At 37.2% G+C, this 288,358-nt stretch overlaps 2 protein-coding genes across 3 annotated transcripts; both read left to right on the plus strand.

Annotated features, from left to right (window-relative positions):
- Nucleotides 1-49,897: 49,897 nt before the first annotated feature.
- COBLL1 (cordon-bleu WH2 repeat protein like 1) lies at nt 49,898-87,254 on the plus strand. Of its 2 annotated transcripts, XM_032189958.1 has the most exons (13): nt 49,898-50,070; nt 54,414-54,615; nt 55,336-55,564; nt 57,193-57,231; nt 58,116-58,213; nt 58,337-58,576; nt 70,219-70,360; nt 70,884-70,952; nt 76,370-76,628; nt 79,175-79,260; nt 79,977-81,589; nt 83,168-83,350; nt 86,331-87,254. In XM_032189958.1, the coding sequence occupies exons 1-13, from the start codon at nt 49,979-49,981 to the stop codon at nt 86,415-86,417; spliced, it is 3,339 nt and encodes a 1,112-aa protein (XP_032045849.1). In that variant the 5' UTR covers nt 49,898-49,978; the 3' UTR covers nt 86,418-87,254. The 2 variants fall into 2 exon arrangements, with proteins under 2 accessions (XP_032045849.1, XP_032045850.1); XM_032189959.1 differs by lacking the exon at nt 57,193-57,231 and having other exon boundaries at nt 76,361-76,628.
- A 19,170-nt stretch (nt 87,255-106,424) lies between these two features.
- On the plus strand, nt 106,425-170,582 carry GRB14 (growth factor receptor bound protein 14). Its single transcript, XM_032190023.1, has 14 exons — nt 106,425-106,516; nt 108,277-108,409; nt 143,349-143,505; nt 149,118-149,239; nt 151,042-151,116; nt 157,254-157,391; nt 158,466-158,576; nt 158,768-158,863; nt 159,433-159,513; nt 161,923-162,039; nt 162,125-162,182; nt 162,273-162,360; nt 166,162-166,255; nt 170,256-170,582. The coding sequence occupies exons 1-14, from the start codon at nt 106,425-106,427 to the stop codon at nt 170,400-170,402; spliced, it is 1,509 nt and encodes a 502-aa protein (XP_032045914.1). The 3' UTR covers nt 170,403-170,582.
- The last annotated feature ends 117,776 nt before the right edge of the window (nt 170,583-288,358 follow it).

The raw sequence follows: 288,358 nt of genomic DNA on the forward strand, positions 1-288,358 counted from the left end.
TAATCTCTGGGCACCAAGGTTGCTTAATATAAGAATTAGATATAATGGTTTTAACTTCTTTATGGGGGTAGCATAATATTTAGAAATGCTTTCAGAGCTCCTTACAAAAAAGACATTACCAAAATGCTTACTATACTCTTGTATATTTATAGGTTAGATGTGTGTAGTGTTCCTTAATTAAGCACACAGTTTTGATGGGCACAAAAACCTGTCCCTGTGCCTACAGCAATACTTTCAGTGTCTGTATGCATGTGTGTGCATGCTTCCCCAAACCGCGCCCACATGCTGGAATGCAAACACAGAAAAGGCAACTGTTCAACAGGATGCGATGCTAGCTGATTGCCTGCTCTGTAGGAAAAAAAAAAAAATACAGACTCCGTTTCATTTAAACAAAAGCAAGAGTCATATAACAATTCCTTGCTTTATCACTATACTGTAATGGAAAAAAAAAAAAAAAAAAAGATTTTTATCATATCTGGTTAGCAGCAGAATAAAACAGCTCAGCTCTCTAACTTATTTTAATGATGCATCATAAAATTAGTTTAACAAGGAAAACACCCTTCAATTCCATATTCTATTCCACACCTTTGTTGCACAATATTATGCAAAATGACTGTATGATACAGCATGATTTTCTATATACGCAACTACAACAAGCAGGCATTCAGGTTTTATCCTTAAACCACAAAATGCCACTAATATTCTGATATATGTGAATAAATTGAATCAGAAAGACCTTGTAAGCAGAGCTTTACAACAGAGAAAATTTTGTAGGACTCCTGTGGTCTGTTTAATGCCTCTAATACCTTTCACTACACGCAATAAAGGGCATACCTGTTTGAGAAATTACATGGTCTATTACATTTCTGTTGCACCTTTCATCCCAAAATGTTTGCACTCCACATTTCTGGCAACCTCTTGAACAGAGGAGAGCAACCACCAGTACTATCCTGCTGTGTGGGTGGAGGCGTGGAGATTTTCCCGGAGACATCTAGGACAACCACTGCCTGTTACAAAAAATGCCATGGGATATTACTGCTTTTTCAGAACAGACAGGACTTTGTTTTTAGTAATTTAACTTGTATGAAAAACATGTACTTAGTAAGCTGCCTGGAACTCACATCCTTACCAAAGGCAGAGGTTCTCCTTCAAATAGCCATTGGAATTAACAGTTCTCTCTAGCTGAAGGTTATGCTAACAGTAATCAGAAATGGGTATTAATCTGCAAACATTTATGCTCAAGTATACAATGGCACCAAGTACATTTACTGCGTACGGTAGGTGGCAACTTGTCACGTGGATTAATGCTTCTAGCTAAACGATTGTTTTACCTCAATCCATAAACAAAGGATGACATTATAGCAACTGTACAATTAATAACCTGCCTCTTTGTTAACTTCTACAATGTTATCTCCTCAGATTAGCTTGAAAAAGCTACAGATTTTTTCTTCAAATGCTCTTTATTTTTTTTCCCCCCCTCTAAGTTATTCAACAGAGGACATGGAGAGCGTATTAATAGCTCCATTATATAGCTCCCTGTTTTAGTCTTCTGTTTATAGTGTATGAAAGTTACATTTGCTTTATATGAGCCATGTTTTAAGTTCAGGACAAAGCTGTAAACTTTACAAAAACAGGAAAATAAAAATAGTTTGACTCTATCAATGACTTTTGAAACACAAACACAGAACTGATTTTCTGTTGGTAAAAAACAGAAGTGCCATTGGAGTGCAGATTTTGTTTTTAAAATCTCAGATCCCTAGGAAATATGGTATCTCCAGTATCTCAGAAAACCAACTATTTAAAGTTTAGTCGTCATAAAATTGTCACTGCAGAACATGGCCTGCAGGCGCTCAAGTTTAGAGCCTGCAGCGTTTCTAGTGATCAGCATTTCATGCGTGCTCAGTTGACAACTGAGGTTTGATTAAGAAAAGTGGTAGAATAAAAAGATAAGCATAACCTCTCCCTTCTTAAGTGAGATTAGCATCACTGACTGAACTGCTCTTTTAGATAATTCATTCCTCCATTGGAAATTGCCATTGCTGTCTGTCTGTCTCTCTCTCTCTTTAGATATTTTCCCTTGTGTTGATTATCACGTTCCTTCCTGGCATTGCTGAATTTCTGCTGTTAGCCCATGTGAGCTACTCAATAGTTTGCAATCTTCATTCTGGATTAGTGCTTGCCCAAAGAATTAGACTATAGCATATAGTGGTTTTCAAATGAGATTTTAAAGGGAATGTTACAACAGTTTCCTACCTGTCCAGTAAAGTGTATTAGAACAACATCACACAAATCTATGTGATCATTTTTAACTAAAGCATGATCAGCTGTGATGGTCTTCAGTTCAAACAGTGCTGCAGCGTTGAATCATCTCACCTTTGCAACATGGCAGTTTGGTTAGCATTTAGAAGATGGAGTCACCTAATGATTTTGCCTGAAAAGTAGCAGGTTACAAACGTGAAGTTCTTTTATACTTACAGGAAGGCTATGCTCTGAATACAGTTACCCTGCCCTTGCTGCAGGAACAGACAAAGGAAATATTTCTCAGCCTTCATGGTAACCTAGACAGGGCCCAAACAATTTGAGGAGCATCAGAAAAGAAAGGATGGACGATCAGAGGAGAAAAAAGATCAGACTTACATTAAGGTCGTCCCTGGGATTGCTCTTGAGATTCTTCTGCCAGATCAGTTTGTTGAACTCTTTGAAAATTGAGCCATGGAAAGTCCACCTGACTCATCGGGGCTTTTTTGGGTTTTGAAATTTACCCAGATTAATGGGGCGTGCCTGATAATGGCATGTGGTTATTCAGGCTGCGAACAACCTCGATAATCTGTCAAAACAGGCAGTTTCAGGTCATTTAATCTTTATTGAAGAAGCAGAAAACAAGCAGAATAAAAGCTTTATTGAAGAAGCACGGTACAAGTGAGAACGGCACACGGCGAGAAGCAAAACATTATTAAAGTACAATATAGTATACTATATACTGTATTGTACTGGATACAGTGTATCTACTAGATGAGCTATATACTAGATAGCTCGTGTATTAGCATAGAATGGCCAGTTATAATACTTTTCCTAGATATTTAATCCTAGAACTAGTGAGAAAAAGGGAAATTGTACTTCAATGCCACGTTCTGGTTTTTCCTCACGGGAAAGAAAAAAATAATAATAATAATTAAAAAAAAAAAAGATTGCTTTGTTGTTGTGCCAAAGCACTTCCCGACTGCGGAGCTGTGTTTTGCTGTGCATCCCCCGGCCACACGGTGTGACAGCGGCACGGCGGGGAGGTGACCCGGCGGAGCTGCACGTCCTGCCCCGCGCTCACTGCCCGGCCGCAGCGGAGCCGCCCGTCCCGCAGGAAAGCCGGCTCTGCACAGGGCGAGCTGCCGCTCCGGCCCAAAGCGCTCCTAGCGCCAGCTGATGGCCGCGACGGGGGCAGGCGGCGCCGTGCTCCTGCCCCAGCCTGGCAGCGCCAGAGCCCGGCGGGGGGAGCGGGGGCAGCCGCAGGGAAACCTCCGCGGGACGAGCCCGAGGGCCGGGCCCGGGGAGAGGAAAATTCCAGCCCGGGACAGCGGCCGCTGTCAGCCCGCCGGGGCCGGGTGGGTGCGGGCAGGCGGAGGGAGGAGCCGGGCCGGGAACAGGGAGTCTCTGTTTCCCCGCCGGCTGCCAGAGCGGGAAAGGTTCCGCGTTTCAAGTTGCTCACCGAGAAGTTTTTTTTAAAAGGTTTTATTACACCCCCCCCTCCCGCCCCGTTCTCCGCCCAAGGTGTGGTTCGGCGAGCGGCCGCCCCGGCGGAGCCGGAGCCGCGTGTGCGTGGCCGCCGCCGCCCCACGGGCGCGCTGTGGAAGCAGCCGGGGAATGCCTGGGCTCGGGGGCGAGGCGGCGCCGCGGGCGGCAGAGCGGGGCCGCCTTCCCCGGCCCTCCCCGAGCAGGTGAGGCGGGGCCCGGCGGCCGCTCACCCCGCCGCAGGCATGGCCGCCCCGCCGCCCTCAGGGTAAGCGCCGCTCCCGCCGGGGCCGGAGCCGGCTGCGGGCGCCCCGCGGAAGGAGAGGAGGGGACGGGACGGGACGGGACGGGACGGGACGGTCGCGGGTTCTGCCCCTGGACCGGGCGACGGCAGCGCCGTGCTCGTGGCCGCCCAGCGACCGTTAAACGGCCGCCGGCGCGGCGGGAAGGGGAGGGCGGAGAGCGCGGCCCTGCCTTCCTCGACGGCACCCGACCGCTCGCCGCCGCCACCGAAAGCGGGCTCCCGGCGGGGCCAGCGCTCGCCCCTCGGTGAGGTGAAGTGAGGTGAGGTGAGGTGAGCTGCCGGCCGGCGGCGCTTCGCGGCGGGGCTCGGCGCGTTCCCCTCCCGGACGGCGCCCGCGGGCTGGCTTCGAGTTTTGGGAGCGGTGGCTTGGGGGCGCCTCGGGAGCCGGCTGAGGTGAGCGGGCAGGTGAAGCTCGGCGTGTCTGCGCCTCAGCGCTAGTCCTGCCCGAGGGGCGGCGAGCCGCCCGTAGCCCGTCAGGAGATGGAACTTGTAGGACGTGGCTCGGGGTCCCGGCTGCAGGCAGGCGGGGGCTGCCGCAGGTACCGCGGTGTGCCTGCGGGTGGTGGGTGCCCTCCGCAGCTGTGTGCTCAACCCCGCAGGTCCCCGGCGAGGTTGCTAGCCCGACCTTTAAATAGTGGGGACAAAATAATTGGTGAGTGTGTATTTTAACACCAGGATGTTCCCGAAGCTTGTGTATTATCTGCAAAAGCTGAGTAATTGCATTTCTGACCAAGTGAATACGTGGTAAGCAGGTGGAGTTGGTGATTTGCTGTAGCAGCCGCAGTAATCAGATCAGTTTGAAGCGATGGATGAAGCGAATACGGGGACTGGTAGAGAAGGGGCACTTGTTTGCCTAGGGCCTTGTGGCGGCTCCACGCTTATGCACAGCCACAGAGAAGTGAAGTTTATCTTGTTAGCCACTGTAGAAGGTACAATTACAGTATAGATAATTAGTACATTTCTGCAACGTAGGGAATGTATGCTCAGCTGAAAGGACCAAGCGTATGATAATGGAGCATGATTGGAGGTTAGGAAGCGGCTGCAGTGGTATGTCTGGAAAGCCCTCAGTTGTACTTGCAGGCTGGAGTGTGAAAACAAGCAAAAAGTCACAACTACAACGTTGGGTTGAGTGTGCTAACAGCTTCCCTAGGTCTGCAGCCTGCCATAAAGCTGTCGATTGTACGCAATTTTGTCTGCAGCCTGGCTCCTTTAAGGTAGGAGGAGTAGCGTGTTCCCTTAATGTGACTTCAAGCATCTGTCAGCATTCACATCTCATTTCTGAAAAAACATGTAGCTAGCAACAAGGCTTATTTTCATTAGCCCTGCAGATATATTTTCAGGCCTTTTATCAGCTGTTCCCATATAATTTAGTTCTTTGAAAAATCAGCTTACTCTTCCTCTCTTGTTACAAGAGTTTCTTATTGGCAGTCTGAAATATTTCCTGAAGGTGATTTGTTCATACTAGATTTGAGGGAAAAAAAAACAAAACAAAACACAAAACTGGATATACCAGCAAACCCAGCAACTCCCTCCCACTTTACTGAATAGGATCCACAGATTCTTTTTTGAATGGTTAGCAGTGCTGTGGTTCTCTTCACCAAATGAGATTATGGGACAAATTGTGTTAGAAATAGTAATGTTCTTTGGTTTGCATTATATCTTCTAATCTGCCTGGCCAGGTGGGAAATGTTGTTGAAACACAGATGAAAACTGTTTAGCAGCAAGTGTGTTCTTAAATCACTGTTTAAAGTTACATGGTGTAATTATGGATAATTCTTCACAGTTTAAAAACTCAAATTATGCTAACTGCCAAGAAAGGTAGATGTGTTAAAGTTTTTTTTTGTGGGTTTTCAAGTGTCAGTGTTTATTTAGCCTTGGAACTTCTGTATAGCTTAATCCTCTGTGATACGTCGTGGCTTTTCTCTATGGAATTTTCTTATCTTGTTCTACTGGGACAAGATTTGGAAAGTATCTCATAACTATATCCTGGAGGACTTTTTTTTTTTTTTTTTTTTTGGGTATACAGGATTATACTTTCCTGTTTAAAAAAAATGTTCTTTAAAAAAAGTTTGTGGATTGGGAGAAAAAGATGCAGGGGTACACGACTATGTTATTCTCGAAGTACAACCAAGGTAAATTCATAAAGGTCTGTTTTGTTTTAAATACTCAGCTGGATTTTTTTTTTAATATGGTGAATAGAAGGCATGCCCAGTAACTGGCTGGACGTGCCACATAGTTTCCTCTGGTAGGAGATGAAACTTGGCTGGACCTACCCTTAATAATTTTATAGCTCATCCATCTTGACTCAAGTCTGAGGAGCACTCCTGGAAGTATGTTCCTGCCAGGCCAGCTGACACAGTGTGTTCCTGTTCAGCACAGAGGTGAATCGGCTTTGTGTATTGACTGTGTTACAGGATGATAGGAAGATGCGTGTTTTTTTAAATACTTTTTTTTTTAAAAAAAAAAAAAAAAAAAAAAAAACACAAAACAAAACCTGGCTGGTATCCAGCATCTTGACCTCATTTTTTCCTGCTGTTGCAAGCTAGCTGTATCCCTGGTGAAAATCAATTTTTACATAGACAAGTAGATTTTGCTAGTTGACACAGACTTTTACTGTGAAGTGGTGCCAGCAAATATGCTGTTAAACTATTGGAGCAAAATTGTTTCTTGATAAACTACAGATTTATTTCCTTTGAAATATTATAATGACCATTTAGGTGTGCCTTTTAATTCAGATCTAATCAATTTACGATAACTTCATGTGATCTCATTTGTATTCAGAGCTATATATTTACTTAAAGAAAGTGACAAAATATTTTTATTTTTTTTTTGATTGCCTAAAGAAAACATGCTTAGGAGCTACAGCTGCTCTCCAGGGGCTGAAGACAGAGATGGCTGTAGCAGGGGGTAGGGGCAGGCCTAAGCTGAGCTGTGCTTAGGGTACTGCCAGGAACTCTCCTCAGGTGTGTCTTCATGCTCCCTTTCCCTGGCTGTTTAGCCCCGTGAAGGTACTGAGGTTTTTAATAAGAACAGGAGAGAAATCTTTTTATGTGGTTAGGGCTGCCTTTGAAGGAGAGAGATCTGAATGTTTTCAGAAAAAAAAACTCTCTGTTGTGTGCCTTTGCTTGAGTACAACTGTTGAGTTCTTTTAGCAAATAATTTCAATCGGTTTATGGATCTCTAGGCATGTCAGCTGTGGTGCAGTGTTGAAAAGTGTCTGGTATCAAGCTTAAAATACTGGTTTGAGCTCTCCTCATCTGTTCTTTGTCAGCTGAGCTAGTTCACAACATGGCCATAGGTTTGTTGGGGCATAAATGAAGGTCCTCTGTGGTGTGGAGCGTGGGATGAATGGGGCAGGAGGTGCAGCAATTACTTCAAGCGTTCTGTTGTCAAGCCACAGCAACAGGTTGGAGGGTGGTGGTGGAGTGCCTGAAGCTTGTACAGTTTGGTGGAGTTCAGGTCCAGCCTGAAACTACTACATTTTCAATGAATTAGCGGTTGCTATTGCCTGTATAGTACTTCACTGTATATAGATGTTCATGGATAAAAGCAAGACCTTTGTGCTTGTGGTACTAAACGGTAGTACTATCAAGACTCGGAATTTAGGCTGGCATGGGTCTAACAGGCAAGGCAGTTCAATCTTAGGTGTGCTCTATCTTTTATACTGAGGAGTTCAAGATAAAGATTTTTTTCTCACTTCCATGACCCTGGTGAAGATCTAATTGAGATACAACAAAATGGAAAGAAGTTTGAGATCTTGTGACCACAGTTTGCTGGGTGTTTGAAACAGGGAGTTAACCACTTTGTGGGTGGATCCCCATCAGGAGCCACTTAAATGTTCTTCATTCCAGGGTGTAGTTTACTATCTGAATTCTGAATATATACGTAATACCTCTTGAGGTGATTATGTTGTTCTTTTTAACAAATCTGCCTTAATCAAGGCAGCATCAAATAGTTACATGACATAGTGGTGCCATGAATCAAATGTTGTTGCATTTAATGGCTGGTTTGGTTACTCAAACCTTGTCAAGTCTGAAATCATAGCTGAGTACTCAGTGGTAATATTCCCCGTTGGAGTGTGTTGCTGTGGGAATGAGATCAAGGAAGCATTAGGGGGCTAAGGAATGTGGATACTAGAGTGAAAAAATGTGTGGGAGGGTAATGCACAAATAGAGAAATGAGCAGTTATTTCAAGCCTTTGTCCAAGTGTGATGGTATCCTGTGAAAAGGAAAAGTGAGAGCTAGTCATTAGTGAGATTTAAACAGCATGTGAGAAAAAAAAGTGCTTTGGACTGGAAGGTGGGTTTCAGTGTCATCTTACGCTTCGTTCTTTTTTTTTGGTATTGTTACTGGATGTTTTTGTTAACTTTAAGAGAGGCTACAGTGTTTACGTAAACCTGAAGATCACTATTTATGTTGGGTAGTAGTATCTGTGTTGGGTGAAAGAAGAAAAGAGCCCATTGTAGGGACCAGAAGCTTAGATCCCAGAGGAAACCACAGAGCTTCACATGATTACTATGATCTGATAGGTAAAATAATTCAGTAGGAATATTTTTAGTTCAGAAACCAATGGTTTCTGCTGTAATCTAGCATCTTTGTAGACCTTCCTTCGTGAAGTCCAGTACTACTTCTGGCTTCCTTGACTGTAGCTTGGAAGAAAGTTTTTAAGTGTGCAAATTTCTCTAGCTTGGCTGCTGCTGTTTCTGGCTGCCACTGCTGTAATTTTGTGCTGCTGGGGAGCTGAGGATCCCAAATTACCCCTACTGCTATTAGAGTTGTAACAATGTTAGCACCTGCTCAACTAAATATTTTTTCAAGAAATTAACAAGTTGGTATGATGAGTTGCTCTGTTAAATAACTGAATATGAGGAAAGCTGTTTTTTTTTTGTTTTTTTTTTTTTTTTTTTTTTTTATGACTGCTTGCAAGTTAAAACAAATCTGACGGTGCTCTTCCCTTCCTTTTCACCTGGCTCTCACCAGCTTCCCCAGGGGCTGACCTGCTGCTCTCACTTAAGCTCACTCAGCTGCCTGCTGTTTGAGAAAGGGCTGTTCTTTACTGTGAGTATTTGCTGTCACTGTATGCTGCTCTAAAATTCAACAAGATGACGTCAAGGCAGTAGAGGATGACAGGAGGCCAAGATGTTGACTCCTAGACTCCTGTAGAGTTCTGTGGCCATGCCCAGCATTAGCACAATGAAGAGGAAACTCTGGCTGTGCAGCATGCGACAATGGGAAGCTCAAGAGGGGAAAAAAAAAAAAACAAAACAACACAACAACCCTGTTTTGAGCTGTAACAGGCAATTAAAAACTTGAGGTTTCACCTGAATTCTCTCCTGAAGTGAGGTCTCACAATTGGAAATGTAACTCTTTGTATCAAAGTAAACTTTTTACTAACTAGGATTCAAATAGATGCCTTCTGACTTAAAATCTGCATGTTGATGGACAAATAGAGAAATACGCATTTTTTCATGTTTTTTTTTTTTTTTAGAAACTTTTTTTTTTGCAATACCATGGGAATATTTACTAACCTAGGAGTTCCTGGATTTGTTTTTTATTTGCTTGGAGTTTATCTAGTTCAAAAGGGGCACATACATTTGTGTATATCTTTTGGTGGTTGTAAATGATCAAAGACATGTGGGTGGTTGAAGGATGGATCCCTAATCTGTCTGTGAAACGTCTCCCTGGGGAGTTTGTGTGTATGTCGACTGTTCTGCAAGACTAGGATTGTCAGGATTGCTATTTTCAGTTAAAGAAAATAGAGCACATGAATATTTTTGGCTAGGCATGAGCTTTCTTCTGTGAGAAAGCATTGGTTTTGTTGCTGGGAGCATTAATTCAGCAAAGGCTTCAATTGAAGAAATAGGTTGCTAGTCGTACTTTTTTAGCTGTACTTTAAAAATACTTTCTGCAAATTTTGTCTTTTATTGTTCATTTCTGTTCTAGATATATACCTATATGGTTTGGAAAATGTTACTCCTATTTAAATACCATATATAAAAAAAATCAACCTCTCCTCCTCTCTGAACAGTGTAATCAATTACTCTATGCCGAGTAGGTAAGTATTGTGAGCTAGAATTTTTCTCAAGTACCAGTGATCATACAGTTTCTGTTACTTGCCCTGCATCTCTCTTATAAAGTAATGCTGTTTTAATTCCAAAACCCACTCTATCTCAAAAGAACAGGATTATAAACTTGTGTATTTGTCTTTAGAATCAAGTCTATTTTCACTTCGGTTTCTGACAAGAAACCGACCCAAATGAAAAAAATGGGATTTTTAAAACTAAAACGAAGAAATTCTGTCCAGAAAATTGACTTCCTTCTGATGTTTTACCTGGCTTTCATTTCAGACTTAATGATACATTTTCTTCCAAAGACTAGGGCTCTGTATGTGCAAGTATAGCAGCTTTTACACATTTTGCTATGGGGAGGCTGAAGTACCTCTTTCAGCTGTCCCTTCAACACAAGCAGTTTATTGACAAAGCCATTAAAAATAGGGTCTTTGTATTGGTGGATGATGTAATTTCGCGTCTTTTCCCCACTCAGTTTTAACTGCGAACTGTGTAAGCAGTTTGGCAGATTCCTTAGGTATTAAGGTACAGTACAAAAACCTTTACATGATGTGAAGTACTGTGTCTTGCTCTGAAGTTAAATACCTATACTTCAAAGTACAATGTCACTGGGTTCTTACTGGCTTTGTGGTGTCCTTTCTGCAGACCTCTCTAAGCATGGCACCGTGCTGTTCTTCACTGTCCTAGGGTGATATGCAGCTTCCCGAGTGTTTGAGCCATGCTCAGATGTTGTACAGTCTCCACCGCTAATACCTGCTCTCTCTCATTGAGCATCAGAGGACTTGTACCCGAAGAGTTGCACATGCTTGTATCTTATTACTGCCCAGACACTTTTAATGTGCAGGTAACAAGGTTGTTAGAAGGGTAGTAGGGAAAAATACAGTGTGGCGAGTTTGGTTCTGGTCATTTGGTATTTTACCAAGTGTTTATGTATCATTGCATTGCTGTTGACCTTTGTGGAACCCAGTACAGTTCTTGTTTAGTGCCAAACATGACTGAGAAGACAGCTGGACATTGCAGTGCAGGTAGAAGGTAATCTACTGAGATATCTATTTTTAAAAATTCTTCAGACTACGATGTTGAAAGCATTTTTTACTTGGGAGGAACAATATTTTTGTCTCTGTTTTTGTTAAAAATAGGCGCCAAAGTGTCTGTTAGAAAGGTAGTTTGGAAAAATGTTTACAACGTGTCATTCTGGGATGTAACCCCTTCAAGCAAAAATAAATACATCACCGCTACTAATGCAGAAACTCTTGTTCTTTTCATTAAAAAAAAAAAAAAAAAAGGCATCCTGTTCACAATTAATTGTGAAATTGTTCTGGCTTTGGACCCGACGATCTCTTGAGGTCCCTTCCAACCCCTACAATTCTGTGATTCTGTGATTTGCAATGATGATGCGTAGAAATTATTTGCAATGATAAGTGTTTTCATGGCTCTTCAGCTTGTAAGATGGACAAGAGGTTATCTAGGTGATGACCACAGAGTAGTAGGCAGGTTTCCAGGGGTGAAATGTCTGATGATTTTCAGAAGTTTGTGTCAATTCAGAAATCCACACTATGGCAGAAATCTGGGCTTTGGCTCTTTTATTTTTAATAAAATAAAATTCTCCAAAATCAAGAAAAACTGTGTGTTGAAAGTTGTCCCTTGGTTCCCATGCTTTCATTCTTTAGCAGTCATTGCTTTCTTCATCTACTTTATGAAATCTCCAGACAAACTTTTCTGTATCCCCTGCTGATCTCTGACTCATGGTATCTCACTTCCCCTTGCCTGCAATTTTAATCCTCTCCTTCCACCCACATTACGAAGTAGCCTCACTAATTCCATCCTTGGTGACATCCCTCAGCTATTTTTACCTCATTAAGTTTTTAAAGTACTCGCTTCACAGGGAAAGTCCCATTTTGTTGGATCTTATATGTGCTGCTTCTCTTCTGAATGCTTTTATTGCTGGTTATGCATAGGAATTTAGAAGAATTGTAACACTTAATTCCAAAACCACAACTGTTTAGGTGCCTTTAGATGTTTGAAAGATAAATGGTGTTTTCCCATCTGACAGAATTTGGAACTGAGATCTTAAGGCAGCACTGATAGCCAGAGACATGGGATTTATTCTATATATTTTTTTTCCATTCAAGGAAATCAGAGTTTATACTTTGCTGAGCCAATACCAGGACAACTTAGGACATTGCTGAGCCAATACCAGTGATTTTCTTAATGTATTATGTTTTGTCATTCCTCAAAATCAGATATATGTAATTTGATGTTTACATGGCAGGTTCTCAGGACACTTGTTTTAGAAATGAACTGATGGAACTGGACCTGATTAATCTTTTTTCCTTCAACTCCTTAACGTTTCTGTATCTTTGTTTAGTGGCTGTTCTTCTGTGGTGGGGGGCGGGGGTGTTTTTCTCCCAGGTGATATGTACAGTGTTCAGAGGATTCTGAAATTAAACTAACTCAGTTTTTTTCTTTTTTTTTATTGTTCTCCTGCAGTGTAGGGCACATTTCCCCCCTGCCCTCAACTATAGTGGCAGTAGGTAATGCTTGTTCAATGCTTTAGAAAAGCAAGGTGAAAATGCACATGTGGGAAACTACAGCAGTTTATGAGTGCTCCTTCAGAGCTTATTGTTAATAGTGAGTGGGATAGGAGAAAATCTGAAGCAGCTTATTTTGGAAAACTAATAAGGATCTGACATCACTGTCTGAACTGTTGGAATCTCTGTCTTGTTTCTAAGCATCTTTCTTTGACTGTTTTCATATTTCCACTGCCCAAACACTTACAAACTTTCCAGTCTTTCTCCCAAAATACACCACTGCAATGCTTTTTCATCCATAAATCTAAAATTAATACAGGGAGAGGAGGGAAATGTTATGAATTGTAAATGCTATATGAAAGCTTCAAAGTATAAAATGACTTAATCTAGAGGAGAAAAAAAAAGGCAGGTGAGACTTGGTATCATGATAGTTATAGAAGTATTCAAACTAATCTTTTTTTTTTTTCTTTTTTCTTTCCCCCCCCGCCTGGTGGTGTTCTTTAAGACACTGCTTATAGTTCTTTCCTTTTTTTTTTTTTTTTTTTTTTTTTTTCTTTTTTCTTCCCCCTGCTTTTACTCACCAAAAGTTTCCTGGATTCTGTAGCTTCAGTATGTAAAACTTGCCAGCCAGTGGGTTTATGAGATCTTATTATTATTATTTTTTTTTTTTTAAGACTGCCTGCCAGGACTTCAATCCAGAATAAGTTTTTATGGTAGAATTGAGAATGTTTGGAAATAATGACACACGATGTAAATGCTGAAATTTCAACCTATGCAGTGCCAACCAGTATTTTATACATATATTGACTGTAGATAGAGATTGAAAAAACTGCTTTGTACCATGAATGGCCTCATGGAAAGATCCATGTGGTGTCAGTGAAAACTCTGCCCCTCTTCAGAAGAGACAGATATTGTAATATGACATTTTTGTGACCTTCAACAGGTCATCTCTTAGGTCTCAGCTTTATTTGAGAGAATTAGGGCACAAGTATAATTCTGGCCCCAGTTGATGGTGATCATAAACTGTCTGTAATTTCTGGATGAATAAAGGGAAGAGTTAGGGCAAGAAAAATAAACAATATTTGCTTTCACTGGAAAAATATGTTAATGTTGATTGCATATAGGGTTTAGATTTGCGTGATTAATTTAACACGTTTAGGGCTCAAGCTTGAAATCACATATGAGTGGTCTCTTTGAGAGAAAGTACAGCATGCTGTGTACACATGGCTGCTGCTGTGTTGTGAGTTCAGCTGTACCGTGCCCTTGCAGGTTATTGACTATTAACTACTGGGCCGTACCCGACGGACACATGCAGGCTGGCCTAGTGGGCCTCAAATCACAGGTACAGAGCCCTTTTCCTGCTATATGGGGATTTTCCTTCACTCTCCCTGAGTGTGATCTGTCTGCTCTCTTACCAGCTGATGTGGCCTCTGCCTGCTCATGGTGCACAGATCTGTGGTAGGAAATGAAGTGCCCAGTGAATTGTTTTAAACGAAAGATTGTCAGAGCTTCTTGGAAGACCTTCAGATGGAAATAGCCTTGAAAAATCCTACCCTAATTAACTGAGAATTGTACAGTTAGGTGCCAACAGCATGTTCTCGGAAAGGAAAACTGGTCGAATATCTAAAGAATTCTCTTACATGTAAACAGGAGGTCCAAGATTAGAAACGATTATGAGTTTTTAACATTCACTTGAAGATTCAATAAAACCCAGTGAGATCATGACAGCTCTACAGTTTCTGGCTTTTCCCACATCCTGTCAGATCAAGCTTCGCATCTCAGTCATACGCTGAGAAGTGTTTCCTTCAGTTACTTTGTGGGGTCATGTGAGTAAATGCCCAATGTGGTAGAAAGATCTCCAGTGTGCTTGCAAAAGAGCGTATGATACTTTATCAAAGATAGGAAGGGAGAGCTGAAACATGTCAAAACTTTAGCTGAAATTGTAAAACTTAAGTCCTTAAGCTCCACCCTTTTAAAAACTCAGCTTCTGACAGTACCATCAGATCTGTCAGCAGATGCGAATCACATCCTTAAACTGTTGGGGTTACACCAATTAGTCTTCCCTGTGGTTGTCTGTGGCTTGATTAACAGTTTCAGTTAAATGGCCAGCAGGCAAGAAATGGTTTGGTGGCTATTTATGGGGAGGACTGATTTGCAGATGTGACACAGGCTATGGAGTTTCATTCTTCTTGCTTTTCGTTTTGATAGTTGGATAACTGCCAGGGGTGGCATACTTGGCTCTCTCATACGGATGGTCTAAGTGGAGGGAAGATTTCTGTGTCTTGTTCTGAGCAGAATAGATTTACTCCTGCTCTTCAGCTGCTGGAGTAGGTTAGTTGTAGTTTCTTTTTGTCCTTTTCTTCAGCTAGAAGTCAGTGAAGGTTTTTGTTGCCTTTGGACCTTTTCCCTTGCCTGTATTTACCTGAAGATACTCTTTTAATTTGGTGATATTTTTGAAATAATAGTTTGAAAGTTCTGTCTCCAAAGAGAGGCTTTCTTCTTTATACTAGCTGCAGTATGGCAGTGACTTCATGTCCTTGTAATAAAAATGCCAAAAATTGTGGTCATTTTTGTTTTAGGTGTGTCAAAAGAACAAAGGGTCATTAGCCACAGCTTGAATCTCTTCCCTGATAGGAAGGTGGAGTTCTTTCCACAGATGCCTTTGGGCAGTGTGTGAAACCCAAAATGTTCTACTGGAAGAGAACAAGTGTGGCAGAGAGGTTGTTGGGTTTTAGGCTGCTGGCCCATAGCTGTTTACTTGGTAGTGTGAGGGTGAATGGTGTTTTCAGTTGAATTTTAGCTGTCTTTTGTTTGTGTCTTTCTGCTTTTATAAACTGTGTAGCTAGCTGCCCGACAACATTTTTTTTTTTTTCCAGATAGCATGCTGAAAAACTACAGTATCAAACTTTAGTCTTAAAATAATATTCATGCTGCTTTTGATCAGATTCTGTGAAGCACTGATCTACTATGGGTAGCCTGGGGGAACTGGGACAAGTCTTAGAGATTTTGGCAAAGGAAATACCTGCAGCTGGTCTCTGACCTAGCTCCTACCACTACGGGCAAGAGTAGAGGCTCTGGTGTAGGTGATGTTCTGATCTCCCCACCTTCTTGTCACTGAAGCTTCTATTGCTGTAGCTGTGTTGGGGGTAATTTTGCCTATCCCTCTGCTTTCACCCCCACCTCAAGTCTTTTTTTTTTTTTTTATTTTTTTTTTTTTGCCAGTGTAGACAAACTCAAAGTTCTCTAGTGTTCTTGAATCAGGGTCTTTAGTTTCTAATTCACAAGCTTGCCCTATGTTGGTATTGGTAATTACATTTCTGCTTCCACTGTCATTCTGCTGGCATGCTGTTTATCCCTTGCTTGACTGTAAATTAGTATTGAAGAAAAAAAGTAGATATTTTGGAGCTATAACTAGCAATACATTCTCATTGTATTAGTTTTTAATGAATTACATTTAACAAGCAAAAGCTTCTAAAACTGTTTTGAACAAGTGTGGTTAACAGCTAAGCATGTGTGGTACTTCTGTCTCTGCAGGGTGACAGCATGCAAGTGGAATGTTCATGAGTTATTGCATGGGCACAGAGCAAGAGTGTGTAAATCATATGCAAAATGCTACTTGGCTAGTTCCTTCATGGGTAGGAATGTGAAAATGACTGCAATTCTGACAGGATTTTAACTGTTGTGGTAATGCAGACTACAAAACTGATAGATGTTTAAAGTAATTGGAAAGGTATCTAATAAAAATGTTATTTTCTTTTAGGTGTATTTTACTGAGATTTTGTTATTTTGAGAAAAATTCTAAATTGAGGGAGAATTCAGAAGTGCTTTCAAGTCACAAGAACTTGTGTTTTAAGGGCTTTATGAGGCCTTACAGCTTAGATCATTCAATCAGTATGTCTGTTCTTTCCTCTGAAAGCAAGGAAGTCCTTTTCCTCTGAATTTTCTTGGGTGTTTTTACATGACTTCCAAGGTTGGAGTAGTGTTTCACTGTTTTTAGATAATATTTATAAACTTGAGTCACATTGTTTCGATGCGTTCAGCATACATCTGAACACAGTATAGATTAGATGTTAGAATTTTCAGAACTAAAGAGGTCAGGAAGATGAAATGCTTGCTAATTGAGTGTGCTGTTTCTCATAATGAGAAAGGACTTAGTTATAGGAGCTCTGATAAATAAAGCCTGTAGGCAAACTACCCAGCTGTAGTTTAAGATGAAAACAGGATGTTGGTTGTATTGCTGGAGGACTACTGTATAAATCAAAGGATATGCTGTTATTGCTGTGTAAGGAAACTCTACTCCCTTGGAGTGGTTCTGTATATAAAAGAATGGTAATTGCCATGCTTATCAAGGCCTGGCAGTTCTCCTTTTCCAATTGTGACCTGGTGAATCTACCTCTGGTGCATGACTTAAAACGTTGCCAGTTATTTTAATCCTCTATTCAATGAGGCAAACAAAGTGTTTATTTTTATCTCTTTATAGTTCCTTAGATTATACAAATAGAACCCCCCTTCCCTATATTCAGGCCAAGGGTGGCTTATTAAGGGGATCTGTGGATTGTGTCCCTGGTGCCTGTTAAAGCCTGCCAGCTCCAGTTGTGTCACTCAGCTGTGTCATCTGGAAATGGCCAGGTGACTTTCTCCCCTTGCAGATGTCTGAGCTTGCCACCTCGTGATGTTTTTCCCCCTCTATTCTCTTTGTTCAGTAGCCTGAACTGTGCTTTGTTTTTCTCTTAACTTTATAAAAGTGTTTCCCTTCCCCGTTTCAGTGAACGTTCTGTTCTAGTGTTCCTCAACGCTGACTAGAATGGCGTTGCCTTTAACTTTGATTTTTAAAAGTAACACTTTTTAGGCTTCCAAGCACTATATTCAAACGCACTTCTTCTCTTCAGGAAGAAAGTATGTCAAATTACTGTTCTGGTTTGTTTCCCACAGGTTTATTTTTCTCTTCATGTACACAGTAGGATAACTTAGATGGTTATTTAAGACATGTAAGTTTCTCTTAAATGGAAGTAGCTGAATCTGGGACAACAGCAAGTATATGAATAAAAGTTGATGTTTCCATAACATTACAGGCATTTTTATAGAGGGAGAAAAAAAAAAAAGGGGCACGTCGTTAAGAAGAGAACTGTTTTGGTAGCGTGATTGTAGTGTAGCGGTTTGCGCTGGCTAACAGAGTTGTTGACCTCTAGGTATTTGTACTCAAGTGCAGAGCTGGCCCTGCAGTGAGGTTCATGCCTGGGCGTCAGGTTTGAAAGCACTGCTCATGCCTGTGTGGCAGGGGAACAGCATTTGGTAAGGAAGTGTAAAGAGCGGAGTTGTGAGCCAACTGTGCAGGACTGTCTTGGAAAACAGATAGGCCTTGCTCTTGAAAGCATCTTGAGGGCTTTATTGCATGAAAACAACACGAAAAGAATATTACATTTGCTTTATAATGAATTATAAATGTATCTGTCAAGTATGTGGTTTCCATGAAGTTTAACGTTCAGAATGACTTTTCTGTTATTTACCAAAGCATATCTACATTTACCTGGAGTTTGGTGAGAGAAGGATATAGTGGGAGCTGTTTAGGCTTGTGTAACAAGCCTTCATAAATACCTAAGAAAAAATGTATTTATAATAATAATGTTCCAAGAGACATTACAATTTCATTGTTTAGACTGTAGCACAATTGAAATAACTTCTTTAAAGGTCTAAGTAGGACTGTTCCTTTGGAACATTATTCATTACTCATCTAAATTTTCACAGTTGAGAGAACTTGTATTGGGTGAAACAATCTATCCTCCTGGTTTTGAATTATTTTCTAAATCACACTTATATTGCCACGTTATTTGTGTATACTAGAACACTGTCCGAAATTACTGGAGATGAGATGTTCTCAGGGGTAACCTCTTGGAGCACTGATAAAATGGTCATATTAAAACTGAGATATGACCATATGCCAGTATCCAGTAACAAATGTATTTCTGAAGAAGTATGGCCTCACTAATCTGTTTCTTTCTGCTTTTTCATAGGAGTAGGATTGGAGGAAGGAGCTTTCAAATATTGAATTTGTTTCTTGTATGTACTAAACAATTGTAGGAGTTGATCAGGAATTAAGTCTTTTTGATGAAACGGCATAAAGTTCCAAGGTGGAGATCAAGTTATATTGGATGTACTTGGGAGAAGACTATGTTTCCCGTAGAGACTTTTCTGTACAGTTACTTGTGACTAATTTATGGAGGGGCAACCTTTTCTAGGCCTAAAACCTAATTTATTAGTTTTTTAGAAACTAAATGATTTGTTTCAGTCAGTTGGTTATCAGATGTCATAGTGTCTTTAGCAGGGGTTCATCAAATAAGGGTAGGTAATGATTTAGGTTGGACCAGTGATTTTTGGAAAATGCATACAACTTCTTAGTAGTCACACCTTGTGGTCATTAAAGGTAACTTTCAAATTCCAGCTGTTAATATAAATGCATGCTGTTCTTTAACAGGCCAGGAGACGTGCTGTGGAATTCTGTTGATGTGACCTTGTAACTGGTGGATTTGAAAAGCATTAGGCATTATTTGAACTGCTCCAGTACTCTGAAGGCCTCTTAATTATACTGCTAGTATTATTTTTATTAAACTATCTAAGGAATGAGGGATATTTTCTGGAGTTGTTGTCTCAGGTATGCACTCACACAGACATATCTTGCTGTGCAGGTTGTTTTGTACTTTTTGTTGTGTGTTTTTTTTTTTTTTTTTTTCTTTTCCCTAAAATTTCAAGCAAGTATCACAACTCTTCTTCCACAAAGCAAACAGCTGTTGCTTTTGATTAGTAACTTAAACCTTGGTAAGAATGTAAATTCCTCAGAATTGTCGTGTTTTGTGGAGCTACTTATGTTCCAAAACAAATCTGTTGAAAAAATTTCTCACTGGAACATAAGGCTTTGTATTAAAAACAAAAACAAACAAACAAACAAAAAAAAAACCACACACACACAAAAAACTTTTTCTCTTTTTCTGCTTCTGTACTACATTATCTGTACTGATTTACTCCTTTCCTCCAGGAAACACATTTGCATTAAAGATCCGGTGTTCTGTTTGGTTAGTTCCTGCTGCTTATTGCTTACACGGGATTCTCTTTGACCTTACAATTAACAGAAAAATGACTGATATCCTGTGAATTAAATCAAGCAGGAATTAAGTACTGGGAGCTGATAAATTCTGATGAGTTCTTTCTAATCAGGCTTCCATTTTCACTTGCAAAGAGTCTCGGTAACAACGATAAAAATAAATAAGATTTAAAAAAAAACAACACAAGAAATACGTTTTTTCATAGCATCTCTGGTGCTTTGTGGAGGGTTTTCAATTACAGTGGTCAGTGATACCACCAGTTCCTCCTTCTAAGTGTTGGGTTTGTCCTAAGAAAAAGTACAAGTTTATTTATTGGTAGGTATGCTAATCTAGCCTGAGCCATTTTTACCTGATCTGTTTTGGCTAATTGCCTTTCAGGTGCAATATTTGCATTGTATGTTTGCAGTTCATAGTCCCAACTGATATACCGCAACTTCCATTTCCAATTGGTCTGTTGGTGTAAGGATGCTTGCTGCAATTTGTGCAATACTGAAACAGTAGGAAGTGCAAGAGACAGACTGCTCAACTTACTTTTAGGCTTTTGCTTCATAAACAGTGTATTTGACCTTGCTAGACTGAGTGAAGAGTGGCAGTAAGTATTATAAATTCTGGGTAGCTCTTTTGGTAACTTTGAAAGTTGTTTGCTTTTGACTAAAAACCAAGCTTCTGGTTATTAATTCGAGTTTAGTTGCACAGTGAAAGCCTTCCACTATTTAGGCAAAAACCTGTATGTATGAAAGGTGGAAGTCTAGGCTTGTGAGCATGGATCTCAGGCAATAAACAAAGGACCAGAATTCATAAAACTGGCCCAACCCCATCATAAGCAGACATTGCTGTGTTTCTAAAGAGGCTGAAAATAAAATGAGTGGTTTTGTTATCAGCTCCTTTACTGTGCCATAAGGATATGTCACCAGTTTCTAAAAGAGCATGTGGCCCGTGTACACTGGGTTTCTACAAAACAGCTAGAGAACAAGCCTATTCCAACTGGCTTGTGTTGGCTGTAAAGCAGGCATTTGCACTGCTAACTGAAAAACCTTTTTAGGAATCTGAAAATTGGAGGAGAAAAAAAAGCTACAACCACTGATCTAGATTAGTGGACTTGCTCAGGATTCAAGAATTTAGTTGCAATGTCTTTTTCTACACAGAGCAAGTGCAAGTCGTTTTCTCCTTTATTTGGAACAAATTAATTGGCAGATAGCTGATCTGTGGATAGCAGAAGGCCCGTGTTACAGTCTGTCTCTGTGGATTTCTTTGAGGGTAGGGTTATGGAATCACTGCGATTTAGGTTAGGGGGAACTGTGGGAGGTCACCTTGTGTCAGCTGTGGCTCAAAGAAGAGCTAATGTCACAGAATAAATGTTCAGGACCTTATTCAGCCAGGTTTTGAAAGTCTCCTAGGTTAGGAATTTCACAGACTATGGGCATCATGTGCTAGGCAGTGAAGATTGGACAAACTTGCAAAAGTTATGTCATGGTCCCGCAGGGTTGCTAAACTTGGTAAACTCTGCATGAACATTTCATTTGGTATCTAATTATGAATCACAGTTGGTCTTGCATGCACCCATGTACTGATGCTGAGATGTGCTTGTGGTGTTACAGGCTGTTTAGTAAAAGAAGTGAGCTGTGAATTGTTCTGTGAGAGGTCTTGGTTGCTGGTGGGATAAAGGAGCTTTTGTATTTTAATTTCTGGTCTCTAGCACCTGTTCTCTTTGATTTACCTTGTTTGGTACATCTCAAATTTCTATCCTGACTCTTAGTTCATAATATTTTATTTTGTTGATGCCTTTTAGCTTTGAATATGGCAGCCATTACTGCACTATTTCAACAGCATGTTATCCCAAAATGTTTCTCTTTTGGAGTATAGCATTAAAGGAGTCTAGATTTTTCTTTTTCTCAATCAATTTCTTAATTCATTTCTGCAAACTGTTTTGTCTGATGGTATGCTCTGGCATTAAATAATAGTTTGTGGCTTCTGCAGTGCAAATCCCCATTCCGAAAGCATGCAGTAGCAGCAGGATAATGGATGCTGGACAGGTGTTTGCTCCTTATGTATGACTGATCTTAAACTTTTATCTTGTACTCTACTGGCACAGCCACCAAGTAATCTCTTAATGGCGTAGAGTGAAATGAGTAACAATTGAGATCTATATTATCTGTTCATCTAGTATTATATTTTTGTAATTTTGTTGGAAATAAAAAAGACTGGTTAGAGATGAAACTGCCATGTCAAAAATTGATGGGGTTGAATGTAATGTTGGCTGTTTAACATCACTGTAAATATCCAGGCTTGGTAATGTGGTCTGATTCATACATAAGCGTTCTGTTTGAAAGTGCAGGAAGCCAAAAAAGGAAGATGATTGTCCTGGTTTCAGTTAGAAACATCCTTCAGGCTTCCAAAAGTGTGAGTTTTGGATTGGACTTTAGCTACAAAATACTGAGATTCTTCAGAGAGAGCTACATTGTGAAACACGATGAGATACAAAGGCCTGTAGCTGGATACTTTGTCAACAGAGCCTGCATGTACTTTTCTAGAGTATAGAAAAAGGACTTGGCAAGCAGCCAGCCTCTTTCAGTTTCTACTGTCTCAAGTATTACATCTTAAATGCTTTAAAAATAGGAGAGAGAACTAGACATAACAATAACAAGCCTTATGTGAATATGTGAAACTGTATTGCATTGTGCGGATAAAATTAATCTATCCGTTAATCCATTCTATTTGTTTGTGGCATGCATACATGTGAGCATAAGTTTTGCAGATAAAAGGATCCAATTCTAAATACTACTGGAGTTGATATTTGCTCATTTAAATTGTTCTGTTGATTTACATATACCTATGCATGCTCTTATACATATTCTCACTGAAAATTTAAGTTCAAGCTTTCTCAGAACTTAATCCTTCAAGTTCTGTATATTTTCAGGTAGCAATGTTGTATGCATTGTCACTGATGGTAGTTGCCAACAGTAGAAATAATCCTCCAGTGTTACATTAAACCTGAATATGTACTTAACATAGCTATGTGTTTTGAATTGAAATCCAAAAACCCAAACACAGCTCAATTGACATACTTTTCCTCAGGAATTTCTTTGCTGGCCATAGTGTGGCATTTCACATAAGCTGAAAACAAGCAGAAAGATTATTCTTTCTAGTGTCAGTTTGTGTTCTTGGTCACATCCAGCTCCCATGCGTAACAAGTGTGCAAGGTTGGGACTTTGATCCGGTGTTATACAGCAGGGTGTTGCAATTTTGCCCACTGTGAGCGTGTATGGACAATTTTCTTTCTTCTTTTTGTTATTTTAAAATAAATAAAAGAATGTGACCTGGAGCAGGTTACCTGAAGAAGAAACTTCATCCCTCTGGTAAAGAAAGTAAGGGCATCTTTTCCTTAACCAGCCATTTAGTTGCATCGCTTAGCATCAGTAGTGCTAATAATATTCTGCCTTTTAGTTTGGGCTTGAAAAAGAACAATGTAAAGACAGAGAAATTATAGGTAGGCCCAGCTGTAAAGCTTGTCTTGTAATTTTCTCAGAACCTTATGTCATTGTTATGATCCTTTGACAGCTACCTGGTAGCCTCGTTAGCTACGCATGACCACAGAAAGATAATGGTGTATTTTTAAAGGCTGTTAGATTGTACTTAAACTTATGATCTAAAAAAATTTTGACATAATCTGCTGTGTCATTGTGACAGATGTGGAACAACAGAATTGAACAAAGATATATCCCCAAACATGCAGAAAATAGAATTATGAGCTTAAATGTGATGATGAGCTTGAGAAACTATGTGAGTGTACACAGAAATAGAGCACTGGTGCAGTGTGTTATGAACTGCCATTAGTTACCCACGTTAATTTGTGAAAGTTGTTTGGAAAACAGTTTTAGCCAGGCTGTTGGTGTGCATTGAGTAGTTAGGAGGCATAGTAGGCATTAGTTCATACCATGATTAACAGTTGGATCCAGTGAGGTTTTGTAGACAATTGCTGATCCTTAGATACAGGTGGTGGTGAAAGGTTGGTAGAGGAGGTTGGCAGAAGAGGAATCCAGAATCACAGTCCGTTTCCTCTGTTTTTATCATAATGCCTAATTTCACAGGTGAATTTTGGTATCTCCGAGCAGTCAGTCACAACTTGTTTTGTCCTCTGTACATATCTGAAGTGACAAAACAAAACAAAAAAGTATTTTTCTGATCCCTATCAGTATGTCTGAATCAATAGTAGACCATCTTTGTCTAACAAACAAAAATTGTGGCTGTCCCTGCACTTTCAGCACAAAACCATTTTCCTTTTATGGTAGGTGTAGTTACGTGATTACAGTGGTTATCCATGCATGTTCCATCCCTAGTTCTACTGAAGTTGATGAAGAAATTTTCATGCATGGAGGCTACATTTTAAAACTGGCAAGGGTAAAAATCCAGGAGTGGAAATAACTTCTTGATCCATTAGATAATCTTGATAGCGGCTATTCATCTCTCTTGTGATTAGATGATAGAATAAATTTATTTCCCCTGGAAAAAAGGAAAGTTTTCACAAATTTAAATCATTCATCAGCAAGAGACAGAGACAAAATTATCATGATGTGATGGGGCTTCTGCAGCATAGCTTTTGGACTCTTCCTGAGAGTGATCTGATGATAGTAGTCAACCGTCTAAACTATTAAAGTTTTTAATTTTGCAGAATTTGTACTTTTGCACTGTTCAGTGAAATAGTGGCTTTACATATGTTTTTCAGCTTATGCTGTCAGACATACCATACATAGCAATACAGATATTTTTGTCTTTTTTTTTAATATTGCAGTAATCTGTTGTTCTTCTAAAGGAAGACATTTCTGTTCTAAAAACAAATGACACACACACAGCTGTGTAGCCAAGTGACCAAGAGAAAATAAGTTCCCATGATCTATGTGTCTGTACAAGTGATGGGGGACCAGAACTTGTCCTTTGTCCAGTGGCTCAGTAACGCGTGGCCTCAAGAGAATATGTGGCTATGCCTCTTTCACTGTTATTTTCCATAGAAATGCAAGAATGTGCTTCAGTGCTGGATAGGAACAGTTGCATGGGGGTTTTTGTTTTGCTTAGTAAGATGTGTTTTCTTGTATCTAAATTCCTGAGGGTTGTATACAAATTTGGGCTACATACTGATTGTGTTTTGAGGAATAGAGTGTAAAGTTGTGTGTGATACTGTGGTTCTTTGTTAGGGGGTGGACATAAATGTTTTGTGTTGCAGTGTCAAAAGCTATGCAGCCGTTTAATTTTTGTTCTTTTCATTCTTGAACAAATGCTAGAATATTTGAAAACAAAAGGAACTTCTTAGGTATCTACATAAATAAGTAGAAATCTGAAATACAAAAAACATAGACTTTTTTCTAGTGCTGGTGAGACAAAACTAGGACTGGCAGAATCCAGTCTTTGATATTTGATTTTTGTGAGATAAAATTTGCCTTTTTTTTTTTCTTTTCTTGGTGTGTGTGTGTGTTTAATCTCTCATCTAGAATCGAGAAGTTCTGTAAAGTCACATCACAGCCCAAGTGCTGTTCAAGTCACTAGTGACCAACTATGGAAGTGTAAAGCACTGGCTAGCTTTGAAATTATAGTTAGTAATTTGATGGCATAGGCTTTTTAGTGCCATCCTGAGGCATTATTCCAAACCTCAAAATGCAGAATATGTACAAATTACCTGTCAACGTTTCCCTGTAAGAACGTTAAAAAGCAGAGAGAGAGAGAAACAACAAAACAAGCAAACAAACCAAAAAAAAACCAATCACAACTCCAACAGGTGCATGCTAATTACTTTCTCCATGCACCTCACTATACACAGCTTTCTCAGAGGCTGTACTTTTGAGGGTGAGCCTGTTCCTTGTTAAGCAAAGTACCTGCTCCCCAATTTTGTACCATTCCATTTAGCTGTCTGTCCATGACAGTGTAGGTGTCCACAGAAGTGGACAGAAAAAAATCTAATAGCTCTTTAGATAGGCTAACTTAAATAGCTTATTTTATTTAGAATTAATGGACTTAATTACCATTTGTTGCACCTGACCTTACTGTGTTATGGGTAAACTGTGTTGTTGTGTATGTAACCAGGGAACTGGAATGTCACTGTGTGTAAGTACAGTGTCACAATGCTGTAAGCACAGTTGTCCTGTGTCTACAGGAAGACACTTGAACAGAAGCGTTCTAAATCCAAGCAGACAAAATAATAATAGCTGTCTGTTCAGGAAGAAGTATTTTCCTTTGAGTGTGTATTTTGTCTTCAATGCTTTTCTGTTAAACACATGATTTTAATAAGTGCCGACAGCACTGAGTTTTTGATACTAAAATGAATGTATTTTTGCTGTGGTCACTATCGCTAACTTGTTAATATAGTTACTATTTGTCAGACATGTCTTCAAATCGTTAATATATGTATATTTTATAATGTAGAGTGCTATAGAGTAACAGTAAAATAGGTAAACAATATGCTCAAATGAAATTTGTATAGCTGTGGAAATCAATACTACTACGTAATCACTTACCTTATCCAACTCACTGTTTTGATTTGGGGCCCACTAAAGTCACTGCTATGTTAACATTTCTTTGTCCATATATTCATGCCGTGCTGTCTAATGGCAATAGAATCTCCATATACAAACAGTTTAAGAAATAAGAGGAACGATCTCATGGCAGAAAGAATGGCTTATAGCTATTTGGCAGTTGAAACAATTACCTCTTGAATTTCCGTCAGGCCTCCAGGGAATAAAATATTCTTTTTTTTTTTTTTTTTATTTCAGAGTTTTGCCCTCAGGGATAAGAAAAAATGACAGCAGAGGAATTGTCATTCTAGTTCATGAAATGATTCAAGTGATCTAAAATATTGCTTTTTGTTCTCATTTGTTACTATAAGCATTGACAAGGAAAGCGAATTGTTGCTGATCATACTTCAAAACTGAACATTTAAAATTATCTGGGACTTCAAGCGATTAATATGTGCATGGTCTTATGTTATCTGTTAGCTTAGAAACTACAGAAATACCAGATTTATATCTTGAAGAAACCTTTAGTTTGAAAGTGGAAAGTAGCTGTTGCAATCCTGGCTGACCTCCAAATCTCCTTTCAGTATCAGTTTATTCACTAAATGAACAGGAATAGCTTTTCTTGTAACCCTCTTTGGCTTTTAACTGAAACACCAGGAGTTTGGGCAATAAAGCAGAAAATAGACTTTTAAGTCCAGCTTTGAAGTATTGTTCTCTTAGGTCTTCTATTTTGCATCAAATGGTGAATGATTCTTTTATACCTGAGAAGTGTTTTAAAAGGGTGTGGTAGTACTGAATGCAGTATGAAGACCATTTTCACAGATGTTTATTCACTTTCTCAGAAGTTAATATTGTCCTACCTAATGTTTCAGAGAGAACACTTTAGAGATTTCTCCAATCTTAGTATTGATAAAAAGACACAATATGAAGAAAGTGATGTAACTTCTGTTTGAAAATGTACATGCACTGTGAAAATTTGTTAAATTATTTCAAAACAAAACAGTGAATCAAAAATACATGTCAATTCGTAGAGTATCTTTAGAATTTCATTATTTTTGCTTTATGCTCTTAAAAACCACATAATGCATTAATGAAATATCCTGATGTCTTTGCACTAACGTATCTCTCAAGATGTGGTTTATATTCTAGGGATATTTTTTGCTGAACAATATGAAGAAAAAACTGATGAGCCAATTTCCTGTCTTGTACTGGTGGGATTAGATATGATCAGATTTAATCAGAACAAGAAACTATAAACAGTTTCAAAATACAGCCTACCTGCAGTGCCACCCTGTGGCTTTTTTTTTTTGTTTTCCTTGGCTTCTTTTAAAATAGCCAGTTTCTGCTAGTCCTCCACGAGGAAGATGATATGAACTGCTAAAACTGTGTTACTGGCTGCAGACCTGTTTAGCAAGGAACACACAGTAGATTTTCTTGCCTCGCTTGGAGGAGGCAGCACATTGTGGCCTTTCAGAAACCTGTTCAGAGGGAGGAATAGAAAGAGGATTTCTGAGCCTTTCAGTCATCTTCTGCATCAGATCTCTAAGCAATGGCTATTTTGGTCACTGAAATGGAAAGATCACATCAGAGCAAGAGAGCAAAGAATGTACCCTTTGACAGCAATAACTTGGAGGAGCGTGTTAACTGGTCCAGCTGGTCCAGCTCGTGCTGTGTATGAGTATGCCTTAGGTATCGTAGTCAGTTGTATAGGAGGACAATTTTTTAAATATTAGATTCTCTAGGTACATTTCTTATGGAGATAGTTGATGCTCTTTTTCATTGAAGACATCTGCATTTTTGTTGACTTTAACTGAAAGATGTCAGAGGACATTCTTAAAATCGGTTGTGCTTTGAGCAATATGTTATGCTTTGCCTTACAGCATTTTAAAGGGTCTAAATCTTAGCAGGAGAAGTACCTGCAGGTTTAAGACTGATTTTTCACATAGAAGGTAAATAATACAAGGTTGAGGACATTTCATACCAGTCAAGCATTTAAGGAGGAACTTCTCAGCACTTTGCCTGCCTTAGAGAGCAGAACCAGTTTTCTTCCTTGTAGCCAGCTTTGTCTTGCCAAAATCCCTGGTTGAAAGGCAATGTTTTTCCCTCTCTGTATCTTCACTCAGCCTCTCAGGCAGGGAAGAGAGCAGACCGGTTTGTCTCTCTTCTCTAGGTGGTAGTGCCAACATCACCATCCCAGGCAGACGCTGCAGCAGCACTTCTCTAGGGACGCTATCACATCCCACCACCTGCTTCCAGAATTTATTATTGGAAGCTGCCCTTCCACTCGGTTGTCCAAACAGACCTGTTTGCCTAAAGTTTTGAGTATTAAAATTATTGCCCTTGATATTGTAAGAGTTGCTATTTGCAGTGCATTGAATGCACTTTCAGTATTTTCTTGCTACAGAAGTAGTTATTTTAATAGAATGAGCTATCATAACATATGCTGGGATACTTTTTGCAGCTTGTATTTTCCTGCCCTTTAATTCTTCAGAGCCTTTGACGCTTGCATCACCTGGCTGTCAGCTTGAGCTGCCTGCCTCAGTTTCCTCATCTTTAAAGAGCAATTGCTGCCTGCGTCTGGCTGGGGCACATGAGCAGTGCACAAAGTGAGCGTGGGCTGGTACAACCTTGCTGTCTCCAGCTGCAACCAGGTCCTCTTCCTTAACCAAAATCTAAATAGCAGAGCACAGAATGTACCAGGCTGCATGTTTAATGTGTATGTGCTTTCTGTGGTACACAGGTACTTGTGTTGAGATGCATCTCAGTTATGAAAGCTGGTCTCTTCTTGAAAGCTAACGTTTATTCCAAATTACCGTATCTTCCTTGTTCATGGGGGACATGAGTTGTAGTCTGAAAGCCAGCAGTGGAAAGGGCTGGTACTGCAGCAAGTTGCACTGCTTGCTGTGTGGCACTGTGGAGTCATAAAGAGGCAGAACTAAATATTCAAAGTTTTTTTTTCCAGCATTGGCAGGACTTCCCTTGTGTGACAGGAACCTTTTTTTAAAAAAATAAATAGAAATGCACTGTGTATATAAGCAAAATGCTGAATTCCTCACTATTTGCTGTTAATTCAGTGAAACAAAAGGTTTAAAAAGCAGTTAGTACTTTATTTTCCTACTATTGTCCTACTTTATTTTCTTAGAACTACTTCCAATTAAATACATCTCTTTGGAAGCCTGGCTTTCTGGGTAGCAACAGCCAAAGTTAGAAGAGGATGTGAGGGAGAGTAATTGGGACGTTTTTGATTACTTATCTTTATTTAGGAAGCTTGTTAGTTCTTTCTACCAGTCTTAATGCATCCCCACTACTGCAGCACTGTAAACTAGAGTCCATGCTTTAAAGCAGTTATTGCAGAACTCGTTCAGGCCACAGTAAGATACAAGAACAACTTCATTGTACATTGAATCTTGTTCTTTGTTCAGTGGATGTTTTTTGAATGGCTCAAGTATAAGTCATGGACAATTCTGATTACTCTTTCTTAAAATGTAACCCAGAAAACTGAAATGTACACATGCATGCACCTTCTTGTTTATCACATGTCTCAACTTGAGTCCCTTCTGTATTAGAAGTTTTGGCTAGCAAAATGTCTCACTTCATTCTGTGGATCAGAAAAAGGTTGCCGTTTTAATTTACGAAAATACATATAAAAACTTTTATACAGTGTGATTCAAGTTGTGGTAAGACTTCAGCCATGTGAAGAAAAGCCTGTTTGTGTCTTTGATGGCACTTTATTTCATTGAGAAGGAAGATCTGTGCTAGCTGTTGTGAAGTTGGCATTTATGACTACGCTAAATGCCCTTTCATATATTTTTAATAGGTACTTTTGTTTATGTCTTTCTTTAAAATATAAAGAGTTGTCATGAGCTCACCTCTAAAACTTTATCAACTTTTATGAAAAAAACAACTTTTTAGTTTTAGAAACAATCCAAAAAATTCCATATAAAACATTGTTTGTGCATCCTGTTCCTTCAGTTCTGTGATATGCCATGCCTAATTCAGATTTTGATAGAAAATTGCCAGAAATAGTCACCTACCGTAACTGTTTGCCTTTCTGCTGAAGGGTTGCAGAGTTTACAGGGCTAAAGTAAAACACTGAATCATAAGCACTCGATGAGTGTTATGCCTATGTCTAATATGTCTAAGAGTGGAAAATACCAGGTGAGCAGACCTGGTTCAGTGGCTGGTATGTCACTACCATAATGTGATTTTTTTTTTTCCATATGAAAACAAGACACCTAAAAAGATTTGTGATCTTGCCATAGCATGAGATACTACTGGACAAGTAAATATATTCACTTATCTCTGCTCCCCGCCCTCCGCTTTTGGTCCAGCAGAACTCAGCTTCATTAAACTGCTCTGTTCACTTTTCTTCTTTATTTCTGCTTTCGCTCAGTGTTGTTCTTCGTAAGCTTTTTCATTTGATAGCATTTCAGTATTTGTACTCCACACAAAGGGAAGTGTTTGAATACTTATATTGCCTCTGAGTAGGTAGAAAATTGAGCTGACAGCCCTGCCCTGTAAAGAGCTTATAGAGAACCTGGTATGTTTTAACATACAGAATTATAAGTGTCTGTTTCGTACAGTTGCACAGATGAGATGGGCTGCACAAGTCGTACAGCACTGTGATGAGCTGCATGCCCATGCAATGCAGCGTGTTGTACCTGTTTTCTAGAATATCTGGTTTATCTAGTCGCAGTCTCACTGACCTACTGTTGAGGTAGCACAAAGAGTTTTGATAAGTGGATGTTCCAGTAACTTGCTAGAATGGGGGGCAGTGAAACATGAGCTTTGCCAATTTTTGCCTTCGTCTATTTAGCTTGCAGAATACATTGCTCTTTGTGTTTTTGTTTTGTTTTTTATTTTTGCTTTTCCACATGGTCACGCTTGGCAGGTCTCTAGGATATATATATATTTTTTAAACTGTAATTGTGCAAATAGCGCTTTAAGGATCCTACCCTGTTACCTTCAATTTTCAACTACTTTGTTGAGGCTACCATATTATCTCTATGTCTAGAATTAGCTCTGTATTTTGGAAGTATTTTTTCAACTCTTTGTTGATTTTGAACTTTCTTCTTTTAAATACTGGAGTGAATCCCCTGACATGATATGCCCATTACAGAAATTGGTATGATACACTGCCAGTTTAGTTGACAATGATACTGATACTGAAGATGTGTTGTTATCTGGATTAAATAGTTGATGTGCATGCATATTAAGTAAGAGTGTTTTTCTTCCTCATTCCTGTCCTTCAAGTAGCAGCGAACCTGGGGCATGGTCCTTCCCATGTGCCGTCTGCACATCTGTGGTCTTTCGCTCCCCAGGCATCCCTTCAGAATGGGCGTCCTCCTGTAAACCAGTTTAAGCTCCTGTAAAACAAAGTCTTATCTGAATTACATGCTGACATCATTACATGGGGAGGGCTTTTCAGTACAAAATTTATTTTGATCCCAGTGCAGTTACGTATTATTTTTGCATCGTCTTGTGCTTACTTCTCTTTAAGGAAGTACCTGGAACTTGCATGACTACATACATATCTACAGTTATAAACCTTGTCTTTCATCATCTGATAAGCACACAAACTCAAAAGATTGAGAGAACACCACAAGATAAGCTGCTCTGAATGTTCTGAGGAACTGAGGGAGTTATTGCTGGGTGTTTGTTTTTTTTTTTTTCCCTTAAAGCAGCAGTGTATCATATGTAAACATTCAGAACAAGAAATTTGTTAAACCTCCTATTAAAGCTACATCTAAATTCCCTATAGCAATGGTGCCATAAAAATATCTGGCAAAGTGCAGACTATTCTGTCAAGAGATAGATGTGATTATGAAAACTTGTATGGGGAACTTCAATCTGAAAATTTCTGAATTAAAGGAGGGGATTTTCCAAAACAAAAATCACTGTGGGAGCTTTATTCCGTCTTGTCAGTTTTTCAACTTTCTAGACCCCTGGCAGTGATTTAAGGAAGCACAGTGACTCTGTTTGGAGCTGTATTTCTCAGATCTCCAAAACCATTGAGGTCTCTCTCTCTTTTTTTTTGTTAGTTGTTTGGGTGCATTTGACTGGTGAATCCCATAGTGACGTTTAGTGTGCCAAAAAGTCTTTGCTATGTGTGGCTCCTGCTTCTGCTGCTTGAGGAAAATAATATTGCTTCAGTTCTCCTTGGTGTTGTCTAAGTAAATTGTGAAGAGATGCGAGGTCTCCAGAATCTGACAAAATGTCTTGTACTGACCTTTAAATAATAAGGTGTCTGTTAGAAAATCCAAATTCTTTTTCCCTGCAGTTCTCTGCCATAAGTGAGTAGGGTTGGTCCACTTGGTTGGTCCTTTTTTATTTTTATTTTTCATTAAGAGTTTTAAATTGTTGGATAGAGACTTCCTTTAATTATGCAGCTCCAGGCACAAGTCACGTTTTTCCCTTTGTGTCCTCTGACAATGGCTCAGTAGCAGCTAACCTCTTCTGGATCTTAAGCACTTTAAAAGGTAGAACAGTTTCCATTGCTCTCTGCCTGGCTACTCAGTATGGGTTATTCGGTTGGTACAAGACTGACACATTTTTTCAGTGCGGATTTTTGGGTGATTATTCTTTTTCTTTCATTTTTAAATTGCATCATTCAGCAATGTTTTGGGAGCTAGTTCTGCCAAGGGACTGGTTTCTCTATGCCACAGCCCCAGCGCAGTATCGGTTACCTTCTGGGGCTACGCCTGTGCCACCAAGAGGAGGAGTGGCTGGGGTGTGGGGCTGGCTGTCCCTCCAGCTTTCATCTTGTAACATGAGTGAGGATCATGATGATGAAGGCACACTGGCCTATGGATTACTAAATTCTGGTTGGCTTTCAGCTGTGAATAGTCCACTGCTGTTTTAACCATAGCGTTGGAGCAGTAGTGAGTGTTACACCTGTGTGTGCCACAGCAACAGCTTCATTTATGGAAATAACCAGAGTACCAGACTTGTGGTTATTTGTTTCATTCCCTTTTCTAGCTCTCAGGTGTAGTGAGATTTAGGTGTACTGCTATGAATAGGCTGAGCTCCAAGCTTTTGTGGAGGATTATAAACTGGGATTAAAATAAAAAGGCATTACTTGATCATTAATCGGTGATCTTATTGCAACATTGTCACAACAGACCAAGAAATGTTGATCCTGGCTTTTCCTGGTGTTTAGTTTAATATGTATGCAAGCAATTCTTTAAGTGCATGTTGGCATCTCTAAAATAAAAACATGTCTTGCTGAAACTTCCCAGAGGCAGCTGAATTTGGCCTGTTTGTGGCTTTCCTGCCTACATGCAGTGCTAAATGAAATAATACAGTTGTTGCACAAACAGGGAGGGTTATAAAGGTAGCTTCACTGTGACATTGCATCTGTCGTGAGAGCTTTCCCAGATAAAAAGAATATAGTAATTATATGATTAAACAATAAGGAAACTTTTTGGGTTGTGCACTTCCTCAGGCTATTAACCTAACCACTAATTAACCAACAGGAAATTCCAGACCTGAAAATTTCATTATTGCTATACTAAACTGTGAATATATGTGTGTTAATGAGAATTACATTATAGCCATCTGTATCATGTTTTTGAATTGTGTCAAAGCAGGAGAAGCAGAATATACCATCTGTTACCTAGCCATAGTAACATGCTGCATAAATCAAGTTGCCACAAAAAAAAAAAAAAAAAAAAAAAGAAGTTCCCCTTATTTACAACCCTAGTTATCACTTTATTTATTGTATTTTATTTGTAACAACCGCTAGTGCCGTGGCACTACCACCACTATAGTAATCATGGTAATGACACTATTCTGTTTGCTTTGTTTTGTTTACAACTTCTATGGTATAACTTCAGTATTCCAGGAGGAAGAGCTTCTTGAAGTGATAATTTCTGGGCAGTTAATGACTCCTCAACTTCAGTTCTGTATTCTCTCAAATATGTTTGAATCCCCCAAACCAAGAAGCTAAGCATTGCCTTGCAATTTGCAGTTCTATTTTGTTCTTAGGTAAATAAATTTTTCTAGATAATGTCTACTGGTGAACTCCCTTTCTCTGAACAGTGAGCACGAATTGAAGCATTTCACTGTCATCTGCGGGTTTTTGCTGTGCCTTTTAAGCTTTGTTTACTCTTTTTTGTGGGTTCTTTTTGCCAGTATTTTATTTTTTTAAAATAAAAATCTTATTTGGGAAGAAAACTGGCACAGAAGAAGACAGCTGTGGGATAGTGAGGCAGATCCTTAGCAATAGAGATGAAATGTGACTCAGCAAGGTTTAAAATGCAGCTAATGATTGCATGTTACCTTTTGTGCTGAGTAGGGAGAAGAGTGATCTTTGATGTGAAAAGTTAGGATAAAAGGTTGTAATTGAGATAGAGAGGTGGAAGAGTCACACAGCAGTTTAAGGGAAGTCACCCTGTGGACAGGTAGCCTAAATACGGATTTATCTTGTTGTCCCCAGTAGGTTTTTTTTTGAGTAGGCACTCTCATTTTGTCCTTGACTTGCACAGCTTTGGTGAGAGCTCTTAAGTACTAACTTTGTATTCAAGTTAAATGAACAAAATTCTGTTTCTCTGCAGACTGTAATGCAACAAGTGTGGTTTGAATATAATGAGGAATTCTTCAAATGTAGCAGTATATCTACAATGTAAATGTCTTATTTAATGCTACAGGAACATAGAAAGAACTTATGTTCTGTGGTAACCAAAAGGATGAAGGGAAACTAGCTGATAGTCTTTAGGTTATAGACTAGCAAAAATCTTCTGTGTGTCCGGAAGGACTTTCAAGAAAACTAAAGAAGTGTAGCATGTTATGCTAGACTTTGCTTAGCTAAATTTATGTAAAAATAAGTACAAAGTATGAGGAATCTCTGAAAGGAGGCCACCTTGGAGTTCCACAGTTCCTGCTGGAACTTTTGGTTCACCATAATAATAACCTGGAAAAATGTGAGGTGACAATCAAAAGTTGTCATTCATGGTCACTAGAGGAGACATGGCTTTGTAAAATCCTTCTGTAAGTTTTCATAGCAAAGTGACTGGATAATGAAATGAGGTGAAATTCACGTTAGATAAATTCAATAGGAATTGGTTTATTTGTATTAGTAAAGGAATAGAGAAGAAAAGAAATGACATGATTGTGCCGCTGTATAACGACAATCTAGTGCACAGTTCTGGCTTCTCCAAAAGGTTATAATGGAACTGGAGGAGTAGGTTCTGGGACAATGAATAGGGATGGTCAAAGGTGTAATATGGTTTTCATATGAGACATCATGACGTGGTCTCTCTGGTCTCATGTCAGTATATTTACTCTTTTACGTACATGCAGTGATGTGTTGTAAGTATTCCAAGTAAGTGAAAAGAGAACATGCAATAGAATCATCTAATGATACTGCATAAAATCCTTAAACCAAATGTTAAATAATGGAAAAATAATTAAGTTCCCCTTCATGTTGAATGACTATACAAATTGTATTCAGCTTTCCTTGTTGATGTGTGACTTGCCTAAGAAAAACAAATTCTTGGTCTGCTTCCAAGCCATTTGGAATCCTCTGTCTATGCTCTCTTCTCCAGTTCTTTTTGATAGAACAAAACTATTTGCCTTTCCCTGGAGACTTGGCTGCGCTGATCTGTCACAGATGAGATGTCATCTCAGTAGGTACAAAGCAACTGAAGAAACAGTATTTAATAAAGCAGGAATTTAATCTGGAAGATTGCCTATTCTTAGCTAGTAATCCAGGTTTCCTGCTATTCTTGCTACTTTCAGGCTTCAGTTTCTCATGGATATTATTTAAAAAATAATAATCAACTATTTCAGGGTTAGATGGAATATCAGATAGTTTATAAATAAAAAGTTTTTTGTTTGTAACGATAGAGACAATAGGTTCAAAGAGCTTCCAACTGCACAGATCTGTCCCCATTGATTTAAAAAAAAAAAAAAATCTGACCAACTTTTCCATATGTAGATAACTGGTACACATCCATTATGTTTAACAGCCTATTAGGCTTTGAGGTGGGAGGGTTGTTTGAATTTTCTCTTTTTACTTATTATAGAAATTCTCAATACTCTGGTTAATCACAGACAACTGAATCTGAAGATATCTAGAGATCTAAAAATGAATATTGGGAAGTTGTGGCTGTTTTTTCTGTTCTTGCTTGATATGCAAATCTCCATATCCTTTTGCTCTCAGAAACAACTCTGTGGATTAGTACAGATGTTTGACGTACTCTAAAGAAGCGACCTATACAGGGATCTCCTTAGAAAGTATTTTGTGTCTAGCACTGTAGTGTCATATTTAGCAAAATTAGATCATTTATTTCTCTTAAAGCATGCATGCACAAGAAATAAAATTCTATGTTTATGAACTGTTCGCATACATTCCCTTTTGCTGCTGAGGGTAGTCAGTTGATTTTTCCTTTTTAGGGAATGCTTGCCAATACAGCAATGCCAAGATGAGTAGTAGTATGTTTTATGGGAAAAATGAGAAGCATTTAAAAACGAATTCTGAAGAAATTATAAGAAAACATCTTAATTCCTCTCCCATAGATCTTATTTTCTAATACGCTGTCTAAACTCCTTTCACCAGGTCTTTTAAGGAGCATTTTTATATCAGTTTGTCATATAAAAGTTTTGTGCAAATCAACAAAAAATCAACAGCAATAAATATACAGCTTTATATGTGAAATCCCTGAGAAGGAAATTGCTAAGTAAATAAACAGTATATAAGACTTAGTACCACAAGATACCAAAGAACAAAGAAAAACAGACATTATGAACATTAACTGAATATGTCTAGCTACAGCCCTTAGACTAGGTAATCTTTCTGAGTGGGATTTCCAAATGTTTTATACTGTGTAGGACAAGTTTGCTACAGGGAATATGTTGGTATCTTAGATTACATTGATACCCTGTTTGCCCTGAAACTTTTACTATTGGTGATCCAAGTCCTGCAAGTCCGGCTGGGTTTGTATTGCTGCTGACCCCAGCTTTTCAAGCAATTAAAATAGTTGCGAGGTTTTCAGTTCTAAACATTATTATCTCTTGAAGTTTAGCTCTGGATTGCCCTTTACTTGGAATGCCACCGAGCTTTGATCTGATGGTTTGTTTCATTTAACCTTACATGTGCTGGGTAAAACTGATTTTGTCTGATACAGGGGTGAGTGGATGCTTTTGACAGGACTTCTTGGGTAACAAAGGCCAGCTAAGGAGTTGTCAGTGATGTTAGTCACCACGCACAGATGTTATCCTCTCCCAAAGTGGTACACAAACAGCTTCAAAACACTCTGTGGCCTGATACAGATCTAGAAGCAGTATTTGCTAATGATAGGAACCTGCAGGATGCACTTGCCCAAAAGAGTTTGACTGCATTCCTTCCCATTACCTGAGAAGATTTAATTGTAAGCAGTTTTTATCTTGCTGCATATGTGAGGTTTGACTTTGACAACAGGTTGAGAATTGTTTTTCAAGCAGCTTGTGTTTTTCTTGATAATGGTGTGAAGCTTCTGTTATTACCCTACTTCAGAGACTGCAAAGTCATTTTCTTCCCAGGTAGTGTAAATGTTGATCTTTTGTGATGCTGATTACTCAAGGTCTTAAGCTTCAATAATTTTGTAGGCAGTACTGATGATCAAATCAACTGGATTTGCAGTTATGTGCCTCTGCTACCAAAGTATTCCACCAACCACTAACATTTGCTCACCTGAACTGCTTAGTTGGGTGTCTTACAGATGGAGAAATGGGGAAGGATAAAAAGCACAGAGAAAGGAAGAGTTCTAAAACTTCCCACTGAAGTTGTCTTGCAGAAAGAAAAGGAGTATGGGTGATGGGATTGGATTCTTTTTATGGTATGAAGCCACGGAAGATACAACAAAGCTACTTAATACTCTTTTGAATTGGCTGAAGTAGACGTGTCAGGATTAATGACTATACAAATCTCTAGATGTACTATATAGGCTGTTTGGTCAGGTGGTGGGATTATAAATAGGTAGGCTTACTGATGTCACCAGTAAAAGAAAGAAATGACAGAGTGCTTGCCATGCACACACTTCTTCCACACACACTTCCAGACCTTCTACCTACATATGCTGTTGAAAGAAATTCACTTGATTTTAATGAAGAGAGACCTGTGTTATCTCAGAGGTAAGCAGAAAAGTAGTTTAACCATTGTTAGCTGTACTTCCTCCCTCTCCTTGTTTAGGTGATCAGCAGGCTTCCAGGTAATACTTACATTATCTTACTGGCCAGCATCCTACTAGCAGTTCTTTTGTTTGATATGCACAGGTGAAACTTTGACCTGCAGAGCTGTTTTGGTTGGTGTGAATGGGAATTCTGGAAATGTTTGATGTAAGGTGACAAATATTTTGCAAGACTAAGGATGAAAGTGTTGGTATTTACACAGCATTTCCTTGATTGTTTGGTTGAACTCATCTGAACTCCTGTTGTGAGGAAAAATATTTACCATAATTACGTCCCTGTAGCAGCGTCGAAGTCTTTGCTCTTGTAAGAAAGGCAGATTCAAGTATAGGGCAGTACATAAGTAGTCAGAATCCAAACATAGACCAGTAAAAGGAAAGAATTGAAGTCTGTAGTGCTGTTTTCAGAGAAAGTATGTAATTCTTCCAGTCCAAGGTACAAAAGCCTTTTTATCCCCTTACTGGCTCAAAGACCAGGGTGAATAAAGACTTGTAAGTTTATCCATGTAGATGGATTGCTAGAATTTCAGTGGTGTGCTTCTGGGTACAGAAGCTGTTCCATCTGTTATTTTAAGTTACGGATTGCTGTCTGAAAGTTCAAATAAAATTATTTTAATTGAGGAATGTTGTATTTCATGGAGACAGTAAGGCTTTTCTGACTTTGCTCATCTTTCATCTAATTTTTATCTAAAACTTTGGAAGAAAAGTTCTTTTTAATAAACTTGTCGAAGTCAGTGCCTTTGGTGTTTAATACAGTGGAGTCCATGCTGTGTGCTCATTCAGGAGGTGAATACAGTGTTGTAGCACAGTAGTTAGAGCAAGTCACTTACTCATCAGCTTAATTTATAGCAAAGTTCCCTACTTTCCACAGAGCAGGCTACTACTGCTGCTAATAGTTGTAAAGGTTAGTAAGATACAGGTTTCTCCCCTTCCTAAAGACATTTTTTTTTCCTACAGTAAAGTTAAGGCTGAAGCCCTGTAGCCTTTTTCAGAAAGTGCAGAGACTTTCTAATGGAGTAACAGGGCATCCAAAATAGCTTTGGTGTTACCAAACATGGTGCAAGGAGACAGTTTTCTTTGAAGAAACATCGTCTTTCAGGCCTGTTGCAGGAATGCAGTAAGAAACAGATCTGGGGCATTTTGAGTGTTCAGAAGAAAGTGGAGGAGGGAGCTAACAACAGCTCTTGTATGAAGGTGGGGATGAGTCTGGGGGAGGATGTTGTAGCATTTCTGTGGGCCCAGAATTGCCAACCAATGAGGGAGTTGAAGTTAAAGGGGGACAAAGGGGAGGGAGGCTCCTGCTGCCAGTGGCAGCAAAAGTGGGTATGAAAACTGCTGGTCAGGCAGATGCTACAAAGAGCTGGGCTAGGACTTTGGGCTGTGCTTCCTATCACCCATCACCCCACAGAATGCACAAGAGATCGGGCTTGAGCTCCAGCAGCAGCACTGACTTTTGAGGAGGTGGTAAGTGCCACCCTGCTCCTGAAGGGCTTTGCCACTGCTTTCTGAGGGTGTGGGTGCTACAGGGGATGCTGTGAGAGATGAGCAGGAGAATCTGGTGGTAGATGGACACTTACTGTGTTTGTTTGAGGTTTTGCATGGAGCATTTGCCTCAGATGTTTGTGGAAATAAAGCTACATGTGGGGGATAGGGAAACCTCTTTATTACATCTTAGCTCTCAGGTTAGCAACTAAGTTGAAAAATGAAAGTGCTGAGATGCTTCTCTTGCAATTTAGTGAAGGTAATGCTTGCTTTGGTACAATTTCCTAGCCTGAGCTTTTTCTTCTTGCTTTTTCTTTCTTGTAATTAACTCATTTTCTGACATGATTCTGTGTAGTAACTCCCTCTTGCTCCTCTTTTGTCAGTTTTTCACGTGTCACATACCATCTGTTTAATTTCGGCAACTTCAAAATCTTTTTCCTCAGGATAAAAAACTTTCTCTGCTTTCCAGTCCGTTCCAGCGCTTCATGTAGCGTCTGTTATCCAATTTACTAAACCCTCCTATTTCTTGTTTATGCGAATGTACAAAATATTTTGAAGTTTTACCAAACTATAGGGAGCTAAAGGACCCAGCTGCCAGAAGGCGGCTGCTGGTGGCTGTAGAGCTTTCAGCCAGGGATAAAGGTTGGTCTGTTCCAAATACCTGCTGGAAAACACAGAATGAGCTGCAGTTCTTCTCAGAGCCAAACTCAGTGATTCTTCACCTGGGAGACTGGAGCATTGCAGCTGCACCCAACCTTTTGTAGCAGCTAAAGAGAAGATGGGTAAAGTTTGTTTTCCATGTTGCTGCTGCAGTGCTTCCCAGGTACTGGCCTGCATTGTTTTACCTGTGTTGCCCACCTGCACCTATGCCATGTTACCTGTATTTGAGGGATGTGGAAAAAGGGAAGGGTTTTTGCTACTCTTTCCTGGCTGCTGTGCTACTGAGTGGTTCTGCTTTTCTTTTCCTTGCCTCTTCACAGCCTCTAAATCCATCCAGTGCCTGCCTCCAGTGTTACTTTTAAAATGTGATTCTGAATGGCAGAGAAAAAGGAACAGAAGAAAAGCTCAGATAAATTGGCAATTCTTTACTCTATTGATGTTCGGAATAGTGGCAGAAAAACCCACGAGCACAGCTAGGTGTTTCATCTCCAGGCTTTGAAAAGACTGGCGCTATACCTGCTTTCATGACTAGAAGATAACGGCCAGAAGGGCAAATTTAGGTTTTGCAAGCCCTTAATTGAACTTTTCTTGCTGGTCATAGGAGAAGAACATCTTCGTGAGTCTGCTTTTATAGAAATACTTGAAAAAAGATCTGAGAGTTTGTTCCTGGTGGAGGTAACATATGTTTGCTCAAGTTTTAAATATTTGTTAGATTTATTACTGTATCAAAGGTTAAGCTCCCCATTTGAGCTCAAGCTGCTCTTCGTTTCTTTTCCTGTTTATTCAGCCAGTTATATATTACTCAATAGCTGTTACAGATTTACTGTTTTCTCTTCCCTGCTCTCCTTCTTTTCTGTCAGGCTGTTTGCATAACAGTAAATATAATAAAGGCTAAATGAGTCATATGTAGTTTTAATAGTTCTGAATATCATTCAAGTTTTTTGATTTTTCTTTTGGTAGCAAACCTGTTTTTCTAATTTGATACTTTTATCTAATAGCAACCTTTCCACAAAGTATCTGCTTATTACAGAGGCATGTTGCACTTGACATGCCAAATTTGAATTTAGTGTTAACACTATTTATTTCACAAATCCAAGTTCTTAACCTCCTTAGAAGTAATGCTGTTGGAAGTGATTTTCCTCCACTTCCTTCCCCCACCGCTTCCCGTTTTTAATAAGATATAGTACTTTTGGCACAGCATAATGTGGTATAAAAGATCACTTGTGTAAGAATACATTTTGATAATTCCTTAATAATAATAACCTTTTATGCAAATTTATGGCATAATGTATTTTTTATCCTCTGTTGTCTGCTAGGATTCTGAGCTCTAGGCTGTTTTGCTAGCAGCAGGGCAAATCTTATGCCTCGAGAGGAGCTAACTGTTTTTGCTGGATGGCATAAAGTGACATGGAGTCAGTGGTGATCTGTGCTCAAGAGTTAGTATTTCATGTGTTTTAAGTGACCTTGAAAAGGTCATTGTAATGGTAGTTATGGTTTGGCTTTTAAGGGCAATGAACAAATTTTTGCTTTTTTAGAAAATTAATTATAAATTTGAAACTCATGCTACAGAAATCTATCCTGAAGTTGGTGCCCCTTTTAATATAGGGAGGGCCACAATTAAAAACATGCCTGTGCCATACAGACTTGTGTTTGTTGCCTCTGAATCCCCCCTTTTTCCTCCTAAAAGGAGAAAACATTGCGTGAATTATGGCTTGAATACAGTCTCTTCTGTTTTCAAGACTGCCACTGCCATGGGGACAGACAATCAGACGGGCAAGTGTCTGTTCCAAATGGTCTGCAGGGAACTGAAGGATTCATTTGCTGCTTTCACTGTGTACCAGACGTCCGAAGATTCCATTTAGCTTTCACCTTACTGTCATGGTTACAGTCCTAGTCCTGTGATTTATTTCTCTCTAGGATAAGACTCTTTTTAAAAATTCTTTTCTTTAGAACTCTGAGGCTAGTTAGGGAGGGATTCAACACGTCCCATTGATTAGGAAAAACTTTTTTTCTAGCAAGAGCTTTGAAAACATACCTTGATTCCTGGGATGCCTCGTATTTGTGGTCCAATTCCCTTATGGAAGGGGATGGAAAAACAGGTATTCTATGTTTGTTTTTTTTTTTTTTTTTTTTCTTTCACTGTAGCAATCATCTAAATGTGGGCACAAATAAGAGAATATCTGCAGAGAATTTGTTGCTTGTTGGATCGTCACTGAGTGAAGTCATAGAGATGATCTTCAAAATTCAGTTTATTAATCATATCACCTGTAGCATCACTACTGGCGTATCAGTCGGTATATCAGTTGTACAAGGTCTTTTTGTTTTTACGAGAACCCTTTTCTCAATTCTTCATTTCTAGTACCATCTCTTATGTAACATTTTTTAAAAAACAGAAATAATTTGCAGTGTTGATCTCCTTTCAGGCTTGAGAATTTGTATAGGAAGTGCACAGTGAAATATCTCATTATCACAAAAGATTTCAAAGATTTTCTTGGTTGTTCCTCCACCTGGAAATTGGAGTTGAAATGTACTTCTGTACATTTATTCTTTTGTAACTATTGAACTTGCTGCTAGATATATCTGTACAATATAAACGCTGAAGCTTCCCCGGATAGCTAAGTGGATGAGTGTGAAACCTGAAAGCTCACATCTATCTGCAGAGCAGATGCAGCAAATATTTTTTCCTTCATTTTGTCCTACAGGTATCATAAGCCTGGCTTGAAGGGATAACCTTCCAAGAATGGATAGTGCTTGCCTCTCATTGATCCATACCTTGATCTTAATATCCAGCTGGTGCTTTTATAGTAGAAATAATGATAGAGACTGTGTATCAAACAGTGATATTGATCTAGAGATGAAAGCCTAGTATCAAGGCTGATAGGCACATTGTATAGATGTCATGAGGCTGGTATAGCAAGTACTTGAGCTGCTTAATTTTAAGGATAAATATCCTTAAAATATTTTAAGGGTAGATAAGAAGAATACTAGAGTACATCAAAAGTAACCTCTTCAGCAGCACTACTTCTAACACAAATTTTGTGTAGACATCTGAATCACAAGAACAAAGCAGTGCAGAGGGTGTTCTGTCACATGAGTAGTGTAACTTTAAATTTTCTTGAACTGGAACTTTAAGTGATTGGAAAAAAAACTATATATTTGTAAAGTAACTGGTTAGAAATGTGTATATAGAGAGCTGGGATGCAGCAACCAGCAATTAAAGGTGATTAAGAAGCAATGTAGATAGTTACAGGTGATGATTTCACTTCTGTTTGCAGAGTGCAGTAGTGTTTGGGGGGGGGGGAAACTCTAGAAGCTTATAAATCAATTAGGTTTTTCTGCTTTTGAGATTTTTTTTTTTTCCCACTTTGGGAAGAGCTCCAATTCATTGGGCAGTCTGAAGCAAAGGACTTTCAGTCCTTTCTTTTCTGTCAACTTCAGAGTTGAAGACAGGATGAGAATGAGTGAATCCAAGATGAGAAAGATAAGTCTCTCTGAAAATTAGAAAAATAGATGACTGTGTTGTGGTATGAAATAAATATAATTTTAAAGATATGTTGGCAGGTTGGACTTACCATGAAGTACTGCAAAATACTAAGATGTTTGCTTCCAGTAAGCCATGTACATATGCTGTTGTGTGTGTGTAAGTATCATTTGACTGACTGTAATGGATATCATGCGATGTTTCCTCATAATGATGAACAGATAACTTAAAAACACAGGAGTTCTGTCCTTTGTTAATAACACCCAGGACATCAGGACTCACATACAGTAGGATGTCTGGAAGAACTTCTTTTTTTATTGTGAGTGAACAGATGCCAAATAGCAGATTGTAGACAGAATAAAGCTTTGTGCTTCATATGCACAAAATGTAAATCCTGAGCTCACCAGCACAGCAGAGCTGGTGGTAGTATGTGTGGGAAGAGCACTCCTGCTTGAGCATTTTCATTTTGGTCTATCCCAAGGTTAAGCAGAGTTATGCAGGCTTGACAGCAGCTTTGTAACTACTATAATGCAAGAAGCCATGTATTCCAGAGTTCCCAGGCTAAGGGAAAAATATGCCACATGGGTATGTCAATGCTATCGTTAGTATTCAGATTAAGAACAATATAAATGAAAATTGAGCTACTTCTAAGTAAAGGAAAGAGAAATATCATCCATAAAATGCAGATGAAAGTGACACTACTGTAAATTACTCCATTTTTCATGTCTTTGTGTAACTATCAAATCCCAAATTGGGAGCTCCATCTTGCAAACTTATTTAAAATGTGGATTACTGAATACCTATGTCTTACGAAATACTTTTTTTTTTTTTTTTTTTTTTTTAAGGGGAGTGTGTATGCATATGCCCTGAAATATATAGCTGTGATTTTTATAAAAGGTAAAACCTTTCTTTTTAGTGACTTACCTTGATAACTTACATCATTTCATGGACTACAGCAAGAATCAGACAATGATGCTGCAGTTGTCATCGAGCGTTTTCCTAGCAAGTAGTGCTTGATGTTGAGGATATGCAGTAGTGATGCTTTGAAACTATAACCCCAAAGACAGAAGTGAATAAACAGCAGGAAAGATGGTGTTTTTCTCTGCTTTTTGTACAAGACAAATTTATTCTGTGAGTATTAAAGATGAATAGTACTGAGTTGGGAAGCTTGCAGAAGAAATTAGTGGCTTAAATATGTTGTCTGTGTTGCTGATATATCATTCTGAACGGAACATATTAACATAGACCTGAACTCTTGTTTGCCTGTTCCTTCACAGAGCAGATGATGTGCAAGGTGTTGCAGCTGTCTGCTACTGCTGCATTGCAATGGCGCAACATTATTGTAATAATCAAGAAAGTGTTATAACAACTGCTTTGAGTGCAAAATCAAAAGCAAGAAAAGATCTAGAAGAAGCTTTATTGAAGTGGCCTTTTTCCTCTCATAAGGTGATCTCAACAGAGCTAGTTGCTTTACTGACTTTGAGTGAAAAATTTAAAAAGTGCTACTTGTGGTTTTGGCATATCATTTTGTGAAGTTTGGTATCAAAAAAAAATATCTCTGCCCTTCATAGAAACACGCATTCTTAGTGATGCCAGAACAAACTTAAAGTTTGCTTAACAAACTTAAATCTATCTGTTGTGCAGTAGAAAGTTTTTATTCTGCTACATTGAATGAAATTTTTCAGTACCTGAGAGCTGAGCAGTTGCAGGTGAGTCCCCTTCTGGCCTTTCCCATCTTATGTGATTGCCATGGAAAACTTGAGAGATGGTCCTGATGAGGTTAGAGCCAAAATAATGTCACTGAAAGGACTATCAAGCTGTCTTTGTGTACTGTCTCATGTAATTGTGTTGAAGGATGGAAGTTAAGTACTGTAAACATTAATACTCTTTGAAAACAGGACTTGAAGAGGTGGTTGTTTGTACTGTAGCCTTTGGTTATGTAGCAGATAATTTCCTCTCTTTCTCCAGTTTTTGGGGAAAGTGTTCATTATTGAGAGGACGTGCTGGCAATAACTGGAATATCCAGGTCACTGTAAGTTCAAGTATTTCTCATTATTATAATGTGCCCTTTTCTAGTTGCTCATAGTTAAAAATACACTGCTTGTAGTTTTCTGACAGGCCTTTTTTTTTTTTTTTTTTTTTTTAAAAAAAAAAAAAAACTGGCTTTCATTATTATTTTTAAATATAACATCAAATAGACGTGCTTTATTTATTTACTGTACCCAGATCTTTATTTTAAAATGGGCTTCCACACATTCAGATCATTGACGCTATTGTTTTTTTGCAAGCAGGAAATATGTTGAGATACAGCAACGAAACTTTGGTATGTAGAAGTGGGTTGTGAAGCACATAAAATGTTGATTTTATGGCCTTGCTTTTGATTTAAAAGGACACAATGCTTTTTCTTAACAAAATGATGAAATCTTATGTCTGCATTTTTGCTGAAAGAGCTTGAACATCCCTCTGGCTGCCTTTTTCCAGGGCTAGGAAGAATCAGCAGACAAAGGTTTATTATTTTTTTTCTACTTTGTTTTGAGCAGTTGATTAGACAGATCTGACATTCAAGCTGTTGGAGATTAGCAGGTAGCTGGTGAGTTTAGCTGGTGAGAAACGGGGGGGAGCATGGCCCGTCAGGGGGGTCAGCAGGTTTGCAGTGGCCGGTGCAGAGAGAAGTCTGTCAGCTGGTGGGGCTGAGACCTGGGGAAACAGGGGAAGCAGCGAGTACCTGCCCTGTATGGGATGCTGCCACACAGTTTCCAGAGGAGTTTAATTGACCTGTGTCCTTATTTGGAGTCAATTTCTATTTTAACTTCCTTTCTGGATGTTGTAGCTAAATAAGCTGTATGCTGATTCTTCCTGCAGCTTTCCTTTACTTCTGTAGTAGCCAAGAAAATAAAGAGTATGTTTTGGTTGTTCTAACTCCTTCTGATGTTTACTTTGAAAATTAGATTAGAATAAGTCTGCTTAGCTCCTAGCACATCTGGAAGCCATATGAAAATGAAAGACACTGAATGAGGCCATTTACTGAGCACCTTTTTTCTGACCTCTGAACTGTTAGTTTTATTTGATTAGAATTTATTCTCTTCATTATGGTTGCATTTTGTCTTTCTTAATTTTAAGAGTTCTCTTCTTCTCAGGAGGAAAAACTAGCTTAACAACTCACTCTCTTTTTATTAACAAAATCATTAAAAGAAAGCCTAATTGCTTTCCCAGTACCTGGTAGAGGTGAAGAGGCAAGAGAGAACTGGGCTGCTGTTTGTTGATGGATCTTTATGATGGAAAAGAATTTGAAATGATGCCATAGAGTTGGAGTTACTTGGATAATGCTGGTTTTATGATTCTTGGCATTTGAATAAAACTGTGTGTGGAGGATGCCTCTGAGAGGAAGCAGCTGCGGTAGCTTCTTGCAGGCTGCAGAGTGCAAAAGAGGAGGGGAGGGATTGCAGGTTGTAAGTGCTGTTGCAAGTGGACTTCCTCCAGCCTGTCGCTTGCTGCTTTTGATTTACACCTACATATATAATAACATTCATGTTAATTCCTCTAACTGCTCCGTACCAGCTCTGGGACCATGGGGGTGCAGGACTTCATCCACCACCAGTCAGGCAGCCTTTCTTCTGAGAAGGCAGAGACACCGGACGCCAGAGAAGAAAAAAAAAATTATCTGTGAGGCCAAATGTGACTTGCTTGGGGTGAGAATGAGAGAGAGAGATGAGAGAATGGGTGAAAAATAAAGAAACAGAAAACTTGAGAATGGGAATACCTCTCACTTAATAAGAGATTGTCCACAGACATTACACTGACTTTTTGGAGGTTTTTCCTCCTCTGAGCGGGGCAAGAAATGCAAGCATAACTCACCATAAAGAAACTTAAGGTCTCTTAGGGATGGGTAGGGTACATATGCCACCTTTCGTTGGTGTAAGGGGAGAGTCAGCCTCGCCAGGCTGCCTAAACCCACGTGTGTGCACACACTGCTATGTGTAATGTCATCTGCCCAGCTATCGCACCCAAATTCTGTCTACTATTTTTCCAGCTCTAGCTCTCTGCAGTGTGAACTGGACACTGTAAATAAGGCTACGTTTTACTGATGCAGACCACGCATTTACTGATGTGCTCATTTTGGATTAAGCACTCTCTGTAGTGATAGTGGAGTTTCAGCAATGAAATAGCATTTGTCTGCTTAATGGAAAACAGAGTCCACTAGCATTTGCAGATAAATCTTACTGTATTGTGTAGTCTTCAGGGATTAAATTCTGAGTTCAGTTGTAGTAAATATCTGAAGTCACCTAAAGATGTAAGGATGAATATGTAGGGTGAGAAGCAGTACTGCTTTGCTTTGGGTATGGATTTTTACTTTATTTCTTACTACTAATGTGTTAGTGGTTTTTATATTTATATAGCTTTTTATAGTTGTATTGGTATTGATGTTCTTTTTGGTAATTATATGGAAGCTAAACTCATACAACAAAACAAAAAAACCTAAGTGGGGGAGGAGTAAAAAGCAGTTTGATTCATACTTTTTGCAACACTCACATAACCCAGAAACAATGCAGGCATGTTGCTGTAGAGACCAACGTTAAGTGTGCAGCTCACACCCTGTGTCTCGAATTGTGTGCAGAGGGAGGTGTACACCAAAACTAATTTGGAACATAAGCAGAGAGGAGGCGTAGAAGTTGATGATGAATCTTCATTCTGTGTGTTTGGACGTTTGGGAGTACTCCTGAGGAGCCTGGAGAGGCTGTGAATAGTTAATTATTCAGCTCGGAGTTCTGAAGTTCAAAACTCCAAGTTCTTTCAGAAACAGCTCAGTCATGTGAAGTTTCATTACACAGTCGTCTGTTGCAATGCTGTTCTGGACCTTGTTTGTTCTTTGTTGTAAGTGACTTTAAGCTTCATTTTGTCAAGGAAGATGTATGTTTCTAACTGTCGTATTCTCAATCTTTTGGGTTAATTCTGTAGGATAACTCCAGAAGTTAATGTATTTGGTTGTTTTTAAAGTAAACAAACTTTGGTACAACTCCAAGGATCTAAATTGCAAGCATATTTTTGGAAACTTGCTATATTATGTTTTTAAATATCCATATACAGTACATATATACAATATACATGTGTATTTTAGCTTTTAGTGTGTGACTTCATTCTAGTCTTTAAAATAAAAAATGTTTATAAGAAATGAAAAAGTTTTCATGAGGTAATGCATGTCCACAGTATTGGATGTTTTCTCATCTAATGATGCAAGTCTTGATTGTAGTATCTTTTCCTTGTAATTATATACATGAAGTGTAAAAATTGATTTGAATAGAAAGGCATGTTGTAGAAATAAGTCCTGTATTCAGAATTTGCTGTAACATAAACAGATTAAGAGGTGCAGAACGTGTTGCTTTTGGACCATTAGGTGTGTTTTTGGTGGTCTTTTATTTTTTTTCAGGTTTGCAAAGGTTTGTGTGTGTGTGTGAAATAAGACAAGAAAGAATAGTAAGAAAATAAAGATAGAAAATCTATCTTCCTCTTTTGGTGAGAGGAAAATGTGAAAGCATATTGTGACTGAAATGTCAAGAAGTATTACAACACGGTAGGATTGGTATTTTATTACTGTATAGAAATAAATAGACCTAGAGCTAGTAGGATTTGTTTAAAGGATTTTAATAATCAAAAGAGAAAATTGGGGAAGAAAAGTGTGATTATTCCTCTGTCTGTCCTATAGATTAGACATATAGCCAGTGCAATTTGGCTGCATACTGTGTAGTACAGTGTTTTTATTTAGACTAATCCAGTAAATCTGTTTGGAGAATGCTCAAGAAAAGTCTTGCCTTTGTGTACTACAAAGGAGAGGAAAAAGTCATTCAATTAACTTGACTCTTAATTTTTGTATATCTGTTTCAGAAGAAAAGCTAAAGCACCTCCTCCTCCATCTGAACCCAAACCCATTGCTGTTTCTCCATTTGATGACACAGAATCAGTCAACCTCATCATGGAACAGAAAGAGAATGTAATCGATAAAGACATTGAACTGTCAGTGGTCCTGCCAGGAGATGTGATCAAATATACTACAGTTAACGGGAGGTATGATACACAGTATGATACTTTGGTTTAATTTTTCTTTCCTACTCAAGTTTACTTTGACCTTCATCCACTTTTAAACCACTCAGTAAAATACACAAGTTGTGAATTCTTTCTAGTCACTGCAGATCTCTAGGAAGAATACTGGTTTGTGTGATACATGGAGTTTTCAGATACTGTGAAAGTGTCTGTGTTAGACCTTAAAGATGAGTTCTGCTTCCTATTTAGTTACAAAGTCAAGCATTTGCTCAGTACTACTACCTATAGACTACCGTAAGTCTTAAAAAAAGGTATTATCATTTCAGAAAAAATCTATAATTCTTTTAAGAAAGCTTTTAGCTACAGCTTTGCATTTTTTTAATCAAATATGTTTTGCTGAAGCTAGTTTTAATTTGAAATGCATACTTCAGTCTGGTAATTGGCAATATAGATTGTGAGTGTAACTCCCAAGTGTCCTTTAGTTCAGAAAGACTTAGAAATTGACTGAAATCATAAATCCTAGGACTTAAAATAGTGTATTAATTATCACAGTGGGTTTACTAAGGAAATACTATTCAAACACAGCAATGGATCAGAACAGTTAGGATGCCAGTTTGTACAGACTTTTTTTTTTTGCACTGGGTAAAGTAAACGTAGCTACATCCGCCTCACATCTTAATGAGAGATAATGGGTTTTGTAGCTCAAGTCCATTTGCATGCTTTGTCATTTGCTAGAGTTGATGAGGTCACTTTCTAGATATCGAATACTGGCTTGTGGTGGAGGTTGCATTATTATTATTATTATTAGTATTTTTCTTCCAGACTACATCTCATTTTTCAGGATAAATTAAATCTGAGGTCATATTTCTTAAAACAAATGTTCTGAAATAATTGGTTACTACTATGATGCTTCATAGTGTTCTTGCTAGCATGTTTACAGCAAGGAGTATTTCTGGCTGTCAGAATTATGTATTCCGACAGGTTCCTCCTTTTTTTTTCAGTCCTTTTGTCCATGCTTGTGAGTACCATGTACTCTGTATCTTGCTTTGCTCAGAACAAAGTGCAACAAAGCAATGTTGCATATATCCTCACTCAGACAAATTATCTTGTGTGTAATTATATTTTCTATATGAGATTTTTGAATCTTCTCCTTGGTTTTAAATACAACACAGGACTTACGATTTTTCTGCAGCCAAAGAGAATCAAAAATAACTTGACAAACTTTTTTATCTAGCAGCTTGATTGTTTTAAGTTTGTTTTCCCACAAGAAAGAAATGCAGTTCGAGAAAGATTTCTCTGAATGCAGTAAATAGTTTCAATTATACGTGTCAGTAGATTAATTTAGTTTTCAACAGCCAGTATAATAATGACATGTATTTTATTTGGAAACGGTACATCAACTAATTTTTGCAGGGTAGCATGGCTTTACAGTTTCAGACACGTTTCAGACAGACCTTAGCTTTGCTGAATTTCCTTAGAACCCTTTGAGTTTCCATTTGATCCGTTCTCGAGTATTTTCAGTCATTAGGGTATTCTTAGCAAACTGTTGGTTTACTCTGTGTAGCCAGTGAATAGCCAGCTTTGTAGTGTTGCCCTACTTTTCAAAATCTATTGTACTTATATTTGTTGGTAACAAATTCAGGGGTTTTCCTGGTAGCTTTTTTTGTTTATTTGTTCTTAATTAAAACAAGTGTCTTTTTTAGAGAACAGCTTTAATAAACGCTTTTGCAAGGAAGGCCAAGGATCTATAGATTTAAGTAATCAGAGATTTATAGAAAACCAAACTGCCTGTGAGTAATTTTTTCTTATTATCTTTCTCCTGTGGCTGCTAACAGGATTTTGTCTGTTCAGTTGTGTTTACCATCAGTCTCATGATGGTAAGGCCTCATCTCTAACATTTGATCATGTAAGAATGACAACTTTCTTAATGTAGCTAAATTTTGTCCCTCGTTTTTGGAGCAGCATGTAGAAACTTGTTGCATTTTTTCCTTTAAACGCTTGATCCAGTATTTTTTATAATTTTCTTAATAAAGACATTTTACATGTTCTGGAGAACGTGATCTAGCATCTTCCAGTTGAACAGGACATTTTTGGAAGTACCAATAGAAAGCAAATTTGCAGAGAATAGCTGTTTTTGTGTACTAATTTGCATTTGCTGTTTATGAACAGCTGCATTTCTCATTTACCTGTCTGTTGCTTTTTGTGACTGGTTAAGGTGAGGGCTTGCGCTTGTCACTGGGCTGCATTTCCACAGGACAGCTTTCTGTGATCTTTGCTTGTGAATTCTTGTCCTGATCATCCTCAGCATTTGTACCTTTCTCCTACAACCAAAGGCCAGAGGAAGGGCATCTTTTAAGGCTATTTGGGTTATTTAAAAAAAATCAAAACCAACAAAAAGCACCTGAAAAGTGGTAATGGATAACTTCTAGTAGCAACCTCTCTGGCTAATAGCCTATTCAAGAAGTACTGGCTGCTGTCTTCTCTGGCTCCCTCTTCCCATGCTGTCCTGCCTCCAGTGAAATGCAGAAACAGGATAATTCGCATTTACAGCTCCCTTTCCTTTCTTATTAGGGTGAGATGGATGCAGTTGCTTTATTATGGCTTAGGAGGAAGGGAAACAGAGTAGTTCTTCGTTCTAATCGGAGCAGGCTGTGATATATGAGAGATCTGAAATAAATTCCGTCCTTTAGCAGTGTGTAGATGAAAGAACACATGTTCTTTTGTTTTGTTTTTTCCAGTGCTTAGTGTATTTCTCATGGTATTCCTCAGGGTGATGTATATCTCCTAGATGAGGGCATGGGAGTTCATTACATTCTTCTATAATTCTTCAGACTATTTGGTACCTGTTTTTTGACACCTTCTAGAGCATCATTTCTGCATGGTTTTCGGTTTTATTTTTCCTCCTGCTTTAGTCTCCTGAGGCAAGTGTTCTCTTCTGCCGTTTAACCAAGCAGAAACTTTCCCCAGGGGAAGGAAAAAAAAAAAAAAAGTAACTGGAAGGTCAGCATGTGCACCAGGGAGTCCAGCCCAGCTGCCACAAATTAGGAGACAGTTTGCTTATGGGATGCATGGCCTGTTCTTTAAGTACAAGTGTAAATGGATTATGTTCTAGGGTTAATTAAAGGGCCCACAATAATTTCCAAGCTTCAGTCATTCTTAATTCTTTTTACAGATCTGTATCATGTGAAAAGTCTGTTTTAACTTCCTACTTAATGTATAAATGTATTCACAATCTCTATATCATCTAGGATTCTGCTTAGCTTGATGCTTTGTAGATGCTATCTCCACATTTTGTTATGCTACCAGAATACTTCCATCTGTTACGTGATTACATCTAGAATTTAAGATTTCTGATAAAGCCATACTAGCCAAACCCTGTATTAATTTTCACTTAAACACTTCAGTATTCTTTTCATTTTTTTGACTGCTTCACAGACTTTTAAATTATTTTTGTAATATCCTTGTGAAGCACAGTAGATGATAGATTTCCATATTTGTAGCTGTAACCACAAGATGCGGAGGATGTCAAAATGAAATGGTCCTTACAGATTATTGTCCTGTTCTTAGAATAAATAAATAGGAATGACCAGTTCCACTGATGTGATAATCTTGTAACCTGTTTAATTGCTGTAATATACAAAGTTACTGTATTCTCCTTACCTCCAGTCTGTGTAACACTTCTATGATACTTCTGTTTAAATGCAGGTTTAGGCTGAATATTCCCAGTTGCTTCTGGAATTTATTTACTGTCTTAATATGCTGTTTTGCATATTTTTCATTGCATTGTGAGACAAAAGGACATACAGTTAGTGATCATAAAGGAAAAATTCAGTTTGACTTGCTTCATTGTGAAAAGGACATCTGTTGCATTACATAGAGCTTCTCAAGAAATGGCATTCAGCTACTGCACTGTGATTTAGTTTCTTCCCCTTCATCTGTGCTAAACACCTGGCTCTTGTTTGGTGATCCCTAAATCTGTAAAAGGTGACTTCCTCAAAATTCATTTCATCTGCTTCCTCGAAATTGCTTATACTTACTCAGAATTTCTGAGAATAAAGTTTCTTGTAACCTCAAAGTAGATACCAAAATCTTTGGAAAGAGACTGTTCTTAATGAATAGCAGGGCATTTGTCACCACTGATATAGTTTCCATTAAATATCCAATGAGTTGGCTAGTCTGCACCTCCCTAGTGGCCTCAGGAAACACATCACCCAAGCGAAAACGTCCTGCTCTATTCTCGCGTTTGGTATACTTCTGTGCAAGCTGGTTCATTTTCTTTAGTGGTGGTGGTTGTTTTTTAATGTTAAATGTTTAGTATCATGCTTTGTTTTACAGCTTATTTAGTTGCTACTATGGCTGTTTTACAGGAAGCCGATGATGGACTTGCTGATCTTTCTCTGTGCACAGTATCATTTAAATCCCTCAAGTTATACCATAGAGTTGGTATCGGCAGAAAATAGCCAGATAAAATTCAAACCTAATACACCAGTGGGGATGCTTGAAGTGGAAAAGGTGATTGTAAAGCCAAAACAAATGGATAAGAAGAAACCTGTTCCTGTTATACCTGAGGTAAGAACTAAAATAACAAGTTGAGTTGGCAGCTCAGCCTCATTTCAGCTTTCCCTGTTGTATCTCATCCTCTTAGCATGCACCCCCTGTGAAAAGCTTGGCTCTGTGTTCCAGATAGCCTCTTCTCAACTCATAATATGTGTCTTGCTGTGTGTGGTTTGTGCATATGCATACTGTACTTTTTTGTTACTCTGCTCTTTTTCTTTTTAATACATACCCTTAAGAAGGTAAGGGCTTTTAGAAATACTAAAGCCATTTCTGGGAGTTGCCTAAATCTTTCCTTCTTTTTTTGTAAACCTGCAGTATAAAAGAATGCTGTGTTTTGTTGTTTTTTAATTTATCTAAAGCACTTAAACAAGGCCAGGGGAGCCCTTCAGCTGCCCTTTTACCTTTGTCCTACGCCCACACATAGACATTTATGGCTCATTTGTTGTCTTCTCTAGCTACCTAATGTAACCTAGTAGGGCATCCTAGTCCAAGTGTGTACCCTGCTGGACAGACAACTGACAGATGCTAAGGGTGGAGCAGGCTATTTCATGGGTCCTTTCCTTAGGTAGAAGTGAATTGCAAATGAATTCTTAGTTTCTCTTGTAATCTTGCTAAATGTGTAACATTAAAGCTGACACTAATGGGAATTCCTGTGATTACTGTAAGACTGTTACGAAAATGCCAGTTTCAGAATTTGTGCAGGATATTTATTTGAAATTCTCTTCTCTTTAGCAAACAGTAAGGGTAGTGATAAACTACAAGAAGACACAGAAGACAGTAGTAAGAGTTAGTCCGCATTCACCCCTTCAAGAACTCATACCAATTATCTGTAGTAAATGTGAGTTTGATCCTTCGCAAACTGTGTTGCTGAAGAATTACCAGTCTCAAGAAGCTCTTGATGTGACAAAATCTCTTAATGACCTTGGACTAAGAGAATTATATGCCATGGATATCAGTCGAGGTAAGATAACTTTTGTAAATTGATCTCAAAAAAGATAGCTACTCAGTATTTCAGTAAAGTATACTTTTTGCTTTGGTGTGAGTAGTTTTTTGGTAGTGGTGTTTTTGTTTTTAATGTAAAGAAATTAATTTCAAGCAATTTGGTATGTATTTCACTGATCTTCCACAAAATTCAAACTTAAAGTGTAGCTGTAACTCTATTAAGAAATGTTATATGAAGGTTTTATTTTTTAACAAAGTGTTGGGTAACAGCAAAGGTGGCTCAGTACAAAGCAACATTTAAAAACAATCACTTCCCTACTCCTGCCCCTTCTCAAAAAGACCAATAATTCTGTACTTCCCGTAGCTCATAGAAGCCGCATAAGATCATGATGAGCTGAGAAGTATAGAAACACCATAGATACATGGTTTTGCTTTAAAATTCTGAAATATTAGACTATTGTGATAATGCTTTCCTGTGTAATATTTGTATTTGTTAATTTCATACGTAGATTGAGAAGGAGTAATAATTATCTTTGTAACTATGGTCAAGCAGGGGTACTGTTAGCTAACTTGCCTATATTTGTGCAGACATCCTATCATGGTTTTAACTTTAGCTGTAAGCCTATCTCTATAATGAAAAGCTTAATACACTGTGATTAAAAATTCTATACAATGTGTTTTGTTTAATTTCAGGCATTTTTCACAGGAAATTTTTGCCCCAGTATTGAATGTACTAATAACAGACTCATTCCTATTCTGGACCACTGTTCTATTTTTGTCCTTTGTTTTCTTTTCTTCTCTAACTGTGCCCCCTTAGATATGATAACCTTATCCTTTGGTTTCAAAAGTTCTCTCAACTGCTTCACAAAGGGCAATTATCTTGAACAAAGAATGTCAGGTTTGGAAAATATGCTCTTTTCCCATGGAGAAAACAAAAATGAAATACTTTTTATCGCTTATTTTTCTTCTTGCCTAAACATGTTATTTGGACTGCATGCAACCATAGTGAATTGTTATTTATTATCTGGCTACTGCTGTCCTCCACAGACTGGCAGAGCTGCCTTTTGCACAGAGTGAACCATTTGTCATTTGAATCAAGTAACAGCCAAAAATCTATAGGAGAGAATACAAGGGAATACACACTTTCTGCAAGGCTATGCCCAACTAGGAACTCTAGATGTGCTACAGTTCATTCAATGCAAACTAGTTCACAGTTTCCATTTTGTAGACAACTTCTAAGCTCTGAATTTTCAGCTTTCTTCATGAAAGTAAATAGTGAGATGTGCCATGTAACAGACTATAAATTTAAATTGTATTTTACTCAGATTATATTTTCATTATACATTTTTTTTCCATTTTCCAAGTTATGGACAATCCAAAATTTACAGAGCAAACTATTTTATATTCTAGTCTCTTCCTCTTTAGAAGTGTCAATGGAACCTCTATCTGAGATTCCAGTCTGTGATTGCATGTCTTCAGGCTCACTCTTATATGGTATTTTAGCATTGGGTGGTAAAGGTACATATTCTTTTTCTTCAGTTGTTTTTCCTAACGTTGAAGTTTCAGCTTGGCTTTCTGTGTTTATAACTTCTAACTACATCCTTGATTCAGACTGAGACTTTGTCTTTCTTTTTTGTCTTTCTGTAGCCACATCACCAGTCAATTTAAACTTACCATCTTTGCAAGGTAGGCTTTACTGAAATCTGCAGTGAAACTGTAGCACTTACATGATACTACCATCCTCTTCTATTATAACATCTGCTTAACTGTAACAGGAGCAATTATCTCTGTACTATTATAAATGCATATTAAGAAAAGTTAATACACAAATTGATATACTAAGCTGTATATAAAGTATTTCTGTATAGTTTTACTTTGATTAATTAAATTTATAGTCATGCTTATATTGATCCTAGTCCCACAGTGGTCTTGCTGCTGCTTTCTGTTGGTTATTGCATTTGCATTCAATGAGATTTCTTTAAGAAAATTAAATCTAGTGAAAATCAGAGACACAACATCTATATTTACAAATTGTCTGCATGAGTTAAGACCATGTAGGGAGAATAACTTCTGCAAGATATAGTTATCTTTACCATGACTGTGTGCAAGTTGTGCGTGCAGCACCTATTAGGTCTTTCAGTGATGTTTCTCCATAGTCATACCATGTGCATGCTTGTACCTGACCTGCCCCACTTCACACTTTGCTATGTATTTAAGCTGTTGTGAATTGTGAACTGAAGAAGTCTCTTCAGACTGATGCTCTTTTCTCTCCTATGGCCTTTGTCATATGAACCATAACACATGACAAGTGGGATGGGTTGGGTTAAGTGCTGGGGGTATTAATAGCAGCTGAAACTCAGCTATTCTGAGCTCAGAGAAAGAGTGGTGAACGCTGATGGTAGGAAACCTGTTCATTTTACAGCTTTTAGAAAAACTATTAATGTAAGCGATTTATGGTGTGCTTTGTATATCCTTCCAGAAGGCTTATGACAGACAGTGGAAAAAGCAAGAATACGGGAGAAATAATCTGTGCAATAAATAACATCTAGAACTATTATTTCCTATTTTAGATGCCTACCAAATGTCTGAAAACTCAGAAGCTCTAAAAGAGAAAGAAAACAAAGGTTTTTTCAGCTTTTTTCAGCGAAGCAAGAAAAAAAGAGAACAAGTAAGATGTAACTTGATATAAGCAAAACTTCTATAAACTTATTTACATTGAGCTGTCATTACTGTTGATTGTTTTCTGGAAAGTATAAGTAACTTATTTTTTGTCTTCCCCATGAATCCCAAGGCTGCCAGTGCCCCAGCAACTCCATTAATGAGCAAGCCAAGGCCAACATTTATCACAAGATCCAACACTGTTAGCAAGCAGTATGACTCAAACACTATGCCGTCTGAAATGCCAAAGAAGCGGAGAGCTCCTTTACCACCTATGCCAAATTCTCAGAGTGCCCCCCAGGAACTTGCACAAGCCCAAGCCAGACCAGCATCTGATACTGTGAAATCTAACAGCCTTGACAGGAATGAACAGGTTAGTTACATTTACTTCACTTCTTTTAAAGCGAGAAGTTTTGAGAGAGTAACCTTGATAGCCTTGTTACTTTAGGCCTCAGCTGATATATGAATGGTAAATAAAAGTGAAGCGCTTGCTTTTAAAAAATTGAGTTTGAAAATAACTTGGAAGATGCATTTCTTCTAGTCTTTGTCATGTATGCGAAGTAGTTGCTGTATTTTGGAAATGGAAAACCAACTTCTTACGTAAGTTGTGAGGATCTTTTTGGTCTTTTGGATGAATAGCCTTTACATATTTAAATGTTGGAACATTGCCTTACTTTGCTGTGTCTTGTAATTGATGTTTTAGTTTAATGTGTCACTTTTAATGTTTCAGTTATATATGATAAAGAGTAGTTTATTACATTACTAGAAAAAGAGGAAATCCTGGAAACGATTCTTGTGCTTCCAGCAAGTTAAAGCAAAGTTTTATTTTAATGAAACAGAGATGTACTTGATTGAAGCTTTGAGGTGCTGGATATATATTTAAGTTACCCATATACACAGAACTGCACATATACACAGCACTGCAGAGATTCTGCCAACAGAAGTTGGGAAAACAGTTGATGCATTGTGCAAGGTATTTACAATATTGTCAGTTGTGAATTCCAAATAAAGATCAAGGTTAAAATTGTCATTACAAATTGAAACTTCTTAAAAATTTCATATTTTGATTTGAATCCAGAATCTGAAGGTGGTCTTTAATAAATGAGGTTATTGGCGTGCTAAAAACATAAAATGCAGAACTAAATGAAATTCCAGGCTGAGGGATTAATTCTGTGTTAGATTTAGACGAGAAGTTTCAAACTGTGACTGCCTATATCTTTATATGTTGATTTGCTCTTTCATTGATGCACAGAACCACAAGAGAGCACTGTTTAACAGAAGTTCTGAATTTGTATATTGTGTCCTGCTGAAATGCTTTAATGTTAGGAGACAAAGATTTCTTTCTGTATTTTAATAAAAGGAACTTTGGAGAAAAAAAAAAAAGAATCATGATTTTTTTTTTTTTTTTTTACTTCATCATGTTTGTCTTTTAATTGAATTCAAACTTTTTGAAAATAAGCTATTAATGTCAACATACTTTAAATGATTAATATCCTATTATGTCTAACAGTAATCTATGACTGCTGGGCCAGGATCTGTCACTCAACAAAATTGCTTAGTTTTATTATTTTATACTGACATTTCTTATTCATCTAAAGTGATTTGACTGAAGCTGAATAACTCCTTTTTAAAAAAAAAAAAAAAAAAAGGACAGAAGTCCATATAGAAAATATACACAAAAATTTAACTTTAATCAATGTTATACTATTTTTTCTATAACTTTGAAGCTTTTGGCTTGTTTGTTTGTTTTTTTGTTTTTTTTTTTCCTTTTGAGATTATTCCTGTTTAATTCTGATTTGATTGCACAGTAGTTTATCAGATAATAAAGAGCTTGGGACCTAAATGTGAGTTAGTATTTGCTGCACAATTTGAATTGGATTAATTTGTGTAAAATATTTTGTCCTTTTTAATATCTGTTTTCCATTAAATATCATCTAGTGAATTAATTTGGACTGCAATAGTACATATTGCTTAACTTGATGAGGGACCACTTAGGAAGTACCTAATGGGAGACTTCCTTGGGAGGACAAAGCTGCTCTGGAGCAGTGCTGAGAGATTTTCAGAGACAGCCTCCCTGCAGCACAAAAGTGGACCATTCTCCTATGTGGGAAAAGGAGAACACATAAAAATAAACCATCTTGGTTAAACAGAGAGCTGCTGGTAGAACTCAAGTGCAAAAATGTGAGGGATGGAAAGGGGACAGAACAATTCCTAAAGAGCTTAGGCCAGAAAGGCTTATTGGACGTACCTAGATGTAGACAGGAGTGTAAAGGCAAGCCTGGAGCTTGGAATGACAAGAGGTTTCAAGAATAATATGAAGGCTTGTATGTTAGTAGAAAGCACAAGTACAAGGCCGAGGGACAGGATCACTTATCTCCACTTTGACACAGTTGTCAGCAATGCTGATGTTTCTTTTTATTTATTTATTTATTTTTAACAAATTGGTAAGGTATGGATTAGACAGAAGAAACTCAAGATAGGATGAAAACCTACTAAACACTTCAAATGGTTAATGGTTCAGCCAGATTGGTGTGGTGCAGCTCCTGAGGAGCTCATAGTATGTCTAATACTGTTAAATATCATAATAAACAACCCAGATGATGCAGTTGAATGCACTCTCAACAAACTTGTAGTTGACACCAAACTGGGAGGAGAAAGATAGGTATGCCAGAAGAACCACCATTCAGGGAGATCACAACCATCTGGAATTAAGGCTCAGATAGGATCTAATCACACTGTTCTGATGCTCAGAAGGTATTATAAGGAATGTAGAGGTGTTCTGTTGCTTAGGTGGCAGGATGAGGGTCTACAGGCATTAGTTGCTTCAGAGAAAGTTTCATTCAGGTATAAGAAGAAAATTCTCCATTGTGAAAACAATTTAATGTTGGAAAAGGTTTTTCAGAGAAGTGATAGAAGGTCCCTTACTGGAAATAATGAAGATGTGCCTTGGCAGGTTCCTGCAATAATCTAATCTAAGACCCTTCTTTCAACAGAGGGTTGGACTGAATGATGTCCAGAAGTCCTATCCCACCTAGACTTTTCTGTTTCACATGGGTGAATGAGAGTCTTGATTTTCAAAACCATGCGTCCATAATTGGGAGGACAGAAAAAATCTGATAGGCCTACCTGACTAACATAAACCCACCAAAAGATACTTGTTTGGCTGTGAGATTGGGCGCTACCTGAGTAATGTTGGCCAGGGGAAGGTTTGGAAGCTTGTTTTTCTTAGAGCTTCCACTGAAGTTTCTAAAACAAACAAAAAAGAACCTCTGGCTTCTGGTTTCATTTAACTGTAAAATAAAGGACAGTTCCCTTAAAAATATAAAGTGTTAGGTGAGAGACAATGTAAAATTGTTTTATCTAAATAAAATGTCATCTGTAGGATTTGCAGCTTTATAAATGAGATTGGGCACTATTTAACTGCACGGTAAGAATTAGTCTGTAGTCCATGAATTTATATCCTAAATACAGAATTTGAAATGAGACGTAAGCTTTAGAGAATAAAGTTAGTTTTGATAGTTGCACAGCATTTTTCAGCCGTAGCATGTGCATCAATAGTTTCTTAAGCCTAAGTGGCCAAATAATACCATTTTAGTCCAATTCATTTGTCAGTAATGCAGCAAGTACAATGGTCACACTAGACTACGATTATTTCATTGTAAATAATATAGAAACTTGCTCTTGTATTCCCCATTGTTGAAAATGTGCATCCTGCTGCTGTAATTTAAAGTGATTGCTCTTTTGACTGACTGGTGTGTTTGCTAGGCTCTTTAGACTGACTGAGGGTTTTATTGTTACTTTTCATGGGAGTTTTACAGCGTCCCGTTATATGAATTTACAAAACTTAAAATGTAATTTTTTTAAGGGGTTACTTTTTATCTGCTTCTGTATTATTCAAAGCATTTAATTGCAAATCGTATTGCATTTCAGAATGCCTTAGTTCTGAAGCCTTCAGTTTATTTGGCAAACTGGATACATACCTCAGTTCTTTTCTGGACCAGGATGACCTTCCACATGTGCCTTATTATGGACAAAACTCCTTTGTAACGTCCACAAGGAAGACAAAGTGAAATGTCAATTTTGCCTGGATAAACTGTTTGGCTGTTTTTGACAGAAACATGCCAAAGTAGTAACATCAGACAACAGTGAAACGAGCCAACTTGAAGGGAACAGTGTTCTCACTGTTGTCTTTCTTCAAACTCACAGTGTATTGTAGTCCAATTTCTCACAATATGAAAAAGGGTTTAACATTTACCTCCTACAGCTTCATCCCTTCCCTTAAGAAAGAAACTGCTTTCTCTTTGTATGAGCAGTTACATTCTGGTTGGATTGTTTTTTGTCTTAATTTCAGAATGATTATGGAATTAGGTTTTGAAGATAGATAGTTCCTATTATTAGGTGAGAAATTAGTATGATGGCTGTGAGGGTGTGGCTTTTACAAGTTTATTTTTAGCATGATTTGTTTATTCTTTGGAAGATGCAGAAGATGACTTGTACAGTTTAAATATCGTGTTTGTCCAGTAAATTTCTACATTAAATCAGATGGAAAATTCCTCACTTATTTGTTAGTTCTAATTTTGGGCAAGATGGCTCTTGCCAGAAGTGCATTTAGAGCTAGCAAGTTTAAAAACACTTGAAAGTGGAGAGGACTGTCAAGGGTTTTCGGAAAGTGGTAATGTATAATGCCATTTACATACATATACATTCATACATATATAGAATCATAGAATCATAGAATATCCTGAGTTGGAAGGGACCCTTAAGGATCATCAAGTCCAACTCTTGACACCGCACAGGTCTACCCAAAAGTTCAGACCATGTGCCTAAGTTCATAGTCCAATCTCTTCTTAAATTCAGACAGGCTCGGTGCAGTGACCACTTCCCTGGGGAGCCTGTTCCAGTGTGCAACCACCCTCTCTGTGAAGAACCCCCTCCTGACGTCCAGCCTAAATTTCCCCTGCCTCAGCTTAACCCCATTCCCGCGGGTCCTGTCACTAGTGTTAATGGAGAAAAGGTCTCCTGCCTCTTGACAACCCCTTACGAGGAAGTTGTAGACTGTGATGAGGTCTCCCCTCAGCCTCCTCTTCTCCAGGCTGAACAGGCCCAGTGACCTCAGCCGTTCCTCGTACGTCTTCCCCTCAAGGCCTTTCACCATCTTCGTAGCCCTCCTCTGGACACTTTCCAACAGTTTCATGTCCTTTTTATACTGTGGTGCCCAGAACTGCACACAGTACTCGAGGTGAGGCTGCACCAGCGCAGAGTAGAGCGGGACAATCACCTCCCTTGACCTACTAGCGATGCCGTGCTTGATGCACCCCAGGACACGATTGGCCCTCCTGGCTGCCAGGGCACATTGCTGGCTCATATTCAACTTGCTGTCTACCACGACCCCCAGATCCCTCTCTTCTAGGCTGCTCTCCAGCGTCTCATCGCCCAGTCTGTACATGCAGCCAGGGTTTCCCCGTCCCAGGTGCAGGACCCGGCACTTGCTCTTATTGAACTTCATGCAGTTGGTGATCACCCAGCTCTCCAACCTGTCCAGATCCCTCTGAGGCCTTTACGCCCTCATTTGAGTCCACAACTCCTCCAAGTTTGGTGTCATCAGCAAACTTGCTCAAAATACCCTCTATTCCTACATCCAGATCGTTTATAAAAATATTGAAAAGTACCGGCCCTAAAATGGAGCCTTGAGGGACCCCACTGGTGACCGCCCGCCAGCCTGACGCAGCCCCATTTACCATAACCCTTTGGGCCCTGCCCGTTAGCCAATTGCTCACCCATTGTATGATGTTTTTATTTAGCTGTATGGTGGACATTTTGTCCAGTAGGATCCTATGGGAAACCGTGTCAAAAGCCTTGCTGAAGTCCAGAAAAATCACATCAGCTGGTTTCCCTTGGTCCACCATACGGGTGATCTTATCATAAAAGGAAATCAGGTTAGTTAGGCAGGACCTACCCTTCACAAACCCATGCTGGCTGGGACCAATGACTGCTTTGTCCCCCAGGTGCGCCTCAATAAGTCCGAGAACCAACTTCTCCATGATTTTACCAGGCACTGACGTGAGACTGACAGGCCTGTAATTGCTAGGGTCTTCTTTCTGACCCTTCTTGAAAATTGGCACAACATTTGCCAGCTTCCAGTCTACCGGGACCTCTCCAAATTCCCAGGATCGTTGAAAAATAATTGAAAGAGGTTCCGCGATGACATCCGCCAACTCTTTCAGCACCCGGGGATGAATCCCATCCGGACCCATGGACTTGTAGGGATCCAGGTGGAGTAGCAAATCCCGCACACGTTCAGGGTCAGTTGGGAGTTTGTCATCCCCACTGTCCCGGTCCTCCAGCTCAGGGCACCCTGGGTCCCGAAGCCCATCATCGGCATTGAAGACAGAGGCAAAGAAGGCGTTAAGCATCTCTGCTTTGCCTACGTCATCGTCTGTGAGGAGACCTTCCCTATCAAGGAGTGGCCCTATGTATTCTTTAGTTCTCCTTTTTCCATTTACATATCTAAAAAAACCCTTTTTATTTTCTCTCACAGACACAGCCAGCTTCAACTCTAGCTGTGCTTTGGCCACTCGAACTTTCTCCCTACAAACACGAACAGCATCCCTGTATTCTTTCCATGACGCCTGGCCCTCCTTCCAGTAGCGAAACACTCTCTGTTTCCGCCTAATCTCCATTAGAACATTCCTGGTCAGACACGCCGGCCTCCTGCCCCGCCTGCCTGACTTGCGATATTTTGGAATTGCCTTATCTTGTGCTTCTAGGAGGCATCGCTTAAAGAGTGACCAGCACTGGTGGACATCGAGGCCTTCAAGAGCAGTTTCCCAGGGGACCTTACTGACTAGTTCCCTGAGCAGCCTGAAGTCCGCTTTCCCCATATCTAGGGATGAGGTTTTGGTGGCACTTTTCCTTCTGTCACCATAAATTTTGAACTCAACCACTTCATGGTCGCTATGACCGAGGCGGCCACCAATCACCACATCTCCCACCAGACCCTCTCTGTTTTCTAGCAACAGGTCTAGGAGGGCACCTTTCCTAGTTGGCTCCGTTAGCACCTGTACCAAGAAGTTATCATCTAGGTGCTTCATGAACCTCCTGGACTTGCTCGTGTCAGCCGTGTGGCACTCCCAGTTAACGTCCGGCAAGTTGAAGTCCCCCATAAGGACAAGGGGAGTTAATCTCGAGGCCTCTCTTAGTTCTGTAAAGAATAATTTATCGGCGCTATCGTCCTGGCCAGGCGGTCTGTAATAGACTCCCACAACGACATCCCCTTTATTCGTTCGTCCCTTGATCCTTACCCAGAGGCTCTCAACTTTGCCATCGCCGACCTGAAGTTCCACACAGTCCAGCCCCTGCTTCACATACATCGCCACCCCACCACCTCGCCTACCCTGCCTGTCCCTCCTGAAGAGCCTGTAACCATCTATCGCAACACCCCAGTCACAGGACTCATCCCACCAGGTTTCGCTTATGCCGATGATGTCGTAGTTGCGGGACTGGGCCAGGACTTCTAGCTCATCTATTTTATTCCTCATACTGCGTGCGTTTGTGTAAAAGCATTTCAAGTGCATCTCCTTACACTCAGCACCTTGTGGATCTGACCAAAGGACCTCACTGGCACACAGCCCCTCTGATTCTAGCGTACCATCCCTTAGGTCTTCACCGGCGCGCCTGGTTTTAGCCCTTTCCCCCTTCGACTCTAGTTTAAAGCCCTATCTATCAGCCCTGCCAACTCCTGACCAAAGATCCTTACCCCTCTCACATATATATATGTGTGTGTGTGTGTGTGTGTATGTATATGTATATATCCTTATGTATATATCCTCAGTTTTTGTAGAAGTAGATGCAGTTTTCCAGTTCTGATGTTTCTTTAAAAGAAAAGCATTTGATTATATCCAAAATGCCATTGCCACTGTTCTTCTGAATGCTTTATTTATAAAAACTAGACTATGATACCTTCATATCTTTTCTTCATGAATGTTTGTCTCCATACGTTGTTTTCAGTTTTTGTAAAGAAGTGTACATAAACTGTGCTTTGGTCAGAACAATTAAATAGAGATTTTTAGTCAAAACACCTACAGTTTAAAATGATGGATTGAACTTCTCAAGTGTAGAAATACAGCTTGCTTTTATTTACTCAACCGTAACTTCGAAAGAAATTGAAATTTCTGGTCTACCCCTTAGAAAAGCAAGAGAAGATGGAGGAAAAGAGAGGGGTTAGGAAGCAACTAAACCATAAAGTGTTTCTGAAAAAGATGTATTAGTCACTGTCATGGATCAACTTGGAAGATTGCTGAGAAGGATGAGTTCCATACTTCAGAAGTTATACCAGAGGCTCAGTTGCCTGTGCTCTTTGGAGGAGAAGTTGGGCAATGGTACAGTGAGCACCATGGTGAACCTGGGGGGCTCTTGAATAGAGCCTGCATTACCTGTGAGATGAAATGTTCAGCACTGCCTGTTGGCTCTCACTGAAGTTTGCGTGAAGATTATTTGATACCATTCTGATATAATTCAGAATTGATGGTGGACGCTACATGCATCGTATTTTCCAATATACCAGGTGTATAACCTTCTTCACTTTTTTTTTTTTTTTCCATTTTTGTACTAGCAAGGAAACAATTTAGAGAAGTTGTACACGATTTAGAAAAAGTTGTAGAAAAAGGTTGTAGAAGAGAATAGTAGTATTGTGTTCGGAGACAGAATACTATCAGCTGATTTTTTCTCAATATTTTGTGTCCTTTCTTTCCAAATGGCCAGAGGTACATTGGTTTCTCCATAGTACTTCAGCTAAATTGAGGTATTTTCGGGAGCTTAAGTCACGTAACAGAAATTGAGTGGATTAGGCGTTGTAAGAGCAAATACAATGTTTTTCTGGGTGTGTGGGTTTGTTTGTTTTCCCCTATTAAAATTGTATGCTTGCATAAAGGGAAAAAAAGAAATACTAACAGCATGGTTAGCAACGTGCTTTGCTATCCTGTTCCACTGCAGAGCCTCTGTTACACTTAGTTATCTGTGGACTAAAAGAGTTACCGGTGATATGAAAATACGTATATAGTGACCCTCTTTGTGAAGTACGCACACTGAAATGCTCCACTACATTCTCTCCCAAATACCAGTGTTTTTTCTTCCATTCCAGCTGTAAAATTGCTGTGGCTTAATTAACAACCTTTTTGCTGTTTTGAAATGCTTAGAAGGGTCCAGCACCACATCTGCTATAGCTTACAGAGGCTGGAACTTGGGAATCACTAGTCCCTGTAACTGTCAGCTTGGGCTGGTGTGGGATTTGGTGCTGTACATATCTGTCTGTGTGCATCTGAGGCTAAAAAGCTTTGTGTTCCCACTTGTTTGTTCCAGGATGGGGAAGGATTACAGTGTGAAAAGTGGAACTTCTGCATATGTTGTGGAAGTTACAGCAAAAGTGTTTGCTCTTGTTTCTGAACAACCACAGTTAATTATTTCAGGGATTCTAACATGAATTTTAATTTAAGTGCAACTGGTAAAGCACTGGTTATTATTGGCAGTTGGTATGACACATGAACACCCAGATGTATATTCCAAAACTTTGTCAGATATGTCTTAATAACATTATTTTTTTTCCATCTGTTTGAAGTACTATTTTCACATTACAGCCTTTGTTAGGATTTGAAAGCTCTTAATATTCATATGTTGAATAATTCCTGAGAAAATCTGTTCAACACTTGAACCTTAACTGGAACATTTAGTACTTTCTCAAAATCTCTTTGCAAATCGTTTGTTTCTTTGGATGCAAAGGGTGGTAGAAAGGCTTATAAAAATCTTCTAGTAGCATTTGTGCTCTTACGCTGAGAACATTATTCCCCCCCCTACACACACTCTCTTTCTGTGCAGGGGGGAACTCTGGTGACATCTGTTTAGCTGAGCAAGTATGCGCAGAACTCTGTGCCAGCCAAGTCAGCTGAGGGAGTCTGTGCAAAGCAGATGAGGGTGCAGACCTTTGAACAGAGAAGCAGTGTCTCTGTGCAGAATGGAAAGGAGAAAAATGGAACTGCCCAGCAGCGACAAGGAAGACGATTTAACGATTTAAAAAAAAAAAATAAAAAATCAACCTCATCTGTGGAAGTAATATTTTATTTGACATTCCATCCTGCAAAAATTCAGATGCTGAATACTATTAATTCACTTTCTTTTAAAACTGTTTGGGAACTGTGAATGAGAAACTATTAATGTGTAAAGTGATTTTGTTGTGTTAAGTTTTAATCCAGGATCTGAGTTGTCAAAAAAGTATTCAAGCATGCAAGTATTTTTAATTAGGAGTGGAGTGGTATGTCCATATCTTCTACTGTTTGTAAGAACATTTCACCTTGTGCTTTGTTTTTCTCCTTAAAACACGGAACCTCCCTTTCCTCTAAAAGGTGTTAGTTACTTGCTTTGGCATTAAAATCACTGGTAGAAGAATTGTGTGAACATTTTGGACATTGCTGCTCCTTGCAGTGCAAGAAGAGTATCTAAGGGATCTGTCACACCTGACACTGAGGTGGGACGCAACATTACAGATGACCAAGTATCCCCAGGGTAGCTCGGAATGCTTTTCACTATCCCCCATCATTCATTCAGGTATTCTGCTGAGAACTAACAGGTGCTGCCAAGCACTGCTTCACAGACAACTTGTGCTAATATCTTTTCTCTTGTAATTTTCTTGATAGTTTTAATTATGTAGAACCAAATACTCTAGCTTTTTGTCTTTAATATCCTTCTTGCTGTAAGATGTATATTTCTTTTTCAGTGGTAGCCTGACAGAGAAGTATTTTATTCCCTGGATATTAGCACGGTCAACAGTTCTGTTGTCAGTGATGTTTTTGAAAGGATCATCAGTGAAACAGAGAATTGTAGGTGTATTTATGTCACCTCTGTTACCTGATGGTCTGCTTTGTGAAGTGGTCTAGTTAATTAAAGCACAAAAATTCTCTGAAGATGATCCCCACATCTATTTCCTGTGTGGATCCTTCTAGCAAACAATGAACATTGTCGCTGGATTCTATTATATTGTTGAGTAGACTAGATCATAATTACTACAGAAATAGGTAGCTGTGTCCAGAGCCAAAATACGCTTTACTGCTAGGGTGCTGAATGTCATCATTCAAATAGATTTTGAAATTCAGGGTTTCTTCAGCATAAGGCAAACTGCAGTTCAGAGCGGCAGGCAATTTTACAGCTGCCATCTTTTGGAGTTGGAATATATATATGTGTGTGTATATATATACACACATATATATACATATATATATGTATGTACGAATACATATTAATTTAAAATGCAATTGGGCTGTTATATCATATGAACTGTATTCATCTAGTATTCTATAAGGTAACCTGTGTCCATTTTTTTAAATGCTTTTGATTATTTGTGAATTAAGCTCTTGTTTTCTGCTACAATAATATGAGAGCGTTATTGCAATTTAGCATCAGTGGGCATTAGAATTATTGTTGTTACACTTTATTACAATTAAATATGAATAGCTATTGTAAGACAGTCATCCTTTCCAATATAAATTTTGAAGGATGGCATTAGAAGAATTTCTATAAAAATCCAAGTATTTCAAGTAGAGAAGCAAAGTCCTAATCATTATATATGCAATCCAATTAGGAATGTTGTTGAAGGAAACGTTTCATGTCATTTCAGTTGCCTGTAGCTGAAGCTTTTTTCCACAGTGATTTTAGCTACTTTTAGAGAAGATTTATTTGGGTTTTGTAGAATGGCCTTAGGGCATAAAGAATACGAATTCTCTGTTACTACATATAACAACCAATTTACTGCTGTGTCTTGGACCTCTGTGAATATATTCAATTACTCTAGAAACTCTATATAGTTTTTAATTGTAAGAATTAAGATGAGAAACATAATATATCTGGTAATAGGTAGACACTCTCTCCTGCATGAATATATATTATAAATACTTTTGGAGAGTAATTACTAGAGCTATTTTGTTGGCTTTAATTGCTAATAATTTTTTTCTGCCCTGTCTCCCTTCTTAGGCCCCTCCAGGATTAGTAAGAAAAGGTTCTCTGCCACTCAGTGACACTGCTTCTGTGAACTCTTTACGGAGGATGAAGCGCAAAGCACCCTCACCACCCTCTAGAACACCAGAAGATCAAAGTGAAAGCAGTAATGAGACTGGTAATCTTTTTATACTCTTTAATTGGGAGGCAACAGAAAATATGGCAATTTGGCTAAACATGAAAGAAATACCACCCTATGAGATAAGGACTTAAAGTAAAGGTTCTGTATGCCAAACATCTTCATATTATAGGGATTGGTAATGCTACTTTGAGATTGGCCCCTCAAAGAAAGGCAAGTTTTAGGGCATGAAGATCAGGAAATAAGAAATAATATAAAGCTAGTTATAGTTAGAGGGAGATTAATAGACTACGTAATGAGAAAAAGAATTTAGAGGAAGGGTTTTATATAATTATAATTCCTCTGATCAAAAACTAAGTTCTCTCAGGTTGAAAAATACCTAACAGTTGATATTAAAAATATCTGAGAAATGTGTCAAGCAGTGGTTGCTTAAGAGAAGGTATATTTCTTGAGGAACTCACCAGTAAGGCAGATCACAACATTTTATCTGGATCTTCCACTGGTGTAGAAATTGAGAGATAATACTTCTCACAAAAAAAGCTTATTACTTGACTTTTTGCAGTAACAGAGTCAAGAGAATCAACCCCCACCAAAGCGGAAGAAAGAACCACTGAAATGCTGTCTGAAACAGGTTGGTTTTTTTTCCAAATACATTGGTAAAATCTGCTTCATAGTAAACTGCCATAAATTCATAGTAATAAATTATTTTACTGTGGATACGTCTTGAGTATAGGACTGATTTTAGTGACTCAAATCAATTACCTTTTCCATTGAAGTACGAATAATGCTTTCTAAAATACAGGTGTTTTATCTTCACTGTCTACAGAAACATGTACAATACGTTTTCTATTGGTTTCTGTGCTCCACATTTTAAGAAACTAAACAATATCCTTATTTTCCCTCTTAACCCCCAATGAGACAAGGCAAGAACAAGCTAGAACTTCAGTGATTTTTGTATGTCTTATAACAGACCTTTCAAAATCCAAAGCCCAGTCTTGTTTTCAGAACCCACTGCTGTGCTGCCCTTGACCTGCGTAACCTAGGGGTAGCAGCAAATCTGTGCCTGGTTGCATCTGAACAACCTTTAAAACATAAGTTATAAACATAAACGTAAATTGTACGCATGGATATTGATTATAATTTAAGTGATTTATTGGGTGTTGTGGAAAAAATATGATACAGAAATGTGTAGTTGTTTACAGTAAAATACAGTTCTATACCTGCAGAACACTACTTATTAATTTAAAGTCTTAACAGTGCAAACAGGAGAACTTTAAGTACTGCTTTTGGTAAGTGTCTGACTGTAGGGTTCAAATACAATATACAACACCTAGGAGTCTTAAAATTTGCAAAAGTTTTTAGAATAATCAATACCAGTGTAGTATGGAAAAATCACTCGTCAGTGTATTTTACTAAGAATGAGAAACATAAACACTAAGCATATGGAATGTCACGAGCAGTGTATGAAGCTAAACGCACAGTTACTCTGCTAGTTGACAGAAACTCTAAAGCATTAGTTTTCCAGGTAGTTAATTGGAGGTGCCAGTAAAATTGGTTGGAATGGTAAAAGCAAACAAGCAAATGCACCACAAGAATAGAAAATGTCATCTGCTACCTTAGATCTCTGGCAAAGGGGGAAAAAAAAACACAAATGGTAAGATCTGTAATAAGTAGATTTGGTCTCAATTAGTGTGTAGGGCAACTTATGTAAATTGCCAGAAAAGACATTTAATAGAAAAAATAGTGAGAAAAGTCTTTGGAAGAATAAAATATTCTTAATAAATAGGAAGTATTAACCTACATTGTGTAGCCTGATGTTCAAGATACAATGAAGTTGTTAACTCTTTCTAGTTACTGTAGTAGATGAAGACGGATAGTCACTTCTAATTCTAAGTGATAATGATATTTATTAGTGCTTAATTTCCTGTGTTGAAAACTGTGTTCTTTTCCACATGATGCTTCTAAGATAAAAAGCAAAGTTACCATGCTATGATTTAATATCAAGTTTTTTGTTTTCTTGAGCTTGTTTCTATCTTAAGAATGTAGATTGAATTTCTGCATTTCCCATCACTGTACTGTCTTAAGTATTGCATAGATAGCAGCTCTGAGCTTCATGGAAATACCTCATTCACTTTTCTGTAGATTTAGTAACCTCTGCTTGAGGTATTTAATTTTTGTAATTAAATAATTTGTAATGGAAAGAAATAGAAAAAAAAAAAAAAATCATTCTCACTGGGTTTAGAACGGTCTGTGTTGAGCCCTGGGATTTACCTCCATGGTTAGTAACAGCTTTCATTCTGTAGTTCTGCTTGTGATGTTGTCTTGCATTCTTGCAATGTCCTTTGTTGACCATGTCATGCAGTGTGTTTTTTTCAATGTCACATAACACAGACTCATCATCCTGTCCAGTTCTGCCTCCCCCACCCCCGGGATGCTGCTGCTCTCTGGTGGCATCTCTGAAACCGTCCAGAGGCCTGTTTATAAAGAGTCCTCTTAGCGAAGTCTATCATGCTTTGAGAGCCGGTATTCACCAGCAGCAAAATCAATTTCACTGTACTTGTCTTATTCCTAGTCTGAAAATTATGCATCAAACTTGGGCACAGTTTTATATAGATAAGGTAAAATATTTCAGTATGTATGTAATTGTTAAATTGGACATAATTTTAACATTACATGTTAATGTAGTTCCTTCCATTTGGATTAATACTGCTTTGAGTGTCAGGCTTCTAGAAGCATGGAGTTTTTGATCAGCTGTGATTGGCATTCCCAAAGCAGTTCTGTTATGTGTTGCTCCTTTAGCAAATAAGTAAATAATTTTTTAAGCTGTGAATATAGTGCTACCTTCTGCCCTATAATGAACCATTACAAGCATTCAATAAATATTTGTTGTCTTAGTAGTTCGTAGCTAGTAGAGCCATGTACGTTAATTGGAACTATGCTATAAGCTTTTGAATAGGCAACATTTCTATTGTGAAAACAGACTGTACCTTGACAAAAGTGATTTGAAGGCATACATCAACTAGAATAAACATTGAGAGAATTAATTTGAACATTTGGGATTATAAACAACAATTTACCCTCATTTATGATTTTTGTTCCCCTTCCCAAAGCTTAATTAATGATCAGTCCTTTTTTTTTTTTCCTAGGGGAAAGGGTGAAATGGATTAAAAATCTGTAGCTTTTTTCTTTTCAATAACTTCCATTAAATGAATCCCTTGATATCATCATCTTGGTTACAGAATCTCTTAAAACTTTCTTAAGGAGTATAGGGCTGAGTAAAATTACTGACAGATTTACATGATGTAGTCAGGCTTTTTGGCTTTGGTATTTACAAGCATACAGGCTCAGAAAGCAGCATCAGCCTGTTGTCCGTTGTTCAGAGAGTATTCTTACTGACTCAAAGGACACTTGCAGTTGGTTTATCAGTCGTAAGGTATTTCTTCACAGTGTAGCCCTGTAGGTTTTAATAACATTCTTTTAGGACTATTTGAAACTCAGTGACTAATGTTCATGGAGGATAAATTACTCGCAGACAAAAATGTTTATATTCTATATGTATTTACATATAGAGTATATAGGCAATGAGGGTGCAATATGTAGCTGGTGTTGCCCTAAGTAATTCCTAGTGACATGTTGCATATAAAAACTCTACATGGAGGGTTTAGAAACAAGTCAAAAGATCTGAACTGTTCCTCTGGGTAATGTAAATGAAGAATGGCTGTTACACGTTGTTTATGTATCAAAGTCATTCATACTGTTTTTCTGTAGTAGCACTGGTGGCCCAGGTCTCGTAGTAACAGTCACAGATTAAAAACCACTAGTTGAAACTAACCTTAAGCAAGTTTGGTGTTCTGCTGATAATACAGTAGAGCACTGATTATGAAGTGTGAGAATTGTTTGTTTGGAATTATACATTTGTAGTTCAGGTTAGTCCAGTCCAAGCTTGGAAGTGTTTCTAGCACAGAAAGGATGAACTTCTGTGTAGGAGGAAAGCCCGCAATGTCTCCTGCCAACCCAAGCTAACTTTCCATCCCATCAGTACAGTAATGGAAACTTAGTGTACAACTTAGCCATTATATTTCTCCAGAGGAAAAGTGACAGAGATGACTGCAGTGACTGGGCACAAAGCCATAGCAATGTTTCCGTTTGTCTTGTCAGAAGGCCTGGCTGTGCTTTGTTGTATAATTCAGGTTTCCACAGAGTATTAGACTGAAGGTCTTAGTCTTTGTTCCTCTGGCTGTTGGTGACTCAGGTTCATGGCATTTGTGGGATGGAGATACTACAAGGCCACTTGTTAACTGTGATAGTGTTCACTCATTTTCAAGAAAGTTCTCATCTGTGTAAATGATGTGATCTTGAGAGTTCGTTACAGATCGTGCAATAGTCTCAGCAGATTTGATGTCTGCCAGCATTTGATCACTAAAATCCTTTCCAAAGTATTAGGCACCTTGTATGATTTTGCCCCAAATGGAGACGGGGCGGGGGGGGGGCGGGAGGAAGAGGAGGAGCTTACTCTTACTTGTAAAGTCTTGAGGAATCTCTTTGATAAAAGCATGGCATATTTGTCTTCACGTGTTTAAGTGACATGGAAAGAGTTCATCTGCACCATTTTGCAGTCTTGCTCCTTTTTCTGTGGGCATCTAGATCACCTCTGCATTCAGCAATGTGACACGTGTTGATCATGTTGCTGAATCTGCAGCTGCCAAGCATTAGTACTAGAGAGCAATATAAAAAACTAACTAGAATTCAATAGTAAAATGTTTAGCTTTTGTATTTGTTCTGCAACTGTAGTACTGAACTCTGTACCAATGACCCTACTGGAAAAAGCAAAATTTCTATTCTGAATAGAGAATTTCTCCAGGTCTCAGAGTTCTCTGTTATGTTTCTATAATAGTACATCTGTAGACTTCTGTTTACTTCAAGGTGGTATTTTGTTTCAATTCTTTGCCTTTGTGTAGGGTTGTTTTACACTTTGAAATTTACTGATACAACTTTTACTGAAGTCTAAAAGGCCAATTGCAAGGCCTGTGCCTAATAGGTATTGGCACATGCAAAGCTAACGGGAATACCTTCTTCGGGTCAGGCAGAGTCCACTGCTTATATGGCTCTGTTTCCAGTAACTTGCCATGGCACCATATTTTACTATATAGATGGAATTATTATTTTCTTGGTGTTGTAGAATGCAAGTTGCAAAGCCAAGAGGTAAATTGTATGGTGCACTTACTAATATTTGTCAATCAACATCTTGTTATAGGAAGATTCCTGACATGAAAGTAAAGCCAGATACAGTTAGTCCCTCTGGAAAAATAAGTGGGTTTATTAGTCTGACTGTAGGTATGCTGGCTTATACGTGTCCTAAACCAGTAACTAAACCTTTTTAACTATGCTTTGGCTGGAAATTTTATTTTAATAGATCAACATGTATTTTTTTAATATTATTGTTCATGTACTTCTACTGTAACATAGGGCAGTGCACAAGACACATCTAGCTATGTTTTAATACCCTTGGGATGATTGTGGGAAAATTTTGATAGTGGTGAGCAATCTTGTTCAAAACGTGGAATAAGCTGAGATTTGGTCTCTAACATACTTACTCTGATCTAATGGAATCATTTATTCTAAGCCTCATTGGAGAGGTAATGGAAATGGTAAGAACTCTGGGAAAAATAAACTCTCTACCTCCATGAAATTTGGGCTTATGACATTGTTAAATATATTTTGATCTATACTACTTCAATGCTTGGCTTAAACAAAAGACAACATTATGCAGTAGTTACAGATGCAGAAACAGATGAACAGTAGCATGGTGGTAAGTATATTTTCATGTAAAAAGAGAATTGGAAAGAACTAGAAAATACTGTGAAATTAAATCTGAATGAGTCCTTACCACCCCACCCCCTGAATTAAGAGAAGTCTCAATTTTCCTTCTTCAAACTACTTAGGCTGACTTCACGGTCTCTTTTGTATCTGCACCCTGAACTGATATTTGTGGGTTGGTATTTTTTTTTTTTTTTTTTTTTTTTTTTTTCTTTCTTTCTGTGAGTGTAGGTGTAAGGACCACAGAATACAGCCTGGAAGAAATTGATGAAAAGGAAGAGATGAGCGTGCAACAGGGAGAGGAAAGTGAAAGTACGGATACCTCTCTCAGGACAGGAGAGATTACTGCAGCCTTCAGCTTTACTGAGGTACAACTGGAAACTGAAAAAAATGATCCTGCTTCATCAGCTCTTGTTCCTGGCACTGTTTCTGTAGACAACTCACAAAGCTTCAAGGAAGAAAAACAAGAAAATATGAGCACAGATGGCAAGTAAGTACGCTTTGTGACAAAGAAAGGAGCACTGGGGAGGGAATGGGGGAGGCAAATAAAATGTAGAGTGCTGTTTCATTGTGGAGCACAGAATAATGAATTGTGAGAGAGGAATGAGCTTAATATGCTTAGCTTTCATTGTAGCACTCTTCTGGACACAGTAATTCATGAAGCCTTTCAACAAAAATGACTGTTGTGCTGGGTGTTCTGTTTAAGCCTTCCTTTCCTTACTACTAAAACATCCAGATCCCAGAAAAGCTGAACCCATCTTTTAAACATAAAAGTTTTAAACATAATTACTAGAGCAGTGCAGTGTGCTGGGGGGAAGGAGGTGAGAAGCGGGGCAGGAAATGTGATTTGATTCATTTAAAGAGAATTTGCAAGATCATTCTTAGAGTTGGGGGGAAAACAGGTATATTGGCCATTTCGGTTCTAGGCATGCTTCTATTGTTTATCTGTTACCTATTGCTCTACAATTTGTTTTGTTTTCTTAATATATTAGCCAGTTGTCTTGACCTGTCTTGATCTGTCTTCTCTCAGGACAAACAAGAATTAACATATTACTTTCCTTAACCACTCATTTTCCCTTCTGGTGATGTTGTAACTTTGCACTTTAGCATGTTTGTTAAACTACCTGACTCAGCAGGTTCCCAACATGAGTTAGTGCCTGCTTGAAATGAATGTTGATTGTCCAGAGAAGTCCCATTGCATTAATGTAATTCACTATTTCTGTTGTTCCCTGGGGCAACTCAGCTGGCTACTGTTCCCAATTTAAACTGAAAGAACTGTTTCAATTACTGTACCGAGGCCAAAATGTGTGAATGCTATAGTAGCCAAGAACTTTGAAGGTAATGCAGAGAGCTTTGACTTGTATTTCTAGGGTCTTTTTGTCAGTTCAGTGCCAGGTGGGGCTTTGCAAAAATCTTTGATGTTCTGTCCTGAGAAATACTGCACAAATTGCTTGGGTGTGTCTGCTCTTTGAGGAACTGAGCTGGTGGATCCACCAAATGTTATTTTTAAATTCTTGCAGATTATCGAGACCTGAATTATTGTGCCTATTTGGCCAGTTGTCCAGGGGATATTTCATCACTCCCACCCCACAACTAACTTGTATAGGCCTTTTGTGGTCTATAATACTGTTGAACATCACCTAGTTATGCACTGTGCTGTAACTTCAGAGTTTGGAAATCCTTTTCTTCATGAAATACTACAGTGTTGAAAATGAGGAGTAGGGTTTCTCTGACATTGTTTCTGGAAATCTGGTAATTCAAACTTAACATTGGATCTAGTGACTTTGAAGATGTTTTTTAATCAAACCTGGGGTATGTATAGTATTTCAGTCAAAAGGTCTGATTCCTGTAATGCTCTATGACATTTGGCAATTTTCTTTGTTTTTAAACAGTTCAGCCTGTTGCAAGTACTTGTCATTCTGTCCCTCAGCTATGTTCAAGGGAATGGAGATAAGCAAGAGTACAGAGGGCAGGACTGAGCTTTAATGTACTTCCAACAAAAATTTTGAGCGTGTATGCTTCTGTTTAGTGGTTATTGAACGCTTAGAGCATGTTTTGGACTGTACAGGCAACATGAGGATGGATGCTTATTGAGGAATTTATTTTTTTTAAATACTCAAAACAGATGTTTCAGCTCACAGCAGTAGTTCCTGATAACTAATGCATTTGATGTGGCAAATGAAATGGAATCTTCATAATGCCAGTGTTAGTACTACAGAAAATAAAAGTATCTCAAACATACAGAAGTTTGAAGTTCTAATATTTTTAAAAGAGAAAATGAAGTATTCTAAAAGAGAAATTTACACTATTTTGGCGTTTTTCATTTGCCTTTTGAAGTCAGATATTTAATATTTCCTGAAAACAAAGTTTTTTTTTTTGTTTTTTTTTTTGTTTTTTTTCAGCATTTGTGGAGTTCTTTTGTCCCCTCTGATCAGAGGCAGACATTGTATGCATTGGCAAAATGTTTAGTATGCAAGTAACATGTTTTATGCATATTTATTTGTTGTTCTCAAGACATTTCTTGCAAGGAACAGAAAGTTTTTCGTTACTATCTTGAAGTTTATACTGCACAGTTCATATGCAGTCAGCATCTCATGTGACTTCATATTCTGTCGGAAACAAAACTAAAGACAGATTCTAAATGTTGGGGGTGTCATAAGACTTCGTGCTAGGAACATCATTAAATGAAAGATAAAGCATTACCTTAGTGGCTCCACTAAACTTGAGTTGTTAGTGGAAAGAGCCTTGTTAAAAGTGAATGAGTAAACAAAAGGAGAGGAAGAAGGGAAAGGAAAACTGATCATGTTACACAGAAGAGAGTGAAGCTGCATGTCATTTCGGTGAAATATCATAGCAGCATTTCCTCTCATTTAAAATAAATAAATAAACGATTCTGTTGGGTACTCCAATGTTTGGCAGAGTGATTCTATTTTGTCCATCTGTGTTTGGAGAATATTGCCAGTTCTCTTGCATCTTTTCTTCTGTTTACTGAAATGAATGATACCAGCATATTTAATATACTGTTGTGCTTTGCAGAGAACTACAGACTAAGATAAGCATTGAGCAAGCTGCGTTCGAGAAAGATAGGAAGCTTAAAATTTTGGATCAAAATAAAAATCATGGTGAGTAGTTCCCACTCATTTTTAATACTCAAAACAAGTTTGAAGAAAACTCTTTGTTTCCTTTGAAAACGCTCGTAATACCATCACATTTGAATTGCTATCATTGGATTATTTTCTTTATACTTCCTCTAGCTCTGGCATATCCTCTTTGAGATGAGGTTATGAAAATTGGCTGCGGGTTGTTTTTTTTGTTTTGTTTTTTATTCCTCCAGCAGTAGTCAAAGCTGTACTGTTGTAGGGCAGTGTGGGTGGAGCATTGCTTAGGAGAGGGAAGGAGGTTTTAGTGTTTTCCAATTGTCCCCTTTTACAAATACACAAGGTAGAGTTAACAAGTAACATTTTTAATGTTAAAACCATAGAACAGACACTACAAAGATGGAACTAAATAAAAATTGGATCTAACTTAATACTGCGTAGACTTTGAGCTCAGGTCACTGATACCTGTATAGTCAACTGAAAGTTGTTAGCATGTCTAAAGTGACTCTAGAATATATTTTTAAAGGTCATGCATGACAGTATGAACAGAAGCCTGTTAACTTCCTTACTTAGTTACATGTTAAGTAAAGAAGAATACCTGAGTACGAATATAATTATTTGGCAATATCAGTCAAGTATAAGTATTTCTTTAACCAGCTTTTAAAAGCATTAAGGAAAATATTAATATTAGTCTGTATAACTGCATCTATATTAATTTACGGAATCTCTCTAACTTAAAGATTACAGTGACACAAAACTCCTTCCAACAAACGAAGATGGGAGAGAACATCAGACAGCAGAAATTAAAGCAGTAGATTTTAGAGAAAATAGCAAGCTTGAAGTTGACAGACTATCAAACTGCCAAGCATCTAAAAATGACATCTCTGTAAGTCAGAGGAATTATACTCAACTGATTCCAGAAAAACAAGATCAGAAAACAAATCAAACCAGCCTGGACACAGTAAAAACTCAGGATGTTGCAATTCAGACAGGTCCAACAGTTTGCGATTTGGGAAGGACTACACAAAAAGAAATGAAAGATTGTGAATCGTTCTCATTCAGAGGACCGGTCCCTCAACAAAATACAGGTATAAACAGCCCCCTTCTTCGAGTGATGCAAGGAATGCAAACAGATGAAGAAATTATAACAGAACAAAATCTTCAGAGACAAGAAGTTACACATGAAAAAGTAATTCCCATAAAAGATGAAATTCACATTTGTACAAATGGCAGTAACATTGCTTCACCAGAAACAGTTGCAAAAACTCCAGATGGCTCTCCTATAAAAGGTTACCCTCTTTATAGACAGGACATGAAACCTAAACCTAAGCCTGCTAATGAAATTACAAGAGATTACATACCAAAAATTGGAATGACTACTTATAAAATAGTGCCTCCAAAATCCTTAGAAATAATGAGGAGCTGGGAGTCAGAAGTTGCATCAGACTGTAAAGATCAAGATGTATCTACTTCTGACAACTCTCCAAAGCATGAAGACCCCAAAGAATTCACAATGCAAGCTGAAATTTCTCATTTTTCAAAAAGTGTGGGTCATTTACAGGCTTGTTCACAAAATAAACCTGCAGCAGCAAACGATCTGCTGCACAGAGTGAACAGCATGTCTGAACATGGGGGGACATCTGGAGCCGAGATTGCTACTGAGAGCAATCAAACAGAAACAGAGCCTTCCAAGCAGTGTATCCCACTGATGCTCAACACGGATAATACAAATGCTTCTTCTGGGACTCAGGACAAGTCAAATGCATTAAGTCCTACAGCAAAGCCTAATTCTTTTTTTCTTCAGATGCAACGGAGAGTTTCAAGTCATTATGTGACATCGGCAATTGCCAGAAGTACTGTTAGTGCTCCTAATTCCACTCCAAATGAAGTTAAAAATACAGAGATTGAAAAAAGAATATCATCACCTGATGAAACCTCTTTTTCTTTACATAAAACAAGTAGTTCCTCTCCTCCAGCAGATGAAGAAAAAGATGATGGGAAAAAAATTGAATCCTCCACTTCTCCTGTTAAAAGCAATAAACCGTCAAGTTTTCCCCCCTGCCAACCAGCACCGTTGAACCTAAGAACTCTAAGAACTTTTGCAGTTCCGAAGCCATATTCCAGTTCAAGGCCATCCCCTTTTGCTCTTGCTGTCTCATCAGCAGTCAAAAGGTCACAGTCATTCAACAAGACACGTACAATCACTAGCCAGGCACCTAGAGAGGAATTTCCTGTTGAACTCTCATCTGCCACTTCTGCAGCTGAATTCTCCTCAGCTACCTCCCTCCCTCAAGTGAAAAACCCTTCCTTACACAGCATAACTGGAGGGTCACAAAATAATCTAATGGATAAGGTAAACTTTATTTCTAATATTTCTTGACTGGTGAATTTCTGCGATGTCATTTACAGCAGAGCAGAGACTTATTCTGCCTAATCACTGAACTACTGGCTTATCAAAAAGTTCTGCATTGAAACAGTGTAAACATCTTGTGGTACATAGGAGTAGCACAGCATTATAATGAATTATAAGGAAAAAGGAATGCTAAAGTGAAAGCAGTCTCATTCAGAATAGTGGAAATAATTATTTCTTGCCATAATTATCACCCCTTGTACTTTGAAGAAAAACAGTAAATTAAACAGAATTACTTATTCTGTGTATACCTATTTTTATGTTCAGAGCACTTAGGATGTGTTCCTTATGGTTCTGCATGTTGGTTTCTTTAATTTTGGGTATCATGAGTTTTGCTTCAAGTGATCATGTCAGAAACATACTTGAACCAAGGGTGTAAAATTTTGCTGACATAACTACTTACCTTAAGTAAGAAACTAACAAAAATAAAAATCAGCTAATGTATTAATCAGCAATATATTAATGTTGTGAGTGCATAGATGTCATAATGATGTGAGTGCATAGATAAGGCATCATTCAGAGAACTGTTTTAAGCTGCTCTGGCAAAGGTACTTTCTGTCTCCTATAAGTTCCATCTGCACAATGGCAGCTTGATGTATCCACAAATCCTGAGATGTGTACGTGCGCCTAAAGACTGCTGGCTGCCTTGCATGTTCTGTACAAATCTGCAGTATTATAGGATTCTGGGCTTAGCAGGCAAGAGGCTGTACTGTTCCAGCCTTCCTGTTTTTATAAGCGTTCTTTGGGTATGGAAGTTCAATGCTAATCTCTGCTCAGTAGCTTCAAAATACAGCAGTGCTTGCCACCACCTATGCTTTTGGTTCAAAATGCATTGTTGAACTTCTCAGGATAGCTTCTGGATAAGAATTATATGTTAAATTTAGATTCTCAGAGGAAAACATGAGTAAAAGAAATGCTCATTCTAGCATATGTGATGGTGATGAATGGTTTTATATGGAAATACTTCGGAACTGATCTTTGTTAGATACTTCAATGCTTAAAGAATATTTAAATATGCTACAATGTGTTGTCTAATGTGCCTACATTTGAGGTGGTGACATTTTGGAGTAATAGCTTGTCAAGTCATCAGGGAAATAAAGCAAAACAAAAACAGGTCTCAACGAGTTGTAATGCTCAAATTTCATCTAGTTTAGTTAACATTTAGTAGAAATTCAGATGATAAAATTGTAGTATTTTTCCTTCTTTTCCTTTTGGAATATATTATTTCCATATCTTATCACTTTGTGGAGTCTCAAACTCTCTGATCTTGGAGGAATTTCTTCAACATTTTAATAAGTCAAAAAAATGTATGAATCTTAGAACTTTTTGGTTGCTGATAAATTGAAGATTAGTTTCCAAAAGCTATAGTGGAAACATGGCTGCTCTCTGAAATCTTGAACAAAGCAAATGCTGCAGTGGAGGCCCAGGTTGAGATGCAGCCTCTTGTGAGTTGACTTAGTTGTGACTTACTAACATTAAAGGTCTTTGTTATGTTTTTCCTCTTGCTTCCTCTCTTTACAGAGAAGCAGCAGTGTGAATAGTGAGCAAAAAAGTCAGGCACAGTCAGGTGCTTCAGCTGACCAACCACCCCCTGTCACTACGAGACAAACTGCGATGACAGTCCAGCGCTCTGACCCAGAACAGATCCACCAGAGCTTGCTGGCTGCAATCCGCTCTGGAGAAGCTGCTGCCAAACTGAAAAGGGTGAGTTTTCATCACTGCATCCGTAACAATGAACTCATAGCGTTTCCTTCAAAATTGCCATATTAATGTCTGACACTGAAAGTAGTAAGCTTTGGCATGAAGTGCTGTGAGATCTCTTACATGTAACAATGGAAATGGAGGTGGGGAGGAGAGTTCGGCTTTGCAGAATAAATTGGTGCATGCACATAGAAAGCTTTATATGCCCTTCTTTCAAAGAGTGCAAATGCAATCGGAAATCTTCCTGAAATGAGTTAGATATCTTTAAGTTGCCAATTACTGTCTCTTTCAAAACCGCAGGAACCTATTAAATTATTTGTGTTTATATGTTTTGAAGTACTGTGGTTTTGGATGCATGCTAAGCAGCTTCATCCTAGACCTGAATTAGCTGCAATCCTTTGCAGGCAGATAAATAGAAGTTGTGAAGATTTGATTTTTCCAGGTATTAAACTCTGTTAGGTCCTTAATTCTTAAGGCCTCCTGCTGCTGTTTGGTATTATTAGTAAGATATTTCTCAATGTCTTGTTAACAGTCCTAATAAGTCTGTCTTCCCCCACTCCCTCAGGTAAAAAGTGCTGCTTAATTTTTCTTTTCTGTCTCCTAAAATGCACCTGTACTTCCTTCACTGGGTATCGCAGGCTTTAAAAATCTATTGTTTTAAATTTGTAACCAGACAATTTAATGATAGTCTCATAAAAAGATTTCTTGATGTAAAAGCTTTCTTGATGTAGCATTAGTATTTTGTATTCTGTACTTCAGAATAATTTCTCATTGCAGAAAGTTAAGGAACTCATGAGGTTTTTTTTGTCTTCCTTTTTGCACTTTAAACTTGAATAAAAGCAAATGATGTGTGGTGGGTGGCTGTGAGGGTTTTTTTGTTTTTTAATGAAAATTTTTGATTGTATAGGATCAAAATCTCTCAGTTGCTGGTCAAATATTAGAATACTCTGTTTCAAATATGTGAGGTTTTATTTCAGTTTAGCACTGCAACAGCCTGTCTGAGGCCTGTAGGCCTCCCATTATTTCTACTGTGGATAGGAAGATTCATTTTCCCAGAAAGGGTATAACTATGCTTAACTAGTTGTTGCCTTCAGACAGTAAGAGCAGTACATAAGGCACTGAGTATTGCTTCTATTTGTCACTAACTACAAGCCATTTTAAAAACAAGTTAAGATTAAGCAAGTATCATATTTTTCAGTCACTTTGATGTTAACTTGATCTATTCTACCTGAGTTTGTCTTGTTTGTTTCTTGCTTGTTTGCTTGCATATATATGCATGTATTTTTACTAAGGTGTTTTTTCCAATGCACAATTGTGAATAATATTGAATTTCATTTATTTTGCATAGCGTGTGAAATTTGTTTTACGATTCTGTGGGAAATACCTATAGGCATTGGCTACTGACACAGTAGCTTGCAAGTGTTTTTAAAAAATATAATTCATAAAGTTCTTTTCAGAATTCAAGAAGTCTATAGCTACTTGAAAAACCACAGACAAAACTTATGTGGCTATTTATCATTTTCTAATAAAGATGATGACCCGTATAGTCTTAGCAGTCAAGGTACAGGAATGGTACTGTGAAGAAAAGAGAGGTGATGACTCAGATCCTTTTTTTTCCTCTTTCCCTTGCCAACTCTGCTGTGGGCAGGAGTTGTCCTTCCTCAGTATAGTATCTGTAGAGGCTGTGGGTGATGAGGGGCTTTTTTTTAAGGAAAAATGATTAGAAGATTCCATAAGCGTGAGGAAAAGCATTCTGCAACATTGAAACCTGAAACAGGCTTCAACATCCATTCCACACCCCTCCTAAAATTGCGATGAAGAACCAGCTGAAATTCTGCCAAACAATTGTACACACAATGCTCTTTTAACCAGAGTGCATGTACTGTAGTACAGGTGTGTCTGACTGCAGAAAGAGGATTTTTTTTGGCCTATGGCAAATTTAATAACATTCCCGTTTTAACATGGAGAACTTGGCTGTACTAGGACAAATAGAGATGTGAAACATTTTGCATCAGTAAGTTTGCACCCAAAAGTGATTTCCAGTATTGAAAGGACTTTTTGCTTGCATTCACCTCAGCTTCCAGCTTCCACTATTGTGCTGCTCTCAATAAAAGGGGTAATAATGCAAACCATTGGAATTGTGAAAGAGGGTTGTCAGGTGCCTGCTTCTCATTTACCTCTCACCGTACTCTCCATTTCTTAGGGTCTCTGAGGGAATTGTTCAAAAAATAAAATGCTGGCACCACTAGCCCAATCCTTTATTTTTACCCTGTTTTATTTAATAAGTTGTCAGTATGCAATGCCAAGATCTGTGGTCTTTTGTGTTGCTGGCCTTTTCTGTTGAATTTTGTTGGTCCTCAGTAATTACTAACCTAAAATGGGTCAAATGAGGTTTCTTTTTAACTATTTTCTTTTAATAATATTTTCATTTTGTTTAGTAAGCTATGTGCTGTGGTATGCAGCTCCCGTGGCTCCCTTTAACTCCAACTAGAGTAACTGGTTTATGTAGCTCTCCTGAAAATTAGGTCTTTGCTATCTATCCTAAAAATTATAGTTTGCTCCTGATACAAGAGCATGGCATAAATGAATGTCAGATTTTATTAGGAATCAATTCCATTCAATATTTAATTTTAAAATGTTAATTTTGAGTGATAGTTTTTCATGTATTCCTTTTCAGCCAGGTCCAGAGATGGACTAAAAATTCTGTATGTTTTGAATAGATATTCACTGAATTTATTGATAGAAATGTATGCAATTACTTAAAAACATTTTATCCTACTTCTGTAGCATATATGTGCTTTGTTCAGAAATTATGTAGGAGATCTTTCATTGGAATAAGAAAAACATAGAAAAGACTGAAGACAAGAAAAACTGAATAACAATATATATATATTTTAATGATGCTGTGAAACATACTACAGCCAAATGTATTTAAAAAACTTAGCTTAATATTCTTTTTCCCTTTTTTTCCCCCTGCCTCCAGGTTGGTCCTCCATCAAACACTATAGCGGTCAACGGAAGAGCCAAGCTTACTTATTTGTATTCCACAGAAGCAAAAGCTAATCACTAGTTATTATAACAAATATTTTGCACTTCACTACTGCTTCATAGGCCGGCTTAATACTAACTATAAATTTTTGAAAGTGTAAATGCAAGTATATGTTAATATATTTTTGTCAATTGGTATAGGAATTTCACACTGGGTCCTTTGATGCCTTGGAAACGATTATTAGAATATGTAAATTACGGTAATAATTTTCTCTTTATAAAGCTGATTATGCTGCTAAAAACTTTTAAGAGAAGGTGCAGATGAGCTTTGCTTCTTTTGGAGTGAGTGTCAAAAATTGTTGACTTCAGCCTTCAAGACTGAACAATATGTAGCAGTATGCTGAAATTACAGATTTAAAGAAATCTAAGACTTTTAGATAATTAATTTTGAATTGTGTATTACTTTAACAGATTGTAAGAATTTAAATCTACCACATGCTGCCTCCATATTAGTTCATTAAATTAATTTTGTAATTAGTAGAAAATTATATGCAATACTTTTGTTTCTCTTAAAAAAAAAAGTTTTTGTTCCTTGAGCTGATGTAGTTGGGATAAGTATTTTAATTTTAAATCTCCTTCAATTTTTTCCTGGTAGTATTTAAAAAAAAAAGACATAAATTACTGGAAATTTTTATACTAAAAGTTTTCTTAAGAGTAACACTACATGATGTTTCTCATCTACTCTTTGAGCAACTGTATATAGTATTTACCTAGCACTCAGATGAACAAAACATTTTGTGAACTAGATATACTTTTAAATAGACATCAGCATATAGTCACTTAGGGATAAAATGCAAATTCCAGTTTTGATAATTAATTAAGTTTAAAAAAAAAAATCACTGGAAGTATGGCTAAAGAATGAACTGCTTTAGACTTGTTTGTGTAAAATATTTTAATCTTAGAACAGCACAATAATACACTTATAAACCATTCTTGTATCTCAGAGCCTCTATTTATAGACTACATATTAAATACCAAAATGGGAATGAATATATATATATATAAAGAAAATGCTTCATGTTATATTTTATCTATTTTGCATTTCTTGTGAAGATGATACATTTTGGGGAGAGGGCAGAAATGTGATCACACATGATGAAATAGCTAGATTATGGATGTATGCAGCAAGTGCTGGGGTATTTGCCATATTAAAATATTTTCTTGCTGGACTTGATTTAAATAAAAATAATTATATTTAGTTTCTATTCTTTAACAATATATTTATTTTGTACTTTAAAGTCATTGTTAACTCATTTTCTGAAACTGATCTAAATGTGCATTTCAAAGGTTTATTAATGGTTTGCTGCCAGTTTTTTGTGCAATAATCTCAGAGAGGTCTCATTACTTTTCTAGTACAGGCTCAATTATTTGTTGCTAATAAAACTGTTAACTTAATGCTGAAACCCTTCAGAGAACATTTTAGTAAATAAAATTCATAAAGAGAACTGAGGAGCACTTATTTGCTGCTGTTCTCTCATGTTTTCTCTCTTATAACTTAGTCCCTTGTCAAGGTGTGCTGCCACTGCCTTCTAGTTCTTGCCTCCAGTCAAGGGCTGATTATAAGGTGGAAGCGGGAACCCACATGGTAGTTCAAAATATGTGTTTCAGGGTCTGATTGCAAAAGAACGCTTCATTCTTCACTTGAAAATGGTGAGATAGTGGAGATAATGGAGAGGTTGTTTTTTTGTTTTGTTTTTCCTAACTGGGGCTTGCTTTCTAGATTTTATTGTGTCTTGAGGGACAGCCTGGAAAATTGTAACTCTCTCCAAGGAATCTACTAAGTGTCTGTGTTCATTGTGCTATTTGAATTTGTTTTTTCAAGCAAAAACATGCTGATTTGTAACTGGCACAGAGGTTGCACTGCAAAGGAGTCTCCTTGTTTATACTTAGGGTGAGAGGGTTACATTGGCTTTCAAACTTTTGCTTTCAAACTTTTGTGTTCTCAGCTGGAGGTGACTAAAAGTTATTTCATACAACTGTAATTTCATCTGCAGACTATATAATTTCATTATTTCAATCAAATGCGTGGAGTCCAATTATTCTGGTTTGGGAAAAGATCAAATAACCTTGCTTTGTTGTTGTTTTCTTTGGTTTTGATTACAACACTATACTGTATATTCCTTAGTCTCATGTTAAAAGTATATTGGCCTTTGATGTGAACTCCTGAAGGCAAATATAATCTCATGTACTAGAGATTAAAACTAAAAACAACTTTCTTGAATTTTAAGGCTTCTTGTCTGTACAACTGAACTTGCTTGATAATTAACTTAAATGACTACACACAACAGGACTGTGAAATTGTTCAATGAGATTTTCTGTTACTAGTTGGCAGTATTGTTTAGCAAAACTTCTCCTTCTTCCAACATATATGTAAAACATTTTAAAATCTTGCTATTATATATCTAGAGACTCATTTCTTCTGTAATATTCTTGTATTAAATTCTACCAGAAAAACTCTTGATGACAAACTTGTGTTTATTAAATATTCAAACAAGAAAACATCTGCTGAAGCAATAAGGATTTTTTTTTCTAGCAGCTGCAAGTCCCAGTTAGGTAGCAGTAGATCTTTGTTGTGGATGCCTTGGAAAATACCTCTGTTTTTTTATTTTGATCCAAACATATTTAGTTTGGGGAACCTGTACTAGAGATGCCTTCCAACAGAAGACAACTATTTATGTCACAGTACTTAAAATCCTCCTGCTGCTTTTGAATGGCAGGCAAAATGTCTGGGGAAGAAACCTCAAGAGTCTGCAGTAGCAGAAATGTCAGTGCAATTGTGTAAACCAAATAACAGACCCCACTAAAAGTGTGCTATGACTTACCATCATGAAGCAGCAGATTGTAGTGTAGCATGGTGGGACCTTGCTCTAATTCTGACTCCAAGGCTTTGTAAGTAAAGGATCTTTCTCAAAGACACAAAAGATTGTATTCTCTACAAAAGATTGTATTCTAATTGAATAACTACAGAACTCTAGTTATTAAAGAAGATATTTTTATTTGTTCTGCAGAAGAATAAAACTAAGAATACAGATATACCTGGAAAAGGGAAACAGTTGTGCTGGGAGAGCTTAATTCGTCACCAGATAACATTTGGTAATCATCAGTTGTGACTAGAGGTTTTTGTGACCAAGGCAAGAGCTCTCATACTTGCAGCTGAAAGATGCTAAACCACTGGGTGTCACCATTTTAGGAAGTATATTTAGTGATCAGTGCCCTAGTTTTTGCCAGCTACTTGTGATTTGTGCCCTACCATATTGTAGCACACAACATGAAGATATATAAGAGGAAGGAGGACCATCATTCCTCTCCCCTTTCATTTTTTGTTTTCTGTTTTGGCTTCATGGTTCTACAAATATTGTACCACTTCTGAATGTCTGGGTACAAGCCAGAAACAAAAAGCCTAACTGAAAGCCTGATAAGTTTGTGTATCCCTATTTGTGTAACCAAATTTGTACACAAATCCCTATTTGTGTAACCACCACAGTAATGAATGTAATCCTGTGCAGGACAGCCATTGCTCCACATTTGGTAATATTATAACAATGAAAGAAAATCTCTTACTACAGGGTGAGAGATGAAACTCAATCTAAAAAAGAAACCAAAACTATCAGGAAACTTTAACTGCATCTGTTGGTAATTATTTCAGATCAACTGTGCATTTGTAATGTAAGGCCTGGAAATAAGAGCTATGCTATCTCTACCACAAATATATACAACTCCAAAGCTGAAAAGAGCCATCCTTTCTTGTTATCAGAGTTGGATTTGGACATAAGTTGCTAATTCCTTTTGTGAACTTATATTCTGAGGATGGTCCTGTGGTAATAGCATAGGACTATGGCTAGTGTGATTATACACATATGCCAGTGACAGTAACTAGCTCTTAGCTTGATTGCATAATGAATGTGTTTTTAGTAGGTCTTTGATATCAGCTGCTGCATGTGAAGAACCACTGTCTTCTATTTAAACAAATTACCCGTTTGGTGCTTTCCATCAGTACATGGACATTTCCAAACAATGCTTAAAACAGGAATTTGGGGCTATGATAGGAAGCTAATTCTTAGTTTCCTCCTTAGTCATATGAATATTTCTCAATGCAACTGATAAAAGAAATGAAAAGATTGATATAAACCTATTTGAGTAAGAGTGAAAAGCTACGTGTTTCTGAAGAATGCACTCTAAATTTATCTTAACAAAGCTGTCTCTTACATTTGCCAGTAATATTGACTCAACTGTATCTCAGTAAAAGGTGTCCATCAAGGGGTGGGGGAGAATTTGGTGAGAGAGCAGAAGCTTTAAGATTAGTTTGAAATCATCCAGAAGAACACAACTTGCTGAGGGAACCGTTCCCTTGTCCCTTCCTTTGAAGAGAATAAACTAAAATACTTAAAATTCAAAGCACTAATCTTTATTTTAATTTTTTGCATTGGCATGTTACTTCATAACATACCTAACCATGTGTGTATATGAATTAAATATTATATGCCCTTAGTTATTTAATCAAAAAAAAAAGATCACCAGCTGGAATATTCAAATGCCTTTATATAGCTATCAAATGCTCACTGATTTAACCTTATGATTTATCTGCATTTTTATGCAGCTGTGGTATGTAGTTGCATAAGGTTATATATACTGTAAATCTAGAAGTCTCCTAAAACTCAGTTTATTGTGAAGACGAAAATTTGTAGTGTGTCAAGAAATGCTCGTTAAATATTCTCTTAGTCTTCAAAGACAAGAAGTTTCAAGGTAAACTTTAAAAATAGAGCAATTGTCAGTGTAGGGGTTCTGCTTCTACTGTTGCCATGTTCAGAAAATGTCAAAGCACTGGTGTGCTGCTTTTTTACAGTTCTTAAATCTCTGTGGATTTTTATTTTTAAATCTGAATTCCATTTTGAACTTAAATGTTGAACAAATGTTCAATTGTTGTTTGAACATTAAGTGTGAAGGATCCCCAGATGTTTAATAGTATGTAATTAGGTGGACCTAACCAGTTTATTCATTAATGAAATCCCTTCACTTAAGGTATACTGTGGCTTTGATTAGATGCATTCCTTTGCTAAATGGACTAGGTCAGCGCCTAAGGGTATCTATACTGTGCTAGTGATTCTTGAAATATTAAGCTGTTTCTCTTTTACTAGTGTCATTGCTCCTTTACATCTGTCTATGGTCATTTATAAGATGTAAATTTAAGCCTGTTCTGATTTATGAACATAGTGTGCTGCTGACACCAGTGGGAGTCAGTGGCACTCTGTAACTTCTGTAACGAAGTCAGTGTTACTAATACGAAAGAGAAATTTAACCATTTAAAGCAGCTTCCTACAGAAACTTCAGATGAGTTATTATTTGCATTTGATACCTAAAATGAAATTCAACTTCATCACAAATCATAGGCTTGATGCAGAGATTACAGTATGAGGTTATATTATTATCACTGCATAGGGTTGGATGTTCACAGTGGTATCTTACTTTCACAGTGATATCTTACTTTCATGTAGTATTCAGGTACCTAAATTCTTACAGGTAATAATGGATAAAAAGTGTGTACTCTCCACATCAATGTACACATCAGAAAATGTTATTTGTGAAGTAAGTTGAAACAGAAGCCCAAATGAGAAAACACAAAACAGAGGGATGCATTATAAATGGTAAGGTTTAATTAAAAATGCTAAAGTAGTCCACTGGTTGATAAACTTTCCTTTGGATAAGGATTCTACTGGCTTAAAATACTGAAACTGAAATGTGCTTATGGACAGTTGTTTTGTAGATATCACTCAGGTGTAGACTGTATTGCTAAAGTGGTGTAGAATTAGTCTTTTGCAAATATCAAAGGAAAGTTGGCTATAGAGAATATAATTAAAATATAATATGGCTGGAGAGTTGAGGCTTTCACCTCCTTAGAACTAACTTCTCACATCTGGTGAATGATGTCCTTTTTAGTCCAGTTTCTTTTTTTTTTCTTTTTTTTTTTTTTCAAGACAAATTTTAATGAAGCAATATTTTCTTGTATTGTTTACCAGTCTCTAATGCATCAAGTCAAAAAGTAAAATGCCAGCTACAAATAGTGCAGTGGCCTCTCTTGTACCACACAGTGTAAAGACACTTGTGTAAAGTCTTTTCTCCAAGTTAATACTAAGCAGGACTGACCTTGCTTAGCCTGTAATATTTGGTATCATCATAGCCAGAGCAACAAGAATACAATAAAGTACAGTATGTAGAAATAAATTTTCACAAGTGACAAAATAATTAAAAGAATGGCAGTGTTGAATAGTGGGCCTGCATATGTGATCCTGAACATCCACAGGGGTAAGAGTTTATATGTATGATAATCTCAGGACAGGGGGAGAACTATGCCCACAGAAGCTGCAGTTGTAGAAATTGTTGAAGAAAAATCTGTCTAGCAGCGGCTATTTCCAAGTGCTAGTGTACCTCATGTACTAGTGCCAGTATGCATTAACCATTAGCATACTTACCAATGGTTAATATATTTCTACTTGCAAAAATAATGAATAAGCTACTGTTGGATGCAATTTAATCATTTCTCTCCAGCTACTGAAGGGCAGCCCCGCAGAGAGGGATCTGGGGGTTGTGGTTGACAGCAAGTTGAACATGAGCCAGCAGTGTGCCCTGGCAGCCAGGAGGGCCAACTGTATTCTGGGGTGCATCAAGCACGGCATTGCCAGTTGGTCAAGGGAAGTGGTTGTCCCACTCTACTTTGCACTGGTGCGGCCTTACCTCGAGTACTGTGTGCAGTTCTGGGCACCACAGCACAAAAAGGATGTTAAACTGTTGGAGAGTGTCCAGGGGAGGGCGATGAAAATGGTGAAGGGCCTAGAGGGGAAGACGTATGAGGAGCGGCTGAAGTCACTAGGCCTGTTCAGCCTGAAGAAGAGGAGGCTGAGGGAGGACTTCATCGCGGTCTACAACTTCCTCATGAGGGGAGAGCAGCGAGGCAGGTGACCTATTCTCTGTAATCATCACTGATAGGACCCGTGGGAACAGTGTTAAGCTAAGGCAGGGGAAGTTTAGGCTGGACATCAGGAAGAGGTTCTTCACTGAGAGGGTGGTTGCACACTGGAACAGACTCCCCAGGGGTCACTGCACCAAGCCTGTCTGAATTTAAAAAGCGATTGGACTGTGCACTTAGTCACGTGTTCTAAACTTTTGGGCAGACCCGTGAGGTGCCAGGAGTTGGACTTGATAATCCTTATGGGTCCCTTCCAACTCGGGATATTCTATGATTCTATGAAAACTAACAGCAGAAATCAAGCTGGAATGTAGCTGGAACAACACTGTCTCAGAAGATATTTTTTTTTTAAAGAAGCAGGTATTTTAGATTAATAACCTAAAGGTGGAAGGCAGTTTGGGTGAGTAAGAGAATAAGATGAGTTATAAGACCTTTAGAAAAGATTTCAAGGAAGACTAAAGGAATGGAGTTGGTTTAATTAAAAAAAAAAAGAAAGTATGATTAGGATGACATAACTTACACACTTTATTCACTTACTTTATCTAAGATGTAATTAATGTTTGGCCAAAACACAGGTCTGAGCATGCCCTATGTTTGTTTCTTTCAATGTTGTGGGCAGATGGTATTCTCTCATTGCATTTCTTTTTCAAATTTGCCTCCTTTTGCTTGCAGCCTTTCCCATACCTTCCCTTAAGGAAGTCACCAGTGTGATTTCTCCAGAGTTTTGGCATGTCCTTTCATGGTTTCTGCTTTGGAACGGGCATGCAGCACAGCTTTTACATGAGGCTTTTCTTTCTTTGATGTGGTCTAACAGCTGTAGTTTTCCATGGCAAATAATGAAAGAAGGCTATTTTCTGTAGTGAATCACCTGCAGTATACACCTATCTTCTATACAAGATCAGCAGTTTATGAGATGATTGTGTGTCATGGTTCTACACATCCAACTGAACAGGACCTTGCTAAGTTGTATTTAATCACAGATGCAGTCATCTGATCCACAGATGATCTTTTCAACTAGCCAGTGAACAAGAATTTTAAAAACTTGATATGATGTATTCATAGCTCAGCTTGTAGTAATAGTTGTTCATTAGTTTCAATTTACAATAATATTTCTTTAGCACCTAAAGTTTACCACCTTTATATATGAAATTTCAATCCATTTTTCTGATGGGAATTTCTATTGGCTTTATTTCATGCACTAACAGCAATTATTCACCTTTTGAAATCAACTACCACCATACTATTTTTGATTAGGATTCTCTCCCACTATCTCTCAGGGGGGGAGCAGGGCAGGCCTGGAGACTGTAGCCAGGTTCAGCTAAGAGTCCAGATTACCAGACAGGTCTGTGGTGAGGGAGAAAAGTCTATGGTTCTAGGTCTGGATCACCAGGACCAGACAAAGGCATAGCTGTTAAACAGCAAGACCTATGCATTGCTCAAGTGGAGACAAAGTACTAGAGCCTCAGCTTAAAATCAGCTCCCCAGGAAGGAGAAGCCCTTACCACAGCCTCCCCACCAAGCTCTCTGAAGAGCTCATTCGAAGGTCACTAGCTGCAACAGGAGGACAGGGACAGGGAGGATGTGCTCAGGGCCTCTATACCTGGCCCTGATGAAAATGCAACTGAGTGGAAGGAGAACTAGCCAGATCAATGTGGTACTTGAGATATGTTAGAGTTCATTCCTGTAAAAAAAAAAAAAAAAAAAAAAAAAAAATGCTAGCAGATGCACACCATGCCTAGTAAGAAAAAAAAAAAAAAAAAAAAAAGAGGGAGCTGTGGGCATGTTACTAACATTGCTGTGGTTTTCTCATCCCCCTTCACTCCCATCCACCAAATGAATGTGAAAGGCAATCTGGCCATAATTTGTACTCCCTCTTCCCTTTTCTAAAATAATATTCTCACTATACCAAATCACTTTACTGAAGGTTTCGGTAAAGCATCAGGTGAGTGAAGACCATGTAGTTGCACAAGCACTTTTGCCTAGAAATACAGCCAGCTCTCCAGAAATCTGGAACAGGGAGAATGACTTTTGTTCAAATATTCTTTCCAGTCTGGTTTGCAATTAAACATTTTTTTTTTCCCTGAAATATTTTTGCTGATTCATTATTAACTTACTTTCTATTTCAATGTTAAAGTAAAATATGTTTCTTTAACTCTCTTTAAATGAACTACCTTTGTGGTGGTATTTTAAATGAGTCTTTTGATGCCTTCTTAATGGTACATTAAAACTTAATGAATGCTGAGTAACAGTAGAATCCCTATGGAAGCACATATGGTATCTACATTAATACTGAATGAATGCATAATGATCAGTAAAATTTCTGTGATTTCCACATGAATCAACAGTGATGAGCCACTTAGTGTTGCACTCAATTACATCATGTTTAATTTATGTAGCATTGTTTGGACGTTATGTTTAAAATGTCTTTAGTAAATCACTGAGATTCTAATTGAGCCTCCATTACAGTGACAAATTGCATCGTAAACATTAAATTCATTTTTTTACACAACAATTAATTTATGTTGAAGCCTGCCTGGAAAGGGTCAACAATTTGATATATTCTCACTATTACTCTCTGAAAAATTGAATCCTAATATGAAAACAAGTTACAGTACCTGTTAAATTATTTCTGTTCCCTTAGTTATGCAGCAGACGGACACTGGAAAAGCATTAATTCCCTGAACTCTGGAAAGCATGGCAATACCTCAGCTGCTCTATATGACTGCTGCCAAGCAGTTCTGAAGGCCTTCCAGGTCAGAATGCCTCGTCTGCATCCCTGCAGCAGACTCAGAAGGGTTGTGTATGCCTGTCTCACCAGGGTGCCATACCACCTCTTGTGTATAGGGGAGGCCCTTCTAGCACATCCATGACTCACTTGTAGCACATGTAGAGCACAACAAGGTGGACCAAAAGCTTGTGAAGTGTCTTTCACAGTAACTGTTGCCACAACAGATTTTGCAGTGATAGGGCAGAGACTTACTTACCGGATACTATGTGAGACTCCATCTTTCCAGACTGTTTCCACATTAAGACTAGGGATAAGCATGTATCTGACAACAGAAAAACAAAACAAGTAAATCTACTTTGTCAGGTGAAACTGTAAATAAAATACTCATACTTCAAGTCTCCCTAGGTACAGTAAACCTCTGTTTGGCTTTCACTTTTTTCTGTCAAGTGCTTATAGCAAATATGCTTCTGAGACACCATTTCAGAAGGTCTACGCATGAGCTGGCTTTGGATATGGTCCAAGGCAGGTCTGTATGGAATCATTCACAGAGAAAGGTGGCCTGCTTTACTCAATCAGCTCAGTTAAATGGTGATCTGAAGGTGACTGATTTTTGGCAGAGAAGATAGCCTCTCCTACTACTCCAGAAAGAATCTGAGCTCTATTCCCTCTCACTGGCAGGTCAGGCTAGTAAGGTCTTATCAAGAGCCTTTGTGTCTTTAACATTCTCCCTCAACTAGCTCTTCAAGGTACAATAAGCTTCAGAGGTCTTGGCTTAGGGGACTTTTTAGTACTAAGAGGTTGCCTAGCCTTCTTGTCTCAACAAGAACAAGATTTGGAGACATAGTCCTATCAGCTATCAACAAATAAATCCATCACTGTATTTTTAGCTTCTGCAAATTTCCTGCGCTAGCTGCTAGCAGTAGGCACTGCATCCAGTTGCTTTAGTTTATAGAGGATTTACCATCTGTGCGTATACAAAGCTATCATTTTAATCTGCTGTTCTTTTTGATCTACTATGAGATTATCTGATAACTGGAAGGGCATCTAACAAACAGCTGACCAACAACTTTGTTAGAAGATGTATTGACAAAGAACTTTATAATGATAATGATCATAACAATAACTGCTCTAATTTCTCTGGATTGCTAAAAAATGCAAATTCAGACCTTTAATAATTGCAGCTCAGGCTTTCATTTCTGACAGCAAAGTGAGAGAGAGAAAAAAAAAATCTTTCCATCCTAAGAAGCTGTAAAAGAGGCTATCAGCTTCTTTAATATATATATATGTATAATTCACTTCATTCTTGTTAGAAGAATTTAATAAATGAAGTATAAGAGAGGAAAAAACTTACGGAGAACGTTTTCATTTTGCTTTAAAAAGTCATTTTTTCATTTATGTTGATCATTCTAATGATTCTGTTCTCATGATTCAGGATTTCTATGCTGTGTTAATTTAATTCAGCTTTAATTTGAATTGAATATAATACTGGCTAGTTGGTTAGCTACAATGATAAAATATGTCTACTGCTTAAACAGAAAGTGTTTGAAATATATAAACCAATCTGAAATACACTTCAATGTGTATGTCTAATAGATTTTAGTGATGTAATATTTTCTAATTTGTTATGTAGCTATGTATTTTTAGAGCCTGCTGTGTAAGAATATTTTTTAAAACTAGATGTGATGAGATTATAATACCACTCTAGCCTCTGGAATAACATTAATATATGAAACAGTACAAGAAAATAATCTGATGTATGCCTTGAGCTACACAATGACTACACAAACATACTTCATGGCAAATTAGATTTCCTTGACTGGTGGTGTGGTTACAGTGATATAATTCATGTTTCATAACTCTGAAGAAATAATGAAGAGACTGTAACCAGAAATGTGTCAATTTGAATAAATTTATTATGAATTGCTTTGGTTTTAAAAGCTCCCAATATGTTATAATAGAAGCCTACGTTCTTGCAAGAGCCAGACAAACTATCTGTAGAAAATGGGTTTTAAATGTCTTAACAAATCACTTAAATGTAGATTTTCCTTTCAAATAAACAAAAAGAGAAATGTTCTGAAGAGACTGTGCTAATAAAAGAGATGGGAATACACCTTTCAAAGCTGCTTTAAAAGTAGAATGCTTGGGAGCCTCATGTATAGGTGATGGCTTTTTACTCCACATGGAAAATCAAAATATTGTGAAAACTGTACATCCATTTTTGCCTCAATCTAAGCTGCAATGAAGCAACTCAGCCCATGCAAAAAATATATATATATAAATAAATAAATCAACAACTGCTGAACTGCAATTACATTTGTGCTGAATGCAGTATGCAATGGACTACTTCCAGCTACAGTGCAAAATTTCTCCCACTAAAACCAAGCAGGTTTGCAGAATGTAAATTGGAATTCAGTTAAGGCACCATCTAACATGCACAAAGTATGCTTTAACAGTCAGGAAATTTCATGTGTCATCTTCAGTGACACAATCTGGCTTTAGTCTGATTTCTTGGTCAGAGGCTTAGTATTGGCTCTGACATGGCTTGACAACAGGCTAAAATTGACTCAAGGCCTTGATCAGAGCTGCCACAGCCATGGGACTCAAACATCCACAAATGCACTTTGTTGGTTCAAATTCATTAAGAGTTTTGGTGGGTAGAATTTTTACCAGTAGGCTTTATGCCAGATCAGATACTGTCTGTCCTCCCACAGTTTGCATAAAGTCAACATAGAAACATAAAACCACTACAGATTCTTTATCATGCACTGTGGCTAATTTGACAGAAATGTGACTGTGTGCTTGTTCCTTACGAGGAATGGGTAGGTAATCTTGAGTGATCCAGTAGCACAGAAATCCAGCAGTAAGACAGAATACCAACTTATGTGTCTAACATGGCTTTTTAAAGCCATGACTTATGAAAAGGGAACACATCAGTTCAATAGTTCTTCTTGGATGATACAATGAAAGTTCAAGAGGCTTAGAAGTCTGAAAACTACGTTTCTATTGTTTTATAAAGTAAGTCCAAAGAACATTATAAACAAACAAACAAAAACATGATTTGGCTTATCATCTTTGAATTCTCAAACAATGGACTGAGCTAAGTTCATGAAACTGACTGAAGACACTGAAGGTTGAATTTAAAAATGTTGAGTGGCTCTAATAATTTTCCTAATTTCAGATGTGATCTCAGTTTGTACACCTGTTGCCCAAATGCTTCAGATACACCAGAAGTTAATTTTCTTTGAAGTCAGGTGCAAATTATTTATGAACACGTTCAGTAGCCAGTTTTCTCATTTCCCTTTCCACTCCAAGGGAAAATTCTGTAAGATTCTTTGACTTACCAGAATTTAGAGGACCACTGAGTAAAACACTATTCTCTGGGATTATTTGGTATGATATTATTCATGTCTTGTGTAATGTTTCCTTCATAAATACAAAAAAGTGGACTAGTGGGATGCCTATACTCAGTGTTTTGAAATTGTGCTATTAGCAATAGTAAAATTAGGACTATTAGGAAAAAAATGCTTTTAAAATGAAAAAAGGGTGGCTACTGAATAGCTACAGAGCACAGCTTCAATAAACTTGAAAGCAAAGAAAAATGTACTTTTTTCCACAGCCCAATGGAGGATCACCTTTTAGACCAGATTTAAAGCTTATTGTCAGGAGTACTGAAGTATTAATATATTTTACCTTTTATTTTTAGAAACAAGAAAGCTTCATTATAGTTACACAGAAGGATGGCCTGATTGCTAGAAAACTAATTTTGGACTCAGAGTTTGCATTCCTTGCTCAGCCACAAATTTCATTAGATCATGAGAAAGTCACGGAGCAAATTAATTGCATTGTCTAATTTTTAACAGCTACCTGAGATACTTAGGTCAGAAGACAGTTCACCCTAAGTTTCCAGTGTAGCCACAGGAAACCAAAAGGTCTTCTGGGATGGCTGTCAGCACTTAGGTGCCTTAGGTGCTTTCAGTTGATCTCTGGAGTCTTCTGTCTCTCTCCATGGAAGTTCTATGCCTCTGTGTTAAATGGCCAAGCTGCCCTGCTACAGTGTCTAAAGTCAGATGCTCTAAACACCCACTTAGGGTTAATTTTTAAAGACATTCAGGCGCATAAAAATGCAAACATTTACTCATCCGCATGAAGGGAATAAATACATTAAAATGTTAGGTGTACTGATGTTGTGATAATTAGGTTCATAATAAGTGCTGAGATTGTCATTGTTAGATAGGATTCCTGAATTATAGACATTTGCATTAATAACCTATTAATATAATAACTTCCAAGTAGTCAGCACAATGCTTTTAAAACATGAACAGTAGGTTGATTTTTTCAAAGGTTTATTGAATACTGCATTCCTTGAATATAGATTTCTTGGAAAAAAACTCTTGAAATACTTGAGAAAGTACACAAATACTTTTTGTGTAAACCCTGTGGGATTAATTTATTCCAAAGAGTACTAAATGCCCTACCAGGTGATGTATTAAAATAGTGGCAGATATGTTATCCTACAGATGCAGTACCATAGGAATTCCAGCTGGCCAGATAAGCGTTTGTTTGTTTTACTTTCTGTCATTTGGGAACAATGTAATTACTCCATCATTAAGATTCAGCAAAGCTTTCCATTTCAGAGCCCATTTTCAAGACATTTTAAATTGCACAAGCACAGGTAGGTTGATTTAGAAATTGCTTTGCTGCATCAGGGCTGGCACAAATTTGAAGGTGCAAATTTAGGCTAAGTTATTCAGTGATTTTGGAAGAGATTCCTCCCCACATCACAAGATATGTACACAATCACATTTAATTTTCTTACTATTCCCTGAATGAGAGAAAAACCTCCTTAGATCTAATGAAAGCTACCAAAATCCAATTTTATAATGCAGCATGTCTGAAGTTACTAGACTTTCATTTAGTTTCATAAAGTCATGCATGGTCTATTGTGAGCTGCATGTTACAGAAGCAGAGAAGAAACAATGTGAGTAAAATTCAGGCACTTAAATACAAATATCTGGTGCAATATTTAACGTCCAAGAATTTCTAAAACATACACACTGGGCTGTCATATATGACAGGGGATGAACAGGAAACCCATGTCTTCCTAGGGCAAGGTAGAATAGATACCTAAATTGGTACTAGATCCCTGCATTTAGGTAAGTGAATCACTGTACGTATTTTTTTTTTCAAAATACAGGATTAAGTTTGTCTTTAAATTTCTTATATCAACTTTGTGATTATGAGAACAAAAATGAAATGCTATCTTACATGAGTCTGACTAGATAGGTTGTTCCTTCTTGCCCCAAATAACTCCACATCTCCTCTCCTCTTTGTGCATATCAGGAGATATGCTTTGTCTGGTACTAATGCTTCAGTGTCCTTGGCAGCAGCTCAGAAATGGCTGCGATTTAGGAGTAGTGTGGCTGTTTGTAAAAAGTCTCATTTTAGCTCTACATTCCTTTTTTTTTTTTTTTTTTTTTTTTTTTTATGCTTGCATTTTATTTCTCCTACAAAATGACTACTGTTAAAAGACCTTGAATCTGATTTCCAACAACTGACATTACAGACACTGAATTTCTACATTCTGGATAAACACACAAAGTATAAGATAGCTAAGCCACATGCACCCTTCACTTCATAGTAATTATATGGTTGTGTAAAATATTCTGAAGGTATGTAAGGTCAGAAATTATGTTTTCTGTATAAGGCAAAATTCTAGAAAAAGGACTGTAAAAAGTATCAGTAATACTCTGCTGTTGTGAAATATCACTTTTTAAATTTTACTAAATATTCTGTTTATGATGTTTAAAATTGTCCACTCTTCACAGTAGTTATTCCAGAGGTGCTAATGAAACATTAATTATCAAATGTTTACTATGGATAATTAAGAACAGAGAAATGTATTCAAAGTAAAATGTTTCTTCCATTACAAAGCTATCAACACAAACATTTGGCACGGCTACATTGGTTTCCTGAGACTTGACTATTCACTTCCAGAAATAACTGTAGCAGTATATTATGTGGTTCATCCATCCACAACTACCCAGACTACATCTAGTCTGGTAGTTAGACCCTTTAGATGAAAACCTAGCCAATGTAATCCATATATATGTAATGTTCACCCTGTACTATTACAGTTCTCTCTATTTAGAAAGGAACTTTTTGCCCGAAAAAAATTCAAGGTTGGCCAGTGCAGATCACATCACCTAATACCCATTTTATTGTAGATGCTGCTGAATGATCAATATCATACAACCTCAGGCTGAGGGAGCAGAAGCCAGTATGTCATGTTGTCTGACCTGCATCTCACAGGACCTACATGACACCCAGTCAACCCTATACTGAACCTAATTATTTGGTTTTAGCTACAAAGACCTCTTTCAGAAATCATAAGCTCTTGTTTTGGTTTGATTGACTTGAAGGGTATCACTCTCAAAACCCTGCACTGAATTTAATTCTGTTCTTGTGTTACAGTTCAAGGGAAAATTCCAGCAGGGAGATGTTCTGGTCTGAGGACAAAGCTGTCACAAGGAATCACAGAACTTGCTATTGAAATAGCAAACACTCCTGTCAAAGATAGCAATAAAATCCATCCCTGTACTCATGTTCCTTATGAAAGTACACTTAAGTGTTCCTGCTTTTCAGTGGGGAAAAAATCCCAAGCCCAAAGCAAACAACAAAACAGAGCACAAATCTGCTTCTCAACAGTAAGTGCAGAAGAAGAAAATTAAGTTGGGGGAAGCACCACAGCATTACTGTGCTGTGGTTTGTGTAAGTACACGCAGAGGGAGTTTCAGATTAGGGTGAAGAGCAGCTTCTGGAGCCTACTGAGACTGGTGGTACTGATTTAATCCCTTGGAATCTTTCCCCTATCTGCAGTTGAAGATACACATTTCAACAATAATGCTAAACTTAACATTCAATGCACACTGTAATAATAGGCAAAACTCCTACAAAGTGTTCAACCACAGATAACTTTCAAGGAGTTATGCACTACTGCCAAGAAGTTAGATACTGATATCTCTGAGTGTTCATAGGATAAATTTGGCTCTCTTGAAGTACTGCCCAAACAGATGGGCCAGTTTTCAAAGTTAAAAATGAGCTTTCAAAATGTTCAGGAATGAGGAATGATGCACAGTTCATAGTGTCAGGACCACAAAGAAGAAAAGTTAGTTTGTGTTCAGCATATTCTATGTGCATCAATATAACAGACACATAAATTACAAATTCAGATGTACATCTTGGGGAATGCCATTTTTTACTGGACAAGGTATTATTATTATTATTAAGATGACCCTCTATATTACATTTGATGCAAGTCACATTAGGGTACTTGTAGAGGAAACTTTACATTGGGAAACAAGACTTGGGCCTGGTTATAGCCTTGCACTGGAAGAATTAACTACCTCTGTGGCTTCAACCTAGCAGTTCAGTAGAGAGAATCCTTTTCTCTGCTACTGTTACTATGACAGAAGACGGTGTAAAAGTATGGTATTATTTCTCTTAGTGTAACCATCTTTAAGAAATTATAGTGAAACTTTTTAGGATCAGGCCACAAAAACAAATTCAAAATACCTTGATTAAAACAAGGGGGAATGTGTGGAATGGTGAAATAAAAAATCCATGTTTTTTTAGAGATAATCACAGATAATTTGGATTTTTTAAAATTTCACTTTGTTAGTAATAACCGTGAAAGTTTATTCTAATTAAAGGCATAATTTTATCACATTAATCAAGTGCTGTAGTTCTAAATAGCACACAGGCTTTTAAGAAATGGAGAACCTGATTTTCTGAAAGTGGGGTGCATACTGAATAGCTTGAATCTGTTGTGCTTTTTTTTTTTTCTTTTTGATATGTAGATTTAATTTTACTTGATAGACACCTGGATATGACTAAGGCTAACAAAAGATTTTTTTTTTTTTAAGAGAAAACAAATCTATTGAGTTGAAGACTGAAGAATGCCCAGAAATTTAGTTTTATGGAAAGTTGTCTTAGAATGAGGACTATTGCACTGCAGAAGCAAAGTATGAAAGAGTAGGCAGCTTAGGTGCATTTATGATAAAAATGAAGCCAAGACACACAGTTCAACTGTATTATAAACAAGTATTTTGGTGTTGGGGCATAGCAAAAATCTGTGAGCCTTTTAATACCAGCATTATTAATTGTCATCAAAGGTGACTGGGTTTGAATTTGTTCAAAGTAGAAGTTAAAAAAAGGTTACTCTTGAACAGAGTTTAGGTCAAATGCTCTCAGAAAACTCGTCAAGTTCAGGCACTGTTTCTTATTCTTACAATTGTTTGAAAGGAGAGAAACAGTAAGTCAGAAGAAACTTTCACATTCTCACCTATGCAATGTTTGCTGTTCTATGCTGGAGCAATCAGATCTTTCTGTGCCTCAGTGTTTTGATGACTGTATTTTCTTGTGCTGCACTACTCAGAAAGCACTGGAAGCAGCAAGCATCAGGACAGACTATGAGTAGAAAAATTAAAAATTTTAGTCTTTTTTTTTTAATTACTACATTCAAGTGAAATTATAATAGCATTACATCTTTGTTGATCTTTCCTTTTCTGCTGTCATGACTCATTGGAATCATAGCAAAGTTATTTGGAAATGCAGAAGTATTTAATTTATTTGTTAATATTCTAATTGTGATTTTTTTTTTTTATTTGCCTGCCATTCTAAACCAATTACATGACTAAGCCAAAGACACAAAAACCTACCATGTATGTCAGGTTGCAGCTATGAAACAAGTTGCACAGACTGGGTGAAAAGTCAACACATATTTTCTTTTTGTGGCCAAACTTTTAAAATGCTGATTAGTATCAGAATGGAATTGCCACCCAAAGGTTTTTATCTCTTCCTGAGCCCAGTTTTCTACCTATAACACACACACCAGTTGTTCTTTCTTCTATTCTTTTGAAGAAAGTGAAGTTTAACATGCCATGTATATATACACCAGTGAATCAGTTAGACAAAATTAGTCTGGCCTGTATAAAAAGATAGCTGTTCGCAAGGAACAAACAAATCAAATCAATCATCTGACAGTGTAAAATTCCAGATATGTTCGCCAGTCCCTGTATATAAGAATTCTTAATCAACTCGCACACACACTTTGACTGTCAGCATAACAGAGAATAAACTGTTTAGAAGACAAGGAATCCTTAGTTTCATTGAAAACAAATGTCCTGCAAAATCATTTGCAACTCAGCAAAAATGAAAATTCTGAGTATTGCTTCTATTTTGGAAAAAAAAAAAATTAAATCTTTCTCTGACTGAAAATTTTGGTGTGTGTGTGAGGATTTCTTCAGTGGGCTCAGGAAAACAGAAAAGCACGTTTATCCCCAGACATTCTGTATTCTCAGTTACTGCCTCTGAGGAAGCCGAATAAAATCAGGTTTCTACATACAGCAGTTTCTGCCTGGCATTGGGCTAGACTCAAGTCATTCACCTCTCAACCAGGTCCAGTGACTTCCACACTTCTACCCGTTCTGCTTGGTGCCGTGTGACTGCTCTTCAGACAGCGAGGGGGGATTTTTATTTGGTAACGGGACGACATTGGTACTAACAGCCGTGGAAGTACCACAGAGGGCTGTGTGAACACAAACCAGGGCAGGAGCCGTGTTCCTCAGCAGCACAGGCTGCAGCAGAGCAGGCCGAGGCCCAAGCTGCCCACGCTTTGCTCGCAGGAGCTGCGGCTCAACGCACGTCCTTGGCCGAGCCGGGCACCCAGCTTTCCCATTTTCCCAGCTGCTTGCTTGGCACGAAGGTAACGCCTTCACTTCCCAGCTCTGTGCACCCCTTATTTCTGCAAGCCTCAGTCACCAACTCCCCACCTCGCAGAGGCGCCGGGCGGCTCAGTTCGTGATTCGTGTGGCGCTGACAAGACGGCCCGGGCCCGTCGGGCGGCGGTCACCGCGCGGGCAGCGGGGCAGGGAAGCCTCGGGCCGAGCCCCGCGGCGCTCTGGGGGCCGTTACGGCCGTTGGGGGCCGTTATGGCCGTTGGGGGCTGCCCGCCGGGGCAGGAGCGGGGTCTCCCCATCCCCGCAGCCTCCCCGCCCCGCTGTCAGACCCGTCCCGCCGCCCCGAGCCGGGGCAGGTGTCGAGGCGAGGCAGGCGGGACGCCGTGGGTCGGTCCCCCCCCCGCTCCCCGCCGCCCGCCCCCGCCGCCGCCCGCAGGCGTGTGCCGGGGAAGGCGCTCGGTGCCGCTCGCCGCCCGGGCGGCGCTTCCACCCCCCCTCCCCGCCGCGTCCCCCCTCCTCCGCAGCCGAGAGCAGCCTCCGCCCGGCAGCGCCGGGGCCGCTCGCCGACGTGCCTGCCGCGCTGCCGGGACGGCGCCGCCGCCGATGGCCGCCCCGTTGCCCGCCGTGCCGCCCGGCCCCCGCGGCGAGGTGCGCTCCCCCGGCCGGCACCCGCCGCCGCCGCCGCCCCCCGACAGGTAAGGCCGGGGTCCCGAGGGCGCCGCCAGCCCGGCCCCGGCCCCTGCCCGCTGCCGTCCGGGGGCTGGGGGTGCCTGCACCGGGCGGGGCGGGGAAGGGGGCGAAGCGGCGGCGGGGCGACCCCGGCCCGGCCTTGCCCGGGGTGTGGGGAGTTGCTGGGCGGCGCTGAGCGGGGCTGCACGAGGGGCCGGCGCTGGGACACGCGGCGAGGGGAAAGTTAACGGCGGGGCGGAGGGGCTCTGCGCCGGGCTGCCGGCCCGAAACGTGCTCTGAAAAGTTGCTGGGTGGGCTGGTGGTGCCCCGGGAGGGGTTCGTGCGGCGCGTCTGCTGCCGTGGGTGCGTCCTCCCCCGTCTCTTCCCCTTTTTTTATTTCTAAGAGGTTTCCCAGTTTGAGGCGAAGAGGGACGCCGCTGCCGATCCCGCCTCGCCAAGCCCACCCGAGCCGCTACTTCGCTGTCAGAGCGGCTTCCCCTGGCGCTTGGCAGAGCTGCCTCACCGCAGCGATGCTGCTGCTGTCACTGCTGCTGCTGGGGATGTGCGCGCTGTGTCTGGTACCCCTGAGGCTAGTCTGAAAGGCATTGATCTTTATTTTTAGTCCAGGAAACTGCGAGCTTTTTTTTTTTTTTTTTTTTTTTTTTTATTTTTTTTATTTTAATTGAGCATCCGATCAAGTTTAGGAAATATTGAAATGCTGCATATGCTATTTTTCACTCCTCCTTAATGCTGAGTGTCACGTTAAAGGAATGTGCTCTGTTGGTTTCCAGAAAAAACCGTCGTCAGTCCGCGTTGTTACCTTACCTTGATGGCTTTCCACACTTTTATACCAATTAGTATGTGAAATCTCAAACGACAATAATGAATGTAATAAAGTTAAACATTAAGCTTGGAGTCATCAACTCACACATGTAGAGAAATCTCATTATGCACTGGCAGAGTCAAATACCTGGGGTGCTTTGGGTGCTGCTCCCCAAATGAAATCAAGTAGAAAAAGTGCTCTTTGATATTTGCCGTGTGAGAAAACCATGCAGGGTAATGTGCCCAGCATTTTAGCCAACCGTGTTATTAATGCGGCACTTTAAGGCAGTGTATAACGGAGCTCTTCAGCAAGTACAGCAGCGATTAGCTTCCAAACTCTTGCAAGTGCTGCTTGGTGATATTTACAACACAGATATATTTAAGTCACCAGAAACTACTGAGACATTTATTTTGTGATGGAGCTATGGAGATTCAGATACAAAAGTAATTGAAGATGGAAATGATTGTATGCTCATTTGCTTTGCACTATTTTGTCTTGTCAATCACTTCGACTCCTGATTCTGGGGAAAAAAAGAGTTTCCATTTGTTCAATATATAGTTGTGATGTACTTGGGAAGTATTGCTGAGATGTTACATGTATCTGCTGTTGTAATATTTGTACATAGGGAATGGCATGAACACAGGGACAACAAAATATTTACTAATGTCCTGAGGAGCCAATATAAATATATCCATGCTCTTAGTCTGCAAAGACTTACACATATTAAAACAACTTTATATTCAGAGCTGAGTGCTTGGATTGCTTTCAAGTAGAGTTAAGCACTATATGTTAATAGATTCAGCCTACTGATTAAAAAATAACTGCACAAAAAAGCTAATTACTGCAACCAGAAAATATCGTGGTATTAGTGCCTTAGTATGGCATGCACTGTAGTTGGTTACTGCAATTTTAACAACATTTTTTTGTAATTATCTCTTTTTATTATGTATTCTGTTGAAATAGGAGAACAAAGAAAGACGACAGTGTTTTGGAGATCCCATCAATTCCAAATCCTTTTCCTGAGCTGTGTTGCTCTCCGTTCGCATCCGTTTTGTCAGCCAGTCTGTTGCCCAAGGCAACTTCAAGAAAAAAACAGGTAAGATTTTTAAATTATTATTTGACAAATACTAAATTAGTTTCATGAAGGCTTGAAGAAAACCCAAGTTACCTATTAAAATATTTTTCTAATAAGGGTGTTCCATATTTCTGTAATTTGGTGAAATTTTCCCTGTAGATCATCAGTGCTTGTAGGCAATGAGGTTTCAGAATCTGTGACTTAAGACATGACTATTCTTACATAGGGTCTAAATTGGACTGTACGGATTTTTTGGATGAAGCCGAACCATGGGCAGGCAATACTTTATGTCCTTAAATATGAAGTTAATTTCTTTCCTCCTCTGTACCTCCAAGTATTGTCATCAGTTCTATGGCATGGAGGGCTTTAACAATCACTGATCAGCTCCTTTTTTTTCTGGATGTCTAATTTTTCAAGGATAATGGAATACAAAAGAAACTGAAGGGAAAGGAACAAATGCTGTGTACGTGGCTATATTTTGTATCTATGTGCATAGTTGCTGTTATATGTGTGTCTCTCTATATGTCTGTGTATATTGTGTGTGTGTGTGTAGTTGATGTTATACATCTGTATATATATGTCTTGATGATGTTACTATATTTCTATAAATACCTTAAAGTGTCAGCCAAGGGAAGTTCTGAGTGGGCAGACACATCTGGTGGTGCTCTTGGTTCTGTTCACAAGCAGTGTATTTGTTTTCCTGAGCAGAGATAGAGGATAGAGTTTCCAATTAATGGAGATTACTGGTGTTGAAGATCCTTAGAAGCTTACCTGTTCCTTTTTTTCCTTTTTTTGAGACTCTAGAGAAGTCTGACAAGGAACACTTGTGAGATTAAGGGTGCTACTTCCTTCACATTCTCTTTTTTTCTGGTGGTCTGAAAGATCTCTGTCTTAACAGCTTTAGGAGCGATATTGGAGGTGTAAGAACTTTTACTGATGTTGCTAATTCAGTTTTTAAATTTGCATAAAGAAATGGTCTGAAAGTTGAAGCTTTGTGTAATTGTATTAACCTTCCTGAAGCTGACCAGCCATGTCTGTTTCTGTGCACCTGCTGGAAAGAATAGATGCCAGAGACTTTACTAGGAGATTTCTGGGTGGACACCTTAATGGGAAACATTTTCTTATTTTTCCCTCCCATCTCTTGTGAAAATCATGTGTGTCTGGGAAACTCTACTGATTCAATCTTGTCATATATTGTATGTTCTCTAAAAATAGCTGTGGTGTCTTTCTGACTATTTGTATCACTTTTAATTCTTTCCTACGATAGCAATGCTAATTTGGAGTATTCCTGGTCAGTTTATATGTAAGCACTGCAAATACAATGGGGTAAAATCATGTTAGTTTCATGCCTGTGCACTGACAGTCGTTCTGCAGAGGCAGGAAAACCACCAAACTGGTAACATTATCTTTCAGAACATAAGGATTGGGAGTCACATTTTAAAAATTAATTCAAATAACTCTTGTTGCCGGCTTAAATTGCACTCATTGTGGTAGTCTTCATGCTTGCAACTGGAAAGTAGATTTCCCAAGCATGATTTAACACAGAAAGGTCAACTGTCTGCATTTGGGGCCTGTCATGTTTAAAATTACTGACTGTCATGATCAGTTAAGCCAGTTAAATGTAAGCTTCAATCTCTGAGAAACTGAAGTTCATGGCTTCACTGATTTCACTTATGTTTTTTTAGACGGGCTCTTGTTACACCTTTTGTGACAGTTTCTTCTTGCAGTCCTTTCATTTCCCCCATTTTACCATTGAAGAATGTAGTACCCTCTGGTAAAAGCAGGATCAAGAAACATTGGTTTACTGACCAAAGAAAGTTAAAATAATAGTAGTGTCTACAGAGGGCCTAATCCATTTTCCAGAGTGCAGAAAAATAGAGAGGAGTCTTTGTATTTGCTGGAGGCATTTTAACAAGACCACAGTTTTCATCACAAAGCCTTTTACTTAGGTATCTGTGTATGGCCACTACTGGAGAAATGGTACTGGGCTACGCAGACCTTTTGTCAGACATGGCACAACTATTCTTTTGTTATTAATCTGAAGCTATCAAAGGTTACGACCAAATGGGAAGTATTGAGTTAAACTTGTAAATCTGAAATTCAGGTTGAAGTCTTCTAATATCTTTGTGAAATTACTTAGATATGAAAAGGAGAGGGAGTGAATGCTAAGCAGGTGTGCAAAAAGGAGGAGCAAGCTGTGGCTTTGACTTCCCATAGTTAGCTGTGGGGGCTGTGCTTGGAAATGTGGTATTTCCACACCATGTTCTGGGTTTGCCTACACAGCTCCTTCTGCATATACCTAATCACTATACAAACCCGTAATTGAATATAGCCCTGAAGAGCATGGATATTACTATTGCAGTGTGATAATTTCCTAACTCTTAAGAGAAACAAGAGGAACCAGGTACACTTAAGCACTCTTTTTTTTCTTCTTCTCCTTTTTTTTTTTTTTTTTTGTATACAGTGTTGACAGCTGCCAGAATAATTTCTGCTCACTCTGTGATGATCTACATATGTTTTCAATGATTCTTTTAGATTGCTTTATTTCTGATTTAGTTTCTTCGTCTTCTGTGTTTTTAATTTCAGGTATAATAAATAAAAATTACAGAGTGAGTTTCTACTTATGTCTAATAGGTAACTATTATCAAAATATGTGTTTCAAAAAGAAAAAAATAATTCATGCCTCTTTTGTCTTATTTTTATCTCCAGAAAAGATTTTCTATTTCCAGGGAAAAAAGAAGTTGTCAGAAATATCTATCTGTGACATTACCACTCTCGTATTCATAACACCCGTGACATCTGAAAGGTTGAAGTTCTTAAATATCTTTCTTTTTCTGAGTAGATTATTAACATTATTTAGAACTCTTGTTTTTCTAAACTGATGTTCTTACTGTCTTTTCATGATCTTTTATCATAAATACTCTTAAAGCATTGAACATGCTGCTTGAACAACATATCTGTTTGTGGAGCAAACAGCAAATTGGTAAAAAAGCACATAGCGGAATGGTGAATTATCTTTGTGCTTGGGAAGTAGGAAATCTTTGTGTCTGAACATTACTTGGTCTGCCTCAAAAACACAGCTGTTGATCTAATTCTTCTTCCTGCTGTTTGGAATAATTGTGTGTTATATTCTCACAGACTCATAATCCTAACATGTTAGCAGTAGTTAGAAAAAGCTTATTTCAAGAGGCAACCTTAATTTTTTACTTATATATATTTTTTTAATTTAAAAAAGAATGGAGAGGGGAATGACAGGGTTCAAAAACAAGCAGTAATAGTACAGAGTCAGTATAGTGACAAATTTTATTCTCCTAGAGAGAGAAATGGGAGCCAGGAGGATGGAAAGAAAGTCTGCATTGACCATGCTGAGACAGGCAGACTTGTTCCGCAGCTGACCTGTTCCCAGTGGAGCATTTCATGGAGGTGGTCCCATGGAGCTGATCACACCCGTGTTTGGGAAGGGGAACTTTGAGATGTAGCGTGAATGGGAGTGGGATTGTGTGATTAATATCTTCATCCTTAAGGGAGTAATCTGGAGATGAAATCAACAGCTGAATTGGCAAGGTTAGCAAGACCACTCTGTGGATTTTGAAATCTACTCTGTATGAAACCATCAAGTTTGGTGTCCCTGCAAGAAATGTAGGAGGGGATTGGGTGCTTTTGATATGAATAGTGTCAGAGATGTCCACATAAACTAAATTTTATGTTCAGGGTGAAAGACTTTTATTTGAAAAGGCAAAAAAAACAAACACCTGGCTTTCTCCTCATGCCCAATGCAACACAGTCAACTCAGTACATGGTGGCAAATGTTGCCTTTCATGACACTGGTTTAGGTGTTTGCTGTTATTAAGTGGAGTATGTGAGCGCACATATGGAAATCTAGTAGTGTCTGGGAGTCTGTTCTTTAAGAACTGGCAAGGAGCTGAACATGTAAAATACGTACATTAGCTTCTTAATTTTCAAAATAAATAGCTCATACTTTTGTCTCTAATTAAGATCAAAATGGATATTACTAGGGAAAAATGTTACTTGTAAAAAAAATAAAATTTTCTGTTCATTAGTGTACTTTCAGCTTTCTTCTGTCAAATGACCAAAAACCATGTTACTATAGTTATGAAAGCTTTCTTTTTAAGTCTTTCCGAAACAAAGCCTGAATCATTTGCACTGGAGTGATAGTTCTTGCCCTGCTCAAGGATAAGCCAAAAAGTGTTTCATCAAAAAAGTAGTTCAAGGTAATTAGTGCCTTGTTTCTTTAAATTCAATTAGGAGTGCAAAAATAAAACTCAAGTGAACCTCAAGGTGAAGAACACTCAATTCTTTGGTATAATATCTTGCCTCTTTTGTCTTTCTTGATGTTCTAAACAAGTAGATATTTTAATCATTTAGAATCTAAATATACTCCCACAATGTTCCTTCTTGGAAAATAGTTGTATAAAGAAACTCAAATACATATTTGATTGTAGTGAAACGTCGCTTCCCTTTTTGCATTACAAAGATTTTCATGTGAGGCTCTTTGGAAAAGAAGAACTGAGGGGAACTTTATGGCAAGGAAAATATGTTTCTTTAAATGTGTGCTATTCTAAGTTTATGATTTATATTGAGCTTTGACTGTTGCAATCAGAGTACCGTTTTTTTTATAGTTGTAATTTAGGGTCTTTTAATGTACCCTCTTGAAACCTTATCCTTGAAAATGTTACAGATAATTCTGTTAACAGACGTAAATTGCTAAGTATCTTGTACTTAAAATTTTTAATGACAGGGTTTTTTTTGGCTAAATTCCTGTTTCCTCTTGACTTTTGAACAATATAGACACAAAAACAATTTCATTCATATGTGTTAATTCATGAATGTACAAGCACGTACTTGCTGGTAAGTTAATCTGGAGTATATCATTTATAATATTGGCTAACTTTGGTGTTCATTTAATGCTTTTAGAACTTATTTTGGAAATCAGAATAAATTTTAATTTTCTGTTTTTTTTTTTTTTTAATTAATTATTTTTTTTTTATACTATGGTAAGATTTATTCTGGTAAATAAATGAGTGCTTACTAGTATAATTATGTTGGTATGTACAAACTGTGTGGGCAAGGTTTAATTTGTGCCTGTGTTTCCTCACAGTAGTCATTTTTTACTTCCATATTCAAATTTTGAAGGACAGGAGGTTTCTCATGTTAGTTTTCCATACTCTTAGAGCTGTCAAGTCAATAATTCTTTTGTTTGTTCTTACAATGCAAAGTATGCCTTAACATCTAATGTGTGTTTTGGGCAGTTGAAGGAAAAAAAATCCTGTTAGGATGGGGAGACAAAGTGGTGAGCCATTTGCATCTCTTCTTAGTCAATTCCACTTACCTTCTCTGTGCATGGTACTGTATCTGAACACCCTATATTTTTTAGTTCTAGAAAATCACGCCTTAGGTACCCATCATTACTTTTATATATTTGGTTTCAAATGCTTGCATTAGATGTAAGGAGGTCTGGAAACCTTGGTTTGAATAGCATTACTCCAGGATTTGCACTATTTTTAAATGCTTTAGAGATGAAATATCTTTTCCCACCAAAGATTAATTAGTTAAATTTATTCTATAATTCTAGTCTCTCTGTTTCTTGCCGGACTTCTTTCCAGGCTGGAGATCATTGCACATATCCACTGTTACCAGTTCTTAATCTTTTTTCCTTCCAGCTCCTAAACATATATCTGTTCCTGCTATGTCTTCCCCTTAAATTACACAAAAGACTTTCAGTTTGAGAGGCACAAGGGAACAAGAAAAGTCTTTCTAGCAATTTACAGATTAACAGAAAAAACATCCTACACAGAACCAACATAAAGAGCTCAAGGTTTTTATTTGAAGTCTCTAATAGGAGACTTGATTCAGTTGGACTTTTTTTTTTTTTTTTTTTTTTGCAGTGACTCAGCTGGAGGTTTTTGCTCTAGTTTCCATACTCTGTTCTTTGTTTAAATGGCTGTGCCCTCTCACCAAAGAAGGATTTATTGCTATTACACTGGGTTAAAATTTCTTAGAGCCTTATTACAACTTGCTGTTTTAATGCACACACCTATATGCTTTGACCAGTCATCGCAAAACGGTGGCAGAAAGTCACAGGTTTATATAAGCAAGAATCAGGAGGCAGAGTTGAAAAATTTCTTATTTTAGCAATAAAGAATGTTGCCTGGTTTATATTCAGGTGGCATAGCATAAGCTGTCTGAAACATAACCTTGGCAAAACTTCAGAATAATCTCATGTTTAAGTCTTGTCTTTTTCTTTTTGTATTTTATTTTATCTTTCTGTTGGTTCATTCATTATTGTATCTTTCTTATGGAGAAAAGAAATTGCTTTCTGTCAGACTTCATATCAACCCTCAATGTTATTACAAATTAACCTTGTACTTTGTTACTGTCCAAAAACAACCCAAGCAAAGACTCCAAACATTCTAACTTTACAAAAATAGCATGTCTTCGCCTTCCCCCCCCCCCCAATGAACAAGCAAACAAGGTCACTCTAACTTTGCTGGTTACTAGGATATTGCTCCTACCCCTTTAATTCACTTATGTCAGGCTTAAATTTTCCCTAATTTGTAGCTTGATAAAACAAAAAAATCATCAGCACTGTCAGAGGTTTTGGTTTTCTTCCAGTGTTTGTCAGATTGGAATGATTTTGATCATTCTTTTGATTTTGATTATTTTGGGTTTCATCTGCCTGAAAGTCAAAACTGAACTTTCTTATCTTTTCTGGTAGGACTGTTTTCTCAGTACAAGAAGCTGCCTCTTCTGTCCCATTCAGGAAGTTGTATTTGGAATAAGAAACTTCTGGTAGATTGCAATAGATCTAATTTGTTATGTAGAAAACCTCTGCAAATTTGTAAATGCTGTTTCTCCAAAAATCTATGCTTTGGTATTCATCTCCTGAATTCTGAGTTCACTACCTGGTATTGTGGTCCCATGATCTCTCTAAAGAACCATGTAATCACAAGGTCACTGAAGCAGGCAATGTTAAAAACAGTCTCTATTTCTTTGAATATATAAGAGAATTGCCAGTTAAGGCCCGCTGAAACTGCAGGGAACTTCTGCTTTAACATTGCTGAATTACTCCTGATAATTCAGTTTTATTGACTTTGACTTTAAAAGACTGACTGTTCAGCAGCCTGAACCCTCATAATTTTCAGGAGGGAAGGAGATGTGGTAGATGCTAGGACTGTTCTTTCTCATAAGCATTCCAGGAATGGGTACATTTATGAGAAGTTAGACTGGAGAACTGAGATGGTTAGGTCATTCTGTATCAGCTCCATACCTTTCATGGATACAGATACATGATGAAATACGTATTTTCTAGGCAGGTGTTTTTTCCAGTGGCTTCTCGTTGGTGGCATTGTCAGTGAGTGATACCATTGGGGGGGGATGCAAGACTTCAGTTATAACAACAGAAAGCTAATGACCTCTTCCCTTTATGGAGCACTGTCTGAGCTGTCTTTTAATCCAAACAGAAAAACATTCCCATCCGACTTCAAGACACACAGTTTGGGTTAATTAGAGCAGTGTTAAATAACATTTGTAACTTTGTATTATCTATTCTAGATTATGATTAAGATGAACATAGAAAAATTGTGTGGTTTTCTGTTTAAAGGACTGACTTCTGTTGCTTTTTGAATCAATGCTATTCCCAAAGTATTGAGAATTTTTCTATTCCCCAAAAGATTGTTTTTAAAATCTTAAAAGACTTAAACACCAATGTTTTTAAACTGAAATTCTAAACATGCATGCTTATGTCTGCATTTGTGTGAGAGCTTCATAGATCATTTTCTCTTTTTATTGCCACAGCAGTTTCCATATTCAATCAGATACAAATAAGACTGTCTCATGTGCTTTTGTATTTCTTTTATTTTTCCTTCATTTTTTTTCCCTTTTTTTTTTTTCCCTTCGGTTTTGTCATCTTGCCTTATAAAACCTCTGTGGTCCTGTTCTGATCTGCATTCGTCATCTCATTGACTAGTATCATAAACACCTGCTGGATTTTGTGTCCAAATGAAGGCTAGTGAAGGGTCTAGAGAACAAATCTTACAGGGAGCAGCTGAGGGAACAGGGATTGTTTAGCCTAGAAAAGAGGAGGCTTGGGGAGACCCTATCATAAAACTACCTGAAAGGAGGCTGTATCTAGATGGGTATCCATCTCTTCTCTCAAGCAACAAGCAATAGAACAAGAGGAAATGGCCTCACATAGAGTAGGCTTAGGTTGGACATTGGAAGAAAATTCTTCATTGAAAGAGTTGTGCAGCATTGGAACAAGCTGCCCAGGGAACTGAGTTGAGTCACCATCCCTGAAGGTATTCAAAAGATGTAGATGTGGTGCTTAGGGACATGGTTTAGTGGTAGATTTGACAGTGGTAGTTTAATGGTGGACTTGATGATTTTGGAGGTCTTCTCCAACCTAAATGATTCTGTGATTTCATATTTTCCTAATTTTATAATGAAAACAGTTTAACAGTTATATAGTATTGAATGAGATGAGAGTAGTCAGTGATGAATGGTTAAATTACCTGAAATGCAAGAGGTTTGGTGAAGCTGGCAACTCAGATGTTTCTTATTGAGTAATCATGTGATTACTGTCAGGTTTATGCCTTTCACCTCCTTTGAATTAGAAGCTTTGCAACAGATGGAGAAAGCACTAAGTAGTTTACCATAAATTTTACTCTACAGAAACTAATGTAAGATGATAAAAAGTACTTGTATTTAAACATACTAAAACCTTGTCATCCCCTAGTGCTGGGATATTACCTGAAGAGTAGAGCTCAAACTCAGATTAATTTCTGTTAGGAGTTTTAGTGTGGTTCTTAACATAACTTTGGATTGTTGCAGTTAAGATGTTCTGAGAGTTATTTGTTCAAATTAGAACTTGATAGCTATGGAGGACAAAGTGAGGAATATCACCATTTCACAATTCTGTGTGTAAATGTTGCTACACTACAAATAGTTTAAATTTTGTGTACACAAAATGTACCTTCACATAAACATCAATGTTAAACCTGGTTAGTTTTCACCAGGTAGAATTAACTAAGTAATGCATATTAAATAGTCTTAAATATTTGTGGTCAGTAAAATGATTTTCTATTCATTATATATGTGTATCTTCCTGTAAATTATTTTCAACAGATTGCTGAAGCCTTGCTTGTTCTGTGACATGATAACTCTAGAGCCACTAATACAGTATTTTGTGTTGTTTTTCCAAATTTTTGCTTTATGATTTTCTTACTCTTTGCAGTAGTAATTTTTATGTATGCTATGTCACAAAAAAAAAAATCAGGTAAAATCCTGTAATGATAAGTGGGAGATGACAGTTGACCACTGGCCATATTCTCCTTGTTTGTCTTGAACTTGTTTAAAGCTGTTACTTCTGAGGGAATTAATTCCTTTATGACTGCCTTCAGTTTGGGAATGAAGATAAAGGGAAATCTTCAAGACAGCATACTTAAGTATGCCTCTCATGTTAGAGTCCTGATGGGAGTCACCTCAAATGGGAAGATTAAAAAAAATGCTAATCAGGCCAAAGAAAATTTTTCAAGAAGGGTAGTTGCAGGAGGAGGAATTAAAAGGGAGAAGAAATTAGACCTCTGCTCCAATAACAGCATGAACTTTCTTTTCTCCTGGTTCAGTTGCAGAACATTCATTTGCAGCTAATCAGCTCATATTTTAGCCCAATAGCATTCATGGTGTTTAATACTTAAATCTCAAGAGAGAAATGTATATCGGTTATCTTAGAGGTGTGCCTGTGCTTCTAATTAGCGTACTGATGGATCGTTCCTGCCTATTCTGGTAGGTATGCATATGCTGCACACTGTTATGTCTCTCTGTTTGCTTCTTAACTTAATATATCCACAGAAAAACAAGATATGGTAGATTGCCTTGTGATCAGAAATGGATTTTTCAACAAGTGCATTCTTGGGCTATAAATAGCGTTTTTATTACTTCTGTTATGATAACTCCTGTTACTGATTACATTAAGGCCTCGAGTTTGTGAGCAGCTGCAGGCACTTGATAATGACACAGAAATGGTATCAAATGTTGAGAAAACAGGCTGGAAGTTTGTTCACTAGAATTCACTGCTATATAGTGAAGGGAAGCTTGTACAGTGTGTGGGTTTTCTTATGACTTAGTTGACAGAACTTCGTTATCAGTATGTGTTTCAATTTGTTTTGAACCTATTGATTGCAGAAATAGGTAGCTGAAAAGCTTTGCAAGAACTGTTTGTGTAACAAGGATTTCACAAGTTTGTAAGAATTTATGAGGATGGAAAATTGCATTATGCTCTTTGATGCTGTGAAATTTAGCTGCATTAATGAATAGTGTTCAGCTTTTTGCCATTGTTCTTAAAATGTGAACATTTCCATAATCACAAACTATGAAGCTAAATAATGCAGTAAGAGGAGATTTTTATTTTTTTCCAAGCTGGTATGATCATTATTATTAGGCTTTCTCCAAGATAATTGAGCCCCACTCTGAGTAGGGTGCCGTAGCATTATGATACGGGAATATGCTGCTCCATTTTGGTAGGCAAACAGGATGGATACTCAGGTCATTTGTCTCTAGTACAATTATTACTTGTTAGGTCTAAAGGAAAACTGTATGTATTCTGATTTTTGAACTTTAACTTTGTTTCCATATCTTTAATTTTTGACTGTTTGCACGTAATATTTATGTCTGATTGTTCTCATTAAGCTATATTTCTGAAGTTTTTTTTTTTTTTTTTAATTTGGAATTTTTTCAAAGTATGGGGTTTTTGTGTTTGTATGTGTGTGACAGGAAGTAACTGTTGTCTAGTTTCAGGTTATGCTGGTAAGCTGTTTTACTTCTTCTTTAGGGATATGTTAAGATTTGTGAGATGTTCATTTTCTAGGTAGAAACTGAATCCATCAGTTAGGGTCAACCTGGGAGAAAGCAAGGTAATTTGGACTTCTCAGACAGGGAAAAAGCTCTTTATAGAGCTGAAGATTAAGGGTCTTGCTTGTGATGCTGAAGGTTTAAATCCTTTCATCAGTTTGAAGTGATCTGGATAGGAAGGCCTTGCTCTAAGTAGAGCAAATCTGTCTTCTCTTCTTCTCTGGTGTTTTGATAACCAATACTTTTGAAAAAAAAAAAAAAAAAAAAAAAAAAGATTTCACAGTTTTAAAAAAATAATTTGTAATATTCTGAAAGGTGGTAGTATATGATTAGTCACTTTTGTAATGATAAATCTGTTTGAGCTTATTGTATTCAGGTAACTAGAGAACATGGAACTTTCAAAGGAAGTTTGTGTGTTGTCACCTCTGGGCAACTCACTGGGTGATGAGATTCACTTTTACCCAAGTGTCCACAAAACTACTCATTGGTATGATCTTCAGATAGGATACTTCTCATTCATTGAAATTAGGAGCAACCAAGAAAAAGGTACGTTCTGTGTGTGTGTTTTTTTTTTTTTTTTTTTTTTTTTTTTTTTTAAATAAGATCAAAAAGGAGTTGAAAGGATTTTGGAAAAGTGCTGCTTTTCAGTTACTTCTTATAAAAATTTGTACTTTATCCTTTGTACTTCTGTCCATGAGACAATGACCTTATTAAATAACATTGAAGATTAAACATTAATACAAGTCAAGTATCATAACTTTGTTCTTTTTTACCAGGCATTTGGCAAAGAGATAGAAGATCTATAGGTATGAAAGATAATGCCAGTTTTGTAACATTCCTGTTATGCTTGGGCAGTAACTGGCAAAAGTGGATGGCAGGAAGAGAATTTATGGAAAACTGGAATTTATAACTACTTACTGGGTCAATCAAGCTGTATAGAAGATGTAAGATACTCTGAAGCAATAGGTCAGCAGAACTGCTGAAGGATGAACTAATAATAGTTGGGTGTTCCTTTTCCCAAATCCGGAATGAATTTATAAACAGCAATTACTCAGCTTTTCAGGCCCAAGGAAGGGTGATTTGTAGGATAACTGCAAATAAACAATACGTAAGTTGCTGGAGAGGAAAGGAATGAATAAATCTAGGCTTTTTCTAGAGAGCTACTGTGGAGAAGTGATGGAAAAATTACTCCCAGTCTTTGCATTTGGGGCTTATGCATTGGTACAAACCTTATATGATTGTTACCCACTTTTAAAACTCTTCCAGGAGCATTACAGTATTGAATTAGGAATTGTATTTACCTAAGTATAAAAATCGCCATGTGGGAAGTTACTCATATTGACTCCTCTAAATAAGATTTAAGAGAGTATTTACAGTTGTGACTCTGAGATAAAACACATTTCCAATTCAGTCTAAGCAGTCTGAACATACAGTGAAGAAAATACTTTGTTTGAGGAGCTTCCTCACTTGCATGACTGACTGCTGTCATTGGTTGATTTCTGTGTAGCAGATACTAACAAGGCATCTGCTTTTCAAATGAAACTAACTCCTTCAGAACAGGAACATATGGAGAGAGTAAAACTGAAGCCAGTGATTCAGTTGTAGCACAAGAAGCTGCCTTACGTATCTTTGTCCGCTCACTTTCTTCCTGCAACATGTTCTGGTTGCTAAATGCAATTTCCTTTGTAAAACTAAGACTTGATAAGAAAACTGTTTTCTAATACAACCAGCTTGTAATCTTGAGTGTCAATAGTCTCTGAGAATTTTTATCCGAGAATCTGGTTTTGTGTATGTGTAAGGCTCAATTTGACCCATAACTATAACCAGGAGGAAGAAGGAAGCTGATGAATGGGTTAGTAATTCAGGGACAGCATTAAAAAGGAGTTCAGAGTTTGTGCAGTACATACTGCTTTGCCAGCAAAAGAACAGCAATCTACTGAGAACTATGAAATAACAAATTTGGAGATGGCTTTTCAGTGCAGGGTTTAGGATCTGCAGTTATCTTGCTTTGCCATTAAACTGCTCCATCGTCATGTGTTCTTTGTAATGCCTACCTCATACATGGAAAGGCTGAAAGAGGAAGAACTGAATCTATGAATTGTGCTATTTCTGTTTTTTTTTTTTTTTTTTAATTATTATTTTTATTTTAAAGCGCATTATTCTCAAAATAGAAGTATAAAATAGATGGATAATTGTATGAAGAGACAGGAAAAAAAGAGATGATGGTGCAAACTTGACTGTGAAATCCCTAGATAAGTTATACGTATGTTGCTTTACAGGCAATATATTCTGTGTTAATGCAATCGTTTCTGCATAGAATCAGTTATTACCAACCCTCTAGGAGGGTGCGCTGTATATTCTGTTTTGAGGAATAAGACCTTGTTAAGTTTCTTTGTTTAAGGGACTACAGGAATAGAAAGGCTCACATCACTTTGAAGCCTTTTTTTTTTTTTTTTTCTTCCCTGTGGGATAATCCTATTTCAGTTGTAAAAAAAAAAAAAAAAAAACCAACAAAACAACAAAACAAAAAAAAAACCAGCTATTTGACAAACCTATGCAAGAAATGCTCTATATATGTTTCCATGGTCATATTGATGGTATAACTGATTCTTGCTTTAGTAGAGAGACACAAGTCACCATTTGTGCCAAGCAGACATGAACACAAATGAAGACTGTATGAACTGTATGAAAAATAACCTACCTGGCTTCACATTGGTCTTGTGTAATAACCTTCTGATTTAGCTTAAAGGTAAAATGAGTATAAAAAAAGCAGTGTCAAAGTTTTTTGTTTGGTTGGTTTTTTAAACCTTAATGAATTTATGTTGTCTGGATTTTATTTTTTCATCTACAGAGGCAAAACCTGGCTCTGCTTTGCTTGTTGCTTATAAATGCCCACATTCCTGTTATGTCTGCCAGAGCCAGGAATAAAATCAGCTGTTGTGACTCCCTATCCAGTGCCTGAAGTACAACACTGACCTTCCTCTACTAGCAGGATATCTGTGTTACATATGTTGATATAAAGCATGTATTTGGAGCTGCTAACTAAGAGCTGTTCAGTTCTTATCCGCTCAATTTAGTCATGCTTTCTTTAGTGGCAAGAAGTAGACATTGCTTGTATTTTGAAGTATCTAAAAAGTATCTGAAGAGTGTTTTTAGAACTGTATCTGGTAACTGAGTGACAAAAATAGGAGTGAAAAGCTGCATAAAAAAATTCTTTTTTACAGAGCTCTCAAGCAAGTGAGCTGGATCTGGTGGACAAGAAGGAAATCAAAATTGTTTGCATACCTGGCATGGACAAGCCAAATCTTTTACCTGTAGAAAAGAAAGTGATTATGTATGTTTGCCTGAAGGCATAATTTGCTTTCAGAGCTGTCTTGTATCTCACGTTTATCAACAGAATTCATCTTGGCTTTCATATGGTGAACTGACTCTGCAAGGCTTGCCCTCAGAAGTTGAAATGTCATTTAAAAAAAACACAAAACATTTATTAACTCAGTGTTTGTGTTTGGAAATTTAAGAGTTGAAAGTATTTCTTTATGTTCCTTTCGTGCATCTTTGGTGCATCTTTGGTATCTTTGGTGCATCTGATGTGTACTGTCACTAGTAAATGACTGTAGAATTTTGTTGTTGTTGTTTAAAATAAAATCAGATCTCAATATTGGCTTTTTGAAACAAAAGTCAGACAACACTTAGGTGTTTGCTTACTTTCCAAATAGGTCTGACTTGTATATCTGGCTGGAGAAGATAAAATATAGATAGTCTCACTGAGGAAAATAATTCCCTGCTTCACCTTGCAGACAAATAGGTCAGTATTATTCATAGAACATAAAGCTGCATGTGCTTTTGAAGAGACAAGGACCTTCAATACTCAGGGGTAAGAAAAAAAGGCTTGGGCTAGTTTTGCTTCTTTCCCAATGAAGCCGCTAATGCAGTGCACCAAGGTTTACAATTATTGTTTCCCAAACTTTTTTTTTTTTTCCTCCCGTAAAATCCAAGGAAAAAAGGTTGTAAGGGTAGGTTTTTTTAGTCTGGTGCTGCAAATATGTATATGTATAATGTTCCTGGGAGTAGAATTCCTACAGGAACAGGCTCTGGTACTGCAAGTTGTTTTCTGAATCTTACAGCAAAATTTTGAAGTCATTTTATAAAATCTTGGGAATATGTGCTCATAGGAAACAAAAGCTGTGTGCCTGAAAGGTAAAAACCTAATTACAAACATTTATCATAGCTATCTCTAGTGGAAAAGAATGTTACAGACTTAACAAACAATTATGCTGGAGATCATGTTTATTCTTCAAATTTCTCAAAACAATCTTAAGAGTTTTGGACTTCAGAGAGAAAAATAGAAGTAAGTGTGTAGTATGTAATATGTAGAAGATCAATTACTATGAATTTGCTGCTGCCATAGACTCAATGTAAAATGAGTCAAATTTAAAACTGAATGCTTATAGTTGAAACATGAAAATGGCGAATACCTCCTGTATTTTTCACTGTTTTGATGGCTTTATTAAAAGCTCTTCACATAAAGCTAACTGAACAAGGATTAAATGTTTGTCTCCAAACAAAACCTCTTTATTATTGGCATGAGTTTCTTGTCCTTTTTTTTTTTTTTTTTCCACCCTGTATGTCACAGTCAAGGACAACAGGTTTGAAAATTTAGGAAAATATTTGTCTTTACTTCCTATTCTTTGTTAGTGATTTATTATTATTTGAACTGCAGGTAAAAATAGTTGTGTTTTTGGGGAGGGAGTGTTTTGTTGTTGTTGCTCTTGTTTTTTCTTGTGTTTACAGAGTTTGTTTATCTTGTCCATCAACAAAATATACCAGAAATCTACTGATTTTTGGATTCAGGAGGGTAATTGAGCACAAGAATAAATGTTTTGAATCTGTGAAATCTAAAGTATCTGACTGGTATCAGTAATTTGTTATGTAGTTTTGCCACTTACAAAGCTCTCACAACAGCAAATTACATTAAATCACATTGTTAATCTTTAAATTGCTGGTATGTAATTTCTTACATCTGGGAGCCAAGACACATTTTGAGACAAACACTAAAGGGTGTGTTTGTCTCCAATTAGGGAAAAACACTATCAATGTGTTAAGGTGAGTTGTGGTATGGGTTGTTTTCAATATTTTCCAGGACAGTTCTCAACACGTCTAGGATGTCTAATTAATGAGATGTGTACTAAATAGTTTCTCTGGAGTAACTTTGTATGAAACTATAGTAGTCTGCATAACTGGTATCATTTTTTTTTGAAATGCTACAAATACTTGATATGAATCATTTTGCAGAACGACTGCAGCCTTCACCTGTGGTGAGCAAAGTTTTCAATATGAACTGCTTGATCAAGAATTGTAAGACAAGTATATGATATCACAGTAATAAATTTTTTTTTTACAACAGAATTTTGCTTACTCATGCTGCATAACAACAGAATAGAAAACATTTCTGCTATTAAGTATGACCCTTAGAAAAGATTATAGATTACCTCACGTAAGCAATGAAGTAATTTTTTTTGACATAAAAGAAAAAACTCAGACTTTATTGGTTAAGATTAAGCAGATTAATGAAACCAGGCTTTTTATTGAGATATTTAATGCATAAAGTAAATATGTGAGTGGGGGTGATCAACAACTTGAATTGATAAAATATTCAGTCCTGTAACATTTTCCCTACCACTTTTCTAAGCCTTCATGTTGCAAAGGTAGAAATTGCATTACTTTAAGTAAAAGGGGATTTTTGCCTCTGCTTTGAATAAAGGTGGTTCTTTGATAAAGAAACATGGAATGGATTTAGTGCACCTATTCTTATGCTCAGTTACCCTCCTGAAACTATCAGGAGCTCCTATCAGGAGCACTGATAAAGAAGCTTATTTTATTTGGTGAAAGAGACCAGGAAAAAAACATTACTGCTGTAACCATTAGCGGTGGTTATAAAATTGCTAGAATACAATCTTCAACAATTTTTTTTTTTTTTTTTTTTGATAATGAAAACAGGATTCTGAGTGATAGAAATGCATGCTGTTGTGCTTGTTTTTATAGACAGAGATATCAGTGTGGGCCTTCCCAAGGACAGAAGACAAGTTTTTAAGCTCTTTGGTTGGTTGATTCCTGGTTAGTCCTACCCCAGGGCCTTATGTAATTGCCTTTGAGTAGGACTGGATTCAGATAAACAGAGTGACATTAACTGCGTTCTTGCTCTTTTCTTTGCACTGACTCTACAGGATTTGGGTTATGAGAAGTTAGGCTTCAAGGAATATTGCAAAGTACTTAGTTCTGTTTCATGTTACCACCTGAGTGAAGGTTGTCAAGTTCTAAGAAAAGCAGACATGAGTTTGTCTTCAAGAAGAGTGACATTGCCTGCAGTTATGCCAATAACTCTGCAGAAACGGGTATGGCATTTAAATCGATCTTGTAACTAACTTTATTTTGAGTTGATAATGCGTTTGCTTAGTGTAAATAAACTGTTTTAAATAAACATAGCTATATTTACATTCTATTTTTCTTGTGTAATAATTTTTATTGTCTGATATATATGTGAACATAATACTCATTTATATTTATATATATATTTTGTTATTGTGGTTTTTTCTCTGTCACAATTCTGTAATTTATGGAAGAAATTTGATTATAGATTAATGTAGTACTTAAATACAGAGTATCATGATTGCATTTCAGAATATTGAAATAGACCTCTGCAAAAGGATAAGGGACTGATCTTAATGAAAGATAACTGGAGTCCACTGACACAAATTTTTGACCAGCTTTAAACAGAACATACTTCTTCCTCACACTCTCTGGCTAGCATCTTAGTAGTGGATGGTTCATCATGTACTTTGGGAATCAGGGTAACACTGTACAGTGCTTTGCTTTAGCCACTGTAGCAGGCTACAGTGCCAATGTAGTAGTTTTCTTTCTTTTTTTTTTTTCTTTTTTTTTCTTTTTCCCTTTAATCTCACTAAAGTGTGGAAGTAATACAAAATCATTATGCCTATGTAAATTAGGGTTGCTTAGTGTAACTCTGTGGATTGGGGATATATGTAAAGTTAAAATACACGTGATGTATGGCAATATAAATCTCTATTATGCTATTAAATGGTTCTCACCATTACTTTACATAGAACACAGCATATACTTATGGTGTAGGTGCAGTGAGTCTAAAATAGTATATGAATGCATAGCTGTTATTGATTTAGTATTTTTAGTTCTTTCAGATTAATTTATCACTTGAGTTGCAGAGGAAGCCTGTGAACATGCAGTTTTAGTGTTATCTCAATTACATGGTCATATATAACTTTTCTGGTATAGTAACTTCCCTTTCAGATTCAGATATGTGCAAGATGTTTGAGAGAGATACTGTGTAAGAGCACTCTACAGAAATGATCTTTAAAAAAAAAAATTTGAAGTTTAGCTTCTCAGCTCTCATTCTTCCAATCCTGTGGTTCCCTGCCCTTCCTTTCTCCCTGCCTCCCAGTCCTCAAATCTTCAGTTGTCATAGTTGTTTTATTTTCAGCTGTTATTTGGTTATCTCTATGTTAGGAAGATGAAGGTCTTTGTTCTTGAAGTGTGTAGTTGTATTGGACTCCTCTGGTATGCGCAGAGCAGTGCATGGTGCTATGTGGGAGGAGAGAGATGCATAACTTCACTCAATCTAACATTCTGAAGGCTAGGAAACTCAGTTTTAACTGTACTGTATATTTTAATGGATTGTGTTTCATTTTTTGCTGTTGAGAGATGAGCATCATTCTCTGAGCAAACTTAAAGTCTTGCTGTTCTCTCCTAAGGCATGGTGAGTGAGATAGATTTCTGTGCATTCTCTCCTATTTTAAAACACAAATATTTTCACACTACTATCAAATGACCTATTGGCTTTACTTCTTGTGCGCTTTGCAAGCCCAAAATAAAAATATGGGACGTGGGAGGAGGAAGCAGCACAGGATATTGAATTAGGTAGGTAGGTATCAGATTGCACACAGTTGCAAAAGTTCTCAGAGGTGTGTATCCTCCCTGAGGGCTCACTGTATGCCAAATTTGTGTCCTGTTTTTGCTCATGATGGTTATATTTATGCCAGTAGAATTCCCTGCAAATATACCTCCTCTCTCCATTCACAAGGCTTTTTTTTTTTTTTTTTTTTGTTACTTCTATAGCACTACCCTAATTCCTGGAACTGGAATACTACAGGGAAGGAAGGCAGGCAGGAAGCAGACAAGAAAGAGGCTAGCTTGTAAGGGATAATATGTGTGCGTGCATGCATGCATGCACATGTGTGAATTTGTTTTTTGTGGACATTAGAAACATAGAAATGCAATTCAGTCATAATCTATTATTCTGGTATGTAGTGCCTTCAAATCAATTGCTTGGGATACTGCTTTTAAGTAGTATTTCTGTTAGACATTGAAATTGCAGTGCTCTAAGTAAAAGGTGATCTTCAATTTTATTTTCTATAATGTAAGAAGAACCTGGACATTGGCAATATAAATATGTTAGCATTGCATTGTCAAGAGAAAATTGAGCAATAATTCATAAGGTAATATTTTATGCTATTGATCATCCCCAATAATTATTTCTTTAATGTAAGCATCAGTGTTTATGTAAGAAGTTTAGTTTAGTTATGGTACTGAAAGAATCTTTTTTTCCTCCCTCACAAAAAGTGACGTTTTTTATTGTTATAGCCTGGCTGTTTTACCAGTTTCTTGAATGTTTTTTTTAATTTTCATTCCAAGTAACTATTATGTTTTGTCCATTTTTTTCATACTTTTTTATTTTAAAATCAGAAAAGAAGTATGTATCATAGTTGATCTGTTTTATTCTTAAGTAATATATTTTTAACTAAAGCTACAGGGCCTCATTTAGATTCCAAGGGGTCTTTTCGCACAGGCAGAAAAATGAGTTGCTTAATAAGCATGGGGAATTATGCATATCGAGTATTATTAAAACCAGATTTATAGTGTGTATATAGACTAGACATATAATTAATCCACCACAGTTAGAGTAAATGTCCTTTTTTAATCTTTTGTGTGAATAACTCCGTACTCTTACAAAAATGTTTTTAAGAAATTAGATTTAAAAGGTTATAATGCATTCAAAACAATGTTTTACAGTCAGTTACAAACCAGTCATTTATTCAAGACAAAAATCTGCAGGTCTGCTAGACTTTTTGTGTGATAAGTAGAAGAGTACTTAAGCAGCTGATGTTGGATGAAAGGTTTATAAACAGAATTGCTTTTTTTTTTTTTTTTTTTTTTTTTTTACAGCAGTTGGGAACTTCCTAGTACACTAGGTCACACAATGTTGGAAGGCCTTGTGTACACAGGTAGTATGTATTGCAGCTGAACAATTTCTAGTGATTCTTGAAGAGATTGCATAGTTTCTTTTTAATGGAAGAAATATTATATTGAATAGTTAGAAGAATAAATTGAGTATGAGAAGAATGATTAGAAAATGAGCATGTAGTTTAGATTGCATGCTTATGACAATCCTGGATTTTAGCAGTTTTCAAGATTCTCTTGGATCTTTCTTCCATCCATTTTTTCTGGCCTGAGATCACACACTGCTTTAATGAACACCCACCCCTCCTGCCAAGCAGAAACGGTCACTTAGGCCAAATTGTATTGAGAATTATCAATGTCTGTCTGCAAGGCTAGGAGTGTGAAAGTAATTTCTCAGTTTTGCGTTTGGGTTTCCTGAGATGAAAGGCCAATGTGTTAATCCAGGAATTTTACATAAATGCACTTTAAGTGATATGGTAATGGTGCCATTAAATAGAAATATCTGGAGACAGACAAAGCATTCATGTATGCAGCATCTCCTCATAAGGACAGTTTGAAAAAAATAGTCCTTCAAAGATGCATAAATACCACTCATACCCTCTTTCTCTTTTGTACAGTGTAATAAAAGAGACACATCATACAAAGATTTGAAAACACATGAGAAAAGTAAGAGATGGGTTTGACTGTGCTTTAAAGACTTTGGGAACAGTGGTCAGATGGTTGAGGTGAAGCATTTTGAATCGCTCTTACATCTTATTTTTAGTGGAATGTTTTTCTTCATGACTTGCTGGGGGGTGTGAGAGAAAATATTGGGAATAACCGCTAGGTAAAGTAATACAATGGGCCTGACTGGAAATTCAGTATAGATTTAATGATCTTATTTAAAGTACTGGGTGTAATCCGGATGTACTGATACTGGATGTGCAGAGTTTGATACAAATAGTAAACTTTTAAGCCTGAAGAAGGGTTAGGAGCAGAAATGCGCGTGTGTCTGTATGTGTGTGTATATATATATGTATATATATATATATATATGTATACCTATATATATATTCCTATACATGTATATGTATAGGAATGGGCAGAGACACAAACTCAATACAGGAGATAGATAGTTTGCTTTTGAAATAAGTTTGTTTAAAATTGCCTTAAGGGGAAGCCAGTACGTAGTCTCAAGGGAAGGTCTTGCCACCTTTGTGGCAAGTAATATGTACTAAGATATCTGCACTCATTTCCTCTTGATAATACATAAAAACTGCATGGAACTATTTCTATAGGTGCTTACCTGTTACCTCAGATGTTTGTCTGAGGGAACATACAAATTTCATTTAAGCTATGAAAGGATGATCTGCCTCAGATTCAGTCATCTGTCATACTGTAGTTGCAGATATTAAGTTACCTGTTCATGACAGAGACTGACGTGATTTTGGAAGTTCAGATTGTGGATGATAAAGAAGGAGGAGGGAGGCACAGTAGCATTTTCTCTTTGTGGAAGAGGTCTGGTTACGCCTCGTTAAGCCCAGGAACTGTTAAGGAGAGACCTACTGACAGGGCCTCCTTAGGGGAAGTATCGCAGCACTTTCTCTGAGGAAGGTTTTGGCCAAGCAAATATAGATCTGGTACTATACTTTAGGAAGGTTCTGGGACCAATTTTTGCTTTGAGAATGCATTCTTTATTCTCAAACAGTCACACACCACTTGATCAGTTATACTTAGTGGTTTTAAGTTTTTAGAAGCAGTAAAGTTTTTGTTCTGTGTCAAATTGATCCCAAAATTTATAAATGAAACCAAAATGGGACTAACTTTACCGAGGGGGGTGGAGTAGGAAGGGGTGAGGAGGGATAGGGGAACACTACCCTGTGATATTTCAGTCCCTATGAGAAATCAAATTTTATATAATATTTTTTTATACAAAACCATCAATGATCTTGGAAATTAAAATGTATACCACTATATTGCATATTGCCATGAAAGGTAGGTGGGGATGTATGTGTGTGTATGTATAAGAGAGTGAATAATGAGTGTGCAGAGCTTTTAGGAAGTCTCTTAGAAACCTTAGTGGTTTAATACACTTGGTCATTATTTGTCCCTTGTATAGTATGACAAGTTTAGAGGCACAATTAACATTGCACTCTGTCTTCAGTTCTTGAACAGACCTTTGATACATTTTTCAGTTTCTTCTTGCCTTCTTTGAACATCTAACATCCTTCATACAGTAACCAAAGAAATTGGCTGTGTTTAGTGCCCTACTCTGCTCATAATCCTTTTCTGTTGGCAGAAAATCCTTTGGAGGAAGAAAACAAAACAAAAAAAAAACCATAACAAAACAGCTTTTTCATCAATTGAAGAAAGCACTTGGCCATTTTCTAGCTCTAGAACTTCAGTCTCCTCTTGAATAAATTAGGCTTTAAGAAGTCAGAACTTGACCTTCAGACTGTATTACTCAGCCCTGAAATGTATCAAGAGCCATTGCCAAAGTCATCTCTACTGGTAGTAAATCCCTTATTTATTATGTTGCATTGTTGTATGTGAAGGGAAAAACATAACAAACAGCACACTAGGTAGTAGTGACAGTCCTATGCTAAAAATCAAATTTTCCGTACTGATGTTACATGTCTTTTGTGTGTGACTTTCAGCATACTATGATACATAAGCAAAACCCTGAAAAAATAGAAGATTTTATTTACTTTTGATAAAATAAAGAAATACTAATATGTACAAAGAAAATGTGTCACCTTGCACCAAGGAATTACTCAGATCCAAGCTCTCTTGCTTCCTTATTTCCATGCTATTGCTATGGGTACTGCCCAACTCCTTGTTTTTCTGCCTTTGAGTCAGGAACAGAGGCAGGACCCATCCCAACAAAATGCCAGCTGCCTTAAGGACTTAAAGAAGAAGTTATGACTGTCTGATCAAAACTTTTGAATCAACATAAATCTATTCTAACACTGAAGATTTTACCTTGCTTTCAGTCCATCTTAGTCTCTTACAATTGTCATTGTCTTCCTGAACCTTCTTTTTCAAAGTTGCACATATTCAGTTGCTTTCAATCCTTTATTTATGATTATATATTTCAGAGCAACTTGTTTTCTGTAGCTTAAAGTAGTTACACGAGAAGAGATTTATTCTGGTACAGTGTATAATGGGTGCCTTGGGAACAGTAGAAAGCAAGTCAAACTTCTTAAGAATACATACCCAGCTTTTTGAGCCAGAGTTGCAAAATCTGTTTGTGTTTGCTTAAGAAGTGGAAGTTTTACTGGATGTGTGGCTCTGAACCCATACAGACTCAAAGAGATGAGGAGTCTTTTACTCCTCATTTGTATTCTATCCAGTAACATATTTCATCTCCTTTCTCTGGCAGATCATAAGCTCTGGGAGGTCTTGGACTACTTACTTATAGCTCTACCAGTACACATGCTGGGACTTCAAAAAATGTTAACCTGGGGAGTCATCCTTTGTTTAAAATGCATTGCACTTCCCTGTGGTTAAAACTTCATACTGCTTGTTTCTTTGCAGATACCTTCTCCATTTGGCACCGCTAAAAATCTTTGGAGGGACTGGAGGAAGTGTTCAGCTGACATCTGTAGTGCTTTTCATTTATTTCATACTGGTATCCTCTTTCTCGTTTGCTCAGCATACTGTGCTTTCTTTGCAGTCTTTTCATTACTCTTGTTGAATGTTGTATCATTTCTACCTCCAACTTCTGCCCTAAAATAACATCATGCTTTTTTCTTGGACTTCTTAGGCTTATTTTCTAAACCAGTTAATTCTCTTCTCCAAGATTTTAGCAATCAAATGGTATCTAGACTGAATAGCAGTTGGAGCCCTCTACTTGTCTTGTATTAGCATAACAGCCAGACATAAGTAGCTCATGAAATTATCCACCAGCTGTGTATGCAAGCTCTGTGTTGTTGATTTTCCTTCGGTTGTGTTGATTTTAACTATTGTTGGATTGTGTCTGTCACCATGCTTCTGAATATCCTGTTTGATAAGACTGCTATATGTATTTGTGTTATGAGCATTCTGTCATAATCTGAACATGGACTGTGTATGGTAAAAAGAAGAAACAGCCAGACAGCCCAGAAGACCTCTGGATGTAGGTTATCACAGCATGTGAAGAGATGAAAAATTTACTGGTGACTTCTCAGTTTTTTTGTGTGATTGAAAACTGTTCAGTTTACATACCTAATTTTCCTTTTAGAACTAGAACACATGGTTACAGGTAAATATTGTCAAAATATGTTAAATTACTGAAATGATTAGTTTCTATGAGTAGTTTCTATTACAACATCATCCTTTTAAAGTATTCTTTTTGTTCCACTAGTTTTCATGACTGTTTTGCATTAGATGACTATCAAGTTTTGGCCTTTAATATAGGAATTAATTCTAAGCCCAGGTGCTCCCTGTAGTGACTCGGATTTATCAGCAAAATTTGCTGACAAATCTGTGTTAATGTGAGTGTCTAGTTGAAGGTTTTACATGGTTTGAGTAGGCTTGCTAGCTTTATTACAGGATTTACACTTTATTTGGATTTCATGCCTTGGCTTCAGGGAGCAATACTATGCAAATGAAATGAAAGATGTTGGAAAGTGCTGAAGGATAAAACATTCTGTCAGAATAACTATTCTATAGCAGTCATACCTTGCCATTGTATAGCACCAGTGACTAGAAACAGATACCCAAAGACAGTATTGGGCTGCAAGACTGCTGTAGTCTGACCCAGCAGAACAGTTTTCATCATTTTATACCAAATGGCAAAGTACTTGGAACAGGTTGCACAAGGAAGTTGTGGAGTTACGGTCACCGGGGGTGTTTAAAGAAAGGTTGGTTTTGGTACTTAGGGATGTGGTTTATTGAGTGATATTGGTGGTAGGGTGGATGGTTGGACCAGATGATCTTGGAAGTCTTTTCCAACATTAATGATACTGTGATTCTATGATTTTAAACCAACTGTTCAGTATGATGGGTTAACCTACATAGCCTTTGTCATACTTGCTCTCAAAATTCCTTGTACCACTCTAGAAATTATGTGAAAATTTACAAACTGAATTTTATTAAGCTGAAAATCTAAAACTCAGTCTTACTGAGTCTACAGCCTTTTTTCCTCTAGTGACCTCCAAGAGAATACTTAAGTAATAAGGGCAATGACAAAGGTATTCTTAGATTTGAAACTGTATTGTAGTTCAAGCCAGAACTTTTATATAAAACAAATTATTTAGAGACTTAGTCTTTCTCTGCTTCAGCAAGAGAGATGCTCTGCTGAGAAACCAGCAACATAGTGTGAAAACCCTGGTAGAAACAATAGGTACTTCTTTTTATAGCTGGTATCTCTTCAGAAACATAGAGTGCAGCCAGAATGTGGCAGTAACAGATTTGCTTTCTCTTGTGCTGGAACACAGCATTCTATTTATCTCTGACAAGCGAAGGATATGTTGGACAAACTGAACTATTAAATACAGAAAGCCTCATTTAAATAATGTTAACGCTTTGACACAAATAGGGACAAGCTAGTCAAACATAAGACTGATAACATTCTGCCCTTAACTTTATTGTACACAGAAAATAAAAAATACAGGTGTATTTTAGTGGCTTTATATAAAAAAATCATTTCTCCCCTGAATTTTGTATATGACTTCTTTGGAAGGTGTGGTAGCATGTTGATAATTTATACCATATTTCTAGTTTGGGGCGATAACTTAAGTTTTGTACTGTGAACTGTATTGGCTGGACATACTGTCAAAATCCCCATGCTCTTGGTCAGTAAGACATAGTGGTGCATAGGTAGAGAAGAGAATAGCCTGCATATGAATGTACTTGTTCTAAAGTTGGATTATGTTATGTTCTCTAATGAATTTTAAAATTTTCCTTGGTTAGAGAATTCTACTAAAGCTTCACTGGATTATTTTATTTTCTTTTTTCTTTTTTTTTTTTTTTTTTTTAAACTTATTTTTAGTGTATAGGAAGATGTAAAACTGTAATTGAGATCTACATGTCTATGTACTAGGTTTATATTAACCAGGGGTCCATATGTACCATGCACTGAGATTGAGAAGTGATCTACGTTTGACTAGTTGGCTGTAAGTAAGAGGTACATAGACGACAGAAATTGGGAAACTTCTACCTTTCTCAGGACCAAGGTGATTTTTAGATACCTCTTTGTCAGATGTTAATACACACATTTAGCATTTCTCAGTCATGAAATGAAAAATAACCAAGACTCATTTTTATCATGGCTTGTAAGACATGGGTTCCCACTCTCATTCAGAGGTTAAAGTGAGTGAGTCTGAATTTACTTGACTGTAACCAGCCATTCTAAAAACGAACAATTCATTTTAAATTTACCTTTATCCTGCAGTCTTTAACTCCATGAGTGTTCAATCTTCATGATAGGTATTCTTTTCAAGGACTTTTGAAAAGTTATGGATGCCAATCAATGTGAATTGCATTAAATCACCAAGATTTTTCAGAAGTATGATGATTACTGTAAACCATTCTAATAACTGCTGTGAACAAAATGAAGAAAATTTTAATAGAATGGGTTTTTTTCTTTAGGAAGAGACAAAGTAGGTATAATCCTTACCTATCTGCCTGACAACAGTGTGTCACAAATTCACAATGCAACACCCCAAAATTAATCTGCTTCAATGTTCCTTGTGTAGCAGATGGTTTTTTCCTCTTTCCCAGGACTCAACAGAAGTTTATATGCCATCTTCATCAGATAAGGAAGAGATGGAGTCTCAGCCTTCATTTATGTTAGGATAGACTGAGGTTTGCCATTTAAGTTTCTTTACGTTTTAGAGTGTATAACCGTATTTTAACTGTTTGTTGTTTGCTTTTTCATTTCCAGTTTCCCTTCTTTTTAAAGCAGCAGTGTGATTTCACATGTAAAGAGTAGATCTGGGAATATAATACTCCAAAGTCATTGTGAATAATTAATGCAAATAAATCATTCAGCTACTCTGCAGTGTGTTTATCTTGTATAAGTGATCCTTTGGCTGCTGAATCATCTAGCGAACCTGCTAATTTTCTTTGATTTCTGCTATTCCATGGAATTATATTATTTGATTTTTTTTTTTTTTTTGTCAATGATGTTTAAATTCCCTCACAGCTTCCTAGTTACTCATACACATATTACAAGTTGTACTTAAAATGCGTCTTTAACTGCTCTTGTTTGGAATCTCCATCAAATGAAGAAGGGGAAAAAAAAAAAAAAAAAAAAAAAAAAAAGAAAACATCCCCCCCAAAAAACAACCCACAACCAAGAGAGGCAGAATATTTTGAGACTCTGTATTTAAATAAATTGTCCCGTACTCCCCCTCCACTTTATTTATAAATCTGTGCATTTTTTAAGGGCTTTCTGTTTTTTTTCCATTACTTTGCATTTTTTACTCTTGATTTGCTTCTTTGTGGTGAAGGCTGGTGATGGTGATGAATCTTTCACTTGCAATACTTGCAATGTTTAATCTGTATGTTGTTTATTATTGCAATTCCTACTTACAGTATACTGAACTTCACAGTGTAATTGTTCGTATTTAGTGGTCTAATTATAGTAACTTTTTGAGCGAAGTGTCATATAACTATAGCTAATAGTTAAAAAGAATCTCACTTTTTTTCTCTAAAAATAGTTGCACTATGAGTTAATTGTCCGAAGCGTGGAAGTTGCTTTCTCTAGACCTTGCCTTTTGTTCAGTTTTATATGGAATTCTGAAATACTTTATAACTTGTATTACTTTTTTTTTTTTTTTTTTGCTTCTGTTGACCAATATTGTAAAAGTGTATGTATAAACTTCAGGATTAAATAATGGTATTTATATTTTAACACTCTTGCTGTCTTTCAAACCTTGTTTCTCTTCAGTTTTACTGACATTGTCTTTGAGATGATTGCATGTCAGCATTGTCCTCATTCTGCCATTTTTTTTAACATCATAATGTGATTGTCATAACCTTCGTTTGAAAGAACTTTGCTGCTATATTTTTGCACATAGCTTATTATAATTTGGAGATCTGCATAATTTAACCTCCCTCTTTATAATACAACATATTTACACATCTAAAACAGTAGTCATAAGAGGAAGTCTAAGTGCTTTACAAATCTTAATGAGTTCAATCTGTTACCCTGCTGTATAGAAACAGATTTCATTTCCCTTGCCCCATTTTACAAAAAGGAAACTGAGGGACTAATAATCACTTGCCCAAATTCAGATGAAAAATGCCTATTTTGAAACTCAGAATAGGACCTTTTTTGTGTACAGGAAACCTCAAATATTTTTGTTACTTCTCCATATTGCTGTTCAGATTTTTGTGTGCATGTGTGATTTTTTTCCATTCATAGAATGGTCAGTCTCATGCTGGATTGGACAAGATAATGCTAAGAGTCAAGCAAAGGGGGGTGACTGTATGGGCTCAAAGATATAGATAATTGCCAAATTGCCATAGTAATTTGTCAGAGGGCTTTCATAGAAAGTGAACAAAAATTGTTTTAGTTTATAATGTGCCTATTACCATGAATTTAAACATTTTTGAGTACCTTCTAACATAATATCCTAACAGAATATTTGTTTGGTAGATCTTGGAAAAATTCAATGTGTTTTAGGTCATGGTAGGAAAAATAGGCATTTTTCCTAGACTTTGTACTTCCTTTCTTGGCACCATGGTTTCATTGCAAGACAGAGACTTAATTAATTATTAGTACATTTAAATCTTTGGTGCTTTTTGTGGGACCTTAACTCCATCTGTCAATAACAGCTAAATGTGTACAAAGTTTACTTTTGGTCACTTGGGAGAGCAGTTATTCCTCCTTCAGGAAGTTACTTCCTTCTTTGTTATTTTCTGTCATTGTCTGTGAGTGGAGTCTTAACTTACGTTCAGTTTCTTTAAGTACAAGGTGCTCAGCTTCCCCTTTAAAGGGGTTGATGGTCCTACTATAAAAGGTGATGGTTTCATTTCACTTCATGTCTTGAAGTTCTCTTGAAGCTATACTGTTTCAGGTAAGAAGTCAGGATTCACTGTAACCAGGATTTCACATAGGTTTGTTCCAGACTTGCCTTCTTCCCTCATGTACATGCTTTCAGGTAATTGTCCCTAATCAATGGATGACAATTCTTGCCTGTCCAGTTGTACACAGTGACAAATCTGCGCAGAAATCATGTAGTGCCTTGTGAACCATCCTTCAGAAGAGAGGGGACATCACAGGGACATCTACAGGACAAATTTTTGAAAGCTCATGATGTGGCAATGGAGTAAATAGTTGCTTTGCAATGAGCAGCTACAGTTAATCATTGTATCATTTAAAAAATAATAAATTATAGACATCTACAAACTGTAAGAATCCTTTCAGCCTTGAATTTTCCTTTTTGGAAGAATATTGGAAGCTGGCCTTCTACCTGTAGTCTAGGGTATTTGAAGGGAAAGTCTTGCATTCACACAATTAACTTTAACAGCATGCTATTTAAAAAAAAAATAATTGACTTAATCTGTCCTTGAATAGTTTTATGAATCCAAAGTTTTGCTCACTCTTATAAAAAGGCTCTCTAAAAAGTAGTCAGACTAGAAGTTGTAAAATAGTTTGGAATGCTAGAAATTTCCAAGTTGAATGCACTTCAATTTCCGATTTCAAATACACCTCAAATTCCCCTGTCCTCTGCTAATACCAGTAAATTAAAAGAATAAAAAGAAAACAAAAACAACAAAAGCTTTGTCTACCAGGGAGTAAGATCGGAAATTTGAGAACAGACAAATAGCCTGTTAGTTAATACTAATGACAAAGGTTAGCATTTTATCAAGCAGATCTCTAGGGACGTCTGGCACCCTGGACTATAAGACTCTGTAAAGGCTGATTTTGCATACAATAACTCTGCATGTTTTTTACTTACATTACAATTTCAGTCCCATTTATGTTAAATGTAATTTTCTATTAATGGAGAAAAAGAGAGGAATGGATGAGCTAAAATTAGATACCTGTATCTTTATAAATAGAAGTGGCCTGATACATATTTAAAGATGCTGGTCATCCATTGATTTCATGGCCATACAGTTGCAACCAAAATCTTGTAACTCAGGTTATTTGATGTAGGCACCTAAATATGGACTCCATGTTCTCTGTGCTTCTTTTTCTGTTGGATCTACCTGGATTTTTTCACAAGTCAGGACTTAGTTTGAAATTTAAAACTGCTCAGTGCAGGGTATGGTCTTTCCATATGTTTGTGTCATTTCTGCAGATTGAAACTTCCAGAACAGATGGCTTGAAAATTCTGAAGAATCAGAGACTTGGACACCCTCTCTTAAAAATCTACGGAACACATTATTTAATTATTGTAGCGGAGATGATGTTTGAGTGTGGAAGGAGACTTGAGAGAGTCGAGTCCAGCTTTCTCTTGCTCTTCCCACACTGATTACCTTATATGCTCTTTTACTTATACCCCTTTTATTTAAGCAGTTTCTGATTTTTTTTTTTTCTCCTTCTCATTATTTCCTACTCTGATAGTGTCTCCTTTCTCTATCCTTTGTTAAATCCTGTTACATTTTTCAACACTGATTATACATTCTGAGTTAAGATGATGAGTGAAATGGAAACAATAATGTGTTTTATTTTGAAACATTTCTTAGCAATATAATTTTTGGAGGAATAAATGTGAAGTGCATGTGCTTTTGGGATCTTGGTTGATTTTTATAATATATTGAAAAGGAAAGAGGATGGGTAGGTAAGCTGTACCTCCTTGCCAGGTCCCATAGACAATGAAAATGATTGATACTTGTCCTGCTCAGTCTCGTGCTTTCCTCTTTTAAGAAGATCTTGGAGTTGCTAATTTCTTACTTCTGATGGCTTAAATGGAAGCTATTGAGATGTTTCTTCTGGCCTTGGGAATAGCTAAAATCTGTGTATTCATGAACTAGACAGGAAAGAAGATTTGAGCACAATAGAGGCAACTCTTTTTTTTTTCCCTCTCCTAACAGTCTTCTAATAAATATAGTCAAGGCAAATTACATGGCTGGCTATAGGACAAAGCTTGAGACTATATGGTAAAGAAAATGAATGATAGCTTGTTCTCAACTAGCATCTCTTTTCCTGTGTGATACTTTTGAGAAAAAAGTTTAGGGGAAAAAATGAGAGAGAGGATGACTGATCAGACTAATGCACAGTGGTAACTGCTAATAAAAGTAAAGAAGTGGTTACTCGAGCATTCTCATCCCTATAAGAGGTCAACAAAATTGGCTCTTTAGCATAATCCTGCCACCCTTTAAGTCTTAGAGCATCCTCTACTTCTGGCAAGAGAAGTATCTATTGCATCATATTTGCAATGAAACAATGGAAAGCTGATTTGATTTTATGTTTCACTCCCCATGGAAAAAAATACATTCCCAGCAAATCCTATGCTAGATGTTGCTTCAAACATACAGCAGAAAGTGTGGACAGAGCAACTTTTTCTAATTAAAATCCCCTCAAAGGTCACACTAACTGATGAGATTTACACCATCACATTCAATTCATTAAACTAAGACTGTAACAGAAGTTCAGAAGGGTCTGTTAGGTGACTGCCTGACTGCTGTCTCCTGCTGTATTTGAATCTCTTGGAAGGAAGAGGAAAAGGGCACAGCATTTGTATTTTATAAAGTAGCATGTCATAGCTATGGGCTGGGGTGATCAGTTGTCCTAGACTTGCACAGGATTTATTTCCCTATGCTGAGAAAGCCAGGTGAGAGAACTCTAAGAGCACAAACACTTTTTTTTTTCTTTTTTCTCCTGTTGTTGTAGTGTTGTTTTGTTTTAGTCGTGCTGCTGTAGTCCAAGGCCACCTCCAAGGCTTCCGTCTCCCCAAGTTGAATGGCTGCAGGCAGCTCATTATCATGACTTGTGTTGCTGTCTTCAGCATTTTAAAATGTCTTTTTCCTATTTCTTCAGCAATAAGAGTCTAGTCATCTGCACTGCGACTCTTAACCCTTTTTAAAAGAGTTTCTCTAAAAATCATCCATCAAGGGCCTCAACATGGGCTGTACGTGATCTTGCTGTAAAACAAGCACAACACCTCACTTGATGAGCACTTGAAGAAAACCGTAGTCACTAGCACTAGTTTGTGCTCACGGTGTCCCTAGCTGATGTGGATCCTTGTCCTGGGTTTATTGGAAGCATGTGGAGAATTGTTAGGAAAGTCACTTTAATCTTCTCTGTATCTTTCCCTCTCCCATAATGTCACTCTCCTGGCACTTAAGACTGTAAAATTTTTTAGATCAGCCTGACACAGACATATCAAAGAGGCTAATGAAGCTGTCTGCCCTTTAGTACTGCCCAGAACAGGACATGTTTTAAGGTCGTAGGATGATGTTTTGTCTACTCAACTGTACAGCCCACCACCCCATTCACAGTGTACCCTGCCAGACAGCTCTTATTTTTGTCTTTGAATCCTTGTAAACACTTAATGGATTTAAATACTTCATGCCAGTTTATCTTGAACTGCAAACCATCATTTGTGTGTGACTGGAGTAAGGGTTTAAATTGTGTATGGAACAAGACCATGCTGCCAGCAGACTGTTGTTACCAGTATAACTTGTTTAACACTGGGAATGCTGCTAAAGCATATAAACCTTGTAAAACCAACAAGAGCTATCTGCGATTGTTGTTTTGCAAGTATTGATCCTTAATTTAATATTGATGTAGTCTTTTTGCCTTTTCTATTACATGTAAGTACTTTGCTGTAGCTAGGCCCGTGGGGACCATGGATTAACTTTCTCTGAGGCCTGCCTATTTTCTCTAGAAGACTGCTTTGAGGATGTTGATTGATGAGCAGAGATGATGAGCTGAAATATTAAAGCAAATCATCATGGACTTCATGCTGATTTGATATGCTGGGACAAAGTTTGAAACAGAACTGTTGTAATTACATAAAGAAAAGCAAATTTATTTATTTATTTTTTGAGAGGAGTATGGTCATCAGCGTGTTCTAATATGTAAGTGGTTTTCAAATGGAGTCTGCTTTTCTTGTTCAGATGTTAGGATAGCATGGGTGAGATGGCCTGATTTTTTAAAATTATTTTTAAATTTATTTTTGGATTTCTGCCATTAGTTGGAGGGAAGCAGGTGCCAGGATGTACAGTTGGAACTCGCAGCTGACTTGCCTACCAACTTTGGCACAAAACAGAGAAGGAGCCGCTGTAACAAGTTGAGACAACAATCTGTGGCTGATTGTTCCTTAGATGCTTGAAACGAGCATTAGTTTAGTAAGGTAGTAATAGAGGCCTGACTTAAAATAATCATAGAATCATTAAGGTTGGAAAAGACTTTCAAGATTATGTGGTCCAACCATAGACCTACTATCAATGTCACCCACTAAACCATGTCCTTCAGCATCAGGTCCAACCTTTCCTTAAACAGCCCCAGGAATGGGGCTATGACTGACTACTCTTTCTGAGAAGAAATGTCTCTTGATTTCCAACCTAAACCTACCCTGGCACAACTTGAGGCCATTCCCTCTAGTCCTCTCACTAGTTATCTGTGAGAAGAAGCCTACCCCCAGATCCCCACAGCTTCCTTTCAGGTAGTTGTAGAGAGCAATAAGGTCTCCCCTGAGCCTCCTCTTCTCCAGACTGAATAATCCCAGTTCCCTCAGCTGCTCCTCACAGGACTTGTGTTCCCTGCCCTTCACCAGCTTCATAGCCCTTCTCTGGACATGTTCCAGGGCCTTGGTGACATTTTTGTAGTGAGGGGCCTAAAACTAAACACGTTACTTGAGGTGTGGCCTCACTAGAGCAGAATACACACGCATGTTCATCTTTAAAGAACTTGTGTCTTGATGTTTAATCAAGGATTTACAGTGGTAATTAATGGTAATGGTATGTTTAATGTTATATCAAGTCTTCTATTCTTAATTCACATATTTACCTGAATGTTTGTGTTTATAATAAGATCTTAAACATCTGTATTGTTTTAGGGACTATGTCACTATTCCAATATACATGACAACAAATAAGAGTTGATCCTGATATCAGAAGCCTCAATATTTTTTGATTTTTTTTTTTTTTTGAGTTTTGTCTACTTTATTTTTTAAAAAATACTCTCTTTAAAGAGAAATAAAAGGAAAAAATGTAACATAATACTGAGTTTCTGGACTGTTGTGAAGAATTTAAAATATTTTTTTTTTAAAACAAAACAAAAAAAACACAACACACCCTTTTTGGTGACTTAAATGGGATTAGTTCCTGTGCAAAGTTTGTGACAATAGGACACTAGTGAATTGTGTCTATTCCATCCAACTTGCTGATTAATCTGATTCACTCTCCTGCAGAGACATAAAACAAATATCTAAATTGACGTCTTCTTTCCAGCAGTCTGTATGCAATAAGACTTGTTCTTTTGGTTTGAAACTAAGCATGAGCAGGTGTAGCCAAAGGTGCACCTCTTCAAGAACTTAGTGGGTACCCAATTCTTCAGGACTCTAAAATGTGTACCAATATTGAAAAATATGAATTTTTAATGAAATTTAAAAGTTAAAAGGACAAAGACATGTCATGAAAGTTTGTATTGCCTCCTTCCAAACACCCTTAAGAGAATAAAGTAATTTGGAAAAAACTACAGAGATAAAACGATAAAAATTGTCTACTTTGCTCTGTTTTTTGCATGTATGTCTTTCAGGACTTTTTGTTTTCCTGGTCTTAATATGATGATAACTCTTTCCTGTATTGATGGCTTTGTTTCTTTATATGTGTATATATGTGTTTTTTAAAATAAATAAATAAATAGAACTCATAGCTCCAGTTCTTGCCTATCCAACATACTTGGATTAACTGAATATTAAGTTCATGGATATTTCAGCACTTTTATTTCTTGCAGGTAATTAAAGTTTATAGTGAAGATGATACTAGCAAAGCTTTGGAAGTCCCAACTGATATAACAGCCAGGGATGTATGTCAGCTGTTGATATTGAAGAACCACTATATTGATGACCACAACTGGACTCTGTTTGAGCACCTTACTCACACAGGTTTAGGTAAGACATTCTATACAACAGTATGGCAGTAAAGAAGGTGTATTTTCATTTTTGTCATTTAAAGGTATAGCTCTAATACGCTTAGAAATAAAGTAATGAGAGTGATGGGAGTGTGTGTGAATTTGTTCGGAGGGATTGTTTCTGTTTCTTTCCTTTCCTTATTTATTTATTTATTTTTTATTTCTTTAATAGCATGCCAGTAAAGTAAATTTTGTCACAATACATTTGTCTTGTTCTGCTTCATCTGTACCTGGAAGAGTGATTTGGAAGACACTGACCATTAAGGTTCTCTCTGCAAATTCTTCCTTTCTCTTCCTTGCTTTTCTTTGGCAGTTCTTCCTCTTCCATTGGTATTTCCTGCTTACCTCTAGCAAGTATTGGGATATTTTCATTGCAAATAAAATCATTGTTATCCCCAACACATCTGAGTGAAATTTCTGACATCAAGGACAAAACGTGGTTACACAGTGCTGTCCTTTCTGGACAACAGAACTCAATCTTCAGAAACAACATCAGAGTAGGCTATCAGTATTTTCCTTCAATACAATCAATTTGACTAGATTTAGCGTGTTGTTGGGACAAGACTAATTAAAAAGTGAAACAAACCCACTCTTTTCAACTTTCAGGTATGAATCAAAGAACTTGCATTGAAGTGCTTTTATGCTTAGTATTTTAAGTGGCTAGAAATAAAACTCTTTAAAATCCTTCCACACCATCAGCATTTCCCTAAGAAAATAAAAACAAATGAACAAAAAGCAAGCAAATAAGACCTCTATGTGTATTATACAGTTATGCAGTTTAAAGAACTGATTTGTGGTTTCAGATTATGACTATAATTTTAAGTTATGGTCTCTATACCTTTTTATAATATATAGACATGATTTTGCAGCACATTAAGACAAGCTAAATACATGGAGAAGGGGGATGTTTGCAAAGGAACACAGGAAAGCCTGCATTCAGCAAAAGATGCATTCAGAAGCCTGGGTGAGCCTGGGTGAGGGTGTAGTATTAAATTGGTACTCTAATCAAACAACCATGCTTGCTTTTACAGCACTACTTTTCAGTATTTTGTTTATTTTTGATTGGGAATTACATCAAAAAAATCTAACGAGACTAATGACATAAAAATACATGTTTTGAATTTCATATCACTCAAAATTTCCATATTATTCTTAAACTTTGCCACTGCGCTGGAGTTACCAAAGCTCTCCTGCAACCTCAAGGTCAGTTTTAGCTTGTGCAAGGTGTTGTTTGAGACAGAAGTTTATGGGGAGCTTCCTGCATTTTAAAATATATAAAAAATTCCTTGGATGCCCTAATTTTCAAAGAAGATTGTACTGCTACCTGGTAACTGCAGTATTTACTATTCAAAATAAAAATGCATAAATAAATGTTAAAAATATGCTTAAAAGCTATTTTAAAAAAATCTCTAAGTATGTATCTAGGGGATCTAAACTTGTGCATTTATGTAAAATAAACTTGACTGTGAATCTCAACCTGTATTGTTTAACAGCCATATTTTCAGGATGAACTATAAAAGCTGGAACTGTTTTTTGTCCTTTTATGCTCCTTTATCCTATGAAGACAACCACAAACGTTTTTCAGTTTTTTTTTTTTTTTTTTTTTTTTTTCTTTCTTGCTTTGTAACATTTCAAAGGTATTTATAACCTTTTGCACTGAATGTATCAGTTGTAAGATGTTTCCAGCTCAGAGTAAGGTCACAGTTAAATCTGGGTCGAGACTGTAAATGACTGACTGCTACAGAAGAGGAGGTATAAAAATGGCTTTAGACAAGACTACTGTATAAATAGTAGAAGTGTTTTCTGTAATTTATAGCGTGGCTGGTGTTTAAGTAGTGTAATAAGTACTGAAGAATTCTCTTTCGACAAACTATGCCAGAATCATAGTGGTGGTGTTTCTCCTGGTTTATTTATCAAATAGCGTGTTTGCTTCTGTCTGAAGGGTTTAGTGGAAGATTTCCATATCAAATCATCAGTGAAGTTGCTTTTCCTATGACTGTGAATTTCTCGAAACGGTTGGTGCGCTGGTCAGAAGACCTGCGTTCACCGTGCAGTCTTCTGAGTGGTCCAGCTGCTTTGGGCATAATTTTAGAAAAAAAATGAATTGCTGATTTCCAAAAATTATTTCCTAGATCGTGAGGATGGGAATTCAACATTACTAAACATTACTAGTCAAAGAAAGGAGCAACTTGAGATATCTTTGTTTCTTTTTTATAGTACTGATTATTATTATTATTATTATTTTTTTTTTTTTATGATACCGTTTGATAGTTTTTTGTTTGAAAGGTTTGATATTGAAAGGTTGATCTTGACTTCCATTTAGTATATTCTTAAGCACTGGATTAATAGCATGAACAAACATTTTTCAAATGCTGACTTAGTTTTGGACTGTTTGCTGTTACTGTCATACGTCATATCCATGGAAATTTGGACAGTCTTTTTCTGCTTCCAAGCTAAATGAATGGGTATCAAGAGGAGAAACGCTGTGAGCACGTGTCTGTGTAAATTCCAGTATGACGGTGATTAATAATTCATTCATCAATTAGTGAGCATTTTCTTTAATATCTAACAGCTGTCTGAATACTACTGAGTTACATATGATTGCATGAATCTCAGTGAGCTGAGCACAGCGTTCTGCTTTTAATCAAGACAGACATTAATTACATCACTGGAGCGTGCCCTCCTCACCGTGCGAGGTGTGTCTGCCTGCCAAGGTTAAAAAAGGCAGAAAAAACAAAAGGCACCCCGGAGCCGCTGTCCGTGTATCCACGGCCGGCCTTCCCACAGCCGTGTACCCGCCTTAACTGCCCTGCCCGGCGGGCGCTAGGCCTGTTCGCGTCCCGTTCCCGAGCCTGGGCCGGCGCTGCCCGGACCCGAGCGACAGTGTGAGGGGCTGCCCGTTGTCCCCCGGCCCCGGGCGCTGTCCCCCGGCCGCTGCCGGGCCCCGCTGTGCCGCCGGGGGGCACCCGCGCTCCGCGCACCGCCGGCCTGCCCCGCATCGGGGCCTGGCTTGGAGCAGCTGCGGTGCTGGGAGGGGCAGCGCGCCTCCCTCAGGTGTCCTTTAGTCCCGAGCTGCTGAATTCACAGAAATCCACGGCTGTTCTCAGGTGCCGTGTGCCGCCTCAGCTCAACAGGCTTATTTTCCGAGGTTGCTCTTTGAGAGGCCCTGGGCCAGGCACCTCGCTGTGTTTCAGTCTTCCATCCTGTGTTCGCTGCCAGCATTCCTCCAGGCAGCCCATCGGAAGGCTGCTTGTGACCCTGGCCTGAGGAGTCGCACGAAGCTCTCACTATCTGTGCAGCAGGGTTAGGCAAGGGCCTTTCTGCTTTTTATTTTTATTTTTTTAATATTTTTTTTTTTCCCCACTGGGTGGCTAGAGAGGAGGCTATTTAAAATGTGGCCTGTCATGCTTTCCAATATTAAATCTTTTTCCGTGTGCTCTAAGTACTTCCCATAGTTAAGAAGACTTTGTTTTGGGCTGTAGCAGGTGGTCTGTATGTTAGAGAAAGTGGTAATAAAGAGAGGATAGAGAGGCAGGAGGGAACTCTCGAGTCTAGCTGGAAGAGGAAAAAAATTTTCTAAATAAACCAAGGCGGAGCTTTCTTATGGCAACACACGACAATTTGATTCCAGGACTGTGTTCTGGGGTATACTGAGTGCTTCAGTTACGTCAAGAAAATAAGTTGAATCAATTGTAAAAGATTCTCTAATGTGACACCTTAAAAATAAAGAAGTATCAACATCCTTACCCATCAATGGGGGTGATGCAGAATGTCTTATTTTTGTACCAAGAAGTAACTCTTGAGGAAATGGTATTTTCCTAAATGTCACAATGCCAAGCTTGCAAGAGGTTTAAATGTCATCCCAGAGGAGAGCTTTCTCTGAAAGGAAGAAAAAATGCTGTTTTTGAGTAAGAGCTTCAGTTCTTTAGTGTCTCTCCCCCTGCAACTGACAAATGTATATTTTGGAGTAGAACAATCTGTCCAAACCTCTAAAATACCTGGTTTTATTTCAGTATTTTGGGGGTATTTTCTGTTTCCTGAATTACTCTGTTTTTTATTTGCATTATTTGATCTGTTTACAAAATGTAAATTTCATAAAGCATCTTTACATTCTGTCTTTTTGGGCTTAAAACTCAGTTAAATCCAATAGAAGTTTAACTTTCCAATACTTGGTCTGTAGATCATATGAGCACTTTGTCTTCTGCTAGTCACAAGCTTAATATTTTCATATTGGGATGAAATTTAGCTGTATGAGTGTATTGTTTCTAAACTTGCTAGCTGGAAATTTCTTGAAGAAGCTTGTAAATTTGCAGGCTACAATAAAGCTGTTGTCCACCAGACTTCTCAGTGTGGAAGTATGAAGCAGTGACTGGTGAAAGAGGTGGCAAAAGAAGATTGGTATCAGGATGTTGTTGTTCTAAAGAGGTTTTTATTGTCTCAAGTTTGAGAGATTCTTATATTCTTTATATTCTTTTCATAAATTCCTTATGATAATGCAGTGAAGTCTGGGAAATGTGATCAGAAAATTGTGTGAGTTACATGTTTTTTATATTATATTTTAATTGCATTTTCCCTTTGACAGCATGATAAAGATTGGATGTTAAAACCTAATAATTGGCAGGGAGACATATATTTGGATCTTAAACCAGCCATATGAGTAGTCCTACTGCATTACTCAGAGTATGCATTTCTTAAGCATGCACAACACATCTACAGGAAAATTCTTAAATTCTTTCCCATAAATGCATTTAATATTGCTTGGCAATTGAAAAGTTCTTTCAAGAATCTATTCTGCAGAAGCAATATAAAGTAGTAAGAATACCGATTCTGACCTCCACTGCTGTGTTCCCCATAATTGAGTTCTTTGTCTTTTCTTCCCTTCCCCTTTACCTATTGCAAAACCAATCTGCACATTAGGACTCACTTTGTAGGCTTTGGGTTTGTTTTGTTTTTAGTTTTTCATGGCTTTTACTGTTCCTTTTGCATATGTTAGTGCTACAGCTGCTAACGTTCTCAGTATCTCTGGCTTGTGCAAAAGCGTTAAAACGCTGAAATGCCCTATGTTCGTCTGCAGTTTGAGAAATGCTTCAAAAGACAGCAGGGTCCAGGGAAGAAGGCAGCTTTCCCATGTTGTGGACGGCTTACAATTTATGAATGCTTCATTAGAGAAGGGGGTGTCAGGAAGACATTCCAGACACCCCAGGCAAGGTAAGTAGAGATGAGTTGTTGAGGTGGTCTGCTTCCTGCTGCGCCATGCATCACAAGGCAGGAACTGCCTGTGGCTTCTGTTGCATGGAGCCTGTGGATTTGGTCATGTAACAGAGCTGCCTCTGTTTAAAAAAAGCAACCAAACAAAACAAACAAAAAAACCAAAGCTACATGAACTACCTCAGACGTTAAAGTTGAGCCCATTTCAACTGGGGTGGAACAGTTATTTGGTGTAACATGCACCTGATTAATGGGCTGTGCTCAGATTGCTTGTTTAATGTTTTGTAACATAAGTAATTTTAATTATTTGACCTCTACATCTTCATGTTTTACTGTTTATGTTCTTAGGTGCAGATTATGTGCTGTTTTTTGTTGTTTTTACAGGAAGAGCTATAGAAGACCATGAATTAGTGATGGAAGTCCAGTCAAACTGGGGAATGCAAGAGGAAAACAAATTCTATTTTAGAAAATATTATGCCAAATATGAATTTTTCAAAAATCCTGTGGTAAGTCATAACGTTATATCTGTGAAGTGGTGCATTTGCTGGTGCTGCAAAATAGTCTTTTTTTGTTACACTCAAGCAGAGTGTAAAGAAGTGTAATGCAAGTCAAAAGGAATAACTGGGAGGAAGTTTATGGGACCAAGAAATATATTACAGTGCTCGTATATGGTGGCCAGTAACTTTGTTGAAATTTTAAAGTATCAGTGTTCTTACCTTTTTTTTTTTTTTTTTTTTTTTTTGGTGAGGATGAGGGAATAAAAGAGAGACATGGATTTAATTTTCTTGAAGTTTACATGTTGACCTATAACAAAATGAGAATTATCTGAAGTTAAGTTTCCATTAAGTGACAACAAAATATAAAATGAAGCAGTACAAGGAGAAGCATCTGTAGCAAAGATGATTTTATTGCTAAAGTGAAAATTGAATGTTATGGTCTAGCACTGACCAATGGCAGCTTCTCAGAGCTGCAGCTAAATGGCAACTGACACAAAAGGCCATGGGCAGCCATAACCTATTAGGAGTAAGTGAAAGTGAAGTCGAAGTTAGCATATGTAAGAATTGGAAAGGGAGCAGAGACAACTTGTAAGTCAAGGATGCTGCCAAAGGTTAACGCTGCTGATTCAGAACTTTTCTAATGGCAAAGACCATAGAAGCAGTACTGGCTCAGCAGGAGAAAATTACCATCTGGTTACTCACATGCATGGTGTATTTGGATCACTCCTAATACTATCTGTTACAAGGCCAGCTTGTTTCAGATGTCAAAGGGAGAAATAGAAATGAATGAGGACTTGAAAGGTGAAAAGTGGAAGGGAACTCAAATTATCTACCTGTGAAAAGGATGAGAAGGTAAATATTAAGACACTACAAGATGTAAGAGATTTGAGGGCATTTTCCTGTTCCAAATGTGTTTCTCTGGACAAATTGTAAATTCCCCTGTCATTAGAGATACTACTGCACTAGTGAAAAATTCTGAGCTTGAGAAGCTTTCAAAAAGTAAGTGCATGTGTATTGGTTATCTAGTGAGTGGAACCATCTGTGGAGCATGGCAGGCATGCAGCTGTGAATAGCTCCAACAGCTGTGCCTAATCAAAGTCCTTACCATTCCTGTTGAGTTATTCTTCTGGGTACTGTGGTAATGGTGTAGCAAGAATGCTTTATTAGAAATGTGTTAATATGAATTAACCCTACCAATTTTATTTACATTTTATTAATTTTATTAACAATTTTATTAAAAATGAAGGTCAGTGGACATTGGGTGGTAAGGGAATACTAGCTTCAAAACTGCCCAGATCTTGAGGAAACATAACTCTTGGTTGGTTCATACATGTACGGTCATGACTATATTGAACTCACCAGCTGCAGGTCTGTGCCATAAATCACCCCTGGAGCTTTTCATGATAATAAAATTGACACTTTAAATGTGGACTTTTTAACCACCCGATATTGATGTAGTCACGTTTTAGTGTTGATTCATATTTATATCATTCAGAATAGTCAATTCAGAAAAACAAACAAAAAACCTGAAAGTACATGTTCTCTATTAATGGAAGTTATGAAATACTTTACCGAGTTTCCTTTGTAATGAAAACAATAGAAAACAATGTATTTTTCAGCATGTTGCAATATGACTAGCACTGCTGTATGAAATCCTCATGCTTACAGATACTGTTGATGTTTTTCAGCAAGTAAGATATAGGATGTTACAAATTTAGGAAGGATATTACATCCTTTTTCTACATCCTAAAGAGATATGATGTTTAATAATTATTTTTACAGAACTTTGATAGAAATTATTGTCATTGCAGAGCTTTTTCCCAGATCATATGTTATCTTTTCCAAATGAGACCAATGCAGCTATAAGTCACTCTGGGATATTACAGGTATGTAACCTTTGAAAGATGATGAGCCAATAAAGCGTGGAATTCCCAATTGTCTGTATTTGTGTGAGCATAGCACTTTGTCACTGTCACATCTGTTGGTAGATTTTGTGTAACTCAAAATATTTAATTTCTTATGAAATATGGAGCATCCCTTCTAGTCAGTTACTACGTGACTACTGTTAGAAAATCGCACATTCAAAAAGTGCAAAAATGGCCAAAAAGGCAGTAAAAGTGGTTAATGCCTGTATCAAGTGTTTCAGGTGAAACTGTTTCCTTAAAAAGTGCAGCACTGAATTAATTAGCCCATACTTAGCAGCAGCACAACAGTAGAATACTGAGGAACTGGTAATGTGATAGAAATAGATATAAAAAGAGTTAAATTGTTGAACTTAATGAGTAGAAAATTTAGACTGACTAGTATGATTTGTTAGCGTGAAGGCTACTGTAGCCTTCCAAAAAAAAATGGTAGGTCACTCAGTGTTAGTCATCTTTTAAGTGGACACAAGATTTTAATTTACAGTGGGAATAATTTCACAGAATGACCATATCAGGGATCATCATCTTACTTCTCAAAGAGGGGAAAAATGAGTAATAAAGGTGGAAACATACACATCATTCTTGTTTGCTTGTCACTAGGAAATTTAATTAATAGAAGAACTTTCACTGGTCTTAAGACAACAACCCGATATGTGAGTTTTTGGGGATAAAGAATGATTGGGAAGCGAACGTAATAACACAAGATATTTTAAGGTAGAACTAAAAGTAATATGGAAATTATTTTTTTTTTCTGTATTCATATAATAAATTCTACCTTAACATTCACCAGAAAATGAAAAACATTAAATAACTAAATTTCAAAGTGTTCTTCCATATCAAGTAGTTATATCTTTATTGATACATTATAAGAGGGGATGCTAGTCAGGATCTTACGATTACCCTCAAATGTTTGTTTTTTTAAAAAAAAAAGAGGTTCCAAATTAAGTGTAACTGACACATAATGGTTTCTATATATCATTTTTAGAAACCTAAATCATTTTTTTCCTAGCTTCAAAACATGCTTTTAGCAGAGATTATGCAGCTTAATGCAAGCATTTAATTCAGTCATTAAATGTTGTCCCCTTTGTTGTTAAAACTTAATTTATTTTGCTAGCAAACAATCTGATAGTTTAAGTATTTATTTATTTTTTTTTTTTTTAATGAAACTGTTTGCCATACCTGTATACCTTTGCATAGATTCTCCTTTTGTCGTGAGAATAGAATATGAGATACGGGGAACACGGGGAAAGCTTCTGGGCCAGATTAAGAATAATTCAAAATATATAATGTTAAATCCAGTTTTCTTAGCTTGGAAAAAATGTTATGAAATCTACTTTGTTGCTATTTGATGTTCTATTGTCTGTTTGATTGTATTTGGTCTAATAAAACTTAGTGGACACAAAGTATGGAATACCCTCTTGGATTCTGCAGCTGCCACACACGTTTCAGCAGAAACTATTCAGTAGATTGTTTACAGTGTGTTGCTGTTTCCTTGGAAACTTTCATTAAGACAAGTTAATGGGCTTGCGTTATTATTTGTGATGTGCTTGGTCAGGTATCAAGAGAAACATTAATTTTAACAACTCAATGCTTACAAATGATTAAAAAATCACTTCTGATACTTTTATAGCTTTTTGTGGATTGACCTGTAAGCAAGTAAAATGTTTTTCAAGTATGCTTTTCTTGACTTTCAATGAAAGTGCAAAAGTATTTCTGCCTGATGACTTTAAATCAGAGCATCTAAGTAGTCTTAAAAACAAGCAAAAAGTTTATCTGTCCTTTCTGTTTCACATGTGTAAGTAAAATTACAAGGTCTGAAATATGCCAAATATCTATGTATACCAAAGACAGGGATTTAATCTTTGCCATGACAATCTTTAACTTAACAAGATACTTTTTTTTTTCTTTTTTTTCTTTTTTTTTTTTTTTTTTAACGCTAATTGGAGTGTGACTATTCTGCGACACGACATTCTATGCACATGTCTAGTAGTAGTCAGTATGGATCATTTTAAACTTGCTTTAGGTTATTTTTGCGAATTGGATGCCTTAAAAAATACACAGTAGTATATAGATTTTAATCTGAGGTCTTTCTCATAGCAATAAAATGACCTATTATTTATAAATATATTTATATTTTTTGTGAAAAAGTAACTCATAGGTGGGTAACAAATTCCTTCACTTAGTTTAATGAGACGTGAAACTTGCTGGATGTAATTTTAAGTGAGGCTTGTGACTTGTTTAAAATGTGGCCTGTTTATTGGAGTAACTTTTATTTTGGATGAATTGATATATGCTTTAGCTCCTTTTATGTTCTTATTCAAGATGGTGTTCCCAATGAATAGACTGCAAAACATCGTGTTAACAGGACTGACTCATTCTGAGTTAGCAGGTGAACTCCTCACTGGAGTCAAAGAATTTCTTCTACAATTACTGTAAAGGATTATTTTTTTTCTTAGGTTTCTTCCATTTTCTTTTTGCCTGAAAATAACATTTCTCCAATTTTGGAGTTTTTTTAATCTCTAATTTGGATCAGATTTTTTTTTCCACTATGCAGGTTGTCAATCACTTTAAATGCAACAATGACATCCTCAGTTTAGACAATAGATGTTACTTGGGCTGTTATGCCTTTTTTTTTTTTTTTTCTGGTTTTACTGTAAGAAATTCCATGCCATCTTGGTTGTTCAATAGATGTGATCAACACAGTTCTGTAGGTAAACTTGAAGTTCAGAGTTCAAATCCTGTGTTCACCACTTTGGCTTCTTTTTAACACCTTTTTAAGTATAATCTGAGTACATTAGAAAATTATAGATAGCACCTGTCCAAGCCATCTTCCATAGCAATGAAAAAAAAAAAAACAAACCTTTCACCTAATGTAGAATATATTAGAGAAATTAACATTAGTATTTCCTGAACAAATATAAAACATATATGTTGTATATGGAAAGGTAAAAACAGAACAAGATTATGAAGGCAAATGCTCAGAATTTGGGAAAACTTGGAATTACTGATATAATCTTTCCCTTTTTCCCTTTCCTCTTATTCCTTTCTTCATTGCCATCTTCTTCTCCTTACTCCATATTCTTAATTGTTCCCATTCCTTGTCTTTGTAGATTTAAGACTATTAAAGACTATTAAGACTTTGTAGATTTAAGACCATCAAACTCAAACTTAATTCATAAAGTCTTAGGAAAACAACAGATTCCCTAATTTAAATCCCAAAATTGTGTGTACCTGCTCAAGAAACATTCACCTCAAAAAATGTTGTTTTCTCCCAGTATAGCTGTTCCTTCACTTAAAATGTTGAAGGCATTACAAATGCCTTCAGTGCCTGAAAGCAGACAAATAAGTTGTGTAGCTTTCAATCTTTATTTTGTTCAAGTGACATCTAGTATTTCTGAATCTTTTACTATTCATCTGAGAATGTGGAATGTCCTTTTTCTTCCATTTTTTTCTTGTTGACTTCCCTTCCTCAAAAAAAAAAATAAATAATTTTTGTTGTTGTTGTTCAAGTTGGTTTTAAGTTGGCTGACTTTACAGAAAATCATATCATAATCTGGTTCTTGTTGCTGTCATATATTAATGTCTGAAAGACATGGTGACATTTGATAGACCCTACATATCAAGTTGTATATTTCACTGCATGAGGGTGCAAACTTATTTCTGCATACTGTGTGATCAGTAATCACTGTCTGCATCGTATCATCATTTAACTCTCCACAGTTCTTCCACCTGTATGAAGCACTTTTCTTATTTTTGTCCTATTTTGATTGCCCTTTCTCTGCATAAACAGGGATCCTTTTCTCCCATACTAAACTTCAATCTTGCACATACTTCCATTAAAAGAAAAATCAAAAATTTACTTTTCTACTCTGTGTAGTTTTATATATTTATTAAAGACATTCACTTTGCAGATCTTTTTACTGCTTATTCTTTGGACTATTTAATGGTTTTGACTTTAAAAATACAAAATATTGTATTTTCTCTCACAGTCCTCAGCTGTCTTAGAAGGGAAAAGATGGATCTAGGATTGCTTTTTTTCCTACAGTTATTGCTACTTTAGTTGAATTGATAGTGTAGATACAACAGTGGCTGTTGAAGCTGAGCTTTGTATTGTTCCTTCACTTTGGCCTGCTGAATAAGAAAAGAAATGTGTTTTTCATGATTGTGCTTCTGGTTGGAAGGTCTTAGGGAGTCCTGGGGAAGAGCTTGTGCAGGCTAGGAGCCAGGCACTCATTTCATTTTTGGTAGAGAGAATGCAGCCTAAAGAGATGCTTTTTGGGTTTTACATACATCAACTGTCTTAGATTATCCTAAATTTCCATTTGACTTTGGTTTTGCTGTAAAAGTACTTTTCAGTGCAGGCTATATATTCACCATCAGCGAACCTGTTAATATATGGCAAATGGGAAGATTATCAGGAACAGCTACCAGGACCTGTCTGCTTCAGTGTGGCTGAAATAGCTTGAACTGCATTTGTACGTGGTACAAATGGTGTACAGGTACATGGTGTACCTGGTCTTACTGTAATTTACTATTCAGGTGAATAGCACTGAAGCTCTCTTAATGCATTCTTAGTTGTGGGCTAGATTTTCTGTGTGCTCCCCTGTCAAATGAAACCTGTCTTCATTACTGCATTGGTAACAGCTGAATTTAATCAACCTGGGACAGTCTACATGTGGTGCTGTCATGCATCTGACTGCAAGGTAGGAAAACAATAAAAGTGAAAGTAACCTTGTTTATCTTGGTTGGACTCCATTATTTAGTGGCTAAAGACGTTGGTATACTTCCAAAATCACATTCACTTCATCATTTTGCTGCAGTCCGGTGCCAGCCAGTCTGCCTCTTGCCTGGGAATCTGTTGCTTCGTGTCCTCAGCTCAGATGTTCTGGAAGTGGCAGCAGAGAGGAGGAAAACAAAGCAATGAAAACTGCAGAAATCAGCAAGAAAACCCCTTCTTCCGTACCATATGGGAGCCTAGATAGTTTTTAAGGTACTGCAGGCCAGTCTGGGGCAAGGTTCCTTGAAGAGGTTAGTAGTATTTTGCATGCATGGAAATTAAAGAATTCTAGGTTAGTATGTTTAGATATGAGTCATAGTTCTGGGTAGTTTTCTTGAAAGGAGAGGAGTAGAAATGAATATGTTATATAGACGTAGAATGCAGTTAACACAGTTGGCAGATTTTAGTAGGTACTTTTGCAGTCCTCTAAAACTGTACTTGGTCTTAGCAAGACAACAGCTGTGTTGCACCCTGATAAATTCTGGTAGAAATGGCTAAAGCAAAGAGAATTGCATTAGTTAGCTCCTCTCAGTGCATCAGTTAATTTCATTGTCTATCTGTATCATTCTGCCTTTCCTATGGTTTGGGTGTAGAGGGGGTGCAAACTTATTTTTTTGGTTCTGGAGGCAAAACGGCTGATCCTTCTGAGACTTTAAAGGCCTTCTTCCTTGCTCCTAATGCAGCTTTATTCAGATAAACACACTCTACCTTATGACCTTGAGCACAGGCAGCAAATACTTGGTGGCTGGCCCAGCCTCTCTGCTCCATTGAACTGAAGCACCCACTTAAGTACTACTTTAGGTCCTGAGACCTTTGTTCCCTCCTCTTTTGAAAATTGCAATATTCTCCAGACCTGTGTGATCTTGTGATTTAGATTTTGTGATTTGTTTGATTGAATTTTAATTCAGATCCGTTCCTTTTTCTGGTTTGTAATGGGCAGGGGAAGGCGAGATGTCATTTTTTTATTTTTTCATTCTGTTGGTAGCATTGATTTGCAGTTTTATAAAAATAGGGTCTGAGGCATGGGATCAGAAATTCTTACACTGTTTTTGTTGCTGAAGTCAACATATTGCATAACTAATGCTCTCATTTCAAACCATATGTTTCATATAAATATGTAACTTGCCTTGCATACCTTGGAGTTATGTAATGTTCTGTATGCCTTAAATCAGAGGTATTCTAATGGGATTAGATGCAACAACTGAACTACTGTGATATAGTGAATTTAGGGGTATATTCCCCTTAGTCTTGTCTGAATATCTTAATGAAACAGAAAGGTAGTTTCAGATAAAAAGAAAAATGCGGGTCTGATATTTTCTTTCAGATGTTCCTAAGCTCCAGCACATATCCTGAGATTCATGGTTATTTGCATGCAAAGGAACAGGGGAAAAAATCATGGAAAAAATTGTTCTTTCTTTTGAGAAGATCCGGTCTTTATTTTTCCACTAAAGGTACATCTAAGGTAAGGCAAAGCAAACAAACAACAACAATAAAGAAGGGGGAGAGAATTATAAAGTTAGAACAAATATATACATATTTATTATTTGCTGTAATATTAGCTGGAATTTGAATTTTATCTTACAGTGAAAAGGGAAAATAATTTCCATTTATAGTAGAAAAAATATATAGAGAGATAGAGATACAAAATTGGGAAAGCCTTATATGTGGAAAAACTAGCTGCTTTTTTGCCTGTTAACTTTTCCTTCAGTCTGGTTCACATTTTTTTTTCAATTGGTTAACAGGGTGGGTATCTTTTAAAATTTGTTAAAATTCTGAAATAGATGCTCTGAAAGATGGGCACAATGCTTCAATATATAAATTATACAAGAGCATATGTATAAAAGGATTATATTGGAAGATTTTTAGAGTTCTTGAAGTCTGTCACTGTTTTTCATTTTGCTAGTTGAAATTTTTGTCAGTACTTAAACCTGACTGTGTTAAACAGGATACATTAGAGATAAGACACCTTTTATGTAAACCATGTAAACACATGCTTTTCATTCTTTTGAATTTTCTGTTAGATGCCAGAGTACTCATTGAGATGCTTTTTCATTCTTCAACATATATATTTATTTTTCTTCCTTGACCTAATTCATTGGGAGGATGGAGATAATGGTTAGAAATACTACTGGAAAGTAATTATCACAGTGTTTTTATTTTATTATTTTTTTTCAAATTCTGAAAGTATGTTTTATTTTGATGCTTGAAAACTATACTGCACTCAAAATTTCTGACTACTACTTTTACTGCATCTTGAATGTAACGGATGTTTTCCCAGAAATCATATCACTTGTACTTTTTTCCCCCCCCCTCTCTCTGGAAGAGTGAACTCTGCCTAGTTTATAAGGTGTTTTTCCTCTGCATTAGGAAGTGAATTTTGCATTGCCTCTTTCTAGATTTCTTGAGACAATTTCACAGTTAAAACTGAGATATGACTGTATTTTGGGTTAGAATAACTAGTACGCTACTCTGAGTTTTTTATCTGGAGAGGCTAGCTAAAAATAGTCTAACTGTATTACATTGCTCTTCTTTTTAGGAGCCAAGGCATCTGCAGTTTTTCTGTGAATTCAGCAATAGTGATATGTACATGTCTTTGACAGGCAAAAAGATTTCTGGAGCACCAACAAACTATGGATTCTGCTTTAAGGTACAAGCTTATCATTCTGATACATATTAAAGCAAGCCACAGTTTTTAGGTAAGCTTAAGTTTCTTTAAGGTTTTTGAAAACAATGTTCAGCTGTCTGTTATAAAATAGGAGAATTAGTGGCTTTTATTTCAACAGGTATTATCTTCAAGATATGCATTAATGCTAAAAAAAATGTGCTGTGGCCTTCTAGCCTAACAAATCAGGAGGAACCAGAGACCTGAAACAGCTCTGTGCAGATGATGAGCAAAGTAGGACCTGTTGGATGACAGCAATTAGGTTGCTTAAGGTAATTTTTCTGTGTGGAGTTAACTTATTGCTTAAGTTTACTATGTGAAATTCTGATCTTGTGATTTAGAGAAGTAACATAATTCCAGGTTCCCATAAAATAGCAGTATCAATTTTGTACAATGAAAGCTGAACATTCATCCCAACAGGGACAGACTAAATTGCTGGAATCATTTTAGGGGATGGGATGATGTCTCAATGGAGTCCTGCAAACATTTAAATTTAAGATTAAGCATGTATAACCTGGCTGAATTTTGTGAGACTGTTGGTGATGTTGAACAAAACTACAAGAATACACAAGATGGGAACTTTAAAAATATTTTTAAAAAGTGTCTGTGACAAAACAGGCAAATGTTAGTGTATTAAATAGTCAGAATTTAATGCAGAGTATACATTTAGGAAGGCAACAGCAATGACATTGTTGTGTGTTTCCTTATCCTACCAGCATTTGTCCCTGCTTTTTAATGATTAAAAAAAAAAAAAAAAAACACAACAAAAAAGCAAGTAAGAAAGGTTTATTGACTTAGGTTTATAGTTTAAAATGCTAACCATCTTATTTTCTGGTTTTAGTATGGGATGCAGCTGTATCAGAATTACATGCAACCATATCAAGGTAGAAGTGGCTGCAGCCCTTTGAATATAACACCCATGGTATGTCCCACAGTAGCTCCATGAATAAATACTTTGTTTCTGCCATCATGCTATTTTTAAGTGACTTCTGTCAGTTACACTACTGACCTGATCCTGCAAATCTTTGTACATGTGAATGCTTGCTGAAATCTTTAGGGACCTCAGGACAGACTAGAGAGCTAATTAATTAATTTACTTAATGCAAAATGAGTAGTTTAGACCAATTTAAGAGACTTTTTCCCCTTTGTCAAATCTTCAGTATTTTGGGAGTTTACTGGCTTATTATCACTGTCAAAGAGAATGTAAAAAAGAATTTAAAAAGTGAAGGAGAACTATAAATGCATTAAAAAAGAAGCAAAGTGTTTAAGGTCACACATGCTGTAAAGGATGAATACAGAAGCTTTAACAAATCCTTTTCAGTATACAGTGTTTTTTTTTTTTTTTTTTTTTTTTTTTTTTTTTTTTCCCTCGAAAGTGGTTTAATACTTACTTCGGATTTCATCTGATGTAGTATAGAATGGACTTCAGAGGAACACCATAACTTGGCAGAACTAGGTTTAGGAGGAACAGCACCCTATACTGGATGCTGTGTCCATCTCCTTAGTCAGATAGTTGGGGATCAGGTTGTCCTTTTCTTTAATATATCTTATATTTATATATCCCATATATCTATATATATATGTGTGTGTATCTATATATATATGTGTGTGTATATATACATACATATACACACATACATATATATATATACACACACACATATATATCCCAGTTCTTTGAATCTTTTTTTTTTTTTTTTTTTGTGAGTGATTTATATCACTATGTCACTTCATGCTTTTCATTGGCTAAACTGGGTAAAAACAGCTTGTTTCCAGAACTTGTGATGATGAATTTATGGTGTTTGAGCATTTATGGTAGTTCTTGATGTTAAAGCACCTAAGATATACATTTGTCATTATGGATATTCACAAAAATGCTGTTTTATGATATTGCTAATAAGCATGCTTTCAAAATTGCACTTAATATACTGACCATGTTTTTATTGTCTGTAATAAGAAGCTAACGATAGCCAGCTGCTGCCTTTATAATGGGTCTTGGAGCTATTATTGATTCTCTCTCTTCTTACACTGCTGCATGCATATAGCTCATGTAAATTCTAATGCAGGCGGAATCTATAACTGGTATTAAGCCTGGTACATTTTTTGTACTTGTGTATAACTGGTGAATTAAGCTCAGGAATTAAGTGCTTAAGCTAATGTATGCACTTCATAGAGGAATCACTTTCATTTCTGAATAATTCACAACCAAGTCAGCTGCAAGGAGTTCCTGCACTCTCCTAGAGAAACACCATTTCTCTTTCTTTGCCCTTCTCTGTTGCTTTTGCAAAGTTTTTTACAGGTTACAGTTACTCAGGTTCACCTTAGACTACAGTGTCAACAGTTACAATGCACTATGATTCCATTTTGAGTTATATTCATGCTAGAAGAATCTGCTTGTAACTAAACAGGAGCTAAACAGGTTTTGGACTGAAAAGTTTTGTTAACCCTACAGAACTCTGTGCCTCCTATGTTCTAGATGTTACTTTCACTTACAGAACACTAGAGTGTTCTTTTAATTATTTGATCTACCAGTGCCAGTGAACATTTGAGACATTACAATCGGTATTAAACTTGATTTTATAAACTTGGATTTCTGGCAACTGTTTTGGTGAGCTTTATGACTGTTTTGTCAAACATGAAATGCTTTTTGTTTTTGTTTTTACTATGAGGAAAAAAGACAAACTTTTTTTTTTTTTTTTTTTTTTTTTTTAAAAAGTATTAGATTCCATAACTGTTATGTCTGTGCTTGTTCTGTGATAGTTAAGAGCTTGAAGGGAAGTATTAAGATAAAACTTAATCTCCATAGAAATGGCTTTTTTCCAGTGGTTAAATCTGGTAAACTTTGGGCAAAACTTTATATAGAAGATGCATGAATTTATGCCATAGCAAAATAATTTAAGTCTTTGTTTATAAGATGATTATGCATAATAATTTTGCATTTTCTTTTTTTCTGGTACTTGGACAACTTTCTAAATGTATCCTAGCTTGTCCTAACTTATCCTAAACATGCAAAAGGATAGTTATAGTTACAAGTATAAATAGAATTTATGGTAAAGGGATGTATTTGTTGTCCATCACAGTAACGCAAAGACATGATTTGTCCTGCCAAACTGTAAAATTGAGTTTTATAGTAGAATACAGGAGTTACAAATGTTCCCTAGGGTGTAATGAGTTTGGCTGTGATGGGAAATGCTGCAGATATTTGAAACACCATTTATAAAATGCAATGTTTTCTCAGAAACTCATTCGTAAAACATAGATCTTAAAAACAAAACAAAAAAACAAAGTAAACAAAAAACCCAACCACTAAATGTATTTTTCTTTGTTGCAGAGAAGTATTTCAGAAAATTCTTTAGTAGCAATGGATTTCTCAGGACACAGAAGCAGAATTATAGAAAATCCAATGGAAGTCCTTTCAGTTGCAGTTGAAGAAGGATTAGCATGGCGGGTATAAGCATTTTATCAGAGTACTTTTTTTTTTTTTGATTTTAACAAAAAAGATTTGAAATAATCTTTACTTTTCTCTCACACAGAGGAGAGGGTGTCTGCGACTCAACTCACATGGTAGTCCTATTGCCATGTCTAACATGGGTATGTGTGAGTTAATTCAGTACAGAAAAATGCAATAGTTGGTTGTTTCAATAAATTCAATATGTTTTTTAAAGATCTTTATTTCTCCAGCTATACACAGATCTCAGTCTTGGTTTCATCATAAAATCTCTAGAGATGAAGCTCAGAGACTTATTTTGCAGCATGGACTTGTAGATGGGTAAGCTAATTCTTTACATAACTCTTCGGAGACACATTTCTAGTCAACAACTGCTATTTTCATGTACTTTTTATTGCGGGGGGAGACAGAGGAAGAAAGATTTTGCACTTATCTAATAGAAATAAAATGTCTTTTATATAGGGCTATCTGGGGATCAGTTGGTTTCTATTTTATGTCTTCTGGAAGCAATAAAATGGTGATCTAACACTTTGATTCTGTCACTGACAGATTACTTGCGTCCACTCAGAGCCAAGCACTTGAGCTCTGTATTTGCACAATATTCTCTGTGAACTGTCAATTTTGGCACCAGTGTTTTTTGTGTCTCTTATTAGTGATGAAAGAATGAAGGAAACCATAAAAACATTGCCTAACCTTATTCCAACATGAACTATGCAGGGATAACCATTGAAAAAAAAAAAAGCTTTTACTTGTGAAATGAGTAAGAATTGTACTATCCCTTAATGGTAAACAATAAATACTAGGGTAAGACTATTCATGTTTATTTTTTCCGTCATTTAAATATTAATTCAAATAAAAATGACCAGGTATGCATTTCATGTTCAAATCTTATTTTTCATTTCTGTTTTTTTATCCCTAATGCTGTATTAAATGTACACATGGGCCTTTTTTATTCAATGACTTATTCTATGAAACTTGTGCATTTCTCTGTCTGTTTCCAGTTAGGTACCTGTAGCCAGGTAACTGGTTAAATTCCTTCAGTTTTAGATTAAGCGTACTTTAATACTGTTTACTACATCTGTGGAAAGGGTTCTAGAAAACAAAGAAAAAAGATGGGAAGGAAGGGAAGACAAAGATAACCATACTCAGCAAGGATGGATATTTGGACTTTTTTATTTTTTAAATTTCAGGGGTCTTGTTTTTAAGCCTGGGTAATCACCCTGAAAATGTTCTGTACTCTGCATTCATTTTTGCATTTGTTCCAAGAGAGAGATGGGACATGGGGATGATCTACATGTCTGAGCAGTATGTCATTCTAGGACTTGATGAATCTTTCAGTGTATGTCAGTGGCTACATAGATATTGTTAAATGAAGCCAAGTAGACCTGGGGAATAAGCAGCAATAGCATTTGAGATGAGAACGTGAATATCATGCTAGGTATTAAGAAATACTTGCTTAATATAGTGTTGTTTATGGTATATTCTTGGATCTATTCACACATACATATGGTGATCTTGATGAGGATGATACTCTTGAGTGGATTGTTTAGAATTGATTAGAACATGAGCAATCATATGTTGGCATACTCCTGAGATACAATGAAGACACAAATACATTACAGCTTGTGAAAAATGCTTTGCTCTTTAAAAGAAAAGAAAAAGGGCTGAAAGAATGAATTAGCACCATAAATACAGAAGTTTTTCATGGGAGTAATAAGATTTTAGTTTCTGCTGAGGAAAAAAAAAATCCAAGCTGAGCTTTTTAAGGTGTTTTAGAGATAGAAAAATGATCCCAAGCAGGGCAATCTCTTGCATGTATGACAGCAGGTGATAGGGCCTCTGTAATATCATATGTACCAACAAATGCACTGTTCATGTTGGCTTATGGAAGGTGAAGGGACTTACATAAAGGAGTAAAGAATCTGCAGAATTCCTAGTAGTAGAATAACTTAATGACAGAATTACAGACAACTATCTTTCAGGGTGTGCTACGAAGGAATAATATTTTCGGATCTACTGTTCAGATGTAGAAGAAACATGCTTAAAGGCATTTGTGTAGCAACATTGCAGATTTCATACTTCATCCTCTTATGTTTGAAGACTTTTCAGTGATAAGTGGTTGACAGGATTGGAAACTAATTGATACTCAATAGATGAATTGGATAATAGCATTACCAAAAGGGTCATGACAAAATTCAATTGGTCGTTCAGAGAATTTCTTATATGTTTATGAAGGAACAGTTTTTTTGAATCATCCAGCATGTCTAAAAAGCTCCCTTCCAACCAATATTCCTAAAATTCTATGAAGTACAGTCCTTTCTTTGTAATAAAATAATGTTTTAAAAGGTTCTTCAATGGCTAAAGTAGTTCTGTTAGGATAGAGTTAGGAAAGAGTAAATAAAGATCTTTTTTATGTGAAGGAGAAGAAATGTTGCTCATCTCTCCTGTCCAAACAAACAAACAACAAAAAAGTAGGAAAGTAGGCTTCAAAAGAAATGATAAATGGGAACATAAATCCTAATCGACATACATTTTCTTTTCTATGCTATGTCATTACTTTGTGTATTGCTTAATGTGGATCACCATACCATATTTGGGTTTAGAGAACTCATTTTGTATATTGGGAAAGTGTCACATTCTTATAATGTCTTTTTTTTTTTTTTTTTTCCTGAATTAAAAAAAGACCAGGTCTTAATGACAAACTTAAAAAAAAAAGATTTAAGTTTATGCAAGGGATGACTACTTTGAAAAAATTAATTCAAGTCCTGGAAAGGGGTGAGAGGCCACTAGGTGGTGAGAGAGAGCTTATTAGGAGAGTCTGAGTGTATTGAGAACTATTTGTCCTTATTTTCCTAGCCCTATGCGGGGCTGACAATTATCCATCTTTTAAAACTGAATTAGTATCAGAATTCAGAATTAACATAATTTTTTTTTTGATAGAAATACTAATGATTATGAACTCCAAATTTCTTAATTCCAGGTATTTTCTTACTTCTGTTGTAAAAATAAAACTCATTTAATCCTCAAAATTTTAAGAATACCCAGTAGTTTGGATCTTTGTTGTTAGTTTGTGAAAATTCACTGAAAGACTTTGTTGTCTTTTCTTTTTTTTTTTTTTCCTCTCCCCCCCCCAAAAAAAAAAAATATCCTTGATTTTCATATAGTTGTTGTGCTCTCGTTCCTGGTAGATGGTTGGACAAAAGAGGAGACTAGCACTCACTTGGTTGACACCTGCAAGTCTACTTTGCCCATTTGTTTTTCCTCCTGAAAGAGGAGAACTCTTGCCAATGACTGTCCCTCCATTTCCCTTTTGTGATACGTTTGTTAACTATACCTGTTCCAGACCTGCATAGTACAAACCGTTCAGTTTCTCCACTACAAAGCTGTGAATCAGGTACTTCCCTTTGTCCTCCAAATTGTTCTTCTCTGCCAGTAGTCCAAACTCAGTGATTCAATGAAATGGTATTCATTCTTCATCTGCATCAGATTATCATACCAGGATTATGGCAAAACTATGTCTATAATCTGGTTGGAATCAGTGAACTACTTGCAGTGACGGTGCTGGCCATTGACAGTGTTATCAGTAACTATGCTGTAATGTATAGACTGTAGTTCTGTCTCCGTGAGAATTTTATCAGTGTGCAGATTTGAGTGTACGTTTATGAATATGGGCCAGATGTGGAAAGTATTCTGGTATGCCTTGCATTACCTTTTCTGTAAACTTCCTGTTGAACATCCTTTCAAGTTTTCCCTATAAAACTTGTGATTTAGGTGACTGTCAGAGTCCAAGGAAAAATTTTCTTCAAGGCACAAACTTTGAGAGTGCTTTTCTGTCTGAAGAGATGTATTGTAATTCTATGCAGTGTAAAACTAACGCCTACAGTGTCATTCATTCTGAAAATGCATATTTTTCACATAATAGACAAGGTGAAGAAGAATTTAAGAAAAGTATTTCAAGTGACACATTTTCAAAGAAATAATGATTAAAAGCATAATTTTTGTAATTAAGATTATCTCTGCTTCTCACAATACTTACTGTTTTAAATGTACAACAATTTTAACTGGGTATTTCCAAAGCTTTCCAGAGTGAACCTTAATGTGAAAATTTTCAATCTCTTTTAGGGTATTCTTGGTCCGTGATAGCCAAAGTAACCCCAAAACATTTGTATTGTCATTGAGTCATGGATTAAAAATAAAGCATTTTCAAATTGTACCCGTAAGTAAAATTTTCAATATACTGTTGTAAGCCAATACAGTCAAATAATTGTTATAGTTTGTAGTTGTTTTTTCGTCTTTTTTTTTTTTTCCCTGCTGTACAGATGATAATAAACATAATACCTGATACCTGTATCGCTATGTTGCTATGAATCATAAATATTCTAAAGTTGAACATTTTCGAGCTTTGCCGTTTGATTTATTACAAAGCTTGACTAGTACTATGTAATCCTATGTTTTTGTTTACCTATAAATCGCCTTGAATAAATGCACAAATCTGTTGGAACTGGAATAGAAGCAACCATGATGGCATGAAAATTGTATTTTAATGAAAGTTATATTGTCTTTTATTCATCAGCTTAGGTGGACTGCCCATGACCTCTGCGTGTGTGTATCACTGAATCATCTGTTTAAAAGTTTCTCACTTTTATTTTGGGTCAAACACTTCTGTTTTCCTCTTTTCATGATTTATGCTATTGTGGTATATTCATGTCCTTGCCTTCTTCAGGGGGACGATTGTAACAAAAACCTGATATGTTTATTTAGTTCAGTTACATACAGGCAAGCTGAAATTTCCTAAATTGAAGTCATATTTTTATCAGTTTTCCTTGACGATATAATCCAATTCTACTGTCCGAATGGCTGGCTTTCCCAATCCTTTCCACTCCCTCCAAAGGAGGTTTATACAGTTTTCTTTACAGATTGCTTCTGTTGAGGAAAGAAACAGTTTAGCATTATCTATTTTAGCCACAGATGCTTGAGAGTAGAGAATACCTGTAGCTTTTTCTTCTATCTTGACGAGAACCTTTCTTCCAAGCCAAATAATACTTGAGCCTCTGTTTATTCCTGTTGAAGTATCTGGGAGATTCTGCTGTTTCTCAGGAGAAATGTATGTAGTCGATTCACAGAATTTCTTTATTCCTTATCTAGGGCTTTAAAACAAACAAAACAAAAACAAAACTTTCCTGTAGAATAAGACTGAAACATTTTTGCATTATTTGTAATGTGAAAATGAGGGAATCAATGTCAAGTAAAAGAATTGTCCAGGACTTTTGCTTCATTAATTACAAGCATTGCAGGAGCCCTTCATCCAAAAGTGACAGCTATGCCCTAGTTCCTTTGTGAGCGTCAGCATATATTCAGTGATCAGAATCCCAGGTTTAAGATCTCTGTGTTTCTATTGACTGTGGTCGCTTCTTGTATTTACTTTAGGATAGCTGTCGTATGGTTTAGAAACCTTTCTGAACTCTGTACAAATACTGTATGACTCTGCTTCATTGGGATGTCATGTAAGTCTCAAATTCAAGAGACCACTTTTTCTTATCAGGAAACAAACCCTTTTTTCTTTAAGAGCAGATGTGGCAGGAAGCTGCACTTGTCTTCAGTTTGCTATGGACCTGTATGATTCTTCTCTTCACTTAAAAAAAAAAAAAAAAAAAGATCTGGTCAATTCTAGTGTTCTTTTGCAGATGCAAGCAGTGCATTTGAGGAATTAATTATACATGTGCCTGCTAAAACTTTGCTCTACTGATGTAGGACCTGTGGAGAAATGGGGAATCTGTTTTGACAGTCTACAGATCGTATCTCAGAGCTGAGGTCTGAAAGACCTGTATCACTTTAATGTAAAAATTGTCTGATTTTAAGGAAAATTTGATTGTTTTTGTAAAGCAATTTATCCCATGCTAGTTATTGGGGGGGGGGTAGGGGGTAGCTGGAGGGAGGCCGGAAATCTGCAACAAGTACAACTTAATCCAGAGGGAGAGAATGTGAGTATGGAAACTGTTATTTCTCCATATATATGCACGTTTCAATTCCTTTTTGTAAAGTAACTTCCAGTAGCCTTCAGTCCCTTATCCCCTTATGCCACGTCCGGTATGCTGACTTACTGCTTGCTTGGTTTTTACTAGAACAATACTCTTTAAGGAGTTCAGAAAAATATTTTTGAGGAAAAAAAAGTTATGCTTCTAGTTGCATATGATTTTCTAAATGAAGAATTCTAAGAACCGAGACTTTTTTTTGTGCTACTGCAGTAAGTTTATAGCATATTAGTTGGAGATCAAGGTTACTTTCTGGAACTTCAGATCTTACTGTTCTTCCAAAATCTTGCCTTTTTCCCTCCATGGGGAAGGAAAGATAAACTTTCCCCCTCAATGTTAATAAAGAAATAGCACTCCGGATTTTTTTTTTTTTTTTTTAAGTAAAAAAAAATGCAGTCTCTCAATGATTTTTCCCCCTTACATTTAGTTTACTTCAAGTTGAAAATGTCCCCAGCAGGGTGTACACCCTGCTAGATCGTTTCACCTACATTAATACATGTGTCGTGTTAACACTGGTAACGTACAAGTATTGGAGGTAGGTAGCAGGGAACTGAGTTTTAAAAGTTGGAAAGAAAATCTTTAGGAAACACTTGAGATCCCATACTGTGAAAATTAGAGAACTTGATATCTTAAATTTATTCTTCAATTTTAGTACATTAAGCTAATAGAAATCAATTTCACTGTCGTCTGTCCTGAAACTAGCTGTTCTTTAGTCCATGGGACTGAAGAATAATACATATACAGCTGTTTCTGGGACTGTCCTTTTCTCATAAATGCTCTCTCATTGCAGCCTTCCTAGCTTGCAGAAGATGTTAGGTTCCTGGGCAACATAACTGTAGTAGGAGCTTTTACTTTGCAAAACGCTGTTTACTTTCTTCAGAGAATTAGCAATCTGTCTGGTATTCACTTCAAGGTATGGGAATGACTTGGAGCAGGGAAAAAGCATAAAAATGAAGTCTGGTCAACAGAAGTCTGAATCCTCAACTCTTTCTTGTCTTCAGTGTGTTGGCAGGAAAATTGCATGCATAAACAAAGTTCAGTGGATGCTAATCCATTTTTTGTTTTTCTGATGGAACACAGGAGCTTACACATGCACACATTGATAATTCCTAAACTAGAAGTGTTTGACCTGGATTGACCAAAGTCTGAAAAAAAATTACAAACAACTTCCAGACATGGTAGAAAGGGAGGGGTAGAATAATCAGGAATCATAAGCAGTTCAACAGTTGCTTCAGATGAGGAATCTTAATTACAGGTAAGAGATAATTGCATCTTCTCCATTCCATGTACTAAGTAGGATAGTTGCATCTTTTCCTAGCACAGCATCTATTGCTCTGTGCTAGCACAATTTCAGGGTGTTCTATTCACTACTCTTTTGGTCTTGTAAAATATCTTTTTCTTTCCCCTCTTCTTTAAAAAAAATAAAATATTTTTTTACCCTCTTACCTATTTATATTAATACTCTTGTGCTGAAGCTTCTTGATATTGGATATATCAACAGAAGAGGAAACGCATTGAGAACAGTATGTAGTAGCAATGCAATACAGATTGTGCAAGAGCTAATGTTCAGTAATCTAGAACAGGTTGTTTTTCAAGGTATATTTTGGCATTTCTTCTTTTTCTCCTGTATCTATTCCGGCATGTGCATTTGGAGCAGCAGCAGTTCCTTCTCCTACACGACATATTACTACATCAAGCATGTTACTTTTGTGATAGACATTTCGTCCAGTACACCAATGCACTAGTGTGTAGCCACATTGCACCTTAAAAAATAAGTGATATAAAATGTAGAAGTTATACAGAATAGTGAGTTGAGCAAAAGGTGAAACCTATGAGTAAGTTGCAGCTTGTTTGTTGTCATTTTGTAAAAACTCCATATTTATATTAACTCTAGCTATCATTCCAGAGCAAAGTCATAAAATAAAGGAGTATTCTGTTACTTACTAAACTATTACTTCCTTTTAGGCATGTACCTGTCTTAGAGAGAAAGATAAAGAATACATGATTTTTGTTCTTTATTTTTGATCTTTTTATGTTTGATCAACTTATTTTCCCTTCTCTCCATAGTCATAGGATTATGAATACCTTGTTCTCCATGAAGATTTCTCAAACAAGTATTCTAATCATGAAGAAATACCATATCAAAAGAGGATTTGATGTTATTTTGTTTTTCCATTTTTACAGTTGGAAGATGATGGAAAGATATTTTATACCCTTGATGATGGTCAGACCAGATTTACTGATCTCATCCAGCTAGTGGAATTCTACCAACTTAATAAAGGAGTACTGCCTTGCAAGTTAAAACACTATTGCGCACGAATTGCTCTTTAACCAAAGCATCTGTTGTTTCATCAAAGGCAGAGGAAGATACTAGAACACTTTTTTCCCTCAAGGCAATTTCTATAGTAAGAAGTGAAAAAGCATTACATTGTAAAGATTCTAAGTTTTAGTTACCAAATTAAAAAAAAAAAAAAAAAAAATCTGTATAGGTAAGAATTTTGCATTGTGATTGTCAAAGCAAAATAACTATGTTTTAAAAAACGTTATTTCATATGTAATTCTTTAGTGTTGCCTGGACTCTTTTTCTTTTTTTTTCCCAACTGAAAACAATTTTTAAAAAAAATATTGTGCAACTTCTACAAAAATATAACTGATTGTTCTTGGGTTTAAAATGAACTTTGTCTTTCAAATGTTTCTCATAATTTCTGTTCATCACATGGAAGAATTACATTTACTGTGGTAAGGAGAGGCAGAACTGCACATTTGATTTGTAAATAAAATGAATAAATATTTTGCACTATATTTTTGAATGCTACTTTGAGGATAATCATACAAAAAGTGAAAAATCATTAAAGCTGCTTGTAACTGATCCACTGTATTGAGTTGTGCAATTTCTGATGTTATACTTTAAAAGTTTTTTTTTTTTTCTAATCTAATGACTAGATTGACACCTTTACACAGAGCTGTGGGGTGTCACTTGGCTGTGATATGTATAAATATGCATAAAATGGTTCACCTACGTATGTGCACCTATAGCATACACCTACAGTCTCTAACACGTGCCCACACACAGACCTGTTAAGTGCTGTGGATTGTTTCAGAGCTGAGAAGGGAGTCAACTTCAGTGGCCCTTGAAATGAACAAATAAAGGTGAATCCAATGAACTTTACTCTTGCTGAAAAACTGGCTAGAGCCTATCTGCAGTTGGTTCTTGGCTTATTTTATTATTTATCACAGAGTGACACATTTCAGAATAGCTACCAGTTAACTAGTCTTTAGGGATTACAAAATATCTAACACTCCAACTATAAAGAGCTAGCTATTAAGGTAGAGTGAGAGAAATTTTGGACTGTGGCATTAAAAATACTTTTGGTATCTATTTTGAAAGAGGGATGATAGTGCTGCATTCTTGTACAAAGTCTTAAGTGAAATGGGGCTTGGAATGAAAGTTGTTTCCCTGTCCTGATGATTGCTGTTTCCCTTTGTTTGATCTTGTTATGAGGGTTCAGGACCTGGCCCTGAGGTAAAGGCTGTAATGGAAAGTAGTGGTTAGAGATGGTTCATCATGCTAAATATGGCCCCTCTGTCCTTTGATTGCTTTGATTCTCTGATTGTTAGACACACCAGCTGTTCTGCTGTTGGAACTGGTGGAGAATGAAGGCGAAAGAAGCCTGGCTGAAGGACTTTGTAAGATGGACCCAAGACACAGCATCGCAAGTGCACGTAAGCTGACAAGGTTGCATAGATGGGTGCATTAGAATAGTATGGTAACTACAGCCTATAGTTTAGTTATTGTATGCCTGTGGAAGGCAATCATAATAACGTAATGCTGTGATACTTAATTTACTGACTTGATCCACACATCACTGACCTTTTCCTCTGGTATGCAAATACAGTTTTTAAAGCTCATTAAAAAAGCAACTCTTCATAACGTGTACCAAAGATGCAACATATGTGGTGTCTGAGCTCATTACATTAGAAATGCCTTGTAAAACTCTTCACAGTCTAATGAATTTAACTCTTAAACCTTGAATATAATTTCAAATTGTAATTACAAAAATGTAGTTTTAATTAAAGCCTCTTCAGATTTAGTTTAGCAATGGGATTATTTCTGAGGTCTTGTATTATTTCAGAGATTGTATAGAGTAAGGAGGAATTTTCTCCTCTGCATCCCTGTTTTTTAGATCATTTTCCAAGAAATGAATTGAGTTGTATACTCTAGTCTACTTGGACATGTGAAAGCTTTGCCATCATTTCTACTTGTATTTGCTGCTATCATTGGTAGTGAAGCTAACCACTCAGTGAGTACCTTTTTACTTTTGGAAAGGTAAATGTGAGGAGTATGTCATGTACTGGAAGGACATCAGCCATCAAGAATCCTCACCTGTTTTTTCAGTTTTAATGAGTGAAATAGGAAGAAACAACATACACACAAAAACAAACAGACAAACAAAAACCCCCACCATCAAACAAAAAACATTTATAATGAAGTATTGCTTAATGAGCATGGGTTTTGGACATTTGAAAGGGTTTTTAACTGGCAAGTATTCAAAGCACTCTTGCTCTGTAAAGTGGTACTCCTGCATTTTGACAGTTCTTTGAATTAAAATATAAACTGAAATCTTGCTGAGAATAAAATACCTTTTTTTTTTTTTTTTTTTTTTTTTTGAATCTGCATACATTTCCTGAACTGTTTGGTTGTTTATGACTATGCCCTAGAAAAACAAAACAGTTAAACCAATATAATCTTGGCTGGTGTGTAAATCACTTAACAGGCTACCTCTTCATTTCAGTATTACAGAAGGAAGAAATATGGAGGAAATAGTCTTAATTTCAAATAAGCAAACAAAACAATACACCACACCCCAGAAAAACCTCTTTGATATTTCAGACTACTTTAAAACATGCTAAATGGTACAGGTGGTTGATATATGGCTTAAAAGATCCTTGCTAGCAACTAGTATTTTCTTGTCAGAAAAATGGCGAGGTTTTTTATTATATCACACAAGATATGTTTGAACATAAAGTTCTTTAAGGGTGTAAGCAATGCTGTTTAAACAAAATTTTAGTATGTTACTGTGGCTTGTAATTAGTAATACTACACTTCGGTGCCCACCTTCACAAAGAAAATTGGCAAATCAGGAGTTGTTAACAGCTCAGGGAGAAAATCAGTACTATTTTGGGCAGACTGGTCTATCTGTCTCTTAACAGTTGCTTCTCTATAAAATATGGACAATTTTATATCTAGCTCATAGAGGATTTAAGAACTCTTTTTTTTTTTTTTTTTTAATTGCAATTGATATTTGGAAAGGTTTATTTATTTATTTATTACGTAAGAAGGAGATATATTTTTACTTTTGGGAAGGTCAGAATCTATAGCCTTAAACTAATTGGGGAAAAATCAATGTCAAAGCAACCAAGTTTGAAAAACACTCCATATTTTCTTCTGATTTAAAATTTTAGGCTTCTGTGAGTATATCTGTGTAGTGCAGTACCAGGAAGAGATAAGCTTGACATGCAGAGATACCAGAAGCAGTGTAACTGCAAGCACGTCGTTTTATCTGGGGTAATTAGCCCTGCACGGGTATGCTCTTCAAGATGTGAGCTAGTTTAGAGATTGCTCTGAAGTTTGCCATTGTATTTGTTGGCCATGCCCTTTGTGCCTTAGTTTCCAGTCAAAATCTTTTTGGCTCAAAGGAGATTAAAAGTTAATTCATTGGTGTTTCATAATACATATACATATACAGCCAGAATTAAGGTTACATTAAATGACATTTTTAAACTTCTGAATGTTTTAACATAACAATCTTATTAAGTCACTTAATGAATTTTTTGACATGTAGCGAGCCTTCAGTTCGTCAAACTAAATGTTTTGAGAGAGCTTTAACCCATTAAATAAAAGAGGATTACATATGTAACTAACTAGAAGTGTGGTCTTTCAATAATTGCATTTCTGTCAAATATTCTCTGTTACATTCTGGTTACACAGTTATAGCATTTTGTGCTACCCTGGGGGTAGAATTACTCTGTAGTGTAAATAGACTTGGGGCATTTAATTCTAAGATACAAACCAACTTATTTTAAGGGAATAGCTTTTTTTTTTTTTTTTTTTTTTTTTTGGTGCTATATTGTTTAGAAGGTAGTCATCTTCACCTAAATTAAAACTACTCAGCCACAAATTCCAAGTTTTAACTGTTTAATATACGTAGCTTGCAAATCGATCTAGCATTTATTAGTAAGTCTCATATAGTTTTTGTTATCTTTATCACTTTATTTTAAAAAGCAACCTATAATACAAATCAACGTGTAGTTTACATCAATTTTTATTTGGTTAGTAAAATAATTATTTTATTGCTGTTCGGATATTTGGAACTACTATTCTTTAGTACTGCAATGCATTTAATTTTTAATGTAAACTTTGTAGCCATAGATTTCACTGAAATCCTTGAATATGGGACATACCCCATTACTTGAACATACTCGCAAGCTTTCAGAGGTTAAACACTTATGGTCTATGCATAATCAATGTGTATGGTAGTGCAATTAATGTTAACTTTAATGAAATACATGAATATTTAAAACTTAATGAATCTGACTTTACAGCATGCTTTACAGCCCGGTTCACATACGTGAACAGTATTGACTGTTGGCCTCTGGATGTCAGCAGCGTATCACAAAATTCCTGTTGCCAGCCACTGTTTTCCTGCTACCTCCCAGAAATATCTGTGACTTGTGGTCTCTGCACACCTCTAGAACACCCAGTGCTTTTTCCTCTTATAAATTATTCACTTGCTCTGTACCAATTAGTTCTACCAGTTGCTAGGTTTGTTATCAAGTTAAGCTTCAAGACAAGAACCTGAACTCAATGAGTGATTAAAAATTTATTAGCAGAGATGATTAAATATGCAGATAGTCTGTGAAGCTTGTTCTTGAAACCATTATATTACCTTTTTAATACTAATGATTTGTATAATTAATTTTAAAAAAGCCTGAAAGTCTTTTAAAAAATCAGAGTAGGACATAAAAGGAAAGAGATTAAATGCAGAGGAGGCAGTGAACCTGAGTATTAAACCAGCTCATTCGCATGTATAGGCAATAAAGTGATTTCCTTACAGGGATAGTTTGTGTTATTTTTTTTCCCCCTATGCTAAGATGATTATTTTATTAATCTTTTAAGCAATTTGGGAAAATTCTACCCACTAGTGAGCTGCATTTTCAAAACAGAATTTTATTATGAACACTAAAAATACAGATTATTCCCCTAAACTTTATGGTAAAAAGCTAAACTGTGGTTTCCATGTGAAGTTGCAGCTTCCTCAACATTTAAGCATATGCTTGATTTAGGCACTCGTGTGAGCCCAGAGTTTCCATGGGAACCGCTCAGGTATGTTAAGGTGAGGCTGAAGGCACAGGGCCGCTGCCCTGGGAGCAGGCCCGAGAGGCAAGTTTGCCCGAGAGGGGCTGAACCTGGCGGTGAGAAGAGGCCGCTGCCTCTCAGCTGTGCCCAGGGCAGCAATCGGGCAGACTTGGGATAGGAGGCAGGTGGGACCTCCCAGAGTCCAGCTGAGGGAGAACTGGCCAACAGGCCAGCTGTGGAGGAGACAGGTCTGGGCTCAACTCCCACACAAAAAAAAAAAAAAAAAAAAAAAAAAAAAAAAAAAAAAAAAAAAGACTTTATTTCCCAGTAAGGGAGTAGCTGGAGCAGAAAGGCGGCCCTGGCTTTTTGCTTTCCTGAGGGAAGCGAGCCCTAATGGTGGCACAAAGAAGCTGTGGTGAGGGAAGGCGTGCAGCTGGGCACCCGTTGCCCTGAGGGAGCCCTGGGGCTGGCTCAAGCCAACACTGGAGGCCTTGTGAGACTTTCCAGAACATTCTCACATGTGGACACGAGCAATGTATTAGGTTGTAATGACCCTGTGAGAGGGAACAGGAGGTGACAAGAGCTGGTTACAGGCCAGGGACATGAGAGAAGCTGAATGGTGAGCTGCAGTCCCTCCAAACAGCAGGGGCAGGTAGGAGTAGCCCTGAGGGTTCAGTCCCATCCCCTGGAGATGGAGTGTGACCCTTATCTGAGGGGAAGGAGAGCAGAAGCCACATGTGGCTCACAGTTTTCTCCCTCTTTCCTCCCAGCTCCGTTTCTGTGCTGCCCAGTGCAGCCCTACCAAAGAACATTGCTGAGGGAGCTTGCTATGGATGAAGCTTGAATAAAGGTGAGGGCCTACCGCAGTATCTCCTGGGGGCCCCTCTTTCAGCAGACCTTGTGCAAAAGAGGTTTTGAGCAGCCCCTGTACCCTTTGCCTCCTGAAAAGGTTGGAGTGACCCATCAGCTGCTACTGATGAGCCCCAGGATCTGAGGTACTGGTGGTCATAAGAGCTAGTGAGCATGCCCATGTTACAGCTGTGTGCTCTGGGTGTGACTGGTGGTGTGTTTGGAGGAGGCATATGCATCAGAGTGAATTCGTCTCAAATGGTAAATGAAATTGTTTATACATGTATTTAGCTTAGGTTCATAGGCTTTAGTGTGTGTGGAAAGGCCTTTTTTTCTATTGTCTTTTATAAATTTGAGTCTCTTTATTTTCAAGTACTAAGTTGTGCTTACTGTTCTTCAAACTTGAATTATGGTATGTTTCTAGACCTGATTATAGTAGGTAGCAGAATTGGAGCAGAGCACTTTGTAGAATGAGACCCACAGAAGGTATTTGTATTGCTGTTGCCACTGAATTTGCACAGTTAGAATTTCACAGTGGGGGATGTGTCTAAGTAAAAATGATTGTTCTTTATCCAAAATACCATGCCTCTTAGGTGGTGTGAAAATAGACTGTGACCTAGGAGCTTCCTTAACAGACAGTAATCCTGGAGGCATTTCTCTAGTCCTGTGGGAGATGCATCAACCCAGGTGTACAGCTTTCTTTTCTTGCTTTTCTCCTTGCTCTGAGCTAAGTTGAAACATCACTTTTTACAAACGTATTTCAACTTCCCCTTCCATTGTACTAGCTGACTATTTGGGGAAAGAGAAGGGGCACAGTACAGCATTACTTAAAACAAGCATGATGGTATAAAAAACAGGGGATGTTGAATGAGGTGCTTCCAGTTCTGTTCCTGGTGGCTGAAACTGACTAAGTGAATGAGTTCTTATTCTCGTGTTCCTGATGTGTTCCCAAGGGGGATCAGAAGTTTGGATTTTGTTGTTGTTTATTAACACCAGCAGAAAATTTCTAATGTGAAAACAACAACAACAAAAAACTTGAAAGAGAATAAACTTTTAATTTGAAATCTTTTTACCATGTAAGAGGAAGCAGGTGGGAGAAAATACATGCACAGGTTTCACAGTCTTTATTTATTTACCCCCAAAGCTTAATTTGTTAGAGAACTCTGCAATTGCCAAATCCATGGTGTGTGTTGATTGTTTGAGCTCTGGAACATAACTCATGGGAAAAAAAAATCTCTGATGATGGATGTGAGGTCAGCTATTCAAACTAAAATACTCTCTCCTCAGTTACATGGTATAGGGCTGTGGTGCTCAGACCATATGCATAGTTAGTTATTTTTAGACATTTGAGGAGAATGTAAAGGAGGTGATGTGTGTAGGAGGGTGGAAGGGTAAGGAAAGAATTTTAAAAGAGATATTAACACTTGGAACAACAATGGATAATAAGCCACTGGAGAGAATTTCTAGCCCATATGCCTAACATCCAAAGGGGTTCACTTCTGTACCAAATGATTAATGAAGTCCTCATTCCTTATATGATGCACAGCACACAAACAAACACATGCGTAATGCTATACATTTCAGTTTGCTCAAGATAATATGTGTGAGCGTTGGCAGGATCAGAGTCAAAGATGTCAAAAATAACTTTAAGGGCTTGTGGAAATTCACAAAGTGTAATAACGTGAAACTTCACTTGGTGCTGAAGTGGAAACTGTAGCTAATATATTTAATGATGGGCTGTGGTCACGGAGTTCACTGTGACCGAACAATACCCATCTCTATTTTTGAGGTAAAAGAAGAGAAGTGTATGAAGTTGAACTAAAAATTAGGGATGTCTTTCCTATTTAATGCTTGTACATTGATACTGTTATTTGCATTTTTTATTCTGTATTGGGGGGGGGAGGGGGATCAACATGCACACAACCACCCAAAACAAAACTACCCAAAGCCTTCTTTATGAGCAAAGACTTGCAGTAGGAATCTATATTTGAAATGGCCTTGGCTTTGTGAAAATGTAAAATGCATGATACATTTGAAGAAAAATTTCCTCATTCCTTAGCACTGTAGAGTTGGGCACTAAAAAGAATTATCTGAGTAAGCTAATTGTTTCTGACTTTGTTAGTTCAAACGGTATCTGCCATACAGGTGGCCCTTAAAAGGGCCTCCCCATGGCAAAGATGCACAGCTGACTTGCATTACCCCTTTGATTAGGATAATGTGGCTGCAATAAATGGATTCTAGATTTTGTTGTATGATGAAGTGAAATTCTCCTTTGTCTGTGGAAATGTATTGCTTTATTTCAAAATGGAAGAAGCAGAAAACACATCTTAGCATGAACTTAGAAGCACAGGGAGGAGTGAATGTGCTTCTGTCATCAAGCTGATCAAAGGAGTTTCAGGAACTTAAACAATTAACATTCTTCTAGATTTTCAATCTTTTCCCTGTGTATGTAGCATTTTCCTAGACTTTTTTTTTTTTTACAGGTTTATCTATTTCTCTTTAAATAATTGACCAATTAAATATTTCATCTTTCTATAACTTATTGTAAAGAAAAAAGGAAAATAATTGATATTTTATAACAAGAAAAGCGTTGTTCGTTTGCATTTTTTAGCAAGTTTTTGATGTAATCTGGAAGCAGTATAGGTTCTGTAACTGTAGTTAATGAATCAAGTGCTGGAGAACTTGGTACTATATGGATTAATGAACATGTACTGTTCAGGATGCTTTTACAGTTGTTATGCTCAGAAAAATGTATGTGATGTTATGCAGGCTCTTCAAAGAGAAGTGATGGTGGAGATATTCTGCTATACAAGGTTGTACAGACAAAGAAATTGGGCTTGAGGTAACAAAGCCTTGTAACACTTCCTTTACAGAGGAGTGGATTGCCTTTAGAGCATATCAGACCCTGTGGGTAGTTCAATAGAAGAAAAATAAATAGAGAGTAAGAGCTCCTGAAGAGAGGTATGATGATGAAGAGGTGTGAGGAAGCGAGCCCCAAGAGAGCATAGAGAACTATGGCAGTTTAGCCAAGTTGACCATGGCAGCTTCAACACTGAAAACCCCTAAGAACTAAAAGAATAAATGATAAGATAAAGTGGAAGTGAAGAGACAAGAGAGCAACAACTACTCCAGCTGTTTTGAGGAAAAAGTCTTAATCAGGTTGACCCATGATTATGAGGCTTTCTTGCAGGAATGTGTATGAATTTGAAAATTGTCAGAGTCAGTCACCTGCAGAGTCTCATGGAACAGTTCCGAGCTTGTATAGCACCTGTGTTTTTACTGAGTAACTCTGAATGCATCACTCAGCAGTCTGATGTTGCAGGCAAAGTTTCATTCTAAGAAGTGTATGTGTTTGACTCTAATCTTGTGCCTTGCCTAACAAGCATCAGCATAAGTTGGAGACAGGTGCAGAGATGGTGAGACAGACAGAAGTGGACAGAGGCATGGTATGAGCCAGAACTATGGGGAGTGACCTAAGATGGGGTGACTAGCAGGACATCTTATTTCTCTTTCGCAGTGTAGCACTGTTTGGTGATTGTATGTAGTTGTAGCTAAAATGTTGTTGTCTTGTAGTTTTTTCTAGGTTGTTGTTTATTATGTTGAAGATAAGTATCTACTGTACCTTGAAAGTTTCATTGGAAGTTTCTTGAAGTTTTGAAGTAGTTGAATGCACTATGAAGTTTTAAACTAAACTGTGCTATGATCTCTCTGCTGAAAAGTAGTGCAGTTTAAGAAAGATACAACAAAAAGTAGAAAGGTGGAAACCAGATACATAAGCATGTTAACTTTTAATAAAAAGAAATCATTCCAGGAGACCTCATTAAGCCAGGACGATATTCTAAAAGTGAATATACATGTTGACAGCTACACCCATAAATTTGAAAACTGCAAACATGTTCAGCATAAAAGCCATTTTCGAAAAAAGCTGTTGCTCTGCCCTTGTACTAATTTAAGAATTGTTCTTTCATTCTGATTTTTATAGTTTGTCTTCACATATATAACTGGGACAGTTTAAAAAATACTTTAAAGAATCTTTCATGATGTCACAAACTTCATAATGCAGATGATTATTTTTTAAAAATACATGCATTACACAATGATTTGAGGTATCAAATAAGCTCAATAAACCATTCGTTCATTTTTTAAAGAAATAAAATGACCTGTCTTTAGAATGTACTGTATTTTTGCAAGGAACCTCTGTTTCCCAGGAGTAGAGATGTTGGTTTAAATATCTTGACTGCAGCATTAGTCTTAGGGAAGAGGTTCTCTTGTTCTGTTAATGCTGCCTGAACATACAAAATCTTCAATGTGAGCATGAGATCTCAGACAGTCTCTTCTTTCAGTATATTTCTGTCAGTATATTCAAGGTGCGTGCATATTTAAGTTGGCTTCAGCAAAACAGGGACTGACACTAGCACAGTTTGGAGAAGTGTAGCTGGTACAGAAAGACCGAGTACTCTGCTTGTGCAGACAGACTCCAAGGAAGAATGAGATACGACCAGTTGTGACCTCAGGTTTGTTTTTTCATTGCTGTGGGAGGAAGGAGGAGGAAAGATTCGCTTGGTCCGCTCTGTGTAGGTGGAGAGAAGATGATATTCAGAAGCTAGGAGAATTTTAAATGAAGATCAGTAATGAGAAGCCCCACCACAAACAATATGGGAAGATAGCGAAAAGTCTTCAGGTGACTGAGAGGAACTGAGCAGGGGCAAAACCTTGGGTTGGAATAGTTCTCTGGCAGTATGAAACATGAAATATGATTTTGTTTTGTTTTCTTTGAGTAAGATATTGTTTTTTGTTTACCATTCATACCCAGATTGTACATACACTATCTGTTTACTTATATCTTGTCATATTTAGCAGGGAGCTCCTAGGTTTTTCCACAGTCCTACTTTACATTTGCTTGAGAAGAGATTGTATTTCATGCTTAAATGTTTGTTACCATAGCTCTTCTGATGAATGGCTGATGCCATGTTGTCTTCCCTACTAAGAGACAATTATTAAAATAACCTTGAATTAAAATATTTTTCATAGAAAATATGTTCCTCTGACTTCCTTACTGAGTGGTGATGTAGTAAAGAATGGGAGAGAGAAAGAATTGTTAATGGAGGGAGCTTTGAGATGAATCAGTAACTTGCCAGTAAAAGCAGAAGTTATGATAAAGATTTTGATACGTTCACTGAACTCTACTAGTGTAGCAGTTCAAAACTTTTGATAGGTAGACACTGTTTGCTTTGGTAATAAATGGAAGACCGAGGTAGAACTATAAGGTAAATCCGCAAGGAGTCGCATTAATACATGTGTGTTCAAATATTGATAAGATTGTGTTTAAGACTTTGTCTTAACAGCCAGAAGTACAGCTCTGCTGCTGAAGGCTTGTGAGGCACCTTGCACAGCTGAATTGAAATCTGCACAGAGGAAAGTTGTAAAAGCTACGGAGTTCCCAGACAAAACTGACAAAGAATCTTTCTAATGAGATTAATTGCTGACATAATTGTGCTGTTTCTGGCCTCTTTCAATCTAAATGAACATAAGCTCCTTAAACAGGCTTTTTATTAGTGAATATTAGTGGAACCATCTGGTAAAGGAGAATCTGTGCAAAGTCCTACTTTATTTCTAAGTAGTGGTCTCAAACAGATTTTCATCTCTCTGATAATATGTGTATGTTATTTGAGGGTAGTAGGAAGAGGAGTAAGAATAAATTTCTTATCTAAATCAAGTGTGCTAGTCAGCAGCCGTTCTCTGTCAGTCCCAAGGCATTTATGCTTCCTGTGTATTGAATTAGATTCCTGCTTCAGTTTTACATTTTGTAACACATTCTGCTCTGGTATCTTTGCCGTAAGCAGGGGCAGGGAAACAACTCCCAATAGAAGTACATAAAAATACAATTTCTTTTTTAGGTGACAAATAATATTAAAAACAACTTATATGAATCCTTTGGTTTAGATACATATGTCTAGGAGATGCTTTATATAGTAGAAACCCAAGAAAATTGTGAGACTTGAGTAGTAGTGGCTTTGGCATGTTCTCTACAGCTGCAGCTTCCAAGATCATATAATAACATACACCATGGACTTCCAACAGCGAATCTTGCCTGTAACTTTTCAAGGTTTTTGAGCTTGGAATAGAGCCAGTAACAGACCCATTAAGGGTGACCAGCAGTTTAGGAAAAATGTTTTGTGACAGGGAAAGGACTAGAGTGATGCTATATGAGGATTAAAAAACACTGACATCTAGGAAGAGAGAAAACAACAGACTACAGTCTGTATTGTAAGAGCAATTTCCTTGCTCTGGCATGAACACTTGTATATTGCCCAGCATGTGCATTGAAAAACATCTTTAGGAGAAGGAAGAATAAAGGCTTGTTATATGATGCTGCTGAATATGGAGTAAATACAGTGATGAAAAATCTCTCTTGTGTAAGAATTTCAGTTTTCCTCTGTTAACTGAACGGCATTAGAGTTTTCTGCAGAGAGAGGTAACAAAGAGCAAGGGCACATAGAACCATGTGTGTGTGGGGGAACCCAAAAAACCTAGGTATCCGTTACTGAAGGTGTCTTCCAGTTCTTGAGATCTGCCAATTTACTTGCTGTTGATCCCCCGAGACAGAAAGAAAAGAATTGTGCTTGTGTGATACATAGGGTTCAAGGAAGGAGGTGTGTTTTGGGTTGTCTGCTTTTTATTGAACATCATCTAGTGTCAAGGTGGTGTATCCAAAATATTACTGGTGTCCCACAGGCGATGTTCTGAAGTATAACCTATATACCGTGTACATCCTAACAGTCATCAGCAATGCACCAAATATATCAATGTGCTGCTAGTATCTCTAATGGCAGTCAGTTGTGGCTATTCCTACATATAGATAACTTTTTTTTTTTTTTTTTTTTTTTTTTTTTTTTTTTTTTTTTTTTTTTTTTTTTAATGCCAAAACATCTTATCCTTTGGGTAAGCATCCACATTCTGTTTTTATGCCAGGTAAAGGAGATATCAGTCAAATAAGTAAACAGTGATTTATACCTGGGCTAGCAGATTTTTAAATTATGCGTTATACCTAGAAGAATACCTTTTCATTTAATGTTGTTTTTGTGCAACACAAGCTGCATTTGCACTGAAGAAGAAAATAGATAGAACTGGGCAACTGAGCAAATATGACCATATGGCAGCATATCGTAGTATATTCTTCCACATTATGATGTGGCAGCAATAACAGTAAGACTCCCATGTTATAAACTAGCTTCTATATCTAGGTATTTTTCTTAATGATGATTTAAAAAAAAATCACCCAGAAAAACTCACAGTATTAATTTCACAGTGTAGTCAAAACTACACTGTAAGTACGGTTCCTTGTTAAACCTCCTCCTCCTGTCAGGGTACTTACCTTCTTCCATTCCTGAATACGTTGGCCTGTAACAGGAGGCATGGGAGGGTCTATTTGCATTATTTGAAGGCCAACATTTCTTTTTGGTCTGTCAGAGCACTTCATCTTCATGGGCTGCGTCTGGTCAGTTCTTAATTATTTGTTACTCAACCGTCAACTGTTTCCAGCCCAATTTGGTCCCATTTATACACTTCCACTACATCTCAGGGAAAGTTTTGATTCTTGTTATGTGGAAGGATTTTTTTGTTTTCAAACATGCTGTCTGATATGTTTACCAGTTGCTGTCTGTAGATGTTTGCAAGTGACAAGCAGTGAGCATGGTCACCTTTACCTCACTATTTCATTAGACGTGGGCATAACTCTCCTCTGCTGGGAAAGAGAAACTAGGCAAGTTGGACTCTTTGTTTTGGAATTTTTTATATACCTGATTATATATTATTTATATATTATTTCTGTATACCTGATCATACTTATTGTGCTTTTCCCAACTCTCTGCTTTCCTTGAATGATGTTATCAGAGCTGTGCTTAGCGTGGAAGATCTGGGTATGTTTGGATTTACAAAGTCTTTTGTTCTCCCTTTCCTTCTTTGTGGTTCTTAATGCTCTATTTGCTTTTCTGACCTCTACTGAGTGTTGAGCTGACTTTTCTAGAGCAGTAATATCTAACTGGTGGCTCATCACTGCATGTGTGTGTTTCAGGTTATTTTTTTTCCATCGTGTTGAATTTAATGACACTTTTCTATCTATTTTTTTTTTTATCTACTCTGGAAGCAATATGAGAGTTGATGTGGTCCTTCCTGGTGTGTTATCGGATGTTGTTCTCAATGTTGTCCAATGAAACTTGAAGAATGTGTTTTAGAACAGAAAACAAAATTTGGGATTACATTGTTCTGAAAAAGTCTGGTGAGGTAGTAAAGATAAAACACTGCTGGACAACAAAGAGAACGGAAATTAAAGAGGATTTATTGGAGACAGTTGGCTGGGCTGGCTTTCTAAATGAAGAAAGGTACTGATCCTGAAAAGAAAGGTACTGATCCTGAAAAGAATGGCTGACAAATCTAGGACATCAATGAAGAAAGCAAGAGTGGCATGAATGAAACTGTGTGGCTGGAAGGAAGGTGGAGCATGAGATGGCTTGGTTACCAAACAGTTTCAAAGTAGAAACTTTTTTTTTCTTAATTTAGTTCATGAAATCATTTGTGTACACTTTTCCAAATGATCTGTAAATGAAACTTCTAAAAATTGCCATTTCTAACTATTGCAAACTGCCGGTTTGAATGGGCTGCAAAGATATCTTTCCATCCGCTCCACTTCCCCTGCCACTTTCTGTTAAGATTGGATCCTGATGGATAGCATCATTTTGTCACATTGTGGCACTTTATAAATAACATAATGCAGTGATGTACAGTGCATTGACAATTGCAGTTTTAGTAGCTATTGGGAAAGCTAAAAATGAACATTTTCCATAATCTAGATCATTTATTCAGGCTGTCGGGTTTTCTGCACATCTCCAGTATGTATTCCCATAAGATATTAAAAAAGATGTATATGTTTTTATCATATTGTGTATACACTTTAGTAGGTGTAAAATAAGTTTACATTTCAAATGCATTTGTGCTGCTATCAGAGAAAAGCAAAACAAAATAAATTGATGCCAGGGGAAATGTCAGGCATGTAACACAGATTTGTTAAATAAACATTACTGTGTGGCATTAGCTAATGTTATTACTTTGTGTCCCTAGTGGCTCTTTTTTTGATTATCTGCATTTCTAAAGACTGTGCACATTTCATACACACTAAGAACAGAGCACACGAGTTCTGCTTACATGAAGGGCCTTGCAAAAACTTAATTTTTTTTTTTTTCTGTTTACAACTCTGTTAAAACATGCTTACATTTTGGGTGTAGAAGAGATAATGGGAAGAAATATATTTATATATATATTAATTTAAACTGTATGGAAACTATGTGTAGGGGTAGGAAACAGCACAACAAATAGACTTTCAGGGATTTTAACACACAGAAAAGTATACTTTTCCTGAATATCTTTTACCAAGGAAACCAAAATAAAAGTCTAAATCAGAATTTGTTTAAAAGTGCTGGAGAAAGGATGGCATAGTCTTGCTTACAACTGTGGAAGATTATTTTATAACTTCCACTCAATATTTTACAGGTAAATGTTTCTAGGAGCACTGCTGAAGCCAACATACAGCACAGATAATGTTCATACATAGTGTAAACTTGGGAAGCCTTATGAAGTCTTTTTTAGATGGAAAATGTTTCTCTTGCTCTCTTCGCTCTCCTCTGTCCCTCATCCCTTCTGTTTTCCTTTCCTCCCTCTGAGACCACTTTGTACCCAAGTGTGGAGACTGGGGTTGCTTGTAGTGCCCCTGCATGACCGACTTGCATGAGCTGGACTTGTTAGCAATGAGTCACAGCAAAGCTAGCTAGGTGCTGGTCTGTTTACATGCTGCTAGTATTAAATTGGGCAATGGATGTATTTTTATTTAAAGAGTATAGAGCTAATATTCAGGGTTTGCATAATCAGCATATTTCAAGCAAGTCTGATGCAGAAAAGTGACTGGGGTAAAAAAGAGTATCAAAGCCGAATGTTGTAACCATCTGTTCAATTTATTTCATATACCATGTTGCTGGTCTTAGTCCAAGTCCAAATTGACTTGTATTTGTGCTACAGCTGACATCAGCTGGCCTTTTGGCTGCTGGGGGGGGGGGGGGAGGAGGCAAGAGAACTGATCTCGAGCATGACTGAGATGGGCTGACTGGAGTTTTTAGAGGGGAAAACTTGCACTGGCGTTCACTTCTCCAGAAAGACAACTTAACTTGAAATCAAAATAGTATGTTGGGCACATGTTTAGTTGTCAGTACTTGTTTAATAGAGAAAGAGAAATTTTTTATTTAAGAAATAATGTTGACTTCTGTCTTGGCAAATCAATCTAGTATATCCTGCAGAATGAATCTTTACTCTGACTTAATGAAACCAATATTAGAAGTTACAAAAACGAGAAAGAGAATGCTGTTAATCTCTGGTGGTGAACAAGAAGATAAAACCTGAGTTTCAGGGAATTTTTTTTGTGTGAGTGTGATGAGGACTATTTGTATTCACGGTCTGACTTACTTTCCCTTCATCAGACTTGGTCTTCTAGCTAGTCTTGCTCTCTCCTTGTGGCAAGAGGGCTGACAAGGTGTTATTATCTCCTCTTACTCTTTGCTCTTGACTTTCTGATCATTGCACTGTTTCCTGTAATTTCAAAATATCTTGGATGGGTACAAACCAAACAGCAGTCTCTCCAGTTTCCTTTCTAGTGCTGCCAAACATTAGGAATTCCATGCTACCAAGAAAATGGTTTGTCTCAGGTCTGAATGCTTCAGCTTCTGGTATATCCAGACCAAATATATTTTGAGGATTTTGACTGCCAAGATATGGCAATGGTCACTTAAGTATGTGCAAACGCCTTGTAGTTTTGTCAGGATAGGTGTGGCCTTCATGTAGGTTAGAGTGACTTGTTTTCCCCCATTTCATATTTAATTTCCAAAGTATAGAAGGATGGGAGCACTCCAATTACATCATTAAGGACTTTTGTCAGGAGAAATGTTGTCTAAGATAAGTGTGTTTCCTGTCTCCCCCGGTACCTTGTGTTACAAGACAATCAAGCGAGAAATGATCACTCTGGAAAAATGTAATTGCCCCAAAGTTATGATATGGTGAGAATATGGCTTTATGATGGAGAGAGAGATGTCTAACTACAAATATTTGTTGTCTGTATCAGTTATGTTAGGGAGCATATGCGTGCTGGAAACCCTCTTGTAGGCAACATGCCATGCCTGTATGGACAGCTGCGTCAACGCTTCATTGTACTGAACCTGTAATAGCTTATTTTAAAATGAAAACTTAAAAAACACTTCTGAGCCTGATCTAGCTGAAGATGATAGTTGGAATACCATTCATTTCACTGAGAGATGGATCAGTTTCTATAATATTCTTCTGTTGCAGAAAACTGAAAATGAAGAAATTCAATGAGTTTTGCTTTAAGTATAAAACTAGCTGCCACAACTCCTAATTTCTAGGCTTATTTTCAACTCTTAGAAAACTCTCTGAACTATAAAATTAAACCTCTTTTTTATTTTGTCATTGTTAGCCCTATTAATGGATTCTGTTGCCTACTGGTAGGACTCTAATCCTAGCACCTGCCATTTCCCATAATTTTCCTGAAATTTATCATTTGCGGCATGTGGGAGACTCTTAAACAGTGACATATTTATCCTTAAGAAGCAGGTTTTGCTGGGGTTTATGCTTGAGTCCGTTTTTCTTATCTTTCTCAAATGGCCAAATTTAACTGATTTGAAAGGGCCTCATTTTAAATTACATTCATTCAGTGAAAACAGAAATTAACACTTAGAGACATCTATATGCTAATGACTGTAGCTCAGGGAATACCCTTCTAACCTTTTCAAAAGGAGTTGGTAAAAAGCCATTTCACTTGAAAGCAACTTAGTAAAAATGGTAGATTAATTAAATACAATAAAATTTCCCTAAAATCTTTATCCCATTTATCACTTATCATTATTTTTCCTTTTTACATGTGGTACCTTAGCTCCAAACCAAATGTTCCAGGATGCATTTATTAAAACTGTTTTTCTGGTGGCATCTATTAGAAGCTGAAAAACAGAGGTTAATAATGTCATGAGTTTTAGGGATGGCATGCAAACAGAGGTGAAAAAGCAACTTCATCTATCACCCTCCATAAGATACTAAGTGTATGAATTTTGGCAAAAGGGTCAAAAATGCAGCAGGGGGAAGGCTTCCCGATGCTAAGCAATGAACTGAACAAGAGGAACTCAAGCTTTCAGACCTTGTAAGTGCTGTGTATCTTTATCCATTAAAGAGTTATCGTAAATGCAAAATATGATTTGCTGCATGTAGGCATATTTACTATATATAGATGCAGTCTTTGTTCTTGACTCTGTAAGTGGTCAGAATTCCTGAAGAGGAGGACTGATGAGTATTGAATGTAACTTAGTTGCTTGTCCATGTTGGTGTTACACCTGGTAGCACCTGTGGTACTGCATTATGTGCAACATTTCTCAGAGAAGGTCACTGTTGTGTTTAAAGGACTTGCAGGTCCTTGCATCTTGTGTTCTTGTTTGGGGAAATAAAAAAGAAAAGCCTGTGGAAAGAGTTGCCCTGTTGTTCTTACACTGACTGCTGTTTGTTATGTGTTTTGTTGTAAGAGGAACAATTTCTGAGGAAAAGGCCTAAAAAGCTAATGCCTGAAGCCTCTTTGAAGCCACCCGTCTGATTAGTCTTGTGGATCCTGATATGAAGTCAAACTAGGGTCAAATAAAGTATTAAGCCCTGGAGTAAGTTGTGTCTGCCCTAGGCTAGAAGCAATTTGCAACTCATACTTGGTTTAAATGTAATGGCAGTAAAAATCCTATTGAAACAAAATGTGGCAATTATTGCTCTTGAAATTCCAGTGCAGGAGAGACTGGAGGAAGGTCACAGATCCGTATTCGATTTACTGATGAAAATCTGTTAAAGTGATGCAAAGATTCAAAAGGATCATAAGCTTTAGAAATACTTAAGTAGGTGTGAGGGAGCAACCTCCTTTCCACTGAGCAGAAGAGGCCCAGAGCAGCCAGGGTGGCTGAGCTGTGGCTGCAAGCCCTGAGCAGCCAGGCGGGCATAAAAACTGCTCAGCTTTACCTCGAGAGAGAGAAACAAATACGCTGGGCAACCAGATGAGAGAAGATAGGTGGTGGCAGTCCCTGAGCAGAGAGGGATGCTTGTGACTTGAGGATTGGAGGGTGAGATTTTTCTGCAGGAATTGAGGGAGGAAGCTAAAAGAGTGGGTGATAGCTTCCTCCTACACAGCAAAGGCAGAGAGGCTGGGGATCTTTACACGAGGAGCTGCTAACAGGTAATGTATGATTAAAAAGGAATAACTGTGCCTTGAAGACACAGCAGAAGAGTAAGTGGGGTGTTAAAAAATGGCTTTTACAGGCTTTATTAGCAGCCTAACTGTACCCTAGGTTTTTTAACGGTATCAGAAAAGTAATGATCTACACTGCTGTGTTTTTGTCCCCTGGACTGCAGAAAGACAGTTTTTAAGCAGCTGTTGCCTAATACCACAAAAAGCTAACATGACCTGGGATCAGAGCAGTTATGAACAACAGGATCTTTGTTTTTTACTGTTCCAAGTGGGAGTTGTTCCCTCTACTCTTAAGACATCAACTTTTCCCTGGGTTTTAATCAAAATAGTGTCTTTTTTAAGATCTTTCATAAAGGGGAAAAATCCCGTTTGAGCTGCAGCCTTTAGCAAATGTGTAGTAATAAGACATTTATATTGCTCAAATGTGTCTCAGTCCCCCCTATCTCAAAAGACAACTGCTGAAATTGCAGTTCTTTACCTAATCAGTTTTGGAAGTGGCACTCATTTCTTTCTGGCAGCCACCGAATAGCTATCTTGCACTGATTTGTTTCCAAACAAAATGTGATAACTCAATTTATTTTCTTAGTTTAAGGTGAGATGATGTCCTTCTTTTGGCCAGTAGGTACTTCAGGTTCTAGGTTGGTCTAGCTAAATAAGAACCTTGCTGTCTTGGCTGTTACACGGGGTACTCCAGAACTGTTAAAGCTGGAGAGGCAAAGCTTTGTGCTTGTTCTCTTACACTTCTCACATCAGTGTGTTGAGCACAGCAGGGAACTGTAACATACTCTGCTGCTGGTCTGCAGTCTGAGACTGGCTACAGGCTTTCAGCACTCTTCTTGCAAAAGGTGGTACTGAGAAACCAAACGATTTTAACCTGAACTATTTTATATGTTACAAAGCACTGGCAAAACGCTTGTTGGGTAAACAATATTCACATTTTAGAGGTGAGCATACTTCTATAGCCTGACTTTTTGTAGTAATAGTTAATGATTTTCAGTATTCTGCGTATGTTGTTTGAGATTTGTTGCACTCCTTGAGCTACAAGCTTTGAGTGCTAAGCCATATACAATCATTTAGACACTGCAGTCACAGTACTTGTGTGAATGTAGGGAATGGGAGAAATATAAATTTTATAAACATTAGAAAATGAAAATATAACTGTAGTTTAAGTACTGTTTTCCATGGCTCTGAATGAGGGCTGCCAAGCACTTCTGTTGGCCTGAAAATATTTTGTGGCTACCGAGGCTGTAAGCCAGTGTGTGCGTGACTGCTCTAAGAAAACAACAAAACCACCCTCATTCATTGATCCTGCGTGCAAAAAATGGTGACAAGGCTCATAAAACATTGCAGAAAGGAAAAATATTGTTGGAAGAGAAAGCAAATAAAAAACGTTGCTTTCACTGTGCATACCATTCAATGCTAGCCTATATCTACACCGTGCTGCTGGTCAGGTTCTGTATGTCCATCACCTTGATTCTGAAAAAGGGCTTAATTATCCCCCCCAAAAACAAACAAACAAACAAACAAAACACTGCAAAATCCATGTGTAGCTTAGTTTTCTGGCTCATAAACAACTTCATTAAATGGGAGCTGACTGTCAAACCCCTGCTGAGGACCACTGACTACTCTCCACCGTGGGGAAAGGAGAACAAAAACAGAGGAAGGGGATTATGTAGGGCAGATGATGTATGTGGTCTTTGATCCAAGACACCAGAAACTCCTTTTTGCTGCTCAGTATTGATTTGGAGAGGGGCCTGATGTCCTTAGAGGTGTCCTTGGTGAGTCCAGAACAGCTCCATGTGCAGTGATAGCAGGAAGTCAGGGAGACGATGGATGTCAGGAGCTTTCAGAGCAGTTTTTTTGTTTGTTTTCAGAGGCTTGACTTGTCCCTTGCCCCATGGCACATGAGTGCCGCAGGACTGGTGTGGAGTTTTTAAGTTCCCTGGAGGTAGTGGGGGCAGGCAACTGACGGCAGCTCCGTGTGCCCCGGGAAGTCTCCCCACGTCTGTCAGTAAATCTGCCCACTTCTGATTCACAGCCGTCAGTGTGCCAGACTGGGTCGCTTTCTCAGAGGTGTCAAACATTGCTTGTCTTCAGCCTGTGGTTTATAAAAGCAAAACCACATATAAATCCCTCTGGCACTGTAATAGAATTGGATTTGCAGGAGTTTAGTGAGCTAAAGAAGATTCTGCAAGTTGAGCAGGTATAGATTTAAAGCAATGGAAAAACCCGACTGAGGGAATTTCACAAATCCTGTTTGCTGAATGCATCAGTAAACCAATTGTTTGGTTTGTGACGGCATGAAAATATGGTTAGCTGAGATAGTTATCAGTCTTTGAAGGTTGTACTCCCTGCAGCAAGATCAAAATTGACTGAAGTTGACAGTTTATTTTAACGAAGATATTTTTAAACAGATAGCTATATTATAGTTAGCAATTATAACAGCATCAAGAACAGAATGAAAAGCCTATCAGAAACCTTCTGGGTGAAGATAAGTGTAAAATTTCAATCACTTAATAGTTTATTATAAAACTAAAGCAAACCTCTCTTAATGAAGTCTTATTTTCAGTTGGTGACACTCTGCTCTGCTATACCTGCACAGGTTGTGATATAGGCTTCTAAGCTAGAGCATCTATAGGCTATAGCTGGATTTGGAGAAAAAATGTTCTGTGGTAGCTTATTCTAACTACTAGCTGAAGTCATTTGTATCAAACAAAAATTTCAATTTAATTAAAAGGTTATTTGCTAAGCTTATTTGAAAAGTGTCAGTAGGATAAGGCTGTATCATATCTGCTTGTGTTGCTGGCTCTATCTGGAAAACAAGGTACTCTGTCTTCCTTTCCCCTTTGGGTCAATATGTAAACTGGCACTTCAGTTGTAAAGTTGCAAATCTGGTCTATATTTATAGATAGATGAGCTACTGGAAAAAAAACATGCTAGTCTCTGAAATTCACCCCTTTCAAATGCAGAACCCAAGGACTTGTGCATCCTCTTGTAAATGAAGTGAGTTGTTAATCACTATCTGATAGGTTCTTTCATTACCTGAGTTAATGTAGATACAAATGAAAAATCGTAATGGTAATCTTCAATAATATATAGTAGTAGTAAAGCTTCACTAGCCTCAGATTTTATCTGTATGCAAAAGAAACAAGAATGAAGCTGTATATACTACTTCTGTATTCTCTCAGATCACTGAGACTCTAATTAGAATTGAAAGTAAATTCCCTCCTTTTATACATTTTCTATGAAGCTTAATGTAGAATTTTCCATTGTAAATGCTCGTGTGTTGTTCCAAGAAAAGGTGGCTTTAAAATATATAAACAGCTACTTGTAGTCAGTACAAATAGGCTCCTGATACAGCTTCTAAACAAATTTAAGAATGTTTTCTTTTTTCCCCCCTGCATCTTGGTTAAAGAAACCTCCATGTTAAATTGAACGTAATTTCAGCTGACTCACTTAAAAGGAAAACAATTAGTTCTCTTTGCTCTTTCACTGTATGTGAAACCATAAAATCCAAAAAGTTGCTTACTATAAGGTAGTCATTTAGAATATTAGTGGAATGGAAAGCAGCTCAGGCAGGGTGATGTGTGTTGGTCCTAAGATTGAGCAAACAGTTACCAAAGCAAGGAGAAGCAAAAAGGTTTCCTGCATGTGTAAGCAATACATTTAGATTGCATGATTTAAGCGCAGGAAGATGTTTAACATTAATGGACTTTTTCAAAAGATATGTTGCCTGATTAGTTCGTTTCTACTTGGTCCTTGCTGGCAGAGATTTATTTGTCTTTGCGCTAGCTTTTAGGTATTCTGTTGCTATAATAAGAGCACAAAAGTGCCTTGTAAGGACAAGGAAAAACACTCTCAGGAGGGAAGAAGGACACAAGGCCAGCTTTGAAGGTTTGGGTCTCCAATGCTGTAACCAGGCACAGAGCCAAACATCCAACTGATACCCAGTGTATCACATGTAGGGGTGACAATAGGTTTGTAATCCAGCCATAACATCAGTTAATGACATAATCAATTAGAGTAATCTGTATTTTTAAGAACTATTTAATGAAAATACTTCCTTTGCTGAATTTCAAGGGTTTTAGTGTTTCCCTACAGGAGAATCTGATGAGTTACTTAGGAAAAGGAAAGCACAGGCATCCATAGGTTTTCATTTACATGTGGTATCTGTCATTGCACAACAGTATTGCTATTTGCGCTACTTTGTGTGACTGTATCATGGATATTTGGGTCCTGAGGCTCTCTCACCAAGTTATATCTGTTTATTTGGTCCTCCTCTGTGATTCAAACCATAGTTTACTGTCCCCATTTGTGTAATTCCTGTAGTGTTAGACAAGGGATGCAGAGTAGTGCACCTTAAAGTACTAATGTAAGGTCAGTAGTAGTGCTTTTAAAGACTGCTTCTAGGTAAGCTGTGCCAGGATACAGAAATGAAGGTGAATACACATTTAACACTGGAAAGTAATACAGTATGTATTTTACAATTAACATACTTACTATATTAGTTATATGGAGTGAAACTGATATTCATTATATGTTGGAGCATACTCTGCTAAGGATCTGGGAATTCTCTACATGACGTATGTTGAAAGTGTTATTGACATTACATCCCAGGGTGTTACTGGTGAATGGCATATCAATGCCTTTATGCCTGCTGTTAATTATTCTTAGTCTATGATTGTGCTGTGCTGAGATGGTGCTACCTACATACATTAAGTAGCATTTCTAGGCTTTGGAAGGGGGTGAAAACCATACCAAGCAAGAACTGAGTGGAAGAAAAAAGAAGCTAACTAGCCACAAGAACATATTGTAAATGCTGTGGGTCTTGTGAACTGTGTTCCAGACATAGTTTACAGAGATTTGATGCTGGTATTTCTGTTTGGTTAAAAAGACCATACAATATAATGCTACTTAGACCATATTTCCTACTCTAATTACAGTGGGAAAACTGCTCTTCAACATCGTTTGCAATATTTTGTGGAAACCTCTCTGTGCTTTTCAGGATAAGCAATGTAGGTGGTAATTTTCTCATCTTGATGTAAAAAATGGAGAAAAATATAACAAGAGATTCATGCAAGAGAGGTCTCTGGCAAAGAATTTGCAATTAAATGTATAGAATGGAAAGAAGACTTTCATGCTTTGCTGTGTAACAGTCCTGGACTTTTGATGGTTTTGTGTCATTTTGAGAAGTGTAAGAACTGACAGCATAAGGCATGTGGCTCCGGAAAGAGGGTGTACATTTTAACCGAAAAAAAAAAAAGTCTGTATTAAGTACTTTGTCCAACTTTTGCGTTTTGCTTGTGACATTAAAATTAGGACCTAAAGTGTTGTTGGTAGCTTCAATAGGAAGGCCAAAGAATTACCTTTCTTGTGCAAACCCTCAGCCATTTGCATTATAATTGAGATGTTGTCTTAAAGCTGATACTTCTTACCTACCCTCCAGGATAACAAGATATCAGGCCTGTCTGCTTCCCTTCAGTCAGTTGTAAGACTTTCTTAAGGGAGAAGATGGTAGTATTCAGATTCATCCCAGACATTTCTCCATATTACTGCAGGTAGGAAGTCCAGCACTGGATACCACAAGCTGGAAAAACTCTGCATCTAGGAAAACAACAAAACAAAAAATTCAGTGTGTTGCATGGTATGGATTTGTAATGCAAATAATATATTTTTATTTTCTTAAGCCCAAGTGAAATTCATTGAAAAATACTTTATACATTCTGCCTGTGATAGTTTGAACTGAAAACTTTAATTAGTTTGTAGGGCTTTTTATTATTATTTTATCTTTGTTCATTATTTTTTGCTCAGTCTCTGTGGATGTTCTGTATTTTCATCATCAAATAACTTGCTGGCTATTTTTGTCAAACAAGAACCCTGAAACCATCACACTGGAGTGCTGAGCCTATCTGCCTATTCTGTCAACAGGATGAAAGTGAATCTCAAGCTTTTTTAATTACAAGGATAACATGTTCGCTCATCTAATAATGAAGATGGTTAGCAATTTTAAATTTTAATAATCAATTACTGAAAGTAATTCTCCATTAAACCACAAGAGAGCCATTAAATCTCAAAAGATGGAACATGCTGTATGTAACAGTAGCAAAATTTCTATTTTTAAATATCATTAGGGAATATCTGATTTTCATTTCTCTGCTTTTCTTTTACCTTTTTCCTCATGCAGACCATCTCATTTTCAGCAGGAAGACAGCACATGATCTTATAAATAATAAAAGAAAACCCTTGCAAGACTTGATCCAATGTGTGAAATATGTGCTAAGAATCTAATTTGTTTCAATCCAGAATATTTTGACTGAATAATAAGGAAAGTGACTAATTAATATCTTAATATGCTGAGGGCTGGGTACAATGGTGGGCTTGCTACGCTCTCCTTTCACCTCAGGAGACCTGAGTTCAGATCTTATTGATATCGCAGGTGCTGCACAGAGTCTGGTGGCTTCTCTTGCTGCTGGTATAACTGCCATTGAATATCGCCACCAAGCAGTATGGTTGGCAGCTTCAATTATAAGCATGCTGAGAGCTGGAAAGCAGGAGGCTACAGCTCTGAGAAAGGTTGGGGTGCTTGCATGAGGATGCTGCTTTCAGTGACAAGCAAGTTGGCAAGCACACATTGATTGTTGCTTCCAGCAGAAGTAAAACAACCCCAAAGTATTGAGGGCTAAAGAAGAAACAGGTTAGTCTTGCCTTGGGTGCAAGAGAACTGTTTTTCTTTCCAGGGCATTTAAAATTGAAAGCCAAATAAGTGGATTGGAGTGGATTGTTGATAATGTTGGAGTTACTTTAAAAATGTGTACTATTCAAGCACACAAAGTAAAGTACAATAACTGTACAACTTGTCACTCCATATGGGGAAAGGCCCTGAACCATTGGTATGGGTTTAAAAGAAAAAATAAGGCTCTAGAATTATAAGCGGGTACAATGATTAATTTCAAAAGGATACTTATTGTTGTTAGCTTTTGTTACCAAGGAGCCACTGGGGCTACAGAGCACAGATCTTTCCAGCAGATCAGTGTGTATCAGCACACGCAAATTCCAGTTTGATTCCTTGAAACCCCATCACTGAATTACCTTGTCTGAAGGTGCCTGATGGCCCAGCGCTGGAACCATACACAGCTGAAGGGTGCTTAACATTGGATGGCATCAGTTCCCTGCATTCAGAAGGGAAGGCTCATCTCTCTGATAGCTTGGCTTAAAGCAGGATTTGATGACAGCAGAGGAAAGTTTAGCTGTCTTTTCAAGGGAGCAAAGATACCTTAGGAGCCAAAGTCTTGTTGGAAATAAGGTAGAATACGGATTTTCTTTTTTTTGAAACCATAGTTGTGTACCACTGACATCTGGAAAATTCTCTGTTTTTATTATAATCTGCAATTATAATATTGTTTTCAGCTTTTTGATAGGGACTATTTTTTTTTCAAACCAATCTCAAACTCTTTGGTAAGACTTATAAGAAAACTTATAGCTGCAGGGCTGGAGGTAGGAACAAACAAGTTTGGGAAAACAAAGCCACTTTTCCTGTCCAAAATAAGAGAAGAAAAAAACTTCAAAAATTAAATACAGGTTGAGAACAGTTGCTCTGAGCTTAACTTGATTATGTCTATCAATTTGGCAATTGGAAAGAAAAGGTGATTGGACCTGTGGATCAAAGGGGAAGTATTAACAAGGAGAGGGGTGACAAGGTCACTAACCATATCATAATTGTAATGTTCTACAAAACCATTGTCACTTTCTCACTACAGTTGTCACTATGGAGCTCTCATCTCTTATTTGCTTCTTCAGTTCTTCCTTATGTCAGGGCTGAGAAGATAGATAAGGAATGACTCCTATGTGAAAAAATTCTGCAGCAATACTTAGTATTTCTGTCCTTTTTATCAGTTGTCCATTCATATTCCGGTTCACACTAGTTGTTATGAACTAGATAGCTGAAACCATGGATAGCTTTGTATGAAGCATAAATACTTTTAGTGTTGTGTAGTTATGGCAATGAATTGCCAACTTCTGTCTTGACTGCTCCATCATTAGTCTGATTCTACTTTATAAAGGATAAATTGTGAGGTGCTTGCTTCCAGTTATAGGTTTTAATTTAGACTTAAGGGGTTCAAAGGCTATCAGCAGAGTCTGCAATTGTGAATAAATTTCTTTTGAGGTATGGTCTTCTGCCAGTATAAATTGTAATGGTTTGGTGAGATTTCAAGGAAGGCTGGTAGGTAAGTCTAAGATACAGATGTTTGGGCACTTCTTTATCTTAAGAATGCACACGTATTTGGCATGCTTCTGAAAGAGCCACACTTCCTAGAGGAGCTGGAGAACTCTAAGGAGTCTGCATTAAAGGAGGATCTGCAAATTGCCCTTGAGTTGCTAAAGGTGCTCTGAGAGTGAGCAAGGTAGTGTTTCAGTGTCAACCTCTGGCAATTTTTGTATTTAGAGGCCTGGGGCTTTTGTGGAGCAGGTCTACAGGTTGCTCGTGTTTTGCAGCATGAGGAGACTGCTTTAGACACTGTTGCTGGAGGAACAGTTTTTGGAGAGAAACTCTTACAGGAATAGTCTGCTAGAGGGGTTAAATCATCTCCTTTTTGAAATTAATCAAATAAAACTTAGAGCAATTGCTCTCAGTTAGGAACAATTAAAATACCTGAAGAAGGCCTTATGTTATTGGAACTTGTCTGACTCCTCACCATTGTCAAATACCTAATTTTATGTGTTTTGATTAAAGTGAGGTTTTCAAGGAAGGGTCATCTCTTCTGCTTGCAACTAGAGCATCACAAGCACAACAACATCAATGTTAGGGAAAGGAGGTGCACGAATGCATTTGGAGACTCAGATCTTCTGAGTGCTTAGTGTGGTGCACGAGCTCGGGGAATTTTGCTTCTGGATATCTTGGCTAGCTGGTGACACTGTGATACCCTTAATGTGCCTGGAAGAAATACTGTATGGCATTCCCTGTTTCTGTCTGTCTTTGCCTCAGCCTTCATTGTTTAACTCTTCTTATCTTCTCCTTTCTGAGATATTTTTCTCCTCTTTGGTGTATTTAGGTTTTACAGTTTGAGTAAAACTGGACTACTGAACTATTTCTGTCTGATTTTGAACTTGTATAGTACTTCTCGAAGTTTAAAATTCATTACATCTAATGTCATCTATCCTCTGTGCAGTTCCCCTGCTGGCTCTGCTAACCTGGCTTGTGACACAACTGTTGCTCTTTTGATGTCCCCTCTCCTGTCCTGCTGTGCTTTCAGTGCTTTTGGCTGCTTCCTGCTCGTTGTAGGGTGATCGTAATTTTTCGAGTACAGAGAGAAGCTTTTAAGTGTGAGCTTACACGTCGCAATGGCAGGAAACCTAGCAATACTTTAGCTATCATGTGGATAGGCAGAAACACCACCAAGTTTATTACAGTTACACATCAATATGTGTTGTCCATCCCTTGGCAGTGCAGTCACAGCATCTCCCCAGAGTTATTGGTTGTGCAAGCTCCCTTCTGACAGGCTGTGGAAGGGAATGATTAAATGCATGTTGATTGATGTCTGAAATGAGATGTAGCTTTTGGCCAAGCAAATCAGGTGCCTGGGGCAGCACAAGAAATGTGTTGTAGAGGGTTTTTCTCATGACATAGGTAAGCAGTGCATATTCAGCTTAATTGAAGCTAAATACAGGGGAGTGGAAATGCAGGAGCAAGAAACGCTGTGCTGTTGTATCTCTGGTTCTTCTATCAAATAAACAGGGACAGATTTTTTGTCTAGGTGACAAGAAAGTCTTCCACTATGAAGAAATAAACTTTCCTCTGCTGTTTGACTCCGACTGTGTCCCAAGAGATGGGATTATGTTCCATGTAATAAAACCTGATAGCTGCAAAGAAAAAATATGACCAGAGTTGTGCAGAAAGAAAAATACAAAGTTATCTTCAAGAAGCTAAGAATTATCTAAGTGTGCAGGTCACAGCAGCGATAAATCTAACCATTCTTGCCATTCAGTCCTAGACACAGTAACAAACCAAGAGTTTGGATAAAGAAAAAATATGGTTGGGGATATGCATGTGGGAGCAACCCATTTTTGAGGGCGAGTTAAAAATCAGTTGTAACCGCATATAGTTTGGCTATGTGAATGAAATATTAGACATGGCAAAAGCTTACACGCAAGCAACAAGAAGGAAGGGCAGTCTGATGTTAGCAAAAGGAGAATTTAAGTAAATGCTTCAGAAAGCATGTAGTGATAAGTGTTCTGCTGTGGACTCCACAACATGGAACAATTAAAACCAAGGTGCTGAAAGTACTCCTGAGGGTCCTGCAGTGTCCTGTGTTGGCAGGTTGCTAATCAGCTAGATCTGTTCCACTGCTAATATCTGATTCTGTACAAAGGCTGGCCTCTGGAGGGGAAGAGGAGAGATGGAGGTTGCAGAGGATCAACCTGTTGGGTTTAAGTCTTATTTAAAGTTACTCTTGGTATTCTTGGTATTTAAAATTGGTGAGATGCAGGAGGGGCTTGTACAAATGAGCCTTTCCCTCACAGTGCAGTGCAGGTATTGCTCACCTGTGCTGTCCTCTGCTCCACCCTTTTCCTGCACCCTAGGATCAGAGTCTTCCAACTGAATTATTCACCTTGTTGCTGTCATCTGTGGACAGTCCCCTGGCCTGTGAATTTTGGTGACATATAATGATTATTTTTTCTTCCCTATGTATCTAGCTGTTTTCTTTTGCTTTTCTGTTTATTCCTGTTCTGGCCTCGTGTAGAAGGAGAAAACACCTGTCTGCCTTGCTCCAATTTCTGTTTCTGTGGAGGGGAAAAAAAGCATAAACATGTCAATGGAGAACGCAACAAAGGGAAATCAGAAATCTTGCATGAATGGATGGTGGATGGACTCAATCACATTACATTCAAATTCCACAACAAAGCTGAAGTTGCACATGCATTTAATTGTACAAACTTAAAGGTCTTGCTGAGCATTGATCCTACTAGATGCTCAGCTGACGTGACGGTACTTGAATTCTGCTTGTACCACAACAAAATTTTGGCTATAGTAGGACAAGATTGAGTAATACTTGGAGAGAATGGCTGGTCTTGAGGTCCTGAGGTGAAAACTCAGGGGATATAGGTTTCTTTGTTCTTCACCTTCATCCAGGACATTTGAATCTATTCCTCATCATTTCCTCAGAAAGTGTATTAACTACTTTTTCACAGGGCACCTGCTTACCTCCATTTCTATCTCATCTTCAGATGCAAGAGCTCTGGTGTCTTTCTGTGCTACTAAGAAGATGGACAGTACTAACTCTTATTTACAAGGAGGGGAAAGGCTGATTCCAAAGTGGAGAAGAAAGTTTTCATGTCATTACTGTTGCCGGAGTTTGGGACAGCAAATGCTTTATTGCGTAACAGCTGCCTCCTGACTCTCCTATCTTGGTGTGAACAAGAGGCAATGGTGGTCATGGAGTGACCTAGAACTGATGACTGTTGTCATATTCAGCATGAAAAAGAGGGGAGTTGCTTGTGGTGGCAAACTGCTTCACACCTGCAATGCTTTCAGGCAGTTCTGGTGTGACATACACCCTGCTGAAGTCTTAACAACTGTAGTGGCCTTTTTGGGCTCCGTGCAATGAGGTGTTATGCTCACTTACACGTTCTTGTGATTTGTTAAATAAAGCACTTGAAAAATCCCACAGCTTCTTCTCTCCCTCTGCCCCCCAATTGAATGCCTCTGAATATAAAAAGATAGTACTGATAGTAATTTAAACTGCCTTCCTCTTCTGCCCTCTTAGTGTAAGCTTTAGCTGTTGCATATTTTTCTCCCTTCCTTCACCTACCTCCCTCTGTTTTTCTTTTTCTTCCTGTCCCCCACCCCTCTCCAATATTCCAGATTTAATAAATTTGTAATATTCTTGCTTCCTTTATTCAGACAAAGGTTCAATCTGCTGTGAAGGCACATAAAATTTCTGGGACATCTAAGTAAAACAGAAACAAATATCAAAAGTTTATTCCTTTCAGTGTCCTAATGAACTTCTCATTGAATTTAGGTGTTCAGGGACCAGATCATGTTAGGTTTAAGACATTCTTGACATTGAATTTAACTAGAATTATACTTCTGGCCGGTGTTTGTCTAACATGCTTCAGGTCTTTCAGACAAGTTGCAAATTCAAAGTCCTAGTTAACTCTTTTTGGAAGAGGAGGAATGTTAACACCAATGACCTGGCCAAACTCCAACTTCAGTAATTACCTCCTGTCTTCTTAAAAATAAATAAATAAATCTATTTGCTGTTTTCAGGTGAATAAGCTGCTCTTTGTTTTCTTTCCAAAAATACTGCCTGGTGCTGCTGAGTGTTATGAAGCCCTTCCATGTGCTCAGGTCCAGGCAAGCATCAGCACAGACTCACCAGTCATCATTTCCTTGGCTCTCTGGTGACCTGCGCACCCCCTTGTGCTGAACACTTGCATGCATGCAAATAGCTTCAAGGAGTTCTGGGTAATTTATAGCTGAAGTTTGAATATCAGCTTGTAATAGCTTCTTTCGTGATGAAAGCACTTCACGCTTTAGAGCATTTTTTTACTATTCATCTCATGTTTCTTTTCTTTCTCTTCCTTCTCATTTTGGTGGTTGGAAAGGGAATAAAAGACTATTTTGAAATATTTTTTTAAGCTTACAATATTGCTACTTGGTATGTTTCTTCCAGTTCTCGGTCACGTGAACAACCATTGAATACAATCATAAAGCATAAAATGTCATTTTCTCTTGGCTGTTGAATTCACTGAAATAGCAGTTGTTGTTTTTCAGTGTTTCTCACCACTGAATTTCCTTCCACCACCCTGTTACAATTGAGTATATATATATTTTTTTTTATTAGGCATTTTCTGGAGGCTTCATTGTGACTGAGGAAAGGATGAAGTATAAGGGAATTGACAATGTTGCTTCATTCAGTTCAGTTTTGCATTTATAGATGGGCCTACCTGAACAACAGGAAGATTAAGCTTAATTTAAAATTAATTCCTATATTGAATATTTTGAGCTGTGAGGCTGGTGATTAGGCCCTGAAATATTTTCACAAGAGTGTAGCTGTGTAGCTCTCAGGAGCAGAGAGTTGGGGAGAGTCCACGTGGCGTTCTAGGACATGCCAAGGGGAGTACAGTTCATCTGAAGAACTTGATAAATGTTTCAGAACTTCTCTAACCCGGTTGGTCTAGTTTGTTTTCCCGCTTTGCTAATGAATTCCCTGTACGCTGCAGCCTTATAAATAAAACCAACCTCACCATAAGCTGAAACTAGAGCTCTCCTTAAAACCACACAGTACAATAAAATCTGAAAGTAATACACCAGGAATAATCTCAAAGTTTGTACCCCATCCATGGAAACAGTGGAACCTAGTGAAATGTTTGAAGACTGCATCTATTTCACCATTAAAAATAAAAAATAAAAAAAGATCCCACCTAAAACCAGAATAACAGCAAAGCACACCAAACCTGTTGAACTGTGCGGTGTTGGTATTCTGATTATTGCACATACATATTCAAAAAGACACTTGCTACTTTTCAGCATGGCTATGGGAGGATATAACTTCTCACTTCCATGACTGCAGTTTTGCTAAAGTAAAACTTGCAAAACACGTGACCACAATCTCTGGAAATGCAGCTTTAGCATTGTACTGTGTACAATAATTAAATACAAAATGCAAGAGGTTGCCTTCTTGACTTTCAAATCATACTTTTGCCACATCCAAAATGAAACACAACTGCAGGGTACTAATAAAAGTAGGCATGACTAGGCAAGGTAATTTCCTCCTGCATTAATCTTAAATTCTTTAAGAGTCATCAGAGTTTTATTTTGCTGGTTCTGGTTTAAATGGCTGAGTTTAACAACACATTAAAACTTGCACTGGGGAGATCAATTTCAAACAAATGCTCCCTTTGCAGTTGTGTCTGTATGAAGAAAAACAATCTTCTGTTGATCAGTAACTCAGTGTACTGTAAAGAGCATTTGAAGAAGCCAAGTGACTCATGTACACTAAGAGGCCTGGATTCTTGATGTCCAGTCTTTTGTTAAAGGGAGTATAATTTTAACAGCAAGCACAGGACAGTGTTTCCTTCTGCTCTGAGACTCACTGAGCGGAGAATGGATGAGTAGCTGTCAGGGAGCAGGTTGTAAGTAACCACAACCAAACTCATGCTGTGCAGCAGATCACTCATACACAATTTTTTTTTTTTTTTTTTTTCCTTCTAAGTGATAGTGTCTAGCTCAGATCTATAAGAAATCAAACACCCTTTTAGCTTGCTTTGTAAATTTGCAGTTCTTTTCTGGACTCCCTTTTGCAGGACAGTGGTAGGGTAGAAAGGGCCCCAGTTTAATTTCCTGAATTTAAGGGAAATGATTAAATAAGATTTCTCCATTTCTGGTCTGTGTTACAGAGAAGATTACCTTATTCATCTGTGCTATAGTTGGAAAAAAATAAGGCAAGACTACCATGCAATCCTTGTTTGTTTCTGTAATCGTGATGTAGATAACGAATATCCTAGTCAACAGACTAGAGGGAGAGACAACCCTGTTGTATGACTGTGGGCATCTTATGCCTTGGCGTTCAGAGATTTAGGTAGCGGAAAGCACAAGGAAAGAATGAATTATTCTGATGGCAACTACTCTTTTATTTAAACAGTCCTAGTGAAATCTTTGCAACTACTTAAATGTAGTAATAGCTTCACATTGCAGACTTCCTAATTTCTGAATTGTGTTGCCTGATGTCTGGAAGCAGTATTTGAGCCAAACTGCCAAATATATATATATTTAAGTTGACATCAATGCAGAAGTATTATGTATTTTGAGGGGAGACTAAAACAGCTCTTGCTGAGTTTTATGTTGCTCTTTGGCTTTGCCCAAATTACTTAGGTGGCTGGTTATGCCTATATGGCAGGTATCTCTGTGACAACAAAGTAGATGTGCTGTCATCAACAGAAGAGCAATTTCTCATCACAAGTAAGAGGGTAAAATATATACAGTTCTCATTCATGGAAGAAGATTGCAGTTTGGTCTGGGAGGCTTTTCCTTGCCCTGTTCTCAGGTTTGCATTCATGGATTAGTATCTCTGCTCCAGGGCTTCCAGGTGTTGTACATTTTATCAGTCTTGGGCATCCCTGCTCACCTCATGTGTTCAGGTGGCTGCAGGCAGCCTGTTTATTTTATAAAGTTTCTCTTAGGGTAATGCAGGGTCAAACTCTGTTTATTCTGTCCAGTTTCTCTTAGGATAATGCAGGGACAGTTTGGAGAGCTACAGTTAGGAGGTGGCCTTATATTTCTTGACTGGATTTCCCACAATGTTAAATGTACTTGCCTCCCCATCCCCCACTTGGAAGTTGTAGAGTTATTAGGAGAAGGAAGAAGAGAAAGTTCTTCAGGGTCTATGAAATCCTATTCCCCAGCTTTGTCCCCCGTCAGAACTATTTACCCACAATCTGCACCAGACACCATGGTAATACTCATACTTCAGTTACCCAAAATGTGTCTGTGTTCCCTCCAGTTCCTCTGTTCTGGGAGCAGCAGGCATTGCCTCTGCCATCCTCTAGCATCCTTAGCAGTTGGAGCTGCTAATTTTTCAGTAGCCACAATAAGTCATCAGTGGATGTTTTCAGACAACTTTCAAATATGCATATTAGGTAATTAAATTTGCAATATGTGTCACTCCGTTATGCTAATGTTAAACAAGCAACCCTTTCCTTGTCATTCTATATTAAGCCTTTTCTAAACTGATGTGTCAATAACTAATTTTTTCCAGCTGTTCTAGATCAACAGTTATTTTCTGATCTGTAATGTAAAATAATGCTCTCACCTCACTTATACCCTATGAAAATAAAGTGTAGTTTGTATAGAAGTCATGTTATTGCATTTGGTTTTAACGTTCTGGCTTCAAAAATTACTTTTCTCCTTTAGTATCATATAACACTTAAAGATATTAGATATATGCTTGTAACAAATATATTTTGGGCCATTCAAATCTGTCAAGCTGCAAGACCAACAAACCTTTAACATAGAAAAGAGTCTTAAGAGATGTTATTGAGAAAATATCTTGTACCCAGAAAACCTGCTAATTGCAAGTAATAAAATTTCAAAAACGTAACTTCTTTCTCTTCAAATGTCTCCTGGGGAAAGAAAGCATTCTTACTGGGAGTGGGCTGGCATCACATCAGACTTTTCAAAAAAGTTCAGTCCTTTCAAAAGGTTGTTTCTGAGTTGTTTTGCTTTCAGATTTATTGTGTAGGACTGTGAGTTATTCTTACTTTACTTAATTCTCAGGTCTTGTGTCCCAAACACTAGGATTTACCAGTTTTGCAAGCAGAGAATAATCTCTGTTTATAATCTCTCTCATCATAATCTCACAGTAGTAGCAATAATGCAACATTATTCAAAAACTTGTTCCTGTGGCCTTTCTTGCTACAGAAGAAAGTTTACTTACTACTACTAAGATTCAGAGACATTATACTCAGAACAGAGGAAGCTTTCCTTAATGAGAAAGACAGGCTGTGGTGGTGGAAGGATGAAAACTTCCCATTACCAGGGAGCCAAGGCAGTCTCCTGCCTAAGCAAGCTTTAGACAGTTTTCTGTGTGTCTTGTCTCAAAAAAAAAAAAAAAAAAAAAAAAAAAAAAAAAAAAAAAAGAATAGTTGTTCTCCCTCTTGAATTTCACTATTTGTGAAAAGCAATCTTAATCTGTTTTTATTTTGTGCCACAGTTCCTAAACACATTGCCCACTAGCATGCATTTGGTAAAGTCTATGATAATCTTAGCAATGTAACTTCAGCAGTGGCAGTGGTGCACCCTAAAGATAGGAAAGCCTTTCTCCCTTATGGATTTAAGTAGCAACTGTGGTACAAATTTCTTTTCATCCATCAGGGAAAGCTCCCTCATGTGGAACAAAAAAGGTAAGGGCAGGGCATTTAGCAGAATGATAACATGAAAACATTTGTTTGCACTTTTGTTGTATGTGTACGTTGTGGATGCTCCAAAATCCTGTCTCTACGTGGAATACATAGCATAGGATGTCACGTCTGTTTACCTATAGAAAGCATGTGTTATGACTTTAAAAAGCCGTTGGATGTTTCAAGACTGTGTTGTAACACATGCATCAGGAAACAGAGTGTGTGCAACCTTAAGCCTTGTCATTTCCTGACCTGTGTTTTCTTCCCAGCAGCCTCAGTGGCAAGCACTGCATCCCTGTTGGATTTCGAACTGATCACCCAAACAGGCTCAGCGTTCTCTTATCATGTGTCCTTTTTGATGTTTTTTGTAAATAACATGATCCCTGTGTTTATAACAAACCGACTTTAAAATGAATGTTGCTGCAGAGCCAATTTCTATCAACAAATTTGACTTGGGGAGTGAAATGTCTGCTGCCAAATGACTAAGCCCCACTTCTCATAGTTTACAACACAACTTCTGGCTATGCTTAAACTGGAACAGTGACGAGGTGATTACATGTGGTCATGATGTCTTAGGATGAGAAATACAGCATAATAGATTTCTGTGTAGAAAGGTGCTCAATGCCCTAGTTTTTCAATGTTAATGTAATTTAAAGATGGGTATGTGCAGAGAAAACTGTCCCAAAGGAAAAGCTCTTTACAAAGACATATTTTCCTTTATTGCAGTTATTTAGTATGCAGAGGAAGAAATTTGTTCCTCTTTTTCGCCTACCAGCTAGAATACAAGAAAACTCTAGAATGTAGTGTTTGTGGGTTTTGTTGTTTTTCTTTAAATACTGCTTTTATTAGCTTTAGCCAACCTTACGAGATGAGCTTACAAGGAAAGCATAGTACAAGTGCCATAGAACTTTATTGATTGTAACAAACAAACAAAACCAACTGCTTTTCTTGTTGCTGTGTCTGTTTTTGTTATTGGCTTGCTTTGAAGTATTTTGAAAATTCCCATGACATAACCTCTCATTTCCAAAGCTTCCTAAAGGAAGCCCTATGACATAACAGAATTAACATGAAGTTAGTCATCCACAGGAGATTCAAGGTGAGGTTTAAGGTGCTTCCAAATCCTCTGTATAGTCTACACAGTTGTATTTGGGCTTGGAGGTGTACATGCTCTTAGGAGTCACAATACAGCTCCTATGAAATTGGGTGTAGCAAAATCTGATGTTTAGATGCCTCATTTGCAACATGAAACCTCTACTTAGGCTTCTCTGACTGATAACATTAACCTTGAGATCTACCTGTCTGTTTTATGCAAAGACACCTATTATGCAAGCATCTAAATCAGTCAATAGGAGACCATGACTATAAGCAGTATCTGAAACACTGCATTAAGTTTTCAATGCCTGAACCTCTGTGTTGCATTTATAACCCTAAATTATTTCTTGGTGTTTGATCCTTGATTTTTTTATTTACAAAAGAGAGGTTATCATTTTTCTGAAAGGAATTTTTGTCCACTGGTATGGAGGGTTCAGCAGAAGGAACATTGATCAGGCTGATAGAGACCCAAACCTGTGTCAAGTTCAAATGTGTGTCTCCATCCCCAGTGAGAGACCTCACTATACCATAGTATATCTGGGTTGCTCTCCTTTACAGGAAAGATGTCTTGTCCTGGAGGGAGCAAGCAGGACTCCTGCCAGGAGCAGTCTTCTAGGAATGGGAAATCTATGCTCTGCTTTCTGATCCAGTGACTATTTAGGCATTTCACCCATTAACTGTTTCATACAGAACGCATCAAATTTATTTCATAAAAACAGCTTCACAATGGGTTGCATCATTAGAACCGTTAAGTGTTCATAAATAAGATGCTTCTGGACAGAGTTAGAAGCAGGACAAGTAAGTCTTCATGGCTGAGAGACTGTTGTGATGAGGTACCTGAACTACAGGCTAAAAAAAATGAAACCACATTGTCATTATGTCATGCCTATGCTCATTGCATCACAAGAAAGTTAATAGAGTTAGACTGCTGCTGGTATCTGAGATGCCTTGGGAACCTTATGGACTTACTGGCTTAAGTGTAGGCCGTGTCAAAATATAGATACTTTTGTGCTGTTTCAAACAGCCTATGGTATTTGAGAGATCTGCAGGTAGCCAGAAGTAGTACTACGGGAAGACTTCACCGTAGAAGTTGCAGCTGGGAATAAGACAAAATGCTCAGGAATCCTGCAGAAGTACCTAATGCAACTGAATTCCGTTCCTGGGAACATCTTTAGACATCTATGGAATTAAGCAAGCAGGCAAGCATCTAGAGGTTGGTATTTTTGGATTTCTGAACATAAATCTCCCCAGTCCCCTTGATATATATATATATGTATATATATATATATATAAAATATTATTTTTTCCCCTCTGTGAGTGATTCCACATTAATGGAAGGAAAAGTGGTATGCCAGGATTACTGGCAGATGGCTGAATTGCTCCCTGGGGAAGTTGGAGGTATGGATTTGAACCTCTTCAGACAGCAGAAGAAAACAGAAAATTGATACCCTACCACAATTTAATAATGCACTTGAGCATCCACTCAAAAGCGCCTACTGGGAGTGTCTGTGTTGCACTGCAGATGTCTCTGTGGTGCAACCTGTAGTCTTGCTCCCCGATCATCTAAAATGAGGTCCTTCTGGGTTGACTGTGAACGCAAGTTTTCCTCTGAGGGGACCTTTCCCAGGGAACCTGGCTGAAAACCTTGACCCAACCTGCAGTCTGATTGCAGCCATGTGTGTTTCTGGGCATCAGAAGACCCAGGGGACTGTTGACTGTCAATACATGGGCAGATAAAATGCCTGGATTATGATACCTGTGGTGTCCTGCTAAATTCTAATATTTTCTCATCTGTGAATATGCTTATGTAGGTGGCTTGTAGACAGATCAGTCACTGTGTTTTCTAACCTGGTCTATGGTCGTCTTATGTTGAAAACTTCTGTGCAGACCATGCAGATTTTCCCTCAATGCCTTAGTGTAACAGAATTATAACATAGCCTGAAGTTCAGTTCATAGAACAAAAAATTATTTTCAACGTTGTATCATTGCTGTGTATTTTGCTCCAGACTGCTCACTTTTGAGCTCTTTGGAGCACAGTCAATTCTCTGCTACGTGTCTAGAAAGGACTACACATGATGAGGGCTTCTGCCTCCCTGGCATTTGGGTGTTATTTTGATAGAGAAAGTAATGTTGTAGTATCATTTGCAGTGAGCATGGGAGGAACTGCATTGTAGATTTATGGTAACCATAATCTTAAGCACTTAATGATAAGAAATGCAAGCCTTCTATTATACTTTGTCACTACAGTGACATATACAAATACAGTTTTCTCAAGCTGAAATCATATCAGCTAAAATCATGTCACTTTTATGTATTTTCAGGATGGCCTCTTTAATTTTTGTTGTTAAATCAAAGGTGGAAATTATGACAAAATATGCTTCAACTGTCTTTGTTTTAGTTCCCTAGTACTGTATGAAGCACTCATTCAGGCAATAACTATAAATACATAGTGGCAGACAAGCAGTACAAATGAACTGAAAGCTATATATGTGAGAAAGAAAGAGGTTTTTGCACTGGTTAAAGTGAAAAAAGGAACATTTTCCTTTGATATCAAAATACAGCTTGATTGAAGATATGCACAGGCGTACAAGCACACACAATTACTGCTTAAGCTTATGAAAATGTAGCTCTTAATATCTGTTCTAACCTCCATTAGGAATATTATAGAGCTGCAGTCTGCATCTATATTGGTTATTTAACAGTGATAGTGCATATTGTAATTGATCTAGATAAAGATGTTAGCATAAAGTATGGCAGATGTGCTTAAACCTTATGTCCCTATGTAGTCATATTGGCCAATGATGGCTTAATTTTCCCTGAGATAAAATGTGCAGCTCCACACTGTAGCTTGGTGCATCTTTTAAAAGAAAAAGAAAAATTCCTGTGCATCTTTATTTAAAGTGACAGAGTTGTTATTAAAGAATACAGATAATTAAGTGCTGAAACTGAAAACCATCTCAGAGTGAAGAATTCTGCTGATTTTGTGTGTGTGATTGTTTACAGATTTTGTTCTCCATTTGCTCCCAAAGAATACACTTAAACACTCAATCAATGAATAACCTACAGCAGTTTGTTGTAGATTCAATAATGGGGAATGGTGCATTGTACCAGGATAGTCAGATATACCCATAGGGAGTGTCAGTGGTCAAAATGCTTCCATTGCCAGAAGGTAGTCTGAAAATGGTCTAGAAATTCAATACAGCATTGACCCTACATTGTATACATGATCTGCAGTCAGTTTCTCAAGCTTACTTGAAGTTTAAAAAACAACCATTTTAATTCTATCTTTCAAAATATATACAAGCATATATATTCTGGATTAAAACTCTCTCTTTTTCTAAAACAATCAGTTTGAGTGTTTTTTTTTTTGTTTTGTTTTGTTTTTTTCTTTCTTGCTGTGCATGCGTCATATTATTTTATTTTACTACAAGCAGGTCTTATGGCAGGTTTCTGAAAATACACTTTTAGAACATTTAATCTCCCATTGAGAGATATCTCTACCTGGTCTGTCTCCAATACCAAATGTTTTTGAAATGCACAGTGATGCCAAATTAACAGTAATATGTCTGTTGCTAGATTTACTGAAAAGCTTTTAACTCCTTTTGATATGAGGAGGTGTCTTAAGCTATGAAGTTCACAATTCTGTCCATTAATAATACAGAAGTTTGCTTGAATTCAAAATATTTAAATAGGTGTCTGAATGCAATAAAAAAAAAAAAAGAAAATTACATTATACTTTTAATTCTGTGTACTCTGGTAAACAAATGAAAAAATGTGTTCTAGCCGGTAACAGAAATATGCATTTTTTATTTTTTATTTTTATTTTTATTTTTTTAAGAGTAGGCAGCAATAAGGATCTGAATAATGCTGCCTGGTATCCTGCTTGCTCCCAGTGCCCAAATGGGTCCAAGGCTGCATGCAAGTTGTTTGACAAAACAAAAATTTTCTACTGACTAATGAATTTCTGACTTCCTCCAGTCTACCAAACATTCTAGGTAAGTCAGACATGTTTCTCTTATAGTGTGGTTCTTATTTTCTTAATTGCCAGTGAATTTCATGTTGAAGTAAAGCAAAATAGTATGTTGCATTACCCTGTGCTTCAGACTGATGCATATTAAAGAGGGTGTTACTACTAAATACTTAGCAAAACAGTCATTAAGCTAAGTGCCTAGAGTTATATGTATGACCATAAAGCAAGGTTACACCACAAGCAATTTTTATGGCGGGATTTGTATGGTGTTGCAGGCCGGTTTTCAGAAATGAGAGCACAAATCTACTCTTTGTTTTCCAAGTGGAAGTCCAATTGTTTTTATTAAAATAGCAACCATCAATTTATTGGGTTGATTCAAATATTAACAAAGACCTTTCTCCAAGTCTTTTTCCACGAGATTTCAACTGTATCCTATTTAGCTGATGCAAATGTTTCCTAAAAGCAAGAGAGCAAAATAACCTTTCAGCTTTTTCTGAAGCCTAGAAATGTTTTGTTTTGCCAGCTGTCTATGGAAGTTCAGTGCATAAAAGGTTAGGAGCCTGACTTTTTTTTTTTTTCTGTCTTGTATATCTTTGAAAAATTGGTTTATGGCGAGTCATACATCATGTAGCTAAGACATATGGGAATAGTTAAAGATTAAGGTAAATAGACAAATTGAACTGCTTTAAATCATTTTTCCCTGTTTCACTTTTATGAAAGAGCTTATGAACAAAAGTTGACATTAAGCAATCACAATAGGCTATTCTATATATTTTAGACAGTGGTAAAGACTTTAGTGTCAGAAAGTGTTGCATCACTGGTAGTTATATCAATTTGATTGGTGTCCAAGTTTTAAAAATGTTACTTTGTCAAGTCGTAACCTTTTCTGAGTCTTTCATTTGTCATTGTTTTGATGATTATATCTTAAAAAAAAAAAGAGGGGGGGGGGCAGGCGGGAATGTTCTTTGCATTAGGAGTCATATCATGTTTTCTAAGACTTATCAATTGCCTTGATAAAATTAGGGATTTTGTCATTCTAATGCAATGTAATTGCTTAGATGTTTGGCAGTAAATGTTTTCTTTTAAATACAAAGATTAGCAATTTCTCCCAAGGAAAGTATGTTAGAAAATGCACCTTCATGACATGTCAGAATATACTTTTACAAGCCAAAATACAAATGAGAAGATTTTTGTCATACATTGTCACCATACTCTGGCTGTTATACTTAATAGTGTTACTGTTGCTGGAAGCTTTAAGACCAAAAGGAAAAAAAGTCATCTGACAAAGCAAGGTGATTCAAAATTCAAACTTGATATAAGCAGACACTTTTTTTGTTTCTGTCTTGACTGGTCCAACAAAATATGGATATTCTGTGGATCCTGAATGATAACTAAGAAGGAATGGATCTGTTTTGCCTATTTGTGTGCTTTGAGTACTTGGCATGAACTTAAGAAATGAGAAATAATAGGAGTTTCTACTAAAAATGTCATATGTGATATAAAGTTTTGTTTCCTTTACTTTGTGATTTCAGAGGAATCACTTGTGTTGTAATTTTGAAGGGCTGGGAGCTGGGTTTGGTGTTCATGATGTTTCAAAGATGAATTGACCACTGTCTAAATATTTCTGTGTGTTATAGGAAGCTCGGGGGGAGGGAAGAGGGAAGGGAAAAATAACCAAGCTATTGGTAGGAATTTCATTCATATCCTTGGGGACAGTTTAGCCAAACAATCCTAAACTTTTCCAAAATGGAGTCTAAATATAATGACGATGGTCTTGATGCTTTTACAACTGTGGTGGGTAATATACATATAACATAGCTACATTGTTTTGCTCCTTTGCAATACTTATTTCTTATTTGATTGTAGGGAGATCATCGCCACTTTTAGGCCTTGTGTTTTTGTCTATTACTTAGCTGGTAACTAATTGCTAATCAGTTTGGGGTTTGCTGTATGCAATAATACCAAATACACTGGTAGTTTCTCTGATCCTTTTGCAAATAAGTAGTTTATATCAATCTCTCTGTAAACAAAAACTTGTGAGTATCTATCTGTTGCAAAAGGTCATTTGATTTCCAATACAGATGATGGATTAAAAAAAGAAAAAAAAATAATAAAATTTAATACTGGAAATATTCTTCTCTGTAGAAAGGTAACATTACTTGGTAGCTATTTTACATGGGATGCTTAGTGTTTTGAATTAAGGGATTTATTTCAAATGTTTTTGTGAAAATGCATTGGTAAAGCAGATTTGATTATTTTCAGTTCTGTGGGTATTAGTTCAGCTCTTAGTCTCTTTGGTAGGAAAATATTTGTTTCCTGAAATCTATTGCTACCTTTTCTATCACATCAGCTCAAAATAAGGCAACTGATGAGTACCCTAAAATAATCAGAATTCTTAACTGAGTTAAATTCTCTAAATTGATGGAGAAACGGCTCTTTGTAAGAAGTGAATATTAAAATGAATCTCTAAAAAATACTGTTCTAGAACAATTTTCTATATTAACATAGATTATTGAACTACATGAGAATTTTGTGTTATAAAGATGTATTAGTGTGGTTTTCTGGTAAGGCAACTTTTCTCCCTCTTTTATTCTTAATATTGGCTGCGGAGAGTGCCAGTAAGCTTAGCATGACATGACTGTGGCTCGATTCAGGCAAGGGTGTTTTGCCACTTCAATCACAAGAGGGAGCTGTTGGAGCTAAAACTACAAGAAATGTGCGCTTACACATCGCTGTTTTAATCAATACTGCTAGTTCTAAATATTTAATGAAATACATTAACAATTATTAGTTTCCACCATCACACCCTATGACTACCACTGACATGCATTTTCTAAGAGAAGTATGAAAACAATAATTAAAGTGAATAAACCTATACATTGGTGGTAATATATTTGGCGTGTGTGTGGGAACAACAGCCAATCTTTTCTCCTTATGTTGGTGACAAGCTTAAATCTGCTTCAAAGAAAACAGTCTTGTCAAGCAGTGAAACATTACTTTCGTTATAAAAACCTTTGTTACTCATTTACATTGTTTTGCATCAAAAGTCTGTGGGTCCAACTTTTCTAGTGGCTCTGGTAAGAAATTGAGCTCACACATGAATGTCATATGGTGAAGAATGTCAGTTTATATGAAAATTGAAGAATTATCTGTTTTCCCCCTGCAGTTATGCACAAAGGCATCATTGTCAGTTGCCTTTCTTAGACCTTCCCTGCAGGCATGATCAGACTCAAGCAGACAGCTATTTTCCTTTAATTTTCCACAGCAAGCCAGTAATGCTTATGATTATTGTGAAGTCAGGAAAAGTTTAGTTTCATCAAGTGACATGTAGTGTTGCAATTAGTTACTTAAGCACTTCTTATAAAATTTTCTGCTACGGTATCTAGCTTGACAGATGCAGCTAAATATTAGCATCTCGTATTAAACAGGAGGGTAAAAACTCCTAGCAGAAAGCACAGCTGACAGCTCTCAACATGAGCTGAATGATCACTCACAATTGTAATCGATTCTGTAAGTACTGAACACAAACCCCCAGGCAATTGAGGAAAATAGGATGATGAAGGACTGCAAACTAATACGTTACACATCTTCATTGATTAGTCATTGATTAACCATTATTTTCCTGAATGACAAACAGCTAGCGGTAAAGTAACTGGAGCTGATGATTTATTTACATGTTAGACAGAAGATGACTTCTTTATTCAGCTGATCGTGAGCTAATGCAAAATCAGAAGACAGCAACAGTTTAAGAATAAAGGCAGGTTTATAATCTTTTCTGACAGCATTCCTAGATTCAAAACGTTTTTACCGGGAAGAAAAGTAACTAGGTTTTTCAAGCAATGCATGAAATTAAAATGTGGATCATCTACACAGTACCTGTAGTATAACTACATTTAAAGAGAAGATCATTTTATAGACTTGGTATTTACAAGAATATTGATCAGTGTTTATTGAACTTTTAATTTAATTCTCTGTTTTGTTCACTGCCTTATTGGCAATTAAACATAGCTGCAGAAATGGCAGAATAACGGTTTGTAATACACCTACTGTCTTTATTATTCTGAAAGATACATCCAAACCTTAGCTATGAACACCCCATGGAATTAAGAAATGCATAATTAGGAAGCAGTCTACACATCTGGAGATCATATTCTCCTTTACTACATATCAAACACCTAATTATAATCAGCTCCTACCAATACACTGCAAAGTAAAACTGACTGCAGTAGAAGGTGGTAGGGCAGGGGGGTGGGGAGTGAGCTTGCTGCCAGTCCAGTAGACCTATGTTGAAAGTCCAGTTGACCTTTTCCCCTTCTGTTTTCTTTTGTACCCTCTTTTTTTTTTTTTTTTTTTTTTAACTTTCCCTGAAGAGGGAATAAATTTATTCCAAGTGAATGTGGTGCTTAAATCAGTTTAAGGAAAGAGGCTTATGATATTTTCTACTTGAGAGATTCCGCAGTACTCCAGGTATGAAAGTATTGTGGACAGTATCTGTTATTCATCAGTGGTGAATCAGTAGTTTTCTTGTTTTTTATAGTGTTAAATTGTGATGAACTTTTTGTAAGCATGGGGATACAGTACGGTTTTTTTTGTTTGTTTTTTGTACAAATTAAGTTCTAAATTAACATTAATTAATGTCCCCTTAATATAGGGTGCTAGTGATCTTTGTATATGTATGTTACAAGTATCTGAGAGAGTTTCAGTGAAAGGTGTATGCTTTCAGGAAATATGAATGTAGAATAACTAAGAGAAATTCATCACCATTGCTAGATTTAAAGGTTAATTATCATATCACATAAATTAAGAAAAAAGAAAGATGCCAATATACCATAGAACTGCAGTTGAAGCATTAAGTGTGCTTGATACTACCTCTAACTGTTCCATTATTACATGTATAATTGTGCTATTCTGTTGTCTTCTGGTCTTAATAGATTCCTAATTCTGTAGATTAATACATTAAAATATCACTATACTCTTGACCAACTCTTTACATGTCAGATTCTCTCTCCTAATTTTATTGTGATGAAAACTGTATCATATACCTTTTATCTTCTGTGTTTTTATAAGAGGCTTGCTTACATGTGGATAGCAACTGACATCCAGCTGGTCCCTCGAACATATTTAATATGAACTTCTGTTAAAAAGTTTGTCAAACAGCAGTAAGCATGATCTTATTTTAGGGTTTTGAAGTAGCACTTGTAACTTGCTCTCAAAAGAGCTGTCGGTCAGAGGTAGATCTGTACCTTTATTATTCTTTCTTTTCTGCCAACTGAGTAAATTTGGACCACTTAGCCCCTTGGGACATCTAGCTCTTCCTGAGTTTCAGGACCAGATGAGACTGGGGAGCAGAAGCATTTCACCATGCTCCAAGTTGCCACTTGCTTGGCAGTTCCATGTTGTAAACCCCGAAACAATGATATGTATCAATTCGACACATCTTAATTGTAAATCACTACCTCCTTATGGCTAATCGTCCCTGTGCATATCTGATGAACCTGCAGCACTCCTGCCCTCCTAAGTGCTGCCGTCCGCTGCATGCCAAGCATTTGCAACTGGTCAGTGCTGTTTGCTTTAACAAGTCTGAAAAATAACAAAAGAAAAATTGCTCTTGCTGCAAACCCAAAACTAAAACCTCTGTGACAAGGTATGAAAGTATACAGTTCCCTTTCCATTACACCTATACTTTCAGTACATGTTGCTGATTCCTTGAATAAAAGTAACAAGAAATCCAGTGAATCCTTGTGTAATTTTGTGTGTCACAGTCTGTATCACCCATTTAAATCACCAATTAGGGGGGCTACATGCATGAGCAAGAGTGTGATGTGGCCTACTATGTAATATTAGTACATATTTTGTAATTGAGAAAAAAAAATATTTTGGATTTTACTTGTCATTCTTTTGAGTGCAGATACATTATCACTGCTACGCAAGGGGTAGAATATGCCTCAGTGTCTTCAAGCATATTTAATATCTTTAAATTTTTAAATGAAAATGTAGCTGTCAATTTTAAACTAATTTGGATGGACAGCAATAAAATGCAAACCTCACTTCAAATTAGAATTTTCAGTGAGGATTTCTAATGGAAAGTAATTGCTGACAATAGGAAATGACAAATTACTAATTACTTAGTTCAATTAGACTTTTGTGCCTTTGGTCCTAAGTGGCAAGCATACAGCAAATCTTGCACTTTTATAACAATTAATGACACTAAAACTATTTAAACTGCCAACAGATGTGAGTAAGAAGACATGAATTGAAACTTACTTAATTTACATACTATCACAATTTTATATCAAGTAAATGGTGTTTAATTTTTATGTTACAATTAAATATAACCAGCATAGTGTAATTTCTGCAGAACTTTTCAGGATTTTCAGGATAAAGTAGTTTTGCTGAAATGCTAGTGCTAATGCTCTCTTCCCCCCCCCGCCTCATAGCACCATCTTCAAGTGACTGTAAAATATACAGGGGCAGAGGATGGAACATATATTAATTATATATATTTAAGAGTTTATGCTAACAGTTATCCTGAAGTGGGATGGCATAATTGCCTCAACTAGACTACTAGAATGTAAGATTTCAAATTTTCCTTCTAATTTATGGGTGAATACAAAATTTTATCCAGTGCATAGCTTTCAGAAGGAATACAAAATATTTGCTTCTCAGTCTTTAGAAAGTCTTTCCAGAATTTCTCTGTTAGATCTTGTTCTTCCATTAGCCCTGTGATGGTTTATGCTTTTTTTTTTTTTTTTTTTGATAATAAAGTCTAAATTCTTCATGCTTCACATCTCTCAGCTTAGCTCTTTTGAATTTCTTTCAAGAGTGTTTCTACTGAATGTGAGCAATGGCAGACCTTACATCAGCTGTAATCATTTCTGGACAGTTGTTAATATGTTTATGTATAAATATTTGTTCCCTATAAACTTGCCCTGAAGTTCCGCACCTCCACATTTCTTATACTAAATGCCTAAAATGAGATGCCCAAACAAACCTTTTGTATCTTAGTGACTAATGGCCTCTTTTCACAGCATTCCACATGGTCATTAAGATTTCCTTAGGTGTTTAGTAGTTCTGAGAACCAGCCACTTCTTTTTGGATATATGAATACCTAGCTTTGGAAATACTGCCCACCCATATGTTTTTAGTCAAGACAAGAAGGAAAAGATATGAAATTTTGAAGCTATTAATCCATGAAAACACCTTCTTTACTGATTATTTTGCACTTTTCTGAGACAAAACAAAAAGTAAGCTAAAGGCAACATTTAAAACAATTCATTAAACTTTCCAGAAGAATCTCCCCATCCTTTTGTTTTGTTGGAAGATATAAGGCAGTACATAGTACTGTAGCAATCTGTGTTCCTGCTGAACAGTATATATTGGAGAGAATATTCTAAATATGAGAGAAGAAATAGGAATGTCTTTATAAATGAGAAAGCTACATGAAAACTAAAATGTAGGATCCGAATCAGGAAAGATTTGTAGAAGTGCCTACATCTGTTTTCAGGAGTTGTCTTGAAAAAGGTGTTCTGTAAGGAAGGTTGTGCAGGTGTGTAGTTTTGGTTTACAAAAGAATTTAAGTATTGATAATGTTATAACTGCCTTAATGCAGCATATTACAGGAGAGACAAGCACGAGACTGAATATACTATTATGGCACTCTTCCTAGGTATGTTTTTATCTAAGTTCTTCTCTGCAAATGACTGTCAATTGATTGTTGCTTTCCTCGGTCTTTCTATCCTTTAGGTAGTACTGCAAACAAAATAATATAACAAAACTCTCAGTGATTTGAAACATTAGGCAGCGTGAGTGCTGAACTGAATAGGTGTAGAGAGTCCTCTGTATATTACACACAAGGGTTATAAACGTACAAATATATACCTCAAGAAGTAGTTCTTCACCTGGATTTTGTTAGTGCAGTTTTGTTGCCAGTAGAGATGCTTCAATCTCACCACTTAAGTCTGGCAATTCCTATTGAGTTTTACTGTTATAATCCTCTAAAAACCAACTTTGCAGCCTAGGCAGTCTGTGAAACTCCTGGCTTTCTGTATTTCCCACAACAGATTTGTCTTGGCATTTTTGTTTAATTTTCTTATATTTCATTTTGTTTTATGCTTCCTGTTATTAGGGTGATTATACTATTACTTTACAACAAAGATGGTAACTGAATTGAATTGCCAGCAGTAGTTTTGGACAAACCTATGTTGTTTCACTGCAGCTGTAGTTTTCTCTTCCCAAAAGCTCAGTGAACTTTAGAGAGACCATACCTCATAATAGAGGAGAAAGGAAAAGCTTAGGCAGGGGGTAGGAAGCCTGGGCAGGGACAGAGGAAAGAAAGACTTTCACAAATCAGAAAGGGAAAAAATATGTGGCATTGGTATTGTGCTTAGAAAGAGATAATGTGGAAAAGAGGTGAGAGCAGGGACAGAAGTATACCTGGAGCAAGAAGGACAGAAAAAAAGAAGTGGCCTAATTAGAAGAAAAAAGAGAGAGACAGATGATGGGGGGAAGCAAAAGAAGGGTCAAAGATACCAGGCAAAAATAAAAAAATAAAAAAATAATGAAGCTAAGGAAAATTAGCAGGACAGATATAAGGATAAGAATATGGTGTCTTCATTCATGCCACAATGAATCATGAGGGGAGAATGTTTAGGCTGATTTAATCACCCGTGGAGTATATCATTTCCTTTACAGCTCCATCATAATTACTGAGGCACAGGCAACAGATGAAATGCACAGTTCTTGATTGTTTGGACTACCAAGGAAAATGAGGGTGGAAAGGACAAAAGGCAAGAATACAAATGTATTTATGTTTACTTGTAGTTGGAATGTAGTGTATACATGTAAGTGTACATACAGCTCGCGTGAGGAGATACCTGTATCTCTGGTGACGTTAGCATGTAAGCTAGATTTCTAATGTCAGAGTAGCGTCAACTAAAAAGGACCGAGAGTGTAACATTTTACTTCAGCAATACTTAATATATTTTGCTTAAGTAATAAAACATACTGAGTAAAATTAACTGTTTCTAAAATATAATCATTTTGTAGTAAGCACTTCCTTTTGCAAAATATTTTTGCATGATAAAAAGGTTTAATTATATAAACTGGGAAATGCAAATACCAACACTATTTTAGGATTTATAAAGACCACTTAAATTGCCATACCTTCTCAGCTTGTTTGGCCCAGAATATTTCAAAATGTCATTTTTCATTATGGAAGTTCTTAGCTGTATGACATGATTATTCTGATATACATTTCTGCAGTATGAAAAGTAATGTAAATGAATTATTATCTTACCTTTCTCAGATAATTTTCTGTTATCAGGGAAAATGAGTGATACGTATGATGCTGTAAATATTTTCTAGCATATACAAGTAAATACAAATACGGTACTACCTAAGGAATAGGTGTTATATTATTCTTTGTCATGGAAATTATACATTTCCATTTTATTTTTAAAACAGTGAACTACTAATGATTCTAAAAGTAACTCTATGGAAAATTTCTGATAAAAGTCAGTTTAACCCCTGTTTTATTCAGTGACTGAAATTCCATTACTAGTTCAGAGTTTCTGAACAGGTAAACAAAACAAACTGAGCTTGCCTTTTTTTCTTTTTTTTTTTTTTTCTTTTTTAAAGAGAGGAAATCTGAAGTGTGAAAAGAAAAATTGGTATCATTTAGAACTAAGACCCTGATTCAGCAAAAATCAGCCTGACTTGTGCACTGGGCAAGGCCGCTGAAGTACTGAACAATTGTTTTTCATAGCTACTCATGGCATGGAAGACAGATGGTTGTTTTACTAAATGAAGTCCAGCTATCTTAAATATGCTTAAAATAAAACGCTTATTTAGAGTACTTCATATACTTTATAGCATTAAATAATGGTTCAATATTAATAAGGGATTGTTATATGGATTGACAGTTGTCTATACCTATATTGTATGTGGTGTATCTGTAAATTGCAGTTGTTAATGAATTAAAACCTTGTTAAATTTCATGCACTTTTGAAAAAGAAAATGATCAGAAGGATAACAATTTCCAAAAAAAAGTGTAGCTACAAAATGAAAATGTGAAAATAAGAGAAAATTTAGTATATTCTTTAACTATATTAAGGATAATTCACTGTCATAAGTAAAAGACAAGTCTGTATACAATTCAGAAGAAAGCAACCACCCCTTTTAGAGCTCAACAGTACAGAAGAAAAATAGGGAAGTAAAGAGAACAACATTTATTGGAACAAATACAATAAGAAGGAGATGCTTTTACAGTTAATAGATACATTGTAGAGGAAAAAAAAGACTATTTATTTTTAATTAAGATAAAGGAAGAGAAACTAATAAACTCAGTTATTGCTAATAGTTGGTGTACCAGTACAATCAGATAAAATGCAGATTACAGATATAGATTTTGTTGTTGCTTTGTAGTGGATTTGCTACTGTTATGGACAAAGTGTTTAGGGTGAAATGTCTTTTTAAGAGAACAGAGTGTTAGTACGCACACAACACTATTGATATTTTCATGTCTTTGTACATGTGTCTTGAGTGACTGGATGGTAGGAAAGAGCTAAAACAGGGAAACATGATTTTTGGCCTGTTGCACAGCACTGACCCTTGGAAACGAGGTACTTACATGCCATCTATATTGGTAGCTGTCTAGAGTGGTTGTGACTAAAAATTTTACCTTGTTACTATGGTACTGGAGAAATAAGCTAATGACTTAGCAGGCTAAACAAGTAAAGCAGGCTAAGCAAATGTGTTTTGAAGTCAGTTATCCAAAAAAACAAGGTAAAGCTCATGCTTGAAAATGGCTGTTGCAAAATAAAGCAAAAGAGAACTTTATATACACTTTTCTTCCTAAACTTTTTGACTGAATTTTGTGGGAAGATACAGATAAGAACAGAAAAAGATCTAGTGCTAATTATGCTTCCTACTGCCTTACCTGACAATAGGTTCTCAAATACCTGTTATTGCCAGACTGAAGCAGTCAAAATTCAGTTCTCTCCAAAATCATGAGCTTGTCTAATCTCATGACTTTTGTAATGATCATTTTCTGGTAGTCTGTTTTTTTTTTTTTTTTTTTTTTTTTTTTTTTTTTTTTTTTTTTAATTGCCAAGCCCATATTACCTGGTCTTTTTCCTTTTCCCTTTTTTTCCTAAGTAAAAATGGAGTTCTTCAATTTAGAAGCAGGACTTTCAGTAAAAGCAGTCTATTGCAAAAGCTTAATGCTTAGGAGCACGGGACATGGCAATGCTGAAAGTCCTCGCCTCTTGATGTGGCACATACTGCAACTCATCACAAGGAAGTAAGAGTGAGTAAAGCTTCTTAAGTCTGGGCTGTGCTTTTCTAAAGAGCATTGCCTACTAACATCCCAGGGAGGTGGAATCAGCTGTCAGACTGTCTCAGAGCCTTATGGCCCTACCAGAAAAATGGATTTGTGCGGCATTAAGTTGTTCTTGGCCCCATTAGGTTGCATCACTGCTACAGCCAAAACCTGCTTTTAAACTTCTCGTGTGTTTGATCCCCTGACTTACGTCCTCTCACTGTTGTAAATTGCTTCTTTGGGGAAAGGAGAGGGGCTGCCCATGTCTGTATTGTAGACCTTAGTATCAGGGATGTTCCACTTCCTACAGTGAAGGGGAAAAAAAATGAGGGAAATTTTTTTTTTTTTTTTTTTTTGTTACAGAGAAAAAACAAATTAGTAGGTTTAGAAATGGATGATCTCTTAAATTATAACAAGTGGGTGAGCTTCTGTTTTTATCTTGCAAAAATGTAATCCAACATTGTCAGCAGATAGATATGTCAGGAATTCGTTCCCCTGACTACTTTTGCTATGACCTGAGGTCAGTTTCTCCTCCCCACCACACCAGAATGGGTCTGGTGCGACTCTTCAGACACCCATCCTCCCTAGAGCTTAAGGGGATGCCAAGGCAGTGAGGAGGAATAATTACCCCATACCTTGAGACAGCCTGTGAGTGGTGCAGGTACACAACTGCCAAACTGAATTTCGGAAATGCAGGGTGGCCAATCAAACTAGAATAGAATAATTCAGTTGGAAGAGACCTTCAAAGATCACCAATTTAGGAGGAAGTTCTCCACTCAGAGGGTGGTGAGGCCCTGGAACAGATTGCCCAAAGAATCTGTGGATGCTCCATCCCTGGAGGTGCTCAAGGCCAGGTTGGATGATGCCCTGGGCAACCTGATCTAGTGGGTGGCATCCCTGCCCGTCGCAGGGGGTTGGAACTGAGTGTTCTCCGAGGGCTCTTCCAACCTGAGCTGTTCTAGGAAGCCCAACTGCCTGACCACTTCAGAGCTAAAAGTTAAAGCATGTTTTTGAGGACATTATCCAAATGCCTCTTGAACACTGTCAGGAATGGGGCATCAACCGCCTCTCCAGGAAGCCTGTTTCAGTGTTTCACCACCCTCACAGTGAAGAAATTTTTGCTCACATTCAGTCTGACCCTCCCCTGGTGCAGCTCTGTACTGTGCGCACACGTCCTGCCATCAGTGACCAGGAAGCAGAGACCAGCTAACCTCCTCAGGGAGCTGCAGAGCAGCGAGGCTGCCTCTCAACCTCCTCTTCTCCACAATGAAAGACCCAAGTGTCCTCAGCCTCTCCTCACAGGATGTGCCCTCCAGCATATTTACCAGCTTTGTCGCCCTCTTCTGGATGTTTTCAGGTACCTCAACAACCCAGTATTTCCAGAGAAGTGGTGAAATAGTAAGCTGGAGAAAGTGCTTTTCTTTTCTGCCAGGCCCATAACCCCACTGAAAGTACTGTACGTTTCGGGAAATGTGATTTTAATTACTCTCCTGTTGCTTGCTGAAGTCTGATGGGCATAAGTAGGAAACGGCAGCTTCTGGTTCCTCAATTTCCTTCTCTTCCTTCTTTTTTTCTCCTTCTTCCCTCCCTCCAAAAAAAAATCCAGGCATTCTGTAGTGATTTTCTACTGCCATATTGTGAATACAATCATAGCTTGATTTTCACTTCTGATCATCAAATATTATGTTCCCTGTATGTGTCAAAAGATCTTGTTTTGCCATGAAGGGTTTGTTTGTGAAGAAATGAGGAAGTGGAGAGTTAAAAAAAAAAAAAAAAAAAAAAAAAAAAAAAAAAAGAGTCTTATTGGACTGCAAAATGAAGGATCTGCTAAGTTCCCACAAACAGAAATATGTTTGTTGAATATTTTTTCCTCCTAGAGATGAAATAGCTGTAGGACCCTCAGCCTGTCACTGGAACCTGCCTTTTGTGCTCGAGGCATGAGGGCTGCAGCACCCCGAGCCTGAGGCACAGTCCCTCTGTGTCTAAGTGTGGTACAAGCAGACCCTTCAGTTTTTCTAGATTCTTGCTTAGTCATGAAAGGTAATTTAACTCTGACTTTAGTACTATCCACAGGGTTTTGGCAGTCATCTATTGATTTTTTTGTGTGTGTTTTATTTTTTATTTACCTCTCTGAATTCCATATGGCTTTCGATTTAGTTCTACTGGAAAAGGACAAAGAAAAATCCCACTCTGGTATGTCAAAAACTACACTTTGACTCAATAGGGAATGACAAGGGGTGAAAGACATTTTCTGCGGGCTTACAGAACGCTGTTGTTGTTTCAATAATTCACAAAACCACTGGTGTTCAGAAACCATTGTCTTGTGCCAGGACGTGCATTGTGCACAGCTATGAGGAAAGGACAGATCCTGATCTGTGAACCTACTGTCTAGCCATTTACCTCCTGCAACCAGTGAGTTCCTTAACTTTTATTTATTGATCGATTCATTCTTTCTAGCGTATATTAATGTTAACACTGAAAAAGATGATTTTCCTCCCGAGCAGGTTCATTTTCTTTCAGTCCTTGTTGTCCTTCCTGTGTTACAGAGACAGCTTTTGGTTTCCAGGCTAGCTAGCTGAAAGACTGTTTGTGGCTATAAAAGAGCCAAACCGGGGCTCAGTACGTGGATCTGAGGAGGATTACTAAGGATTCTAGGGCATTTTGCTTCTGTCCAAAATTACTTTAAGGCATAGGTGTCAGATAGCTTGGCTGTGTCTGATGGATCAAGGGGACGGAGTGAGAGTGAGAAAGAGAGGTGAAAGGGATAAGGAACGGATTGAGGACAAAAGGAAGATCAGAAAGCAGTCTGGGTAGTGAAGGGAAAGACAGGAACAATATCTTACTTGTGAACTTCTATTTCTAACTCTTTGAATACCAAAGGCAATTGAGAGCATTTCTTCAGACATATTGACACAAACTGGAGACAGGTGGCTGGCTTTAAAATTTGTCACTGATTGCAAATAATCTACATCATACTAAAATTACTGTATTTGACAGATTTTAGAAGAAGGAAATACATTCTTATTTTGAATCAGAAATAAAAATGAATCAAGTGTTTTACACTACATATCTATTTTCTTCCAAATTCATTCAGTTTGAGAATTCTGGAACCATTCAAACCCGCAGTAAGGAAGGCCATCGGGTGCCTGGCATGCCTGCGAGCTGCTACTGGGGTATCTGCACTGCAACGCTGACATTCCTGGAGTTTGCCTACCAGCTTTGATCACCAATACCTAGTACTGTGACCTTCATGGCACGCAGAAGTGTTCTCTGGGTTTTCTGCAGAGTAGTTTTGCAGAAGGATGGTCAGGGTTGTGAAGTCTCCCTCAGCCCCTCCTTCTCTGAATAAAAATAAGGCTTCATTGTTTTAGTGTAAGTGCACATGTATTGGTTTATAGCCAAATAACCAAATGTGCCAGGTCTGACTGATTTCACCATCTGCCCATCTTTGAATGTATAGCCCAAAGAAAGGGTAAATTTTTGCCTGGCCACACGAATGACCTGCTATATGTCTATGAATCTTACTGAACCTCTGGTTTACCCAGGGCAGAGTATGACCATTGCCATGAGGTTGGCAATAAAAGAGCCCTAGTTATTTAACATATATAACTGTTTTCAGAACTGAAATGTTAAGGTGACTTAAAAATAGCTAAGAGGTAGATACAGCAAGTAAATACAGACCAGTCTTCTGTATTTTTGTTATTATTCTAGAGCGTTTGGAACACACTGGGGGAGAGGAATGCAAATTTTGATAAAGAGGGTCAAATTTTGTCTTTGTGTCTTTTGGATTTTGATTCTGTATTTCCTGTTCTCTGTGTGCTTTACTAATTGAACTCACACATGTATGCTTTTTTCCCCCTTCTATCAGCATATAATCATATCCCTCTTATAAACTTCTGAACAACAAACATGGTAAAGTAATTTGTGTGGTAGTTTTATTGCATCCTGCAACTTTCAAAGTTTTGTCTAAAATGTATGAAGTGACCATGCGACCCAGATTTTCTGTTTGTAGAAGAGTACCAAAATTTATCAGAAGCTTTGATGAACAGCTTCAAATTTATCAGGTAAAATGAAACTGGAGGAACCAGTGACCCATACAAAATGGAATACTGGAATAATGTTATCTGCATTTATAAGAAAGTATGGATTCAAGTAATAAAGGAGTCATGGTGGAAAAATAATGCAGATGCCAGTAAACCATACTTTCAGAAGTAAATGGCCTTTTGCAGTGAAGACCAATATGATTCAAATTTAGTCACATTTGGCTTGTAGCTATAGAAAACACATGACTATTTATATCAAAAATAGGTGTTGCTGGGGGGAGGGTCCGGGGGGGAACAACAATAAAATAAGAGCATCAGTCTCTGAAAGCTAGTAAAACTCTCTACTTACTGAGATAGAGATATGTATATATATAATTATGTATGCATATATAATTACATTCTATTGTGTTTCATTGATTTACTTTGATCCCAATTCTTTGCTAGTGATATAATGAAGAAAGCTAGGCATACTCTTTAAATTTTTTGCTATTGTTGTTCAATCCCTTATATTTGGTCAAACTGCAGTTTCATTGCTGGATAATATGGTAAAAAGATTCATTGTAAGGGTTACCTAACAACATTGGTGGTGTTGATGAATAGTTGCAATTAATACATTCCCTTAATTAGTCTGATACCCAGAAGATGCACCTGGCAGGTCATTTTAATACTACAATTGATTTATTGCTGCTAGAAATGATTTTACCAGCTATCTTCAGAGAGCACAATTAGAGAGGATTTCATTTTTTTATGCATTTTCACTGAGGAATAAACATAAAAGGTCTATGTAATTCAGAACAAAGCAGCTATAATGTACTAATGGTTTATGGATTTTATTAATATTCAGCTAACATTAGAGGCAATTTTAGAGAATAACAACCTATTTTCTATATGAAGTATTCCATTTTTAGTATCTGAGTGCTTTATTTAAAAAACAAAATCAAAGCATGATATTTTAAATGAGTTGCTATTATCAGGTATGGGAAATCTAAATGGTGTAAGATTATAGATAGATATGTGTTTGTCTATGCTCTGTGCTATGTGGTATGTGTGTCAGATGCATTGAGATTTGGAAAAAATATAAATTATGTACTATTTTTGAATCATGATGAAGTCCCTCTAAACAAAGAGATGTTTTTCTGGGGTTACTATACAGTGTTAGTAAGTCAATGTCAGCTTTGCCCTTCACAAAAGTATCAAATCTTATTTTCATATTTTCAAATCTTTTCTTTTCTTTTCTTTTTTTTGGTTGAAAATGATCTTGGAATTAGCTTTTTCTCTTTTTTTCCTTCAGCTTACTGTATTTTGCTCCATTTCCAGTGCTGCAGCAGACAGCATGGCTGCCTTTTCTTAGCTTCTCTGTGCAGTAATATCACCGACACTATTGTGGACACCTCCGGCAGGCTCTCTTTCTACATCTTAGAACAAAAGGTTGTTTCTTGAATAGCAATTCTTAATTCATAGGTACTTATAAACAACTTTTTTTTTTTTTTTTTAATCTGTTTTCCAAGTAACAAAATGTTTTTACCTTGATAAGAGGAAAACCTTTTAAAGGATGTGGGCAAAAAACATATATTGCTTACAATATGTGGGCAAAAAATGTATATTGCTTGCATGCTCCAAGTTATAAATCATCAGGAATTTGTTCACCCAGCAAATGCAAGATTGTTTTAGGCTAATCTGGGTTCATCTAAGCTTTGTCTGTCCTCAGAAGGCCTTTAGAATTCCCTGACAATCGAACAGACCAACCTGATTTGCAGAGTGCATCTCTGTGATCCTCAGTGCAGGGGCACAATGTGTGGACACAAGCTGTTCCCTCAGCTTTGGTTTCTGGAATTTAGGGATCTGGATTAGGAAGCCAAGTCTTGCTTTTCAAATTAGTGCACTAATAGAATAACTTTTGACCTTTCAATAAATGCATGAGAAAGTAATTATAGTTCAGTATTTATGAGCAGTATTTAGCCTCATGTTATACTACTCCAGGGTATATAAAAGGCACCAAATAGAACAAATAAAGAAAATGTTGACTCTCCAGATCTATTTGCAGCATGAGCCAAAAAATGGTGTCAAGCTCTAACAATAAAGTAGGAAATTGCTGTTGAACAAGGATATGATTTATAGCATGTTTAAGACCTGGTTTAAGTCTCCCTGAAGTCAAGGTCCAAGTCTGGGATCTCTGCTCAGAAAAGATCTATCTCTGCATGCTGAATTTTCTCTATTATTATTACTAAAATGTTCTGGTTGTGTACATGAATAGTTTTTCATGTGAATTACTAGTGAAGAGCACTTGGGTGACAATCTGCAAGAAACTTTTCAACCTGAGGGCTGAGCAAATAACACTGTGTGGAACGGCTACTAGCGGCAGCGTTGTTGATAGTAATGTGGGCTTCATCAGGTCGTGGGTAAAGTAGATAGGCACTTTGGGGATGACAACAAATATGTGGTAGCAAGAGAGCATCTACAGTGCATGACGTAGGTAATATCAACACTTTCAGGCACTGTATCTTGGGGTGTGGAGCCTGATGGAAACATTCAAAGTTGTACTTGTGTCACCAGGCAGCAGAATCACCTGGACAATAGTCTGGGCTTTTCATGAGACTCTGAAAGAGGGGAAGAGTGGTCAGCAGGGAGCCCAGAGGAGATGAAGATGCAGTGATCAGTGATTATGAATGACTTCAAGGAGTTTCTGCTAAACAGGAATTGTTTTCTTTCTGTTTAGATGTCAAGGAAGCTGATGGATATTAGAAATATTGTGGAATAATAAGAGGCTGGATATGGATCTTGCAGGTTGGAGACATAGGTTAAAGTTGAAATAGATATTACAAATTAGTTAGGTTTATAAGCTAAAGTAGAAGGGAAATAATACCTCTGGATGATTTCTTCTGGAAAAAAAAAATTAGATTGGAGTCCTTGCTTTTATTTTCTTTTTATTCTTTTTCCTGCTCATATTGTCATTAGATTTGATACCTTAGGTGTAACACGAAGCCCTCGGATGCCATGTAGTCTGGAGGCTGTTGAAAACTGTCTTAACAAATATTCCTGTTGTTAAAATACTCTCCTATCTTTTAACCTTTGTGGAGGACCCAGGGTTTTTTTTATAATTAAGACTTAAACCAATTGATTAGAAATACTGTATAACAAAGTGTAAATATAATTTAGCTTCATTTTTTTAAGGCTCAAGATTCCTTAATTAAAGAATACAATGAGTGTAAAGGAATATAAACGGATAAGAACTGATTCAAAACAAAATAATTCCAAACATTTCATTTCTGAAAAAAAAAGATAATCATTTTCAGCGCAAAGTTAATGTCAACACTTTTTTTTCCTCTTAAGGATTTTAGTGAAGATTTACGATTATCATAGGACTTGGTGCAGTTTGTTTGCTCCCCACAAAAGCAGAGATGATTTTTATTGACCAATCTTTGATCCGAGAGATTAAAGAAAGTACTGCAAGAGCAGTGAAAAGGATAACACCATGGGGGTCAATAGGCTTACTGCTACTTGGAAATGAAAGTGAAGCATTCCACTGGGAGAGGGGGGGTAGTTTAGCATTCTTACTAGGAACTTGTTTTCCCTTTATTTATTTATTTATTTTTCTGGAAAAAAAAAAAAAAATCATTTTGCTTACAGGTTTCTCCATGACTTAATACCATGGCCATAATATGAGGTCATTTTGAGGGCGCTAGATTCGCCAACATAATTCTGCACAATGCTTTTTAGCCCAAATGGCCTGGCTGTCACATACTCACACTCTTGATTGAAATGTTTCTGGTAGACTTTTGGAATGCAGTCTGAGGGCTTAGTGACTCAATATTTTCAACATGAATACATTTCCTATCTCATAGAAAGTTTCTATGAACTACTGCAGAGTTAATGTGTCTTCCTGTTGTTTCTTGAAGCACTGTAGGCTTTACACAAACCTGGTAGAACTGTATGAATCAAAAGGAAATGAAGTCCTAGCTTGATACAGTTTCATTTTTTTATGGCGTCGTCATGGCGGTACTTTATGAGGGTATCAAAATGTCTGCTAAATGGCAAATTTTTCTTTCTCAAAATAACCATTAATATCCCCTTTCCCTCGTGTGTGTGTGTGTTGTTCATCCCCTCCCCCCCCCCCCCCCCCCCCCTTTTTTTCCACCCTTTGTCGAGGTGGTATGATTTTTGTCTTCCCTTTCACTGCAGAGAATAAGTGCAGTGAGAACAACAGCTGGTATGACTTCAACTGGGGATGCGCCGAAGTGCTTTTGTTTACAGAATATTCACAGAGATGCACGAGGCCTGGCAGAGGGCTCATGTCACGCTTCTTCCTCTCTTGAAAAATTGCCAGATAAATCTGATTGAAATTGGCCAGTTGTACTTCTTTTGCTGCTTACCAGAGACAGGTTTGGAAGTTTAGCACGTTTTCACATTTTATTGAGTTTCCTGCAGGTAAATAGTAAATGATTATTAAACAATTTTTTTGGGGGGGAGGAGTAGGAGGACCCTCAAAAACTTCTCAGAAAGGTTCTTGTGTCCTGTGAATGCATGATAATGCTTAAAGAGCATCACAAGCATTTCATCTGTGATAACTGGTTTTATCACAAACAATAATCATGCTCAATTCACCTGGTGATAGCTTGTGAAACTTGGCTTTTCTGCTGGCACAAAACAAGGTTAAGATTCCTTTAGTGAAAAGCAGAAAAACCCTGTCTATCTGTTTCCAAGGTTGTTTCAAAAATGTAATTGAAAGGTAATTCTATTAAGAACAATGGCAGAATGCCCATGGACTTGACAAGAATTATTATGTTTTTTACTTTGTTTATTTTTCCTCCTTAATTTCCTGAAGACTAGTGACTTTGAGTACTTTGTTTGTCATATGAAAATTAAAGACTTAAGCTGATTATTAAAATTCATGAAGCAGCTATATAAAATTACTATTCTGTTTACAATCAAGTCATGTGGCTTTTTTACAGCTCATTTACTATTTGCAATTGGTTGTTGGCAACATTATCTAGGTTCTTGAAACTGTCTGCTCTGTTTTTATGTACCTGGATCACGTTAGGTTTTCTAGAAAATTGTCACCACCCCTGTTGTTATGCACTTCTTGGTCATTGCTGGGTGTGGGTGGTTTGCATTTTCTTTTTTTGTTTCCCTGGTGTTGACTATTCTGGAAATTGTAGTTCTCAGTTTTGTTAATAAGCTTTAATGTAGCCAAGAGCCATTCTCAGTTAGACCATGGTGAGAAAATCAAAGCTTTCTGAAAGTTTACAAGACATGTTTACTCCTTTCTCCTATACTCCTTTTCAGATTCAGTGCTCTAAATTTACACCTTTCTCCTGATTCTTTTCCCTTAGGGTAACTTACAGGCTTTCATCTCTTAGCTGTGGAAACATGCTGCTGTACTTTTGTTCACAGAAGATGTTGCTGGCTTCCATTCTTTCTTCTGATCATCTGTTTCACAGATCTCACACAATATTTGTTTATTTATTTATTTATTTTTTTTTTTGGGGGGGGGGTGGGGTGGGGTGGAGTGGGATTTTTGATCTTTCTAAAAGCCTCAACTGGTAGAGGAATCTGATTATATGTGAACCATCAGCTTTCTATTTTTTTTAATGGTAGGAAAGTGAAACCTAAAAACTGACTAAACTCTAAAGCTTCAGAAACCGGAAGACAAATACAATGAATCCCATATGTGCTATGGAAAAAAAACAACAAAAAACAAAGCCCTTTTGATATGGAAGGGCCTACCTTTTTAATGCTGCTCTCTTGGGGTGATATTGAGGGAATCTAGCACCATTGCGTGGTTGTATGCTCAGGAGCAGGATATAAGAAAAAGCCCCTAGTGTAGCAACAAAGATTAAGGGTTTTACTGGTAATGACTTAAAAATGAAACAATGTCTGTACTCAATGCTGCTTTTGGGTATAGTGGACAAGAAGTGGTATTAACTTTTATATGCCCTGAAATCACAATATTTTCTCTAAAAGTTAAGATTTTATATAAGTAGAAAGTTCTCTTTTAAGGTTGGAGACAAGCTGGCTATGAAAATTTGTAAAAACATCTATGCAAAATCTCTGCTGTGTTCACACTTAAGTGGCACTTTTTTATGGTTCATTTATTGTGTGCCCTGGCTGTTGTCAACATTATCCATGTTCCTGAAACTCTTCTGTGATCTGCAGAAAAAAGGCTGGGGAGAGGTCAGGGTGGGGGATGTGGAGAAAAAGAAGGAAAATAGGTAGTGCAGATTTTTGCAGCTCAGCTTTCTCATACAGTAAATTCATCACTAACATCAGCCTTGTATTTGTGCAAAAACAAGCAAATGTCTTTTTGCTGCATTTTGGAATTAAGACTTCTTTCTTGCCAGGAATGTCTAGGGTTTTGGCTAAAACAAACTGAAGGATACACCCAGTGTTATCAAATACTTCCCTTCCTGTTTTTCTATTCAAAACTGAATGACTTATTTTATCAAGACAGAAGAGTGAGAAAAATGTGAAGTTAAGCTAATTGAACGTTGTCATAAGCTGTGAAAGATGTAGAAATTAGGTTAAGGATATCACTGAAAACAAACCAAAAAGAAGGCTTCAAATATTGCACACTGGACTCCTTGTTTTTGTGTGGTAATTCAAGCATTTGAGTATTGAGAGATTGCTGTTTAAACTATTGATAGCACCTAACTGAAAAAGCATCAGGAATTTGTCTAGTCTGATTTGTTTGTCATCTTTATACTTGCATCTGTCCACTTAGGGCTAAGAGTTTGGTTGGCATAATTTATTTAATCTTAGTTTTTTTCTATTTAATCATTAAATTGTCACCACAGGTAAATCCTCAAGGGGGAATGAAGACTGCTATAAAAAGGCCAAACCAAAGTGATTAGGACATACCTTAGAAATGTAGGGTGATTATTTTAGTTGATGTGAAAACTTGCAGGCTTTTTTTTTTTTTTTTTTTTTTTATTATCCCCCTCCCCCAAGAAAAACAAAAGATGTCTTTTACATTCAAAAGTACTTCTTTAAGAATTCTTTTAAAATCAGGCCTTCTTATTAAGTTTTCCTAAACTATTCAGCAGATATGAAGGCAGGTGTGTGTTTGGTAGTTTGGTATTCACCTTATTGCAGTATCCCAGGTGCTCCAGAAGGTGGTGAAGAATAAAAGAAATATCCTTGAACGGTCTGTGGGGTTCCAGTCCATTAAGTTCTGTCAAATTAAATATATAAACCATTATTATAGCAAATATATCTTAGAGTCATCTCAGTGGAGTAGGCATGGGGCGGGGGCAGGGGGAGAGGAGTGTTGCTGCTCAGACACTAGAAGTCCCTTAGGGTGTCAACTTCAACCAAATTAAAAAATGTGTGCCAGCCTCAAGTTGGCATGCTTGAGTTCACTTCACTCCAGTCAATGAGGCACCTTAGCGCAGTAAGCACAATAGAGACAAAGAGATGCCTTGCAACTGACAGAGAGAGAAAAGAGTCCTTTGAGATGAAATGTTAACATAAGAAGTGAAAATGGTTTGTGGTAGTCTCAAGCTGGCTCTTTTGGGTTCACTTTCCTATAGTTACTGAACTATAGTGCTGTACCTTAACAGAGGAGTCTCAATAAAATTAGAAAGATATCCTAAAAAGGACAGAAGACGAGAGAGAGTAAAAGAGAAAGAGACAGAGAGAGAGAGAGAGTTCTTTTGATAAGAAGCTTAACAAAAGTAGAAAAAATGGTTTATGTGAATGTTAGTTTTCATGGCAGTCTCAAGCTGACACTTGGGCTCCCTTTATTACAGTCAGTAAGCTACTTTAGCAAACAAAGGAGAATGGAGAGAGGGATGGCTGGAAACAACAGAAAGGGAGAGAAAGAGAGAGCTCTTTGACAGCAACTAACAACACGGAATCTCTGCTTCTGCTTTTCCATTTTTGAAATATTTTCTGTAAAGCAGAGAAATACAAATGTTAGAATCATTGTGAGGTTACTTCATAGATAATTAAACAATTTAAATGCTGAGATTTTAAAATTGCTTAAGCAACATAGCAGCTTAATTGTGCTCAATAAAAGGATGGGAGAAAGGCAGTGAATTGCCTTCTTAACTCTCTAAAAAGAATTTTCTTCAGCTTGCTGTTTTCAAATATTAAGAAATAACCAGGAAATTATATTGTAGTGTTGAATCCATTTTAAATCTTCCTATGTTTGACAATATGTTGGAAATAAAATCAACAGAATATATATATATATACATATTTCTAATAGAGTAGTCAGTAGTGCTTGAAAACAGGATGTGTACAGGCTTATACTTACATTGCATGACTGATAAGTGAATCTGCCTTTCTAAACAGGTGCAAGAAAAATTGCTAAACCATCTTTTCTCTGCATTCAATTCAGTCCTTTAAGTCTTCGGTACTTAATCCAATCTAGTATTTCAAGTTTTAGGTATTGAAGTTCTGCCTCTGACCTCTAGTTCTCAGAATACACTGGAAAGGAAATATGTTTGATTAGCTTCCACAAATTTAAGCTTTGCAAGGTGAACATGAGAGTAAAAAAAGATTTCAGGTCTATTGTACCTGTTAGGTAAATATATGAGGTAAAGTAAACCATACGCATCAAAGCTGTAATTAAAAGACCCCTGAAAATTGGCAGATTTTGAACATCATCTTTTCACTGCAAAATGGGCCATTATATATCTGGCTGACAAATGTTTTCCTTCTGAACCTAATGTGCACTGATCGTATGTCATCTGCAAATTCTGTAGAGGCACACTTTGGAAAGGAAGGGAAGTCACAGTCACAAATTATTCTTGCCCTCCATTAGGCAAATTGTCAACTTTATAGAATCAATAGAAGATTCTTTATAATACACAAATTGGTATGCATCCATGAGCAAAAGCAACTGAACAACTAAGGATGAAGTTTAATTAGAGTAGAACTTGCTTTTAACGATACCAGATAATGAAGATGCACTTCTAAGGAAACAATGTTGAAGCTTCCAGCTTCCTCATCGTTTTGTAATACAAAATCCACTACAATCCAACTTCACTTGTGTTTTAATACAATTTCATTATGGAGGGATATCATCTATTAATCAAGATGATTGTTTATAGAAGCATGATAGAAATATTCTAAAAATAACAGTAAGTCAAATTTGCAGATGGCATAAAGAATAGGGGAAAAAAGTACTTATGTTCACTTATGTGAACAAATTTCAGTCTGTTTTTTTTTGTAAAGTGTTCACATCAGCCTTATGCTGTTTTTCATATTGCATGATTGTTCACTGAAGTCACTGTGATACATCTACTCCCTAATGGCTTAGTTTGAAATGTTTGAACACCCCTATAACAAGTAAGAAGCAAATTACATCATTCAATACAATAAAATTTAATTCATACTAACAGTCATGAAACTTCAGCAGTTCAAACTTTTTCACTACTATTCTTCAGCTACTCAAATATTCAAGAAAAACCTTTAAGATGCTAGAAAATCCACTGATATTTCCAGTTCTTCTTGGAAAAATATTCACTGTTTTCATTAACATTCAATGAAAACCATGTTTGGATTGGTCCTTAAGACTTAAACTTCAGTTATTTTGTTCTGATGTCTTTTTGAAAGCCTCTGTCAAAGGCTGAAGACATGTGAGAATTGAGTTCTATGTATTAGGTCATAGCTAAGGGATTATGAATCAGTTACCTTATATTTGGATTCTGCAGAAATGTGTAGCTGTATCCTGGCCAATATTAGTCAGGAGAGCATGGGAAATAAATAGGGGAAAAATAAGTGAAGAAGATGAACATGTTTTCACTGCTGAAAAAAGTGCCTTTTTCAAGTTAATAATGGATCTCTGGGTTTTAGAGCTGATGACAGTGTTCACAAGGGGCTGCCACATATCCATGGGACTCTGGTGGCAGCAACACTCAACCAAATTTCTCTCATTTGTTTTACTAATCCCTTAAATTATGACAACACTCTTAACTGAGTATCAGCTCATTTATTGCTAAAAAAATTGAACTATTTAACTTGTGCTGGATGAAGAAACAGGAGTGAGAACACACAGCTATTCACAAATAAAGAATTAAGGAGAAAACTAGAGACCACTGAAACAAAAGAATGGGAGATGAAAAGATTCTGGATAAGAAAAAGATTACTACTGCAAGGCAAAGAGGAATGTTTCCATCCAGCCTAGCAGCACTGCTCCTGCATTATGGATTCCACTGAATTCTTGCTCTGCATTTTATTGACATTTATTTTAACTTGATGAATAACTCAGTCCCCAAGTTTAGATGGTTTGAGAAACTAGTTCCAAAATATCCAAATTATTAACCTGTGATGTAAAAACAACTTTAATTGGTAAGGGTAAAAACAGGTGGCAAGAGTAAACTTGCAGTATAAATCAAAATATTCTTTTTTCTGCCTTACTGATGTGGGGGTGTGAGAGAGACAGACTGACATCCATCTGCTTGGACTACAGAGACTAATCTGAACAAACATGCAGCATAATAAATGCTCCTCCACAACCCCTCAAGAATGAGCACTTCTGTTTAGCATTATTGTATGCCATCCAGTTTTCTAAGCTACAGAAATTCTGACCTACCCCCAGACAGTTCATGTAAATGCTGTTAATGATTACTGTCCACACTCTGCCAAAAACAGTTCTGATTCTGCTCCCTTTGCTTCATGTAATCAGTTCTTCCTTTTGCTACTAGTTTGTAACAAGCCTTGAGGTAAAACTGCATCAGAAAGCAGTCTCTCCCTCACCTCCCCTATATATGTTGAGTGATGACTGCTTCTGACATGAAGACTCTAACTCTTTAAACTTAGATATGCTGTTAATGTGTCCTTTTCCAAAAAAGAAATCGTACTTGTCAAAGACACTTTTGGTGTCTAGACAAAGTGAATAAAACTTCAGGGGTTTAAGGTATCTCCTTTCGGCTTAGCTTTAATTTGCATTTCATGATCAACCGTATCTTTCGACAGCAAGTATGTTGAGTTACTGTTGAGGCATGTATTACACCAGGCGTGGTGCCTGGTTTTTCTTCCACCTGTAAGGAAGTAAGGAGAATTATGGATTATATTCAGGAGTGATTGGATGAAAAGATTGTTTGTGTTCTCTTAATACTAGCATAACAGTGAGTGGGAATGCATTTCTGGTAACCCAGGTGTCCTGCATGGCAGTTCATTTCTGAGCAGGACGTAATCAAGCTGTCTTGTGTGTGCAGTTGCTTTGCCCTGTCTGTATCATGTTATGCCACTGCTACTGTCTAATGTCCAACCTGAATTAATACAACTGGAGCAGATGCTAAATGACGATATCCAAGTCACTTGTGTCCTATTTTACACTTCATTTCATGATCGGTGTGAAGCTGTGTGAACATTTGATATCCATCTTAGAGTCTCACCATATGCCCTCACATTTATAGGCTATAAATCCATAATCAACTACTCAGTTGATTTTGGTATTGCTTCCCTTAACTGCATACATGAGTCAAAGTGTTTGGAAATGATCTTACATGAATGACCACTGAAGAATCAGAAATGATATTTCACATAACGCTGTAATAAAGGGGGAAAAGAAAATGAAGGATTCACTACAGATACTAGATACTTATGTAAATGTCTAGGAGAGCTCTCCATAGACTTGAACTTCATTCACAGGATTTGAAACTAAAGCTCCAAATGTGCATACAAAATTTGTTTCATTACTGCGTAGCTTTCTGTAAGAAAAATGATTAAAAAACCTCTTTAGCTTTGGCTGACTTTTAAAATAAAGTCTTTTTGTTGTTGTTGTTGTTGAAGATAATAAGAAACTTTACTTTCTGCTATGTGTTCCCTTCACATTCCCTTCACTTCAAACACCCCATACTTTTCTATTTGTCACCCTGCAGTACATACTTCTTAATTCAGCCTTTCTACCCCCCCCCCCCCCCTTTCTCCTGTCTGCAAAGTAAAATATTTGATAAAACATTTCATTCAGCTCTCTGCTCCCTCCTGCCCATTAAACACATGAAATGTCATTTCAGATGACTGGCAATTCTCCATAAAGAAATTTTATTCGTTATTAGCAGTTGTTGTGGTGAAATGGGACAACTTACCCCTCTCTGAGCAGATTTCTTTACGCAACACTTTTGGCAGCAGCCACGGATACTCCAAGTTAGTACCCCGGTAGTTTTGAAGCTGTAAATTTCTTTTGCATTTTACAGGTATGGGCTTTATTTAGTGGCCATAGCCTGGTAATCTGAAGTGAGTGAGCATTGTGTTGTAGGAGGGTAATAAGACACAGTATAAACATGAAGAAATTGCTTTGCCTTTTTATTCCTCAGTATGTTCCAGAAAATGGGTTTTAATACTGGCAGCCCCTCTGAAGTACTGTTGAGATTAATAGAGTGCTGAAAATGCTATTTATGTAAATATGGAAGATCATGTTGTGTATCAAAGGCCTCATCTTGGAGGACTCCATGATTAATCTTAGCTCGCGCAAGTAGCTGTGCTGATTCCAGTAGGTCAGAGTATTGTTGCAGGGCAATATCTACTTACATACAAACAGGTTATTTGTGACTCTGCTATTCACATGAATGCTTTCTTCCTCTCTGTCTCTTTAAGAAATTGAATCTTCATTGACTTACAGATGACTGTATTGGATTCATAAAATAGTCTTTCACTTCTCCCTGGGCATATGCTGTATCATGAATTGTCTCCTTAGAGACAGCAGGCCACCTCATTATGGTTACAATAGACAAATTCCTAAGCATGTGGTCTGCTTTTATGGCCTTGACTTGTACATTTTTTACCTCAGAGACTTGCCACTCATGTTGACACAGATTTGTTGTGTGTGATGAAGTGATAAAATCAATGAAGAGGACACATGTGCTTCTCTAGCTTTCAGAAAGACTTTATTATTTATTGTTTGTTGTTGTAACTTAAATCCACTCAACAATTTTCTGCAAAGGTACATTTACTTTTTGGATTTGTTTTATTCTGCCTGCAGCTTAGAAGTTGCTCTTAGTGCATGCTGTACGTGTTAGCTTTCCAAAACTTGCACTGGAAAAAAGTGAATATAAATCTATGTGTCTTGGCAAGAACGATACCCAAGGGAAGGTGGAGGGAGGAGAAGCATTAAGTAAACAATTTTAGAAAAACAAGCAACCTGAATGCTAAGTATTCCTGTGTTATGCCTATTTTCTTTCTGCCCAGCTAAATATATTGCTATTTAAAGGGATAAAGAGAGCCAAAAAAACATTTTTTATTCTTCTATTTTAAGACATACCGGTAACTAGAGCTCTCTGATATTTTTTTTGTTATTATTTTTGGAAATCAAAAAAAAAGAAAAAAAAAAAAGAAAAAAAAAAGCGAAAAAAGAAAAAAAAAGAAAAGCCACCTGTTTACACTAAAAAGCATGCGAAGATTTTACTATTGACAAGGGCTGAAGAATGGCAGTGTCATTTCTGAGGAAGCTGAACATCTTGTGGATCAGTACGGCACCTACAGTTACAGGCACCTGTGTAGAGTACACAGTAGGCAGTTTCGAGAGTCTAAATCTTTGTGTGCTTTCAGAATAAGGACACGTTTTTTATTTAATTTGCAGGCTTTGTTCAACTTATTTCTCCCTCTTTGTCCTTTTTATTTATTTTTTTTTTTAAAGGAAAGGGAAGGAGCAGGTAAAGATCCATGTGATTGGCATCTAGGTAAGGAAAACAAGAATGAAGCATTTTCAGTCAAGCCTGAGCTTGTCAGTGTGGAAAGAAAACTTACTGAAACAAACTAGAATAGGCTGATGATCAAAATTATGCCACAGGCATGAAGGATATGGCTGTAGAGAGTTTTGCCAACCACCCTTTAATAGAACCAAAGTTTTGTTGCATGTAAGAAAAGATCTGAAAATAACTTACTGCAGAAAGTAGGCTTCTATCTTACTTTACAGAAGTTTTTGTAATATGAAAAATCTTGGACAAAGTATTTTAGTCTATAGGTTTTTGTATTAGGTGTTGCCTAAGTCATTTCCCATGGTTATGGGATCAACCCTAAGAAACAAAGGGGGCAGGCTAAATTTTGGATGCATTTATAATCTGCCTAGGTTGGTGAGAGTCTCACTGATGTAAGTAAAATAAGAGTAGTAATTTACTTTTTTGTGTTATTTGCAAACATTTTTAAGCTATTGGCTAACTCATTTTATAGAGTAGGAACATTTTAAGCTGTTACAGATTGGTGGTCCATCTTCAAATTTAACTCTTCTTTAGGGGGTACATTAGAGTGACATTAGACAAATTACCCACCTTTTTCTTGCTTCTCACAGCTCAACTTAATCTGTATGACCTGCAGAGTCCATTCAAACATAATTTGATGGGAGCACTGAAGGGAAAAGGAAAAATCTGATTGAAGTGATTTTTGAGGCTGAATCTGACTGGCAGACCCCAGTCTTGATTCCTAGCTCTTGTATTGAGAAGGCTTTGTTTGATAAACATATAACTGATTGCACTCAGTAAGTTAGTGTGAAAATCTAGATTGTCTGGAAGAAATAGGTAAAAAGATGAAACACAACTGGCTCAATCTTAAATTCTGGGAGACAGAAGGAATGAAAAATTTGAGAGACAAGATGAAAAAAGTCAAACTTGCTGGAAGACTGACCTCTTCCTTGATTGAGGGCATATGACCACTGGTTTTTAAGATAGTGTGAAACATCAGTGTCCTGTTCAGCTTCTCTCTACCTCCAGGACACACATTACATCATGTTTTTATTATCTTTGATTAACTAGGATTTTTATAGTTGAGAACCTTGCTACTGAGATACAAATATAGACCACTGCAATGCATCATTTTGCTGAGGGCTGAACATGATGGTGTCCCAGAAGCAGTAACTGGTGCAGCACACAGAGGTGTGACGCAGAACCTGATTTGAGAGAGTAGCACAAGTTTGTGTTCAGTGAGCTGCAGTTGTCATCTGCTTGTGCTCTTTTATATTTTTTTTTCATATGTTTAAAATTAATCTTATGCTAAGAGCTATTCTTTCCTGCCTACCCACCCCATATAATTTATCAGGAATTCTACAGTGAAAAGGTCAAGAATAAGAGTCCCATTCAGAGGGATGGATTAGAAAGGAAATCCAGGATCTAAACACTTGTTCTGGAAAGCAACAGGCTGACACCGAATCAGCCCCTGTTCTTCTTTGTCTCTAGTCAGACACCCTGCCATCAAAAGATCTTCCTCCACTGTCACAGATGCCCTTTCAATTTTTGTAAACTTATGTTAAAAAATTGCTATCTCAAAAGGACACTCTATGGAAAAAATATGCAAAGCTTTTCAATTGATTTCATTAAAAAATGTTAATTATATAAGATTTTAGGCAGATTTGGCAGATCAGTGTTGGTGAAGAAAGGGTAGAAATAGGTTAGGGGATAAATTAAGATTTAATGAACAAATTAGCACTCTTCACTTTGTTTATTTCTTCATTTGCATCATCTTAGAGAAACAGTTCTTTACAGCACTGAACATTAAAAACTTGCTTACTGTACATGGCCTTGCTGAATCTAGTGAGACTGTAACATGTAAAGTTAAGCATGTGCATACGCCATTTGCGAAGTCATGACATATTTTTAAATTAGTGACTGGAATACAGAGACCGTGGTACTTGATGGTGACCCCCTGTGCTGTGCTCCAGTAAGAGGAGAAGCAACTTTGTCTATGAATTTCTAATAAGTTCTGAGAATAGAAATCCTGAGGTGATCAGACCCAACGCACTATGGGTTTCAGGGCGTGCAAAGTCATGCAAAACATTTCTTGAGCAAGTCAACCCTCCCCACTGCCACCCCACGCACCCCAACTGTGTGAAATATTTGAAAAAGAATATGTGCATGCTGGTTAGTGTGCTCTCAGCCCTTAAGAGGGATGTGATTATTCTCAATGGATGCACTTAATGCATAGAGAATTATGAAATATTATAATACACGCATCTTGTTTTGTGTTTGTCAAGCACAATGAAGATTAGAAAAAAAAAATACAGACCTGAGTACTAAAACTCATACTAACCCTATTCTCCGCTTTGAGTGACTCGGCCCTTCAGTGTTCAACAGTATTATCCAATGCTTTTAGAATGATTTACTTATCAATGCATTTTGAAACAGTTTTTTTTTTTTTTTTTCCATTGTCTCTAGCAACAGTTTTATTGAATACCCATGTTTACTTACTGAAGTGCATTTCACTTGGAATGGAAATGCAAAACATTAGTGCAGGCTTTGTGAAATTTACCACTTCTCTGATATGTGAAAAGTACTTGAGATACAGACATTGCTTCAACAGTGCTGGGAGAAAAAAAAACTATAAGCTCTTCAAGCAAATATAGACTGTTTATTTGTCAGTGATGTTTGTATTTAACAAGCTCACTGATTCAGTATGCTTTTTTGTCAGCATTTAAGTCTACTGATTCCTTCAAAGATGATCTCTTTTTCTAACTGTACAGTTTTTTTTCTTTACGGTTTTTGTTTGTCAATAACAAGAATGAAAAACTGATATTTTAAGGGAGCTAAGCTATGAAGGGCTATGCAAAACTAGAACAGGTGCAAAACTAGTATTTTACTTTTTGAAATGATATTTCACTAAATCAGTTCTTAGTTTGTCCTGACTTTCTGGTTTGTTACAGTTGTATCCACTCTGAATTTTAGATTCCCATTGTATAAATAGTTGTTATTGTTCTTTAATACTAGGCACTAAATCTCTACATTTTGTTTAAATAATAAGTGGAAATGGCTCTTATAATCTACAAAGCATTAAAACTGCTTGCAGATTACTTACGTCAGTGGCTTATAACCTTCTTGATTTGTGGATCCCTAAGTACTTTTCGTTGGAGGCATGCATCTCTGTGCAGCAAAGGTTAACTTACTGTAGTAGGCTTCCTTTTCACATAGTACGGCTGTGTGAACCCAAAGAGTCTGCAGACCACATGTTGAAAATTATTGATCTACATTATTTATATATGACTTGTTCACTGCTGAAATGTTCCTGCTTTTGAGATGACTCAGTAACACCATGCAATAGTTTTCAGGAAGGAACTGGAAAAAGAAAATGTAACCCTTGAAAGGGGAGTTTTAGATCAATAAAATGTTTCCAGGATTCAGGAATTAAACGTTCTTCTTGCCAGTGATGATAGATCTAAAAAAAATGAGGGTTGGGTGTCAGTTTTATGTTTTACATCAGCAGTAGTTTGCAGTGATTCCATGACTGCAACAGTTGGACAAATTGGTTCAGTGCTTACTTGGAAGGATGTGCCGTTTGATTTACTAGGTGGCTGCCAATCAGAGGATTCATTGTGCATTAAATTGCTTTAAAGATATTTAGATTATGTATTTATGTGCCTGCACCTCCCAGAGCGAGCTAGGCTTGCTCTACCCCAGCAAGGGACCTGGGGCCTCCAAGGCTTCCACTGCTACTTCTGCAGTGAGGTAGAATAAATAAGAAGATAGTTTAAAACACTTCAATGTGAATATCAGATACTAGGTTATAAAATGAACACTTTTTTTCTTGTCTATATTCATGTGATCGAGCAGCTAATCAGCTTGGTGTATTTTTAAGATTACATTGAGTAGCGTCAGGGATGCTGAGTTTCATACATTAGTGAAGCTGATGTTTTTCTCAACATCAGATGTTTATCGCATCTGGAGATGTTCTTTTTACTTTCTGGGCTTCCTAGTGTGCAGTGTTGTGACACAAAATTCTTTTAAATGTTAAGAAAACATTTTTGTTTGTTTGTTTGGGTTTTTCTCTGTTCACTTGGCATCAGTTGATTTTTACTGGTTTCAGCAGACAGTAAAAGTGGGAAGCTTGAGGCTTAATGACACTTTAAGGAAGAGCAAGGATAAGAAAAATGCATATTCTTTACATATTTTAAAATTTTGTTTATACTAACAAAAGTTAATATAAAATGTAGTAATTTGTCTCTGAAAAGACCAAATGATTTGCTTACAACTACAGCATACTTTTGGCATATTGTTTTTTAAAAAGGTTTAAAGTCTAGATTTTGTTTATATATAAGCTTTTCTGGGGGCTTTGCTGCATAGGATTCTGTCTGTAGGCCACACTCTTTCACAGAAGTGTCTATATAAGCAGTCGATCTGAAGTGCTGATTCTGTTATTTGATTTGGGACTAAGCAGTCTGTTGCAAGCCATCTGTTTCCCTATGCACGTGTCCTTGAGAGGTTAGATTTCCACAGATACTGCCCCATAACTTCAGCCAGTGCCGGAAAGATCAGAATTAGCCAAAGACATATGCCACTGAAATTATCTGTCGTATCCTAGAGGACTGGCTGACATCAGTGCCCATGTTGGAGGAAAGTTTACTCTCTCCAATTGCTGCTGATTGAGAACCCTGCTGCTTTTGGCCAGGTGCCACCAGGATCAGGATTGCATCCTTCGAGGACGTTTGAACAGTTGATGCTCGATGAGTGCATATAAAGCTCCAGCAGCTTTTTAAGCAGTAACTGTCCTCAGGAACCAGTTCCTCTGGTGGATGCCGTATTGACCTGGGACAAACCCAAACTGCTGCCATCGGCCGCACAGCTTCCTTGATAGTCTCTGTGACAATTAGGGTCAAAAGATACATTTTGGTGTCAGTCCACGGTTCAGCGACTCTGGAGGCTTACAGAAACCTTATGTAGCTGGGCCTCACTCTTATGTGTGATGTTTTTTTTTTTGCTGGGTGCCTGTTCAGGCATCAGCGCATGGGTGCTGGCTGCACATGCGATGCACATGTTGCTAGGCAGGGACTAGCGCTGCAGGAGAGCTCACGTCCAGGCAGTGGGTTTAGGTGTTGAAAGGAGCTCAGGCCAGAGAGCGGCTGCTTGAAAGCACTGCAGAAGCCAGCATGATAAGCTGCCTCTCAGCACTATGTTCGTACAGCTGCAGTCTCTGTGGCTGCTTGAGCCTGGGACATTCAGGATACAACAGTGTCACAAGCCACACAGCACTGCTAAGGTCTGTGCCAGGCCTGTCTGGCAAACCAGTCACAAAATGCCTCTTCTGCATCATAAATCCTCTTTGTTTCAGCTGAAGGCTGGAAGCAAACTCAGGTTTTGGTTATCTTTGGTGTTCCCTAGGTGTGACTATCTCAGGGCTGGTTTCACTCCACACTCTGCAAATTTATGCTGCAGCCTGCACTACAAACCAATTGTCTCCTAAAACTGTCAGAGTTCAATAATGTTGTTCAGCCAACAGGATGGACAGTCTTGTCCAACATTATTTGTGATTTTTTTCTAGTTTTGAGTGGGTTTGTTTCAAGTCTTGCTTTAAAACCTGATTTCTGAGAGTTCTGGAAGATAATGCGACATTGTTGAACTAAGTCCTATTGAATCTTGAGTCATTTTTGTGGGATTCTTTGTTCTGTAATGTCACTGACAAATTTAGAAATGTTTTCACTTTTACTTATCAATCCAGCTACAGAAATATGCTGGTGTTCTATAATTTTGGGTGGAAATTTGCTAACTCAGACATCATATACCCAGCAAATATGCATTTCTACACGCGAACCAGATGACTGGTCAAGTTAGTATTTGCAAATTGCCCTGTTTATTCACATAAATGCAGTTTTTATTTGTGCAAAACCGATGTGCTTGCAACTTTTGTGGATTGTATTAAGGGAAGCTTGCTATAAATGTATCCCCTAAAATTTAGCTTTTGATTAAAAATACTTACTAGGCAATCCTCCTGATAGAGTTTCCCAATTTACATTTCCAGGTGAAAAGGAGGCTTTAAAACCTTTAAAAGCAGCCATGGAAACAGAGGCTGCACAGAGCTAGGCGGTGACACAGGGCATCACATCTAAGAGGCACATGTAAGGGGGGAGCTTGTCAAGAGCAGAAAATGATGCTTGCTCGCTCTTAATGTAGAAATAGTACTAGACTGCTGATGTGACCCAATACTAGAAATATGACGATCCAAGAAAAATGAGGAATTTAAGTGAAAAATATACGTCTTCCACCTTTTTTGTCTTCCCCCTTCCTCCTCCCAGAAAGGGATTTTAGCAAGAATTGAACAACTCCTTTTATAAGCAATAATTTAATTTCCAAATCATCAATGAAATAGTCTTTGAAGTTATTGTTTAAAATTATATTTCTCCTGAATTTCAGTACTGCAGAACACATGCTACAAAAAAATATTAGTATATATTTTGAAAGATGTAGTCCTGGGCCTTAAGAATTCCTGCACCTGGGATACCTGGGCAAGTTTGCATATAGGCGTATATGTGCCTACCTCCTACCTGCAGGTATTTGGATCTAGTTCAGTCATGCTAACTAAAAAAGTGGAATTGTTGAATTTCACAAGATGTTTCCTTTTGTTAGGGGGTTTAATAAGGCTCTATTTAAAAAATCAAGTTTCTGTAAAAGTCTGGATTTGGTATCTCTGTTATTGCTTATATATATTGCTTAATATAGCTCTATATTAGGGAACCTGTATTATTAGGGAACGGTTATGAACTTTTTCCTTTTTTTTTTTTTTTTTTTTTTTTTTTTTTTTTTTTTTTAAGGAAGTGAATTTTCCACTGCTGTAGAAGCCCAGCACTGTACTGCTTCTAAACTGCATGTGCCTGGGTGCCTGGCTTTCCAGTTCATTTATGCTACAAGAAAGCTTTCTGTTAATGGTCCAACTTTTCCATAAGGCTTTATAGGATCTTCAGGTGTGGTGTTGTTCCCTTCTTACATTACATCAGTATTAAAATGTGAATAATTTGCCAGCTAATTTATATAGCATACATTATCAAATAAATTAAATTTAATTTTGGGGAGCAAGCAATTCTTTTTTTTTTTTTTTTTTTTTTTTTTTTTTTTTTCTCCCCTTAAATGTCCAGATTTATGCAGATTGGGACAAAAGAGAACATTTCCCTCCACTTTCTAAATTTCCATGATATTGTGTAGCAAGAAAGGATTTATTCTTTTGCCTCCTGTCAGCAAGAGCATGAGTGAATGTGGTGTAGTGGTGACAGCTTTATTCTTGTTACCTGAGGACACATTCACAATCAAATGCCAAAACGTCTATGTTCTGGATTCCTGAGGCATCATGCTCCAAGGATTTGTATGTTCGTCTTGTAAGTAAGGAAAACAGCTTGGCAATTCAAAACAATTGTGAGAGGACTTAGCACAGAGAAGAGATCTTGTGGCTCATCTCATAATATTGCTGATAGGGAACATCAAAAGCCTTTTTTTCCCAAATATATTAGTGTATTGAAGACTTATTTTAGAAGAGCTTGATTAATGTGAAGGAAAGGATACATTTCCAAGCAAAACCATCACATTTAAGAAGAAATGTACAGTGTTTAAAAAAAAAAAAAAAAAGAAAAAGAAAGAAAAAAGGAAAAAAAAAAGGCCTTTAAAGAAATCATTTCATCTGTGCTGTACTCCAACAGAAAAATGATTCTACTCATCTTGTCTATCCTCATGATTCTTTTCCTGTCATCCTGGATTTAGTGGAATAAACTGTTTCACCTCTCATGCCTTAGAGCTCATTCTAATTTAGTTGAACTTGATTTCTTAGATTTCAGCACATTCAGGCTGGAATTTTCTCTTACTGTTTTTGGCCACTTCTTAGCTTTTTCTAAAGCAATTTCTTCTAATTTGTAGGAGTAAGAAAAATGAAAAAGAGATGTTTTCAGCTAAATGCTACATAGACATAGATTCTATAGGGGAAATTTGTATCTGTGCAGCAAGTCAGCATGAAGTCTGTTCTGTATTTATGCTTGACTTGGTAGACCAAAATAGGAGGAAAAGCTGTTACCAGACCTTTGTGTAGGGGTTAATGTTTTCCCCCTTAAAGTATATGTAGGCCACTGCAGAAAGTTGTCCTTCAGAATATACAAATGTATTAAGAAATCTTCAATAATCACATACCAAACTGGTAATGTGACTTAAGTAAGAAAATATAAAGTCATTTCAGTGTCGTTCTTTTATTTATTTTATTTTATTTATTTATTTATTTATTTTATATACTGGATATAGTAAGATAGTAGAATTAAAACAATACTTATGTAGATCTTTTCCATTCCCTTTAGTATTCCATTCTAAAATTCTATCTAGTTTTAGTACAGTTTAGATACATACTCTGTGTGTGATTTCACATATAAAAATACTCCTCACCATCTTTGCTGCTAGTGTCCATTTACAATAATGCAGAGCACTTTCTCTCTATTTTCTGGAGATATTTTTATCAATAACTCTTTCAAGTTTAGTCTTAATATCTTTTGTGTGTTTTCATCTCTGCATTTGATTTATGGAGGGAATGGAAGGAAACATGACTCACCATTCTATCCCTTTGCACCTCTCTTGTTTCAGTCAGTAGGGAGCATAGAAGCGATGTTTATAAATTCCCTTTTTAAGAATAAAGATGTCATTGCATTGTTCTTCTCCTGAAATGATCATTGAGAATATTAAGTGACTATCTTCAAAATTAAGCCCATTAGGATATGCAGAACAAATTCTTCTATGGTAAAAACAAGCACCAGAAAGGCTTTCTCTGAAAATATTCTCTACCTTGAATTTAACTTGCAACTATGACCATGAAAAAAAAATAAGAAAATTAAATTCCAAGAAAGCTGCAACCTGAGAGACTTTTACAATGTTTTAAAGGGGAGAGTATGTTGTTTAGTACCAACAAATGATTGTTTCTACTGTTTGCACAGCTTCAGTAGCCAGTCAAAACCACTTTAACTATGTATTCCCTTCTCAAGATGATTATGGCTAAGAATGATTTCTCCAACTTTTGCTCACCTTCTCTAAAAGTGCCTACATCAGATGGACATTTGTCATAAGTTTTTCTTGTGTTTTAGTTTTGTCAGTCTTCATGGCCCCATGCCTCTTGGCATGTAGCACAAGCACTGCTGGATGACCCAGTGTTTTAACTGTCAGTCACTGTGAACTGCACTATGAAACAGGCTTACCAGCTCATAAACTGAAAGCAATCCTATTTACTGCCATTTCTAGATTCATAGATTGTTTGCAGCTTGTTACTGTTCTAGCAATGCTTAAGGCCAGACACCAACAGTGCTACTGGTTTTGCTTCATGTTTCTTGGGTAGGGTTAGTCTTGTATGAATGCCTATAGTGTTTCATCCAATGTAATGGGATTAGACCTGAGGGCGGCTATATCAGAACTCCTGACAGGTTTCAGCAGTATATTCTGCATGAACAGGTCCAATACATTTTTTGATTTTTGGATTAGTAGATTTACAAGTATTACACTTGTTCTTACTGTGGCAAATTTTGAAGAAAACATAATTAGTTTGCTATTCAAATATTTTTTTAATTTGTTAATTTTATTCTTTCAGTAGCCTGTTTTACTTATTGGTCGCTGTCTCTGTCAGCATTTTTATTCTGTTTTTGCTTTGCAGTTTTCTGAAGGTAGATGTATATTCTGAAAATAAACTTGAATCTATTAAAGTGGCTAACATACAGTGATGTCTCTGTTTTGTAAATTGAGTTCAAGCATAGGCTATCTATCTGTTTGGCAGCAGTGGAGGTGCCTTTTTGCTTGAATTTTACTGTTTAAGCTTTTAGAGTTGCTTTCGAAGGTGGAAGAGGGGTCAGGGTAGCATCAGATTCACACATTACTGTCTTTACTGAATTTATATGAATGACCTCCTTTGAAGATTGAAGAATGTGGCACGAGTATGCATAAAGCCTCTCAGGCTCTGAGGAGTGTGATCTTTTGTCTTTTGTGCATGATCTTCTAGTTGGCTATTGATATGTTTTGCTATTCGGGGATGATGAATTTAGATACATTTGATTAAAGAAAGAAATTAAAATTCAGTAACTTCCACTTAGTGTCAGTGCACCTGTGCTGAGGACTCTCTAATATTGCTAGCATTGTGGTGAGGTTAACTTGCTAGTTTTGTTTTATTGTGTTTTGGCCATGTCACCTAGCTCTGGAAAGGAGCCAACTGATGCTGATTACTGCCTCTTTCTAATCTGTCTAGATTGCATCCCTCAGCAGGGAGTGTGGATGCTCATTCAGAAAAGCTTATCCAATAGACTCCAGCACAATTAATATATATTTTCTGCTTTCCTCTAAGAATTGTAATACCTAAAGGACAATCAGCTTACGCATGAAATTGCAGGCACCAAGGGGGACAATGCAAAAGCAAGGGTAGCCCATTATCTCTTTCTCATTCTGCATATGACAGCTCAAGCTATGAGAATCTAAATGCTGCACTTATGGCCTAATCCAAACACTAGTCAGTGGTGAGTCTTCTGATCCCTAGTTAGTATAGTCAAAGCAATGGAAATTAAAAAAATAATAATAAAAAAATAAAAAAAATAAAAAGGCCAGAGTTCTCCATTTTCTCTGTACTGGAAATCAATGATGGATGTGTGAGTAAGAAACAAAGTTAAGGCACGAGGGGCAAGTGCATTTTTTCTTTACCTAATTATCCTCTTGTCTTTGTCTCTAATGAATCTTTTTTTCCCAATGCAACTAAAGCAGAACACCTAACATAGTCTTTCCTGCAGCTGGAGCAGAACTAGCTTTCTTCCAGATGAGTAACTGCCATATGGGAGTGATTTTGTTTATTTATTGTAAATACTAACTAGCTCAATTTATTGAAAGATGGCTCATAAATTTATTGCTCTTTTATCCCGAAGCATTTGATCACAGTAGTAATAAATATCCTCTGCAACTGCTTTGGTGATTTCTTTCAAAGATGTGTTTAAACTACCCAAAGTTGAATAAACAATTCACATATAAAACTCTTACTAAAAAGTATAGGCTGTACATAAAAACCACTTTCTCATCCTGTGCCATGACAATTTATAATAATGGAACACTTGTGATATTTTATTTTCCTATCAAAAATGAAATGTGTTACTCCCCAGGCAAGTCAAATTTTGAGAAGTGGAAGTGATTATTGAATTCTCCCTTTCCAATAGAAATCTGGATGGAAAAGGAGAGCTCCTGTTGGCTTAAATATGTAATAAACACAAAGTTTCCTTTTAGCTGGGTGGGGAAGCCTCTGAATGTATAAATCCTGTTAACAGTAGCATGGGTGGTGTCATTTTAAAGCTGTGCAAATAACTGCTTTTGTGCTTTCTTCATGATACTGTTGTAACTGAATATATATGTGTGTGTGTGTGTATATATATATATATATAGTGTTGATCGTGGCAGATGGAGAAAGTATGAAAGAACCCAGCTTAAGGAGAAGTGACAAAAGACATTTGTCTGGAGGGTGTTTTATGTCTCCTTCCTCCTTCTCTGGCTCCCACTGTCCCAGGTTAGCTTTTTCCATTCAGCCAGGGAGCACTCTGGGGTGGCATCACCTCCTTGGCCAGCAGCTTCCCAGCCTCAGTCAGTCTTCTTTATATCATGGGGGCAGAAATCTTTGCATCAGGCTTGTGAATCTCTGAGTCTAAGATTTTTTTATTTTTATTTTTTTGCAATGAGAGCATAGATAATTCTGATCATTTTGCTGATAAAAAAAAAAAAAAAAGGCAAAACGAAAATAGAATAAGTAGAAAATATACTGGAATATAAGGGACATTTTTTTCCATTATTTTTTAAATGTCATGATTCTTAAGAAATACGTATTTTATTTTATTTTTCACCTATAAGCAAACATGAACATCATAAGACAGCTCTGATGCACAGCTGGCAGTTTGCAAAACATATACAATATGGGCAGTAAGATAAGGTGCAGACTCATTAACTTAAAAAAACTAAAATTAGATGCCTGGATTTTAAATAGAAAAACACCAAACATTTTATTTGAACCTCTGAAATATACACTAATACAGGCATATATGATAAATATACAATTTATGTATATCTATATGCATGTGTGTGAGTATAAAAATATATTAAGCACTGCATTTTTATAAGCTCTTGCTATGTCTGTATTAAAAATCAGTATTTGATGTTTTCCTTACTTGCGTCTTTTTTCTTTTTACGTTAAAATTAATTCTTTTTGTCTTGAAGGATAAAGATAGGACTCTTTTCCTTGGTGTGGTTCCAATAGAAGATAACTTGATGCTTATAACAGCTTGTCAGTCTGAGAACTGTTAAAATAAGGCTGAAAGAAAGAAAAGCTCCATTTACTGTGGAAACCCCTAGTGGGATGAAAACTATAGTTCGTTTCTTTGGATAACAAAAGACACTTCCATGTCCTCCTCGCTAGCAAGCAACTTTTTTTTTTTTTTTGGCACAAAAGGCAGAATGAGGGGGCAAGCGATACCCTTAATTATAACCTCCTTTTCCTGAGAATTTTATCCTACTCTGCTTGCTCTGGCTTAGCGGGACATCCTGCTCTATTTTACTTGAGTAATAAGAAATATCATTAGGTAGCATGAGTAAAGGGTTAATTTTCCCCCTCTTGATGCTGTGTGCAGGGCTCGAGGAAGGACAGCAATATGCAATGTGGCTCTGACCTTCTCATTGTTCCATAATGTCATTGGCGGGTTGCTCCTGCGTGCTTCACAGCCACAGCAACTCGCGCTGTGGCAAGGAGGGGTCACCAGTGACCAGGCAGCGCACGGGATATCTTGAAGGATTAATAATAATTATAAAATACAGATCATTCTAGGCCTTCAAATTGGCATATTGTTCTTTTACAGAGACAAGAAAAGAATGTGGCATTCACCTGTTTTCACAAGAGTTTGTTGGTTGGAGGAACAAAGCTAACAGAATTTGCTGCTATAGGAGTAAATCTTGCCTTACAAAAATATAAGTGCCTTATATACCTGTGTGTATGTGTATTGTTGTTATTGCTGAAGGTGTGTATTTTGTTACCACCTTTAACATTGTAAAATGAAGTTAACATCTTGAGCCTGCTGAAATAATAGTCATATTTCCTGGGGAAAAAAAAAGGTGGTCTGTTTTGTGTCTTTTAACAATCTTTATATCATTGTTAAGTTCTTCAACGTGCTTGCTGCTACTGCTCCTTTTTTGTTCTCTTTTAATGTTGGTGTCATTGTCATGAAGGGGTAGGATAAAACATACACTGAGATCAAGGTAGGGGGTGGAGAATTTTCTTCTTACACCTCTGTTCTGAGGCCTGAGCAATGATCAGGAAGGGTTTTTCTTAATCTTTTAAGAAAGGGCATTATGCGTCAGGGGATAGGTTGAGTGGGAAGCCCAAAATGCTGCAGTGGAAACGGAAGCAACCCTACAACTTCACTTTAATAACCTGAGTTTGTACAGTTACAGGTTTGCCATCAGATATTTATATGCATGTTATGTATTATTTCTAATGACAGAAATTGCAAGCACAGCATTGCTGTACATTAATCTTTCTGGGATAGGAGTAAGAAGAAAATGTTTGTTGGTTAAGGAAAACCTTAAAGGAAAAGGGTAGATTTCTTCTGATCTGATACTGAAGGACAGACAACTTCCTTCTTGTGAAATGTGAGTTTTAGTCATCTATCCAATACATGTATTGCTTGTCCACTCAGTTTTCCATGCAAAACCAAACTATTCCATGATGGTATGAAGATATCACAAAGATCTAGGAATACCAGTATGCTTTGGGTAGATGTACGTACTTATACTTGCCTGTTTTTTTTCTTGGCTGGTTACACTTCTGCAGTTTATCTGCCATCTTTGTGGATCTCATAAGACCTTTGCTCTTTTGGAAGGTTTCATGTATGGTTTCACCTAGATGGTGTAAAAAACAAATGCATCTTCAAAGGAAGATGATAGCTAGAAAGCAACAAAGTTTTACATGCCTTATATTTTGAATAGTCTGTGTTTCTAGTATTGTTCTGAGAAAATGTCCATGTCTAAAAAGCTATATTGGCACCAAGTGCAAACGTGCAAAGGTACTCAGGCTAATTTTGAAGCAAAAAGCTGAAAAACAAAAACAAGGATCAGCTGATCCTTTCTTTTGTCAATTCAAATCTCTGGAGTAGGTTTCCTGGTTGATTTAAATATATGAACAGAGAAATCTTCAGTTGTCTGAAAAAAATATATACACAACTTACTCTTCTCGGGAAACAGTATATTGAAGACATGTAATTTCATATAAATCCCAGTTACAGCAATTTGGTAATGACAATTTGAGTGACGTGTTCTGTGTTTTGGTTTATATGTAGTGCTTATTGGTAATATGATGCACTAATGCAACATGTGCATTTTTTTTTTTTTTTAGTTAGGGCTCCTTCCTAACATCTTTTTAGAAATCAGAGCTACCAAAAGCACTGTCTGAAAAGACTCAACTCCAGGACATGAAAAAGCAGTAGCTTGGGAGCACGAGTGTTCTCTCCAGTATTTCTTGCTCAGTTGGTTTGTGATCTTTATTCTACTTTCATAAGAGTAAAGGTATTTCCTATCAAGTCACAGGTGTTGTAGAATTGTGGTTGATGGTGTTTTCTGCTAGTAATAATTTAAGATATACTTATTCCTCTCAGCTGGTGGAGTGCATAACACTTACGAGAGACTAAAGGTGTGGTTCTTTCTGTATGAAGACCTTAAACTAATATGCATCATGCCTGCAGTAGAAATTTGGTTCAAAATAGATTGTGCATTTTAGTTGAAGGGGCAGGAGTGAATCTAATAAGCTAACTGAAGTTATGGCAAGTGACTCTGCCTTCATGTCTGATTGTGAAATTAGGCAAAAGACATTCAAGTGTAGTGACAGAAATCTGACCATGTATGAAATTTCCTGGAGAAGAAGCTTATCTGGGAAGTTATCATACAGCCAATTCAGTTGGTTTATGACAGTAACCAGAAAGACACTTAGGACTGCAGGTAGCTGCTGTATGGTGACCTCTATTATGTAGAATTATTATTATTATAACATTCTGCAGTATCATTCAGGAAAGCTACGTTACCTTCTTCAAAATTTGTGACAGTTTTGGAAGATGCAGTCATTGATGTACTCTGTTAAATGCAGTCTAGAGGGCAGCTTTCTCTTACAGGATAATCTGCCTTGCATGTAGTTTCTCAGCCACAATTTGCTGAATTAAAAATGAGCCTGAAATTATACATTTGTACCTGGTGTACCAGGTACCTGTAGAGTGCCCAAATTTGTTTTATCTGAGAGAGTTTGAATTATGTGTTCCCCGGGAAAAAAAAAAGGCATTTGAAATATTTAACCTTGAATTTTATGCTATTCTACCTGTTTGATTTATGATGTTACACTTTTGAATGTTAAGATTAATTAGTCACAGATTATGCACAAGTTATCCTAATATCTATAGACTCTGGACTCTGCATTATGGCCTTCAAAAAAGTTGCATTTTGCTCATTGACATCAGCCAGTCATCATTAAGCTATATTAACAATGTTACTGTAAGCTATCACCACTAGTGCCCAAATGAACTTAGTGCTATGTGCATGTTGTTAAATATCCTATATTTGCACACAAAATTCATTTTAAAGCTAAGTAATCCACAGTTGCTCATTTACCAGAAGTACATCTACAGATGTGTTTGAACAAGAAGATATATGAAATTTGGGCCTACAGAACATGAAAGATATTGCTGTCTGCCTTGCTTGAGGTTGAAGCTTTTATCTGGCTTACCAATTAGCAGTAGTAGGTGTTTGTAAATTTGGAGGAGAGTTGCACTAAAATGAGGAAAAAGGGGCAGGAAAATTGAGTTTGAAATAGAGGAAAATATGCAGAAAATGTGGTGAGAATTTCCATTATAGGCAAAGTCTGTAGAGCCAGAAACATGTAAGGGTTAACCTTCATCCATGCGATAGTGGCTCTTGTTTGCTAGAGAATCGCAGACCCAAAACCATGTAACTCTCCTAAAGTTGCTGTGAGAAGTCTCCAAACATGAACACAATGTAGGAGCTGGGGTACATGTTCCACATTATAAAGAGCAGATTTTAATATGAAGTGAATCATTGTACTTGGGGACATCGTATAATCCTATGTGTTCATTTTTTTTCTGCCATCTGATCATGGTTCCTGTTGGAATCTGATGTGTGAGAATTGCAGACAGTGTTATTGCAATCACCAGTACAAATGCTTATGATATCATTTACAATATTTTTTTATAGTCTGCTGATGTATGCTCTGTAACTGTATTTTGGTTCTGCCCTATGACTTATAACAGCATAAACTGTGCAAAGTTTTGGCTGATAATTGCTAAAGTTCACAATTGCAATATTTTTATGCTTGGTGAGGAAGAGGGGGGAAAACTGAAGGATTTTTCATGTCTCTCAGATATATTGGCCTATTCTCCAAATGACAGGTTCCTGACTGATCAACTATACCACCTGCTACTAAAGCTCAGTAATATTAGTCTGTGCAATGGTTTCATTCTCATCTCACACCTCAGAGATCTTGAGCTCAACCCCAGGCATCCCCTGTGTGTTTAAATCAGCTTAACGGCTCATACAGTGTGCTGATTTCCTTGTAGGCCTCTGTTTTCTCAAAAAGTGATCACCTTTTGCCAATGCCCTCAGGATTAAACAGGGCAGTCCGGTTTTCCTTTTCTGCATTGGCTATACCTTTGTAGTCAATAAAAGACTAACTAGAAAAGAATCAGCTGATGAGAGAATCAATCTTCTGGAAGCCTCCCCACAGTTTTCTCATCATTTTTGTGCCGTCTGTCATCTCAGATTGTAAAATGGAAACCAAAACTCAGTATGTGGGAAGACTTTTAGTGCTCCTTGTTAACAAAAACAGTAAGACCAGGGGTTTTGATCTTATGAGTGTATAGGTAAACAGTAAGCTGTAAGTGTGCACACTTGAAGTAGCTTTTCCATGTTTCTAATGGAGGTCTGCAAAAAATTATCAAAGAAGTATCACAAAGGTCTCATAACATACTGTAGTGTGGATATCCATTCTGAGTAGGTCAGGTTAAATCTGAAGTTCTTCTATATAACAATACAGGGGTATCTTACAGAACAGCTGCACCATTTACCATGGTATAAAAGCTGTATAAATAGAAAAGGATTGTAAAGTATAAGTGAACTTTTTTTTTTCTTTTTTTTTTTTTCTTTAGCTACTTGCTAAGATAAAGCAGCGGTCTGTCTTGATAACTAGTACTGCACAACAAATTTTAAGTTTTTTGAATAATAGCCTACTTCAAGATGGTTTAAAATGACAGATGGACCAACTTAAAAAAGAATTGGAGGTTCATCATAATCATCATTCTTTACAGTTCTACATTTTTCATTCAAATGTATCACAGTAATTTACAAATATTAATTCAGTGTTATAATCACCCACCCACGAAGCAGGTCAGCATCCCAGTTTTGCAGAAGTTCAGAGTAGGGTACCAAGAGGTTAAGAGCTGTGAGGAATTCAAAGGTCTGCTGGTATGCACCATAAGGCTGGTGCTGGAGACTCTATTTTTTCCACATCATACTTTAAACTTCATTTTGAATCTGATTTCCTTCCCTGGACTCAAAATCCAGGGATGGGTATCATGGAATGTGCAATGGGGTTGTGTTAGTGACTGGTTGACAGTCACTGCAGCAGTGCTGAGAGGCTGAAGTGTTAAACTGGTGTCAATAGTTTAGCTGGTTTAACTGGTGACACCATCACCACCTTCAGCAGTGAATGTCCTCCTCCTCAACTGCAAGGGCTCTGGGCATTGAGGTAATGTTCCCCATAGAAGGGAAGCTCTGAAGCTTCACATGTTCTGCAAAACCCCTGGCATGCATCACTGCCTTATGGTGAAAGTGTACAGCAGACCTCAGCCACTCTCATTTGCCTGACAATTGGGCAGCGTATCTAATGCTACTGAGAAGGTTTAAATATATTACCTCTGGTTCCTTGTTTTACTGGCAGTGCAAAAAAGTAAAATACAGATCTCTGTCCAATCTAGACAGAAAGAACAGTAAGAATTGAGACACAACTCCTGCAGGTTATAGTTAGCTAAATCACAGCAAATAGTTAGGAAGCTACTAAGATCTGCAGTCAAATACATCTACAAATACAGAAGATCAAATACAGCTAATCAACAGCTGCACATTGCAGTATTTTTAAGTTAAAAACAGAGATGAAGAAATGGGCCTTTCCCTTGTGAAACAAGGTGACATGGTTTGCAGTTATCTCTGGTTTCCAGGGGAGTCCATTTCATGACATTGAACCTGAGAAATTCAGAAACATGGTAAATAGGTAAAAGAGGTCTCTGTTCCTCCTCCAGCAGAGATGTGGTCTCTGAAATATTTAGAACGTTCTGACTTGGGAGCCCAGGAGACGTCATTCCAGAGCAGATGAATCTGTCTATTACAACAAAACAAACAAAGAAGTCTGAAAGCTTTCAAATGAACCTTCATTTATGTCAGAGCTATAGAGATATGGATGGTTAGATCTCAGTGATGGACTAGGCAGGAATATGCAGGCACCCCTTTGAATGGGCCATGGTGCCACCAAGTTGAGCATAACTGTAATTGTTTTCAATAGCAATCATGGATTGCTTTATTCCCTGGCAACTCCAAATGGCCACTGATCATGCAGGGTTGCTTTAATGTCTGTTTCAGAGATCTTTGCTAGAAAATTTGTTCTAGAGAACGTATCTACTGAATGATACCTATGTTTGGCAATCACTTCAGGGCTTTTTTAGAGTGGAAGAAGGGAAAAGAAAACACACTGCTGGTTTCCTTACTGTCACAATTATTTTTAAAGACAGAAGAGACAGGAACTGTAACAATTGCAGGGGCTTCAGGGGCAAACCAACACAGTTTGGGCTGTGTGATCCAGCTGTCACATTGATGATACCTACTCTAATAATGCCAACTAGCAAGCCCCATGGTACCTGGCAGGTATGTACAATGCAGGCTTTGATTATAAAGATCCATTATCTTTTAAATTAAAAAAAAAAAAAAAACAAAAAAAAAAAAACAAAAAAAGTCTGCTGTCATTCAGCATTATTAGAAGCTGCTTTGCGGTCATCTCAGCTTGCCATCTGCCAGGTGGCTGCTCTCCTTACCCCCACTGAATCAAAGTTTCTCAAAGGATTATTACTGATTTAACTACTGGTCAGAGAGTCTCTCTCTTTAGGGCCACTTCATCAGGTTCACAGCACTACAGTTATGTTCTGGATTGTTGCCTAGATCAGCTCCTTTGGAAGACAATCTGTTTGTGTGGGTTTACATGATGGTTGTACACTGTGCTGCAAACTTTTTAGCTGATTTGATCTCAAAACTTTATCTACATGCTGAATTTACAATTTACCAAATCCATTCTCTGGGACAAAATGTAATCATATGTGCTAAATATACCCCCTACAAAGTTGTTCAGCTTACATTAAATATTTTCAGATATAGGCAAGTGTTCTAGATAAATACTTTATTTTGAAGAGGTCCATCAAAACAAATCAAAAGAAGTGCTAGAGTTTATTTCTTTTGGTAACAGATTAACTGGTATACTACCCTAAGCATCAAACATTGCTTTATCAGAGTGCAAATAGTATGTTCTTGCATTGAAGATCAACATCAGAATTTGCAAGAAAGTGTCAGAGAATACCTCTCCAACCCATAAATATGTAGGGCATGTCATTGTTGGAAGGTATAGTGAAAACATACGATACTATTTAAGCCTACATAGTAGACTCAAAAGGACAGGTTTTCCTTAAAGGTGCAGCAATGATTTTTGGACCATAATAGTAAAAGAAATTTTATATTTTTGTGATGTTGTCTTCATAGTTCTGTTTTTAGTGTGCTGAAGTTGTTATCTTCTTCCCTACCTGTAAAACAAGACATGAGGAACCCAAACTCCAAAGCAAAACAGTGGGAGGTGCAAACTGCCCAGGTCCGTGAACTGTTGTTGGCTCAGCTCACCCTTTCAAGAGGAGTGTCAAAATTTAGATACAAAGGATGGAGTGGGATCATAACCTACACACCACTTCCTTTGTCTGTTTGTTTGATAGCAGATCATGGTTATATGTGTATTTCTGACTTCTGTACAAAAGTCCTGGAAACATTTAGTATACGATTTTCTTGTCACAGTTTTTACCATGTTTTCCTGCTATAAATTGGCTAGCCTTATAAAAGTTGTTAAGCTTAGCTTTCTCTCTGTGTGCAACATGAAACCAACTTGTTCAGGGTAGAACTTAAGATGAAAAATATTCTCAAATCAAAACCCCTTCCAGATTTGCTTTTGGTTGTCCCAAGGTAATTTTCCCACTGCAAATGCATTTCTTAGATAGCTTACTCAGAATCTGCTATCTTCTTACTGCTAATCTAACATTATGTGCAATGGCATCAAAGCCCCCCACAATTCACTCCTTGGAATGCTTGGAAGCTAACATCCAATTAAACCCAGAAAAAGTCTTCCATCTCCTGAGCGCACACATCGTGGAGGACCTAATTTGAAACAGGCTGGAGTATAGGTTTTTATTGTGAGGCATCTTTTCTGCATGCAAAGCAGCCTTGATAAAATGAGATACCTACATAAGCACACAAAATCTCTAGGTATAGCTCAATTAATTGAAGCTAGGAGAATTATTCTTTGGCTCCCCACGAGTAACATATCATGGCTTTTACTAGAGGGCATTTGCTACAATGGCTATCATTTCTGCAGTCTCATCAGAGAATAGTTGTCCAGGTGTGTTCATTGCAGTCTGGTGTCCATTGGCACAAAGGCATAGGATTAGGAGTGCAACAAACAAGTCATTCCTACACTGGAGGGAAAAAAATGAATAATGTGAAGAAACAACTGAATGGATAAGGATTAGCATTTACTCTGTGTAGCAGTCAGTCCAGATTGCAGAAATAATGGTGTACCTGTCAATCACTGGCTTAGCTAAAGCGTTGCATGCATCAACATCTGCCAGCATTGTCATGTGGAACCTTTCAGAACATTATGTAAAGAATAGAAATCATTGCTTAAAGTGTCTTTATTTTTCCCTTGTTTGAATATTTCTCACATATAGTAAATATAAAAAGATAAACTTGAACGAACAGAATGCAATAAGGATGGGGGAATAGAATATAAAAGACAGGCTAGAGAATACAGAGTCTCTACAGCACAAAATGAATGATGGATTATGAATTTGTTAAAACTGTGTCATGCAGAGTTGAAATATACTGAACTGCTTATGTGTGTAAGGTAGACATAGTTTAAGTTAATGTCAGGATTGCATCATTGCAGCTTTTGGGAGCAGAAGCATATTTTAATAGGATATAAGGAATATGGGTGTTTTGCAGACTCCTAAGTGCAGTGGATGATCTGCAAACATGCTCCCTTAGCAGACGGGCAAACGGACTTGTTAGCAGGATGAGCTCTCGTGTGCTGAAGTGCGTGACACTCCTCAGAGCACCCCATCTACTCAGTAATAAATAAGCATGGGCTCGTGGATGTTTTCACATGAGGCAAAGTAGCAATCAAGAAAGAATATTCTGGGTCAAATCATCGTGTATAAAATTTTTCAGGAAACTGCATTTCATTGAAATCAAACAGTTTTGTGAAAAAGTTTTAATTTCACGTTCTCATTTTGGGGGGAGAGAAAATATATTGTCAAGAAAAAAACACTTTTTGTTAAAAAAAAAAAAAAAGTCATTTAAAAAAAATGACTAGTTATAGTAAAAAGGCAAAACCACACACTAGATATTTCAAATTATTCAAACAAGGAATTTTTCAAATAAGTAAACCTGATTTTTTTTATTTTTTTTTTGTTTGTTTTTTGTTTTTACATTTATTATTCTGATATAGGAACCAGAATCAATCTGATCAAAACAAACAAACAAAAAAAAAACCTTGAAAGTTCTCTCAGGGTAAGGAAACAGCTTTCTACCAACTTCTTCCTATTTTAATGTGTTCTGTTTTGGGTGTGGGTTGCTTTCTGGTTTTACGCCACCATTTCCACCGATAAATGCAGAGACAGACTGTTGCTTCCCCTTGCCTCTCAGGTTTAATACCAAGTATTAATTAAAATATGGTTAACCTTTAAAACAAATTCACGTGTCAAATTTCAGAGCTAGAAAAAGCTGCTTAATGCAAAAACAAATTTTGTTTTCCAGTTGTTTCTGAAAGGTATTTCTGTCAACAAAAATGTGATAATTTGATGCATGCAACAGTGATGCCTAAGGAACAACTAAATCACAAACATTCATGATGCAACTACTTTTCAAAATTAAAAAGTCTTTATTGCCACATTCACAGTCCAATCTATCAGTGCCCCTCAGCCCTTATCTGTGTAGTGACCTGATGGGCCATTAACCGGAAAAATCTTTACAACGAGTGTGGGTGGTCTTCTGGGATGTGAGAGAAGGCTGCTCATCTCTTCCGAGCTGCCTTAGTCCCTCCACTTCTTCCTTTCTACTTTTCTGGCTTTCAAGATGGAAAAAATATTGAGGAGATAAAGTTAGGAAAATGGTATTCGCACCTCTTAACAGTTTTTGGTTTTATCTATCTGTCTACCTACCTATATATCTATCTATTTATTTATTTAATTATTTTTACTCTGCTTTATATTCCTGGTTGCTCAGTTACTTAATAATGTCATTTATTTATTTATTTATTTTTCTTGCTCCCAGATTATTTTGTATGCTTTTTTTTTTTTTTTTTTTTTTCCCTTACTGTTCTTTCTGTCATCTTCCTGTTTGTTCAAGTGGTGCTTCTTTGTGGTTTTATTTATTTATTATTATTATTACTATATTTTCCCTGGAATGAGAGTAGATTTTCTTTTCTTCTTCTTTATATTTTTTTTTCAAAGTTTTCCTGGTTTGGTCTCCTTTCAATTCCTGTTCATTGTCCTCTGACAGGAATGTAAGTAAGAGGATGCTTTGAGATATCCCTTTTGCTTTTAGCTTTCTTTTGTTCATCTTTTCTCTAAATCCCTTTGGCTTAGCCTAACCTTCTTCACTTGCCAGCTCTATCTTCTTCTGTTTCCCTCTAGCCTCTACAGAGCAGTTTCACTCCTTGGAGCTGTCCTTGCATATGCACATTTTTTCCTTCCTCACCTCTTTCCCACCTATTGCTGTGAAAAGAGACGGTGAGGAAGAGAAAAGAAGGGTGGCATTCTGGATGAATCTAATACAATGAAACCTTCCAGAAGAAAGGCAGAAAAAGATAGGGGCTGTAGGGTATGTAATTTTGTTCCTCCCTTCTGCTTCCCCTGGTACTCAGAGCCAGAGGGAGGAAGCATACACAGGGGATACATGCAGATTTGGCATGTGAAATTTTTCTTTCTCCTCGGCACACTTGCTGTTTGCTTGTGGAGTTCCATTCTGCAAGGTCGTTTGAATGTTTTCTCAGAATTGCTGAATGGCGTATTGATCTCATAATTATTCAGTGACTGTAGTTACTTCTGACGTTTTGTAGCTTTGTATTAATTTATTTACAATATCATGAAGTACATGATGAAAATATTGGAGAGTGTGGTGAAGCACAGAAATAACAAAAATGGCAGCGGTACCAGCTCTGCTTGTGGCTTTGCTATTCACATGGCTTTTGCCACCTGCAGCACCAGTACCAATTTGAGTTGGTGGCAGACAAAGCAATCTCTTATCCTGAAATTGAGTATTAAATCTATGAACTTAGAATCACTGTGATGAGCTTAGTCCACTGGCAGTGAATAGAAATGATAGAAGAAAAGAAATATTTTGTTTCAATAATTTATGTTTACGTGGTTAATAGGAATTACAAAACTGGAGTAGTCTGATGAGAAAAGCAAAAAACATTTACCAGAAACCAGAGGAATGGAGAATCATTTTTTGAACTAGAAAAGATAACCACCTAGAAGGGAAAACAAATATTCCTTGCCCCTGAAAAAAGGAAAGAACAAACAGTTGTGCAGTAGCTTTTGTGTGGTAAGACTTTAAAGAGTTAGGTATTAATCCACATCAAAAAATGTCAAGAACTGGTTCTCACTCTTTCTTAGGGATTTATTTATGTGGCATAATTGGAAATTAAAACATATTGCTCACTACGGCTGCAAATATCATTCTGGTATTACCAGTTGGTGAATGTCTGCATGCTGCATATACACCAAGTGTTTGAGCATATAATGTGATATTTTGTGTGTTTGCTACTGCCCAGTGGTCCCTGGTGGACAGGATGTCAGATCTATTTATGTATTTCATTAGGTACTGCCCTGTTAGCCTAGCTTGGAAAGAGGATATACCCCTATGCTGTTGTTATAGAAGGAATGTTTCTACCATGTAAGCAAAAAGATGCCCTGTGCTTTTGGAAATGAAGGTTGTGAGTCCTGGTCTGTAAGTCATATGCATATAACTAGCTGCTGACAATGTATGTATGTATTCAGCCACCGGCTTGTATACACTGGAAAGCTTTTTCTCCTAAAGAATTTCTTTGTTCTGCTTTTATTTCTATAAAATTACTAATGTTCCCAGAAACTCATAAGCATACACAAACCTGAACCACTTCACCTACTCTCAGAGATATGACAAGCTTATTTTCAAGTGTACAGTTCTCCTACAGCTGCTGTACAAAAGATCATATTTATAAAGCCGATCTCTTATCTGAAGGAGTAGCTTCATTATTCTACTTCATTGCCTGATAGCCCCGACTCGGAGAGCTGTGTGAATGGTAACCACAAAGCTGTTCCATTATTTAACTCTAAGCTGCTCTCCATGACTCTTTCTGGGTGGATTTCATCATTTTCCTCCATGTAGGATTTTTAGTTTGTTCATATTTGAAGAGAAAAATAAAGAGTCATAGGGAATAAAAAACTTGGTAAGGCCAATATTACCAGTCATGGAGCCCCTGCAAAGCCCTTTTTTTGGAGTCCTTGATTATGGTAAAAGTGGAAGTTACCATCTTCATTCTTTTCTTTCCTTAAAGGTGCTTTGCTTTGAGGGAGAATGATGATAAAAGTCAACAGTGGCTTTCAGGTCTGAAATTTTGAGCATTTAATTTAATGTGAAAATATTTGAAGTTCTCGCTTTTCAGGAATGGGCAGACTAAAATATTTACAGGATATTTACGAGCAATGACTATTATTTTCCCAACACATTAGCAGTACACATTTCTGGACAGCTTGTAGGGAAGAAGCAGTTTTAGAGGTGAAAATAGAAATTGAAATAAGTTAAAAGTAAATTCTTATAATGTTAAACTATAATTTTGAACAAGTATGTATTTTATTACATTAACTGCCCTCTTGTTTTTACCTAATCTATACAACTGCTGCTATTTTATTTTTTATTTTATTTTATTTATTTATTTATTTATTTTTAAATTAGCCAATTTGCAAATTTAGGTTTGGCATTTACAAATTAAAGCAATATAAATATTCTTGCCCATCATTTTCACATTTGTGTAAGGAACCTTCTCAATACACTTTTTTTTTTTTTTTTTTTCCTTTTTAGTCATCAGAATTAACTATATTCTGCTACAAGTTGTTGAATAGCCCTCATGATTATGCCTTCATGTGTAATCTGATTTATGATATGTATTAGCTGTAGATTTAAATCTGTGTTTACTGGGAGAAGAAAGGGTTGATAACCTTCCATATTAGCAATTCATGATAGGCAGCAAGTATGCCTTTCTCAACGGCACTGCCTTAGGCAGGGTGGGGACTCCATCCTGGGCTGCAGGATGCACTGCAGGGCTCCCTCTTTGCTGCTTTATGCTCCGACTGCATCTGTTGTTCAGTGGTCCAGTCCTCTCCATACGTCTTTAAGTCAGTGGCTCTGCTCAAAACCTCAGTAAATGTTAAATCCGAGGTGGCAGATCTTCATTAGCAGGTTACTGTCAAATAATTGCTAAGCATTTATTACTTGAGTTGTAATTCTGACCTTTTTTTCCTACAACACTAATGCAAAGGATTAAAGTCACCACTGTAACTGCTCAGCCCACACCACCATCATTTCCTAGATTTGGCAACCAGGATAGTGAAAAGCAGTCCGATTTTTATTTATGACAACAAAAACATTTGTCTCACTGTCAGAAGTTCAACAGTATTCCTGATGCTGTAGTATAGGTGTTGTGAATCAAAGCTCCTTCCTCTACTGGCTCGAATCTCACGGGAGCTACCAGGATGGTGAGAAATAAAAAGATGGTTTTCACACATGATGTGACTCCTGTGGAGTGCCACAGAGATTTTTACTGTGTTAGAAGCCTCTGCTCATTCAGAAGAAGACAGATAGAGGAGTAAGGAGGTGGGTAGCCCAACTGCTCTGGAGATCTTCCAGGCCAGAGGACCATCAGATAGACTCAGGGAATTATAAACACCGACCTGTCATGGTAATTCCCTAACATTTGTCAGCCTCTAGGCGTTATTGAAATAGTAATATGAAAGAATAATATTGATTCTGTGCTGTTTTTGCCATACAGTTCCTGCTGAAAACATCTGCCTTTGGTACCCCCCTCTTCATCTGTGAGGTTTAATTTACAGTCTTGTCAGTGAATAATTATTTTGTGCACTGCAAATCTCTTGGGATATGTAGGGATTTCCTCTACGCGTGCACTAAGTGAACTGAGTTGAGGTGAAAAATACCTCTCTGAAAGTTGTTTTGCAGTGTTTTGAAAATGCTAAAATGTTAAAATATTTTTCCTGAATGCTTAGACTTACAGAAAAGATTCTCTTAACTGTCTAGCCTTCATCCTCTGTAACGCTATTTTGATGTGTAAGGGTTTGGTTTTAAATGCTGATACTGCTTTGAATGCCAGCATGTCTATGACTTGTGGCAGCTGGAGAAGGGAACTGAATGGACTGGAATCTCTCCTGATGTGGGTACCCCCAAACTGAAAAGATTTTATCTGCCTTGTATCCAGGCTTTAGTGTCATGAGGAATGGCTGAGAACCTATGTCTTTCCCCAGATTAAAGTGGCTTCGTGTGTAAAGGCCTATACAATGTTGCTTTAAAGCTTCAAATTGTCTGTAGGGCATATATTATGGAAGTTAATAATAACTTGAGATTGTTTTAGAAGGAATTAATTTCAAGTTAGCAGAATACACCTAAGCTAGCATGGATATGTTAGAGCAGACTATGCTGAAAGGTGCTTAATGGCTGCCAAAGTCAGGCACAGACCTTGCTAAAAGCAGCGAGCATGCGAAGTGCTCTCGTAGACCCATCAGAAGAGCTCAGTGTTCCTGGGAGATGCTCCTGGAGTGGGGCTCAGCGACAGGCAGTGTTTGGGTTTTTGCATTAAAGGAAAAGTTTAATGAAAACTTTTAATGCTCAGTTTAGAACATTCGTGGTCTGGGGATGTAGCATTTGGCAAGTGTGTTATAGTTGTCACAAAGGACATGATCCAGCACATGGTTAAGTCAAGGGGGCAATTTTATTGACTTCAATAGGTGTTGGATGAAGCCCAGATTTATGAGTTAACATTGATCTGAGTTTCAGTGAGTCAAAGTTAAAATTTTATATCTGTTTTAAACGAAACCTTATCATTTTAGAAGGACTGTTTATTTTTGGAATGGACTTAAAATTAGCTGGGATTTTTTTCTTTTATATTTATGATGATAATGTTAAAATGGCCTTGCACTGTCTGTACAAAGTTGTATTTGATGCTGGTTGAGAAAATTAATTTAACTGTAAACTAAGCAAAGCTGTATTTTGAAAGAATTTAAAGGTCAGAGAAAGCTGAAATGTTGTCAGGATGCACATTAAAAAATCAGTATTAAAACAATGGCTTCATTAACATTGTTTATATGAAAATGTATAAAGTCTACGAATTTAGACAGTAACTCTGTAGAATAAAATAGGTAAAATTGCTTTCAATGACCATTCCAATAATACATTATTTGACATTGAGTTTCAGAAAAAAAAAGTGTAAACTTCTTTATTCCTATATCTAAGACAGCTAAGATCGCAGCTTTTATGCTTATTACTCTGGCATTGGAACTCTTCTTAAAATAACCCAATAGTGTTTCCTTAGTCTGCACCTCTTTTTCTTGTGCTGAGAGATTTTAAGGACTAGAAGCAAAACCTCTTATAGCTAGGCATTTCTCCCCATGATTCTTCTGAACTTTCTCAAATGAAAAGAAAAACTCCACTATTGACTACTTCTAGAAAACATTGTGATTGTCCTGTTAAGCTGCTTTCTTCAGTTAGAGAAAATAATTAGAGCTGGGAAATGGGTTTCACTTCAAAGATGCATCCTCGTCTCTTTCCTTTGATACGTTTCTGTAAGTACAGTGATCTGTTGTATGTTCTGCAATATTTCCATTTGTTTTCCAACAAGAAGGGTTGTAATGAGAGTGCTGTGCTCCAACCGACCTCCATTTCCAGATATAATTTCTCTTCCAGAACTGAGGAATCATAGGATTCCCCAATCAAAATAATGTTATACTACTTCATTAGAGCTTGTCACTTGAAGCAGGGCTCATTTATAATCTGGTTGCTTATTATATGTTCTAGTGAGTGATCTGAATTGTACTTTAAAACTAAATTTTTATTGGAAGCTAATGAATTATTTATTTATTTTAAAATGTAGTCATCTGCAATCAGATTTTTTTTTTCCTTCAGTTTCTATATTTGGAATCTGCTGATAGTTACTGGAAGCTGTTTGGGGATTGGAATACTCAGCACTATTGTATTGTGATCAATAATTAAATTTAGTGCTGACATGCATCTAGTTTATGCAGCAGCCTCTGACAATCCCATCTTGCAAAATTAATCCTTTCCAATTTATTTAATAAGAGATGAACAATAAAATAATTCAGATGAGTACCAATGCAGAATTATTTCTGGTCAATATTACTTTATTATAAATTGGGTCCACATACTCATTAGTAAATTAACTGTCAAACCTGAAAACAGCTTTTTTTTTGTTTAAAGGTAATTATTGGTACTGAAGACAAGAAGGCACTTAACCTTGCTGTGCAGTTGTCCTTACCACAGTGTTTTTATTCCAGGCTATAACTACCCATCAAAGCTGCAGAGGAAAAATAATTAGAGATATTAAGTGGATGGATATTAACTATTAGAAAGCCATATTCATGAAAAGCTGTTAGTCTTTTGGATTCTTTGTCAATAAAGCATTTTTTCTTTAGATTTTTTTTCCTAAATATTAAAATCTAAGCCTAAATTTAAAAAACAACCAAACAACAAAGCGCTGAAAAAATAAAAAGAAATCAAAATGACTATCTAAAGGTAAAATTTGTTTCGTACATATTTTAAAGGAAATAAGACTTTAATGAGAGAAAGTTTAAAGAAATAAAAAATTGTTAAAATACTTTATTTTTTAAATTGTAAATGTACTCTTCCAAGAATTTTACCTAGAACAATGACCAGCTGTGAAGCTGGACGTTCCCCCCTCTTACTGCTAATGCACTTCAGTAGCTTTCTCTGTATACTCTTGCTTCAGAAGGTTATAGGCCTGGTAGAGAGACTGTAAACAAACAACAACAAAAATCACAAAGCAAACAAACAAAAACATCCCAAGGGGTTGTGCTAAAAGGGGCTTAGAATTTGTTCTGGTTTCAGTGCTGCTGAATGACAGCTGTTTGAATTTTTATAATTATTCCCTAAATCCAGTTTGAATCTGCAGGAATCTCCAGAGTCAAACAGAAGAGAACAGGTAGAACACTGCATTTTATTTTATTTTATTTTATTTTATTTTATTTTTATTTTTTTATTTTTTTTAAGTGGAAGGTATCAGAAGTTACTGTGTAGTTGCATGAGCACAGGAACTTGTGGGACCCAGTTTGTATTTCAGGGCTGGCCATGAGCTGCAGCTGCATTGCAATGGTAGCAACACTCTCTGGGAGCCTTGGAGCTTGCAAGCAGCTTGGCATCTTTGGTATCTGTGCTCTGAGGGGATGTTTCCACTCTATATGGCCACCTTTATCCATCATACCAAGAGGACACTAAATTTCTCTGAAATCTCTATCTTTAAATTAAATTTGGTAATAGTCAGTTAACAATTTCTGAAGTTACTGGTGGGATAGACAGACTTGCTGCTCACTAAGGTTTGTTTAAAATACCATTCCAAGCCATACACCCTTTTCATTTCCAACACGTTTTGGTGAGTGGTCATGCTTTACACTATACAGCGAACAGCAGTAAAGATACATTTGTTCAAACTCACATTACTTTGACTGTGAAAGACTGAGATTCACCTTATTTCTTTTTACACTGGAATATACCTGTCAAAGTTTAAAAGGGGGGTGGGGGGGAAGGTGAGCATGAAGGGAGAAAACAAGAACAAAATATTCATGCAATATTTGGTAAGAGCCTGGGAAAGTAAAAAATTGTTTACATGATGAGTTAAAAATGTGGTAAACCACCTGAGAAGTCCTTTTAACAGATAGATTTTATAATATATTATATGATGCAACAACTGCTTTCTAGATACAAACGAAGTTGTTATCTACAGGTTGTTGGCTGAAAAAAAACCACAATACTTGAGATCAAATTCATACTCCAATTTATCCATAGTTACATGCTGGAGATTAAATTCATACTCCGATTTATCCATAGTTACATACTGGAAAATGCTATATGGTATGCATCCTCCATTCTTAAGTACAATTTCCAGCTGAAGGCAACATTCACTTCTTAACTCATCAGCATTACTGTTTGCTGAAAAATATCTTAATTTCTCTTCAAAGCACTGTTGGAGTTATAATCTTTTCTTCTGCATTAATTCTGGTGTAAGCAGGAAGAGCTGATGGAGAGTTAGCTAGTAAAGGATGGTGGTGGCAGGCACCACTGCTATGGTCGCATGAGCATGGTGCAACAGCACAAAGGAGAGTGCATGAAGGAGAGTGTGATGTGAGTGTGTGTATGTATGGAGGGGTCTTCAGCTAGTGTAGAAAAAACTGTCAATGTATTATATCAAAGCTAAAGAAGGATGCAAGAAAGTGGGTTACTGTGCTACTATTCTTACTCCTTGTGTTCTTGTACATGCTGAAAGCAGCAGGATGGTATATATGCAGATGAGTGTGGAAGGGGAGTGTGAAGGCCCGTATGTATAGTTCTGCCCTGGATTTCAAAACAGCTTTGGCAGTCACATGGCCTATAGAGGTAAAAAATAGTGTGTTCTTTTTTTAGCTGACCGGACCTAAAACCAAATAGTCTTTATGTTACGTGTGGTTATATGTGGTATTCAGATGCATAAAGTACACAATGGTTTGAGGTACATTTAATCATCATTTTCATTTATGGAGGAGCAGTGAAAAGGTGCTCTCCTTGGATTTTCTGTAGGAGGATAGAGTGGTTCTTGCAGTCACTAAACTACTGTCTGTTGTATAAGACTAACATTCAGCTATCATAGTCTGTCATTTTTGTGTGAGTATACAGTCTTGTACTAAATAATGTGGACATTTTGGTCATTATGTTTTTTTGTTTGATACCAATTTGTGCAGGATGGTTAGATTTTTTTTTTAAATGCCTGTTAGTGCATATTTAGTATGTGCCTCTGCTTTGTCACTACACGTATGATCTTTGTCGATACAGTGTGTGGACAGAGATCTGTAGGATAACCATTTCTGTACTTGGTAGCACAGAACAGCCTGAAAACAAATTGAGTCAGAATGCAGCTTTTTCATCTTTTGTGTAACAAGTCGTAAAAATAAAATAAAATCTTCTATTAAAGCCATAAAGATGCCACTATGCCACTATGTGACTCTAAGATATCCCTTAGGAGGTCATTTCAAAGGGGCAAAATGATACACGTGAGTTCTGAGAAATTATTTTTGCTTCCAGTGAAATCAATCAGTGCAGAAGGGTCCTTAGTGATGAATAGACACTTCCTTTTATTGAGCTAAATAATTTCCTAATAAGGGTTGAATAAATGCTGTTGTTAACCGCAAGAAATGTGTTGATTATATTAAAGGATTAAGTGCAAGAATAAAGTGAATTGCTATGCTGAATAATTGTTTGGAATCAGGCTGTTACAAATACATTATTAATAACAAATGCTATAGGTTGTCATGTTCAACTGGATTTCTTTTAAAATAAAAAAAGGACTTTTACATCTGAAACCATTTATGTCACTTAATATGGACTTTCTACTTTCTCTTACCTACATTTTCTGCTACAATCAATAAAATGAAAGTATATCTGGACTCATTAGGTAGTTGGCTATATACTATTTTCAGAGAGTTACTATGCAGACTACTCTGAATTACAGGGCTATATATTATTTACAAGTTGATATGGTAGCCTACATTGAAAGATTGTAAAAGCATCTTCAGAAAGTTAAGGGTGAGCACGTGAAATATATCTTAATTGGAATCTGCTATTGTATTTTGCATGTATATTTTTAAACTGCCATTCAAAATTTTAAATAAAGAATATTTTGGTTTTGAACCAAAGTATTCATGACTAAATTTTTCCTCACCTTGGCTGTGAAGCTAATTTAAAAATATTATTAGTGGTAAATGTGATTTTAGTCAGGAAATCAAGATGTGAATTTTTGAACATGTTTCTCCAAAGGTGCACTTCTCAAATTATTACTGTGAAAGTAATTTATTTCAGCCAAACACCCTTCCCACATATTGTTAACAGGAGTCTGCACTCCAACTCATTTAACAGCTTTTTAATTCAGTAGTTATTCCATTTTAATAGAGCCATTTCTTCATCATTCTGCATTTAGTGATAAATGGTGCCAGAACATATGATAAATTAAACCACAAAGAACAGTGTTAAAGTAATCTAAAGGGTTTAACTTGAAAGGAAAAAGTACCTAGTTTGCTCAGCACAGCTGTCTGAGAGTTCATATGGAGAAAAGCACTTCCTGCCAAAGCTAAACTGTGAAATAAATTTGAAAGTAAAGTTTGAAACTGCCACTGCTTTCAGAAGTTCCTCCTGGCAGTAGCAACCCAGTTGCACAATTGCATAATGCTGATTGTCCCATCAGTCTGAAAAAACATCTCACAAAAGCTGTAGTACACTTTCTTTGGTATGTTGTTTTAAAATGTAGTCATTAGAAGATACTAATTTAAAAATTGGTTTTAATACAACCTCAGAAAGGAACCCAACACACAGTTTATTGGGAGGTATCCTCAAGTGGACAGCAAAACCCACCCAAAAGTTTTGTAAACTGCTAAGACGAGTAATTTTTGTTTCAGATCTGAAATTCAAGCACATTTTTTTTCTACACATATTAATAGATGGTGTCACTTACGCATATACAAGTGTTAGAGAACTTTAGCACAATTCAGCAATATGGGCCACTGTCCTGAGATGAGCTTCCTTCCATTTGTCTCAATCCATTGCACACTGCTCTCCTTTGCTCCCTCCGTTCTACAGAAACATGCCCCAGCCAGCCAGCCAACTGCAACTTCTTTGCAAACGAACCCATGCCCTTGGCTGCTTCCTTGCTTAATTAAGGACTCAAAAATTTCTGTGGAAAATAACTGGCAAAAGGGTGAAGGAACTAACATGTGGGCATATTTTAAAGTAGGTCATTCATTATAATATGCATAGCATGTGTTAGCTTTCTGCTCTTGGCATTTTTGTAACTAAACCTTCTTAATTCTGAGCCCTACTTGGTATGGTGAAGGTAAATTCAATGGTAATGGAGTGCTTAGATAAATGATAATGAGGTATGAAAACCTTTTGAATCTTTCTGTAGAGAACTAAAGTAACCATTAAGTAGATCCATGCTGTGGTCTATGTAAAATGAATCTGAGATCTTAGTTCAGCTTCTAATGAATATCTCTTTTTTAAAGACCTCCTTTCTTGAGCAGGCTCTTGTTGGTAATACAAAGTTGAGTGTGCAAAGAATCATTGAGCAGGAGCTATCTTTCCAAGGGTAGGGATTTAAGAGCTTAAAGGTATTTGAAAAACTAGTCCTGAATGCTAGTTCCATTTGAAATCGAACATCTCTATGAAAGATCCCTTAAAACTGCTCAATATATATATATATTTAAATTATTTTAAAACAGATAACAAAACAGAAGTGTTGTAACTTTAACCCTGTGGTGTGTGCTTAATTATTACTTAATGTATGCTGTAAGGACAGAATATTTGTAAACACTTCTTTAAAAAAAAAATCTCTCTATGAATGACTTGTTAACAAAGTGAGTTTTTAACCAAATTGGCTTAGGAAGTGAAAACATTTTGCAATCATGTGGGCAAAATGCTAGAAGATTGAAGAAGGCTCTTCTGTGGCCTCATAACAGCCTTTGCTGCTCAAAAAATCAATGAGATAATAGGCAAAGACAATTTTCTGTGCTTTGAAATGTTTAGGGAGTGCATTTTCCTCTTCAAATCTTGTTTTTTCTTTTTTTTTTTTCCTTTTTTATTTTTTTTTTTTTTTCTTTTTCTTTTTTTTTTTTTCTTTTTAGCTGGTAGTTAAAAAAAAAATAAAAAATCAGTCACTCACGTGCTTCAATATCACACTCTCTGTGTGAGACCTGCAAGTTTGTCACTCTTTAGGAGCAAACATTTAATCGCTTACTATAATAATAATTAAATGAGCCCAATTGTAAAAACTTAAACTTCCAATATTAAGTTGGAGCATATGAATAGTAAAGCTCAGGCTTAATGATCTCTAAACACTTTATTTTGTGGGTGGTCCTGTGACATACTATTTAGCAGCAGTAAATTTCACCTGTAACGAACAACAGCTTTACTGAAGTCAGAAACAAAGTTCTAATTTGTATTTGAATGTCTATGTATCTTAATATGGGCACAAAGGTCATTTATGGTCATTTTTCTTTTAAAATGATTATAAAAAGTAAGTATTATAGATGGTTTTCAAGCAGCAGTCTTCTGGGATAAAGTAGCCTATTTTAAAGTGAGGCCATAAAGGACGGCTGAGTTCTTGTTAACTTAGCTTTTGCTCTGAAATGAAAATAGGTTTCATAATTGTCGGTCCTGTTGGCAAAATGCTCTGTGTGAACACATCAAGTGCTCTGATTTTCAAATCCATCCCACATTAAAATCAGACCCTGCATAATGCTGTCAGAAGCTGACAAAGTACAACATTAACAATGTGTTTGGATAATAATTGCTTGATTTTGGAGATATTGTAATAAAGCCCAAAGAATTCCCTGGTGTGCATTGAGACCATAGGTGCAGTGGTGCTGACGAGCCTAAAGCTGGATGTACCCCAGGGTCTTCTGTGAGCTCCAGTACTGGTCCTGTAGTCACTGTAGAAGGAGTCTCTGACTGTGTGCATCTTGGGGGAAGTGAACAAAATTCCTTGGGGAACCAAGGTGGCCAAACAGAAAAGCAGGTTAACAGTGCTGCCACATGGAGTGGCTATATACAAGAGGAGATAATAATCATCAGCAGAAGTTTGTAAAAACAATCAAATTTGCTTAGGATTGATATTTCGTTTTCAGTTGGCCTACCAGTTAATTTCAGGTCAAATGCAATATTTTACCTTAGGGGAAAAAGAGAAGGCTAGAAAGGAGGATGGGGAAGGGCTTTAGGAGTCTATGGAGAAGAGGATCATGAAAACCTCCAAAATACAAAGGCTTTCAGAAGTAGCTTGGTTAAAACCAATACATTTCAAGGATTCATCTTTGGTGAGGAGGAAACTTCGATATAGAAACTTCTAAGCCTTGGCTTTAGAACACATACCAATATCTCTTAGGTTTATATTCATTATATGTTGGTAGTAATCCAATGGTGCTGTCCTCTGACTTTTTTATTTTTTTGTTGGTACTTTGTGATTAGATTCTCTGTCCAAAATTCAATAGCATTGGCATGACCTTTACACTGTCCTGATATTTTGGGGAGGGATACCTAGAAAAGTTTGGTACAAAAATTGAAGTTGTACTCTAAGCCTCAGAGCTATAGGTTCTCTTTAAGGAATATGAGTTTAAGATTTTTGTTTTCTTTATCTCATCTGACACCTTCAATTAGCAATTAAATTAATATAAAATCTAAGTTATGCTAGTTCTTATATTGTATGGTACATGGCATTATTGTTACTAGACTTTTGTATTTTTGCATTACATCCTAGGAATTCAAGTATTTGAGCTAGTTTAATTTTTATTATTATTATTATTTTCCCAAAGTGAATTAAGTGACTTAACTTTTGGAAAACTGGGAAAGTTTCTGACAGATGGAGGGCAAAAGACCCTTACATAGCTGCCATGGAACTTTAAATGGACAGTCACACCACAATACACTTTATTTCCTACTTGTCCAACATTTCCTTTTGTATACGGCTTATTACAATGTCTGGCCTTGGTAGGTTTTTCCACTAAGGGCAGAAGTGCAAGAAAACTCTACCTAAATTCTTTTAGTGTCCAATTCTCCCCCCAGCTGAAGTTCATAACCCCTTCTACTTTTATTTAACACCAGCTCAGATAGCCTGCAGCATCTCTCCTTTCTGTTCCCTCCAGGATTGTGTGTACCTTAATAGAGTTTCCTCTTAATCGCCTCCACTTTCCAACAACCACAAAATTTCCCTTAGCTTTATAAATAATCAAGGTTTCCACATCCCAGTTTTACCATATAAGGTTGCTCTCCTTTGTTGTACACTCAGCAATGCTAGACTGTACTTTCTTTACTGAGGTGATAACTTCTTGGTGTTATGCCACGCTGACTGGACTGCTTGCTCATTATGGGGGGCTTCCCTCAATTGACTTTGCTGCTTATCCAATTCAGAATTTGTTTTGCCTTTTCACCACTGTAAATCACTACATTATGGCAAATAATGTGTTTGTACTTCATCATACGTCATATTTTATTTCCTATTGTTCTTTGCAAAGGAGATTAGTTTTGATCTAATGATTCTCATTTCTTGCTTGATTATTTTATGATTTTTGGTAATGTCTGGAAACTTGCTTCTCTCCATTCAGAATCCTAGTTTGTGCTAAGACTTTCTGATCTATATTGCTCTTTACTTTTGTATTGACTGATTCCCCCATCCCATTTTCGTGTCAGCAAAAACTGTCTCACCTTTCTTCACATTTCTTCTGCCAGGTCATCAATATAGAAAGAGGAGAAAAAGAAAAAAAGAAAAAAAAAAAATCCAAAAAAGCCCAGTGCAAATTCTAATGCTCAAGGCATCATCTTACTTATAAACTCCCTGCATACCCACAGGTAACCTTTGTAACAGATATACAAGCCAGTTCTCTAGCCACTTTTAGTGTTGTATTTTCTGACCTTTATAGGGCAGGCTTTTCTGCAATTCTGTATTAGAAACATTCCTTAATTCCAATGTGTTTTGCCCAAAAGTTCTCTAGTCAACATTTTTGTTTCTTTAACAAAAGAAAGAACTCTCTGATTTTCTGTTTCTAGCATTAATTTCTGGAATCAGTTTGGACATTTTTCTTTGCTCTTTTCTCTGTTTCTGCATCTTGCTGTGGACTTGCCATAATAATCTGACATGATTACAAATTTCGTCTAGTTTGGTCCTGTACCTCCAAGGTTTCCTGCTAATCTTTGCTGTTCCATATCACAGCATCAAGACAAAACCCTTCAACCTATACTAATATGTCTTAAAGGTACGCTTTGGTGGTAGAAAGCAATTTTAGTGCCTAACAACACATCTAGATGGATCTTTATTACACATTCATTCCCCTGAGTGTCTTAACTTTTTAATTATAATTATTATCCAACTGTACGTTTTATGTCTATTTGCAGCTTTTTGTCTTCTCTTTCAGTATGAAGTTTTTCACAATGTTGTTTTGAAACAGAATAGTGTCTAGAGAACAGTGCTACATCTTGAGAGAAACATGCTGATTATGCTCTGCAGGATTTTAATGGACAGGTATGTTAGCTACCATGTGTCTATGATTTGCCAAGAGAGCAAATTTTGGGCATTAGATTTGCCATTTATTTATATTACACTTATCGCCATATTGGTAAACATTGTTTGGAACCATTGTGATGGCAGGGGTAAGATGATGGCAGCTGTCTAAAACCCAACTGTTGGAATGATACAGATACAGATACTGGATACAGATGGATCCATCTTTATGTTTTAATTATGCCATTACAATAACAAAATAATATATTAACATCGAGTATCTATATTTGCATGGTAAGTCTAGGAAGCATTAAATGAAAAATGTTGTGATACCACATTGCTTGTTTGTGTGGAAACTTTCTGTATGTTTACACTTTATGGTACTTCCAGTGTGTTTTGTGAACATTTCTTGACAAAAGTGGATAAATGATACCTTCTAGTGTATAAACAAAACACATTGTGCACTATCTCTACAGAATAATTGCTCAGATTTTTCTTCTTTCTTTTAATAAATAATTAAGGATTAGACTTGTTGTTCTCTGAGTTTACTTTCATGAAATCTTTATATGCAACTTTCGTAACTTCTTCCAAATTGCTTATGGACAATCCAAATAGAGATTTCACTCTATACTTGTGACATGAACAGGAGATTTTTATTGAATTTTGTGTAGTTTTGATGGCCTCTTCTGTTGTTCAGAGGTCATTTAAATAACCTTGCTAATTGATGCAAGGTTATTCAGATCGCTGGCACAGCAGAAAGAAGTTTTAGACTTAGACAAGTTTAACTTTAAAAAAGAAACAACAACAACAAAAAAAGAGAAAAGCTCGTTCTCTACTTTCTGAATTATTGTTGAATACAGTGGTCCATTGCAAGAATGACATGCAATGGATGTCTTCTTTTAACAGCTTTTTTTGCTCATCATTTTTTCATAGGTAGGGTCCAGAACATTAAAATTTGGACACAAGAAGGCCCAGTAAAAAGGATTGCATTGAGATTCTCTTGGAAGAAGCTTTTCTGTAAAATAATACATTGATATTCAAACTATTCTTTGTTCATTTCACTAATGAGCCTGTTGTTAGTTTCATGTGCTAAAGACAGTGTCTCTTCAACTGCTTATTAAAAAGGTCTGACTGACTGGCTTACACGTTAATGACAGAGAGAAAGCCTCCTTTAAAGAGATATGCCTGTGAAGAAGAGACTAGACATCAAATCCTGGAGTTAAAGCATTTTCTGAAAAAAATAAAAACCTCTGAGAGGTTCTCTGGTGTAGTGATGCCTACATGCACTTGATAAGGGGGGAAACTCAATACCCCTTTTATAGTATGAAGTAAAACAACAATGTCAAAAATAAGGTCAAATATTTTTTTTCCCCTCCTTTGTAATGAAAGTGGCTTCATTCAGATGATTAATTTCTTAATGTTTTCTCAAAAACCCTTTAGGCCATTTGTAGACAAAGTATGCTTCATACTTAAAACCAAAGATATTTCAAGCTACTGAAGTGTACATCATTGTTTAGAAAAGGTATCTTTGGAAGCTTTTGCAGGTTTGCTGAAAAGTTGAGTGACTTGGATTTCATTAATGAGAAAACTAACTTAATTCAGACTTAAAGAATTAAGACTAATTTTACATCAATATATTTTGTTTAGTAGCTTTTTAAAAGCTGTATACAATTGTTTTAGTCATATTGATTTATTTATGTTAATTTTGTGCTGTATGATGATAATTCTAGTCTCTTTAGCTGCTGTTGAAGGCCATTCAGAATTTTCAGGTGTCTGAGAACTGTAACTTTCATTTCTGGAATGGGTCAACTTGCCACCTTGAGGCTATTCGACAAAAGCTGCTTTTCTTTGCAATAAGCAATGAAAGTGGATGAGTTTACTAACACTGCCACAGGTGCTCTTGCAGAATCAATTAATGTCTGCTACCGTATCATGGATGTTACAGAGTCTTTATCCTCTAATCAATAATTTTGGGGCAGAACAAAGTGCTAGCTAAGACTTCCCAGGACCTAACAAGCCTGGGACAAGCTGATTTTTTACCTCAGGCTGTTTCTTGTAATTCATTTGGTTGTTTTGGAATCACTCTTTGCCTTTATTTCTCTCAATGAAGCTTTCAGTCTCTGTAGTAAAGTATTCATTACCAGGCATCTGCACACTCCAGGGAACCTGCAGTTTGTGGCTGTCTAATAGAGTCTGTCTGTGAAACCCATCGACTTAGTCAAATCTTAGCTGAATTAGTGTTGCACAGAGGAGCAGTTGAGGATTTTGCAGTTTGAGTAACACGCAGGCCTTTTCCAGTGCTGTGTCCTGGGAAGGCGAATATCGACACTCCTGAAAGCGCTCTGATAATCTCCTTTCGTTCAAGTCCCACTAAGTGCTCACTCTCCATGGAGCCTGAGACTTGCAAAGTTGCATGAATTGTATAATTTGGGCTTTTTATTATAGGGAATCTATTTTTTCCACATGCTTTTGACTGTAGGTGCCAATATGAACCACTAAATATAGCTCTGAAATTGTGAGACTTTGACAACAGAAGTTAGGAGACAGTTTCTGATAATCTGATGTCATAAAAGGTCCTAATTCCTTTGTCTCCAGAAGTGTTCACATGGTCCAGGATACCTACCTTGCATACCTGCATCTCACCTCTTTCCTTAAGTATATAGATTGAAAGTACGGGACTGAACTACAGGTATTGCTTCCCGTTTGGAAGTCACCTGCAAAATTATTTTTATATTTTGAAAAGGTGTTGAGCTTCCAAATCAGTGTAATCAACATATAGAAAAAGGGGGGGAGGGAGAGAGAGGCAGGACGGGACACATGGACAAGATGAACATAAGCATACAGGAGGTGTTAAAGGAAGACAATGCACAGAATATATTGCACTGAATTCAGAAGTGTTTTCAGCAATTACTGTAGCCAGCAGAATTATGACAAACTGACTTTCTCTTATTTCTTTCTGGAGTTTGATTTGAAATTACAGAACTGCGGATTTACTGCTAGTGATATTCTCACAATCTTTAAAACGAGGTGCCAAGGGTAATCAGCTGAATAATTTGATGGGAACTCATTGCACAGGCATCTGCATTGTTTAACAAAAATAAAAATTCTTTTTGCAGTAAATAAGCAGTATCTTCTAGAATAAACTCTGGAAATCCCTGCAAGTGATGTAAAACTGCACAATGCACAGTAGCTTTCCAAAATCTGAAGGTAGAAATTTGGGCTAGCCCTGCAGGAGACTTTCTTTTATGAGTCTGCATGCTCTAAGACGTAAGGTATGTTGCAAAACCCATTGCAGATCCAAATGATGGAAGCAAGGTCAATACTGTCCTCTATCATACCATTTCAGAAGGCACTCCTAAAAACATGCTCAGTATGAGAAGCCATGAATACAAGACCTCATATGATGTGCAGTGTATTTTTGGAGATTGCACAGGATTAGACGGAACCATGAATGGCCAACAGATGGTTGGCAGCAACTGCAGTCTCACTGAGCATTTTTGTGTTGTGGATGCGTTTTGGTCCTATTTATTGCTGCACTGTATTTATATATAATCAGTTGCAGAAAAGTAAGCTTTCATTCATCCCTTAATTTCTTGACTTTGATAATGCTGACAAGAGCTCTGTGCCAGAGGTTTGAACTATGCTGAACAGATGTATGTGCTTTGGGCTGAAGATTGGAACACCGTTTACCTGTTAGGCAGTGATAAATGCCAAATCAAAGATTGAACTGCTAACTGCTCCAAGGACAAGGGCTAGCAAAGGTGCTAGCACTTCAGAATAATTGTCATGTTTTCATTCTGTAGTGAGAGGATATATGTAGAGAGAGGTGGATACTTTGTGTGTGTTTATGTGTAATTCAAGGCTTGAACATGGTGGAGAGAGAAGGTTTCCTCAAAAGAGTTCTTTTAAGAACCCCAAAGAGCAAGGATTGTTATGTCTGTTTTATCTTTAAACATCAGAAAGACTTTAATTAAGATATCCCTGGGTTCATGTGAGTTTGGTAGAACTCACTCACCGGGAGGGTTTTCTATGCTCTTGAAACTCATTTTTAATGATACTGCTTCCAGAGAATTGTCTGAAGAGAGTCACTGAAAAATGCAATATATCGTATTATCATATCATATCATGCACAGTTACTGTTATAACCCGTCATAACTGATTTACATTAAAAATAAATATAGAAAGTCTAGTAGTCTGTCCAGAGAAATAGGAGACAAGAACATCTTGGTTTTAATTAAGACTTTGGTTCCTCTGCAACCTTGTTAAATTTACTTAACTCTCTTTGTGCTTTTTTTTTTTTTTTCATCTTCTCACTGATATGATGACTAGAATAACTTTGTTTTAAAAGCAATCCCATTACCTTTAATGCTACCATAGTTATAAAATGTGAATACACGAATGAGAACCTCTGCACCTCAGTCTCCCATCTGTAAAACAGGGAGGATAATATTTCCTGCTTCACAGGACATTCAGAAGTGAAATTTTTAAGTGTTGGAGAGGTGCTAGATGTTATGGTAATGAGGGCAACAGGAGAACTTACTAACTTGTTAATAATTAATTATCTAATAATTGTGAGGGCAATAATAAAAAATAGAAAAACACTGTACAATGAAATGCTAGGTATTACTATTACTAAGAATGTGTCTTATTTTTTTATGATGGCCAAGCTTCTTAAAAAATAAAAATAAACACCTTCCAGGACAGAAAATAATGCAGAATATAAGTATTATAGCTTAAAAAGCTAAGCACAAAACTGGTTAGACTCTACACTGTATTCTTATAAAGGAACACCTTCTTATTTCAATTAATTTCCTATAAACTCTTTATCCTGGTAGGAAGTAGGTATGCAGCAGCAATTTTAGATCAAAATGTTCCAGTTACTTTGAGGAAGTTGCATGACTTGTGAAATTATATTTAAATCAGGTTCTTTGAAATGACACCCATATAGGTAAATAGATACATTTATCTATTTATTTTTTAATAAACCCTTCTTAAAGTTTCTTGAAATACTAGATTACTGTGTCAATGATTTACTTACATGGATATTGTTAATGTTTTCTTCTTAACACAATCATATTAAATTTTAATGACATGGATTGTAATATCTAACTGGTATCTGGAAGCTTGTGGATAGCCCAAAGGTTTTATACAAATTTATATGTATAAAGCTCTCACTGATATACTTTGCCAGTAGATATTGTACCTTGAGTAGTCAGCTCTGCAAATCCCTTTTCACAAAAGATTAAAAACATCCTCCTATTACATCTAGAGACTTCTTTTTGTTATTCAAAGGCATGAATATATTTAGAAAAATGTATATGATTTTTAATGCCTTAAACCAGAAAGCTACCTTGATTCCCATTAAAAACTGGAATATTTAATGTTTTTGCTGCTTCTGTGGCACTTTTTTTTGATATTGTGAAGAAGAACAAAAAAGATTTCTGAGAACATATAAAACAAAAAACTGTGTTTGAAGTATTATAATAAAACAACCTTCTTCTTTTAATGCTAAGTCCCTTTTTAATGAAGATCCTCTGGCAGCTCTTGAATGTATAACTAGTTTATATCATGGGATGAAGCTGTCTGTTCTGATGATTGACATGAGCCCACATTACAATGTGATTCTGAAAATTAGTCCATAGAGGTCCTTTTCAGGTACTACTCAGACTGAGAGCTGCCCTCCAACTACAGTAGAGCCTTTTTAACCCCACTCATTGGTATTCTAATCTGGAAGTGCTGTCCTGCTTTTTAAATAACTCAGGCATTCAGGCTAGTACCCCCCTTGACACATTACTTAGCCAAAGGATTCAAATGAGATTCAAGAAACATGCAGTACAGCACAAAGGGATTGGAATATGCACAATTAATAATCACACAGTTAATTCATTTTTAATGCAAGGAGGTTTTCTGAAATTTCACATTCAAATTTGTAACACAAAGTAGTTGCTGTCTATTCCCATTATGCTGCCAAAATACTATAATGATAAAAATTTCCTTATTTTCCTCTCTGTGTGGGTGCGTGGGTGCATGCACACGCTAAAAAAAATAAGCCTGAATAACACTGTGGTTATGATGCAAACTGATAAAAGCTAGAGGGTTCAAAGTCAAAGATGGCTTAAGTCAACCGTGAGCAAAAAAGCGTAAGACCCATGGCATAAGTCAAAGGAGGCATACCATTTAGCTTTTGGTGGCAAATAGTCTAGCTATTGCAGATTTGAATCCAAACCAGAATATGGTCTGTTCAGTTGTTTGTTTTCTTTGCTCATGGTGTTGTTTGTTTTCTGTTGGTTCCTGCAGATGTTTTTGTGCAGATGATTGCAATGCCTCTTCCAAGTGGAGATAGGCTTTTGTCTCAGGAGAAAATTCCGCACCGACACTGGAGGAAATAAGATGATGTGAAAACTTATATTTTGATAAGAACTTATTTTGGATCTTCTGTTTTAACTGTATATCATTTTAGGGGCACCTAGTGTTCCTCCTTTACTACATATATATATATTGTTTGTGGCAAATGAGCACTGAATACAGCAACTGTTTAAGGAATAATAGTAATTGTGCAGCGAGGCTGCTGCTCAAGCGCTTCTAAAAAGCTCTCCATAGATTACCAGCCACTGTCAGGGGGATCTGCCAGATAAATACAGCGAGTGCACTTTCTTATCAGTAGGAAGCTGACCTTTACCAACCGTTACCATGTTGAAGCATGATTCCCTACCCCTTCCTTTTGTGTGGTCTTCACTGCCCTCTGCTCAAGTTATTCAGGCCTTCTGTTGGTAAATTTTACCCCATGAAGAGTGCCTGAAAAAAACATGCTTAACTCCTACTTAAACCCTATTTTAAAGACTTAAGTGGTGCATAAGCTTTATGTTCTCACTGCACACAGGGATCAACTTCATTCTCTGTGATTACATTTTACCAGGGTCTACTTGAAAAGACTTCTGTAAGTGCTGCTTTTGGATGTGTCTATTTTTAAAAAGAAGGGCTTGAACTATTTCCTTCCAGTACTAAATCTCCCTAATCTTGCATGAGGTACAAACTGTGTTTTAAAACACAAAAATTGTCTAGAGTGTTCAAGAAAATTAATATCAAGAATAACGCAGCATACTTGGACTAAATATCACAGAAACAAAGCTGCAGACAATTAAATAATTAGAGTTAAAAAATAAAACTTGCCTTTCTAAATTACTATTTTACATCTAAAATAGGACATCTCTTCACAGGGAGAAGAATTGCCTTTTTTTTTTTTTTTTAATTTTTTATTTTATTCAAGCAATCCCAAACCTGCCTAGGTGAGATTTTCCATGTCTGATACCACAATTAGTGGAAGAAGTGCAGTTAAGTAAAGGACATCTGAAAGACAGCTGGAAATATTCTATTTTCAACTACATGTGAGGGTGTCATGATCCCAAACAGTAATGCTTCCTCCCAGAGTAATTTTGGGTAGGTGGGAAAGGAGTTGACAGCCATAGTTTTGGGGTTGGATGAAATAAATATGTATTTTGCTAGGGCCAGACAGTGCCTGTCCTACCCCAGATGCAGGAAATGCAAGTGCCAGTCCCAGCTGACTGGGAAGCATTCAGTCCCATACCACTCACATGGTACTCAGCTTGATCCTACGTCATCTTTGGTCTACAGGTTTTCTTCCACTATCCCTTTTGGTAGAGGAGATGGAAACAACACTGATTGAAATGCAATTACAGAATCACAGAATCACAGAATTTTCTAGGTTGGAAGAGACCTCAAGGTCATCGAGTCCAACCTCTGACCTAACGCTAACAGCCCTCCACTAAACCATATCCCTAAGCTCTACATCTAAACGTCTTTTGAAGACTTCCAGGGATAATTGTGAGTTTACAAAACAGTAACTGTGACCAGGGAACAGTTCATAGATTTTGTTATCTGTTAATCCATTATTAATTGTAAAATAATTGCTCTGCATGAAACTGGTAAAGCTACCCATTTTACATTTTTAGTCATAATTTGTCTCAGCTTAGTGTGCTTGATTCTGAAATATGGACAGGAATACATATTTAATTATTTTTTATATTCTGTAAAACAGTATCTCTTGCATTTTTTTTCCTAAAATTAAACTGAAGATGTGCATAATGGGATTCAGTTGAATGGATTTGGACAGGGGGATACATCTTAATAGAGTTAATACACATTTGTATTAACATCACCATCATCAGTAATGATTGTACCTAAGGATCACACAAGAACGTGAGAGAACTGGCAGAGGAGCTGGCCAAGCCACTGTCCATCATTTATCAGCAGTCCTGGCGATCGGGGGAGGTCCCAGTTGACTGGCGGCTAACAAATGTGATGCCCATCTACAAGAAGGGCCGGAGGGCAGACCAGGGAAACTATAGGCCTGTCAGTTTGACCTCAGTGCCAGAGAAGCTCACGGAGCAGATCCTCCTGAGAGTCATCACGCAGCACTTGCAGGGCAAGCAGGTGATCAGGCCCAGTCAGCATGGGTTTATGAAAGGCAGATCCTGCTTGACGAACCTGATCTCCTTCTATGACAAAGTGACGCGCTGGGTGGATGAGGGAAAGGCTGTGGATGTGGTCTACCTTGACTTCAGCAAGGCTTTTGACACCGTCTCCCACAGCATTCTCCTCAAGAAACTGGCTGCTCTTGGCTTGGACTGGCGCACGCTTCGTTGGGTTAGAAACTAGTTGGATAGCCGGGCCCAAGGAGTCGTGGTGAATGGAGTCAAGTCCAGTTGGAGGCCAGTCACTAGTGGCGTCCCCCAGGGCTCGGTGCTGGGGCCAGTCCTCTTTAATATCTTCATCGATGATCTGGACGAGGGCATCTAGTGCACCCTCAGTAAGTTCGCAGATGACACCAAGTTAGGTGCGTGTGTCAATCTGCTTGAGGGTAGGAAAGCTCTGCAGGAGGATCTGGATAAGCTGCACCGATGGGCTGAGGTCAACTGCATGAAGTTCAACAAGGCCAAGTGCCGGGTCCTGCACCTGGGGCGCAATAACCCCAAGCAGAGCTACAGGCTGGGAGATGAGTGGTTGGAGAGCTGCCAGGCAGAGAAGGTCCTGGGAGTAATGGTGGATAGTCAGCTGAATATGAGCCAGCAGTGTGCTCAGGTGGCCAAGAAGGCCAACGGCATCCTGGCTTGTATCAGGAACAGTGTGGCCAGCAGGGCTAGGGAGGTGATTGTCCCCCTGTACTCAGCTCTGGTGAGGCCGCACCTCGAGTACTGTGTTCAGTTTTGGGCCCCTCGCTACAAGAAGGACATGGAGGTGCTTGAGCGGGTGCAGAGAAGGGCGACGAAGCTGGTGAGGGGCCTAGAGAACAAGTCCTACGAGGAGCGGCTGAGGGAGCTGGGCTTGTTCAGCCTGGAGAAAAGGAGGCTCAGGGGTGACCTTATCGCTCTCTATAGGTACCTCAAGGGAGGCTGTAGCGAGGTGGGGGTTGGTCTGTTCTCCCACGTGCCTGGTGACAGGACGAGGGGGAATGGGTTTAAGTCGAGCCAGGAGAGTTTTAGGTTAGATGTTAGGAAGAACTTCTTTACTGAAAGGGTTGTTAGGCATTGGAACAGGCTGCCCAGGGAAGTGGTGGAGTCACCATCCCTGGAAGTCTTCAAAAGACGTTTAGATGTAGAGCTTAGGGATATGGTTTAGTGGGGACTGTTAGCGTTAGGTCAGAGGTTGGACTCGATGATCCTGAGGTCTCTTCCAACCTAGAAATTCTGTGATTCTGTGATACATCTTAATAGAGTTAATACACATTTGTATTAACATCACCATCATCAGTAGTGCTATGTTTAGTGATTGTACCTAAGGATCACACAAGAATGTGGGCTTGGGCTAACCACTAGAACATAAAATAACTTCTGCCTTAAAGTACTCACTGTGCACAGTACTCAGTAGCATTCCATCACTAATAATTTCATTATTACACTTTTGGGGCAGGGGGGAGGTGAAGAGCTTATTTAATTAGGAAGGTATTTGCTAAGTAGAAGAGTGGGAGAACAGGTGATCTTAAAAAGATGGGAGGTAAAGAGTACAAAGTCAGGAATGTGGTGAAGAAGCTGCAAAGAAGGAGAAAG

This window comes from Aythya fuligula, chromosome 6 (genome assembly GCF_009819795.1).
Source record: "Aythya fuligula isolate bAytFul2 chromosome 6, bAytFul2.pri, whole genome shotgun sequence".
Taxonomy (NCBI): Eukaryota; Metazoa; Chordata; class Aves; order Anseriformes; family Anatidae; genus Aythya; species Aythya fuligula.

Excerpts from the sequence above, each read along its gene's own strand:
- GRB14 (XM_032190023.1), top strand. The coding sequence starts at position 106,425 with ATGGCCGCCCCGTTGCCCGCCGTGCCGCCCGGCCCCCGCGGCGAGGTG. Across the intron at positions 159,514-161,922 it reads CTTTGAATATAACACCCATG|AGAAGTATTTCAGAAAATTC; the intron begins GTATGTCCCACA and ends TCTTTGTTGCAG. Across the intron at positions 162,361-166,161 it reads CAGCATGGACTTGTAGATGG|GGTATTCTTGGTCCGTGATA; the intron begins GTAAGCTAATTC and ends AATCTCTTTTAG.
- COBLL1 (XM_032189958.1), top strand. The coding sequence starts at position 49,979 with ATGGAACAGAAAGAGAATGTAATCGATAAAGACATTGAACTGTCAGTG. Across the intron at positions 70,953-76,369 it reads TGAAATGCTGTCTGAAACAG|GTGTAAGGACCACAGAATAC; the intron begins GTTGGTTTTTTT and ends CTGTGAGTGTAG. Across the intron at positions 79,261-79,976 it reads GGATCAAAATAAAAATCATG|ATTACAGTGACACAAAACTC; the intron begins GTGAGTAGTTCC and ends TCTAACTTAAAG.